This window comes from Dreissena polymorpha, chromosome 1 (assembly GCF_020536995.1).
Source record: "Dreissena polymorpha isolate Duluth1 chromosome 1, UMN_Dpol_1.0, whole genome shotgun sequence".
Classification (NCBI taxonomy): Eukaryota; Metazoa; Mollusca; class Bivalvia; order Myida; family Dreissenidae; genus Dreissena; species Dreissena polymorpha.
The window spans coordinates 199,258,259-199,519,612 of record NC_068355.1 but is presented as its reverse complement, the minus strand read 5'-3'; the positions used below and the strand labels follow the sequence as shown (position 1 = coordinate 199,519,612).

The window sequence follows — 261,354 nt, the reverse complement described above, 5'->3', positions numbered from 1 at the left end:
GAACAATTGACTAGCGTAATATTCCGTATTTATACTGACCGTAACGTCATTCCGTTATTGTCATCGGTATACGGGTTTCTCCTTCTGCATTTCCGTTATTGTCATCTACACACGGATTTCTCCTTCTGCATACGCTCAGATATAGACCTCGGAGAAACGACATGATTTCTTTACAGACATAATTCGTGCATGTTATAAAATCATGATTTTAATAGTGTGATAAAGTTAACGTAAACGTTGCATCCACTTAAAACAATAGAAACAGTGCTTGGATATGAGCAACACAATTTGTGTTCTTTTCGTGTAACAGGAAAGGCTCAAATATCATAGTTGTAGCCAGTGGCCCATAAGCACCGCGGAGGCCTATAGGAAGTGAAACGTTGGAGGCCTAGTGCCTACTAGAACGTCAGTGCCCAGTTGATATCACTAATTTAAAGGGGCATTTTCACGTTTTGTTAAATTGACAAAATTAAAAATGTGGTTTAAGATTCGCAAATTTTCGTTTTAGTTATATGATATTTGCGAGGAAACAGTAATGCTGAACATTTACCATGCTCTAAAATTGTCATTACATGCATCTTTTGACGATTTAAAAACCTGAAAATTATTAAGTGTTGCTACGCGAAACGATTGAACAATTTGGAGAGTTATGTAGTTGTTGTCGTTATATTTTGTGAAGCTACGATGATTGCTTATATAAAGTATAAAATACATCATTCATTGTATGAGCACGGATGGGCAAGTGGTCCAAGTGGTAGACTTTTACTCCAGTGGTCTAATTGGTAGACATTTACTCCAGAACTCCAGTGGTCTAAGTGGAAGACTTTTACTCCACAACTCCAGTGGTATAAGTGGTAGACATTACTCCAGAACTCCAGTGGTCTAAGTGGTAGACATTACTCCAGAACTCCAGTGGTCTAAGTGGTAGACTTTTACTCCAGAACTACAATGGTCTAAGTTGTAGACTTTTACTCCAGAACTCCAGTGGTCTAAGTGGTAGACTTTTACTCCAGAACTACAGTGGTCTAAGTTGTAGACTTTTACTCCAGAACTCCAGTGGTCAAAGAGGTAGACTTATACTCCAGAACTCCAGTGGTCTAAGTGGAAGACTTTTACTCCAGAACTCCAGTGGTCTAAGTGGTAGACATTACTCCAGAACTCCAGTGGTCTAAGTGGTAGACTTTTACTCCAGAACTACAGTGGTCTAAGTTGTAGACTTTTACTCCAGAACTGCAGTGGTCTAAGTGGTAGACTTTTACTCCAGAACTCCAGTGGTCTAAGTGGTAGACTTTTAGTCGAGAACTCCAGTGGTCTAAGTGGTAGACTTTTACTCCAGAACTCAAGGGGTCTAAGTGGTAGACATTTACTCCAGAACTACAGTGGTCAAAGTGGTAGACTTATACTCCAGAACTCCAGTGGTCTAAGTGGAAGACTTTTACTCCAGAACTCCAGTGGTCTAAGTGGTAGACTTTTACTCCAGAACTCTAGGGGTCCAAGTGGTAGACTTTTACTCAAGAACTCCAGTGATCTAAGTGGTAGCCTTTTACTCCAGAACTCCAGTGGTCTAAGTGGTAGACTTTTAATCCATAACTTCAGTGGTCTAAGTGGTAGACTTTTACTCCAGAATTACCGTGGTCTAAATGGTAGAGTTTTACTCCAGAACTCCAATCGTCTAAGTGGTAGACTTTTACTCCAGAACTCCAGTGGTCAAAGTGGTAGACTTATACTCCAGAACTCCAGTGGTCTAAGTGGAAGACTTTTACTCCGGAACTCCAGTGGTCTAAGTGGTAGACTTTTACTCCAGAACTCCAGTGGTCTAAGTGGTAGACTTTTACTCCAGAACTCCAGTGGTCTAAGTGGTAGACTTTTACTCCAGAACTCCAGTGGTCTACGTGGTAGACTTTTACTCCAGAACTCCAGGGGTCCAAGTGGTAGACTTTTACTCAAGAACTCCAGTGGTCTAAGTGGTAGCCTTTTACTCCAGAACTCCAGTGGTCTAAGTGGTAGACTTTTAATCCATAACTTCATTGGTCTAAGTGGTAGACTTTTACTCCAGAATTACCGTGGTCTAAATGGTAGAGTTTTACTCCAGAACTCCAATCGTCTAAGTGGTAGACTTTTACTCCAGAACTCCAGCGGTCTAAGCGGTCGACTTCGACTCCAGAACTCCAGGGGTCTAAGTGGTAGACTTTTACTCCAGCGGTCTAAGTGGTAGACTTTAACTTCACAACTCTAGGGGTCAGTGGTTGGAGCACTGTCGATGCTTACAGTTTTTTCTTTTGTTTAAATTTAAATTCTTGATTGTTTTACTAGAGCTTTTAGATCCAATGTTTACATTTATCAATATAAAGCACTCAATTACAAACTTTAAATAAATCTACCAGTGCCGAGGCTGGAAAGAGATCAATTGTGGCAATACAGATAGATTTAAGATATAGTTATGTAGAGGATATTCAAGGGTGTAGATGCATTTCTGTCAAAATGCTGCCTCTCTGTTCATTCTTGGCTGTCTCTCTGAACGCCAGTGCCAAGATTGACATCACTAGTTTAAATTTACCTACCATTGCCGAGGCTGAAAAGACATCAATTGTGGCAAAATAGATAGATTTAAAATTAAGTTCTGTAGAGTATATTTGTTTGATTGGATTTTTGGATGAAATATTGAGTATTATTCACGAGTGATCATAGACAAAATAGTTTTTTTATATAACCACGAGTAAAATAAAACCGATTTTTGACGAAATCCAACACATTAAATGTTAATGTTTTGCATATAAATGTTTTGTGTCTTTTTTGCTTAAATAATGACGTCATTTCACACAACCGGAAAGCATAAAATAAAATAAAGTAACGCAAATACGACATTATGTCATTATTAGAATAAGAATTTACAAGCATAATCATTGTAATTATTTTTAATTCTTTCACCACGGTTTCCTGTGGCTTCTATGGGTCGCGGGGCCAACTGACAGTTGCATATTCTGCCCAATGTGCAATCCGGGACTGGCTGCAGCTGAGGCAAGGTTTGTTGTCTGAGCTTTGTGAGGGTACAAGGAGTTTCAGTAAACCATGTTCATGGATTGCGAATTCCTCGTTCTGAAAAAAACTGGGCTTAATGCATGTTTGAAGAGTATCGTCCCAGTCAGAGGTATGTATTAATGTATTGTGACCAATACCAACACAATTTATTCTGCAGGTCAGGGGTCGAACCAGCAATCATCGAAATTTTAATCAAGCGCTGTACAAACGGGACAAGCCAAGTTCATCGGTGCATCGTCAAACGCTGGCTCTTGTACGTTTGAACTCTCTAATTAATTATGACCGTTTGGCTTTTCGGTTGGCCCATGGTTGTCTGTAGCGGCTGTAACTGAGCTTGGAATGAACATACATAATAATTGAAGCTAAGGAAAATGTGAATGCATTCCACGGATGGCAATAGCATCTTCGCAAGTGTAGACCTTTGTAAGTTTAGTTAAACAATATGTTATACGTGTACTTTGCTCGCTGCAAAATTTCTTAGCGGTTAGATTTAATTACAGCTCCACTAAGAAAATTCCTAGCGAGTAAAGTCGAGATATGAAGCGAATTTTGATACAAATAGCCGCTCATCACTTTCTTGCTTACATGGCTTGAAAAAGAGCGGCATTAACAATTAATACAAGTAATAAAGGGTAAACAACGGCGAAACATACCTATCACTGCATCGACGTCGCCATCGTGCTGCCACCTTATTACCTCAGCTGTAATTGATCAATATGAAGTTGCAACGATCTCGTTAGTGGGATTCATCTTGTGGTATGTTAGTATTAGGTATTGCTTGATGTTCGCCTCAACGCATGCTTCAAACTCTATGCATATTGTGTCGAATATATCGATTCATACTTCAAAATGTATGTATATTGGGTCGGATATATCAATTGATGCCTAAAACTGTATGTATATTGGGTCGAATATATCAATTGATGCTTCAAACTGTATGTACCTTGGGTCGGATATATCAATTGATGAATCAAACTGTATGAATATTGTGTCGAATATATCAATTCATGCTTCAAACTGTATGTATATTGGGTCGAATATATCAATTGATGCCTCAAACTGTATGTATATTGGGTCGAATATATCAATTGATGCCTCAAACTGTATGTATATTGAGTCGAATATATCAACTGATGCCTCAAACTGTATGTATATTGGGTTGGATATATCAATTGATGCCTCAAACGGTAAGTATATTGGGTCGGATATATCAATTGATGCTTCAAACTGTATGTATATTGTGTCGGATATATCAATTGATGCCTCAAACTGTATGTTTATTGTGTCGGATATATCAATTGATGCCTCAAACTGTATGTATATTGGGTCGGATATATCAATTGATGCCTCAGATTGGATGTATATTGGGTCGAATATATCAATTGATGCCTGTATGTATATTAGGTCGAATATATCAATTGATGCTTCAAACTGTATGTATATTCGGTCGAATATATCAATTGATGCCTCAAACTGTATGTATATTAGGTCGGATATATCAATTGATGCCTCAAACTGTATTTGTATTGGGTCGGATATATCAATTGATGCTTCAAACTCTATATATATTGTGTCGAATATATCAATTGATGTTTCAAACTGTATGTATATAGGGTCGGATATAGCAATTGATGTTTCAAACTGTATGTATATTGGTTCGGATATATCAATTGATGCCTCAAACTGTAAGTATAATGGGTCGGATATATCAATTGATGCCTCAGACTGGATGTATTAGGTCGAATATATCAATTGATGCTTCAAACTGTATGTATATTGGGTCTGATATATCAATTGATGCCAAAAACTGGATGTATATTGGGTCGGATTATCGGATATATCAATTGATGCCTCAAACTGGATGTTTATTAGGTCGGATATATCGAATTATTAATTCAAAATGACACACGCGGCCTTAAATTTATTTGGCAAAATAATGCGTATATGTTCATTAAAACTGTTGTGTGTTCTATTTCATACATATGGATGTGGCGTCTTGTTGACAGTTAGTAACAACACGATCGCTTACGGCCGTAAATACATCAGCGACCACAAACTATATCGAGTTAAAACGTCGAATGACAATAGTTTTCATTTGTGGTTTTTAATTCAGAATACTAAAATGTGCGTGAGATTGGTCGAGTTGAAGACGTTTTGCTCAGGTTTTACATGAAAACACTTATATGGAAGATTTGTAGCCATGCAGTTGTTATACTATAAACAGTTCAAGTTTCGACGAAATCTAACTTCTACCGACCAAAATAAAGAAAAAACGCGTTGAAATAAGTCAAACGATAAACGACTTGATAATAATAATTCGTATAGGTTCTATACACCCGAAGGCGTGTAATGTCTCGAGCAAAGACACTTCTGTTGTATCAACTGATGAAATTGTCGTACCCTTTGTATTATTGTTTTGGTGGAATGGGGCTTCACAGTTTTTGCTTCGATCGCTGAATGACTGACAAATTATTTACACCAGTTTGTTAACACCAGTAATAGGACATACTAAACTACAGTTTCTTAGAGTGCGAACTAGATATCAAAATCATCGACATCGGCATCAACTGTGTTAGTATTGTCAACATCCAACATCGAATATATTATGTTGTTTCACTCATCAACAACATCGATTGCGAATAAGTAGAGAAACGCACGCAGGCGTTCAAAAGCATTGTGCGTCACGCTTTGCGATGATTAAAAAACACCGACGTTGTTAAATTCGGATCCGTCTAGATGAATCGCTAGTGCACTGGACTGCAATATGCGTAAACGCGGTTTATGCGTGTGAGTAAAGTGTCCCAGAGTAACATGCCCAGCCCATACAGCCTCATCGGGACGACACTTTCCGCTGTTATGGTATTTTTCGTTTAGAGGAAGCCTCTTCTTAGAAAAAAATATTTTGAAGCGGAAAGTGTCGTCCCTGATTAGCCTGTGCGTAATACACAGGCTAATCTGGGAGAAACTTAACGCAATGCATTAAAGCCCGTTTTGCAAAAGCGCGGGACTGAATATCCATTGACCATTCTCTAATTGTGATTTGTCCGCGGGACTGCTTTTTGAAATTTTAAGTCCTTGAACGGTTTGTACCATGTTTGTTGTTCAGAGTTTATTTACAGGTCCATTCGAGCCCCTTCACGGAGTTATTAAGAATGGACCTGCCCCTGTGACCTTTCAGGGGAAAAAGATTAATTTAGAGCCAAAGTAGGTCAAATTTACCCCGGCTTCCCGGGTATTCGCCAAAGATATAATTTAGATCCAAATAGACCATTGCAAGGTGGCCAATGAGACCTTAATGTGCACTGGTAGATAGACAATCTCAAAAGACAAATTCATGCCTGAACACAGCACCGCTGCAACTCACAGCTCCGCCTTTATGGCCCACTTGTAGTCATCGGCCGTCGTATTCATCCCCGAGACAGTTTCCCCAGTGCGTTAAGCGTACTAAGTACCGCTGTCCCGGGGTCCTTCTCCAAAGCCTTCCCCTCGATATTCTTGGGTTCCCCCCCCCCGCGCAGTGCACAGACCCAGGTCCGTCCCGTTTATCCCCCACACTGGTGGTCTCGCTGTCCCGCCGTCCCCGGCCCTCTTCAGACGGGACCTCTGGCAGGTCCGGGCCGGCGAACTCTTGACGATAAACAGCGGGTGACAAGTCCGCTGCATCTTGGAGAAGACAGCAAAACCAGCAGTGTAGAAGACGTCTGGCTCGAGGGTGACGGACTCAGCTGGATTAGCAGAGCCACCCGCAGAAGTTCCCCTCTATAAGGAAATATGTACAGGTGAGAAAATCTTCTGCGGGCGACTCTCGCCTCGGTCGCGACGCGCACGCGCCAGCTGCTGACCGAGCGGTTTGTACCAATAAATACATTGTTTCGTATAAACATCTAGCCATCCAAGCAGAACAAAAACGAGCAACAACATCGCAAAAACGATTGCATGATATTTAATTGTATCCGTACATACGATAACTGCTAATGCCATTGGAAATAAATTAACATTATAATAAAACCAACCGTATACAGATTGTATGTTTATTTAGAGCCTAACTCTTTTGAACGAAAAATCTTTTAAATGAATTTTGCATAAACGGACTAATTATGTCATTGAAAATAAACTTCACTTTCTTTTATTGGAACTGACGTTGTTTAGTTTTAGAAATGCTTTAAATAATTTTCAGCGGACAGATGCTTTAATTATACCAGGGCATCACAATAAATGTGTCAGTACTAAAGTGGTGGATGGAAATAATGCAAGGCAACTGTTCAACTAAATAATATTTTTACTACATGTTGAATTCAAAAGAGTTGCATCAGATTTAGGTAATCAAAGGAGCTTGGTTCTCGGAGAAAGTGGGCTTCATGCATGTGCGTAAAGTGTCATCCCAGATTAGCCTATGCAGTCTACACAAGCTTATCAGGGAGGACACTATTTTCATTTTTTAGGAGGTCGCTTCTAAACGAAAATCCAGTCTTGGCGTAAAGTGTTGCGCCTGATTAGCCTGTTTTCAAACTGTAGTAAATATAATAATTGCACGGGCTAATTTGGGACGACACTTAACACACATGCATTAAGCCCAGTTTTCCAAGAACGTTGCTCGAATATACGTTAAGTTTAATTATTCACACAGCAATATACAGCCAATATTCTTTTTTTCTATAACAAGGAAAGCGATAAATAACTGAATTCAAAACAAACAGCTCAGTATCGTCATTACACGACACGCCATAGGGCATACCAATATCACGTACTATGTTAATGTTTATTCAATGCAACATGTTGTCATTTCGTGCCTCATTAACGTTGTATAAAGAGATAGACCAAACACGTCCGCGTTTATCGTCTGTCGCATGTCATGCCGGGATTCTTGGGTTGACATAGGCCGAAATCGCTTCGACTGGAACCAGAAGCTATCCGCGTGCAGCACAATGGTACTTTGGAACCATAGGCGTTGTCAGACGCACAACACTCCGGTCCACTTCCGACTTTGCATAACTCTCCTCGTAACAGACACTGACCGGCGTTATTGCGGCCCCATGACGAACCAGGGGTGGTGCCGTAATTTGGGGCGCGTGTGTAGCTACCGCGCCATGATTTAACCTGCTTAGGTTCTGTTTTTGTGTTTGTGTAGGTTTGTCGATCAGAAGTGGAGCTGACTTGACCATTCGGTTTATTATTATATTGATAAGCCTGCACGTTTGCAAAGTTCGGCCATGAGCTCTGTTGACCGTTTCCGATTTTACCGAAGGCGTCCTGTAAACGTTTTCCAAAGTCTGTGTTTGAGTTGTCGGACTTTCCGTTTGAGTTTGGCGTAGGATATTTGTTGTCGTTGTAGGCTTGTACCGATGGGGTATCTACTCTTACCGAATTTCCGGAAGGAGGGCTTTGCCATGTGTTCTTTTGCGCTCCGTCTGCGCTCGCAAGAGCGTCTTTAATTACTTTGTTTCCGTCGGAACCAGTGTTTGAATTTATGTTAGAAACTTTGACGTCACGGTAATTTTGTACCGATGGGGTGTCAGCATTGTATGAATTTTGCCAAACTTGTGGTCCGCCTTGGTTTTCAATGTGGTCTTTAATGATTTTGTTGACGACAACGTTTGATCCGTCAGAATTACCGGTGGAAACTTTGACGTCACGGTAGTTTTGAACCGATGGCGTATCTCCTTTGAATGCATTTTGCCAGCTCTGTGCATTTCCTGTGTTTCCGGCGTTTCCGAGCGCGTTTTTAAGGATGTTATTGACGTTAATATTGGACCCATCGGGGTTTGAAATGCTAGAAGAAACTTTGACGTCATTATATTTTTGAACCGACGGGTTATCTGCTTTGAAGAAATTTCCGTTCGACAACTTTTGCCATTTACCCTGTTTGTTATCTCCAGCGTTCGCGAATGCGTCTTGCATTCTTTTTGCGACGTCGACGTTCGACCGTTCGTCAGTGTTGGAAGTGACTTTGATGTCATTGTAGGAATTGACATCATTGTAGGACTTTACGTTAGTGCTCGGGAAAGACTTGAAGAAGTCTGCGAAGTTCGCCGGAAACTCTTTGTTCGTTTTGCCGGTCGCCGAGTTGTAGGCGCGCGCAACATCGCTTTGGTCGTCTTGGTTGATGTACGAGGTAGTCTTACTGGATGCCGACTTGATAAGGTCTGCCACGCTGTCGGTAATTTTATCCTTCGAGTTGCTTAAAGTCGAGTCTATGATAGCAGCAACGTTCGCGGGAATCTCTTGGTTGTTCGTGAGTTGCATCAAGCTGCTCGTGACTTCCGGTTTGTTATTCAGACGCACTGACGTCTTCCCTTGGTCAATGTCGCCGACTGCCTTTGTTAGGACGCTTATCGCAGTGTCGAGGTCCGCGTCATCGCCATCGTCGTCGACCACGCCTCCCCCGCCTCTGCGTGCGGTTTGATCCCCGCTATACTTGTCCCACCCTGTTTTACTGCCATAGCGACCGTCATCATTTCGGCTGTCTTTAAGTGATCTACAGGTAAAATATGTAAAGGAAACATTATCATCTGTATGACATGCATTTTGATCCTCGCCCAATAGGTATAAGAGCGTTTTGTATAAATAACTACTGTAAAATTTTAATTACTTATACACTTTTATGTAGCCAGTATTGTTTGTTGATTTCGTGACTTGATCGATCCACGAATTTAACAAAAACACATCTGAAACATGACCGACGCAAACTTCTAAGTTTTTCCTTAATTTCAATGCCAAAAAATAACGTGTGCACGACAAAGTTATGATTTGAAAAACTACGAAAACTTATGCCGACGAATGTTATTAATTGTACAGTATTGCTTATCAGAAATAAAACTAGCACTTAGTCCTTATATACTCATATTCGACGCAAATTTCTTCATAACTTATAAGCCAATGAACACTAAAAATCAACGAATATTTCGTACAATCTTTCGAAAAAAATAAAGTTAACACATACGAAATCAATTTACTCACAGCAATAGCCAAAATTTCAACGCTATATGTGGTCTGGTAAATAAGATTAAACGCAATACAAAATGCTCGTTTTTATTTTGTGTGTCCTATTATTTCCATGTTAATGTCCGGTTACGATATCGGAACATTTACGAGCGAACACGAGATTAGCTTCGGGGCCTTCGGAGCACGACGTAGTTCTAATGTAGTCCAATAATATTTACCCTAACACTGACAGCAGTACCGATTTTCCTTCTTGTGCGTCTCTGTCTACGACTGCACCGGAATCTGAAACAGAAATGGAAAATATCTGAGCATGCGCAGTTGAATTTAAAGCTTGACATGGAAAGCTTTTGGTAAGATTTTTTTAATAGAGTTTCAAAACGGTGTGGATAATATAGAATTGAACGCTTCAAAGTATGCCAATAAAACAAAATAATTAAATCGGAGTTAATAATTGTGTTTTATTGGCATACTTTGAAGCGTTCAATACTAACTTAACCCTTTCGAGCGTTTAATTTTATGGAACATGTATAGGAATGTCCATCGCTTAATATGTAAGTTGTTTACGGTTAAAATATATATCCCCCACTCCCCATCCTACTCCCTTTTGGGGTATTCAGCAAAGTAACAAATATGAAGATTATAAAGTCAATTATTTTGCAAAAAATAAAAACCGACTTAACAACTTTACGAACAAAAACCTACTGAGTTGAAGACTTAAATGATTTTTTGTTTGCATTTTTCTCCTAAGAAAATAAAAAAAAGAAACCTGTTCCTTTTAGCATCACTGAGTACCGTGTATTTTATCCTTGAGAACAATTAAATTTGCCCGGGATATCAACGGCGACAAAGTAGTGATTTAGCGATAATGATCAAGTGATTTAAAAGGTTACACCACTTTGCCGTAATTATTCTACACAAAAAACAATTAACATAATAAATTAGAATGCCCAAAGTTAGACCTCGTATTTAAATTAATGTGTCGATTTTCTTAATACAACATCGCTCCAACATCTCTCATTTAACTCAATAAAAATGGAAATTAGCGATACGTATGTGTTCAACATAGTACATGTATTATGCATTTGATTTACGAACATGGCGTTGCGTTTGACTATTCATATATCATAACCCTTAATCTATTTGTCACATAAACTTAAGATCTTAACTGCAATCCCTTCAGCAGATACCGATGCAATCATAAGAAAAATCTTTCCAGATCGTATACGATATATAGTTTTGTTATGTTTTTCTAATTGAATGGAAATCAGTGCAATCTACTACATAAAAACGTCATTTCTGTATTGTTAAGAGTTAAAGAGTCAAGAAACTAAAGTGTGAATGAAATATCTATTGTATTACCTATTTTCGTAAGAAAATTACACCATTTACTGCGACTTTTTTAAACGTTCTGCTCAGTTTGAATATGCTTCAGTGAAATATAGCAAATCAAAACCATGTAGAGGTACATAAGGCTACCTGCTTGTTTTAAGAAAGGGGTTAACTGTTTAAAATACGTGAAATACATTTTTATAAGAAAGCTAGTTAATAAATCATAAATAAGCAACGATCTGGGAAAACGGGGTTTAATGCATGTACGTAAAGTGTCGCCACAGGTTTCTCTGTGCAGTCCGCACAGGCTTATCAAGGGCGACACTTTTCGCGTAAGCAGGATTTTCGCTCAGAAAATCTTTCTTTAAACAAAAAAAACACACACACATACAAACGGACTGCAAAGTGTAATCTGGTACAAAACGATCTCTGATGCATATAGCCCCGCTTTTCCCGGGGCGCGGCTCAATTTTAAAGGTGTTAGCGAAGCACGTTCGTTTAACAGTTTATGCTATGCTTTCTGAATCGCTCAATACTAATTTGAATTTAATTAAGCCATGTCTGTACGTTGATTGACGTATTAAAAAAACGGCGGTCATTTACAGTTGTGATAGTATTAACTTTAATATGGTGACAGCAAAGAGGGAACTGGGATTTTGAAAGTAACTGTTTTGATGTACTTTGCCTATTTCCATTTAGACTGTGTCACATTATTTCCATAGCTGACACACACTAACGTCCTTTTTTCTGCGTATTCGCTTTAAACGGTTCACATCAATTTACTGAGTTCATTTTTTGTTGCGTGCATTATTATATCCGTTTGCAAGTCAAATGAACCCGCAGGAGATAATTACAATTTGATAGATTTTTATTGGTGTGTAACTTTACCTTGAGATTTTATTGTTCGATAAAAGTGTTCCTTGATTGGATTTTACGACAAAACAATAATGAGGGTATTAGTCAATAACAAAACGTGCTACGTGTGAAACAATACGGGTTACAAATCGTATTAATGTCGGCAACATATTGTGCCGGATTTAATTGTATCTACAAATGGGTGTACCAATTAATTAACTAGAGTATATGTTTGATATAAACATTCACCAGATTGACCGTATGGACACGTGACGTATAATAAGTCAAAGAAGTCTTGCAAATGAAAGGTGTATGTTTCAAGCCACATTCATACTCAAAATCAACGAATATTTCGTAATAATAAATATCAATTGTAAAAAATCAGTGTTCCTTAAAGCGATAGCAAAACTTTCAACGCTAGACGTGGTATGGTAACATACATTTAACGAGATACAAAATGCTCGTTTTTAGTTTGTGTGTGACAATATATTCCATGTGAATCTTCCGCTACGATATCCGAACATTTACGAGCAAACGCAAGATTGGCTTCGGGCAGCGTCGGAAGCACGCCGTTGTTCTCATGTAAAGTCATTGTTATTAGTGGGATATAAATATTCGATGATTGTGTCGGTTGACCGATCCGTGAATATAACACAAACCCCTAGGAAAGTGACCGACACAAATTACTTTTTTCCCAAAATCCGAAACCCATAAAGGAACGTGACTACGCACGGGTAAATACAAAAAAGGAAATTCCATGTGAACAAATATAGATATTTTTACAGAATTTAATTGACTGACACATCTGAAATGTGATATAATCAGTAGAGAAATGCGCAAACGATGGTTAAGTATTTTATAGCTGGCTTGGTGGACCGACAGTTCCCAGTTTCTCAAACCGACCTCTGAATAGTGGACGCATATTCCCCACTTTTCAAAAAAAAAGATTTATTCTCAAGCAGTGGACCGACCGTTCCCAGTTCCTAAAATCAGTTCCTGAATAGCGGATGACAGTTCATTGTTTCCGAAAACTAGACCTGTTTCATACATTTATCAAAACGGATTTGTCATGTAAATAGGTTGCTACTCAATTGGTTTACATCTTTGATATCGCTAAGTTGTCTTCGATTGTAACATTTTCAATATATACGGTAATATCAAATACCACTCATTGCGTCACGTTATTTTACCAGTTTGCATTCTCGACGACTGTATTTAATTAGATGTTCGATTTCGTATGTAAATGGGGGTTATTGGCAATGTCAAATTATACATATTAAGCTCAAGTATAGTTTACATTTATGATTAAGTAATTTAGAAGAGGGAATCCAAATATAATACGCCAAACAAAATGTGTGTACACTAGTCTAAAAATACCAAATCTAGTTCGAGAAAAGATACTATTGAACACATGCAAAAACAATTGTTTCGAATGTAATTATTATGGAGGTTAGTTTAATTTTAAATAACATTGTACATATAACCGTATGTATAATTATATTTATTTGCATCGAATGTATCATAGTGACATGGAGGTCACGTGTACGTTCCCCAAATTAGGAGCGTTCTTAAGATCCTCAAATGCACAAGTACTGGTTCTTTATATCTCCCCAAATACATCTAGTACTGATTCTACTGAGGAAACGGACTCGAAAGCATGCAATAAGCCTTTGGCTTTAGATACAATCGAGCTAAAATAAATAGGGCTCAATTAACTAACTAAAGAAATAAAAAAACTTACAGTTCAAAATCACCAGCAACACGATGACGATACTACACAGAAAGTTCATGGCAAATATAAGTGATCATACACCCACCATAAGAAGAATAATTTAAAAATGAACCTGGCCCCCTCTTTGCCAAGCGCGTAAGTACATTTATATAAGCCTTTCACAGGTCGTTACGGGTACTAAATACCTCTTAGCGCAATGCAGCTGTCCATAGCATGGGATTATCGCCATCTGTGCGTCACATCCCGGCTTAATCCCTATTGATTCAACATTTGTATCACCAGCGTGTTTTTGTATATTTAAAACACGTAGATCTGTTAAGTTGTGAGTAAGCACACAACTTTCTTAAAGGAGTTTATTCATGAAACATTAGTCTTTTCCTTGCCAACATCCAGTGCCACGGAATGTTTCGTCCCTGCTTAGTTTGTGCACACTCTGCCAACATCAGGTGTCACGGAATGTTTCGTCCCTTCTTAGTGTGTACACACTCTGCCAACATCCAGTGTCACGGAATGTTTCGTCCCTGCTTAGTCTGTGGACACTCTGTCAACATTCGGTGTCACAGAATGTTTCGTCACTGCTTAGTTTGTGCACACACTGCCAACATCCAGTGTCACGGAATGTTTCGTCCCTTCTTAGTGTGTACACACTCTGCCAACATCCAGTGTCACGGAATGTTTCGTCCCTTCTTAGTTTGTGCACACTCTGCCAACATCCAGTGTCACGAAATGTTTCGTCCCTGCTTAGTCTGTGCACACTCTGCCAACATCCAGTGTCACGGAATGTTTCGTCCCTTCTTAGTGTGTACACACTCTGCCAACATCCAGTGCCACGGAATGTTTCGTCCCTTCTTAGTTTGTGCACACTCTGCCAACATCCAGTGTCACGGAATGTTTCGTCCCTGCTTAGTCTGTGCACACTCTGCCAACATCCCATGTCACGGAATGTTTCGTCCCTGCTTAGTTTGTGCACACACTGCATGCCAACATTCAGTGTCACGGAATGTTTCGTCCCTGCTTAGCCTGTGCACACTCTGTCAACATCCAGTGTCACGGAATGTTTCATCCCTGCTTAGTATGTGCACACTCTGCCAACATCCAGTGTCACGGAATGTTTCATCCCTGCTTAGTATGTGCCCACTCTGCCAACATCCAGTGTCACGGAATGTTTCGTCCCTGCTTAGCCTGTGCACACTCTGTCAACATCCAGTGTCACGGAATGTTTCGTCCCTTCTTAGTGTGTACACACTCTGCCAACATCCAGTGTCACGGAATGTTTCGTCCCTGCTTAGTTTGTGCACACTCTGTTTCGTCCCTGCTCAGTCTGTGCACACTCTGCCAATGTCCAGTGTCACGGAATGTTTCGTCCCTGCTCAGTCTGTGCACACTCTGTCAACATCCAGTGTCACGGAATGTTCCGTCACTGCTTAGTCTGTTCACACTCTGCCAATGTCCAGTGTCACGGAATGTTTCGTCCCTGCTTAGTCTGCGCACACTCTGTCAACATCCAGTGTCAAGGAATGTTTCGTCCCTGCTTAGTCCGTTCACACTCTGTCAACATCCAGTGTCACGGAATGTTTCGTCCATGCTTAGTCTGTGCACACTCTGTCAACATCCAGTGTCACGGAATGTTTCGTCCCTGCTCAGTCTGTGCACACTCTGTCAACATCTAGTGTCACGGAATGTTCCGTCCCTGCTTAGTCCGTTCACACTCTGCATGCCAACACCCAGTGTCACGGAATGTTTCGTCCCTGCTTAGTCTGTGCACACTCTGCCAACATCCAGTGTCACGGAAATTTTCGTCCCTGCTTGGTCTGTGAACACTCTGCCAACATCCAGTTTCACGGAATGTTTTGTCCCTGCTAAGCCTTTGCAAACTCTGCCAACATCCAGTTTCACGGAATGTTTCGTCCCTGCTTAGTCTGTGCACACTCTGCATGCCAACATCCAGTGTCACAGAATGATCCGTCCCTGCTTAGTCTGTGCACACTGCCAACATTCGGTGTCACGGAATGTTTCGTCCCTGCTTAGTCTGTGCACACTGCCAACATTCGGTGTCACGGAATGTTTCGTCCCTGCTTATTCTGTGCACACTGCCAACATTCGGTGTCACGGAATGTTTCGTCCCTGCTTATTCTGTGCACACTCTGCCAACATCCAGTGTCACGGAATGTTTCGTCCCTTCTTAGTGTGTACACACTCTGCCAACATCCAGTGTCACGGAATGTTTCGTCCCTGCTTATTCTGTGCACACTGCCAACATTCGGTGTCACGGAATGTTTCGTCCCTGCTTAGTCTGTGCACACTCTGCTAACATCCAGTGTCACGGAATGTTTCGTCCCTGCTTATTCTGTGCACACTCTGCCAACATCCAGTGTCACGGAATGTTTCGTCCCTTCTTAGTGTGTACACACTCTGCCAACATCCAGTGTCACGGAATGTTTCGTCCCTGCTTAGTCTGTGCACACTCAGCACACTCTGGCTGGGTCTAAAATGACACGTTACGCACACTTTATACACATGCTTAAAGCGGTACAATTAAGACTGTAAATTGGTCATGCAATCTAGAGAAAGGTGAGACGCATCTCTAAATTTAATTTCGATAATATTGAAGCTATGGAGTGAACGTTTTCTGTTCATGTATGATATGAAAATATGCATGTTTTGTCTGTGAGCGATTTTGTTATTGAATACAAAACGTGGTTCAGGTCAAATTTGATAACCATTCGATTAACAACCGCAGAATTGTATTTGTTCTGTTTTAAGTAGATGTATGGAACATATTCAAGTTGTACTATTAAGGTGCTTCGTTTACTGACTACCCCGGTGCCACATTTACTCCCCGTTTGAAATGTCCTAAGTACCAACTGAAGGGTTTCAACAGCAGCGGCTAGAGATAATGTTTTATATTGAACAATGTTTTTGTAAGGGACATTTTCAACAAATACGTATTGTAATTAATAAGTGAGTGGCATTTAGAAAAATAATACACGTAATAAAGAGTTTAAAAGGGCGAACAATACCTGCGTCTGCATGGACTTCGCCATCTTGACTATCACGTGATGACCCCTTCTGTGTCACTTGCCGTAACAAGAAGTTCGCATTGGACCTTTAACCAAGACGATTAATCGCAATGTTGATTATCAGACGATTTATCGCAATCTGGATAGTGTATTTCTAGTATGTTTTCTAAGGACAATGGCAAAAGGGAATAGAATAATCGATACAAATTAAATATACATAGTGAGTATTACTCGAGGTCGTCAATTTACTTTGTCTTTTTTATACCCACACGTGTCACAGAACATCAAAGCTTGAAAATTGCATATCACATGTTTCGCGTGTTAATCCATCGTTTACATACTTGCTTAGAGCAACATTATGTGCAATAACATAAAGGTCATAATCGAATACGCGCTGTCTAGTATTTGGGACGCTTAATACATGTTGGTATGTAAAGTGTCGTCCAAGATTTTCGTGTACAGTCCACACAGTCTACTTAGGGACGACACTTTCCACCGCAACTAGATTTTCGCGTTTAAGAGAGTTCATTTAAACACAATTTCATAAAAGCGGATAGTGTTTTCTTAGGTTAGCCTGTGCGGAATGAACAGGCTTATATGGGACTACACTTTAAGCACGTTCATAAAGCTAAGTTTTCCCAGAACGAGTCTCATTTGTGTTATAGTTGCCTATGTTGTACGAAATTTCACAAAAGATTTAATTATCACGTTAACGTTTCTATTGACGTAACAAATACAGCACATGTATAATTACTGACGATGCTCAATGCATGTTTGTTTTTTACTTCAATTGCTCCCAAACGTTTGTTATCATCAAAACTAAATGTTGTTGTATGTATAGTTTACAATATGTTTGTGCAGATATCTAACATGATGTAACCTGTCTCACCATCAACCAGTTATATATGTCTATGTCTTGTTTTATATGTGGAATAATGGGCATAATGCCTTTCTTCATGAATAAAGTATATATCGTGTTATCAACATTGTTGGCTGCGTTGCCTATCAAGGATGTTTCTAGCGTTGCATGTCGGATATACCTTCCCGAGGTATTGAACAGGTGTAAGCCATAACGTGTCTGTCAAACCTTAAAGTACACAAACGTTCTATAAGAAAAGATTACATAATCCTTTATTTAGGTTAATTATAAAAAATGATTAAGTGTGGCTGGGACGATTAAGAAAATAAATACCAGATGGCTGCGCGAATAATTGTATGGTCACTGTTGCGCTAATGAATTCTTTTTTCCTGTTCTTAATAAAATTTGGCATGTTTGATGTCAATTTGAATCATGACCAAGCGACTCTCCAATATAAAACCATACATTAAATGAAAGATACGTTAATACACTTTTGAAAAATAAGCTTTTAAAATCTAAGCATTTTACCTGTAAATAATTACCTTAGATATTACACACCGGCGTTTGAGGCATGTATGCGGCCATAAAGTGCATCAAAATAACCACACATAAATAAGGCTATAATCCAATATAATAACAAGATAAGTATTGATGCAAATATTCAAAGGGCGTCGGGAATTTTAGTGTAAAAAGCACTCAATGGAGTTACATGGAACGAATTTTTTTCTACTTTAAATATTGATAAATTGGCCGATTATTTTCAACAAAATAGAAAAAGATACTGGTATAACCATAATCTATGATTTTGTATTATAACCCCCAAATAACCATTATCTGTGATGTTGTGTAATAACCCCAAAATAACCATTATCTATGATTTTGTGTTGTAACCCCCAAATATATCATAGTTCATTTTATGTACAATGGTTCCCTTTTTTACTGGCATCCGTGTGCAGTTTTCATTAATGGAACAGAACTGTTTAGGTTTAAAAAAATCTGCTTTATCTTGTAAGCGTTATTTCATATTTTTCTCAACTTCAAGGGGAGATGATTCTGAACTTATTCTTACGTTGCTCATTTACGATAGGGGTTGAGCACTCATTGATATGAAAACACTGTAAAGGTTTTAATGTGTTACAACCCCCCCCCCCCCCCACCAACCCTCTCACACATATATTTCATGGGCATAATAAAAACAAAAAATGGTTACAATAAAACAGCATATTTATTTGAACTAAATGTCTACATCAAAACAAAAAGTTAACATAGAACACAGATAAAATAATTTGATTCTACTGGGGCTCGAACCTTGGGCCTCTCACATGTGAAGCGAGCGTGTAACCACTACACTACGGAACCGCTTGAAAATCACCTTCTAACTAAGATATTAATAAGTGACTGTAGTGTTACGGTTATCAATAAAGCAATGAACCGTGTAATCACTGTCGTCTTGTAAAATTGAAGAAAATACGCGTTAACCAAAATTCGAACAGCAAAAGTCTGCGCTTATGTTAGAAAAACCACATAATAAATATATTTTCATTATGTTTTGTTTTTATACAAAACCAGAAAGTTTCACCGGTTCGCGCATTGCCCAGTCCCTGTGATATTTTATTATTCCCAGTCCCTGTGATCAGTTATTTATTAAAATAATTAGCTTTGCATTATTGGCATAAATGTTGTAGTAAATGTAAAAGGCACAAATGCAGTACTTTTTTACACTAATTTACACAAAAAATCACCACTATGCAAGATATTCTGACAACAAAAATGTATACATTGATCCGTAAAATAACTTCTCCTCCCATAAGCGAAAAAAAAACAACGTATTACATACTAGTCGCCGCACTTCAGTGCGACGCCAATAATAATATAAAAATCCCCCTCCCCCTCATGGAAAGGCGACTGTAACAAAAATAACACATTGGATTCCTCTACATTTCTCGATAGTAAATTGGGTTATTGTAATGAAACTTCTATTATATTGAGGGTGGACAGTAAACGTACTTCATGCTACCATTTAAACCAAGATGGCTTCCCAAACAAGTGTTGTTTTCACGTATCTTATCGTCTTAGTTTAACTGTTACAAGTATTTCTTCAGTTGAATAAGTCAACGTTTATCAAAATGAATATACAATCAAATGTTTATCAAAATGAATATACAATCAAATACTTTTCAGAAAAGATCATAATGAATCAAAGTCAAATACATTCAGATTATGATCATTGCATAAAAATACATAAATTACAATACATATTTATTTCATTAAAACATGTGTAAAAAGTGCACAAAATTCATTAAATGCATCGAAATATAGATACAATAACCTTTATACAAATGTAATTTCAAATTCTGTATCTGTCATGTCATGTTTGTGCCCAAAAGGAGTGAGAGGCACTAATGATTGCACGTGCCGATACTCTTATACGGATACTCTCCGGCAGGAGCAGCTCAAGTTTTGCCTGGTGTATATAAGGCAGAATAATATTTATTACCAAGTTAAACGCATCTTACATAGTTTGATATTTAAATGAATTGACTTCTCATGCCCTAGACATTTATGTGCGAATGAATTTAACACAAACGTATACAAGGAATCTCGTGGTAGTAAAGATTGAGACGACCATGCCGAGACACGTATTGTTCGCCGTTTTATACCCTTAATTACTTTTGTTTATTTTTTTAAGACACTCAGTTTCCAGCTGTATCAGTAAAAAAAAAGGTGATCCGCGTTTATTTTGTATTAAAATTCGCATTATATCTGACTTTATATCCCGGCAATTTTCTTTGTGAAGCTGTAATTATGTCATCCCGTAAATACGAAATAACAGCTGACAACTTTATTCCTGATATGGCTGAAAATTGAGCGGCCTTTAAAAAAATAAACAAGTAATAAATGGTATAAAACGGCGAAAAATACCTGCCTCGGCACGGACGCTGCCATCTTGACTATTACGTGATTACCCTACCCCTCTAGAACCGAAAATCAGAAAAACGTATCAGTCAGGTGCGTGTTTTCCAAGAGATAAAAATGCCTGGATGTTGGATGTTGGCAGACGAAATAGATAAGATATTTAATATTTAATTTTATAATTCTTACAATTTTTCACTTAGAAACTTTTTTCTAACGTTTTTCTTCTAAGAATATTTCTAAAAACATTTTTAGTGATTTTTAATTTAATAAAAAAATGTTTTGTTTAAAAAATAAAACAAATGTCGATTGGCAAAAGCTAGATAAAGAATGGTTTTATGTTAATAGCTGATTTTTATTCAATGTTCAACATTTGACTTTGAAATGACCTCGACATTGAAATGTTTTAAGCTTGAATATTATCTAATTTTAAATGACTTAAATGATAGTTTCATGTAAATAAACATTAACTTCTGCACATAGTATAACATTCTTATGCAGTTGAAGTAAGACAATGGGATTAAAAAAAAGAAATAAAAACAACCATTTTGGTTTCCATGGTCCATGGTTATATGCAGTATGCCGACGGTACACCCACCTGCAAAAGTACGCAATAAAACTCCATCAACAAAAATGCACACAGGTTTCCATGGTAACGTGCATTAAGCCAACTGAACACTTTAATAAAATTGACCCCCCCCCCCCGCCCCCTCCACCTGAAATAGTAAGTAAAGGTAGCTTCATCATTTATTAAATCAATGTCAGCTCTGTTATTGATTGAACGGTTAGAATTTCGCTATTCATTCCATTTTCGTCATGGTCCAGGTTTGCGTTTAACAACGCCATTTCACTGTTTTAACTTTACTGAAACTTTGAGCATGTGCTAGAGGTGATTGTGTGAGTTCATAGACCAAGACATAGATCCAAGACTCTCACCTGCAGATACGTGGAACGTCTCTGCGTGGAATACTGCTTATGTTTGTAGTTGGAAATTTCAGGTTTATTTTTACGTGCCAAATTTCTATATTTACTGCGGGTATTGAAGAACATGCATACAAAGTATGTGTTCAGCGGTCTTTGTGAACAGAAAGTGACCAATATTTATAACTGTGACTAGCCTTAATACTTCACTTGTATACAATATAACACCATTTTTTTTCCTCTAGAAGTCAGTCATTTCTTGCGCTTGGCGCTATTTATTAAACGTACTCCATGTTCTATGATAGACGAGAATGAATCAGAACGACATGAAAGGCTGTCCATTAAACTTATCATTTTCGTGTCTGTTATAAAATATTTACATGCTGTGGTATAATAAATTCAACGTAATTATTTACATATACCTAATTGGTATGTAAACCAATTACAGGGTAAATTATCCTGTAGAATAAATAATATAATATTATAAAAATAACAATACAATCCCAATCAAAGTGATATCAATTATTAACTTAAAATTGCCTCACTTAGTAAAATAGTATACGTAACAAATCAATATACAAACAAATAACTATCTTAGTTGAACCCGTAAGAAACACGACCATATGTTATTTTCAAAGGTGGGTTCAAATACAATCTCAAGGTATCTCTGTGTGACTCGGAATTAATGATATTTTCGTCGCTTGAGCACGGTGAATAAGATGAAAATTATATTCCCTTCAATGTAGACCGATTCGCGCAGCAGTAAGAGAGCGTTTTCCTCGAGCACGAGTATTTTTTTCCAGTCATTCAGCATTGGGATTGACTTACGGATACACAAGTTAATTCTTCACTGTGTTAACTGGTATTTTGATGCATGCATGTGTATCTCGTGGAGCTGCACATGTTGAGTGGTGAACGGTCAAGGTCATCCTTCAAGGTCAAAGGTCAAAAATTAAAAAAATATAATAATTTCTCCAATCAATCTCTTACTTACTTGTCGTGGAGCTGCACATTTTGAGTGGTGAAAGGTCAAGGTAAACCTTCAATGTCAAAGGTCAAAATATAAAAAAAACCATAAATTTTCAACTTTTTTAATATTGAACACAGCAACTTCATATTTGGCATGCATGTGTATCTCGTGGAGTGAAAAGTCAAGGTCAAGGTCATCCTTCAAGGTCAAATATCATTGTATTTTCCTTTCCTTAAACTTTAACCTTCGTTAAAGTTTTATCATAACTTTTTTAATATTAACACAGCAACTTCATATTTGGCATGCACGTGTATCTCGTGGAGCTGCACATTTTGAGTGGTGAAAGGTCAAGGTCATCCTTAAAGGTCAAATTTAAAAATAAAATCGGCGCATTAGGGGGCATTGTGTTTCTGACGAATATATCTCTTGTTTACTCAAAGTATACCAAATATAAATGAAACTCATTGTTTATGTAGGTTGGATAACATTTTTTATTGGAATGCATTTATACTAACGATTATAAAATGATAATCCAGTTCCTTTCTCAAAACTTAACAAGGAAAAAGGAACTGACTCCTAATAATTTATTCTTACCAAATAAGGAACTGTCATTTTGCGTACTTAAAAAGTAAATTAAAATGAACCAAATTTGACAACGTACACCAAACAGGGCACGGATATAGGGGGTCACCACAGCTTACCATTAGCACTTCATGCTCAGTCATTCGCAGTGAAGTGAGCTAAACATGTAGTTGTTAATACAAATAAACTGTCGTTAGGAATCCTTAATCATATCAAAGTAACATAAATACTCAAAGTCAACAAATATTTCGTAAAAGAAAGTTAACCCATAAAAAATCAGTTTTCTTTATAGCAATAGCCAAAATTGCAGCATCTAGATGTGGTATGGTAACATAGATTTAAGGAGATACAAAAAGCTTATGTTTAGCTCTGCTGTTTTCAGAGAAAACCCGAGCTATTGTCATAGCCAGCTCTGCCGTAGCTTTTTTTTTAATATTTTTTTTTTATATATTGAAGATAGCAACTTGATATTTGGCATGCATGTGTATCTCATGGAGATGCACATTTTGAGTGGTAAAATTTCAAGGTGAACATCATCCTTCAAGGTCTAGGGTCGAAAAAACTAAGTCAAGGGAAGTAATAAGCTTTAAATGGAAATAGTTATCTGATCTGCCAACGTATACAAATCAAAGTACTGGCAGTACTGGTGTGACGATGCTTTTGAAGAGGATGGATATAAAACATCAATTTAAGTTTATCTATATCACCGCAATTGTGTATGTTGATACGAACATTTGGGTACGATAAAAAATTTGGGTACGAAAATTTTGGGTACGAAAAAAAATTTGGTACGAAAAAAATTTGCGTACGAAACATTTTTGGTACGAAAAAAAGTTTAGGGGTACGGGGCAGTAGTACCCGTGGGTAACTTGACCCATTGAGCGAAACTGGGAGGCGGGTCACATTCTTGTTCATTAAGTATGGCAATACATTCATGATGATTCTCGAAAGTAGGTAGGAGCACATAGCCGGACCATGTGAGCTCAATCGTATGAGCACTTGACTAGCCGAGTTCGCCCACGAACATATGGATAAGTTAACTAATAGCGAAAAGACCTTATACATGTATATGCTGAAATCTAACAATCGAACGAAATATCAAACATGGTATGTACACTTAGGCGATTGTGTAATTTCTGTTAGAATATCGTATTCAATATGTAAATTTTAAATGATTGTGCCCGCACTTGAGTTTGTTGCCTTGTTTGAGTCTATACGCGCCTAGGCTGCACCCAGTGTGTGTATTTGTGTTTTTCCAATGTAATGAGTTACGTCCGCGCTGAGGCTGCATAATGTTGGGACCCGGAGTGTGTCCAGCACTCCTACCTAATAAGATTAGATTGACGACAGTTGGGACGAATTTTGAATGATAGCTGCAATTTCCAGCTATTTGTTTTGTACTGAAATACTTTTTATTTTTTATATGGTCAAATGCTGCGGGGGGGGGGGATGAGATTTTCCGGAAAAAAACAACTGTCAGGAATGGTGACCACAAAACATACAAAATATAACATTGCGCCGGGAGCGGGAATCGAACCGGTGTCGTAAAGGTGAAAAGCGATCGTCCTTACCACTGCGCTAGCGGGACGGACAATTACGCAAAGAAATGTTGTTTTATCTATATATATCATAGCAGTGCAGCGTTTACAATTTGCAGGTTCGAAATCGTTCGCATTCTTTAGTTTTGTGATCACGTAAAGAGTTAATTTTACATGTTTTTATTCGCAATTTATTTACTAAATCGAGAACAAATATTGCAATTTCCAGCTATTTGTTTTGTACTGAAATACTTTTTAATTTTTTATATGGTCAAATGCTGCGGGGGTGAGATTTTCCGGAAAAAAACAACTGTCAGGAATGGTGACCACAAAACATACAAAATATAACATTGCGCCGGGAGCGGGAATCGAACCGGTGTCGTAAAGGTGAAAAAGCGAACGTCCTTACCACTGCGCTGGCGGGACGGTCAATTACGCACAGATGTTGTTTTATCTATATATTTCTTAGCAGTGCAGCGTTTACAATTTGCAGGTTCGAAATCGTTCGTATTCTTTAGTTTTGTGATCACGTAAAAAGTTAATTTTACATGTTTTTATTCGCAATTTATTTACTAAATCGAGAACAAATATCAAACAAAATAGAGAAAATATATAGTTGTTTCATTGGTCCATAAAAATAAAATGGATGTAAAATAACTAATTTGAAATTAACGTTCTGATACACTTATTGAATCTGTTTCCCCAGGATATGCTGTTCTATTAATATTTACCTTTATCAACACGAACGACAACTCTGCTAGGAGAATGTTATCAATGAAAATCAACGAGCAATCTCCTACGCAGTGGCGAATGCCAAGGGAAGTAACTGAAAAATCGAGTTATCTCAATCGGACTGGCTCGGTCTTTTACATAGGTTGCCATTGCGAATTTTTTTTTTACTGCTTATCAAACCTTGGATGCTGCTGTTGCAGCATCGTCAAAAATCAAAGCGGCGCAGTAGGCGGCATTGTGTTTCTGACAAACACATTCTGGTAAAAGGTCAACGTCAAGGTCATCCTTCAAGGTCTACGTAAAAAATACACATTTAAGGGAAGTAATAAGCTTAACAGCGAGATAATTATTCAATATTGAACATAGCCACTTTATATATTTGGCATGCATGTGTATCTCATGGAGCTGCACATTTTGAGTGGTGAATCTACAGTCACGGTAGTGGCTTTTAATTATTTGCTACAAAAATAGAGATTTGTTAGAGACAATTATTTTCAAGGGAAGTAATTTATATAATTATAAATCTCATATTATATATTTCCTTACCAAGAATTTAAGTTATTTTCACAGTTACTGTACAGATTTATTATTTTGATTATTTATAACTCAATGATTGATTTGTCAAAGGTTTTTTAAATGATATAATTCGAAGAAAAGGGGGCATATAGTGATCGGACTGTCCGTCTGTCTGTCTGTCCGTCTTTCCGTCACACTTAGCGCTTAGGTTTTGAAAAATGCTCATAACTTCTATGTCCCTTGAGCTATAGCCTTCATATTTGGTATGCATGTGTATGTGGACAAGGCCTTTCCATGCGCACAATTTTTTTTACCCATGTGACTTTTACCTTGAAGTTAGGGTCCGCGTTTAGGTTTCGAAATCTGCGTTTAGGTTTCGAAAAATGCTCATAACTTCTATGTCCCTTGAGATATAACCTTATATGGACAAGGCCTTTCCATACGCACAAAATTTTGACCCATGTGACCTTGACCTTGAACTGAGGGTCCGCGTTTAGGTTTCGAAATCTGCGTTTAGGTTTCGAAAAATGCTATAACTTTTATCAAATCGTTTATAGGGGGCATATGTCATCCTATGGTGACAGCTCTTGTTTATTTATTAACTTTATTTTTCGAAATATTGTATTGTTATGGGCTTTTATATAAATAATGTGTAGCTAATTAAGCAAATATCAGTGTTATGCAAAACACGAGAAATATACAACAGCACATATCTTCGCTTAGCTTTTCTTATCCAAGGTATCTTATACAAGGCGCTCTGAATTGACAATATATGCATCAGTGTGTCCAGAAAACCTTAGAGTAGGTTCTGTTTTAGCATTACAAAGGACATTTATTGCAAAATGTCATAAACTTTAACAAAACATCTAAATTAATCCAATAGATTTATGACAAGTTCCCTTCTACCCTGCTGTGCAAGCAAGAAACCCGCCTTATTACATATAAAGGCAAAGCATACCTGAAGGTACATAATAAAGGCATATTTACAACTGCGTCAATATGCATGACAATGTAAAAGGCATAAGTCAAAAACACACATAGAAGGTATTATGAATGAGCAAAAATAATAAATGTATATATATATATACACACACACATATATATATATATATATATATATATATATATATATATATATATATATATATATATATATATATATAAATGTATTTAGCGGAGGCGGAATGGAGGTACGATGATTTTTCTAGCAACTTTTTGCTAACAGCGTTCTCTAAGACTGAGAGAAAGGCGCTTTGCTTTGTCTGCAAAAGGACGCTAAGCGCGTGGTCACGTGACTTAGGCAACCTTCCAGTCCGCCCCGCGTCTTTACATAACTTAGAGCCAAGTTCGATTCATAAAACCTTTTATGTTTGCATAATATTTCATTTATGAATCGCCTTTCCACTTAAATAGCGACTTATCACCACCAAGGGATTAGGACGGAGTAACGAAGAAAGTACAGAAAACCAGTCTGAGTGAAAAGGACATTTATTGCAAAATATCTAAATTAATCCAATTGATTTTTTACAAGTTCCCTTCTACCCTGCTGGGCAAGCAAGAAACCCGCCAAACGTGAAACGACGTTTCACGCCCGCCCAGCAGGAACCTCCGGTGGCATTAAGTATTCAGCTTAAGAGCATGATAGAACAGATCGAAACTCTGATAGAACCAATTGACTAAATTGACTACAGTGCTTTAAGAGAATGAATAATTATATACAAAATATACATGGCTAAAAGGCTATCAGAATAACGTAATTGTTTATGTTTCTTTGTAACCTGATAAGAAATGACTTACAATGTAAAACTAAAACAACAGTGGAATTAACATTTCAAGGATATTTACATGGCTATTACAACTACCGGTAAATCATCGCAGACTTCTGCTCAGACACAGTGAGGCTACAGAGTCGACATAGCCGGCAGATAACAATATAATATTGAAATCGCTGCAAGTAACCGCCGATTTTAGTGAACAGAACATAATTAAAATGCTGTTATACAACTTTAACAACAATGTGCAAAACCCGGTGTTTAGGGAAAGAAAACTAATTCCTTGTTGGAACAAAAGAAGACCCCTGCTTAATCACAGTGCGGCTTTTGACCAACAAGGACATGAACATAAACAGCAATATGAAACTCCTGTTGGAACAAAAGTAGACCCCCGCTTAATCACAGTGGGGCTTTTGTCCAACAGGCACATGAACATAAACAGCATATGAAACTCCCATTGGAACAAAAGTAGACCCCTGCTAAATCACAGTGGGACTTTTGTCCAACAAGGGCTTGAACATGAACAGCATATATGAAATTCTTGCAGGAACAAAAGTAGACCCCTGCTTAATCACAGTGGGGATTTTGTCCAACAAAGACATGAACATAAACAGCATATGAAACTCCTGTTGGAACAAAAGTAGACCCCTGCTTAATCACAGTGGGGATTTTGTCCAACAGGGACATGAACATAAACAGCATATGATACTCCTGTTGGGACAAAAGTAGACCCCTGCTTAATCACAGTGGGGCTTTTGTCCAACAAGAACATGAACATAAACAAATGAATTTGCCATCTGCTTCATCACAGTATGGCATTAATGAAAAACTATTTACATGTATAAGGATCGGCACACCATATGTCTTGGACAGAATGCATGGGAGCAAGGAGCAATGCCTTAGACGGCCAAAGGTTTAACTCTTATGTATTTTTTGTACGCGTTGGAGCGCCAACGACCTAGTTGACGAATTTGAGAGTGCGGCATATTTAAAAGATGAGCGTGTGTGGCGCCTCCTATCCTGAGTGAGTGACAGGTGTACTTGTTGCAATCCAAGTGTGCTGCCTTAACTGATTTCCTTAGAATGGAACGGAAGTCTACTGTTGTGATTGGAGTACCGTCAGGGTGGTGGAATAGAGGACCTTGATGACCTGTTGACTTGCCTAGATACTTTACTAAAGCTCTAACGGGACAAATAACTTGAGGTTGTTGCCTGCACAGGGGAATTGTTGCCGCACGTCCTGCGGAATGTTTAAAGGCCCTTGTTTTGATTGTTACAGAAGATACTTTATCCCCATCATGGTTTAACTGTAAACCCTCTTTATGTAAGGCGTTTTTCAAACCAGTGTTAGACAGCGAAACTTCTCCTGCGCGAAACAAACCAAAAAATGAAACTAAAATTATAGCAGTGTAAAGACTATATAGTAGCGGCTTTCGCAAATTTCGGGTAAAGAGGAAATCACCAGCTGAAGTTCATTTAGATTTAACGGACAGCTTTTATCTTCACAGGTGCCTCTACGAAGTCCATATAGTAGCTTTTTAATTAGGAAAGAGTCAGCTGGGTTAGGGAGGTTGCGTATTTTGTGGACTATACCCGACACAATAGATGTGATAGATGAAGCTTTAAGATACCGTAGATTCAAGGATGAAATAAATTGGGCCAGTCTTTCAGTTGGGACTGGCATCAGGACATGGCTGTTATAATGAAGCTGGTGGAATGACTGATTGTGCCTCCACGCATTCTTATAGGAAGTAAAAGTTGAAGGTGCTAAGGACTTATTTAGTAATGAGAGCACACTACAATTTAGTGGATTGAAATCAGATCTTCCGGTATGAGTGTTGGCTCTCTGTCCATTTCGGGTGCTAGCTGGAGGAACTTGGTTACCTGTAATCAATTATTATGGGTAATGTCTGGATCCATCGACTCGGGCTCTGTGTCAAAATCGGAATCGTCGACCAAAAGTGGCCTCGGTGACTGAGTAGAGGGAATGTTGACCGTTGTCAATCATTATATATATATTTTTTATCATAGCAGATTTTCGAAAATGCATTTTGCCAATCTTGGTGCAACCTGAGCTTACAAAGTTTACATCATACTGTCAGTTTGGACATTGTGTAGATGATAATATGGAAAATATATTGTGTTGTGATATACTTTTTTTTTAAACAGATTAAGTGTTTATTCCAGACTTAACATGTCATTTTTCATCAAGGAATAAAAAAATACAATTTTATTGGTATGCATGAATTTGTAGTACATAATATCAACAATATGTATCTTATGTTGTTTTTTAACAGTCTGTCATCCATAAGTAATCATATTAAGCATGTTAAGTATGTTTAGGGAATATAATGTATACATTTTTGTTGTTTCTGCAAACTAAGTCAGATACATGAAAATCTGTTTTATGATTAATGATGAAAAACTCACTCATAGTGATCTCACTATAAAATTTTCTGTCCAGTATAATAAATAAATTGTATTGTATGCCTGGTATGTGTTCTAAAAATAAAATCACAATTACTGTTGTAGTTCATATTGACATCAAGATATGTGATGTAAACATATTTAGTCATATTATGTATACATGTATATTATTTTTACCGGTAAACAAAAATTAAGAAGTGTAACATTCGATCTATGATGATGAGTGCAATTAAATATGTCTTGCTGATTGCTATAATTTTGTTAAAGTTAAAAATCGTGTTTTTGAACCTCTACAGATGAAATGAGTGAATTTTGTTTTCTATCTACACTTATACTAAGTTTAATAATATATTAACTATAAATATATTGTTGATTACACATAGCATGTATATGCATTTGAAAATGAACTGTTTCCATAGCAACTTTAAAGTAGCTAAATTAAATTTGTCTAATTAATTTTAACAATTGTGGAATAAACTAGAATTGCTAACTAAAAAAAAATGTCTTGGCAGTATAGATGCACAACACAAATTGTATCATGAGCCTTTGTTTATTTTAGTTTCAAATGTGTAGCTATACAAACTGTTCAATTTCTGAATACACACCTATTTCAAGAAAATGTGCAAACATTTTTTTTTAAATTATAAACATATTTATGATGTTTCATATCTGTCAAGGGCATTTTTTATATTGCTGTTATGAAGTGGTTTTTGTCCGTCCGTGCGTTTCCATGATAAAGTCCACAGTTTTCATCCGATTCTTTCCAAACTTCTTCAGTGTCTTTATATTAATGAGGACTCGAACCCTATTGATTTTCAGGTCACTGGGTCAAAGGTCAAGGTCACAGTGACTCGAAATAGTAAAATGGTTTCCAGATGATAACGCAAGAATGCTTAGGCCTAGGATCATAAAACTTCATAGGTACATTGACCATAACTGGCAGATGACCCCTATTGATTTTCAGGTCACTAGGTCAAAGGTCAAGGTCACAGTGACTCAACATAGTAAAATGGTTTCTGGATGTTAACTCGAGAAGGCTGATGCCTAGGATCATGAAACTTCATAGGCATATTGTTCATGACTGGCAGATGACCCCTATTGATTTTCAGGTCACTAGGTCAAAGGTAAAGGTCACAGTGACTCGAAACAGTAAAATGGTTTCCGGATGATAACTCAAGAATGCTTACGCCTAGGATCATGAAACTTCATTGGTACATTGATCAGGACTGGCAGACGACCCCTATTGATTTTCAGGTCACTAGGTCAAAGTTCAAGGTTACAGTGACTCGAAACAGTAAAATGGTTTCTGTATGATAACTCAAGAATGCTTACGTCTAGGATCATAAAACTTCATAGGAACATTGATCATGACTGGCAGATGACTCCTATTGATTTTCAGGTCACTAGGTCAAAGGTCAAGGTTACAGTGACTCGAAATAGTAAAATGGTTTCTGGATGATAACTCAAGAATTCTTACACCTAGGTTAATGAAACTGCATAGGTACATTGATCATGACTGGCAGATGACCGCTTTTAATTTTCAGGTCAAAGGTCAAGGTCACATTGACTCAAAACAGTAAAATGGTGTCCTGATAAAAACTCAAGAACAATTAGGCCTAGGATCATGAAACTTTATAGGTACATTGATCATGACTAGCAGATGACCCCTATTGATTTTCAGGTCACTAGGTCAAAGGTCACAGTGACCAAAAACGTATTCACACAATGGCTGCCACTACAACTGACAGCCCATATGGGGAGCATGCATGTTTTACAAACAGCCCTTGTTTAAAAAGAGCAATGTCGAAGCAATAAGTCCAGAATGACTTCCCCTTGAATATGAAAATTTTTTGAAATCCGGCTTGTTTACGCAATTAATTCCACAGTTATCATCCAATTATTTCCAAATTTGCACAGTATCTGTATATCATGAGGACTTGAACCCTATTGAATGTGAGCAGTATCGGAGAAATAAGTACACAATTATCTCCCCTTGAATTTGAGAAAATTCTGCTTGTTTGCGCGTTTAAGTACATAGTTTCCATCTTATTATTTCCAAACCTGCACAGTGTTTATAGCAGTAGAGCGATTCAGGCCCTCATGGGCCTCTTGTTAGGAATTGGATGCTCAAATTTCAGATTTTGATTTGTCAGATGTAGCACTTTCATAATATATGCCTAACTAAAATAGTCATTTGTTACCAGATGGGTCCAAATCTCGTTCCCTGCCACATATCTTAGTTAGAAGGTGATTTTTCAAGGGGTTCCGTAGTGTAGTGGTTACACGCTCGCTTCACATGTGAGAGGTCCAAGGTTCGAGCCCCAGTAGAATCAAATTATTTTATCTGTGTTCTATGTTAACGTTTTGTTTTGATGTAGACATTTTAGTTTAAATAAATATACTGTTTTATTGTAACCATTTTTTGTTTTTATTATGCCCATGAAATATATGTGTGAGAGGGTGGGGGGGGGGGTTCGTAAACACATTAAAACTTTTACAGTACATTTTTATTAAAATTAATGGATGCCGCGCGGGGATAACGTTAATTAAAATTTCTTACATCTCTTAAATATCTTAATACATGTGTTTTAATATTAACAAATAAATGTAAAAACACATCTATTATGCATGTATTTTTGATGTTGTTTATGGTTATCTATCATAGGCCCTAAGTACTATCCCTACCACATATAGAGCCCAAAGCGCGACACGTATTATTAATTGTAACAATGAGTTGTGATAAAGGAAGTAGCCGCTTATCAAGGAGGAGCTGTGTCCCAGCAACCTGTTTCCCTAGAGTCAAGCACTCCTCGGTGTTGTTTTTTTTAGAACCACATATAGAGCGCAAATCGCGACACGTATTACCATCCATGTGGTATGGACCCTTTGGTATGGACTTTTTTAGGTGACACTGTGAATGCGCGTTTTGTGACACTTTTTCCGTTTCCTTAATTAGCACGAAGCGCGACACGTTTTACTATCCAGGTGGAATGGACCCTTTGGTATGGACTTTTTTTAGGTGACACTATGAATTAGAATTTGGCGAGATGAAGCAGATTTTTTAAAACCTACACAGTTCTGTTCCATTAATGAAAATTGCACACGGATGACAGTAAAAAAAAAAAGAAACCAATGTTTATAAAATGAACTATGGAATATTTGGGGGTAACAACACAAAATCATAGATAATGGTTATTTGGGGGTTATAACACAACATCATAGATAATGGTTATTTGGGGGTTATAACACAAAATCATGGATAATGGTTATACCAGTATCTTTTTCTATTTTGTTTGAAATAATCGGCCAATATATTAATATTTACAGTAGAAAAAAAATCGTTCCATGTAACTTCATTGCGTGCCTTTTACACTGAAATTCCCGACGCCCTTTGATGCAATTCTTATCTTGTTTCATTATCAAATGCAATATTTATTTTAAAAGCAGTGTTTAGATTAAATTTCTTTCTTTTTTAAAAGTTCAGCAGCCGTTTGACATGTTGAAAAGATGTTGTGCATAAACCTCATAATGCTATTCAGGTGTATACAATTTTTTTTTATCATACCTCATGTCATTATCCAGCTATTTGCTATGGCAGTATTCAGTATAAATAGAAGTACCAGTCCAGTGACCTTGGACCTCTTTACAAACTAAAAGCCCTTCATAATCCTGTCATAAGCTCTTATATTTATACCACGTTTCATAATCGCATTTTTACTTTTGGAGATTTTTCAGTTTGTGTGGAAAACAGAGAGACCGGTAGGGATAAACATGACAAACTGATTTAAGCCCAATGAGTAAACAAAGTTTATGATCATATCAAATGTGCTGTTTGACTTTGATTTTTTTTTTACCTAATTTAAGAAACAGTTACTTGAATTTTGACCTTGGGGGAAAAAAAAGCATTGCTTTATCATTTATACAAATTTATACAAATACTAAGTTAAACAAAGAATTTCCAGTAGTTATTGACAAATAATATCATCCAATTTATTGGATGGACCAACAGAGAGACTGACAGAACTTACCGGTAACCACGGACGGAGGGGAAACCGGCATGGACTAAACAAAATTCCACCGTATTGTTGGTCTTGTTACATGAAAACAAACATATTATGTGCCTTAACCAGCAGAACATGACATTTTTTGCCTCGTTTTGGGAAAACTGGGCTTAATGCATGTGTGTAAAGAGTCATCACACAGGCTTATCACGGATGAAACTTTACTCCTAGACTGAATTTTCGTTTAGAAGAGACCTCCTAAAGCAGAAATTCCATAAAAGCTGAGAGTATCGTCCCTGATTAGACTGGAGACAGCTCAGGTTAATCTGGAACTACCATTTTAAGCACAAGTATTAAGCCCTGTTTTTCAGGAACGAAGCTCCTTTGAAGAACCATGCAGTAGTACTAGTAATGTCAAGCACAGTTTTAATGATAAGGTACTAAACATCCAATCAACCAAATTCATATAACACAAGAATGCAGTAGGCAAAATATTTATGACTTTCAACATGAACACCGACTGGACACAGGCTGCGCTGCATTGCTGACCACTATAGTGTCCCTTGGCAACTGCAGTTTAGTGTCCGGCAAACAGTACTGGAACATATATTCAAACACCCGCGATACATTGTATCCACTTTTGGCAGAAGTTTCAAAATACGGGTCCCCTTTAAGTCTTGAAAGGTCAATGTTTTTGTTGATTTCTTTGGAGAACTCGATTGCTTCATCAACAGATATTTCGCGGTCAGTCTCCTTGAGCATATCCCGTTTGGTTCCCACGACAACCTTGAGACAGTCCTCGTGTGCAGCGTCCAGCAGGGGTAGGAACCTTGCCCTGCGAATTGAACACATGATCATTATACCTTCAATCTAACACACTGTACCCACCGTGCAGTACCACATGATCATTATAACTTCAATCTAACACACTGTACACACCGTGCAGTACCACATGATCATTATACCTTCAATCTAACACACTGTACACACCGTGCAGTACCACATGATCATTATACCTTCAATCTAACACACTGTACACACCGTGCAGTACCACATGATCATTATACCTTCAATCTAACACACTGTACACACTGTGCAGTACCACATGATCATTATAACTTCAATCTAACACACTGTACACACCGTGCAGTACCACATGATCATTATACCTTCAATCTAACACACTGTACACACCGTGCAGTACCACATGATCATTATAACTTCAATCTAACACACTGTACACACCGTGCAGTACCACATGATCATTATACCTTCAATCTAACACACTGTACACACCGTGCAGTACCACATGATCATTATACCTTCAATCTAACACACTGTACACACCGTGCAGTACCACGTGATCATTATACCTTCAATCTAACACACTGTACACCCCGTGCAGTACCACATGATCATTATACCTTCAATCTAACACACTGTACACCCCTTGCAGTACCACATGATCATTATACCTTCAATCTAACACACTGTACACCCCGTGCAGTACCACATGATCATTATACCTTCAATCTAACACACTGTACACCCCGTGCAGTACCACATGATCATTATACCTTCAATCTAACACACTGTACACACCGTGCAGTACCACATGATCATTATACCTTCAATCTAACACACTGTACACACCGTGCAGTACCACATGATCATTATACCTTCAATCTAACACACTGTACACACCGTGCAGTACGCGCAGGCTAATATGGAACGACATGTTCCAACTTTACAGTATTTTTCGTTTAAAGGAAGCCTTTTCTAAACAAAAATTCAGTCTAGGTGGCAAGTGTCGTCCCTGATTAGCCTGTGCAGAGTCTAATCTGGGACAACACTTTACCGACCTGCATTAAGCAGTGTTCATTTAAAAAACAAAAGACCTGATGGATATATGAGGCTCAAGGTATATGTTACTACAAGTTGTAACAAGCAAATTTGTTGAATTTCTCAATGGATGGGTGCAAATCCCTTTATATTTGGTATAATCCTAACAAAATGTTAGAGTGTAAGGTAATTGTTTAATGCATTGCAATTTTTCTCACTGATATCTATACACCCATGCTGTTTCATATTGAAATGGTGTAGCATATCTGATATATAGCCATGAAAAGATACACAATTCAAAACAACCATGAAACGTTTTGTGACAGAGGGACAGACTGACAGACAGATGGACAGACTTCGTTAATTGTATATCCCATCACCTTTGGTATTGATATTATTGTAACGGACATATTCTCAAGCAGCTTCTTGAATGCTCACACATTATCACGTAGTTTTCAATTCCAATTAAACAAAGTTTGAAATTTTGCCAAGATCATTGGGACAAATGTTTTGAGCAAATTTCATGATGAACATTAAATAAAATATCCCGCCCCCTGGCAATCCTTTGTTTCATTAAAGCAGAGCCATTTTCAAACTTGCCTGAAATTTATTGAAACAAAAGTTTCATAATGCTCTGGGTCTGCGTTGTTTGCCAAGGCCTTTTTTCTAAACGCTAGGCAAAATGGGTTTAGAGGCATGAGTTGTGAAATATTTAACAAAGGATTTTAAAATTGCTCAAGCACATTTCTCATTATCATATCATGCATCTGGCATGAACAGACAGATGGAAGGACAGACAGACCCCCATAGGGATTTGTACATGAGTGTATAATAGTGCGCTTTAATCTTATAAATGAACATCCAAATGAGCGAACATGTGAGAACGGGTCTAAAAATATATAAATTTCCTTTTTTTTGTAATATTTTAATATACCGTGTCTTAATTCATGTGTGTGAAATGTAGCTCCAGATTAGCCTCCACAGACTTATCAGGGATGACACTTTCTGCTTCAGGGATGACACTTTCTGCTTCAGGGATGACACTTTCTGCTTCAGGGATGACACTTTCTGCTTCTGCGATAATTTTTGTTTAAAGGAAGTCTCTTCCAAACAAAATTTACGAAAGTGTCTAACCTGATAAGCCTGTGCATACTTCAAAGGCTAATCTAGGACAACACTTTAGGCCATACATTAATTTCTGTTTTCCAAGAGTGCGTCTCATATATTGACCACCCTCTAGTATTCTGATTGCTTGAACTGACCAGAGAGACTCGTAGCTGCTGGCAGTGTTCAGGTCAAACGCCAGGATAGCTGCTCCAGCATTCCTACAGTAGAACGAGGACAGACCGGTGTATTTCTCATCCCCAGCCGTATCCTGCAATTGAACATACCAGACTAGAATGAGGACAGACCGGTGTACTTCTCATCCCCAGCCGTATCCTGCAATTGAACATAACAGACTAGAATGAGGACAGACCGGTGTACTTCTCATCCCCAGCCGTATCCTGCAATTGAACATACCAGACTAGAATGAGGACAGACCAGTGTACTTCTCATCCCCAGCCGTATCCTGCAATTCAACATACCAGACTAGAATGAGGACAGACCTGTGTACTTCTCATCCCCAGCCGTATCCTGCAATTGAACATACCAGACTAAGAAGAGGACAGACCGGTGTACTTCTCATCCCCAGCCGTATCCTGCGATTGAACATACCAGCTCACATACAGCACTGACAGCGTTTATTCACACCTATATACCAGATTTGATAACATATATATATATACACTTATAATAACTCAATATAAAGTTAACTCGTACCTACAATGTATATGCCTCATTGAGACACATGTATATACACTTATAAAAGGTATGTACAAGTTAATACATATGTGCACACACTTGTTATAAGTATATACAAAGTTGATTGATTGTAAGTATTTTCATGGTATATACATACACATGCATATACCCTCATTATAATTAAGTATGCACAATACATAAAATAAGGATAATAAACATTTAAAAGGCAACTTATAATAAGTATATAAAAGGCTGATACACATGTATTTTCACTCTTAATAAATAAATACAAGGTTGATATACAGCACATAATAGTCCATATATATAGGATCACACAATTGCCATTTCATAACATTATATATTAAACAAGTTCAGGAAATATATAACTAAGCTTGTCGTTGGCAAACTGACTAACAAATAATTTAAACGAGTATAACAAATAATGGTATGAAATGTGTGTCAGGTCTGTGTCAGAATGTTGAAGAGTTTAAGTATGGCAATCACTAGAGAGATTTGTTGCAGTCCAGCTATCTTACTTACTCTAGCCGAATAATAATGAGGGAAATCAGTATTACCCAAACTGCAACATTGTATGATCCCCACTGCTTCAAGAAAAATGCAGCCCCGATCGTCTGAAAAAATGGAAATTGTAAAGAAAGGAAAATAAAAATAATCACGAATGCATATTTACAACAAATTTTCACAAATATATACAGGTACCAGTGATTGTCTATAAGCCAAAAGTCATATAATTTTTATTTGAGAACAGAGAAAATTCTTTCGTGAAGTTGATGCAGATATTACTTAACTGTTGCCCAACAGTTAGGAACTTGTTAGTGCTAGTTTACATTATATTAAATGCTTCAATATAATTTTTATTGCGTTAAGTAAGTAAAATTATTGGATATGACTAGTGCTAAACTTATGGAGCTTTTATTCTAAATATAATGCATTTTGGTTATCTGAACTTTATCAGTGAATAAAACAAGAGGGACATGGGCCCTAAGGCACTCACCTGAGACCCCGGGCCCTAAGGCACTCACCTGAGACCCCGGGCCCTAAGGCACTCACCTGAGACCCCGGGCCCTAAGGCACTCACCTGAGACCCCGGGCCCTAAGGCACTCACCTGAGACCCCGGGCCCTAAGGCACTCACCTGAGACCCCGGGCCCTAAGGCACTCACCTGAGACCCCGGGCCCTAAGGCACTCACCTGAGACCCCGGGCCCTGAGGCACTCACCTGAGACCCCGGGCCCTAAGGCACTCACCCGAGACCCAAAGAACCTAGACTATTCTGAGCAAGTGTGAGCTGAGTCATGAAGATTGGACCAAAGTGACTTCTAAAGAAATAACACGTTTTTTTAATTTGACCAAGTGACCTAGATTTTGAGCTCACATGACCCAGTTTCAATCTCAGCCTAGATTTGATTGGGACGAACGTTTTGCCAAAGCTCAATGAAGATTGGCTAATAAATCATAAATGTGGCTAATAAAGCTTCAACAAGTTTCACTATAGCCATATAAGGAAAACTGCCCGCCCCCACTCGCCATGTTTTTCAACAAACAGAAAGAATTTTAGACTTTGACCGAGAAATCATAAAAACAAGATTCTTACTAAGTAAAGTGTTAACAAGAATTGACTATAGCCATATAAGGAAAAATGCCCCGTCCCAGACGGCCATGTTTTTAAACTGACCGGAACCATTTTCAAAACCCATACCAGATATCATTAAAACAAATTGTGTGACCAAATTTCATAAAGATTGGACTTTTAAATATGATTTATAGAGTGTTAACAGGGTATTACTATAGCCATTCAAGAAAAATTGCCCTGCCCCCTGGCAGCCATGTTTTTCAACAGACCCGGACCATTTTTAAACTCATCCATGATATCATTAGAAGAAATGTTCAGACACACTTTCATGGATATTGATTAGTAAATTTGGTCTCTAGAGTTTCAACATGGAAAACATTTAGCATGCAGTACACACAACAAATGAATCACAAGAAACAAAAGGAAATCACAAAATGCTCACAGTTGAGCGATTTATACAATTTATGAAGATAAAATATGAAAGAAAACACTTAGAACTGTTCTTCCTAAATCGTATAAATTATGATCCACACTCTGGGAAAATGGGGCTTAATTGGTTTGTGTATTATTCTCAGATAAGCCTGTGCAGTCCCTACCGGCTGTCCCTACCGGCTAATCAGGGACGAATTTTTTGGCTTTTATAGTAAATTTCATATAAAGGAAGCCCTTTCTAAACAACTGATTTCTACGTGGAAAGTGTCATCCCAGATTAGCCTGTGCTGACTGCTTATCTGTGAAGGCACTTAACGCACCTGTATAAAGCCATGTTTTCTCAGAGCAATTCTCATATATCAACTTGTGTGTTGAGTCAGCTGTCAGGCCATGATCTCACTACTCATTGAGTCAGCTGTCAGGCCATGATCTCACTACTGAGTCAGCTGTCAGGCCATGATCTCACTACTCATTGAGTCAGCTGTCAGGCCATGATCTCACTACTCATTGAGTCAGCTGTCAGGCCATGATCTCACTACTGAGTCAGCTGTCAGGCCATGATCTCACTACTCATTGAGTCAGCTGTCAGGCCATGATCTCACTATGAGTCAGCTGTCAGGCCATGATCTCACTACTCACTGGCTCATGAGGGTTGAAGCTTCCATCAATGTACCTGCTGATCAATGAAGTCTTGCCTACTGCATAATCACCAAGTATTATCACTTTAGCATCACTGAAACACAAAGCACATGTCAAAGAAATTTTATTATGTGGGAAAAAGAATCAACAAAACGTTAAATTTATCAGGGCATTCCAAAACAAGACTATCTGTGGAGCTGATGGATGCTCAACAATGGTGTGCTTTGTCCATGTCTCGGTTTACTGTAAACAGGGCAACAAGTCATGGAGGCAATAACTGGATCAGAAGATTGGAACCTAATTTATTTATGTCAATAGGTGCATGACCCTTTGGTAAGGAAGCTGACTAAACATTCATCTTCTAACTAACACATATATAATGGCATAATTTTGATAATTTTAACTAAACAGCAATAAGTTCCAGAAAATCCTAGAAGCACAACAAAATGACATATGTGCAGGTCCATCTGAAAAGGACACTGTATATCAAGTTTCACCACATTCGGATCTTGTGCATGAATGAAACAAGACGTCCCAATGCTGTAGGTGGCTCACCTAAGACCTGAAGGTACTGGTACTTAACTGTTCTGAGCAGGATGTATTCACATGTTTTCACTAAAGCCAAAGAATAAAAACTGCCCCACCCTTAGCTATGTTTTTCAACAAACCTGAATTATTTTCAAACTCTACGTAGGTGTCATTCTCACACACAAGATTTGGGCAAACATGTGACTCCTAGATTCACTTTAGCCATAAAGGGCTTACTAGTATCTTAGAGTAGCTGTGAAGGGATTACCCTATATAAGAAAGTTAAGTCAAACCTGTCTAATATGCTAACAGCTCTGTGTGTCAGTCACATAATTTTTTTTTTTTTTCAATATCATACATACAATGTAAACAAGTATATGATCATACAACATAGTGATTGTACAAAGCAATATAGTTCAGACATGTTATACAAGATATGCTAATATATATATATAAAATTTTTAGAGAGAAAAGAAAAGAACAACAGAGGAATAGTTATGGGAAATGATGAGTTGTATAAAGTTGGAAGAAAACATACTGGACTTGTGTGTTTTGTTGTATATTCACAATGATCTTGTCTGATTGAAAATAAGAATAAAAAAAAAAAAAAAAAAAAAACTATTTTAGAGAGGTAAACTAACATTAGAGTGAAATGTATATAAGTGGACAAAACATTATGAGAATTTAATCCGATTCCATTTTTGTTCAAAGATTTGTAATGTGTCATTACTGAGGGCAATTTCTTTCTCAATCTGGATTTTTAGTTTAAGACTATGGACAAAACAATTAAAATTTGGTACTTGTTTTTTGTACTTCATGTTTAAGATAAAATATTTCATCAATATAACCATAAAATTCACAATATTATTACAGTCTATTGATTTCAATGAGTTAATTCCGAAACTTACATTTAAGAAAGATAGTTTAACGTTTAGTTGATGTTGTTCAAGAAAAGATATTAATTGATTCCAAATAGGCTGGATGTGTTTGCACTCCCAAAAAAGATGTTCTATAGTTTCAATGTTTTCACTGCAGAAGTCACACAGATTTGAGTTAGATAATTTACATTTAAAGAGATATTTATTTGTAGCTATAATTCTATGGATGTATTTATATTGAAAGTTTCTCAGTGTGCTTTCAATAGTTGCTTTATATGGCATGGTAAATATGTGTTTCCAATTAAGTTCTTTTTCTCCAAAAAGGACTTGCCATTTTTTTGGGATTTTGGAGTTTTCTGTAGGGTTTTTAATTTGTAGTGTGTAAAATATTTTATTTGTTTTGTTTTTTCTTCCAAGTATGTTTTCTACAAATCTTGTTTGAGTACATGGTGTATTATTTGTATTGGTTTCAGATTTAATATGTGTGGGTATGCTTTTGATTAGTGTGTAGTACTTCAGAAAATTATTTGAAGGTATTCCGTATATGTAGCATATATTATCAAAAGAGTAGAAATCCTTAATTCTGTAGTCATATAATTGGTCGACATATTTAATGCTTCGTTCAAACCAGTCTTTATAGAAAAACGTCTTATTGTTTGAAGTTATGTCTTTATTGTTCCATAAAATTGTTTTACTGCTGGTTTGGGTCTCTAGGTTATGAGTGACATCACTCCACGCTGATAGAACATCAGACAGAAATATGTTTTCGTTTGCAATTTCATGTAAGATAGTATTACTGATATTACATTCAAAGAGTAAGGAGTCACCATATTTTTTAAGGATTTTCTGATAGAATAATTTCCATTTACTCGTATTGGTATTATCTAGGTATCGTTTAACCCAGCTGCATTTGATTGCATTCATGAATGAGTCAATGTTCGTTAATTGGATACCTCCATTTTCTACAGATTGAATTAACTGAGTTCTTTTTATTTTATCAGGCTTACCGTCCCATATGAAATTAAATATTGCTGATTTTGTATCGTTAATAACATCATTTGGTGGATTTGGGAGAACTGTTAATACATATATTAATTTAGGAAGTGCAAATGTTTTCAATACTGTGTTTTTTCCGATTAGTGTAAGTTTATGATGATGCCATGATTTTAAGCAGTTTTTAAAATTCTGTAATTTAGGTATTATGTTTTTAAGAACTGTATCCTTTTCATTATTTGTGAATGTAATTCCTAACGTTGTGGCTTCAGTCACATAATTGTCTTTCCTTTTCTTCTGTCTTATATTATTTTAATACATAAAAAATAACCCTGAAGATTAAAAACCAAGAGTCAAAGTATCAAAATGAAAGTCAAAGGAAAGCCCTGCCACATCATGAAAACAGCCCCACCGCCTGGTGGCCATGTCAGAGGAAAGCCCTGCCACATCAGGAAAACTGCCCCACCGCCTGGTGGCCATGTAAGAGGAAAGCCCTGCCACATCATGAAAAAAGCCTCACCGCCTGGTGGCCATGTCAGAGGAAAGCTCTGCCACATCAGGAAAACTGCCCCACTGCCTGGTGGCCATGTCAGAGGAAAGCCCTGCCACGTCAGGAAAACTGCCCCACCGCCTGGTGGCCATGTCAGAGGAAAGCCCTGCCACATCAGGAAAACTGCCTCACCGCCCGATGGCCATGTCAGAGGAAAGCCCTGCCACATCAGGAAAACTGCCCCACCGCCTGGTGGCCATGTCAAAGGAAAGCCCTGCCACATCAGGAAAACTGCCCCAACGCCTGGTGGCTATGTCAGAGGAAAGCTCTGCCACATCAGGAAAACTGCCCCACCGCCTGGTGGCCATGTCAGAGGAAAGCTCTGCCACATCAGGAAAACTGCCCCACCGCCTGGTGGCCATGTAAGAGGAAAGCTCTGCCACATCAGGAAAACTGCCCCACCTCCTGGTGGCCATGTCAAAGGAAAGCCCTGCCACATCATGAAAACAGAACCACCGCCTGGTGGCCATGTCAGAGGAAAGCTTTTACACATCATGGAAAACTGCCTCACCGCCTGGCCGCCATGTCAAAGGAAAGCCCTGCCACATCAGGAAAACTGCCTCACCACTCGGTGGCCATGTCAGAGGAAAGCCCTGCCACATCATGAAAACAGCCCCACCCCCTGGTGGCCATGTCAGAGGAAGGCCCTGCCACATCAGGAAAACTGCCCCACCTCCTGGTGGCAATGTCAGGAAAGCCCTGCCACATCAGGAAAACTGCCCCACCCCCTGGTGGTAATGTCAGAGGAAAGCCCTGCCACATCATGAAAACTGCCTCACCGCCTGGTGGCCATGTCAGAGGGAAGCCCTCCCACATCAGGAAAACTGCCTCACCGCCTGGTGGCCATATCAGAGGAAAGCCCTGCCACATCAGGAAAACTGCCTCATCGCCTGGTGGCCATGTCAGAGGAAAGCCCTCCCACATCAGGAAAACTGCCTCACCGCCTGGTGGCCATGTCAGAGGAAAGCCCTGCCACATCAGGAAAACTGCCCCACTGCCTGGTGGCCATGTAAGAGGAAAGCCCTGCCACATCATGAAAACAGCCTCACCGCCTGGTGGCCATGTCAGAGGAAAGCTCTGCCACATCAGGAAAACTGCCCCACTGCCTGGTGGCCATGTCAGAGGAAAGCCCTGCCACGTCAGATAAAACTGCCCCACCGCCTGGTGGCCATGTCAGAGGAAAGCCCTGCCACATCAGGAAAACTGCCTCACCGCCCGATGGCCATGTCAGAGGAAAGCTCTGCCACATCAGGAAAACTGCCCCACCGCCTGGTGGCCATGTCAAAGGAAAGCCCTGCCACATCAGGAAAACTGCCCCAACGCCTGGTGGCTATGTCAGAGGAAAGCTCTGCCACATCAGGAAAACTGCCCCACCGCCTGGTGGCCATGTCAGAGGAAAGCTCTGCCACATCAGGAAAACTGCCCCACCGCCTGGTGGCCATGTCAGAGGAAAGCTCTGCCACATCAGTAAAACTGCCCCACCTCCTGGTGGCCATGTCAAAGGAAAGCCCTGCCACATCATGAAAACAGAACCACTGCCTGGTGGCCATGTCAGAGGAAAGCTTTTACACATCATGGAAAACTGCCTCACCGCCTGGCCGCCATGTCAAAGGAAAGCCCTGCCACATCAGGAAAACTGCCTCACCACTCGGTGGCCATGTCAGAGGAAAGCCCTGCCACATCATGAAAACAGCCCCACCCCCTGGTGGCCATGTCAGAGGAAGGCCCTGCCACATCAGGAAAACTGCCCCACCTCCTGGTGGCAATGTCAGGAAAGCCCTGCCACATCAGGAAAACTGCCCCACCCCCTGGTGGTAATGATAGAGGAAAGCCCTGCCACATCATGAAAACTGCCTCACCGCCTGGTGGCCATGTCAGAGGGAAGCCCTCCCACATCAGGAAAACTGCCTCACCGCCTGGTGGCCATATCAGAGGAAAGCCCTGCCACATCAGGAAAACTGCCTCATCGCCTGGTGGCCATGTCAGAGGAAAGCCCTCCCACATCAGGAAAACTGCCTCACCGCCTGGTGGCCATATCAGAGGAAAGCCCTACAACATCAGGAAAACTGCCTCACCGCCTGGTGGCCATATCAGAGGAAAGCCCTACAACATCAGGAAAAGTGCCCCACCTCCTGGTGGCCATGTCAGAGGAAAGCCCTGCCACATTAGGAAAACTGCCCCACCCCCTGGTGGTAATGTCAGAGGAAAGCCCTGCCACATCAGGAAAACTGCCTCACCGCCTGGTGGCAATGTCAAAGGAAAGCCCTGCCACATCAGGAAAACTGCCTCATCGCCTGGTGGCCATGTCAGAGGAAAGCCCTCCCACATCAGGAAAACTGCCTCACCGCCTGGTGGCCATATCAGAGGAAAGCCCTACAACATCAGGAAAACTGCCTCACCGCCTGGTGGCCATATCAGAGGAGCGCCCTACAACATCAGGAAAAGTGCCTCACCGCCTGGTGGCCATGTCAGAGGAAAGCCTTGCCACATTAGGAAAACTGCCTCACCGCCTGGTGGCCATGTCAGAGGAAAGCCCTGCCACGTCAGGAAAACTGCCCCACCTCCTGGTGGCCATGTCAGAGGAAAACCCTGCCACATCAGGAAAACTGTCACACCGCCTGGTGGCCATGTCAGAGGAAAGCCCTGCCACGTCAGGAAAACTGCCCCACCTCCTGGTGGCCATGTCAGAGGAAAGCCCTCTCACATAAAAAAACTGCCTCACTGCCTTGTGGCCATGTCAGAGGAAAGCCCTGCCATGTCAGGAAATCTGCCTCACCGCCTGGTGGCCATGTCAGATGAAAGCCCTGCCACGTCAGGAAAACTGCCTCACCCCCTGGTTGCCATGTCAGAGGAAAGCTCTGCCACATCAGGAAAACTGCCTCACCGCCTGGTGGCCATATCAGAGGAAAGCCCTGCCACATCAGGAAAACTGCCTCATCGCCTGGTGGCCATGTCAGAGGAAAGCCCTCCCACATCAGGAAAACTGCCTCACCGCCTGGTGGCCATGTCAGAGGAAAGCCCTGCCACATCAGGAAAACTGCCCCACTGCCTGGTGGCCATGTAAGAGGAAAGCCCTGCCACATCATGAAAACAGCCTCACCGCCTGGTGGCCATGTCAGAGGAAAGCTCTGCCACATCAGGAAAACTGCCCCACTGCCTGGTGGCCATGTCAGAGGAAAGCCCTGCCACGTCAGATAAAACTGCCCCACCGCCTGGTGGCCATGTCAGAGGAAAGCCCTGCCACATCAGGAAAACTGCCTCACCGCCCGATGGCCATGTCAGAGGAAAGCTCTGCCACATCAGGAAAACTGCCCCACTGCCTGGTGGCCATGTCAAAGGAAAGCCCTGCCACATCAGGAAAACTGCCCCAACGCCTGGTGGCTATGTCAGAGGAAAGCTCTGCCACATCAGGAAAACTGCCCCACCGCCTGGTGGCCATGTCAGAGGAAAGCTCTGCCACATCAGGAAAACTGCCCCACCGCCTGGTGGCCATGTCAGAGGAAAGCTCTGCCACATCAGTAAAACTGCCCCACCTCCTGGTGGCCATGTCAAAGGAAAGCCCTGCCACATCATGAAAACAGAACCACTGCCTGGTGGCCATGTCAGAGGAAAGCTTTTACACATCATGGAAAACTGCCTCACCGCCTGGCCGCCATGTCAAAGGAAAGCCCTGCCACATCAGGAAAACTGCCTCACCACTCGGTGGCCATGTCAGAGGAAAGCCCTGCCACATCATGAAAACAGCCCCACCCCCTGGTGGCCATGTCAGAGGAAGGCCCTGCCACATCAGGAAAACTGCCCCACCTCCTGGTGGCAATGTCAGGAAAGCCCTGCCACATCAGGAAAACTGCCCCACCCCCTGGTGGTAATGATAGAGGAAAGCCCTGCCACATCATGAAAACTGCCTCACCGCCTGGTGGCCATGTCAGAGGGAAGCCCTCCCACATCAGGAAAACTGCCTCACCGCCTGGTGGCCATATCAGAGGAAAGCCCTGCCACATCAGGAAAACTGCCTCATCGCCTGGTGGCCATGTCAGAGGAAAGCCCTCCCACATCAGGAAAACTGCCTCACCGCCTGGTGGCCATATCAGAGGAAAGCCCTACAACATCAGGAAAACTGCCTCACCGCCTGGTGGCCATATCAGAGGAAAGCCCTACAACATCAGGAAAAGTGCCTCACCGCCTGGTGGCCATGTCAGAGGAAAGCCCTGCCACATTAGGAAAACTGCCCCACCCCCTGGTGGTAATGTCAGAGGAAAGCCCTGCCACATCAGGAAAACTGCCTCACCGCCTGATGGCAATGTCAAAGGAAAGCCCTGCCACATCAGGAAAACTGCCTCATCGCCTGGTGGCCATGTCAGAGGAAAGCCCTCCCACATCAGGAAAACTGCCTCACCGCCTGGTGGCCATATCAGAGGAAAGCCCTACAACATCAGGAAAACTGCCTCACCGCCTGGTGGCCATATCAGAGGAGCGCCCTACAACATCAGGAAAAGTGCCTCACCGCCTGGTGGCCATGTCAGAGGAAAGCCTTGCCACATTAGGAAAACTGCCTCACCGCCTGGTGGCCATGTCAGAGGAAAGCCCTGCCACGTCAGGAAAACTGCCCCACCTCCTGGTGGCCATGTCAGAGGAAAACCCTGCCACATCAGGAAAACTGTCACACCGCCTGGTGGCCATGTCAGAGGAAAGCCCTGCCACGTCAGGAAAACTGCCCCACCTCCTGGTGGCCATGTCAGAGGAAAGCCCTCTCACATAAAAAAACTGCCTCACTGCCTTGTGGCCATGTCAGAGGAAAGCCCTGCCATGTCAGGAAATCTGCCTCACCGCCTGGTGGCCATGTCAGATGAAAGCCCTGCCACGTCAGGAAAACTGCCTCACCCCCTGGTTGCCATGTCAGAGGAAAGCTCTGCCACATCAGGAAAACTGCCTCACCGCCTGGTGGCCATGTCAAAGGAAAGCCCTGCCACATCAGGAAAACATCCTCACTGCCTGGTGGCCATGTCAAAGGAAAGCCCTGCCACATCAGGAAAACTGCCCCACCGCCTGGTGGCCATGTCAGAGCTCGCCAGGCAATTCAGTCTATTTAAAGGTAGATAAATATTGTCAAACAGACTCCTACAAACATAGTAGCCAGTGCTACTTAAAGTTAAATAGTGACGATGTTGTCAAAGGGGCCTTTTCAAATTTTGGTAAATTGACAAAATTAAAAACAATTTTTTACAAATTCCCAAATTTTCCTTGCAATTACGATATTTATGAGGAAACAGTTATACTGAACATTTACCATGCTCTGAAATATCATGCATCTTTTGACACTTTAAAAACCTGAAAATTATAAAGCGATTTAATAATTTGGAGAGTTCTGTTTTTGTCGTTGTATTTTGTGATACCAGGAGGATTGCTTATATAAAGTATAAAATAGATCACTAATTGTATGAGCACGGGTGGCTGAGTAGTCTTTGTGACAGACTTTTACTGCAGCGGTCAGTGGTTCGAGTCCAGTCTAGGTTTACTTTTTTTTCTTTCTTAAATTTTTTTTTTTACTTAAGTTTTTTAGATCCAGGGGTTCTGAAATATTTTAAGAGTCTAATTGTCCACGGACAAGTTGGACCCATAAATTCACTTGTCCGTACCAAAGAAGTACTTGTCCGTACTTTTAAGATAGATAAAGGAAAAGGTCATTACTAATTAAGCAAATAATACAAGCATACACTTTTGTTAACTTCTATTTTAAATTATAAACATAGTTAATTAGAAAATTGATAAAAAAATACAAGCAAGATGTGCATATAATAAGATCACGTTTAAGTCACACATGATACTAGTCTTATTTATAAGACGCGCAAAGAATTTAGAGATACTTTTTATGTGGGCTAAATTCTTTGGAACTCCAAATATTACCAATATAAAAAGTAGCTTAATATTTGAGAGCGTAAACAAGTTCGACTAACATGATACATGTACCATCTCGGATATTTAATAATCTCAACATGACTACACAATTCACTTGAAATAAAATAATATTTAATAATCTCAACATGACTACACAATTCACTTGAAATAAAATAATCTCCGTTAATTATAAGTAAATAATTATCCCCTAATAAAGGAAACTCCTTACGAAGTTTACATTTACACACATCGGCAACGTTTCAAGCCAAGGAAAATCAATTAGCCAAGACTCAAAAAATTCTCGTTTCCGCTTGGCGTTGTGTGTTTATCATATTCGTACTTGGCTTTTCTCTTCTTTTCCGACGCGGAACTGATTTTATCATTGGTCTGATTAGCGTCATGGCTAGACGTTGAAGTGGTTTTATTATATAAAAATCGAATGCAGGTCGTTAGAACATGTATGCGGCCATTTGCAATGTACGAAAAGTGTTATCGTAAAATTCTTATGCGTGATTGGCTGTTGCTATACACATGTGTGCTGGTTTCTCTATTAAAACAGGGACATAGGTCCCTGATTAAAATTGTTTTCTTATGCGTGATTGGCTGTTGCTATATATACTCGTGGACTGGTTTACCACATTAAATAATTATTATCGGAAAATAACATACCTCCAGTTAAAAAAAGTGTGCTAGTCCGCAGATTAATCATAAGCTATTTATATAAACTTCTTTTTTTATTTTCGAAAAATATTGAAGTTTCGTTCTCGAAACAAATTTTACCACGGAAATTTTACTTATCCCCGGACAAGCCAGCTTTCAAAAACTGCTTGCCCGTAAGGGTAAATTGACGACTCGGACAACTCGGACAGCATATTTCAGAACCCCTGAGATCCAATGTTTACATTTATCAATATAGAGCATTTAATGACAAACTTCAATACATGCCAAAATCTGTGAAAAGGCTCCTTTAAAATAAATACAATGTATTTAAATTAATAAACCAATATGATCAAGCGTGTATTTTTACAAAATACTTACGCTTTTTTCTTCGCGCCAGCTGGTGTGGCCATAATTATGATTTTTTGCAATGGTTTGTTGTTTTCTTATGTCATTTCGCAATAACTGAATATAATATCGTCACAAGAAAATTTGTCATCCAAACACCCATTACATTCCGGAAGTAAATGTAAACAAATGGGGTTGATTGTGCTTTCCGATACGCGATTTGTCTACAACGGTTTAATCGAGTGTAGGCTACACAGTCATAATTAAGACTAGGCCTAATTACTTCTTCTACTAAGTAGTACTTCGTTACTTCCTACAGTCAATGCTGACTATGACAGGAAGGCGACTGTCTTCTTTTGAGATAGTACTGGTGAAACGATAAGTACGTACTCGCACGTGTGTTCATTATATCGCCCTTTTATGCAAATTGCTTTATGTAAATGCTATAACAAAGCAATACTAACGTATAGGTCCCTGTTTTGGTTTTTGGTTAAATGCACGGTAGCAAGATCTATACGAAATTGTTTCCGTACAGGACATGTTCAATGCAAACGACACAGCCCATTGATTACTACGCTAGTTCGTATTTTGTCAGTTGAATAAATTAAAATCCAGAGGGCGAGAATGCGAGAACTCGATAGTACGATGGCGACAATGCGACAATAGGATGGCGACAATTCGATAGTGCGATGGCGGGAATGCGAAAACGCGATAGTACGATGGCGACAATGCGACAACATGATGACGACAGTGCGACAATACAATGGCGACAGTGCGATAGTACGATGGTGACCATGAGAGAATGCGAGAACGCGATAGTACGATGGCGACAATGCGACAATACGATGACGACAGTGCGACAATACGATGGCGACAATGCGTTAGTACGATGGCGAAAATGCGAGAACGCGATAGTACGATGACGACAATGCGACAGTGCGATGACGACAGTGCGAAATTTACGAAGACGACAGTGCAACAATACAATGGCTACAGTGCGATAGTACGATGGCGACAAAGCGAGAAGTGCGATGGCAGGAATGCGAGAACGCGATAGTACGATGACGACAATGCGATGACGACAGTGCGAAATTTACGATGATAGTCATATCGTACTGTCGCCATCATATCACCGCATTGTCGCCATCGTACTATTGAATTGTCGCCATCGTATTGTCGCACTGTCGTCATCGTATTGTCGCATTGTCGCCATCGTACTATCGCGTTCTCGCATTCCCGCCATCGCACTATCGAATTGTCGCCATCCTATTGTCGCATTGTCGCCATCGTACTATCGAGTTCTCGCATTCTCGCCCTCTGGATTTAAATGTGTAATCACGATGGCCCTAACGGTATTCCGTGATGTACCAATCACTTAAATTTTGTGTTAGACATTGTAATACATACTCGAAATATTGTAATATACTAGTAGCAGTCGAACTAAGACATGGGGAGATACCATCGGCGTTAATGTTTTCTCTGTTCCTAGGCGATCTGTTTTGACAAATTATGCATAATGCGGAAATAAATAAATAAGACAAATGTTTGATTCTACTACTGTTTGCAGACGATATAGTTGTAATAGGCGAAACGCAGGAAGATCTACACATGTCTATTGGTCGTTTATATACTATTGTAATATACGAAACCCCAAAATATTGTATTCCGTAAACAAGGAGCTACCAAACGTAATGAGATGTGGAAGTTTGGAAATGATAACATAGAAATTGTGAACGACTTTATATATCTGGGTGTAACACTTAATCATACCGGGAATATCAACCTTGATACAAACATTTTGCGTGGTAAGGGCCTTAAATCACTTAACATACTGGTATCAAACCTGAAGAATTATATTTGTGAACCAAATGTAGTTTTGCAGTTGTTTGATGCGTTTGTTTCTTCAATAATAACTTCAAATGTAAACGTTTATGGCGAACTTGGTAGAAATCCGTTATATACGGAATCCAGATAGAGCCAAGTTGATTGTCGCGTGTCGACCTTCGAGGTCGACGCACGACATTCAAGTGACGCACGATATTACACTCGGCATTTAAAGTCGACATGCGACAATCAAGATTTGAGTGTCGCATATCGCGCTGGGTTTTAGAAAAAAAATATTGCAGAAAATCTTGACTGTCGACTGGATTGTCCACTGTCATATAGTGAGTCGCGAGTAATGTCGCGTGTCGCTTCGCATGTCGACTTTAATTGTCGTGTGTCGACTTCAATTGTCGTGTATCGACCTTCGACCGCGACACGCGACACAACTGGTTCGGACAGGTCAGGGACTTACTATGTAAATACGGATTTAGGTGTGGTCTAATAACTCACAAAGCAGTGAGGCTAACTTTTGTCTTTGTTTAAACAGAGAATTATCGACGAATACTTACAAGAGTGGACAGTCCGTTGGCCGCATACATTAAATCAGTCAGATGGTCGTATACATCAAGACAGTCAGATGGTCTTATACATAAAGTCAGTCAGATGGCCGCATGCATCAAATGAGTCAGATGGCCGTATACATCAAGTCAGTCAGATGGACGTATACGTCAAGTCAGTCAGATGGCGCATACATCGAGTCAGTAAGATGGCCGCACACATCAAGACTGTCATATTGCCGCACATATCCAGTCAGTTAGATTGCCGCATACACAAAATCAGTCAGATGGCCGTCTGACAATTTTTAAGCAATTTTTTAATGGAGCTACATAATCGTTGTACATATTGTGAAACCTTACACTTAACGGTATGCTCGTTGACTTATGGACAACGTGGACTTAAAGGTAAACTAACATCATGCTGCATTGCACGAGTAGCCGTGCTTGTGATATCCCAGTGTAGAAGCGTTTCCGATTCTTCGATTATGATTCGAAATTCGAGCTGAATGGTAATATAATTTCGTAACTTATAAAAAGATAAATTAATTACTTTTCCTTGATCGTTATACCCTTATTTTCATTATCAACTAGATACCTGCTAAAAATCTGTGTTAAGTTTATGCATTTATGATACACTGCCATTTATTACTCGGACCCGCACTCGTGGCTAAATGTTACATACTAATTGATTACCCGCAACAATGTCGCTTTAATCCTTCATGGAATGGGAGGTAACTGTGATTAATGCGATGGACCAATCAGAACGCCTGTAACAGCGAACATTTAGCACAGTTAATTTCAAGATGGAATCCACATGCTGATCTCCACATAAATTTAACAATTGTGCTAAATAACTTGTATTAATTATGACCTCTATACACTTTGTTGTACACCCCCTTCCAGGCTCAGATGATCAATTGAATGAAAGGTTGTTAGTTTGAGTTCTTTTACTTCATAAATCGCATTGAGCGATAAATATCGAACGTCGATCTCTTTCTTTCTTGTAGATCTAAGGCTAAAAATAAAAATGTCTATACTATTTAAATTACCTATGAACGAACAATAGTATAACATTTGAAGCTGTTATGGTATAGTACAAATATCCGCAGAGGACTGATAATCGAAGAACATTTATATGGATCAAACTCGTTTCGAACAAGTCTAACGATTTTATTTGCAGAAAAAGATTTCTCTGAATGCTATTATTTAAAAAATAATAATATTAAACTGCAGTGATTATGGTCTTGTTTTACATGTGACTTGTCAAATGTGGATGGAGATTTTGGTTTATGAATAATGATGCTTGTGTAATGCTAAGTGCAAACTTTCAACTCACAGATTTATAATCCAAAGAGTAAAATAGGGTTGCTGAGAGTTGCAATGCGCGTCCAAAGGTGCAAAATTTGATCACCTCTGCAAGGGCTAATGAGCACTGATACTGCAATAACTTATCTACGTTTACCTTTCTAAATCACAAATTCTTGCAAATGGTACCATTAAAAATATACAGCAAGAACTTATTGTTTTCAGAGCTCCAGATAAGGGTCGTATTTTCGTAATTACAATTATTTTCAAGTCCGTTACGTATTTATTTTAAAATCTTGTCGTACCATTAAGAATTACAAAATCCAGTTACGAATATTATTTTTACATTGGTTTGTATCGATTTTTATTGAGTTCTTTTCGCACATTAAAGATCTTTTTGGTGCTTATATAGAATGGTTATCGGGTTTGTTTAACAAAGCGCATTTTTTCCAATAAAAGCGGTGTGTACAGTGACTACAGTCTTTCTGTCAAAAAACAATGGCGGCGCCCAGAGAGCATCTTTAAAAACTTCAAAGCGTGCAAAAACACGCTTTTAACATATTGTACGTAAAGTGAGCCGAAGTTGAATAACAAGAAAGACATTATAGAAAAGATCTTATACGATGTTGTATGTTCAGTTGCCGACACAGTCGGAAAAGCTATAAAAAACGCGACACGACGGGTCCAAAACTTAAACAACAAAAAAACATTGAACGAGTGGAAGGGACGATTCCCGTGGCTAATCGTTGAAAAGATTGAAGGGGAGACCGGTTTAGATTGTGAAATATGTAAAAATTCATCGAAGGCATGCAATCTAAGCACAGTTTGGGTATATGAAGGTATTTGAGAAATAAAATTGTATAATACTGAATAGACACTGTTGAACTCGTATAAATACAGTTGCAAGTATGTTTATTTTGATTTTTTGCATGAAAATAACCATTATTATTTATTTTTAGGTCATTTAAAAAAGTTAAGAATTTTTTCCAAAACTTAGTAGTAACGTTAAGAATAAAATTTCAGAGTTAAGAATTCTTTTTGAAAATCTGGTAGTAACGTTAAGAATTTCACAAAACCTTATCTGGAGCTCTGGCTTTTTTATTTAATTTGTTAGTTTTGTACTATCTACCATTGGAAACTGTCGCCATGTTGCCTACTTAAAGTGTCGCTATTGGTTAGGTTGCAGCAAACATTTGCACGTCTTGATTTTTGATGTAGCCTAAGTCGATAAAGATTTTCAAATATTTACACTGTTCCAAATTTCTACATAAAAATGTCAGCAATAATAGTGTATTGAAATATTGTCGTTTTATGGGTCTATGCAAAGCATAACGCCCATAGGGTGCAATTCAGGTGAATTTAATGTGTTTTTGATGTTTATTTATCACTTTCCTTAATTGGTCACGAACGCCATCTGTGTAGTGATGTGCACTGATCAGATGCTGAGAACTGCGGTTGTGTATGTGTTTGTGTGTATGAACTCCCAGAGCCATCACAGCAAAAATTATCAAAGAATCTGCGAGTCCGTTTTTATACGCCCGTCTATGACGGGACGTATTATGGTATACCCCGCGTCCGTCTGTCCGTCCGTCCGTCCGTCTGTTAATGTCGTACGCTACGTCAAATATCCTTTGACAGATTTTCTTCAAATTTTAACACAATCTTAATATTGATAAACCCTGATCCCCTTTCGTTTTTGACGGAATTCTGAATTGTCGTTCCAGAGTTATGGGACTTTGTTCGTCAAAATTTCGTGATTTCATTGAATGTCCTACTGTAGCTCAAATATCCTTCGATGGATTTTTTTCAAATTTCAACACAATCTTAATATTGATAAACCCTGATCCCCTTTCGTTTTTGACGGAATTCTGAATTGTCGTTCCAGAGTTATGGGACTTTGTTCGTCAAAATTTCGTGATTTCATTGAATGTCCTACTGTAGCTCAAATATCCTTCGATGGATTTTTTTCAAATTTCAACACAATCTTAATATTGATAAACCCTGATCCCCTTTCGTTTTTGACGGAATTCTGAATTGTCGTTCCAGAGTTATGGGACTTTGTTCGTCAAAATTTCGTGATTTCATTGAATGTCCTACTGTAGCTCAAATATCCTTCGATGGATTTTTTTCAAATTTCAACACAATCTTAATATTGATAAACCCTGATCCCCTTTCGTTTTTGACGGAATTCTGAATTGTCGTTCCAGAGTTATGGGACTTTGTTCGTCAAAATTTCGTTATTTCATTGAATGTCCTACCGTAGCTCAAATATCCTTCGATGGATTTTTTTCAAATTTCAACACAATCTTAATATTGATAAACCCTGATCCCCTTTCGTTTTTGACGGAATTCTGAATTGTTGTTCCACAGTTATGGGACTTTGTTGAATGTCAAGGAGACGGCGCTCCATGCTCATGTACTTATAAAATAAACCATGTATTCAAATACAAATAAACTGAAGTAAAAAAATGATTCAAAGGGTTATTTATTACCTTACTACTTCATTGGCGAACGACGGGCGTATCATGCGCTCATGGCGCAGCTCTTTATTATGGACTAGTGTAATGTTACCTGTGAAGAAAGCATGCATGTGGTTCCATCATTTCATAGTTTATCAATCATTTTAATTGGCCTAAACTTATTGTACTCTGTGACTCCGCATTGAGAGCATTTGCTACACAGTGATGTATTTCGGCTCAGGTCTAACTGTAAATTGTCAGTATATTTGGCAATGTGACAATCGCTTTGATCACTTGAACACCGATTTGAGTTGGTGTTATGGTTTTCTGATATAAAAAGATCATTGTGATGCAAAAGATAAGCGTTCATAGTGGCTTAATTGACACAATTGACATGCACATGGGAAGTGTTTCAATTAATATAAGCTATTTTTGGGCACACCTGGTTTGACCCAGTAAGACTTTAAGCCTCAAACAACTTGGGCACTAAAACGGCTTGGTAAATTTTATGGCAATCATGATATGCTCAAAACTATAAACACTGTTCATTACAGCAGAAAACAACAAAGTATTATTTTGTGAAGCTTAATAAAAACCCCTAATTGCTATGTTTGGAATCTTTGAATCAACTAAGAGTGTTTGTTGTGCTGTTGACACAATGTCTATTACAGATTGCATATTATTTAAACAATGTCTATTACAGATTGGGTATTTTTGACACTACGTCTATTAAAGATTGCGTGCTGTTTCTGATGTTGACACAATGTCTTTTAAAGATTGCGTGATGTTGACAAATGTCTATTACAGCCTGTGTGATGTTGCAGACATGAGGTTGTTGTGTTAATGACACAATATCTATTACAGACTGCGTGATGTTGCTGACAGGATTAGTCGCCATGGTTACCAAGCATCTGGAGCTCTCAGCTGCCTACGCAACCTGGTCATCACACAGTGCGTTATAGGGCCGCAGTATTTTGCCTTCCTTCTTGAGGTAAGTCTAAGTACTGGTAGCATTTTGTGTATAAAATTATGTATTTTAGAATTAATTTTCAGTTTGTAACTGCAAAATGACAGATCTTTTCAAAGTGAACAACCAAGTTTAACAATTAATATATCCTTTACTGCAGAACTAATTGTACACTGTTTGAGATGGACACCATATGTTGGTTTCAGGATGGCCGGGTGTGCCGCATTCCCTTCTCAGTCCTGAATGAGAGGCTTGACCTGAACAGGCAGGAGACAGCCAAACCGTAAGAGACATAGTGGCTATCTTGTTTCTAATTTAGACCTTATCTTGTTTCTAATTTGGACCTGATTTATGAATGGAGTGTTTTTAAACAAATGTTGCCAATTTATTATTTGTTTTATGCCCCCCTTCGAAGAAGAGGGGGTATATTGTTTTGCACATGTCGGTCGGTCCGTCCACCAGATGGTTTCTGGATGATAACTCAAGAACGCTTATGCCTAGGATCATGAAACTTCATAGGTACATTGATCATGACTGACAGATGACCCCTATTGATTTTCAGGTCACTAGGTCAAAGGTCAAGTTCACAGTGACAAAAAATGTATTCAGACAATGGCTGCCACTACTGACAACCCATATGGGGGGCATGCATGTTTTACAAACAGCCCTTGTTTAAATTAGTAGTTTAAATAAATTGGAATTTAACATTATATTATCTAAGTTAATTTGATGACTGCTAAGAATTTTATGTTTTTTCTTGCAGTCCTTCAATGCATGCTATTGTTTTATTGTCATCATTACACTTGCATAATATCTGCGTCTTTCCTCACCACTTTGGGACGGGTTCTGGTACGGTTCAAATTAGGAAAATTAGCGTCCTATTCATCTAATTTGGGAAATTTATTAATTATGCTGAGAATTAAATAAAACATGTACAAATAATAAGTTTCATATTAACATCAAAGTGGTGATTGATTTCCTGCACAATCCTGCTTCTATTAACAGTTTACGATAAGTTCATGAAACTTAACTCTCTTTTTACTGAAACTGTGCTTGAGGGTATCAGCTTTCACTGTCTAAATTCGGACTGTTGAGCTTCAAGTTCCTTAGGACAGCCTGTCTCTCCCTGAACAAGGTTTGTGTTAGTAGTCTCGGCTGTGGATGAAATATTTTTGTAATGAATCGTACAACTAGGAAGTGTACTCAATACTTCATACATGATCCCCAATTTTTAAAGTCAGAATGAATAAATGTATGAGTGATAATCATTACCTGTAATTTGTTAGGCTATTTTCATTTAAAACAAAATTTGTTACATAATACTTAATAAGTAGTATTCCAGTATTGCTACACGGCACTGAAGATGCAAACTATTGTGAATCAGTTATGTGTGAATAATCTATTATCACTATCAATGAATAATTTAAGTGGTTTTGTTGCAGTTTGTTGGCTTTGCTATACCTACTACATTAATCATCCCACAGTGTTCTTGTCCACAGTAGCGTTGTGGCCATTTACTTAGGACTGATGATGGTACCCTGGTGTAATCCTTGGAAATTGTGCGTTCCATATACTGAACTATTGTGTACAATTAGAAGTTTTGACAAAAGGGACCAACGTGCTATGCAACCTTTTGGCAATTTGTTTTCTGTGAATTGGGATTTATTTTTTGTGAATTGGGTATTTGTTATTATGAAATTAGGAAAAAATGGTCGAATAGGGAATTGGGCTGATTAGGGTACCAATTAAATATAAAGGAAAAACACTGAATATATAAAATAACTGTGCAAGGGGTTCAAATCGGCTGATACCTTAAACTAGCCCTATGTTTTTATGCCCCCGGATTGAATGAGCGGGGGTATATTATTTTTGGCCTGTCTGTCTGTCATTGTATGTGTCTCTCATTGTATGTGTCTGTCATTGTTTGTGTCACAAAACTTTAACCTTGGTCATAACTTTTGCAATGTTGATGATAGCAACTTGATATTTGGCATGCATGTGTATCTTATGGAGCTGCACATTTTGAGTGGTGAAAGCCAGAAAGGTCAAGGTCATCCTTCAAGGTCAAAGGTAAAAAATTAGGGGGCATTGTGTTTCTGACAAACACATTTCTTGTTTATCTTGGCTGTTACTATATATAGTTTTAAACATCCTATAATTTCATGTTTGTGTTTTCATGTTGTACATAGTGATTTTCTCAGTTATGCATTTCCCCACATGGCATGTATGTCTGTTGGTACAACTTGGGCCATGCAGTGTATGTCTGTGTTCACCTAGGGGCCTGGATTCAGTCAGTTCACTGTGACTGTGTCTATTTCAGGCCCAGCAAGGCAGTGAGGACAGAGCGTGCCAGTGGTGTCCGCAGTGCCACACAGGTCGTGGACAGTCCGCTAGTCCTAGTGCAAGATGTCTTGGGGGCTGGTGTGTCAGACCAACCAACACCGTATGTACCACCTGAACCGTGTAACCAACACCTACATGAACTGTGTAACCAACACCTACATTGTACTTGCACTATGAAACCAACACTGTATGTCACTCTTGTACTATTGAAGTTTTCAAACCAACACTGTATGTCACATATGTACTTTGAAACCAACACTGTATGTCACACTTGTTGAAACCAACACTGTATGTCACACCAGTACTATGTTACCAACACCATATGTCACACTTGTACTATGAAACCAACACTGTATGTCACACTTGTACTATGTTACCAACACTGTATGTCACACCTATACTATGAAACCAACACTGTATGTAACACTTGTACTATGAAACCAACACTTCACTTGTTCTATGTTACCAACACTGTATGTCACACTTATACTATGAAATAAACACTGTATTTCACACTTGTACTATGAAACCAGCACTTCACGTGTTCTATGTTACGAACACTGTATGTCACACCTATACTATGAAACAAACACTGTATGTCACACTTGTACTATGAAACCAGCACTTCACATGTTCTATGTTGCCAACACTGTATGTCACACCTATATTATGAAACAAACACTGTATGTCACACTTGTACTATGAAACCAGCACTTCACGTGTTCTATGTTACCAACACTGTATGTCACACCTATACTATGAAACAAACACTGTATGTCACACTTGTACTATGAAACCAGCACTTCACGTGTTCTATGTTACCAACACTGTATGTCACACCTATACTATGAAACAAACACTGTGTTTCACACTTGTACTATGAAACCAGCACTTCACGTGTTCTATGCTACCAACACTGAATGTCACACCTGTACTATGTTACAAACACTGTATGTCACACTTGTACTATGCAACCAACTCTGTATGTCACACTTGTACTATGAAACCAACACTGTATGTCACACTTGTACTATGAAACCATCATCAATCAAGTCAATCTTGTACTATGTAAAAGAAATGGTTCTTCACACCCGTACTGGTACCCGTCAATCTGTCATTGAATAACACACCCTCTTGATGAAGCAAATGCCAGGAAAATGCTTTTCCTGAGCCAAAGTTATTTATTCCTGATGTAACTTGGTCAGAATGTTTATCTGGGCAATTCATAGGCTCTTTCTGAATCTGCGTCACCAGGTAAATCTTAAAGAAACCTTGTTACCACTCTAGAGGCAACATTTTTTACTCAATCTAGATGAAACACTGTCAGAATGTTTTTCTTGACAATATCTAGAATGAGTTTGAATCTGGGTCTTTCGAAACCCAAAAAAGTTTTTTAAGGGGTAAAATCTTATATGAAACTTTTAACCTTTATGACTCATTCTGTTTGAAACTTGGTCACAATTTTTATCTTGACAATATTACAGCTAAGTTCAAATCTGGGTCACTTGCATCTTGAAATTAGGTCACTGGGTTAAAATCTTTAAAAAAAATCATACCAATTTTAGGGTAACCTTAATGACTTGAGCTCGATGAGACTTGGTCAGAATATTTAGAAAATATCTTTGTTGAGTTCAAATATGGGTCAGGTGCGTCATAAAACTAGGTCACCATGTCAAATCTTAAAAAAAAAAATGGTACCACTCAAGGGCTAATTTATGACTCGGCCTTGACAAATTGTTTGTCAGAATCTTTATCCTTACAAATGTCGGAAATGTTTTAATCTGGGTCAAGTATGCTGAAAGTGTCTGTGGTCTCAAGTGAGTGCTTCAGTGCCATCATGGCTATGTTGTTGTAGTGAATTGATCATGAAATTATTTTAATGTCATAAATACTGACCTGTTATCGTATGCTTATACTTTCCAAGGGGAAATAACTCATCCGGAATTTTAACTGGGAATCCGCCACCTCAATACCGTAATACAGGCCAGGTTAAACAGAGTGCAATGCAACCTAGCCAAAAATCGGTAACCAACCCTCAATATTCTTTCCGGATCAACCAGGTGTATACGTGTCTTTTACGGCTCTGAATTAAAATATTGTTTTTCACTTGGTTGATTGGGGTTTTGAATAGATAAATTGTGTTATTTATCTTTTTATTTCTCATTCGGATTAATTTGTGTGGATTTAATGGATTTTGTTTCATTTGTAAAAGGTAAGCCATGCTTGTTTTTATCGAACAATGGTTTATTTCTACCATGCTGGGTGTTTTCAGGCGCGAACGACCACGTGCAAAACGTGCTCTTCTAATACATTGCTAGAACGTGCAAAGCATGTTCTTCTAATGTGTTACGAGATCGTGCAAAGCGTGTTCTTCTATTGACAGATTGTTTATCATTTGCCATTGTGTGCAATAATGATTTTAACGTTCCGTATGACAATCTAATTGATCGTCATTTTATTTTTCATCTGTTTTGAATTAAACTTTTGTTTAATTTATGATCTACGGCAGTATTATTATAATTTTCATTATGGTCAAATAATGATTTTATGTGCCGTATGATAATCTGGTCTGTGACCAGTTTATGGTTGAATATGCTTTGCTCTTGTTTTTATACGCCCGTCTATGACGGGACGTATTATGGTATACCCCGCGTCCGTCCGTCCGTCCGTCTGTTAATGTCGTACGCTACGTCAAATATCCTTTGACAGATTTTCTTCAAATTTTAACACAATCTTAATATTGATAAACCCTGATCCCCTTTCGTTTTTGACGGAATTCTGAATTGTCGTTCCAGAGTTATGGGACTTTGTTCGTCAAAATTTCGTGATTTCATTGAATGTCCTACTGTAGCTATATAAAAATGTTAAAGTTGTTATAACTTTGGTATGCTTGGACCTAGAGTCTTGAAACTTGACATGAAGGTTGGCCAGAACTAGTAAGTAACCACTGGACATTTCAAGGTCATTCATTTGAAGGTCAAGGTCACTGTGACCTTGAATGTAAAAATGTTAAAGTTGTTATAACTTTGGTATGCTTGGACCTAGAGTCTTGAAACTTGACATGAAGGTTGGCCAGAACTAGTAAGTAACCCCTGGACATTTCAAGGTCATTCATTTGAAGGTCAAGGTCACTGTGACCTTGAATGTAAAAATGTTAAAGTTCTTATTTCATGTTATAACTTTGGTATGCTTGTACCTAGAGTCTTCAAACTTGAAATAAAGATTGGCCAGTACTAGAAGATGACCACTGGTCATTTCAATGTCATTCATTTGAAGGTCAAGGTCACTGTGACCTTAAATGTTAAAATGTTAAAATTGTTATAACTTTGGTATGCTTGGACATAGAGTCTTCAAACTTGACATGAAGGTTTGCAAGCACACTTAGATGACCACTGGTCATTTCAAGGTCATTCATTCTAAGGTCAAGGTCACTGTGACCTTAAATGTTATTGTTGTTCATGTATCCTACCGTAGCTCAAATATCCCCCGATGGATTTTTTATACGCCCGTCTATGACGGGACGTATTATGGTATACCCCGCGTCCGTCTGTCCGTCCGTCCGTCCGTCCGTCCGTCCGTCCGTCTGTTAATGTCGTACGCTACGTCAAATATCCTTTGACAGATTTTCTTCAAATTTTAACACAATCTTAATATTGATAAACCCTGATCCCCTTTCGTTTTTGACGGAATTCTGAATTGTCGTTCCAGAGTTATGGGACTTTGTTCGTCAAAATTTCGTGATTTCATTGAATGTCCTACTGTAGCTCAAATATCCTTCGATGGATTTTTTTCAAATTTCAACACAATCTTAATATTGATAAACTCTGATCCCCTTTCGTTTTTGACGGAATTCTGAATTGTCGTTCCAGAGTTATGGGACTTTGTTCGTCAAAATTTCGTGATTTCCATGCTCATGTACTTATAAAATAAACCATGTATTCAAATACAAATAAACTGAAGTAAAAAAATGATTCAAAGGGTTATTTATTACCTTACTACTTCATTGGCGAACGACGGGCGTATCATGCGCTCATGGCGCAGCTTTTATTCATATATTCGACTACATGATGGTCGCAGAAACAAGAGTGGATAAATACCCGGTGACTTCGCAGATCATGGATGATAGTTGCAGTATCAGTCACCGGGTATCGGGCACGATCGCAACCGTACTATGCTAAGTCTCTTAGACAGTCGGTCAACATCAGACCATATGGCGACACCCGTCAGCCGGTCTTTGCCCGATGGCATTGGTCAAGGACATCGACCAATGCCGGACCATTTGGCATCCGCCATACGGTCATTATCCGGTGACAACACTGGTCATGATATGACCGGTACGTCACCTGGGACGTTGATCACGGACCATTGATCGACGTCTGACCGGCCGGTCCGGTCAGCGGTCATGTCACCGGTCCGGTCCGGTCATTGATCACCGGTCCGGTCACCGGTCATGTCACCGGTCCGGTCCGGTCACCGGTCATGTCACCGGTCCGGTCACCGGTCATGTCACCGGTCACCGGTCCGGTCATTGATCACCGGTCCGGTCACCGGTCCGGTCCGGTCACCGGTCATGTCACCGGTCCGGTCACCGATCATGTCACCGGTCCGGTCCGGTCACCGGTCCGGTCATTGATCACCGGTCCGGTCACCGGTCCGGTCCGGTCACCGGTCATGTCACCGGTCCGGTCACCGGTCATGTCACCGGTCCGGTCCGGTCACCGGTCATGTCACCGGTCCGGTCATGTAACCGGTCCGGTCATGTCAACGGTCCGGTCCGGTTACCGGTCCGGTCATTGATCACCGCTCCGGTCACCGGTCAACAGTCATCAGTTAGGCCTGCCACCGATAACACCAGTCACCGGTCAAGAAGAAGAACTCGGTCTTCTTCATTGAATTATTCTCCTATTCTTCGTTGAATACATCGTCTTCATCAAGGATTAGACATCGGACACGCTCTTCTTCGTCGAGCAGTTCTCATCGTCGCGGCTCTCGTAAGCGATCACGTCGTCACTCACGGAGACGTTATTCTAGAAGATCTCGGTCTCATCGCAGCCGATCCACATCTCGGCCGATCCAGATCTCGACATCGCAGGAAACGAGGACGCCGTCAACCTTCACGTAGACATCAGCGGACTGCATTGAGCACCACTGGATAGTTATCGAACATACCTCTCCTTCATTGAGCAGTTCTCGGCGTTGATACGCTCGTAAGCGATCATGTCAATGCTCACGGAGACAATATTGTAGAAGACAATATTTCCAGCGTAGCCGAACAATATTTCGGCATCGAAGTTATATGGATGTCGCCACTTCTCACGTGGGCGTTAATGAACCTACTGGTCATATCGACGTTCTCCATTTTATTCCTTTAGGAATATCATGTCTCCATTCCACGTGTGATGGTTCTTCTTATGGCATCCACACATGTTGCAGTCACCGAGCCGTAGTTGTATACGAACACTAGTTCGTTTAACATTCAGGCTTCGGGATAAGCTGTTCTTTTCTCCACTACGACTACAAGGACACTTATGCCTATTAATACTGATAATCTACCGTTGTTTTCCGGTTAACATTATCAGATGACTTCGTGGATGGTCATTCTTCTGCACCAGATATTTCCATTCTGACGCAGTTATATTAAACCGGTCCCGATCACCGGACATCGGTCACCATTCATCGGTCATATCACCGATCACTGATCACCGGTCAGAATAAGTGATGTCTCATCGCCATCGGATTGGATTTTTTTTGGCATGATCTTCTTTTCCGAGCAGTGCTTGACATTGATAACAGACCATATGGATTCCACCATTTTTCGGTCTTTAACTGGTAACGTCACCGGTCATATTATGACTGGTCCGTTCACCGGGCTACAGTTACCGGTCATTGACCGGTCCGGTTCAGTCACCACTTACCAATTACCGGTATTCCACTGTGTTTTCATCGGTCAATTTTTAGTATCACGGGTATCGTCTACATTACATAGTTGTATACCCCTGGCTATGATTGTATTGAATACTATATTTTATGGATTCAACAATCTACATGACTTTTTGTGTTTTTCAATACTGATGTTCTACTGGCGACGGTTACCAAATCATGCTATATCTGTTATTTGTACTTCTATCTCAACCGGCTACATGCAGACTACTGGTCTTGCAGATAGATCGGCTGAAGTGGGCTCGGAGACTAGCATTGAGGTCGAACATTACTATTTGACCTCTATTAATTTATGTTCGAGACCCGAAGGATGAATTGTTTTAACCGCCTTTACCTGTCGGCTACAGACTTTGCAGTCAGTGTCACGGAACAGTTGGGACACATTAATGACGCTAGCAGGATTAGCAAGACGACATTTGTATCGACTTCTGCTTTTCTATTGCTCCTACGGCAGTGCATATTTTCAAGCTACTGGAATCAACAAGAGTTCTGATACATAGGATTGCCTATCAGATTGACGGCTACAGTCTTGTAGATGGCTTAGGACCTATTGAACTCAGATCTTAGATCCTAGGATCTGGAGGGACCTCATCTTAAAGTTATTCTTCTATTACACTTCTGGCCATAACAGGCCGTCTTCCTATAACTGGTCGTATTCCTTTCGGAATTCGTCCAGGTTAGAAGTCTTGAAGTAAATAGATTAATCAAGTCAGAATTTAAGACTTCCATGCATTCTACCGGCAAGCGTGGACCCGCTTAAGGTTACCCCTAGGGTTTTCACCTTTTTCTGCCATCACACCTCCGATTCCGGAGGTACCACTATCAATCATATTTCCGTACTTCGCAAATCGATGACTTCGCGACCTGTATTATCCAGGATTTTAAAGGCGCCTGTTATTGGTTCAAGAAGAGGCTATATTCTGTAGATAGGTCATAAACTTATAAGTGTTAAACACTGTCCTATTCTACCAATTTTCAAGTGTGTTTGGAGTGGGAAAGTTCGGCTTGCCGTGGTTTCTTTGCCCACCCATCCTTGACAAATGGTTCCGGTCACCGGTCGGTATTTACCGGTCCGGTCACCGGTCCTTCTGCTGAGACGTCTTTTCTTACGTCCGTTTCAGCTTTATTTTTAAGATAATTGTATTAATCTCGGGATTATTTAATGACACAGATTTCCATCTTTTTGTCATTATTTACCACTATTCAGTGGTGTCTAGACTAGAAGATTATCTTGGCAAGAATATAGTTTATTCTACCACAACCTTCCTTACATCTTATACAGATGTGAGCAGATAAGGTTATGGACGATCACATAGAACAACGTATCTTGATTTTCTCAATTATGTGGTATCCTAACGAATATCACCTGCACATCTACATCTTGAAAAGCGAAAATTCTTTTTAGCTGTTTTTCATTTACAACACATTTTCACGATTCCTTTGTGATGGTTTCAACTATCACACATCGGTCGTGGTTTACTTACAGACACGGAGGTGATCATATTATCACTCCTTGTAACTGGAAATCAGGAACTTATTCGTTCTTTGCAAGAACAACAAATTTTCTCTATCGTCTTTCTCATACCAGTTCGTCTCAACGCCCTGTTGGACCTTTTGTCCTGCAGTTCTTTCTTTCGAATTATTTTTTTCCGTTGGGTTCAATAATGTAATTGCGCATGCGCGGCAGTGAAGTTGCAGACGAGTTGCATGGTGTACATAGTATATCAAAGAATGTTGTTTATCATCAAACGCTAGTTATTAGCGTTATGCGATCGTATATCGCAGTGTATACCGGTATGCTGAACAACGTCAACAATGCAGTTCACAGAAATCGATCCAGCAGGGTGTGCGATTGTTATACATTCGTCCATTGACATAAACTGGAATATCTTGCCTTCTTGGTGAGTTTTTGCAATAACTGAGTTTTTGCCATAATTTCATGAAATATACTTAATGAACCATGGGATTATGGTTCTACGACCTTTTAAGTCTCCTGAACAATTATTTTCAGGAAACTTCTTCACAGGTCAAATATCATATCTCACTGAGACATATTTTTACTGATCCAAACATGTGCCACTTCATGTCTGGCCATTAATAACTTTTAGTTATCTCTACAGAAGAACGTTTTTCTGTTAGAGTTTCAATCCTTGTTATTTGTGCAAGGATAATTCCATCAGAACTGTATAAAGGTTCTATGGAAATTCATTTTTTTACTGGGTAATTGAGAGCATAGTTATTACCTTAATCACTCTGCTAGATACATAGAGGTTTTTCTCATCTTTTTCTTGATGATAAGAAATTTGTTCTTTTCTTCATCAAAGGATAGAGATTATGCTTTCGTATACCTTGTTTTGTGTAAGTCATCGCAACTCTGTGCTGTCTTACCTATTTTGGAACTGATCCAAACTATGGAATGTCAACACTATGTTTTTCGTTCCTTTACCTTCTTAAGCGGTTTTGACTTGTGTAACATGTTGGGATGCTTAATGAGCTCCTTATGAACCTTTTTCATCAGGCTTATTAACAGTTCCAATATAATTTTAAGACGGTTTTCCTTCTTATTATGGCTTTTACGATACGGAGAAGTGAAATTCATGCTTTTTCTGTTGAATACGACCAATTCCAGTTGGATCTATTGTCGTTTTCACTTTGTTGTGTCAGCCAGGATTCCTTGCTTAATATCAAGTCCTCTATATGGCTTCTACCTTCAAGTTTCCAAGTTTTCTTAAACTGGTAGTCATGAAGATGAGGATAAACTTCTTTGGGCAATCAGGGCTTTGAAGTTCTATCTCAGCAGTGTTAGTCAGAAGTCCATTCGAGGTTCTCAAAGACACTCTTCATTTCCCCAAAAAAGGGGGGGGAGATGTGTCTGCGGCTTCTATTTCTCGGGGTTAGACCTCGACTAAGGAAAGTTAATCTTATCCTATCTAAGGATTCATTCCTTTTTAGGATCTGACCACATGAATTAAGAGCTCTGTCTGTTTTGTGGGCATATATTAATCACACCCCACTTTTTGACGTGCTCTAAGCTGTTTACTGGAGGAATCCGACCACCTTGTCATCTTTTTATCTTCGTTTTCTGAAGTGCCAACAATACAATTTGTATACGTTTGGGCTTGTTGTGGTTTCACTAACGGTAGTGTCTTCTTTACGACATAGACATATTACTCTGTCCGAGAAGTCATAATTAATACCGTTTTAACGAAGATTACTTGATATCATTAGCTGATAACCCTGTTTATGGGTTCTACTGTGTTGGGAAAATATATACGAACCTTCCCACCGCAGCTGCAAAATCAGCATACGATAACAGGTCAGTATTTATGACATTAAAACAAATTTTTTAAATAAAATTCATTTTAATTATTAAATACTTACCTGTTATCGGTAAGTCCCACCTCCCACCCCGCTATTCGATTAATATTTTTGTATATATATTGAAAGAATATTGAGGGTTGGTTACCGATTTTTGGCTAGGTTGCATTGCACTCTGTTTAACCTGGCCTGTATTACGGTATTGAGGTGGCGGATTCCCAGTTAAAATTCCGGATGAGTTATTTCCCCTTGGAAAGTATAAGCATACGATAACAGGTAAGTATTTAATAATTAAAATGAATTTTATTTAAAAAATTTGTTTCACTGCCATTTTCTTTGTACTTTACATTCAATTTTACATTTGTTAGTTACAAGCAAACGTATGTGCACTTTGTACAGGATTATTGTTGTAGTCAATTAAGCTTGGCCAAGAAAAGTTAAGGTTGGGTAAATGCAAGTATTGTCTCTGCAGCCGTTGGAGCACTGTGGTATCTGGGGCGACCGCCAACACCACCTCGCGCAACAACAACTCTGTCAACTACCGGGCCATGCAGCGCACGGTGCACGTGAACAGTCGTGTGAGAAGATCCGGGGTCATAGTGGGCACCCGTCCCTTGGTACCAGCATCTGTGGTCCCTGAGGAACTCATCAACCAGGTGGGAGACAATATAAATGAGCCTGTGCATGTGTGAAAAATGTCCTTGATTTGCCTGTGAAGTATATATAGACTAATTAGGTGTGACACTTTCTGCTTTTATTGTATTTTTCTTTGAAAGGAAGTCTCTTCAAGAAAATCCAGTTTATGCAGAATTTTTTTCCCTGATTAGTCTGTGTGGATTGCACAGGCTAATCTGGATCAACACTTTTTGCACATGCATTAAGCCCAATTTTCCCCAAACGTGACTCATGCTTGCACAAGGTTCAGAATCAACTGGGTTTCCTGTGTTTTACACTCGGGCTGGACAGAATGTAAACACACCGTTAAGACCTTTATTTTTAGCTCGGCTGTTTTCGGAGAAACCAGAGGTATTGTCATAGCCAGCTCGTCGTCTGCCGTCCGCTGTAGGCGTCGTGCTAAAACCTTAACATTGGCTCTAAAATCAAAGTGCTTCCACCTTCAACTTTGAAACTTCATATGTAGATGCACCTTGACGAGTTTTACATGCCACACCCAATTTTGGGTCACTAGGTCAACGGTCAAGGTCACTGTGACCTTTAAAAAAAAAATTCTGACAAGCTTTCGCAGCTGAGCGTTGGCACCCGTTATGAGGTGCCTTTGTTGCATTTTTATCTGAAGTTATTGAAATACATTTAGCAAAAATCTTTTAGTGCATAAAAAAAGTTTTTCTTGCAGTTTGTGTCGATATCTTAAGATATAAGAATAAATTATTGAATATGTCTGAAATGGTTCACGTGAGACAAAGTCGTTTACAATGAATGCAGTAGATACCGAATTTTGAACAAGAACACATGCGTATTAGATGTATTTCACATTGTCATAAGCAGCATACAAATCTGTCTTCTATGCACTTGTTGAAATTCTTAAGAAAAATAATTTTAAAAGTTATTGAAAAAAATCAGCACTTACCGTGGTGTTTACACCCAATAAAGTTTAACATGGGAACCTCACAAAGTTACATGGTCCTGCACCTTGTGTAGGCAGATGCTGCATCAGGCTTGTTAAGAGTCCTTGAATTACTAGTTCAGCATCTGCAGATGGCGGATGAAATATTGCAGTGGCTTGTCCGTTCATTTTTCTGTCCGTCTGTGTGTCTGTCAGTGCAAAGGGAGTTGAATACAAAATGTTTTTTCTATCATCTCCCTACAAAACTGTATTCTCTCCTGGATGATGCCTCTGAACACTGTCAACACTGTCATCATCTGACCTTATTTAGACCTTGACATCGAATACTTTGTGACTAAGATAAATTCAGAGGGTCCAATCTTGATTAGACCAGAATTACGCGTTTTGTCTAATATCAATAATGCTTCCTACAAAGCTTTGATACTTAAATGAATGATGTCGTTTAATACTATGGACACACCCACACCACCAGACCTCATTTTGGCCTTGATATTGACCTACATTTAATTTGACCCTGGTAAGGCTCTACTGGCAGCAGTAGTATTTTTCTTCCTTCAAGGCTTGATACTTGCATTGATATCTTTAATGCTATCAACCCACCCACATCTCCTGATCTTTTTTTGACCTCGATATTGACCTACGTTTGGTTGAATTTATAAGGTGTACGTTTTTTTTGTTAACCCAAATGACTTGTTTTTATTAACAACGGATACCGCTTGCTGCAAACGTTTGATACTTTAAACTTGTGTGGATTTTATTTATCAACACTCAACACTCCCAAATCACTTGACCTCACTCATTTTGACTTTGATATTAACCTACTTTTGGACTTTTTCCAATATACCCTTGAATCAATATTGATAAGGTTTCCACCAAAGTGCATATTGGCTTATTGAAAGAAGCAGCTTGTTTTGTTCTCAAGTGGTGTTTGTTACGAATCTGTTTATTTCATGGACACTTTGAATACTTCTCTTGTACATGTAGTTTGGTCTTAAATTAAAGACTATGTATCCATTAACTTTGAATGTTTTCACAACACTAGCATATTTACCCTGCATTTGGATCATTAAGGTCTGTTGATGTTTCAATACTTGTTATACATGATAACGTGCTGCAAATCTTGGCTATACTGAATGAGCTATGTTAAAGTGTCCTGTATTCTGTCTTCAGTGCCAGGTGGTGCTGCAGGGCAAGTCCAGGAACCTGATCATCAGAGAGCTGCAGAGAACGGTGAGTCTCCTTACCCCAGTACATGGTGTCACATGTACAGAACAGCCCTGCAGTAGGCAGTGAACCGTTATTGCAAAATCTAAATTAAGTGTTTATCTTTTAGCATTAGGCTGTTCTGTAAGTGTTTATCTTGTAGCATTTGACTGTTCTGTAAGTTTTTATCTAGTAGCATATAGCTGTTCTGTAAGTGTTTATCATGTAGCATTAGGCAGTCCTGTAAGTGTTTATGGTGTAGAATGGAAATGTAAGGTTTCAGTGTTTATCTTGTAGAATTGGCATTTGACAGTTAAGTAACTGTTTATTGTTTAAAATAGGGATATTAGAGTTCAGTGTTTATCTTGAAGGTTCATCTTATAGAATGGGCAGTGGACAGTTCTTGAAGGTTCATCTTGTAGAATGGGCAGTGGACAGTTCTTGAAGGTTCACCTTGTAGAATGGGCAGTGGACAGTTCTTGAAGGTTCATCTTGTAGAATGAGCAGTGGACAGTTCGTGAAGGTTCATCTTGTAGAATGGGCAGTGGACAGTTCTTGAAGGTTTATCTGGAAGACTTGGCAGTGGACAGGTCTTAAATGTTCATTTAGCAGAATGTGCATACAACGGTTTTGAAAGTGTTCATCTTCCATAATAGGCATTATGCATTTCTGTGAGTTTTCAATTTGTATAATTGGAATAATGCAATTGTGCAAGTGTTTTTGTGTGCTAACATTAAATTGTAATGTGTTTGCAACGTAGAATTGCAATAAGACAGTTCTGTGTTTATCTCGTAGAACTTTAACAATACAGTTCTGTAAGTATGTATTTACCTTATAGAATTGGAATACGATTGATATGAAAGGTTTTTCTGGTTAAATGGGGATGGCTCAGTTCAGTTAGTGGTTATAGTGTGGAATCTGAATATTACAGTTTAGTAATGTTTTTTGGTGAATTGGAATTAGACAGTTAAGTAATGGTTGTCTTGTGGAATGGCAATTTGACAGTTAAGGAATGGATATCTTGTGGAATGTGAATTAGACAGTGAAGTTATGGGTATCTCAAGGGTGTGATTTTCTTCCGTTCAGCTCATTTCTTCCCTTTTACTATCAAACTATTTTTTTCTAATAGTTATTAACTTTTATGGATCTATATACAAAGGAAGAGTTTAATTTACCCTGTGAAGGCATTTTCCTTCCCTGTTGTGGTTGTCAAATCAAACCCCTGGTATCTTGTTGTCAAATCAAACCCCTGGTATCTTGTGGAATGTGATTTAAACAGGTGAGTAATTGGTACTTTGTGGAATGTGAATAAGAAAGTTAAGTCATGGGTACCTTGTGAAATGTGAATTAGACACTTCTACTAGAATCAGATTGTAAATCAGTCAATTTATTGTGATGTTCACCTTGCTTGTGACTGGCTATCTTGTAGAATCTGGATGTAAATCTGGCCGTGAACAACCTGCTGAGTAGAGATGATGAGGGTGAGGGGGATGATGATGACAGCCAGGACTCCTATGTACCTGATGACCTCATCTCTCTACTTGATGGAGGTCAGTGTATTATCATATGAGCAATGGAGGTCAGCGTATTATCATATGAGCGGCACAGAGGAAAATGGGATTTAATACATGTGCATAAAGTATTGTTCCAGATTAGCCTTTGCATTCCACAGGGGCTAATCAAGGACGACACTTTCAGCCTAAACTGGAATTGTTGCAACAAAGAGACTTACTTCAAACTAAAAATATAAGTGGAAAGTGTGCATATGTGTTATTTTAAAACGGTCTTTGCATGGCTGTACTTCCAATTTTGAAAAATTTACATTAAATTGTCTGGTTTACGTTATGCTTAACATATAACTCTATTTTTATACGCCCGTCTATGACGGGACGTATTATGGTATACCCCGCGTCCGTCTGTCCGTCCGTCCGTCTGTTAATGTCGTACGCTACGTCAAATATCCTTTGACAGATTTTCTTCAAATTTTAACACAATCTTAATATTGATAAACCCTGATCCCCTTTCGTTTTTGACGGAATTCTGAATTGTCGTTCCAGAGTTATGGGACTTTGTTCGTCAAAATTTCGTGATTTCATTGAATTTCCTACTGTAGCTCAAATATCCTTCGATGGATTTTTTTCAAATTTCAACACAATCTTAATATTGATAAACCCTGATCCCCTTTCGTTTTTGACAGAATTCTGAATTGTCGTTCCAGAGTTATGGGACTTTGTTCGTCAAAATTTCGTTATTTCATTGAATGTCCTACCGTAGCTCAAATATCCTTCGATGGATTTTTTTCAAATTTCAACACAATCTTAATATTGATAAACCCTGATCCCCTTTCGTTTTTGACGGAATTCTGAATTGTTGTTCCAGAGTTATGGGACTTTGTTCATCAAAATTTCGTTATTTCATTGACTGTCCTACCGTATCGGATTTACCATGTTACAATGTTAAATTATCAAGTATTCACATATTCAACTGGATGAGATTTGACTGGAACATTGGAATTCCATACACGCATACATATACTCAAAAAAAGATATGGTATGAATGTCAAGGAGACGGCGCTCCATGCTCATGTACTTATAAAATAAACCATGTATTCAAATACAAATAAACTGAAGTAAAAAAATGATTCAAAGGGTTATTTATTACCTTACTACTTCATTGGCGAACGACGGGCGTATCATGCGCTCATGGCGCAGCTCCTCAGTTACTGAAGATATCCATACAAATCAATCCCATCATAATACCAGCATTTACCACCCAACATGCCATGTCATAGGGGTGTATTCCAACTTTGTTGAAGCAGTAAACAAGTGCAGTGTAGTGACCTCAGTTTGTTTATTTTTATGAAATCATTATAAGTTTTTAGCGCAGTTTTCAGCCATTTCTTTTATTTACTTTAAAAATTAAAAAAGAAAACGGCCAAAATAAATGTTTACATAAGATACTAGTAAGGTGTGGAATTTATTTGCCAGACATGACAAACTGAACTTCTCGCCAAGTCTTGTTAACTGAACTTTCAACTTTTTTCAACTCTTATTTAGTATTCTCTATGTCTTCAAAGTCAGTATGCTATATAAGTCTCGTGTACCGTCTTTGGATAGCGGTTGTTTAGCAAACAGGAGAACTCTGTTCTTGTATATTGGTGTTTAACTGGTCACCCTGTCTTGTGTTTCAGGAATGCACCCAGACCACCCCAGTGTGATCATCGACAGTGACACAATGTTCAGTGAGGACATGTTCGGCTACTCCTCTATCAGGAGTAGGGGCTCGGGGACCAGGTCTCGCCTTGGTGAGTATTCTGCTGTAGTTTGGGGGGGGGGGGGGGAGGAGACATGTTTGGCTACTCCTCTATCAGGAGTAGGGGCCCGGGGACCAGGTCTCGCCTTGGTGGGTACTTAATTTAGATTAAAGATGTGGTCAATGTCACTGTTACTAAATATAAATACAGTTCAACCTGCCTGAGCGACCGCCTGTTAATAGCGACCAACATTCAATAACGACCACACCGATTTCCTCCCGAACGATTTCACTATATATTGAACCTGCGAATAAAGCCCACCTGTGAACAAAGACCAACGACCACCCTTTTACATTCCCAAATCTCCATTTTGATAGCTAACAACGACCACTGCAATCATAAAAATCAACGATTTCGCAACTTTCACAAACAAAATGGCCGACAGGACGCTGCGTTGTCACGTGATACACATCTTACCAGTGGACTCGTCGGTCGCTATGGAGATATTGGCAAGTGACAGTTTATTGCACTCGATAGCAGTTGTTTGTTTATTTAACATGCATTGCTAATTGGTAGTCGCCTGCTTCTTTTATGCATTTGACAGTTTGTCAAAAGTGTAAAAATTTGCCTATGTATTTAAGTGACTCGCGATTAATGTACTAATTACCGAAAATATCAAAGACAAATTTGGGGCTTTCATAAACTCATTAAGGAAATTAACGGTTTCATATCATTTACGATGCCTATTAAAGACAAACATTTTGATAGTCATTCTCTTCTTAAATTTCTCCGTAATAAGACGTTCATAGATTATAGAAAAGTAAATTGTCAGTTCAAGTATAGGATGGACTCTAGGGTCAAGCAGAGTAAAATAAGTGATTTTTTAAATGAGTGTTTTGATTTTGTGTGTGTCTTGAGTGGAGGGGGACGGGGGTCGTAGTGTTTATTGTGTTTTGTTGTTTCTACTGGTACGGTGAGTATCTGTCTGGAATCTCATTCTTGGATGTTTTCAGTCTTATATAAATATCAGATGTCATTTATTGTCCATTATTGTCAACTTTACTGGTTGTGTAGTAGTGATTCATGTATTTCATGTATAAATGTTTGCTATGTTATGTGTATTTTGTACTTTGTTCTTTGTAGAATTACATGTACATGTACGTCAGGGGTTTTTATCTGATTTTGGGGAAAGGGCCTGGCCTTTTTTTAGGGGAAAAAATCGCGCGAAACGTCGAATTTTGGGGAAAAAAATTGTGCGAAAAGCTAGATTTTGGGGGAAATAAGGAAAGTCTAAAATAATCAATTTAACATATTTTACTGTTTTTAAAACAAATTCAAGGCAACAGATAATTTAATTATGCAGTATTTTTCTATTTTCTACAGTGAATCAGGTTAACTAAGGTAAAAAAAAAAAAAAAATTTGGGGGGGTGGGGGGGGGGGAGGAAATGAAATCTGGGGGAAAATTTACCAGGTGAGGGGAAAATAAATTTGAGGGGAAAGGGCCGATTTTCGGCGGGTCTCAAAGAAGGAAAAAAAACCCTGATGTACGTATACATGTATGTCAATAGTTATTTATACAGTATATGATAAATTAAATAAATAATAAAAACATAAGGGAATAGAAATACAACATGTAATAAATATATACAAATGTAAAACAAAACTGTGTTTTCAATCCTTTATTTCATTATACATGCATAAGTATTCAAACATTTAAACAATAGAGCACATACATAGATAAGGTACCTGTTAAAAAACTACTAGCATACCGTATTTTACCATGTATAGCGCGCTACCATGTATAACGCGCATGCAATTTTTTAAAGCCAAAATGGAGAAAAAAAAGAATTCAAGACCAAAAACCTGAAAATTTGGCCGTAAATGGCCGCCATTCTTATATTGCGCAATCATTTAATCTGAGTTTTTCGGGCGCTTAATTTTTTGTTTAAAAGTAGGGAGCATTTATACGATCAGGAGCATGGGTTGCATAGCACTATATTTTTGACAATTTTTAAGATTATTCTCTCAAGAACACCGTTATGTCCTTATTGCCGCGCACTGCGCATGTTTTTTCAAGACCCCTGCGCGTTAAATTCGAACCACTATTACCTATTCCTCACATTTGAACAGTGTAACATTTTCATTACCCGCCGCTCACAACATCGTATGACATCTTCTGCAGACCCGCAACATCTCAATGTCCAATTTTACACAAATCGTCCGTGGATCCCATTTTATTTTTCATCGACTTAAATATTTCCCCTTTAAGAGATGCTCCCCAATAAATCCAGTTTGACTCGGTATTTCGCGCCTGCACTGCGTCTAGTTGATAAGTATTTATAGTAAGACAAAGAATACACCCGAACGCTCAATTCCATACAGTTGGCGTTATCGGCGTAAAGCCATTTGACAAATTTCATTTGTTTGTCTCTATTGAAAGAAAATAAAACGAGTCTATATCTCTATTGTTGGTTTGTAACCTACGTAGTATACTCGCACAGTAGCATATTTATGCAGAGATCGGAAAATCATTGATAAATGTATTCGTCGTTTCAATGCTTAGGGCCTAGTAATTTCGGCAAATCGGAACTCAACTTACGTAAAACACTTGCTCAATTAACCGTTGAACTCCACCTCCGTTCTCTGCAAAAGGTTCGAAGGCGGAGCTTTGCATGTGCTATTATTTAATTGGACGATTGCCATTGAGGAACAAACACACGATTGGTTCGGCATGTTGATTGCTAGACAAAGGAAGCCAATTTTGTCGGCGAGAAACTTGTCGCTTTATTGCTTCAGACAGGAAGCGGCTTTCCTTTGATGACGTCAAACTGTCAATTCACATAGAGTGCACATTTTCGGAATTGCTAACATTAAACTTTGGATTAAATTATCAAAATAAAGCAAAAGCAAAGTTGAGAAATATTATTGAAATAATTAGCCTCAGTTCAAATAAGACGTTTTGCGTTGTAAATCAACGAGTTTTCATGACAACAAAAACTTTAACAAACAATACCGCGGCGCACGGGGATCGATATACCTCGATTTTTTTTAATAAACAATCAATGAAGAAGTGTGAAAACACCAACAAAGACATTTTTTTCATCTTTTAATTTTTGTCAAAACTGTTACTACCCTGGTCATTCCTAACCTTTCCCGCTATTTGTTGTTTCGACAACGGCCACTTCAGTCTATAACATTATAGGGTGTAGTTTCTTTGCAATAACAAAAATGGCGGCAATTGTGAAGATTTACGATTACGAAATGGATTTTTAGCGATTTAGCAACCAGGAAAGCGTTGTGTCAATGTATTACGCGCACTGAATTTTTATTTTGAAATTTGAAGGTAAAAAACTGCGCGCTATGCATGGTAAAATACGGTATTTTGCAAAGTTTCGATCGACCCTGCGAATAAAGACCACCTGTGAACAAAGACCACAACGACCAAATCCTTTGAGTGGTCTTTATTGACAGGTTGGACTGTACATGGTTTCTGCCTAATAGCTCAATATCAAATTGAACTATTTATTGACACAGCATACATAGGTGTAACAGGTTTCCCTTCGTATTTCCTTTATACTGTATATAAACAAAACACCTTCACACAAGACACCTTTTTATTTAGACTCTCTGTTGTTCCATATAATCACATGTTAAACATAATCACTGTTTTATAAATATTTTAAATACTTAATTTAATAAAATGATCCTATCTTATTTGACAAGTCCTAATAAAATGAATTAATCTAATGATTGAAAACAATTCACTATTAAGAGGGAAGGGGATGGCTCCGTTCTCGACTTAGGTAAAAGTTACCTTGAGTGTCTTTTGAACTCGGCGATAAATTTCAAAAATCCAAAGCCTTATATACCCTTTTGGTAGAGACAAGCATGAGAATCTTATGCACAAAAAGGCAGCAACTGCCTAATTTTAGAGGGACCCATACAAAAGTAATCTATACATTGAATAGATATTTAAATTATCCAGTAAAGACTTAAAGGGTTTATAGCTTATAGTAAAGTTTAACTCTAGTTTAGTTGTGAAACAGCCCTCCTGTGTATTAAATAAAATGCACGAGTGATTCAACATGTACACAGGCTTAGACAACCGTAGTTGGAAACAATTGCAGAATAAGATCTATAATGTATAACAATAGTAGATTGATAATAGAATGTTAATCTAAATAGTAAAGACTAGATTTAATACTAAATTGTATATGACTGTAATGTAAAAATCATTCCTGCTACATAGGTACCTAATATCAATTTCTAGCTTGGAATTGCTTTTGTAGTGTGTGGTGTAGAGGTCATTGATTATACATAATGAAGAATTATTTACACTCAATAACTTTAAAACAAATGTAATTGTAATGAAACTTGATACATAGATTTCCTAATATCCAGGGAACGAATATTAAACAGTTTGTTCACAAGGTCTCTTAAGTATGTAAAAATGTTTTGGGCTTAATATCTCGAGAACAAATTGAGCTCTGTGATGCTAACATATAAGTATTGTACAACTAGCTCAATTTGTGTTTGCATATATAGTGCTTGTGGTCAACATTCAAGGTCTTTGATAGGAAATATAGAAAAAAGGTTTCCACTCAAAATCAAGTTTCATGTGTCGCTATTTAGAAAAATACTTCATTACATGATCGCTGAAATAACTTAATTATTTAGTAAACAGTTTGGTCTAGAAAAAAGGCCCAGAAACTCTTGACAATACTAAGCAGCAGTTGTCTGCCCTTGCCACTCTGAGTGTGTTTTGACTTCTTTAGGAGAGAGGTCTGATCGCGATGCCGCTGAGAGGGAGCGTGACTCGATGTTCCGTATCCGTGACAGGCGGCGGCTAGATGCCAGCATGCTGCGGGACGAGGCCCTCAAGTCACTGGAGCGTGATAAAGTAGAGGGCTTCACGGCAGACATCACCAAGAAACTGGCAAACCCCAGTGTGAGTCCCATCAGTCTGGGAGAGGAACCACAGTTCTGGGTGGAGAAGGTGAGGGGAAGCTGTCATAGCATAGGCAGCAAATATGGCATCAACTGTGCACCATAGTATAATATTGCTTGCAATGCTTGACAGTAAGCGTACACAAAATTCATTGTGCTATTTTGATATTTGAACAATACAGATTGTAATATGAAAACCTTATTAAATAATAATGGAATTTTGGTTTAAATAGTTTGAACACACTAAAAGTGTTCATGTTGCACTCTGGAGGTGTTCACATTGCACCCTAGAGGTGTTTACATCGCACTCAGGAGGTGTTCACATTGCACTCAGAAGTTGTTGTATTTGATTTGGCGTGTGAAGATGGTGAGCTTGACATAGTGTCCGTCTTAAAGTGATTCCAAATGATGTGTCATTTTACAGCCTTAGTTTACATCCCTGTGTCATATCTACTTTGGATATTACAGAGCATTTTTTACCTTCTTGATAAAGTACCGAAAAACGACATTTACCAAATTGCAAAAAAACTACAAATTTTCCAATTGCTGTCCAAAAAAAATCCCAATTGCAGGGTTCCAATGTTTATAGTTTTTTTTTAGAAATAAAATTTAACATTTAGTTAGTTTCCCTATGCAGCTCTATAGCTTGAACCTTAGTTGATATAATATTGACAGCTTGACAACACTAAGTTATCAATTTTAAAGTATTTGGGAGCAAAAAATTAAATACACCAATCTCCCAATTTGAAGACTGACGCACATTTCCTCAATTTCAGGAATTTCTCCCGCACATTTGTCTAAATTGGTATGGAACCGGTACTTTTACCAGTAAGGCAAAAAAAATCGCTGCATTATAATGTATGAATAACCTTGCAGGATGGTCACTGTCCGCGGTTCAGCCATATTGCTGCCATGCACACAGAGCTGGTAGCCATAGGGACAGGAGGTCAGTTGTTCAGCTGGAGATGGCAGGACTATGAGCCCTTCAAACACCACGAGGTCAGTCTGCAGGGCTAATGGGCTCAAAGATACACTCAAGATTATTTAAATTGTGATTAATCAAAAGGTTGTATGTAAAATGTATTAGTCTATACCTTGACTATTCATAAAAGATTGTATTTGAGGCCTGTAAATATCAAGGTCAGTGTTACTTTCAATAGAAAAATGGTGTTGAGCAAATAACTTTAGTTTGGATGAAGGTATTGCACTGTTTGTGTGTGTATGTTGCTTATATGCATGGGAGTTCACAGGGTTTGACATTAACTTTTTTTACAGCAAGACCGTCGGACCAGCTCCTCTTAAAATGAACAAGCCCGAACCTGATGTCTACTAGACCATAAATGACATAGCAAATAAACACAATTGTGTCATGTAACTGTTAAATCAGGCTTTATCAGTAAATAATCAGTGAACACCAGATTTTTTTATGCATAGGGTAAAACAATAAAATAACCCTTTTTTTTGCTTTTCTTCGTCAAATTAAAGCCATGGGAACTGACTCAATTTTTCATCTAGGATAAAATTGACGTTTTCGTGTTTCCTTATATTAACGTTTCGGGTCAGTTAAGCGTCGGATTATTTTTTATTAACTGATTTGTCGGGCAAAAATCTGAACTTAAACAAAGCCATTCTTTAAATTACATTATCTTGTCTGCTACGCAAAAAAATGTTTACATTGACGATACCGATTTTCGATAAAAGTCGTAAAATCATGCTCTACAGTTTTACGACACTGCAGAAAATCATTAATATTCATGACATCTTGACCAATTAAAAGAAGCAATTTCTGCAGGAAGCTCTCCTTTGCGTCTAAAAATAGCGATGAATCATGTGAATGCTCCGCGTTTATTTAAATATACTAGTTTTGTTTTAATGTAAAAATCGGATACAAGAGTAATTTTACACATTAAAAGTAAAGGTTTTCACAGCAGTTATTTATAGTCATATGAATCAGTATAGATTTTTTATGCCCCCCTTCGAAGAAGAGGGGGTATATTGCTTTGCTCATGTCGGTCTGTCGGTCGGTCTGTCCGTCCACCAGGTGGTTGTCATACGATAACTCAAGAACGCTTGGGCCTAGGATCATGAAACTTCATAGGTACATTGATCATGACTCGCAGATGACCCCTATTGATTTTGAGGTCACTAGGTCAAAGGTCAAGGTCACGGTTACTCGAAATAGTAAAGTGGTTTTTTGAATGATAATTCAAGAATGCATACATGGCCAACAGGGCACACTCTGAACAATATTACTGAAGCAACTGGTCTGTAATCCTAAATCTATAATTATCAGTCCAATGAAACATCATCCTTTTAGTAAAATACAGTGGATCAGTAAAAATATTATCAGAATATGAGATTTTTTGTATATTTTGTATATTAAATATTGTGTTAATGTTTAATTTTGTTGATTAATATAAATATAAGAAGGACAGGGGAGGTAATACACTACAGGGGAAACAAATGCAATAAGTTTAAATTTATTGTTACAGATTTGCCTCCCTTGTAATATATTTAAATTTTACCAAATGTAAGGCTAACTGCATTTTTGTAATGCATACTACTACTACTACTACTACTACTACTACTACTACTTCTACTGCTACTACTACTGCTACTACTGCTGCTGCTGCTGCTGCTACTACTACTACTACTACTACTACTACTACTTTTCTACTACTACTACTAATACTAATACTACTACTCCTACTACTACTACTACTACTACTACTACTTCTACTGCTACTACTACTATTACTACTACTACTACTACTACTACTACTACTACTACTACTACTACTACTACTACTACTACTACTACTACTACTACTACTACTACTACTACTACTACTACTACTACTACTACTACTACTACTACTTCTACTACTACTCTACTACTACTACTACTACTACTACTACTACTACTACTACTACTACTACTACTACTACTACTACTACTACTACTTCTACTACTACTACTACTACTACTACTACTACTACTACTACTGCTACTACTTTTTTTTTAATTTATGTACGACCAGTCGGACAAGCTAGCCCGCAGTTTTACTAGCCCGACCACCGATCTTACTAGACAATGTCTGTCGGACGTGCCTTAGTGTCGAATCCTGGTTCAATTGGGGCCAATCTGATGAAAGTCATGGTCACTGTTATACAAAATAGAGTAAATAAATAAGAAAATATAGTCGAGTAGGTCTTGGGTAAAGGAAATTTTCTTTTGCCATGGGGTCTTAATCCAAGATGGCCGACCAAAAACCTAGATACTTTTTATTCACAAATGACACAAACATCATATATTTTCAACGATTTAATATGGTAAGCTATTTAATGTGAGCACTTTAACATTCATTTGGAGTGCATCAAGTTAATTTAACAATTAATACAAAAAATAATATAAAATGATAACTCTTGATCTCTAAAGAAAAAATGTTCTCAAAAACATTTGGCAAATTGCACCAATGCGGAATTCATTCACGACAGTTATTTACTGAAAAACTATTTATCATAGGAAAGAGCCGTTTGCCATTTAGAAGCCAGGTCCCAAAATGTGCTTAAAAGAAGGTCAGTTCAAAGGGATGTGTTAAACTAATTTTTTTGGCAATAAATTTTATTATCAGAGATGAAACGGCACCTGGAGAATGAAATAATCGTGATTTTAGTTATATTTACTGTACTCGTGTGTCAATATGGATATTATGAGAGAAAATGGTTCTTGTACATCCAATTTCTCGAACTTAACATAAGTTAACAACAGATTTGAAGATGGTTTTACTGCAGCAACTTTTTTATCCTGATGTCAAAGATCTTGAAGCAAAAAACCAAAGGAATCACAACATGGTTAAGCCGAAAGTTTGCATTCATTCAATAGAAATGTAAATACTAAGTGGCTTACCGGATGAGAATATCTGCTACTCCCTCAGGAAAAACTCCAAATCGATGCCATCTTGGAAGTTAGTTCCAACTAACCGCACTTTAACCTGGTATGCTCCTGTATATGCATGCTCCTCCCCTTCCCCTGAATCATGCACCGTTGGCCTCTGTTCCTTATAAGTATGTCAACATACGGGTTTTATGTGTCTTGGTATTTCTAGAATCCCAACATCCATCACCCGAAAACGATAGCCCTGGGTCTGCAGCATGAGAAGATAGTGGGGTTGTCAGCCTGCCCAGTGCGTGCCAGTGTGTTCACAGAGTCTGACCGGGTGGCAACATGGGTAGATGACTCTCTGACGTACGTGGCTGCCAAGCTGGAGCACCCCGCACAGACCTTCCCAGAGTTCCTCACTGACAAGATAGCAAGCCTGCACACCTGCTCTCTGTACACGTGTGCACTGCTGGAGAGTGGAGCCCTTTACTGGTGGTATGTAACCCTGCTTGCCACTAGTGTTAGGTCAGGTGTCTGGTGGTTTGTAACCCTCTATGGAAATAAGCACAGTGGTTTCATGATGTCAGTTGTAATATATACTATGTTAGCGTTTCCGATCGCCAAAATCACCATAGGGGATTGAATCTTTCAGCTGGCGATTAAAGTTTAAAATGTGAATGAAAATGGCGATTGCAAAAAACCCTGATATTTTTCTATAAGTATATAATATTCCCTACTTTTAAAGAGAACTCGGTACCGATTTCCACATGTAATCGCCATAAAAGCTCCAGGTGGTAATGGATAGTCCATTGATAAGAGATAACCCGATGCCCGTATCGTATATTCAAGCCACATAACACAGTCATGTATGCTGACAGATGCATCACGGGAAATTTTCGGGTAACTTTCCAGTCGCCAAGCTGTGATATTTAACGTCCAATCGGTTACGAGAATGTTTATGGAGGCGGAGTTATATAGCGATTATTATTTTTGATTGACAGAGTAAGCGTTTATTAACAATGAATCACAGTTGTAGCATTAATAGGTGATATAAAACCAGTAAATAAAGCAGTACATTCAAGGCGGTTTCGGGCATCATCATCACACCTATTTACTGTACTGTAAACAATCATTAATTATGAGAAGTTAATTGCAATTGGCGAGCAGTGTAAAATTACTTACGGCGAGTAAGTTGTGAAAAACAAAACCCGTTAATAATTTGATGCGGTAACAAATTTAATCCAGTGCATGTATATTTTATCATGTCTATTTGTAGAACTGATTTACACCGTTTTTCTACAACCACGTGATAATAACTATTCACCATGCATTAATACCGGTATGCCATGTAAAACCCGTATTATAAGAAAGAGCACGAAATTATTGCTGCCGTCTGCAATGCCAAGTTCTACGCATGCAAAGCATTTTTTTTAACAGACGATGTGTAACTAAATATAGCCTAGCCACTCAGTTCATCCAGTATTTAAGACTTACAAATTTACCGGTACGTTTCAATAAATTATATATTGCAACTATGGAAAAATATGTCAATTCAAGAATACATTGCAGTAAATGTATTTCTCAAGAATCAAGAAGCACCAGACTACGGCAAAAATTATTGGGAGAAGGGGGATGGCGAATAAGAGTTACGCAAGACCCACCCAATCAAAGACCGGGGCATATCTGAAAGTTCTAACATTGTATACTGTTTATGCCAGTGCATGAAAATATATAAATGAAAAATAAAAAAACATAAAATTATTTGATTTCAGGTAACAAATAATTTATTTAAATGTGACTTCATTGATAATTTAATACAGTCATTGTTGATACCTATAGATTTATGATAATGATTATGTCGTTCATTGAGCAAATAAGGTTATAGTGCTGAAATTTGGCTACTAATTATTTTTCCTTAGCGCCAACCTAGTATATATATATAGTCACATAATGCCGCCAGAACTTTAAGGCAATAGATGAAAAGATAATAGCCTTATCACTGGTTGTATCGGTATTTAACCTTGCATGGTTTGCAAGGGTCTTAGCCAGGCACGTATCTGATGATATGTAACCCTGCCTGGCTCACTAATTTGTGCAACAGACCAAGTTGCATGCTTAAAAAGACCAAATTTATGTTAAATTAAAAAATGTAATTGATTTGAGCATGTTTGATATAAAATGCTTGAATAAATACTCGCTTCAGTACATTACTAGAAATCACTTCATTTTCTACTTTGTCTATAGAAAAAAATGTTCTTGTGTTAGAATATGAACCTAAAAGTTACATTTGTACGCTGCATTTTGGGGAATGCACTCACATTTTAAAGAGTGGATTATTTGCCTGCTGGCAAGTCTATTTGTTTAATGGTAATCACTGTGTGTATAGGGGTGCCATGCCATTTGGTCAACGGAAGAAGATCCTTGAAAGAACAAGGACGAAAAAGAAGAAAAGTAAATGTTCCTCAGCACAGAGCGATATTACAACTGGCTCCTTGGTAAGATATCTCTCTATTATTACATGATCAATATGATAATGATGAAGTTTCTCCTCATTTACTGGTAGATACTGTCAAAAGATGCATCCACAAATATTATAGTTCACTTATTCTGCAATATTAAATCATCACCCTTTAATATCATGCATCTAGCAGATAAACACAGACTGACCGTAGGCTACTCCACAATTCCAAGAAACCTCCTGATATTTCTGCCCCATTCCTGCCCCACAGGTATGTCTGCGCACGGCCCCAATGTACTATGCGGGTGCTATAGCGTTCACCACAGTGGATGGGACACCAAAGGTGGGACAACTCCTGGAGTCTGCCTGGTCTCTCAATGATACCTGCAGGTTCAAAATCAGACACCCTGTCTTGTAAGTATCACTACTAATTGGGCCTTACTCACCAAGGAAACTTTTTCACAGAATCATGTTTTTGTTAAAAGGCATACAATATCTACAAATGTTATATTCCTTGCATAACGTCAATGTTAGACATTCAAAAGTATTATCACTTATTATTTTTTTAAGTCAAAGATTCTCATCCCAATTCACAAAGTACTTGGAAAACCAATCTTTGAAACGACTGCTGAAAGGCTTGTATAGATTAGCATATATATATATATAATTTAAATATATATAACACTTTTTTGTGAAATAGAACTTGTCTGTTGCAATAACTAAGGTGTTTCCATATTACAGAACTTCTAATTGTCAAACGTAAATTAAATGAGTCTAGCTTTGTGAAAACTGGTTTTAATGCTTGTGCATAAATAGTCGCTCCAGATAAGCCTGTGCCCAGGCCAATCAGGGATGACAAGTTTCCCTTAAACTGGTCTATTCCTACGAAGAGACTTATTTTAAATAAAAAAAAAGACAATAAAAGCGAACATTTCATGTCACTGATTAGCCTGTGCAGTGTGCCAAGGCTAATCTGGGATGACACTTTAAGCACATGCATTTGTTCTTCTGCCCTGCAGGCCAGACCGTGAGAGGCAGGCAGACCGTGACTCATCCAGTGACTGTAAGCCAGACATGCCCCCACCCCCCTCCCCCGCCTCCTCCACCTGCAGTGACCACAGTGGGCCTGTACTTGTCAACAGAAGTAAGTACTCTCTGACATGCCCCCCTCCCCCCGCCTCGTCCACCTGCAGTGACCACAGCGGGCCTGTACTTGTCAACAGAAGTAAGTACTCTCTGTTATGCCCCCGCCCCCCCCACTTCCCCGGCCTCCTCCACCTGCAGTGACCACAGCGGGCCTGTACTTGTCAACAGAAGTAAGAACTCTCTGACATGCCCCCGCCCCCCCCGCCTCGTCCACCTGCAGTGACCACAGCGGGCCTGTACTTGTCAACAGAAGTAAGTACTCTCTGACATGCCCCCGCCCCCCTCCTCCACCTGCAGTGACCACAGCTGGCCTTGTCAACAGAAGTGAGTACCCTAGCCAGCATCACATATTTCGCAATTGGGACATTCTATTTTTAACCTATATATTTTAGCTCACTTGGATCGAAGGTAATGTCTTATTGAAACAATCATGTTTGTTTCACGAGTATAACTACTGGTTCTTGGTGTCTTTGGAGGAAATGGAAAGAACGCTCCCACAGTGGGGACCCAACACATTTCACCATATACACTACGCTACGGCGACTGACATGTTAAACTATCCCTTATTTGAATCTTGTGTGTGGCTGAATCTTAGTGTTGAAATGCAGTTACCCAATTAATGAAACATTCAAAAGAGCAATCACACTGTACATTAAGTGTTTGTAAGTATATTTCAGAAGGTATACTCTACAGGATGAACAAAATGTGTGTATGTTTTGGGGATAATTGTGATATTATGGTATCATCTTAAATTTTCTGTATAAAATGGCAAGTTTCCCTTTGATCAATCTATGTGTATATTACATACTGGATCCTGTGTATTTGTTGTAGAGCGTAAGAAGGCCCCCACACCGAGCAAGGAGATAGACAAGCTCAAGGACGAGGAAAGTTGGCCACTCAAAAATGTTGTCTTTGTGGAGGATATCAAGACTGTACCAGTAGGCAAAGTGCTCAAGGTAAGTCACTATTTCTGCAGAGGTTCTGTGTTTTGTGTTATTTCTTTAAACAAAATGTGTCTTAAAAAATACGACTTTCCTGCCCCTCCTTGGAATAACATGGGATGGCTGGGATCAAGGTATTTTTTACCAAAAATATATAAAAAATCCTTCAAATAAATATGAGACTTAAAACACCAATGTCATCGTGACTAAATATAGATTGATGGTTTTATTGAAACTACATGAAAAAATGCCTTGTGTTCAGATCTAGCATGCAATCTCATATTAGGTGTGTAGAGTCAGGCCAAGGTGATAGTAGATAGTAGATATTGAAGAATTGATTGCACTTAATAAATTAGAAACAAATTGCGTACTTGTAATGAAACTTGATTGCATAGATTGCTGATGTCCAGGGATTGCACACGGGATGAGTGTGATATGGTTCAAGGTCACAGGTACTCAATGGAGAACAAAAGTGAAGATTTCCAGAATGAATGGAGCTATTGTGATGCAAACATATGTACAATGTTCAAAACTTCACTTTTTAGCCGGATTTTTTTCGAAAAAATCTCGGCTTATAGATTGATGTTGTCGGGCGGGCGGGGGGGGCGGGCGGGCGGGCGGGGTGGCGGCGTGCTCGAAAATGTTAAAGTTCTTATTTCATGGTATAACTTTGGTATGCTTGGACCTAGAGTCTTCAAACTTGACATGAAGGTTGGCCAGGATTAACAGATGACCACTGGTCATTTCAAGGTCATTCATTTGAAGGTCAAGGTCACTGTGACCTTCAATATAAAAAATGTTAAAGTTGTTATAACTTTGGTATGCTTGGACCTAGAGTCTTGAAACTTGACATGAAGGTTGGCCATAACTAGTTAGTAACCACTGGTCATTTCAAGGTCATTCATTTGAAGGTCAAGGTCACTGTGACCTTGAATGTAAAAATGTTAAAGTTCTTATTTCATGGTATAACTTTGGTATGCTTGGACCTAGAGTCTTCAAACTTGACATGAAGGTTGGCCAGGATTAACAGATGACCACTGGTCATTTCAAGGTCATTCATTTGAAGGTGAAGGTCACTGTGACCTTCAATATAAAAATGTTAAAGTTGTTATAACTTTGGTATGCTTGGACCTAGAGTCTTGAAACTTGACATGAAGGTTGGCCAGAACTAGTTTATTTTAGTTTAGAAGTTTATTTTCTTACATTTGATAATGAAATTGATGGAAACTTCAAACAATATGTTACTAATTTGCTAATAAAAAAATTGAGATCAAACTTTCCTAATTGTCAATTCAAGTTCATATTTGTGACCTTAAATGTTATTGTTGTTCATGTATATGCATGCATTCAAAACATAACACAAGGTTTGCTCATGCCTTGAAAAGTACTTACATTTCATTTTGACCTTTGAACAATATTTCAGTAATTTAAGTATTGCATTGACAAAAACACGAAAGGTACTTTCCTGTCATTTAAATCAAAAATCCGGCTTCAATGCGGTCATCTCCGACCGCGGAACTCTTGTGTTGGCATATGAGGTACTTTAGGTCAAGGTCAATATTCAAGGTCACTGTTAATAAATGAAGAAAAATAGTTTCTGCTCAAAATCAAGGTTTACATGTTTCCTAATATGTTTCACGTAAACAAAAGACACAATTACATTCTGTGACTATTGTTAAGAGAACTTAAAGACTGTTTAATATTGTCATCAAAAGCATACCAGACTTTGCCACCTCTGAATGTACTGCATGCAAGCGTTAAGTGTGAAGCCTATATTGCCAGGTTGATGGTTCCTATGCTGCTGTGCGGTTCCCTCCCATTGCCAAGGAGACCGGGAGTGGTGGAGAACATGGACCAGGTACCAGCAAGGAGGACCCAGCCAGTCTGCTGCAGGAGTGCAGGCTGCTCAGGAAGGATGAACTCAATGTGAGTCTCATGCTCTAGACACAGTGAGGCTGAAGTCAAGTTTTTTTTTGGGATCCCTATTAGACCTAAAAATAGAAGGTCTGTTTCCTGTAACATGTTGAAAAAAAGTTGGGTAGGGTGTGTTTTTTTTGCAATATATATATTAGATTGTTTTCAAGCTGCGTTGACTGAATTTCCCCCACATAGTTGGCATACACTTTATCTTGCTTCCCAAGTTACACTCTGTCTTGCTTGTCATGTTACACTCTTTCTTTTTCCAGTTTACACTCTGTCTTGTCTGCCAGGTTACACTTTATCTTGTCTGCGCGGTTACGATATATATTGTTTTCAAGGTTACACATTCTTATTTGCCTGGTCACACTATCTTTTTTGCCAGGTAACACTATCTTGTTTGTCAGGTTACACCCTATCTTGTTTGCCAGGTAACACTCTCTTGTTTGCCAGGTTACACTCTATCTTGTTTGCCAGGTTGTAAAGACAACCAGTGCCTCCAGGCTGCCGGACTGTTTCCAGAAAGTCCCTAAGAAGGTGACAGTGGTGGAGAATGGACAGATACTGGCAGTGACTGTGGACTGTGAAGGTATGCACATTTTGGCTCTGGAGATGGAGATCTCAGGAGTGTTTTAAAACTGCAGTTTAGTTTACTCTCTAACATTAAACCAGTGGAGATCAATGTGTATGTGTAACGAGCATTTTTATTGGCAGATAAATCAGATTGAAAACAATTTAATGTTTCAGGTATCCATGTTGTGGCGAAGTCTGGTGTAAGACTCAGCTATGTGGTGTACAATCTCAGCTCGGGGAAGGTTGAGAGGGAGTCTGTGTTCCCAACAGAGGCACAGGCTTTCATGGGATGTCGCCGCAGCAACATCACACTGCACAACCCTGGAGAGGTGAGTCTCTTGGCTAGAAATCAGTCTGTTTGTCAGGTGACATCAAGTCTCATGCTTTAGATGAGCCACATTACAAGTTTAGAATGGGTTTTTATTTATTTACAGGTAAGAACCATTAAGCCTGTAGTGTGTAATTTTGTAAAGAAATTCATCAGGGAAATGTTTTTAGAAAGAAAATGGTGAGTCTTGCCATTTAACAAATTATTTGTGAATGAAGTAAAGGAAACAGCAGGAATGTAAGTCATGCCACAACAAACAAAATGAAGCAAGCGCTTCTTACAATTTCGTGTTCTTACTTTACTCAGAAATATCTTACACAAAAATGGCTGTTTCTATTTTTTTAATCGATACCATTGAGTATTATGACAACGATATTTGTGGGGGTATAATAGATCACCTTTCTGACTCACATTTTCTGGTTGACTTCTCTATTTGCAATGGTTTAAGAATGTTATTCCTATACCCAGTTCACCATACCTGTTGTTTGTCAGGACTCCTTTGTGCAGCTGCGCGATGGTAATGGGGCCCTGTACCCGTTTGCCCGGGACTGCACGGAGGGCATCAAGGATCCGATGTGGCTGGACCTACCTCCCGTCAGGTGCCTCGCCATGAAGACCCATTTCCTGCGAGACATCCTGCCCTCCACCCAGAAGAACAAGGCCATGCTCTTTGTGTTGGCTGTTGAGGTCGGTGTCTTTCAAAAAGTAGATGTTAAAATAATATTTCAGAGGTCAAACTGGTATGCTAGTGATGAGCCTTGTGACTGGTTTTAACCATGATTCACTCTCCCTTCTTAAGATCTGTTCAAGGAACCCAATCAAAATGTTGGAATAACAAAAACTTAAACTAACAATATTTGTTGTTATGTCAGAAAATTGACACTGTATATTTGAAAAAAATGTGGTTTGAGCTAAGCTATTTCATTCTACCTCGTGTTTGAATGTTCATAGCTGTATTGCCAATGGGTGGGACTGTATGTTGGTTTTGATGTGATTCAGCACCAGTACCTGCTGCCCCATATTCTGCGCTGTGACACTGACAGAGTGAGGACTTGTCTCAATGGGCTGGAGCAGGAAGGTGGGTCATCTCGTAACAAACTTACTGATTTACTGATGATTTTGTTATAACTGAGGTAATTTTGTGATGAAGTCTCTACTGGTGTGGTGTGTCACTTGACAGGACTATAGATGTGATGAAACTTCATACTTATAGAAATGGCAACGTTATGGCTTATGCATGACTTCCTAACTTGTTCACAATAGGTCAAGTGTCAGGGCACTTTTTTGTTTAAAAAAACAAAGAGGGGTGTCCTGGAATAACCATGTATGTTTGCTTTCTTTTGTCTGTCTGACAGAAGACATAAATGTCTCCTGAAAAGTTCTCATACACTTTTAAGGATTGTTCATTTTGATATACAGTTCTGCTTTATTGTCATAAGTTGAACATTCAATAAGTTATGCCCTTTTTATGCCCCCGGATCGAAAGATCGGGGGTATATTGTTTTTGGCCTGTCTGTCTGTCTGTCTATTTGTCACTGTGTCAGTCAGTCATTGTATGTGTGTGTCCCAAAACTTTAACCTTCCTCATAACTTTTGCAATATTGATGATAGCAACTTGATATTTGGCATGCATGGAGCTGCACATTTTGAGTGGTGAAAGGTCAAGGTCAAAGTCATCCTTCAGGTCAAAGGTAAAAAAAAAAGCGGCGCAATAAGCGGCATTCTGTTTCTGACAAACACATCTCTTGTTTCATTTCAGAATTTCTGTAACATTTTTGTTAACAAGGCACTTTTCCGCTGAAACTACAAGGCCCAAAGGTTTCATGTTTATTTTGAAAGTTTAATTGTGGATATCAGTAAACATTGTTGTTAGAACTGGCCACGTCTCAGGGTACAATTTGTCAGCTCAGTACATATGACTGTACCTTGCAGGCAACCAGAGGCTGCTGGGAGAGGTGATACAGGAGCACTGTGATGGCAACCGTAACCTGCTGCACACCTGTGTGGCCATGTGTATCCCAACATCCAACAAGGACACTGACAAACGTGAGGCCAACTAACCAGCATCCAGTCACAATACATTGAAAAGGGATTGAACACACTCAGTCCTCTCCGTCTTTTATTCATTTCCATGCATCCAAAGTCTCGAACATTACCATGTGTTTGTTTTAAAATTACAAAGAAGACTTGCATGCTTTTTTGTATAATATATTTAAACAGCTTAACACGTTTACAAGTGATTATTGGCTTTTATTGCACATAAATTTAAAAATGATTGACAGATGTGGAGGCTCAATTTTGTGTGTTGTGATTTCCATTATTTGGTATTAAAGTGAAGGTTTAGTGTATTGTGTTAAATGATATGAAAATTGTTTGTGAACCCGAAGTTGATCTATCTAGGGTATAATCCTGCCTTTTTGCTCAGTTTAAAGAACAAGATAGACTTGTTTCGGAAAAATTTGGCTTAATGCATGTGCGTAAAGTGTCATCAAATATTAGCCTGTGCAGTGCCCGCAGGCTAATCAGGGATGACACTTTCCACCTGCTGGAGTCACATTCAGAAGATACTTCCTTTTAAACAAAAACTTCCAAAAAGCAGAAAGTTGCGTTCCTGATAAGTGTGTGCAGAATGCACAGGCTAATCTTGGTTGACATTTTAACGCGCATTCTTAAGGCCCAGTTTTCCCAGAATAGGGCTCAATCCATTGTCCTTGTTTTCACTGTCCGTTGTTTGCCCTTACAGCGGAGGTGGTAGTGGGTCCAGGTCCTCCATCCACTGTTAGCTACACGTCCACTCTGGACGTAATGAACGCAGTGACCAGTGCTGTGGACGCCCTCACGGCCATACAGTCCAACAGGAACGCTGCCAGTGGGCTCGGAGTCAACACAGACACTTCATCTCGCGGGTTGGCATGGCAGGAGTCTACTCACCAAACTTCGTTGTCATTTCAGTCCAAAACAAAGTCCTTGCATCCGTCAAATATATTGCTTTTTATGCCCCCCCCCCCCATAGGGTGGCATATTGCAGTTGAACTGTTCGTCCGTCTGTCTGTTCGTCTGTCCGAAAACTTTAACATTGGCCATAACTTTTGCAATATTGAAGATAGCAACTTGATATTTGGCATGCATGTGTATCTCATGAAGCTGCAAATTTTGGGTGGTGAAAGGTCAAACTCAAGGTCATCCATGAAGGTCAAAAGTAAAAAAAATACAATCCAAGGGAAGTAATAACCTTTAAAAGGGAGATAATTTCTAAACCTGCCAAATGATATATTGAAATTTCATTTCAAACGGCGCAATAGGGGGCATTGTGTTTCCGACAAACACATCTCTTGTTTATTGTTCCCTACCAGTGAAACCAGAGGGGACTTATGGTTTGCACTCTGTCTGTCAGTCTGTCTGTCAGTCTGTCTGTCAGTCTGTCATTCAGTCCGTCACACTTTTCTGGATCCTGCGATAACTTTAAAAGTTCTTAATATTTTTTCATGAAACTTGAAACATGGGTAGATGGCAATATGGAGATTATGCACATCATTTCATTTTGTGCCTACGTCAAAAATTCTGGTTGCTATGGCAACAAATATTTTTTTTTTTTTTTTTTTTTACTGACAATGGTGGAGTTTCACCGGTAGGGGACAATATTGCTTGGCAATCTCTTGTTTTAAAATAGTTAAATTGGAAACACCTGGTTATTAGATTGGTGTATGGCAGGTGGATAATTTGCTTAGAAGCAGGTTTTCTGATTAATAAGTTTAGTTTACAATGACCAATCGTGATGAAATTTTTGATAAAGCCGGCTGACATGGAGTTTCTTTGGATAGTATGTCAGGGCTAGTCAGGTCAAGGTCATATCACTGGCACTAAAATAAGAAAAGTATAAAGTCAGTTTGTTAAGTTTAGATTGAGGTATGATACAGACATTTTATGTGTTAGTACTTCATATTATATTGAAGTAAATCATTTTGCATGACAACCAAACTTTGCCATGATTCTTGTTATATATTTCCTGGATTGTGAATCATATACCGAGTCTCAGTACAAGCCCTGGTGTTGTGATTACAGGGTGAGCCTGCGAGAGATGATGCGCAGGGCCTCCTCAGCAGCGCGCGCAGTGAGTGGACTAGATGTAAGGGAGTCAGACGAGGGGGTCACCATACCCACCCTCACCTGGCCCCCAGACCCTCCTCCCAGCTATGAGTCTGCTATCAGACAAGGTAAGGCCCCCCTTCCAGCTATGAGTCAGCTATCAGACAAGGTAAGGCCCCCTACCAGCTATGAGTCTGCTATCAGACATGGTAAGGCCCCCTACCAGCTATGAGTCTGCTATCAGACAAGGTAAGGCCCCCCTTCCAGCTATGAGTCAGCTATCAGACAAGGTAAGGCCCCCTACCAGCTATGAGTCTGCTATCAGACATGGTAAGGCCCCCTACCAGCTATGAGTCTGCTATCAGACAAGGTAAGGCCCCCCTTCCAGCTATGAGTCAGCTATCAGACAAGGTAAGGCCCCCTACCAGCTATGAGTCAGCTATCAGACAAGGTAAGGCCCCCTACCAGCTATGAGTCTGCTATCAGACATGGTAAGGCCCCTCTCCCAGCTATGAGTCTGCTATCAGACAAGGTAAGGCACGTTTATTCAAGAATGGCAGGGGTTATTACTGCGTAGTCCAGTTTTAACAGATTACGCTCATTACAAAACTAACTTTGCCTATGAAAAATACCTCAATATATTGCCTGTTAACCTGGGGCCATTTGTTACACGCTTTAGGATTTGTGCACACTCATTAAGAATTCATACGGGCCGTTATGGCTCTAGTAATATACCAAGAAACGAAAGATATTGTTTGTATTGTGGTAGTCACAATCTAGAAGACGTGTACCATTTAAATTTTTGTATGTATTTGTCCATGTTACATTACTGTAACAGAGCTCCAGATAAGGTTTTGTGAAATTCTTAAATTACAACCAGATTTTCCAAAAAGAATTCTTAACTCTGAAATTTTATTCTTATCGTTACTACTTAGTTTTGGAAAATAATTCTTATTTTTTCTAAATGACCTTAAAATAAATAATAATGGTTATTTTCATGCAAAAAAAATAAAAATAAACATACTAGCAACTTTATTTATACGAGTTCAACAGTGTCTTTTCAGTATTATTCAATTTTATTTTTCAAATACCTTCATATGCCCAAACTGTGCTTAGATTGCATGCCTTAGATGAATTTTTACATATTTTACAGTTAAAACGGGTCTCCCCTTCAATCTTTTCAATGATTAGCCACAGGACTTGTCCCTTCCACTCGTTCAATGTTTTTTTTTGTGTTTAAGTTTGGACCCGTCTTGTCGCGTTTTTGTTTAGCTTTTCCGACTGTGTCGGCAACTGAACATACAACATCGTATAAGATCTTTTCTATAATGTCTTTCTAAACATTTAACTTCGGCTCACTTTGCGTACAATATGTTAAAAGCGTTTTTTTAGACGCTTTGCAGTTTTTTAGGACGTTTTCTGGGCGCCGCCATTGTTTTTTGACAGATAGACTGTGTACGCCGCTTTTATTGGAAAAAATGCGCTTACTTAAACAAACCCGATAACCATTCTATATAGACACCGCAAAGATCTTTAATACGCGAAAAGAACTCAATAAAAATCGATACGAACCGATGTAAAAATAATATTCGTAACTTGATTTTGTAATTCTTAATGGAACGACAAGATTTTAAAATAAATACGTAACGGACTTGAAAATAATTCGTAATTACGAAAATACAACCCTTATCTGGAGTTCTGTGTAAGGAGAAGATTCCTTGATAGAAAATTTTACGTTAGACCTTCAGTATATAAATTAAATTCATTAATGGGATCTGTTAACGCATCTGTTCTTAAAAATGTTGCAAACTATATCAAATATGCACTAGATATCAGACAATCTGTTACCGTGTAATACATGTACATCACTCTCAATGTGTATGTTACGTAGTCTGTACACTGTATTTGAATTAATATTTGTTTTTTTGTTAAAATCATTACCTAAAACATTACCTAAACAAACTGACCACTGATTATTGTATTTAATCACATAATTTTCTTGATTATGGACTCTGTACCGATCTCGAATAAAATGTTTGTCTTGTTTGTTTATATGACCTTGACACTAACGTCCTCAAGTGCTAACTTTAATATTATTGAACATACACTCTTACTTAAATCAGTTTACATATTTAATTTGTATGAGCAATGTACAGTAGACTGCTGTACTGTTTCAGATGTGGATCGTCCTGTGCTGACCCGCCAGTCATCTATTGGCCCTTCAGCCACGACTGCTCCCCCACCAGAGTTCAGCACGGTCCACATCCCCCCGGTCAGACTGGACGAGAAGGAGCGCCTAAACCAGGCACAGCAGATACTTAAACTGGTTTCTGACTCAGCAGCACTGAAACCTCACCTACAAGACTTGCTCTCTGCGAAGTAGGTCATCTGTAGACATTGACATTAATGTAGGTCGTCTGAAGACATCTAGATCATAGTAGGTGACTGGTTGACATCTAGATGATGGTAGGTCATCTTTAGAAATCTAAGTAAAAGTAGGTATTAATTATGTGGACATTATATTTAAAGTAGGTCTTATGCAGACATTTAGGTCAAAGTAGGTCATCTGTAGATATCTAGATCAAAGTAGTTGACCGGTTGACATCTAGGTAACAGAAAGTCTTATGTGGACATCAATTTGAAAGAAGGTCATCTGTAGAGATTCATGTCAACCTCGAGGTCAAAGAAGGTTATCTGTTTACATCAGCTCAAAGTAGGTCTTCTGTTGACCTCTAGTTCAAACTAGGGCATCTGTTGACCTCAAGGTCAAAGGTCATCTGTAGATGTCTAGGTCACAGTAGGTCATCTCTAGATATCTTAATATCAATTAGGTCTACTCTAGATATCTATATGAAAGTGTGTCATTTGAAAGTATATTTTTCAAAGTGGGTCAAAATTTGATATTTAGGTAAAAGTTACTGCTTAGATAGGTCAACAGTTGACAAATCAAAATTTCTAGGTCACGTGCAGATATCAGGGTCCAATTTAGACCCTTTGAACACATAAGCTTAGCTACCCCAGATGTGTTTGTCTGTCGTAAACGTCAAGTGAAGATCTCTAATTCAGTGTCAACTGAAGACCTCTTATTAAGTGTCAACTGTAGATTTGAAAGGCAAATAAGATCACCTTAATATCATAATGTTGAAGGAAGCTTAGTGTGGATTGCTCGATCTGTATCATCAAAGCCATCATGGCTTCTTCAGGGTGATCATGCAGACGTTTTCTTTTTTTGGTCCTCTGGCAAGTACACTGATCAGGGGAAAAAAATTCCTCTCGTCTACTCGTATTGACGAGTGAAGTCTTGAAAGGACGAGTGAATTTCCCTAAAGCTTCGTCCTACAGGACGAGTGAAAAAAGCTGATGTTAAAATATGTATTTCAGACCAGCAAGACTCTTTTTCATTAAATAAAATCATTTTCTTAAAGAATATCTATTCTGAAAGTAGAACGCGAATCAACCAGAAATTTTGTTATTGTAAATTTCATACAGCAGGTGCTCGTTGTGATGCGAGACTGTGTCCTGAGTAAATATTGGGTTTTTGGTGTAAACGTTGGGCTTCCATGTTTACAGGGAACCATACGACTGCATTCACTGTATGTATTGATTTTTAAAGAATTATTTAACCGCGAAGTACAGTTTTAAAGGGATCTTTTCACGGTTTGGTAAATTGACAAAATTGAAAAAATTTGTTTCAGATTCGCAAATTTTCGTTTTAGCTATGATATTTGTGAGGAAACAGTATTACTGAACATTTACCATAATCCAATATAGCCATTATATGTATCTTTTGACGATTTGAAAACCTAAAAATTATAAAGCATTGCAACGCGAAACGATTGAATAATTTGGAGAATTTCTGTTGTTGTCGTTTAAATTTACGAAACTACGAAGATTGCTTATATAAGGTATAAAATACTTACTCTACGCATACCCGGCGGAATAGCCGAGAGGGTTAATGCGTTTTTACTTCAGACTAACTCCAGGACTCCGGGGGTCACTGGTTCGAGCCCTGGTACCGGCTACTTTTTTTCCTTTTTTTAAATTTTATTAACCAGGTTTTCCGAAGGAAAAAACTGGTTATTAGATTGGCGAATGCGGGCGGGCTGGCTGGCTGGCGGGCTGGCTGGCTGGCGGGCTGGCTGGCTGGCTGGCGGGCTGGCGGAATAAGCTTGTCCGGGCCATAACTATGTCGTTCATTGTCAGATTTTAAAATCATTTGGCACATTTGTTCACCATCATTGGACGGTGTGTCGCGCGAAATAATTACGTCGATATCTCCAAGGTCAAGGTCACACTTTGAGTTCAAAGGTCAAAAATGGCCATAAATGAGCTTGTCCGAGCCATAACTATGTCGTTCATCGTCAGATTTTAAAATCATTTGGCACATTTGTTCACCATCATTGGACGGTGTGTCGCGCGAAATAATTACGTCGATATCTCCAAGGTCAAGGTCACACTTTGAGTTCAAAGGTCAAAAATGGCCATAAATGAGCTTGTCCTGGCCATAACTATGTCATTCATTGTGAGATTTTAAAATCATTTGGCACATTTGTTCACCATCATGGGACGGTGTGTCCCACGAAAGAATCACGTCAATATCTCCAATGTCAAGGTCGCCACGACTAAAAATAGATTTAAAAAAAAAAAAAAAAACTTACAAAGGGGGTTAATTTTTTTTGGTCATTTCAAAAGTTCAGTTTGAGTTTTCTCCCTTTATCAGATTTTTTTTTCACAATGAAAACCTGGTTTTGTGACAATTTTGTCCCTTGTTCTTGATTTTTTACTGGAGCTTTTAAGATCCAATGTTTACATTTATCAATATAAAGCATTTTATGGCAAACTTCGAAATATGCCAAAATCTGTGAAAAGGCCCCTTTAAACCATTTCTTTTGTGATCAGCTGGCAGAAATAACTTTGTAAGCAGCATTTTAGCAGTGATATAGGAAACTTTATTAGTCATATCAGCCATTTGCAATCTTTATTTCACACATATTTGAAGGACAAGTGCATGAGTTCGCAGGACAAGTGAATATTTTAATGCACTCGTCTTGCAGGACGAGTGCAGTTTAGCAATATTTTTATCCCCTGCTGATGTTTGTTGTTACTTGCAGGAACGCCGAGGGATGTACCCCATTCATGTACGCAGTAAAGGGTCGGGCGTACCCAGCAGCCCTCACATTGCTAGACGCCATCAAGCGTGTGTCCAGTGGCAGCACTGGGCCAGAGGTGGAGCAGCCCTCCATGATGAGCATGCTGTACCCACCTGGCTGCAGCCTGGACAACTCTCCACTACAGGTGCTCTGCTGTAACGACACCTGCAGCTTCACCTGGACTGGTGCAGAGCACATAAACCAGGTACATACATCAACCAATTAAGCATATCGACCAGGAACACACATTTACCAGGTACACACATCAACCAGGTACACAAATCAACCAGTTGAACATATCAACCAGGTACACATATCAACCAGGTACACAAATCAACCAGGTACAGACATCAACCAGTTACACATATCAACCAGGTACACACATCAACCAGGTACAGACATCAACCAAGAACAGACATCAACCAGGTACACTCATCAACCAGGAACACAAATCAACCATGTACACACATCAACCATGTACACACATCAACCATGTACACACATCAACCATGTACACACATCAACCATGTACACATCAACAAGGAACACACATCAACCAGGTACACACATCAACCAGATGCACACATCAACCAGGTACAGACATCAACCAGGTACACACATCAACCAGGTACACACATCAACCAGGTACACACATCAACCAGGTACACAAATCAACCAGGTACAAACATCAACCAGGTACATATATCCACAAGGTACACACCTTCAACCAGGTACACAAATTAACCAGGCACACACATCAACCAGGTACACAAATCAACCAGTTACACAAATCAACCAGGTACGGTATCAACATGGTACACACATCAATCAGGTACACACATCAACCAGGTACACACATCAACCAGGTACACACATCAACCAGGTACATACATCAACCAGGTACACAAATTAACCAGGCACACAAATCAACCAGGTACACAAATCAACCAGGTACATTATCAACATGTTACACACACTCCAATCAGGTACACACATCAATCAGGTACACACATCAACCAGGTACACACATCAACCAGGTACAGTATCAGCATGGTACAGTATCAGTATGGTACACTGTCACATCATTCAGGTACACACATCAACCAGGTACACATATCAACCAGGTACACACATAAACCAGGTACACCCATCAACATACACACATACACACATGCATCTATTAAGGCCTGTTGATTGGGCTTTGAGTGTTGGGCCTGTCCAAACTTATTTTGTATAAATGAGTTATTAATTTGTATGAAATCTTGGGTTTCTCTTGGCATTTATGAATTGAATATAAAACTGTATTACGTAAATCTACAGTAATTGTTCCGACATGTTGAATTGATGTGATTTATGCAGGATTCAGTATCTTGCAAGTCCCAAAAGTTCTAGATTTGTTTGTTATTGTGATATTTATATGTGTTATATATATATTTTCACAATATATATTTTCACATTACCATTTGCTGGGCAAATGAACAAGAGTTTGTGCTAAAATATTGTAATACCAGTTGCATGCAGTACAATATTTATGTTTGAGTGCCATGTGTTACCTGATTGGTTCCCTGTTTTAATATCATAAATACATACCTGTTATCTCTAGCTTATCCCTTTCCAGGGAGTTAATTATGCGGAAAACTTAAAGCGCTGGGAATCATCCACCTCTAATAAAGAAAACCAAGTCAGGTTAAACATAGTACAATGTAACCTAACCGGAAATCAAGAACAACAACTCACCTTTCCTTTCCGGACAACCACGAGTGCACGCCTATTTTGGCTCAGGACTTTTTCGTTCTTTTAATCGTGTTTATTGTCGGAGTTTGAAGGATAAATTTTATTTATCTTTTCTGTAGATTATTCGGTTTACTTTTTGACGATGCTGCAAAGCATCGTCTAAGTTATCAGTGAAAAAATCTTCACAATGGCGACCTATGTAAAAGACCAAGCCAGTCAGATTGAGATAGCTCGATTTTTCTAATCAGCATACCTCGCTGATTATCATTGATAAAGGTAAATATTAATAGAACAGCATATCCTGGGGAAACAGATTCAATAAGTGTATCAGAACTTTAATTTTAAATTAGTAATTTTACATCCATTTTATTTTTATGGACCAATGAAACATCTTTATATATTCTCTATTTTGTTTGATATTTGTTTTCGATTTTGTAAATAAATTGCGAATGAAAACATGTAAAATTAACTTTTTAAGTGATCACAAAACTTAAGAATGCGAAATATTTAGAACCAGCAAATTGTAAACGCTGCACTTCTATGATATATGTAGATAAAACAACATTTCTTTGCGTAATCGTCCGTCCCGCTAGCGCAGTGGTAGGGACGTACGCTTTTTCACCTCTACGACACCGGTTTGATTCCCGCTCCCGGCGCAATGTTCTATTTTGTCTGTTTTGTGGTCACCATTCTGGACAGGTGTTTTTTTTCCGGATAATCCTATCCCCTAGCAGCATTAGACCATATAAATAATTAAAAAGTATTTCAGTACAAAACAAATAGCTGGAAATTGCAGCTATCATTCAAAATTCGTCCCAACTGTCGTCAATCTAATCTTATTAGGTAGGAGTGCTGGACACACTCCGGGTCCCAACATTATGCAGCCTCAGCAGACTCACCGGTCCGGTCACTGGTCCTGTCCGGTCACTGATCCGGTCCGGTCATTGGTCCGGTCATGGGTGACCAGTCCGGTCACCTTCACCGGTCCAGTCCGGTCAGCGGTCACCGACGAATGAATCTTCGTCATCATGGAGTAGACATTGGACACGCTCATCTTCGTCGAGCAATTTTCATTGCTGCTACTCGCGTAAGCGATCACGTCGTCGTTCACGGAGACGCTATTCCAGAAGATCCCGGTCTCCTCGCAGCCGATCTACATCTCGACATCGCAGCCGATCCAGATCGCGACATCCAAGGAAATGTGGACGTCGACAAACCTCACGTAGACATCGTACCTACCATTCGGATAGTCGATCACCGTCTTATTCCTTAATGGAATCACATGTTTCCTAACCACATGTGTCGGATCCCATGTTGACAGCCACACATGTTGGAACTTCAGGATCGCAGCTAACAACTACTGCTACATTATCAGCACCACGGGTGTCTTCGACAATATCTAGTCGTGTACCCCCTAATGCTACCCATTCGAATCCTGATGTTCTATGGGTACAGAATGCGTCTGGTCATTTTGTACCGGTCAATACTGATAAGCATTATCAAATTGCTGAGGTCGTGGATGGTTATTCATCTTTACCAGACAATCTGGCACAAGATAGTTTCATTCCTGTTCCTGCTGTTTCTCTACACACCTCTGTTCCTGTAGAGAGTGAAGCTGAATCGGATGCGACATTGATACGGATAAATTTTTGGCTTCCAGTAATCAAATTTACGAGCTGATATTCCAGACTCTGGGTGAAGAGTTGAGTCCACAACCTGTGGAGACTTCTTCTAATTCGACGATCTCGATCACTTAACAACTCGTTCGTACGTTTGATCCCACCATGGTTACTAAGGCGCGTTCCCGCTTGGATACATGCCTTCCAATTGGGACTACTGTCTTATCTGTTTTTCAATCGTTTGAATCAGTGAATAAAACGATTCCTAAACGAGGAGATATGTGGAAAGTACCAAAGGATTTTGCGGAGTCTAAACTTCAGGAACGTAACTACAAACCACAAGTACCCGATCCGACTTCAGGTTTAGATTTTTTAAAATTAAAAATTAAATCCAGACATCAATAAGCTTTTGCTTAGGATGCCTAGTTCATCTACATTAGTGTCTGTCCCTTATTCCATGATAGAACATTGGGAAAGTAGAGAGCGAAGATCTTTAGGTCTATCCAACCAGGTAGACTTAATGCTAGCAACCTTGTTACACTTGGTTTTTGATTGGTCCGATTCCATTCCGGAAGAACTTAGGGATTTATTGATCCACCTATCACGAACAGCATTATCCCTTTCACATAATGCTGCTTCTTCAATGTCTGAGATGTTAAGGATTCGTAGAGATCTTATCCTTTCATCTTTACCTTAAGATTTTCTTTTAGAACCAGGTATGAACTCGCTCAGAACAGCTCCTTTCACATCAGGTTTCCTTTTTGGTAGAAGGATACAAGAAGCAATCACAGCTGACAATTATGACCAACTTCATGCTTCTTTAGCTAGAAACAATTCTGGACAACGCCAAAGAGCCTTTAAGCAGCCTTCTTCTAGGCCACCAGCAGTTCCAGCACCCAAGAAGGCTAAGAGAAACAATCTTTTCTCTTAAAGACCTGCTGTTAATCCACGGTCGGGTCCTAACATATAACATAGCTTCTTTTTCTAAGAAGTTTTCTGGTAGAGATTCTGGGAAAAAGAACAAAACCAAGCTGGATCAGAGGAATTTCAAACCTTCTGCTGGCAAGGGCGTACCTCCTCGTTTTTAGTCCCTACCCTTTTTACCTCCACAACCTCCGATTCCGGAAATACCAGTCGGGGCCAGACTTTTTCACTTTTTAAACCCATGGCCTCAAATTACTTCGGACGCATGGGTTCATTCTCTGGTGACAAAAGGCCTGACTTTTCAATTCGAAAAAAGGCCTTCACTTTCTCGCGTTCCGATAGAACTGGTATCTCAGCATCCACATATTCCACAGTCCATTCTCGGGCTCTTGGAAAAACAGGCGGTAGAAAGGGTTCAAGATCCTTATTCTCCAGGATTCTACAGTCGTCTTTTTCTTGTTCAAAAGAAAAATGGTTCCTGGAGACCAGTAATAGATTTAAAAGTGTTCAACATGTACCTTCTCAAACCAACTTTCAAAATGGAGACTCCTTCCTTCATACGGAACTCCATCAAACTCCTGCACTGGGGGGTGCCTTTGGATCTGGAAGATGCGTACTTCCATGTTCCTTTACATCCCAACTTCCGGAAGTACCTTCGATTCGCCTTTCATGGCCAAGTATACCAGTTCCGGTCCATGCCTTTTGGTTTGGCGACCGCCCCACGAGTTTTTACCAAACTAATGGCTGCAGTCGGAGCTCACCTACGAGTTCACGGGATTGTTCTTCTTCAGTATTTCGACAACTGGCTCTTACACCAGCTCGATTGTCATTTACTTCTGAACAACCTAGAATTCTTTTGGAAGGAACTCCTCTCTTTAGGACTCCTTCTCAATGCAGACAAATCAGACCTCATTCCTTCTCAGGACTTTACTTTCGTGGGAATGAATTTCTTGACACACATCAATCGGGTCAGAGTGTCATGTCAACGTATATCAGACCTTTTGGTAAAGGTCAACTGGGTTTTGTCCCAATCTCATATAACAGCTCAAGAGTTCCTCTCTCTCAACGGTATCCTGAGCTCAGTAGCAGACTTTGTGCAGTTGGGAGGTCTATTCCTACGTCCTCTTCAGCATTATCTCTCAGCTTGTTGGAAATGGTCTCCGGGCAATCTGTTAAAACAGATTCCAATCCATCCTTCCCTAGTGTCTCATCTTCAGTGGTGGCTTGACGAGGAGACTTTCTTAGCAGGAGTATCACTTCTTCCTCAGCAGCAGTCATTACATCTAATCACGGATGCGAGCAAGGAAGGATGTGGTGCTCACCTGGAACCTCTCAGTTTATAAGTTTCAGGGTTGTGGTCTCATCAGGAATCTCACCTTCATATCAACAATCTAGAAATGCGGGCAGTATTTCTAGCTGTATCTCATTTCCAGTCACATCTTCGAGACTCTTGTGTAATGGTGTCAACAGACAACACATCGGTGGTGGCTTACATCCAGGCACAGGGGGGAACACATTCTCAATCCCTGTACCTGGAAACCAGGAAATTACTTGTTTTTTGCAAAACACTCAACATTTATATTCTGGCCAAATACATGCCAGGATGGGTTGTCGCAAACACCAGATACTTCCATCGGAATGGACACTTCATCAAGAAGTGACCAACCAGATCTTTTTCAAGTTCGGTTATCTCCCCTGGTCGATCTATTTGCGACCAGACACAACTTCAGACTACCTATGTATGCGAGTCCAGTTTACAATCCAGCAGCGTGGGCAATAGACGCGCTTTCGTTCGCTTGGGACCAACTGGAAGCTTACGCCTATCCCCCACCCATTCTAATTCCCCAAATATTGGCGAAAATCAGAGTGAGCTAATGCCGGATACTCCTGATTGCCCCTTGGTGGCCCAGGAGATCTTGGTTCAACGATCTTCTCAGTCTCCTGTACGATTATCCCAGGAAGCTTCCCCACAGGTCAGATCCTTATCTCAAAGTGGCAGACTACATGCAGATCCAGTAATGTTCCACTTACACGTCTGGTCGTTATCAGGCAATATCTACAGAAGAAATGCTTTTCTGTCAGGGCTTTAACCCTCGTTCTTCGTCTGCAAGGAGAAAATCCACCAGAGCAGTCTATGATGCTCGCTGGAAACTCTTCTCTAATTGGTGTATTCAAGGGAAAATTGATTACCTCAATCCCTCTGCTAGACGCATAGCGGATTTTCTCATCTATCTTTTTGATGATAAGAAACTTTCTCTTAGCTCTATCAAAGGATACAGATCTATGATTTCGCATACATTGGCTTTTACTAAGTCATCACAAATCTGTGCTGATCCAGCGATTTCGGAACTGATTACAGCTCTTATTAAACGTCCTGTATTACGAACACTGGCTCCTAAATGGGATTTAGCTTGTGTGCTTGGTTTGCTTACTAAAGGCCCTATGAACCTCTTGATCAGGCATCTTTACAGTTCCTAACCTGGAAGACCGTTTTTCTTCTTACTATGGCTTCATCCAAACGGAGAAGTAAAATTCATGCTCTTTCTATAGGAGATAACCATCTTCGTTTTGATGCTGTCGATGGATCTGTTACTTTATTATTTCAGCCAGGATTTCTTGCTAAAATCAACTTCCCTCTATGGCTTCCAAACCCTTCAAAGTTCCAAGTCTTACTAGAACTTGTGGACATGAAGATGATGATAGACTCCTTTGCCCGGTAAGGGCTTTGAAGTTCTACCTTAAGAGAGTAAAGTTTATTCGAGGTTCTCGTAAAAGACTTTTCATTCCATTTAAAGGGGGGAGCGATGTGCCTGCGGCTTCTATTTCCCGTTGGATAGCCTCGACAATTAAGAAGGCTTATTCTTCTCTTTCATCCAGTGATTTATCCCTGTTTAAGATAAGACCGCATGAATTAAGAGCTCTTTCGGCTTCGTGGGCTTATATTAATTATACCCCACTGTCTGAACTGCTTCAAACTGCTTTCTGGAGGAATCCTACCACCTTCTCCTCTTTTTATCTTCGTTATCTTGAGTGCCAACAAGACAATTTGTATATGTTGGGTCCTCTTGTTGAGGCTCACACTGTAATTTTTTCTATGGCGTAAGTACTCTAGGCCATCCGAGAATTAAGTACATACAATATGGTACTGAAGAAGATAATCTGAGGACATGATCTACTATATCTGGCTGAAAACCCTAAATATGGGTTCTGCTGTGATGGGAAAAATATGCGAACCTTCCCGCTGCAGCTGCAAAATCAGCTAGAGATAACTGGTATGTATTTATGATATTAAAACAAATTTTTAAAGTAAAATTCATTTTAATTATTAAATACTTACCTGTTATCGGTAAGTCCCACCTCCCACCCCGCTCATCGTCATTTTATGTTTTTGTAAAAAACGATTAATTGTTGTTCTTGATTTCCGGTTAGGTTACTTTGTACTATGTTTAACCTGACTTTGTTTTCTTTATTAGAGGTGGATGATTCCCAGCGCTTAAAGTTTTGCAGATAATTAACTCCCTGGAAAGGGATTAGCTAGAGATAACAGGTAAGTATTTAATAATTAAAATGAAATGTACTTTAAAAATTTGTATTGCTTGTGAACATTCACTTTGCTTGTTTGCAGGACATCTTTGAGTGCCGCACATGTGGCCTGATGGGTTCCCTGTGCTGCTGTACAGAGTGTGCTCGAGTCTGCCACAAGGGACATGACTGCAAGTAGGTCACTGGCTGGAGCTCCCTTATCTGGCCTTTTGAGCCTCACTGTGGGGAACTGGGCTTAATGCATGTGTGTTAAGTGTCCCCCATCATTAGCCTGTGTAGCCATACAGGCAACCTGGGACGACACTTTCCAATTTATGTTGTTTCTGTTTTAAAGAAAGTCTTTTGTAAACTAAAATCCAGTTAAGGTGTGAAGTGCCATCCCTGATTATCCTTATCCGGACTGCACAGGCTGATCAGGGACAACACTTTAGGCACATGCATTAAGCCCAGTTATCCTGCAGAGCGTGGCACATTTGTTTGCTATATCAGACAGTGGTTTGGTCATACAAATGTAGTCTGAGAACATACAGGTTGTGTGTATAGAAGCAGCCCATCTGAACCGTTTAACAGTACCACGCCCACACCCTGTTTATTTCCAAATATTCTGTTTTTAGTTGACAACAAATAGTAGACAGATAAGTTTTAATGCTGTTGATGTGAATGTTGTTTTTTCATTCTTTGTACTTTTCTTCCTGCTAAAAAAAACCAACAGAGTTTTTCTCCGTTTCAGCATTACTTACTTTAAATACAGTGTACAGTTTACCAAATTGCCTCATGAAAGCATTTCAATATTAGAACAATTCTGAAGTGCATCACGCATTAAGCATTCTCTTTTGGTATTTTTCTCTCAAATAACAATGTTGTGACTCATACGTAATACAGGGAATATTAATCATGGTGAAACTGTAGTTAAGAGCATAGCAGTCACACTAGTCACTTGACTAGACTGACTTATTTGCTGCTTTGCTATGAAAGTGAGAAAGAAAGCAGTAAAAAAATTTAGGCTGAAAGTGTCATCCCAGACTAGCACAAGCTAGTCTGGGACAACACCTAACTAACTTGCATTAAGCCCCATGTTCCCTCCAGAGTGTGGCTCATGTTTAGCCTGTTTGTGTGTTCAGACTGAAGCGTACCTCCACATTGCTCAAGTTCAGCCTGTTTGTGTGTTCAGACTGAAGCGTACCTTACATTGCTCAAGTTCAGCCTGTTTGTGTGTTCAGACTGAAGTGTACCTTACATTGCTCAAGTTCAGCCTGTTTGTGTGTTCAGACTGAAGCGTACCTCCACATTGCTCAAGTTCAGCCTGTTTGTGTGTTAAGACTGAAGCGTACCTCCACATTGCTCATGTTTAGCCTGTTTGTGTGTTCAGACTGAAGCGTACCTCCACATTGCTCAAGTTCAGCCTGTTTGTGTGTTCAGACTGAAGCGTACCTCCACATTGCTCAAGTTCAGCCTGTTTGTGTGTTCAGACTGAAGCGTACCTCCACATTGCTCAAGTTCAGCCTGTTTGTGTGTTCAGACTGAAGCGTACCTCCACATTGCTCAAGTTCAGCCTGTTTGTGTGTTCAGACTGAAGCGTACCTCCACATTGCTCAAGTTCAGCCTGTTTTGTGTGTTCAGACTGAAGCGTACCTCCACATTGCTCAAGTTCAGCCTGTTTGTGTGTTAAGACTGAAGTGTACCTCCACATTGCTCAAGTTCAGCCTGTTTGTGTGTACAGACTGAAGCGTACCTCCACATTGCTCAAGTTCAGCCTGTATGTGTTTAGACTGAAGCGTACCTCCACATTGCTCAAGTTTAGCCTGTTTGTGTGTTCAGACTAACGCGTACCTCCACATTGCTCTAGTTCAGCCTGTTTGTGTGTTCAGACTGAAGCGTACCTCCAGATTGCTCATGTTCAGCCTGTTTGTGTGTTAAGACTGAAGCGAACCTCCACATTGCTCAAGTTCAGCCTGTTTGTGTGTTCAGACTGAAGCGTACCTCCACATTGCTCAAGTTCAGCCTGTTTGTGTGTTCAGACTGAAGCGTACCTCCACATTGCTTAATTTCAGCCTGTTTGTGTGTACAGACTGAAGCGTACCTCCACATTGCTCAAGTTCAGCCTGTTTGTGTGTTCAGACTGAAGCGTACCTTCACATTGCTCATGATTAGCCTGTTTGTGTGTTCAGACTGAAGCGTACCTCCACATTGCTCAAGTTCAGCCTGTTTTGTTCAGACTGAAGCGTACCTCCACATTGCTCAAGTTCAGCCTGTTTGTGTGTTCAGACTTAAGTGTACCTCCACATTGCTCAAGTTCAGCCTGTTTGTGTGTTCAGACTGAAGCGTGCCTCCACATTGCTAAAGTTCAGCCTGTTTGTGTGTTCAGACTGAAGCATACCTCCACATTGCTCAAGTTCAGCCAGTTTGTGTGTTCAGACTGAAGCGTACCTTCACATTGCTCATGTATAGCCTGTTTGTGTGTTCCGACTGAAGCGTACCTCCACATTGCTCAAGTTCAGCCTGTTTGTGTGTTCAGACTGAAGTGTACCTCCACATTGCTCAAGTTCAGCCTGTTTGTGTGTTCAGACTGAAGCGTACCTCCACATTGCTCAAGTTCAGCCTGTTTGTGTGTTCAGACTGAAGCGTACCTCCACATTGCTCAAGTTCAGCCTGTATGTGTTTAGACTGAAGCGTACCTCCACATTGCTCATGTTTAGCCTGTTTGTGTGTTCAGACTGAAGCGTACCTCCACATTGCTCAAGTTCAGCCTGTTTGTGTGTTCAGACTGAAGCGTACCTCCACATTGCTCAAGTTCAGCCTGTTTGTGTGTTCAGACTGAAGCGTACCTCCACATTGCTCAAGTTCAGCCTGTTTGTGTGTTCAGACTGAAGCGTACCTCCACATTGCTCAAGTTCAGCCTGTTTGTGTGTTTAGACTGAAGTGTACCTCCACATTGCTCAAGTTCAGCCTGTTTGTGTGTTCAGACTGAAGCGTACCTCCACATTGCTCAAGTTCAGCCTGTTTGTGTGTTCAGACTGAAGTGTATCTCCACATTGCTCAAGTTCAGCCTGTTTGTGTGTTCAGACTGAAGGATACCTCCACATTGCTCAAGTTCAGCCTGTTTGTGTGTTCAGACTGAAGCGTACCTCCACATTGCTCAAGTTCAGCCTGTTTGTGTGTTCAGACTGAAGCGTACCTCCACATTGCTCAAGTTCAGCCTGTTTGTGTGTTCAGACTGAAGCGTACCTCCACATTGCTCAGGTTCAGCCTGTTTGTGTTTACAGACTGAAGCGAACCTCCACATTGCTCAAGTTCAGCCTGTTTGTGTGTTCTGACTGAAGCGTACCTCCACATTGCTCAAGTTCAGCCTGTTTGTGTGTACAGACTGAAGCGTAACTCCACATTGCTCAAGTTCAGCTTGTTTGTGTGTTCAGACTGAAGCGTACCTCCACAATGCTCAAGTTCAGCCTGTTTGTGTGTACAGACTGAAGCGTACCTCCACATTGCTCAAGTTCAGCCTGTTTGTGCGTTAAGACTGAAGCGTACCTCCACATTGCTCAAGTTCAGCCTGTTTGTGTGTACAGACTGAAGCGTACCTCCACATTGCTCAAGTTCAGCCTGTATGTGTTTAGACTGAAGCGTACCTCCACATTGCTCAAGTTCAGCCTGTTTGTGTGTTTAGACTGAAGCGTACCTCCACATTGCTCAAGTTCAGCCTGTTTGTGTGTTCAGACTGAAGCGTACCTCCACATTGCTCAAGTTCAGCCTGTATGTGTTTAGACTGAAGCGTACCTCCACATTGCTCATGTTTAGCCTGTTTGTGTGTTCAGACTGAAGCGTACCTCCACATTGCTCAAGTTCAGCCTGTTTGTGTGTTCAGACTGAAGAGTACCTCCAGATTGCTCATGTTCAGCCTGTTTGTGTGTTCAGACTGAAGCGTACCTCCACATTGCTCAAGTTCAGCCTGTTTGTGTGTTCAGACCGAAGCGTACCTCCACATTGCTCAAGTTCAGCCTGTTTGTGTGTTCAGACTGAAGCGTACCTTCACATTGCTCATGTTTAGCCTGTTTGTGTGTTCAGACTGAAGCGTACCTCCACATTGCTCAAGTTCAGCCTGTTTGTGTGTTCAGACTGAAGCGTACCTTCACATTGTTCATGTTAAGCCTGTTAATGTGTTCAGACTGAAGCGTACCTCCCCAACAGCGTACTGTGACTGCTGGGAGCGCTGCAAGTGCAAGGCCCTCATTGCGGGTCAGCAGGGACCCAGACTGGACCTACTCAACAGACTGCTGGTGGAGACCGACCTGGTCACACTCACCAACAGCAGGTACATTATACTTTCATAAGAGACTGTGGTTGATATTTGACACCAATCCTGTGTATTTGCCAACCTAAGGAGGCATGGAATTCTAGTAGTAGGGGGCTAAGAATGGCACAAACTTCTCTAAAACTATAATTCTTATTAAAAAATCAAAAGTTAGGAATATATTTGAAAAACAAAAAAGTTTTAAAGTAATTTTTATTATTCAAATATTTTATGTGATTCCGTGATTCTTACTTTATATTAATTTTGCTCTGGGAAAAAAGGATTAATGCACATGTATAAAAATTGTCCCAGATAAGCCTATGCAGTCTGCACAGGCTAATAAGAGACGAAACTTTCCGCCTAAACTGGATATAGCTAAGAAGAGACTCCCAACAAAAGAAAAATATCATTAAAACAGAAAAGGTTTTAGAAAACAGACAGAATAGAGACTTCACGGGCTAATCTGGGACAACACTTTACACAAATTGCTAATCTGGGACAACACTTTACACATATTGCTAATCTGGGACAACACTTTACACACATGGCTCATCTGGGACAACACTTTACAAATATGGCTTATCTGGGACAACACTTTACACACATGGCTAATCTGGGACAACACTTTACAAAAATGGCTTATCTGGGACAACACTTTACACACATGGCTAAACTGGGACAACACTTTACACACATGGCTCATCTGGGACAACACTTTACACACATGGCTTATCTGGGACAACACTTTACAAATATGGCTCATCTGGGACAACACTTTACAAATATGGCTTATCTGGGACAACACTTACAAAAATTGCTTATCTGGGACAACACTTTACACACATGGCTAATCTGGGGCAACACTTTACACACATGGCTAATCTGGGACAACACTTTACAGACATGAGTTGAACCTTGTTTTTCTGGAGCACTGCTTACATTTTAAAATGGCTAATTTGTTGTATTTCAGGGGTGAGAACATCCTGCTGTTCCTGGTACAGACAGTGGGTCGGCAGGTGATAGAGCAGCGTCAATACAGACCCAACAGGTCCTGTGTCACATCTGCCCTGCCTAAGAGAAAGGTGCCCAACAATGACCTAGGTAACTACAAGCTGCTTTAACTCTTTCTTGCTCAGAAGAAAAGTCAGAACGGCAATATGCAACATGCATAAACCAGAACGGCCTGCGAGTAACTTGCAGTTTGTTCAGGTTTGATGCTGTTTGCTGCTTATCAGTATCTAAGGGTTGGATATGAAGCCTTTATTACTTGAATCTAGTATAGAAGGTCATTAATTTAATTTATTTTCCAAGGGACTACAGTCGCTTAAAAAATACGTATCTAACCAGTAAAGTAAAAGTTTAGGTGGAGAATTATCATGGCTTGATTCATATATGGGAGAATGCACTCCATGAGTATTAAAACATTTCAATTTGCAGCTTTTTATTTTTATTTTGTTGCTGTTACTTTCAAAGCAGGTATCTATTGTTTGGATTTGTCATTTTCTTTGATCACTTTTTACTTCTTGTAAAGATAGATTATTTACATGCTTAGAGACCTCTTAAATTCAGTTGTCACTTGATCATTTCACTGTCACATTGTTTTTATTTGCAACTTCTTGCAACATTGCCATTACTTGAGCCTGTGTAGTGTTGTCCCAGATGAGCCTGTACAGTGTGCACAGACTAATCAGGGAATACACTTAGTGTTTTTATGGTTATTTTGTTAAAAGGAAGTATCTACTTAACAAATATCAAGTTAAGCCCTAGTGTTGTCCCAGATTAGCCTGTGAAAACCACACACCTGCATAAAGATCAATTTTCCCAGAACGAAGTTCACTAGCTCATTCACCCCTTCCTTGTGGTACTAATTCCCATGACCCCCATCCTGCAGACATAGAGATGCCAGACCATGACTTGGAGCCACCCAAGTTCAGTCGTCGAGCCCTGGAGCGTATCCTCAATGACTGGCCGGCGGTAAAGGCCATGCTGCAGTGTGGGGTGAGGCAGCGGCGGGCGGGAGGGCCGGGGCAGGACGTGATGTACGAGGAGCAGCTCTACCTGGAGAGTCAGAGTGGCACAGCCAGGCTGGACAAGTTCACACACTGTCTCCTGGTCAAGTGCTCCATTGAGGTGAGTACCTAGATGGCCAGGCTGGACAAGTTCACACACTGTCTCCTGGTCAAGTGCTCCATTGAGGTGAGTACCTGCACAGCCAGGCTGGACAAGTTCTAACAATGTCTCCTGGTCAAGTGCTCCATTGAGGTGAGTACCTGCACAGCCAGAGGTGAGTAACTAGATGGCCAGGCTGGACAAGTTCACACACTGTTTCCTGGTCAAGTGCCCCATTGAGGTGAGTACCTAGACTGCCAGGCTGGACAAGGTCACACACTGTCTCCTGGTTAAGTGCTCCATTGAGGTGAGTACCTGCACAGCCAGGCTGGACAAGTTTACACATTGTCTCCTGGTCAAGTGCTCCATTGAGGTGAGTACCTGTACAAGCCAGACTGGACAAGTTCACACACTATCTCCTAGTCAAGTGCTCTACGAGGTGAGTACCTGGACAGCCAGGCTGGACAAGTTCACACACTGTCTCCTGGTTAACTGCTCCACTGAGGTGAGTACCTGCACAGCCAGGCTGGACAAGTTCAGTCACTGTCTCCTGGTCAAGTGCTCCATTGGGGTGAGTACCTTCACAGCCAGGCTGGACAAGTTCACACACTGTCTCCTGGTTAACTGCTCCATTGAGGTGAGTACCTGGACAGCCAGGCTGGACAAGTTCAGTCACTGTCTCCTGGTCAAGTGCTCCATTGAGGTGAGAACCTTCACAGCCAGGCTGGACAAGTTCACACACTGTCTCCTGGTCAAGTGCTCCGTTGATGTGAGTACCTGGATAGCCAGGCTGGACAAGTTCACACACTGTCTTCTGGTCAAGTGCTCCATTGAGGTGAGTACCTGGACAGCCAGGCTGGACAAGTTCACCCACTGTCTCCTGGTCAAGTGCTCCATTGAGGTGAGAACCTTCACAGCCAGGCTGGACAAGTTCACACACTGTCTCCAGGTCAAGTGCTCCATTGGGGTGAGTACCTGGACAGCCAGGCTGGACAAGTTCACACACTGTCTCCTGGTCAAGTGCTCCATTGAGGTGAGTACCTGCACAGCAAGGCTGGACAAGTTCACACAATGTCTCCTGGTCAAGTGCTCCATTGAGGTGAGTACCTGCACAGCTAGGCTGGACAAGTTCACTGACTGTGTCCTGGTCAAGTGCTCCATTGAGGTGAGAACCTTCACAGCCAGGCTGGACAAGTTCACTCACTGTCTCCTGGTCAAGTGCTCTATTGAGGTGAGGAAGAAATATTTGGTATGAATTATGATATACCTTATGAGCCTTGTTTTGGGAAAACTGGGTTTTATGCATGTGCAAAATATGCTACCAAAGATTAGCTTGTGCAGTTTGCACAGGCTAATCAGGGATAACCGATAAAACCTAATTTTTGTTTGCTTAATCTAGATTTTTGTTTGCTTCCTTTAAACGAAAGATTCCATAATGTCTTTCAAACGAATGTCTTCCGTGATAAGCCTTTGCAACCTGCACGGACTAATCTGGAACGATACTTTATGCACATGCATTCAGTCCAGTTGTCTAAGAACCAGGCTCATGCACCATTGTAGAAAATATGTTTGTATGAAGTGTAAATGTAAATAGATATTTACTTTCAAGTGTATCACAATTGAGGTTTGTCATTAGGATTTGAAACATCTGATTTTCATGTAAACCATTTTGATTTTGCATGGAGTTGACCATGCTCTTGTGTGATATAAGCAATCACAGTTCATGAAAAAACACGATTTTTAAATGATTTGAAATGATGAATTTAATCTGCAATTGGTTTCTACCCTGCTTTTGCACTAAATTTTCACTTGTCTACCAAAATGCTATGAATCCTACATTTACATTTTTCTGTTTTTTACTTTAAAGCTATTGATGTTATAATAATTTATTAATGACTTCAAAACCAATGCCTTACTTGAACATGTTTAGAATACACAGTTCCATCTAAATCTGATAAAAATAACTGGTTTCATTGTAACAAAATGGTCAATGTTCTAACAATGTTATGCCTACAGAAGATTGACAAGAAGTTTGTATGCTGACAACATGCTAAACAACTATTTTAAAAAGACAATCAAGTTTGACTATAATTTCTGAACTAATATATTTTTATGTCCCCCACTATAGTAGTGGGGGACATATTGTTTTTGCCCTGTCTGTTGGTCTGTTGGTCTGTTTGCGCCAACTTTAACATTTTGCAATAACTTTTGCTATATTGAAGATAGCAACTTCATATTTGGCATGCATGTGTATCTCATGAAGCTGCACATTTTGAGTGGTGAAAGGTCAAGGTCAAGGTCATCCTTCAAGGTCAGAGGTCAAATATATGTGGCCAAAATCACTCATTTTATGAATACTTTTGCAATATTGAAGATAGCAACTTGATATTTGGCATGCATGTGTATCTCATGGAGCTGCACATTTTGAGTGGTGAAAGGTCAAGGTCAAGGTCATCCTTAAAGGTCAGAGGTCAAATATATGTGGCCCAAATCGCTTATTTTATAAATACTTTTGCAATATTGAAGATAGCAACTTGATATTTGGCATGCATGTGCATCTCATGGAGCTGCACATTTTGAGTGGTAAAAGGTCAAGGTCAAGGTCATCCTTCAAGGTCAGAGGTCAAATGTATGTGGCCCAAATCGCTTATTTTATGAATACTTTTGCAATATTGAAGATAGCAACTTGATATTTGGCATGCATGTGTATCTCATAGAGCTGCACATTTTGAGTGGTGAAAGGTCAAGGTCATCCTTCACAAGGTCAAGGTCATCCTTCAAGGTCAAACATCATATAGGGGGACATTGTGTTTCACAAACACATCTTGTTAACTTATGGAGATATTTGACTCGTCTTATTTAACCTGTACATTTATTTTTAGTCCACCTTTTCAAAACATGCACAGGGCAAGTTTTATTAGAGAGGCCGCCATTAGTTTGTTGTCAGTTGAATTGTACATTATAACCATACATTATTCTGCTTTGAGTATATTTGATGTCCCTGTTACAGATGTTGGACACATTACTGACGACACTCATTCGGGAAATGAAGAACGAGAATGCTCCCGGGCGTAAAGTGGAGGCTAAAAATGTGGCCCGCAGGTTTATACGCTCCGTTGCCAGGATATTTGTTGTCCTCAATGTGGAAATGACTCCTAACTCTGGGAAGAAAAAAAGGTTAGATTTGATAGATTTACAATTTTCATATTGTGCATGTCAAAAATTGACTTGTTCAGTGTGTGTTTTTTTGTCAGCTCTTTTTTCCAATCAAGAAAGTATATATTGTTCACAAATTATTGCCTCAAATTCCTTCTTTTTCAAAGTAAACTTAACAATAAATCCAAATATTCAGTTCATCTCCCTCTGAAGCTCTTATGAGTTGAACCTTATGAGTAAATATAATGTTAAAAATATTCCCAATTTTATTGTTTGTGTAAGCAAAGAAAAACACATGTCCATATTTTGTCTCAAGGTGGCTTTAATTTGTATAATTTTCTAAATAATGGCACATTATGGAACATTCTCAAATGTTAACAATGTGTTTGCCCCAAGAATATGTAGAACTTTTAGGCACATTATCGTTAATCGTAAGACCCGTTTAACATTTCTGCAAATCAATTGTATCATGCTTGACCTACAATGCATGACTGGAACATCTGCCATCTGTTATTATGTTGTTATCTGCTGCCTGTATGTGGTGTATATGGCACCCAATCCCTTGTGTTGCAGCCCAGGTGTTTCTACGTGCCAGCCCCTGGTGAAGTGCAAGCGTGTGTTCCAGGCCCTCATTAACATCGCCATAGAGGAGCTGTGCGAGGTGGCCAACTCCCTGATAGCCCCTGTCAGACTGGGGGCTGCCAGACCCACCGCGCCCTTCTCTCTCGTCTCAGCCAACCTGGAGGCTATACAGGTCTCTAGCACATAGTATACTGTTTCCTTGTCACTAAATATGAGACTTTGAAATGTGGTTTGAAGCATGTTAGCAAAGTGTTGTCCCAGATTAGTTGTCCCAGGCTGTATAGTTGCTAAGAAGAGACTTCCTTTAAACAAGAAATACCAAAAAAGCAGACTGTGTCATCCTGATAAGCCTCTGCACATTCCTTAAGTCCAGTCCAGTTTTTCTAGAGCACGGCTGACTGTGTCCTTTCACTAGATAGGATTTGATAACCTCTTCAGCGATTTCTTACACACACATTTTGTACTGGTTTGTATGTCTCAATAAACCACTGGTTTACAACATTAAGGAGGTGTAGTTAATAGGGTAAAATTCAAAGGCTATTACTTGAAAGATCTTCAATATATGAAAAATCTTAAACAGATAGTTGCTAAACTTGCAGTCAGTTGTTAAAATGTTGTGATTTCCAAGCTTGTTGTACCTCACCAAGCCCACGTACCATGCTGTGTTTCCATTGCAGGGATGTGAAGAGATCTTCAGTGTTGAGCCGCTGGCTCCCAAGTCTGGCGTTGGGGAGGAGACCGGGCCCAAGTCTGTGTCGTACATGACCCACAGTGTGCCCCAGCGAGGGATACGGGACAGGGAGGGGCAGGAGGAAAGGGAGGAGGATGAGATACTGCCAGCAGACATGGACCTAGAGGTCAGTGAACGTTTGAACCTAGAGATCAGTGAACATTTGGACCTAGAGGTCAGTGAACGTTTGGACCTAGAGGTCAGTGAACGTTTGGAAGGAAAACTAACGCAACATACAGGGAAATCATTTATTTTCGTAAGCATGAAGTTTTGTTGTTTAAAAAAAACTATGATATCTTCAACACCTAAATTTGATGATTATGATTTTGAAAAAAATAAATAAAAATGTGCATGGTTTATTTTCCAATTTGGTAAGTTACAGTTGTTTGCATTAAATCGCGATTGGTAAAGCAGGTGACTTGGGAGTCACTAGCAGTATGTGGGCCCTGTTTATCATATGCAAATCAACTAGTCCATTTTTATGAGGTTATAGTAACTGGCTATTCTTATTGCATGCAGATTAACTAGTTCAGTGTTATGTACATGTGTATTGGGGATGAGTGGTTCTGAATGACTGTTAAGGTATTTTTGAAGCGACGAAGCCAACTTCCAATTTGTCTTATTCTATTACAATCATTGCCAAACTTAGGACTATCTTACCTTTATTGGCTAATATCATATGATATAATGACTGCAAGCGAATTATCATTTTTTAACTGCAACATCCCTGAAAATCACAATTGGTAATAAAAGTGTTAACAGTCAGCACTATCTATACAGCTCTACTTCATTAATGTTTTACAGCAAATGTCTTGTGTCAGTTAAGAACACAGATTTATGTACTCTACATGGTGTAATACTTATAATTGGATTTATCTTGATTGTGAAAAAGACGCAAAATGTAAGCTTGGATTACATTGGATATGAATGTCCCTGGCTTTTCATTCTTAATTTTGATTAAACATTGGTCATAAATATTTGTCAATCAATCAAATATTCTTCGCAAATAATACTGGCTGCACAGTATTTGTTTGTTATACAAAATGTAGGCTGAAACATGTTTGCTTGGGTTGTACATAATTTTGAAGGACAACAGTTATTTAACCTATTTTTCCAATCTCGTACAAGTCGCGTTCTGGGAAAAATGGGTTTAATGCATGTTGCTCGAGTGTTGTCCCAGATTAGCCTGTGCAATATCCTTAGCCCTATCAAGTACAACACTTTCTGCTTGTCTGCTTTTATGGAATACTTTATGCAATGAAAGTCTCTTCTCAACGAAAATCTAGTTGATGCGGAAAGCGTCGTTCCTGATAAGAATGTGTGGACTGCACAGGCTAATCCTGGATGACACATGCATTAAACCCTGTTATCCCAGTTTGAACATCATATTTACTCATACTTGTACTGTGCACAGAATGAGCCAGTGGGAGGTTACCTGCTGGTGAACAATGAAGACCACCAGTCGGACACGGAGGACAGACAGTCGGAGCACTCGGACCATGATCACCCCCCGCCCGGGGAGCAGGACGACGTGGCGGAGTCTGACATGGACCTCGACCTGCTGGCAGAGTCAGAGAGTGACAGTGAGAGCATGCAGAGTAACCAAGACAACATCAGCGTGCAGCGCAGTGCAGTCACCATGGCAACTGCAGGTTCAGATGCAGGTGAGCTGCTACCTAGTGTCTCAAGTGGTGCTCTCATAGGGTTGTAATTGAACTTGTAAAAACAAGAGTTGTTTGGAGGGGGGGGGGGGGGGGGGTTAAGTTTGGGCCAAAAATCAGCCTCATTTTCAATCTCATAAAGTATATATTTTTCCTGAATGAATGCTTAAAATTCCCCTTTGAAGGTTTCAATAAAAAAAAATATTGAAACATTTTATCCATTACCCTATTTAGCTGTAAATATTGAACCTTAGTTAATATAATGATGAAAACACTTTTATTCTTAATTTTAAAGTATTTGTTACCAAAAGAAAGGAACTTTAATTACCCAAATTTTGTCTAAACAACCTCATTTTTCCCATTTCAAAAGGTTCAAACCCTTTCCTTAAATTGTATAAAAAATCATTGGTTTGTAAAGTGTAAGTCAATGCGATTTTTCAGGTCTAGGCAGCCTGGCCCACTTCTCGGACTCTGGTGACTCGTCCAATCAGGAGGAGGAGTACGAGAGTGAGGGCGGGGACAGTGAGGAGCTGGAGGAACTGGCCACACTTGACGAGCAGCTTGAGAGGAGGGCCAACTCAGGTACACAGGCCTCGCGCAGGGATACACGGGCTAAATGCACGTGCATAGAGTTGTCCCAAATAAGGGAGAATACTGTCCACCTTGATTTTCTGTTAGAAGAAAATTCCTTTAACCCAAAAATTCCATAAAAGCGGAAGTGTTGTCCCTGATTTGCTTGTGCAGAATGCACAACACTTTACGCACATGCATTTAGCTAAATATTTCCAAAACGAGGCTCAAACAGTAGCACCATAGCCTGGGCCTGTACAGCAGACATTGTTGGATGTCAAAAGCATAGGTTTTTGGTATATTTTAGACTGCTAATGACTATTGTGAAATATGGCATTATTTTCTCTATTTCCTTACCTGGAACGGTCATCCGAGTTTACACATAAAACTAGGACAATTTAATTAAAATCAAAACAATATGTTTCTTCTAATTTGTACCTGATTTTGTCTAATGCCTGTGTTGTGAACAGGTAAAGCATGCGCTTTTGAACAGAAAAGTTCGGATTCCCTAGGGAGTCAAACCATTGTTATGATGTTGTTATTTTAGCTACAATACTTATTGTAGACTATTCAAAATAGTCTACTTAAATAATACATTAAATGACATTATTTTTTTTAAATAGTTTCATGAATTTCCCAAATTTTATATTATAAAAACTGTGTTTAAAATTCAAATGTTTTGGGGCGTAAATCATTTCTGATACATGTAGGTACCATGTCATCAAATTGTCTGTTATGATATGAGTTGATTATGAACTATATATGTCATCTTTGTTATGCTGAATGTCAATATGTAGGTGAGCCATATGAACTGATAAATCTGTAATATTTAGGGCCCGATTGGTTTCGTTTTCTACTGATGTACACATTATTCATACTTGTAAGTGGTGTATGTACAGGGAGCCAGGGCCAACGCATGTTGCAGGCACCACAGGTGATGCAGTGGGCCATACGCCAGCGGGAACCACCAGTGGCACGCAACCCGCCAGCTATACCTGTCACCAGCACCACTGCATCTGCAGGTAAGCAATTAATAACATCGTAACTAGAGTCCTGACTGATATACACAAGTTGCGCAACTTCCAGATACCCCCAGGACCAGCACCACTGCTTTAGTTATTGTTTTAAAAAATGTCTGCAAAAAGTAAAAGTTAGAATTTATAGTTTTAAATGTGCTTTTAAAATAGTTCTTTTTTTGATAAACTTGATATTTTCACTTACTATGATTATGTTGTTTTTTTTGGAACTATTTGTGGTATGGTCTTGCACATTTGTGATTAGTTTTTAACCAGATTATTTAGTTTAGTTTGTTTATTTAGACACATTCATACCAGGATTTATTTTTATGCCCCCGATAGAGTGGCATATAGCAGTTGAACTGTCAGTCCGTACGTCTGTCTGTCCATCAGTCTGAAAACTTAAACATTGGCAATAACTTTTGCAATATTGAAGATAGCAACTTAATATTTGGCATGCATGTGTATCTCGTGGAGCTGCACATTTTGAGTTGTGAAAGGTCAAGGTCATTCTTGAAGGTCAATGGTTAAAAAAACAAATTCAAGATTAGTAACAAGCTTTAAAGGGAGATAATTTCTATTTATCATTTGGCAGTTACAGATCATTTTCACAAGGGAAGTACCGTTATTACTCTATGTTTTCAGACACTTAAAAATAATAAAAAAATTTAGTGTCCGAATATTTAGATACGAAAAATATAAAACAATTACAGGTGTCCGAAAATTTAGAGACAAAAATTAAGGCGTCCAAATATTATCATTATATTGAAATAAATGCCATAAATCAGTGTACCATAATTTTCTTGTAATTAATTCTTCTTTTTCTGCTTGATATAAATAAATAGAACATCGCAGCTTTGTTAACTGTTGCCTGTAATGATATATAACAAAAATAAAAAACAGAAAACACTGCTTTCTTAATAGGACGACACTGTTTCAAATGCTGTTGGGTGAATCCATTACTTTCTACTGTATACATGGTTATTCACCCAATCACCCAATTACGCGAATGTAATGGTCCATTGCCCTCAGGCACGCATCTGTCAGGTTTTATTACCTTAATCCGGTTGTAAAAATCCATGATAGAAGTGTCACAAGATGAGCGAAAACAGGGCCGAAATCTGTGGAATAGCGCAGTAAAATATACTGTCCGAAAATTAAGAGACATTAATTATGGAGGAAAACCGGTACGTCCGAAAACTAATAGTCACAAAAAATAATTATTTTGACTAAAAAAGAGGGTGTCTGAAAACTTACGAGTGTCCGAAAGCTTAGAGTAATTACGGTAATATTTTTTAAAGGGATATCGTAAAATAAAATATAAAAATAAAAGTGGCGCAGTAGGGGGTCATTGTGTTTCTGACAAACACATCTCTTGTTCGAATATAAAAAATAGTCATGTTTATTATGATTTGGTTGTGAGACTGTCGTGTTTTTGTGGTAGTTAGCCATTTGTTTAAGAAATGCATGTGTGTAAATTTGTCTTCTAATCATGGACGAAACTGTCCACTTTTATGGCATGTTTTGTTTATAGCAAGTCTATTCTTAACAAAAATCAAGTTTAGGCAGAAAGTGTCGTCCCTGTGCAGACTGAACAGGCTTATCTTGGACAACACTTAACGCAAATGCATTAAACCTCTTTCTAGAGCAAAGCTGAAATATGAATGCATAAAAAATTAACATTGCTTAGTTTCAGATCAATGCATATTTATAATTTTGATAACAAGCCAACTGTCCTTGTGTGTGCTACCCAGGGGTGGGAGGCAGTAACCTGATCTACATTGACCCGTCCAACCTGCGCCGTACTACTGCAGTCACAACCGCTGTAACCACGGTAACCCCTGAGGCTCCCGTCACCATGGCTACCACCTGCAGTCAGCTAGCCCGCGCGTTTGGCATCGTGGTGCGCCAGATAGCAGACCTGCTGACCATGCTGCAGGACTACCACGCCCTAGCGCCCACACTGCCCCGGATACTAGACATCTCTGACCAAGAGGCTCTGGACCTGCAGGTACATAGTGAAAGCAACATGCATTAGTGAAAATGTAGTTGCATATGTATGCCATGAATTGCATGACTAGTACTCTATATATGTTTCCCATTAAAGACAGTAAAAACAACAAAAAATATGTGGGTTTTTCTTTTGCTTCATTTTCTCTTGTCTTCAATTAAATGTCAATATGTATATTATATCTTTTATATAAGTTATTATCAAAATAAGCTGATAAAATAGACAATTAAACTCCGGGATGGAAACTAACTTTTTACACGGACAACCATCTTTAGTATTTTGGTTGCCCAGCTAAAAGGTAAAGAGCCCAGACTCATGTACATGTCGTGTCAGTGTATCTTGTACTTTCTTTGAATAAAATAATAGGTAGTTAAACAACAACATTGCTGACATGACACACGTTCAATGAATTGTGAGTCTGATTGAATCATTTCCTAGGCCTAAATAAATGAATACTATTAAACTGATAATAGATCCATGGTTGCCAATTTTTAGAAAAAGTTTAATTGCAATAAATGTGTTCAAGCTTTAAAAAAGCTAGTTTCCTAGCCGGACTGCCAACATTTGAGAGCTAGTTTCCCGGCCTGACTGCCAACATTTGAAAGCTAGTTTCCTGGCCGGACTGCCAACATTTGAAAGCTAGTTTCCCGGCCGGACTGCCAACATTTGAAATTGAGTTGCCCGGGCCAAAATCTACTTGCCCCGGCCTTACGGGCAACCGCTAATTTCCATCCCTGAAACTGGAATTCAAATAGAAAATCATAAATATAAGAAAGGAAAGATTAAAATAAAATAGAAATGAACAATCACAAATATATAATGGCGAGTGTTTGTTGGAAATGTTTTTTGGATCCAAACATGTTATATTTGCAATGTAATTCTAATCAACTGGAAATTCATGAAGTTAGTCATTATTGTAAAATATTCCCAATGATTTTGTGTAGATGAATCTTGAGCTAGAATTTTACTGTGTGTTTAAACAAATGAAATCGTAATGTAAGACATACTTGAAATTAGTGCTTAAGGCATTTCAACTCTGTTCTGCATGGATCAGTCACCAACAAGCATTTAAGGTTTATAACACATTTGGATGGTAGTGTTTTGGTATGTTTTAATGTCATAAATACTGACCTGTTATCTTATGCTTATACTTTCCAAGGGGAAATAACTCATCCGGAATTTTAACTGGGAATCCGCCACCTCAATACCTTAATACAGGCCAGGTTAAACATAGTGCAATTCAACCTAGCCGAAAATCGGTAACCAACCCTCAATATTCTTTCCGGATCAACCAGGTGTATACGTGTCTTTTACGGCTCTGAATTAAAATATTGTTTTTCGATTTATTTCACTTGGTTGATTGGGGTTTTGAATAGATAAATTGTGTTATTTATCTTTTTATTTCTCATTTGAATTAATTTGTGTGGATTTAATGGATTTTGTTTCATTTGTAAAAGGTAAGCCATGCTTGTTTTTATCGAACAATGGTTTATTTCTACCATCCTGGGTGTTTTCAGGCGCGAACGACCACGTGCAAAACATGCTCTTCTAATACATTGCTAGAACGTGCAAAGCATATTTTTCTAATGTGTTACGAGAACTTGCAAAGCGTGTTCTTCTATTGACAGATTGTTATGCCCCCCTTTGAAGAAGAGGGGGTATATTGCTTTGCTCATGTCGGTCGGTCTGTCGGTCTGTCGGTCGGTCTGTCCGTCCACCAGGTGGTTGTCAGACGATAACTCAAGAACGCTTGGGCCTAGGATCATGAAACTTCATAGGTACATTGATCATGACTCCCAGATGACCCCTATTGATTTTGAGGTCACTAGGTCAAAGGTCAAGGTCACGGTGACCAGAAATAGTAAAATGGTTTTTGAATGATTACTCAAGAACGCATACGCCTAGGATCATGAAACTTCATGGGTAGATTGATCATGACTTGCAGATTAACCCTATTGATTTTGAGGTCACAGGGTCAAAGGTCAAGGTCACGGTGACCCGAAATAGTAAAATGATTTTCGGATGATAATTCAAGAACCCTTTTGCCTAGGATCATGACACTTCATAGGTACATTGATCGTGACCCGCAGATGACCCCTATTGATTTTCAGGTCACTAGGTCAAAGGTCAAGGTCACAGTGACAAAAATCCTATTCACACAATGGCTGCCACTACAACGGACAGCCCGTATGGGGGGCATGCATGTTTTACAAACAGCCCTTGTTTATCATTTGTCATTGTGTGCAATTATGATTTTAACGTTCCGTATGACAATCTAATTGATCGTCATTTTATTTTTCATCTGTTTTGAATTAAACTTTTGTTTCATTTATGATCTACTGCAGTATTATTATAATTTTCATTATGGTCAAATAATGATTTTATGTGCCGTATGATAATCTGGTCTGTGACCAGTTTATGGTTGAATATGCTTTGCTCTTTTCATATATTCTACTACATGATGATCGCAGAAACAAGAGTGAATAAATACCCGGTGACTTCGCAGATCATGGATGATAGTTGCAGTATCAGTCACCGGGTATCGGGCACGATCGTGACCGTACTATGCTAAGTCTCTTAGACAGTCGGTCAACATCAGACCATATGGCGACACCGGTCAGCCGGTCTTTGCCCTATGGCATTGGTCAAGGACATCGACCAATGCCGAACCATTTGGCATCCGCCATACGGTCATTATCCGGTTACAACACTGGTCATGATATGACCGGTACGTCACCGGGGACGTTGATCACGGACCTTTGATCGACGTCTGACCGGCCGGTCCGGTCACCGGTCATGTCACCGGTCCGGTCATTGATCACCGGTCCGGTCCAGTCACCGGTCATGTCACCGGTCCGGTCACCGGTCCGGTCCGGTCATTGATCACCGGTCCGGTCCAGTCACCGGTCTGGTCCCGTCATTGATCACCGGTCCGGTCCGGTCACTGGTCGGGTCCGGTCACTGGTCCGGTCACCGGTCCGGTCCGGTCACCGGTCCGGTCACCGGTCCGGTCCGGTCATTGATCACCGGTCAACAGTCATCAGTTAGGCCTGCCACCGATAACACCAGTCACTGGTCAAGAAGAAGAACTCGGTCTTCATCATTGAATTATTCTCTTATTCGTCGTCGAATACATATTCTTCATCAAGGAGTAGACATCGGACACGCTTTTCTTCGTCGAGCAGTTCTCATCTTCGCGGCTCTCGTAAGCGATCACGTCGTCACTCGCGGAGACGGTATTCTAGAAGATCTCGGTCTCATCGCAGCTGATCCACATCTCGACAGCGCAGCCGATCCAGATCTCGACATGGCAGGAAACGAGGACGTAGTCAACCTTCACGTAGACATCATCGGACTTCATTGAGCACAACAGGATAGTTATCAAACATACCTATTGGTGTTGATACGCTCATAAGCGATCACGTCAATGCTCATGGAGACAATATTGTAGAAGACAATATTTCCAGCGTAGCCGAACAATATTTCGGCATCGCAGTTGTATGGATGTCGCCACTTCTCACGTAGGCGTTAATGAACCTACTGGTCATATCGACGTTCTCCATTTTATTCCTTTAGGAATATCATGTCTCCATTCCACGTGTGATGGTTTTTCTTATGGCATCCACACATGTTGCAGTCACCGAGCCGTAGTTGTATACGATCACTAGTTCGTTTAACTTTCAGGCTTCGGGATAAGCTGTTCTTTTCTCCACTATGACTACAAGGACACTTATGCCTATTAATACTGATAATCTACCGTTGTTTTCCGGTTAACAGTATCAGATGACTTCGTGGACGGTCATTTATCTGCACCAGATATTTCCATTCAGACGCAGTTATATTATACCGGTCCCGATCACCAGACATTGGTCACCATTCATGGGTCATATCACCGATCACTGATCACCTGTCAGAATAAGTGATGTCTCACCGCCATCGAATTGGATTTTTGGCACGATCTTCTTTTCCGAGCAGTGCTTGACATTGATATCAGACCATATGGATTCCACCATTTTTCGGTCTTTAACTGATAACGTCACCGGTCATATTATTACTGGTCCGTTCACCTGGCTACAGTTACCGGTCATTGACCGGTCCGGTTCGGTCACCCGTTACCAATTACCGGTATTCCACTGTGTTTTCATCGGTCAATTTTTAGTATCACGGGTATCGTCTACATTACCTAGTTGTATACTCCTGGCTATGATTGTATTGAATACTATATTTTATGGATTCAACAATCTACATGACTATTTGTGTTTTTCAATACTGATGTTCTACTGGCGACGGTTACCAAATCATGCTATATCTGTTATTTGTACTTCTATCTCAACCGGCTACATGCAGACTACTGGTCTTGCAGATAGATCGGCTGAAGTGGGCTCGGAGACTAGCATTGAAGTAGAACATTACTATTTGACCTCTATTAATTTATGTTCGAGACCCGAAGGATGAATTGTTTTAACCGCCTTTACCTGTCGGCTACAGACTTTGCAGTCAGTGTCACGGAACAGTTGGGACACATTAATGACGCTAGCAAGATTAGCAAGACGACATTTTGTATCGACTTCTGCTTTTCTATTGCTCCTACGACAGTGCATATTTTCAAGCTACTGGAATCAACGAGAGTTCTGATACATAGGATTGCCTATCAGATTGACCGCATAGCGGCTACAGTCTTGTAGATGGCTTGGGAGCTTTTGAACTCAGATCTTAGATCCTAGGATCTGGAGGGACCTCATCTTAAAGTTATTCTTCTATTACACTTCTGGCCATAACAGGCCGTCTTCCTATAACTGGTCGTATTCCTTTCGGAATTCGTCCCGGTTAGGAGTCTTGAAGTAAATGGATTAATCAAGTCAGAATCTAAGACTTCTATGCATTCTACCGGCAAGCGTGGACCCCCTTAAGGTTACTCCTAGGGTTTTCACCTTTTTCTGCCATCACACCTCCGATTCCGAAAGTACCACTGTCAATCATATTTCCGTACTTCGCAAATCGATGACTTCACGACCTGTATTATCCAGGATTTTAAAGGCGCCTGTTATTGGTTCAAGAAGAGGCTATATTCTGTAGATAGGTCATAAACTTATAAGTGTTAAACACTGTCCTATTCTACCAATTTTCAAGTGTGTTTGGAGTGGGAAAGTTCGGCTTGCCGTGGTTTCTTTGCCCACCCATCCTTGACAAATGGTTCCGGTCAACGGTCGGTATTTACCGGTCCGGTCACCGGTCTTTCTGCTGAGACGTCTTTTCTTACGTCCGTTTCAGCTTTATTTTTAAGTTAATTGTATTAATATCGGGATTATTAAATGACACAGATTTCCATCTTTTTGTCATTATTTACCACTATTCAGTGGTGTCTAGACTAGAAGATTATCTTGGCAAGAATATAGTTTATTCTACCACAACCTTCCTTACATCTTATACAGATGTGAGCAGAGAAGGTTATGGACGATCACATAGAACAACGTATCTTGATTTTCTCAATTATGTGGTATCCAAATGAATATCACCTGCACATCTACATCTTGAAAAGTGAAAATTCTTTTTAGCTGTTTTTCATTTACAACACATTTTCACGATTCCTTTGTGATGGTTTCAACTATCACACATCGGTCGTGGTTTACTTACAGACACGGAGGTGATCATATTATCACTCCTTGTAACTGGAAATCAGGAACTTATTCGTTCTTTGCAAGAACAACAAATTTTCTCTATCGTCTTACTCATACCAGGTCGTCTCAACGCCCTGTTGGATGTTTTGTCCTGTAGTTCTTTCTTTCGAATTATTTATCCGTTGGGTTCAAATTATGTAATTGCGCATGTGCGGCAGTGAAGTTGCATGGTGTACAATTAATGCATAGTATATCGAAGAATGTTGTTCATCATCAAACGCTAGTAATTAGCGGTATGCGATCGTATATCGCAGTATATACCGGTATGCTGAACAACGTCAATAAAGCAGTTCACAGAAATCGATCCAGCAGGGTGTGCGATTGTTATACATTCGTCCATTGACATAAACTGGAATATCTTGCCTTCTTGGTGAGTTTTTGCAATAACTGAGTTTTTGCCATAATTTCATGCAATAGACTTAATGAACCATGGGATCATGGTTCTACGACCTTTTAAGTCTCCTGTACAATTATTTTCAGGAAACTTCTTCACAGGTCAAATATCATATCTCAGAGAGACATATTTTTACTGATCCAAACATGTGCCACTACATGTCTGGCCATTATTTACTTTTAGTTATCTCTACAGAAGAACGTTTTTTCTGTTAGAGTTTCAATCCTTGTTACTTGTGCAAGGATAATTCCATCAGAACTGTATTAAGGTTCTATGGAAATTCATTTTTGACTGGGTATTCAAGAGCATAGTCATTACCTTAATCACTCTGCTAGATACATAGAGGTTTTTCTCATCTTTTTCTTGATGATAAGAAATTTGTTCTTTTCTTCATCAAAGGATAGAGATTATGCTTTCGTATACCTTGTTTTGTGTAAGTCATCACAACTCTGTGCTGTCTTACCTATTTTGGAACTGATCCAAACTATGGAACATCAACACTATGTTTTTCGTTCCTTTACCTTCTTAAGCGGTTTTGACTTGTGTTACATGTTGGGATTCTTAATGAGCTCCCTATGAACCTTTTTCATCAGGCTTATTAACAGTTCCAATATAATTTTAAGACGGTTTTCCTTCTTATTATGGCTTTAACCATACGGAGAAGTGAAATTCAGTCTTTTTCTGTTGAATACGACCAATTCCAGTTGGATCTATTGTCGTTTTCACTTTGTTGTGTCAGCCAGGATTCCTTGCTTAATATCAAGTCCTCTATATGGCTTCTACCTTCAAGTTTCCAAGTTTTTCTTAAACTGGTAGTCATGAAGATGAGGATAAACTTCTTTGGGCAATCAGGGCTTTGAAGTTCTATCTCAGCAGTGTTAGTCGGAAGTCCATTCGAGGTTCTCAAAAGACACTCTTCATTTCCCCAAAAAAGGGGGGGGGGGGAGATGTGTCTGCGGCTTCTATTTCTGGGGGTTAGACCTTGACTAAGGAAAGTTACTCTTATCCTATCTAAGGATTCATTCCTTTTTAGGATCTGACCGCATGAATTAAGAGCTCTGTCTGTTTTGTGGGCATATATTAATCACATCCCACTTTTTGACGTGCTCTAAGCTGTTTTCTGGAGGAATCCGACCACCTTTGTCATCTTTTTATCTTCGTTTTCTGAAGTGCCAACAATACAATTTGTATATGTTTGGGCTTGTTGTGGTTTCACTAACGGTAGTGTCTTCTTTACGACATAGACATATTACTCTGTCCGAGAAGTCATAATTAATACCGTTTTAACGAAGATTACTTGATAACTCTTGTTTAGGGTTTTGCTATCATTAGCTGATAACCCTGTTTATGGGTTCTACTGTGTTAGGAAAATATATACCAACCTTCCCACCGCAGCTGCAAAATCAGCATAAGATAACAGGTCAGTATTTATGACATTAAAACAAATTTTTTAAATAAAATTCATTTTAATTATTAAATACTTACCTGTTATCCGTAAGTCCCACCTCCCACCCCGCTATTCGATTAATATTTTTGTATATATATTGAAAGAATATTGAGGGTTGGTTACCGATTTTTGGCTAGGTTGCATTGCACTATGTTTAACCTGGCCTGTATTAAGGTATTGAGGTGGCGGATTCCCAGTTAAAATTCCGGATGAGTTATTTCCCCTTGGAAAGTATAAGCATAAGATAACAGGTAAGTATTTAATAATTAAAATGAATTTTATTTAAACAATTTGTTTTAATTTAGCCTGCTCTGGGAAAACAGTGCTTAATGCATGTGCATTAAGTGTACACCTTGTTTAGCCTGAGCAGTCAGTCTTATCATGGACGATGATGGTTTTTATGTCCCCGGATCAAATGATCGGGGGTATAATGTTTTTGGCCTGTCTGTCTGTCATTGTATGTGTCTGTCATTGTATGTGTGTGTCTGTCCCAAAACTTTAACCTTGGTCATAACTTTTGCAACATTGATGTTAGCAACTTAATATTTGGCATGCATGTGTATCTCATGGAGCTGCACATTTTGAGTGGTGAAAGGTCAAGGTCATCCTTCAAGGTCAAAGGTCAAATATATGGCTTCAAACAGGCGCAGTAGGGGGCATTGTGTTTCACAAACACAGCTCTTGTTTTCATTGTATTTTTGTCCTCAGCAAAAATCCAGTTTAGTCGGACATTGTTGATCCTGATTAGCCTGTGCACATGCCAATTTTCCCACTGTGAGACTTAATAATGTGATGAACAACTGAGCTCTATCAAGGAAATGTTGGCATGTGTTTTGTGTTTAGCTGTACCTGGAGTACCAGTTGAAGCCGACGTGGGACTGGCTGATCACAATCATGGACTCCACGGAGGCCCAGCTCAGGTTTGGCTCCTCCCTCATCCACGCCACAGACTCTGCCAGCCCCTCCCACCCCCTGCATGGCGTCTCTCAGGGGCCCCGGGGCCTGCCCAGGGACAGGACCAGCAGGGATGAGGCCAGGATCCTCCAGGTGGTGGACTCCAGGAGGAGGAGAATAGGAGCTATAGGTAGGCTGTAGGTTTGTACAGGTGGTCGACTCCAGGAGGAGGAGAATAGGAGCTATAGGTAGGCTGTAGGTTTTTACAGGTGGTGGACTCCAGGAGGAGGAGAATGGGAGCTATAGGTAGGCTGTAGGTTTTTACAGGTGGTCGACTCTAGGAGAAGGAGAATAGGAGCTATAGGTAGGCTGTAGGTTTGTACTTGTGGTCGACTCCAGGAGGAGGGGATTGGAGCTATAGGTAGGCTTTAGGTTGATACAGGTGGTCGACTCCAGGAGGAGAATAGGAGCTATAGGTAGGCTGTAGGTTTGTACAGGTGGTCGACTCCAGGAGGAGAATAGGAGCTGTAGGTAGGCTGTAGGTTTGTACAGATGGTCAACTCTAGGAGAAGGAGAATAGGAGCTATAGGTAGGCTGTAGGTTTGTACTTGTGGTCGACTCCAGGAGGAAGTGAATTGGAGCTTTAGGTAGGCTGAAGGTTGATACAGATGGTCTACTCCAGGAGGAGAATAGGAGCTATAGGTAGGCTGTAGGTTTGTACTGGTGGTCGACTCCAGGAGATGAGTTTGAGCTATAGGTAGGCTGTAGGTTGCTACAGGTGGTCAAATCCAGGAGGAGAATAGGAGCTATAGGTAGGCTGTAGGTTTGTACAGGAGGTTGACTCCAGGAGGAGGAGAATAGGAGCTAAAGGTAGGCTGTAGGTTTGTTCAGGTGGTCGACTCCAGGAGGAGGAAAATTGGGGCTATAGGTAGGCTTTAGGTTTGTACAGGTGGTCGACTCTAGGAGTAGGAAAATAGGGGCTATAGGTAGGCTATAGGTTTGTACAGGTGGTGGACTCCAGGAGAAGGAGAATAAGAGCTATAGGTAGGCTGTAGGTTTGTACAGGTGATTGACTCCAGGAGGAGGAAAGGAGCTATAGGTAGGCTGTAGGTTTGTACAGGTGGTCGACTCCAGGAGGAGGAGAATAGGAGCTATAGGTAGGCTGTAGGTTTGTACAGGTGATGGACTCCAGGAGGAGGAGAATAGGAGCTATAGGTAGGCTTTAGGTTTGTACAGGTGGTCGTCTCCAGGAGGAGGAGAATAGGAGCTATAGGTAGGCTGTAGGTTTGTACAGGTGGTTGGTTCCAGGAGGAGGAGAATAGCAGCTATAGGTAGGTTTTAGGTTTGTACAGGTGGTCGACTCCAGGAGGAGGAAAATAGGAGCTATAGGTAGGCTGTAGGTTTGTACAGGTGGTCGACTCCAGGAGCAGACCTGTTTACTTTTATGGATTCGCCGTAGTTACTAAGGATTATTTGGCTAAACTACGCACTACGGATTTGTACTGAAAAACTACGGATCCATCTTTCAAAATGGTCAAATTTCAGTTTTTAATCGTACTTTCGCTTATTTTCGGTCTTAACGGGTAATGTATCAATCATAATCTCTTTGCCGCTTGCGTAGTAAAAACGTTGAAATTAAAAGCCTCCCGGGAAACGAGTGCTGATCGAGCTTGTCGAGTCATCACAGAACGACAACTGACTTGGGTATTGGTTCGCAAATTTAGCCGAATATATATACAATTTTACGTTGCTATCCAGTATACACATTCCTCTCTCTATTGCGGAGAATACCGACGATAGTCGAAGTATCAGGATTGAGCACGCCTGTTTTTACACACGTCCAAGATGGCGGCAAGCAGACGAGAAATTGCGATTAACTGCAAAAAAAATTAAATACCATTCAAATTAACAACGGATATCATATGGTCATTAGGGAATAATGTAATGCGTGTGTCAATTAACGCAACATACTACGTTTGAGATTTGAAAAAAAATATTTATCAGAAATCTGCACAGTGAATGTGCGTCACGGAAACAAGTGTTGGAAAATTGTCTACTCACAAAGTTAAAGCATTAATTATAATAAGATGAGTATCGTTCGAAAATGGAAAGAGACAAACATGATTTGATTTATATGTTAGTGGATCTGTGAATTAGATCTATAGGTAGGCTGTAGGTTTGTACAGGTGGTCGACTCCAGGAGGAGGAGAATAGGAGCTATAGGTAGGCTGTAGGTTTGTACAGGTGGTCGACTCCAGGAGGAGGAGAATAGGAGCTATAGGTAGGCTGTAGGTTAGAACAGGTGGTCGACTCATGGAGGAGGAGAACAGGAGCTATTGGTAGGCTGTAGATTTGTACAGGTGGTCAACTCCAGGAGGAGGAGAATAGGACCTATAGGTAGACTGTAGGTTTGTACAGGTGGTCGACTCCAGGAGGAGGAAAATTGGAGCTATTGGTAGGCTGTAGGTTTGCACAGGTGGTCGACTCCAGGAGGGGGAAAATAGGAGCTATAGCTAGGCTGTAGGTTTGTACAGGTGGTTGACTCCAGGAGGAGAAGAATTAGAGCTATAGGTAGGCTGTAGGTTTGTACCGGTGGTTGATTCAAGGAGGAGAATTGGAGCTATAGGTAGGCTGTAGGTTTGTATGGCAGTTTTGGTGAAAATATCAACGTTTTTATCATTGGTAGTGATTTCAGTATTTTGTTACCGTGTCCTTTTTAAACTTTAGTATTTTAAAAACCAGAATTAAGTATTTTCCAAATTCTATACATTCAGGGTTTAAATTGGCATATGTTGGGACATATGTCAATTAGCTTGATTCATGCTATATTACTTTTGATTAACTTTTATGTTTCACCATCATAAATAACTGTCCATGTTGCAGGTTCTGATGGGAACAGTGCCAGGCGAGACTTTCTCAACTATGCCCTGTCCCTGATGAGGTCTCATAACAATGAGCACTCTGACTCCCTGCCTGTAATAGACATCGCCTCCCTGCGGCACGTAGCATACGTGTTTGATGCACTCATCTACTACATGAGAAGCGGCACAGACACTGACACGGACGTGCTGAGGGACGGGATCTCTGTGATCTCGTGGCAGGACCATGATGAGAACGAGGCTGAGGACCATGACGACGACATGCAGGGCCCTCATATGGAGACAGACAGCATGGACGGCGAGGAGGCTGGGGGCAAGCTGGGCAGGAAACACCCCTTCTTCCAGAGGTCAGACTCCACCCTCTACCTGGGCTGCCCCCCTCCAGACCCGTTCCAGACTCCCCTGGTTCAGGCCCTGCCTCTGGCTGATCAGCCCCACCTGCTGCAGCCCAACTCACGCCGGGAGGACATGTTTGGTGTGGCCAAGCAGACCATAGTCCCTGCCGTAGGGGTAGCAGGGAGTGGGGATCACACTGCAGACAAGCTGCCCCTGAACCTCTCCCTCAGTAGCCGGGCTAGTGACCCCTCTCTCACTACGCACCCACACACAGGTGATGTGTCTACAGCATCAGCAGCACCAGAGGGTCAGACCACAGCTCCAAGTTCTACAGGAGCAAGTGTGATTGTGCGCCCCGGTGGGTCAGACCTGACCCGGCCTGGCGACCCACCTGGCCCTCTCTTCCCTCGGTTCTTCCTGCCTGTGTATGACCCTCTGATAATGTCAAGAGGAAGCACAGCCACTGAGGTGTCCCCCTCCCTAAGTAGCGCCGCCGGGCGTTTTCACACTCCCATGGCCCCAGCCATGCAGCCAGTGGAGCAGTTTGAGCCCCAGCAGGCCAGTGTGATTGTCCACTCGAGCTCTGCTGTGTCCAGTGTGGTGAGCTCCGCCAGCAGTACCTCCCCGGCCCCTGCCTCCCTCACCTCTCAGAACCTCCGCTCCGCCAGCTCCCCCATCTTCAATGTCAGTGCGGCCACACCTGGGGATCTGAGGACATCCGCGGTTAATATTCCACTGACGTCCGTGGTGTCCAGCTCCCCATCCCGTGCTGGCTCCCTGGTCTCCCAGTCTCCAGGAATGGCAGCCTTGCCACCAACAACAAGCAGGCAACAGTCAGCCAATGTCATTAGACATTCTCCACACAAACTCGAAGGTATGACAAGTAAGACAAGTATGAGTAAGTTTGTATTAACTTGTTTCAGTGGTTCAAACTGTACATTGAAATAGTTTATATGCTTTTTATGTTAAATAATCTAAATTGAGCATGATTCATTTAAATCTTAAAATATTGTGGATGTTATCTTCCACTGGTTTTGCATTTTCATATTATAGATTTTTTTCTCCAGTATGCACATTTGGCCATATTCGTTTTCCATTTTTGGTTTCAGGTGCCCAGAGTTCAGCTCAAAGTATGGATCTTTCATTGAGTGTGTCAGGTGCTATGCCTGACCTGTCGGTGAGCATTGAAGCCCCATTGGTCAGCAGTGGGGCCCCCTCCATTCCCATGGCAACCAGCCCTGTTACCCCAGAGGCCATAGACAGGCCGGCCCCAGTGTTCCTTCCTGCCCACCTTCCCCCTGGTGAGCTGGGCCAGGAGATGTCTGGCATGTCCCCCTTGTTGGCCCTGCAGGCGCGTACTAGTGGGTTCACTGAGTACAGTGTAACAGGTGGCAGTCCAGGTCGGTCCGGTGACAGGCTCGAGTCACAGTCATTTGGCAGCAGTGGATCGCTAGATCACCAGTCGTTTGGATTGCTCAGTCAGAATGAACTGCTTCTAAACCGGCCAGCCTCTATGACTCAGAATGTGGGTGCAATGTCAGACGAGCTGCCAGCCAACTTCTCCAGATCAGTAATGGGATCCTTGCACCAAGTGGAGACACAGAGTGCAAGTCTGGATCTAAGTGCAGCAGGAAGTCACCAGGCCAGTCCAAGTGCTGTTGGGCTCCCTACCAGGGCAGTGGTCTCCCCCATTTTGAGCCAGTTCAGTGTGGGTGTGTCTGGTCTTACCCAGCCCCCTGGGACGGCTGAGCGGATGGACCTGGATGGGTCCCTGGACCTCAGCAAGTCTGCGGCCGCTGTGTCTGCCCTGCAGTCAGTGGCAGTCACATCCACAGACACAGGGTAAAGACCTTCTTAATCAACTTAGACATTTGAGTCATTTGTTTGTTTTCTCAATTTACATTTTTATCTTTAACATATCTCAAGAATGTTAAAACAAATATAAATGTTTTTACAGTTGTTTATTAGAATTAACACTCAAATTGTTTTTTTTCTGGTACAGGTCTGTGGAGACCCCCATGGATACTGTGGGAGCCAATGAGAATGTGTCCAACACGGTTGTGGTGGAAACCTCACAGACCACATCAGTACCACACAGGTAAACTCAGTGCTCGTGATGTTTGGTCTCACAGACCACATCTGTACCACACAGGTAAACTCAGTGCTTGTGATGTTAGGTCTCACAGAACACATCAGTACCACACAGGTAAACTGATTGCTCGTAATGTTGGGTCTCACAGACCACATCAGTACCACACAGGTAAACTCAGTGCATGTGATGTAAGGTCTCACAGACCACATCAGTACCACACAGTGCTTGTGATGCTAGGTCTCACAGACCACATCAGTACCACACAGGTAAACTCAGTGCACATGATGTTAGGTCTCACAGACCACTTCAGTACCACACAGGTAAACTCTGTGCTCATGATGTTGGGTCTCACAGACCACATCAGTACCACACAGGTAAACTCGGTGCACGTGATGTAAGGTCTCACAGACCACATCAGTACCACACAGGTAAACTCAGTGCTCGTGATGTAAGGTCTCACAGACCACATCAGTACCACACAGGTAAACTCAGTGCACATGATGTAAGGTCTCACAGACCACATCAGTACCACACAGGTAAACTCAGTGCTCGTGATGTTAGGTCTCACAGACCACATCAGTACCACACAGGTAAACTCAGTGCTCGTGATGTTGGGTCTCACAGACCACATCAGTACCACACAGGTAAACTCGGTGCACGTGATGTTAGGTCTCACAGACCACATCAGTACCACACAGGTAAACTCTGTGCTCATGATGTTGGGTCTCACAGACCACATCAGTACCACACAGGTAAACTCAGTGTACGTGATGTAAGGTCTCATAGACCACATCAGTTCCACACAGGTAAACTCAGTGCTCGTGATGTTGGGTCTCACAGACCACATCAGTACCACACAGGTAAACTCAGTGCTCGTGATGTTGGGTCTCACAGACCACATCAGTACCACATAGGTAAACTCAGTGCACGTGATGTAAGGTCTCACAGACCACATCAGTTCCACACAGGTAAACTCAGTGCTTGGGATGTTAGGTCTCACAAACCACATCAGTACCACACAGGTAAACTCAGTGCTCGTGATGTTGGGTCTCACAGACCACATCAGTACCACATAGGTAAACTCAGTGCACGTGATGTAAGGTCTCACAGACCACATCAGTTCCACACAGGTAAACTCAGTGCTTGGGATGTTAGGTCTCACAAACCACATCAGTACCACACAGGTAAACTCAGTGCACATGATGTTAGGTCTCACAAACCACATCAGTACCACACAGGTAAACTCAGTGCATGTGATGTAAGGTCTCACAGAACACATCAGTACAACACAGGTAAACTCAGTGCACATGATGTTAGGTCTCACAGACCACATCAGTACCACACAGGTAAACTCAGTGCACATGATGTAAGGTCTCACAGACCACATCAGTACCACACAGGTAAACTCTGTGCTCGTGATGTTGGGTCTCACAGACCACATCTGTACCACACAGGTAACCTCAGTGAACATGATGTTAGGTCTCACAGAACACATCAGTACCACACAGGTAAACTCAGTGCTCGGGATGTTGGGTCTCACAGACCACATCAGTACCACACAGGTAAACTCAGTGCACGTGATGTAAGGTCTCACAGACCACATCAGTAACACACAGGTAAACTCAGTGCACATGATGTTAGGTCTCACAGACCACATCAGTACCACAAAGGTAAACTCAGTGCACATGATGTTAGGTCTCACAGACCATATCAGTACCACACAGGTAAACTCAGTGCACATGATGTTAGGTCTCACAGACCACATCAGTACCACACAGGTAAACTCAGTGCACATGATGTTAGGTCTCACAGACCACATCAGTACCACACAGGTAAACTCAGTGCTTGGGATGTTGGGTCTCACAGACCACATCAGTACCACACAGGTAAACTCAGGGCTCGTGATGTTAGGTCTCACAGACCACATCAGTACCACACAGGTAAACTCAGTGCTTGGGATGTTATGTCTCACAGAACACATCAGTACCACACAGGTAAACTCAGTGCTCGTGATGGTGGGTCTCACAGAACACATCAGTACCACACAGGTAAACTCAATGCTCGTGATGTTAGGGGTCATCATTTGTGTTAAGGAAAATGATATATTTCATGCAAGGTTCTAGATGTTTGTTCAGTGAAGAATGCCACAATTTGCTACACGAAGCATATCATGTCTTTCTCTGATATTGGAGACTTATATATGATGTGATGCATGTCTGTATATCATGATATTAGCTCTAGTCTGGGTAAACTGGGCTTAAGGATTGTGTATAAGTGTCGTCTCTGATAAGCTTGTGCACTCCACACAGGCTAGTCAGTGACGGCACTTTCTGCCTAGACTAGATTTTCTCTAAGAAGAGATTCCTTTAAATGAAAAATTCCATAAAAGCGGAAAGTGTTGTCTCTCAGCAGCCTTGTGCAGACTGCAGAGGCTTTTATGTGACAAAACCTCGTGCATGTGTAGTAAGCCCTTTTTTCCCAGAACGAGGCTCATATTATTTATGTTTTTTGCTCACTAGGTATCTGTTTATGACTTATTTATGACAGACATCTCTTATTATCTCTCAGTCAGATGTCTCTGGACTCTGTTGGCATTGTTACTACAATGTTACTACAATAACAGTCCTGGATTTGGTCTTGATCCAACAGTGATTTTCACCAATTATCAAGTTTTTTTATAAGGAAATACTACACAATGTTCTTCTGGGTTATCAATAGACTATCAATTGCAGTAAATCATGTTAATAAAAAAATACACTTGAACCAACTGTATTTTACTGTGACACAATTGCCAAGGTTGCATATAAGGTCTTCTAAGATCTGGTGCAATTATTGACATGAGCTCACTTTAATGGCCATATTTTCAATGGTAGCCTAATTTTGATAGTAATGTTTTATTAGAATGTCAATACTGGGAGACATATTGTTTTTGCCCTGTCAGTTTGTTGGTTTGCGTCAAACTTTAATATTGGTCATAACTTTTGCAATATTGAAGATAGCAACTTGATATTTGGCATGCATGTGTATCTCATGGAGCTGCACATTTTGAGTGGTGAAAGGTCAAGGTCATCCGTCAAAGGTCAAATATATTGGTGGGGGACATAGTGTTTCACAAACACATCTTGTTTATTTTCATAATAAACATTGAGGATTGAATAGATTTGTGTGTGGTGTTCAGTTGTATTCATAAACTCTGCAATTATCTTGTAGTAAATCTTGTGTTTCAAAGTAAAAACAAAGAATAGAGCTGTAAATCCAATCATGTGTCTGGTTTATGAAATTCTTTGAGCCTACAACCCTTGCCAGTGGTGGTAGTTGTTACCTGTAACATGTGTTTCTCCTGACAGACAAGGCCCCAGTCGGCCGGAGATGATTACCCACGATGCCCTGCTGGGCTGCTGGCGGCTCACTCTGGACCTGTTTGGGCGTGTGTTCTGTGATGACGTAGGCGTGGAGCCAGGCTCAGTGATTAGCGAGCTGGGGGGCTTCCCGGTCAAGGAGGGCAAGTTCAGGAGGGAGATGGAGAAGATCAGGAACTCACAGCAGAAGGACCTCAGTATTGAGGTACTGGACTTGTTATCCTCAGTACTGAGGTACTGGACTTGTTAAATGATTTTCTTGCTCGTTTATTAAAGAAAAAGAAACTGTTTTACTTGCTTGTCTTTTAATGTAGGACTAATGTTTTTTTTTTATTTGCCAGATCCTTTATTAGGGATTTTTGGACTTCACTAAATGTTGAGCCCGAACACCTTTTTTTTGCTTTGTCTATGGGTTGTTTATTTGATCACAAAGAGCGAAAGAGATCTTGTTTTACCATATTTTTTTACTAAATTTGTCTTGGAAATTGACAATGTAGGCTCATCAATGGTTTAAAGGCTACTTACAAAATGCCTGGTTTCATGAAATCTATGGAATATGGTATGAAATGAAAACTAGTCACATATGTATATGAATAGTCATTTTGAAATCTTGTTCAGTTCACTAATATAAATGTGCTCCTGTCACTTGACCCATGTTCATCCTACCTATATTATTGTTATGCCCCCCTTCGAAGAAGAGGAGGTATATTGCTTTGCACATTTCGGTCTGTCGGTTGGTTTGTCGGTCTGTCGGTCGGTCCGTCCACCAGGTGGTTTCCGGATGATAACTCAAGAACGCTTGGGCCTAGGATCATGAAACTTGATAGGTAGATTGATCATGACTCGCAGATGACCCCTATTGATTTTCAGATCACTAGGTCAAAGGTCAAGGTTACAGTGACCCAAAATAGTAAAATGGTTTCCGGATGATAACTCAAGAACGCTTAGGCCTAGGATCATGAAGCTTGATAGGTAGATTGATCATGACTCTCAAATGACCCCTATTGATTTTCAGGTCACTAGGTCAAAGGTCAAGGTCACAGTGACCCGAAATAGTAAAATGGTTTCCGGATGATGACTCAAGAACGCTTATGCCTAGGATCATGAAACTTCGTAGGTAGATTGATTATGGCTGGCAGATGACCCCTATTGATTTTCAGGTCACTAGGTCAAAGGTCAAGGTCACAGTGACCCGAAATAGTAAAATGGTTTCTGGATGATAACTCAAGAACGCTTATGCCTAGGATCATGAAACTTCATAGGTACATTGATCATGACACGCAGATGACCCATATTGATTTTCAGGTCACTTGGTCAAAGGTCAAGGTCACGGTGACCCGAAATAGTAAAATGGTTTCAGGATGATAACTGAAGAACGCTTATTCCTAGGATCATGAAACTTGATAGGTAGATTGATCGTGACTCGCAGATGACCCTATTGATTTTCAGGTCAAAGGTCAAGGTCACGGTGACCCGAAATAGTAAAATGGTTTCCGGATCATAACTCAAGAACGCTTATGGCTAGGATCATGAAACTTCATAGGTGAATGGATCATGATTGGCAGATGACCCCTATTGATTTTCAGGTTACTAGGTCAAAGGTCAAGGTCACAGTGACAAAAAACATATTCACACAATGGCTGTCACTACAACGGAGAGCCCATATGGGGGGCATGCATGTTTTACAAACAGCCCTTGTTGCAGTAAGCCTCGTTCGGGGAAAACTGCTTGTGCACAAAGTGTCATCCCTGTTAGCCACGGCAGGCCACAGACTAATCAGGGACGACACTGTCAGCCTACATTCTGCAGTCCACACAGACTAATCAGGGATGACACTGTCAGCCTACATTCTGCAGGCCACACAGACTAATCAGGGACAACACTGTCAGCCTACATTCTGCAGGCCACACAGACTAATCAGGGACGACACTGTCAGCCTACATTCTGCAGGCCACACAGACTAATCAGGGACGACACTGTCAGCCTACATTCTGCAGGCAACGCAGACTAATCAGGGACGACACTGTCAGCCTACATTCTGCAGGCCACACAGACTAATCAGGGACGACACTGTCAGCCTACATTCTGCAGGCGACACAAACTAATCAGGGACGACACTGTCAGCCTACATTCTGCAGGCCACACAGACTAATCAGGGACGACACTGTCAGCCTACATTCTGCAGGCCACACAGACTAATCAGGGACGACACTGTCAGCCTACATTCTGCAGGCCACAGACTAATCAGGGACGATACTGTCAGCCTACATTCTGCAGGCCACATAGACTAATCAGGGACGACACTGTCAGCCTACATTCTGCAGGCCACACAGACTAATCAGGGACGACACTGTCAGCCTACATTCTGCAGGCCACACAGACTAATCAGGGATGACACTGTCAGCCTACATTCTGCAGGCCACAGACTAATCAGGGACGACACTGTCAGCCTACATTCTGTAGGCCACACAGACTAATCAGGGACGACACTGTCAGCCTACATTGGACTAATCAGGGACGACACTTTTCAGCCTACATTGGACTTTTCAGGGACGACACTGTCAGCCTACATTGGACTTTTGTTTTGAAAAGACATCCTTTCAACATTCTATTGTGCCTTTCCCACTTAGATACGTATTTTCACACATTTGTAGTCCCTTAGAAAGTTATAATTAATTTAAGACCTTTCTAACTAGATTCAAGTTTTTAAGGCTTCATATCCAAACCTTAAATACTGATGAGCAGCAAACAGTATAAAACCTGAACAGACTGCATGTTACTCGCAGGCTGTTCTGGTTTATGCTCTTTGCACATAGCAATTTTTACTTTGCTTCTAAGTGGGAAAGGTTAAAAAAACTAAATGTGTAAAAGACTAATCAGAAATGACACTTTATGCACATGCAATTAACACCATTTTAGCAGAACGTGGCTCATATATGCTCCTTTCACTTTGTGAACATACATCCTACCTCTATTCTTGCTTCCCAGGTTCCTACATTTCTGTCTGCTCTGGTTCCAGGTTGTGCGTGCCAGAAACCAGCTGATCACCCAGGCCTTCAAGCAACTCAATGCCTACTTTAACCGGCGCACCAACACCAGTGGGCCTCCCCTGGCAGTCCACAGGGTCAAGGTCACATTTACAGACGAGCCAGGGGAGGGAAGTGGGGTGGCCAGGAGCTTCTACACTGCTATAGCAAATGTAAGGAACAGTAAGGGTGCAAACATGGTGAAAATGTTTGTGTCTTTTTTCCTTTCAATGATTGAATAAAAACAGTATTACCCTGTAGCATTCAAATATCCTTTACTTAAATAACATAAGATGATAAGAGTACTGAAAGGGTGCAAATATGATGAAAATGTTTTGTGTCTTTTTTCCTTTCAATGATTGAATAAAAACAGTATTACCCTGTAGCATTTAATTATCCTTTACTTAAATAACATAAGATGATAAAAGTACTGACCATTGATCCTATCCCATATCATTGGCCATGAATTGATATGCTTTCTCCATATTCTTCGTGTGAAATGTTGAAAGTTAATGATCATATTATTATATACATTAAAAACTTTAACATCAAATTGTGTTGCTTGAATTGTTATTGACAAATAATGTCATAAAGGCATGGTCCAATTATTCAAACTTGAGCTCCATGTTCAGGTAAAAGTAATTTTTAGCAACTTGTTCATAAAACAGTATAAAATTATCTTATCATAGCATAGCCATTTAAAATGAAACATCAGTTAATTATATTTGTTATATTTACTTATAATATCTTCATACACAAAGTAGCAACATTTTGCCCACTGGGTTGATACTTTATCAACTTCACTTTTCTTCAGTTGCAATGTGCTTTTCTCTGGGAACATGGGGCTTAATACATGTGTGTAAAGTGTGGTACCATATTAGCCTGTGCAGACTGCGGAACAGGGCGACACTTTCCACTTTTTTCCGTAGTTTTTGTTTAATGGAAGTCTCTTTTTTAAGGAAAAAAGAAGTCTAGGTGTGTAATGTTGTCCCTGATTAGCCCGTTCAGTCTGCACAGACTAAATTGTGATTACACTTCACATACATGCATTTAGCCCAGTGTTCCCAGAATGAGACTCATATAATTTAAGAGAAATTTATTTTACAAGACCTCTTTTGTACATGGAGCTGTATTGTACTCAAATCCAGTTATCATGTAAATATGGGCAACATATAGGCTATCAATATCCTTGTGATCAACCAGACTACAGATGAGTAACCCAAGACCATTATGGTCATTATGTTTTCTGTTTATCTTGAAGGCTGTGCTGTCACAAGAGAAGTTGCCTCCCCTAGACAATGTGATGATCGGAGGAAAAAGTCTGCAGTACAGTACGTCAGTTTGTATTCCCTGCAATACAGTATGTCAGTTGTATTCCCTGCAGTACTGTTTGTCAGTTTGTATTCCCTGCAGTACAGTACGTCAGTTTGTATTCCCTGCAGTACAGTATGTCAGTTTGTTTTCCCTGCAATACAGTATGTGACTTGTCAGTTTGTATTCCCTGCAGTACAGTATGTCAGTTTGTATTCCCTGCAATACAGTATGTCAGTTGTATTCCCTGCAGTACAGTATGTCAGTTTGTATTCCCTGTAGTACAGTTTGTCAGTTTGTATTTCCTGCAGTACAGTATGTCAGTTTGTATTCACTGCAGTACAGTGTGTATTCCCTCAGTATAGTGCGTCAGTTTGTATTCCCTGCAGTACAGTACGTCAGTTTGTATTCCCTGCAGTACAGTACGTCAGTTTATATTCACTGCATTACAGTATGTCAGTTTGTATTCCCTGCAGTACTGTATGTCAGTTTGTATTCCCTGCATTACAGTATGTCAGTTTGTATTCCCTGCAGTACAGTTTGTATTCCCTGTAGTACAGTTTGTATTCCCTGCAGTACAGTACGTCAGTTTGTATTCCCTGCATTACTGTATGTCAGTTTGTATTCCCTGCATTACAGTATGTCAGTTTGTATTCCCTGCAGTACAGTTTGTATTCCCTGCAGTACAGTTTGTATTCCCTGCAGTACAGTACGTCAGTTTGTATTCCCTGCATTACTGTATGTCAGTTTGTATTCCCTGCATTACAGTATGTCAGTTTTATTCCCTGCAGTACTGTATGTCAGTTTGTATTCCCTGCAGTACAGTACGTCAGTTTGTATTTCCTGCAGTACAGTATGTCAGTTTGTATTCCCTGCTGTAAAGTTCGTCAGTTTGTATTCCCTGGATTACAGTATGTCAGTTTGTATTCCCTGCAGTACAATATGTCAGTTTGTATTCCCTGCAGTACAGTGTGTATTCCCTCAGTATAGTGAGTCAGTTTGTATAACATGCAGAGCAGTATATCAGTTTGTATTCCCTGCAGTAAAGTACGTCAGTTTGTATTCCCTGCAGTACAGTACGTCAGTTTGTATTCCCTGCAGTACAGTATGTCAGTTTGTATTCCCTGCAGTACAGTAAGTCAGTTTGTATTCCCTGCAGTACAGTAGGTCAGTTTGTAATCTCTGCAGTAAAGTACGTCAGTTTGTAATCTCTGCAGTAAAGTACGTCAGTTTGTATTACCTGCAGTACAGTATGTCAGTTTGTATTCTCTGCAGTACAGTACATCAGTTTGTACCTGCAGTAAAGTACATCAGTTTGTATTCATTGCAGTACAGTATGTCAGTTTGTGTTCCCTGCAGTACAGAACGTCAGTTTGTATTCCCTGCATTACAGTATGTCAGTTTGTATTCCCTGCAGTACAGAACGTCAGTTTGTATTCTCTGCAGTACAGTACATCAGTTTGTACCTGCAGTAAAGTACATCAGTTTGTATTCATTGCAGTACAGTATGTCAGTTTGTATTCCCTGCAGTACAGAACGTCAGTTTGTATTTCCTGCATTACAGTATGTCAGTTTGTATTCCCTGCAGTACAGAACGTCAGTTTGTATTACCTGCAGTACAGTACGCCAGTTTGTATTCCTTGCATTACAGTATTTCAGGATGTATTCCCTGCAGTACATTGTTTCAGTTTGTATTTCCTGCAGTCAATTGATTTTGAAAAAAATTGGCACAAATGGTCACTAGGTCAAAGGCTCACCATGGCATTGTGTAATTGGACACTAAAATGTTTCTGCCTATATCTCATAAAGGTAGAGTTTAAGTTGATCTTTTTGTTCCGGCAATAACCTCAACCTTGCTTGATTTGATTTTTGATTTTTTCACAAAAGTACAGCTCCAGTAAAGAAAATTCGCAGCAAGCAAAGTCTAGATAAAGGGTAAATGTTTATATGAAATAAATGCTTTTCACTTTCTTGCTGATATGGCTGGAAAGTGAGCTGCATTCAAACAACTTATACAATTAATAAAGGGTATAAAACAGCAAAAAATATCTGTCATGGCATGCACATTGCCATCTTGTTTGTCATGTGATAACCCCATCTGAATAAGCACCTGTGTAAGTGATTTTGGTGATATTCAATGACACAGTTGGCCACAAGGAATTTAAATGGAAACAATGAGGATAATTTACTAAATGTCATTTTTGTGTGTGCCTGCATTGATCCTACAGTGTTTTCAGGGTTTTTATGCTCCCCCCAAAAAAATTTGAGGGGAGATTATAGTCGCCGCTTCGTCTGTCTGTGTGTCCGTCCGTGTACAATTTTTGTCCAGGCTATTTCTCAGCATCTAATGACCGGAATTCAATTAATGGTAAGCTTCACTACCAAGAGGAGATGTGCATATTATCAGCGGGTTCTGGTCGTATGATTTTTCACAGAGTTATGGCCCTTTGAAATTTTCCATTAACTGTAAATATAGTGCAATTCCTGTCCGGGCTATTTCTCAGCAAATAATGATTGGAATTCAATGAAACTTTATGGGAAGCTTCACTACCAAGAAGAGATGTGCATTTTATCAGCCGGTTCCGGTCGGATGATTTTTCACAGAGTTATGGCCCTTTGAAATTTTCCATTGTACATATAGTGCAATTCTTGTCCGAACTATTTCTCAGCAACTTATTACAGGAATTCAATGAAACTTTATGGGAAGCTTCACTACCAACAGGAGATGTGCATATTATCAGCCGGTTCTGGTCGGATGATTTTTCACAGAGTTATGGCCCTTTGAATTTTTCCATTGTACATATAGTGCAATTCTTGTCCGAGCTATTTCTCAGCAACTTATCACGGGAATTCAATGAAACTTTATGGGAAGCTTCACTACCAACAGGAGATGTGCATATTATCAGCCGGTTATGGTCGGATGATTTTTCACAGAGTTATGGCCCTTTGAAATTTTCTATAAACTATTCATATAGTGCAATTCTTGTCCGGGCTATTTCTCTCCAACTACTGACTGGACTTCAATGAAGCTTTATGGAAGCTTAACTACCTTGAGGAGATGCACATGTTATTAGTGGGTTCTGGTTAGATGATTTATTTAGAGAGTTATGGCCCTTTGGAATATATAGTGCAATATTGTGACAAAAAAAACCTTTGGGTAGCATCACCCGTCTCCGACGGTTTCTTGTTATATTGGGTTTTGAGCCATATTTCAGCCTGTCCAATAAAAAAAAGAACTCAGTGATTGCTTAAAATTTCTAATTGTTTAAAAATAAATAAATTATTTTTTAATAAATCTTAACTTTGAGTGCATCTCCCTATCTAGGTGAAAACATTGTTCTTCTCTATTTTGAAGTATTTCTTGGCAAAAAAAACAACACAGAAACAACCACGATTTCCTAATTGTAATTTAAAAAAAACACATTGTTGCCGACTCCTATCCCCAAAATGGTGGAAAATCCTTGTCCTTGATGCAAGCCTTTGTGTACATTTCAGATGTGATACAGCGTTTGCGTACTCGTGAGAGGGAGAGAGAGAGACAGAGGAACTCGCCCTCACAGCGGCGTAGCAGCAGGGACAGGGAGACTCGCAGGTACGTACTCGTGAGAGTGAAAGAGACAGAGGAACTCGCCCTCGCAGCGGCGTAGCAGCAGGGACAGGGAGACTCGCAGGTACGCCGCCTCAATTAACATGATTTTAAAGCACACTAAACCCAGCTTTATTGGCATCTTATTTGATGCACATTAAATGCTTATTTATTGAGCATGTTACACTCTTGTGTATCTTTTCTGTACTTTTTCTGCACCCCTCAGATGGGGTTTGCATCATCTGAAAATTGTCTGATGTTGAATTGCTAGCTGAGTTGGTAGAAAGCCTAGCTACATAACATAAACATGTCATAATGGGGTCTGATTTCTTCATGTATGGATGGCACTTGTCAGTTACTATCAAAAGTATTTGCCCTTTGTTCTGGTTAAACACTTTGAAATGAAAGAGTTTAAGTTGCTGTAGTGTCTTACAACTTAGACAGCTTTGAAACAAAGAATTGATCAATAGATTTATGGGATGCCAGGATATGAATAAAACACCTATAAAAATGGCACAAAGAGACAATTATAAGGTGAATTCCCTAACTTTATCTTTACAAAAACTCATATGAAGCATCTCCATTCTGCCTACCCAATATGCTTACAGGTATCTGTTGTGTAATGCCTAATACCCTACCCTAAGTGTCATCCCAGATTAGCCTGTGCAGTCCACATGGGCAAATCCAGGAAGACACTTTCTGCCTTTACTTGATTTTCTCTAAGTAGAGACTTCCTTTAAATGAGAAATACTAAGAAAGCGGAAAGTGTTGTTCCTGATTAGCCTGTGCTGACTGCATAGGCTAATCTGAAAAGACCCGTTACGCACAGGCATAACGTCCATCTTTCTCAGATGGCTGCTCATTTATTGATATTGACTGTGATTTCAGGAACCTCTCGTATGACGCCGCCCCGTTCTACATGCCGTCTGACCCCAATGCCAGCCCTGGCGGTAACCTGGAGGTGCCCCCAGATGGCAGCAGTGACACCATGACTCAGTATCGTAGACAGCTGGGAGAGAGGCTCTACCCTAGGGTGCGAAACCTGCAACCAGTAAGGCAGCCGTACAATTTATTATATCACCCAATCTGCAACCAGTAAGGCAGCTGAACAATTCATTATGTCACACAACCTGCAGCCAGTAAGGCAGCTGTACAATATTATGTCACACAACCTGCAACAGTAAGGCAGCTAAACAATGCATTATATCACACAACCTGCAACAATAAGACAGCTGTACAATTCATTATGTCACACAACCTGCAACAGTAAGGCAGCTGTACAATTCATTATATCACACAACATGCAACAGTAAGGAAGCTGTACAATTCATTATATCACACAACCTGCAACAGTAAGACAGCTGTACAATTCATTATGTCACACAACCTGCAACAGTAAGGCAGCTGTACAATTCATTATGTCACACAACCTGCTACCAGTAAGGCAGCTGTACACTTCATTATGTCACACAACCTGCTACCAGTAAGGCAGCTGTAAAATTCATTATGTCACACAACCTGCAGCCAGTAAGGCAGCTGTACAATTAATTCATATGTCACACAACCTTCAGCCAGTAAGGCAGCTGAACAATTCATTATATGACACAACCTGCAACCATTAAGGCAGCTGTACAATTTATTATGTCACACAACCTGCAACCAGTAAGGCAGCTGTATAATTCATTATATCACACAACCTGCAACCAGTAAGGCAGCTGTACAGTTCATTATGTCACACAACCTGCAACCAGTAAGGCAGCTGTACAATTTATTATGTCACACAACCTGCAACCAGTAAGGCAGCTGTATAATTCATTATGTCACACAACCTGCTACCAGTAAGGCAGCTGTACAATTAATTATGTCACACAACCTGCTACCAGTAAGGCAGCTGTACAATTCATTATATCACACAACCTGCTACCAGTAAGGCAGCTGTACAATTCATTATATCACACAACATGCTACCAGTAAGGCAGCTGTACAATTAATTATGTCACTCAACCTGCAACCAGTAAGGCAGCTGTACAATTGATTATCACACAACCTGCAACCAGTAAGGTAGCTGTACAATTCATTATGTCACACAACCTGCAACCAGTAAGGCAGCTGTACAAGTCATTATGCCACACAACTTGCAGCCAGTAAGGCAGCTTTTCAATTCATTATGTCACACAACATGCAACAGTAAGGCAGCTGTACAATTCATTATGTCACACAACCTGCAGCCTGTAAGGCAGCTGTACAATTAATTCATTATGTCACACAACCTGCAACCAGTAAGGCAGCTTTAAAAAACATTACGTCACAATTGTATAAATGCTTTTAAAAATTACAAAACCCATCATTTGCATATAAGACATTTTTATATTGGTATAATTTTTATTTGTTGATATTAGTGTTATGTAATTTTAATGTCATAAATACATACCTGCTATCCCTAGCTATACCTCCCCAGGTGGGTTAGCTTCTCCAGAAATCTTAAAGTGCCCGAATTCGGCCACCTCTGCTACAGAAAACAGATTCAGGTTAAACATAGTACAATGAAACCTAACCGGAAATCAAGAACCGTGACTCATCTTACTTTTCTGGACAACACAACGTGCTTATCGCCATATTTTATCGGCTTTATATTTGGACTTTTAGTTCAATTGTGCGTGGTGGAATTGGGTTTGAAATTGATGAATTGTATAATTTATCGTTTCTGCTTCATTCAGAAATCTTTTCTTGTATTATTTTGTTGATAATTCATTGTTTTTCACTTTTTCCGGATTTTTCCATGTGCTCATGATTTGAGCACGAGAATTTTGTGATTTTTGTCAACAAGTTATTGACAATTTTGTACATTGTAAATACTTTGTTTAACTGATTATTTCAGTTATTTTGTTCTTTTTACATTGTTTTCTTACGCGGATTCTCTTCTTTTTCTACTTTCAGAATAAGAATGAGTTTACAAACTAGAGGTTCATGTGGGCATTTTAAGGCTTCGTGGGATTCCCACAAGACTTGTTTGTCATGCACTAATTGTTCCTTTGAACATAAATGCTCTGTTTGTAGTTCGTAAGACGTGGCAGAAAGCAATCAATCGCAGAACGTTTCTTGCAGAAAACATACAGATGAATCTTCATCAGATGAGAAATTCCCGGTGACTTTGCAGCAGACGTCAGATGATCAATTGCAGCATCAGTCAGGATGGCATTGGTCAAGATCGTACATAGGTGTTCTTCTATACAATGACAGAATTTTTATCATTTGCCATTGTGTGCAATAATGATTTTACTTTCCATATGACAATCTGTTTTGAATTAAACTTTGTTTAATTTATGATCTTCGGCAGTCGTATTATAGGTTATTGGTACTATTGACTTTCTCTTTTTCAAAAATAATAAGAGAATGTTGATTATTTTTAATGATTTTATGTTCCGTATGATAATCTGGTCTGTGACCAGTTTTATTGTTGAATATGTTTTGCTCTTGTCTTCCATATAATCGACTACATGATGGTCGCAGATACAAGAGTGGATTAATACCGGGTGACTTTGAAGACCACAGATGACACATTGCAGACATCAGTCACCGGGTATCAGGCAGGATGGCGATCGTACTTTACCATCGGAAAGTCGATCAACACCAGACCTTATGGCGACAACCATCAGTCGGTCTTTGCCTGATGGCATTGGTCAAAGACATCGACCAATGCCAGACCAATTGGCAACCGCCGTACGGTCATTATCCGGTGATTACGCTGGTCATTTCATGACCGGTACCGGACCGGTCACCGGGGTCCGGTCTCGACAACGACCGGTCACCAGGGACCAGTCCGACCCATCGGTCACAGGTCAACAGAGACCGGTCCGGTCACCGGTCATATGTTATTGATGACCGGTCCGGTGACCGGTCACCGGTCAGTACTACAGGTCACCGGTCAACTGACCGGACACCGGTCAACATGCACTGATCATTAACTGGTCAACAGTTGCCAGTCACCAGTCAATGATCAGAAACAGACGTTCTCCTTCATCGGATTATTCCACTTCTTTGTCGTCGAATGCATATTCGTCGTCGACTAGTTCCAATTATAGAGGTAGACGTAGACGTTGGACACGCTCTAATTCATCGAGCAGTCCTCATTCACGTCATCGTTATGATCATCATCGATCATCACGGAAACGATACTCGAGGAGACAATTTCTTTGGAAATTATGTACCTGTCACTTCTGATAATTCACCGGCTATTTCCGGCTTTAATTATCAGTGTGTTGACTTTCGTTAGAAAGTTGATCAATATCAGACCATATGGTGACAACCGTCAGCCTGTTTATGCTCGATGGCATTGGTCAAGGACTATGACCAATGCCGGACCATTTGGCAGCTGCCATACGGTCATTGCCTGGTGACAACACTGGTCATAGCATGACCGGTACGTCACCGGGTAACTCACCGGTCACCGGTCCATGGAACCCGTCACCGGTGACCGGTCCGTGGTACCGGTCATCTGGGCCGGTCCGATCACCGGTCCGTGGTACCGCTCCAGTCACCGATCAATACTACCGGTCACCGGTCAATGCTACCGGTCACCGGTCATTGATCAAGTAGAGACATTGATATTCATCATAGGATTATTTATCGTCTTCTTCTTCTTCAAGGCATCTGGGTCGTCAACTAGTACCGACAATATATGTAGACGTCGTACACGATCTCCAAGACCTGCGGAGATGTCTACTAATTTGACAATCTCTATCACGGAAAATTAGTCCGTACATTTGATTCCAACAGGCTTTCTAAGGATGCTTCTCGCATTGATACACACCTTCCTAGTGGTTCTACTGTCTTATCAGTATTTCAGTCGTTGGAATCAGCTAATAAGACATTCCAAAACGAGGAGAACTGTGGAGAGTGCCTTAGGATTTATCTGATCCTAAGCATAATGAACGGACTAGAAGCTACAAACCTCTCAGTTTGTTGAAAATGGTCTCCGGACAATCTGTTATCACAGATTCCAATTCTTATGGAGTTAATACCACATCTTCAATGGTGGCTAGACAAGTAGACTCTCTTGGCAGGAGTGCCCCTTCTTCCTCCGCAACCGTCTTTGTATCTTATGACGGACGCGATCAAGGAAGGTTGGGGTGCTCATCTGGAACCACTCAGTCTGACAGTTTGGGGGTTGTGGTCTCATCAGGAGTCACATCTACATGTCAACAATCTAGAAATGCGAACGGTCTTTCTAGCTGTATCTCATTTCCAGTCACATCTTCGAGACTCTTGTGTATGGTGTCAACAGACAACACATCAGTTGTGACTTACATTCAGGCACAGGGGGGAACACATTCTCACTCCCTGTATCTGGAAACCAAGTGGTGTCTAGACTAGAAGTTTTCTTGACAAGAGTATTGCACATCAACATCTTGAAAAGCAAGCATTCTTTTTAAAGCTGTTTTTCTTTAAAAAAACAACAAAAAAAACGTTCACGATTCCTTTGTGACGGTTTCAACTAACACACATCGGTCGTTGTTTACTTCCAGACACAGAGGTGAACATTTTATCACTCTTTGTGTCTGGAAACCAGGAACTTTTTCATTCTTTGCAAGAACATCAAAATTTCTCTAGAGTCTTACACATACCAGGTCGTCTCAACGCCCTGATGGACGTTTTGTCTTGCAGTTCTTTCTGTCGAATTAGTTTCCGTTGGGTTTAATGAAATATAATTTGCGCATGTGCGGCAGTATTTTTACAATTGCGTGGATGTATATGCAAAGTTAATCGAAGAACGTTGTTTATCATCAAACGCTAATTATCAGCGTAATGCGATCGTTGATCGCAGTGTAATACTGAACAACGTCAATAATGCATTTCACAGAAATCGATCCAGCAGGGTGTGCGATTGTTATACATTCGTCCACTTGACATAACTGGAAATATCTTGCCTTCTTTGTGAGTTTTTGCCATAATTTCATGGAAACTAATTAATGAACCATAGGATTATGGTTTTATGACCTTTTTAAGTCTCTTGTACAATTATTTTCAGGAAACTTCTTCACAGGTCAATTTCATATCTCAGAGAGACATATTTATACTGATCCAAGCTATGAAACGTCAACATTATGTTTTTCGTTCATTTACCTTCTTAAGAGGTTTTGGCTTGTGTTATTGGGTTGCTTAATGAGCTTCCTTGTTTTGTTACCTCAGCCAGAATTCCTTGCTTAAAACCAACTCCTCTCTATGGCTTCTACCCTTCAAAGTTCCAAATCTTTCTAATACTTGTGGACATGAAGATGATGATAGACTTCTTTGCCCAGTCAGGGCGTTAAAATTCTATCTTTTGATGAAAAGTCTATTCGAGGTTCTCGTAAAAGACTTTTCATTCCGTTAAAAGGGGGGGGGGGGTTGTGTCTGAGGCTTCGAATTTTCGTTTGGTAGCCTCGACTATTAAGAAGGCGTATTCATCTCTCTCATCTAGGGATTTATCCCTTTTCAAGATTAGACCACATGAATTAAGAGCTCTTTTGGCTTCGTGGGCGTATATTAATGATGTTCCACTTTTTGAAGTGCTTCAAGCTGCTTTCTGTAGGAATCCAACCACCTTTTCCTCATTCTATCTTCGTTCTCTTGAGTGTCAACAGGACAATTTATTTATGTTTGGTCCTTTTGTGGTTGCTCAAACAGTAGTTTCTTCCATGGCGTAATGTACTGGTCCTATTCAGAAACTAAGTACAATACTGTACTAACGAAGATTGTATGAGGACACATTTCTACTATCTCTGGCTGAAAAACCTGATTATTGGTTTTTGCTGTGATGGGAAAATATTACGAGAACCTCCCGCCACAGCTACAAAATCAGCTAGGGATGGCAGGTATGTATTTATGACATTAAAACAAATTTTTGAAAATAAAATTCATTTTAATTATTAAATACTTACCTGCTATCGGTAAGTCCCACCTCCCAACCCCGCTTTTTGTTTTATATTTTCATAATTGTATGAAAAGTAAGATGAGTTACAGTTCTTGATTTCCGGTTAGGTTACATTGTACTATGTTTAATCTGAATCTGTTTTCAGTTGGAGAGGTGGCCAAATTTCGGCACTTGAAGATTTCTGGAGAAGCTAACCCACCTGGGGAGGTATAGCTAGGGATAGCAGGTAAGTATTTAATAATTCAAATGCATTTTATTTTAGAAAATTTGTTTTGGGTATTTATTGATATCAGTATAACATCATATTGCAGTGTTTGTTGATATCTGTTTTACATCATACATGTATTTGGGTATTTGTTTATCAGGTGTTTCATATCAAAATAATTGTGAACATCAATCCCTTTGTGTGAAATCTGGATAAATCAGGATTGCAAAACAGGCGCATGATGTATGCGTGGAAATATGAACAGTGATCCAGTCTTAATTATTGTAATTGTATAATTATTTGTTACAAACTTAAATAGACAATAAGAGACAATTAATAATTGTTTCACAGTGTCAAAATGGTCATTTCAACATTTTCTGACCTGCATTAATTGGAACCAAACAAATGCAATTTTATCTCACCTGTTTTTATATCCCCTTAGAGGGGATGGAGATTCTGTCCATCCCTCTGTGCACAAGTTGGATATCAGTGCATGCTGATATTTCAGTCACTGGCCCCCAAGATCACTGGCATGTTGTTGGAGCTTTCCCCGGCCCAGCTGATTGTCATGCTGACATCAGAGGAGACACTGAGACAACGGGTGGATGAGGCCGTGGACATCTGTATGGCACACAACCGATCACAGTACAGTAGTTTTTCACCATTTAGGGATTGGGGTTTGGGCTGTTGGCGTATTTTGGGCTAAAATTTGGGAAATGGTGGTGTTGTGTTTTTTTGCCAACAAATACTTTAACATTCAGAATAAGGGTTTTCAATATTATATTTAATAAGGTTTAATCCATAGAGCTGCTGGATATGGAAATAAACTGAATATTCCATTTTAATTACACAAAGACAAATATTATTTATGTATTTTTATTGTTGGAAACCTTCAATTTGAAATGTTAAGAAGTCATTTGGGAAAAATGTCTTCTTTTTTACTTCGAGAATGGGGCCAAATACTGGCCCCTAATTTATTTTGCCCCTGATTGGACCAACAAATTTTAAGTTATGTACACAATCTCATGCCACATTGGACCAGTAAGCAATGATGGGTTAAACTGGACAAGTTTGCTATGTTGTCCCATAAATTCAGAGATTAAGAAAGTAACACAATTTATTTCTTATTAAGTTGAGCAAAAGAACAACATTGTCATAATACAACACCTTTAAAGCGTTAAAACTCTCTGTCAAAGTTTCATTAGGGCATGCACTATAAATCTACTTATTTATTGAGGAATTATAAACATGCCTGTGTCAGGTTGCCACGTTTGTCTTTCCTGAGCACAACATCTTGATGATGAATGAATGAATCTGAGCCAAGTGTTTAAAAACATTTTCCCAAAGAAATCTCGGTTAAGTTCCAAACTGTTTAACATGAGTTCAAAAACTATGTCACAAGGTAAAGTTTAAAAAAAAGCTTGTTAACATCATTTTACTATTGTGAAATCTTGGTAACTTTCTTGAAGTCATATATTTAGTCCAATCTTCTTGAAGCATGTGGTCTAATGATATCCGAGCCAAGTTTGAAGAGGTTCCGGTTTGTTGGAAATCATTTTCCAGGAGGCAGGGCAGTTTTCCTTATATGGCAATTGTGAAACCTTCTGGACACTGTAGAAGGCATGATTTAAGTTTAAATTAATAAACTTGGTCTGAATAAGTTGTTCTTATGATATCTCAACTGAGTTTGAAAAGGTTTTGGTTTGTTGTAATGTAAAACATTGCTGATTTCCCTTTTATGGCAATAATTAAATCTTGTCAACACTTAAAGCGAGATTTTATGATTTTGTTAAATATTAATTAATTTATATAAAATGTGTAAAAAAACTAATGAAACATATATTTCAATATAAATTAAAATAAAAATTAAGAAGAACATGTGTCGAAAAATGTGAAATAAGACAGATATTTAATTCTGAAATGGAAAATTTCTGTACAGTCGAATTTGCTAGCATGTAAATCATGCATGTACGATTTGAATCTAAATTTAGTTTTATGGTTCACTTTAAATTCCTGCAACAATATCTACTCATACGACACACGAACACTAACTAAAAAGACAAATGCTTCAGTTATTGTAGGACAATATGTACAAAATATCTTCGTCACAATCGGTTTGGGGCGCTTATTTGTCTTTGCTGCATTTTATGAAATTCATCTTCAATGTATAATTTTTCTTGCCTCTTTTGTGTTATTGTAACATATTTTATCAATATATTACAATTTAATACATATAAAAAAAATCATATAATCTCGCTTTAAGTAATAACATTTTTTCATCATGAAACTTCCTCAGAATATTTGTTGTTATATATTTGGCAAACTTAAAAAATGGTTCTGGTCTTCACTTTAAAAGTTACAGTTTTCTTCCAATCTTCATGAACATTCAAGCTAACTTAAATAAGTGTGAAAATGGTTCTGGGTCACTTTGTTTAAAATGGGTAAGCAATTTTGCTTATATGGCAATAGTTTTACCTGATGAACCTTATAAGCACTACTCAGAAAATTTTGATTTTGTTTTCTGAAGAATATTGCTTAATGCATGTGCATAAAGTGACGTCCCAGATTAGCCTTCGCAGTTCACACAGGCTACTCTGGAACAACACTTTCAGGCAAACTTGATTTTCACTAAGAAGAGACTTTCTTTGAAGAAAAAAACATTTAAAGCAGAAAGTATAGTCCTGACTGTCCTGTGCAGACTACAGCTGCTAATGTGGGATGACACTTAACGCACATGCATTAAGCCCAGTTTTCCCAGTGCCTTGCTCACAGTGTGAGTGTGTTTCTCCAGGGACCTGCGTGAGCTGAATGCGGAGGCCTTGCTAGACCTGGACATCTTCAACCTGTCATCAAGCAGTGCCGCCAGCAAGAAGAAGAAGGTTGTCATGGGGACCGATCGCCGTAGTGATGTGGAGGAGGAGGAGGAGCTGGAGGACAGTGCCCCACTCTTCTGGCAGCCGGGCAAGCGGGGGGTACTACAGTGTGAGGCCCGGCAAGGGGTCAGCAGAGAGGCTAAATGCCTTCAGGAACGTGGGCAGGTGAGAAAACATGGCGGCCACAGGATGGTAGCGGCGCAGTAGGGCCCCCTGTAGCCTGTTGTACGAACTCATGACTTGCTGAATATATGTCATGTGACTATTAGTCCTTTCAGAAATGATCACCTAGGGCTCCTGCTGCCATTTGAAATTGTTGTTCAATCAAAAGTTTTAGAAAAGTGGCAAAAAATCTTTCAATGTGCAACAAATAAGTGGCAAAAATAGATTTTCTTTTGTTTCTCAATAAAAAATTTGCATAAGTAACTTGAGCGGAAATAAGTGCCTGTGTTCGGGATCTCAAACAATACTGGAAAAATATTCTGAAAATCTAGCTAGTATAACCATAGCTCCTCCCCTTGGTGGAGTCAACCAGGCAGAAATGAATGGATTATCCAATCAGAACTCGGTATTTAACATAAAAATGTGCCTGTATTGCTACAATAAGAAACATAATCATAATGGGAGCACTTTACAAAGCTAAGAAGTTTTTGTCTGGTCACGATTTACAATTACGGGTATTGAAAGGGATTCCCAAAATGCTTAATAAAGCACATTGGTACACAAACATTTGTGAAAGGATGCTTTTCATATACCAAGCCAGAATCCCTATGACACGTGTTTTGCATGACTGTATCACGCAATCAAACATTGAAGGGCTATGACCCTGTCATCCGCATTATATTGGAGTTACAGTGTATATTTATTGTATCATGACCACAGATTTAAACTGAACATTCAAGTAAGGACTAGTGTAATATGATTTTTATTCATAAAACAAAGAAAAATATAAATATTATATTATTTCTAATTGTATTGTAATTGTTGATTAAGAGCTACACACTACGTAAATGAATTGTGTACACGTTTGAAATAACATAAATACTCAAAATCAACTGATATTTTGTAAAATAAAGTTAACCCATACAAAATAAGTGTTCCTTAAAGTAATAGCCTAAAGTTCAACGCTAGATGTGGTAAAGTAACACAGATTTAATGAGATTCAAAATGCTTGTTTTAATTTTTTTGTGGCACAATATATTCCATTTAAATTTCTTGCAAAGATATCTATTCATACGACACAAACACTTACTTTATACATGAACAGGTGTTGAATATATTGTCCCACAAAATAGAAAAAAGAGAATTTTGTATTTCTGCATCTAGCATTGAAAGTTTGGCTATTGCTATAAGTGACATTGATTTTGTATGTGTTAACTTTAGTAGTCCCCTACCGGTGAAGACGGAGGGGACTTATGGTTTGCGCTCCGTCTGTCCGTCACACTTTTCTGGATCCTGCGATAACTTTAAAAGTTCTTGATATTTTTTCATGAAACTTGGAACATGGATAGATGGCAATATGGACATTATGCACGTCATTTCATTTTGTTCCTACGTCAAAAATTCTGGTTGCTTTGGCAACAAATAGACTAGAAATACTGCTGAAAATGGTGGTTTTCTGGATCCTGCGATAACTTTAAAAGTTCTCAATATTTTTTCATGAAACTTGGAACATGGATAGACGGCAATATGGACATTATGCACTTCATTTAATTTTGTTCCTACGTCAAAAATTCTGGTTGCTATGGCAACAAATAAAAAAATATTCTGACAATGGTGGAATTTCTGACAATGGTGGATCCTGTAGGGGACTTTTATTGCTTGGCAATAGTCTTGTTTTTAGCTCACCTGAGCACAACGTGCTCATGGTGAGCTTTTGTGATTGCCTTTTGTCCGTCATGCGTTGTGCGTTGTCTGTTGTGCGTTGTGCAACGTCACCATTTGCCTTGTTCACTCTCTAGAGGCCACATTTATTTCCAATCTTCATGAAATTTAGTCAGAAGATTGGTCTCAATGATATCGTGGATGAGTTTTAAAATGGTAACGTTTGCTTGAAAAACATGGCTGCCAAGGGGCGGGACATTTTTCCTTATATGTCTTTGTATGGCTATAATAAAATCTTGTTCACTCTCTAGACGCCACATTTATTGTCCAATCTTCATGAAATTTGGTCAGGAGATTGGTCTCAATGATATCTTGGATGAATTCGAAAATCGTAACGTTTGCTAGAAAAACATGGCTGCCATGGGGCGGGGCATTTTTTCCTGATATGGCTATATATGGCTATAGTAAAATCTTGTTAACTCTCTAGAGGCCACATTTATTGTCGATCTTCATAAAACTTGGTCAGAAGATTCATCCCAATGATATCATTGACGAGTTCCAAAGTGATGCCGTTGGTTGAAAAACATGGCCTCCAGGGGGTGGGGCGTTTTTCCTTATATGGCTATAGTAAAACCTTGTTAACACTTTAGAGGCCAAATTTATTTTCTGATCTTCATGAACTTTGGTCAGAAGATTGGTCTCAATGATATCTTGGATGAGTTTGAAAATGGTAACGTTTGCTTGAAAAACATGGCTGCCAAGGGGCGGGGCATTTTTCCTTATATGGCTATAAATGGCTATAGTAAAAACTTGCTAACTCTAGAGGCCACATTTATTGTCCGATCTCCATGAAACTTGGTCAGAAGATTCATCCCAATAATATCTTGGACGAGTTCGAAAATGATGCCGGTTGGTTGAAAAATATGGCCGCCAGGGGGCGGGGCATTTTTTCTTATATGGCTATAGTAAAGCCTTGTTAAAATTCTAGAGGCCACATTATTGTCCAATCTTCATGAAATTTGGTCAGGAGATTGGTCTCAATGATATCTTGGATGAATTTGTAAATCGTAACGTTTGCTAGAAAAACATGGCTGCCATGGGGCGGGACATTTTTCCTGATATGGCAGTATATGGCTATAGTAAAATCTTGTTAACTCTCTAGAGGCCACATTTATTGTCCGATCTTCATAAAACTTGGTCAGAAGATTCATCCCAATGATATCATTGACGAGTTCCAAAGTGATGCCGGTTGGTTGAAAAACATGGCCTCCAGGGGGCGGGGCGTTTTTCCTTATATGGCTATAGTAAAACCTTGTTAACACTTTAGAGGCCAAATTTATTTTCCGATCTTCATGAACTTTGGCTAGAAGATTGGTCTCAATGATATCTTGGATGAGTTTGAAAATGGTAACGTTTGCTTGAAAAACATGGCTGCCAAGGGGCGGGCATTTTTCCTTATATGGCTATAAATGGCTATAGTAAAATCTTGCTAACTCTAGAGGCCACATTTATTGTCCGATCTTCATAAAACTTGGTCAGAAGATTCATCCCAATAATATCTTGGAGGAGTTCGAAAATGATGCCGGTTGGTTGAAAAACATGGCCGCCAGGGGGCGGGGCATTTTTCCTTATATGGCTATAGGAAAACCTTGTTTACACTCTAGAGGCCACATTTATTGTCCAATCTTCATGAAATTTGGTCAGAAGATTGGTTTCAATGATATCTTGGATGAGTTCAAAAATGGTAACGTTTGCTTGAAAAACCTGGATGCCAAGGGGCGGGGCATTTTTCCTTATGGCTATAGTAAAATCTTGTTAACTCTCTAGAGGCCACATTAATTGTCCGATCTTCATGAAACTTGGTCAGAAGATTCATCCAAATAATATCTTGAAATAGTTCGAAAATGATGCTGGTTGGTTGAAAAACATGGCCACCAGGGGGCGGGACATTTTTCCTTAAATGGCTATAGTAAAACCTTGTTAACACTCTAGAGGCCACATTTATTTTCCGATCTTCATGAAACTTGGTCAGGAGATTTGTCGCAATAATATCTTGTAATCTCAGGTGAGCAACTTTGGGCCTTTCAGGTCCTCTTGTTTCAAAATATTGTACACAATTTTCGTTGATTTTGAGTGTGCATGGGGTTTTAAGACTATGATTTATGAATGGCTGTAATGTTTTTAAAGTGGCAACGAAAAAATTTAAAAGGCAAAATGGGTGGTGAAAGAAAATTGTAACCCAATGAGAGCCCTGATGACCTTATAAACAGTTGTATAGCTGATATAATGAATTTGTTAAATCGAAGGATAATGACAACAGTAAATCTGTTGAAAAGGGTCATTTTTGGTGAGAAAGTCAATGCCAAATAACAATATTTTTGTTGTTGGTCTAGTATTGTTAACATAGTTTTTATCCTGTAATTGTATAATTTCAGAATCATTGGTCTGTGTTTACTGCAAAATGAGATGTGTCCCCTGTTCCTTAATCGTCACGTTCTAAAGTTCATCCTGGGCCGTAAGATCTGTTGGCATGATCTGGCGTTCTTTGACCCAGTGATGTACGAGAGTCTACGTCAGCTCGTGTTAGACGCGGAGACCAAGGATGCCTCTCTCATGTTCCAGGCCTTGGATATGAACTTCTGTGTGGAGCTGTGTACAGAGGAGGTAAGTACAGGCCAGCTCTCTCATTATGTTCCAGGCCCTGGATATGAACTTCTGTGTGGAGCTGTGTACAGAGGAGGTAAGTACAGGCCAGCTCTCTCATTGTGTTCCAGGCCCTGGATATGAACTTCTGTGTGGAGCTGTGTACAGAGGAGGTAAGTACTGGCCAGCTCTCTCATTGTGTTCCAGGCCCTGGATATGAACTTCTGTGTGGAGCTGTGTACAGATGAGGTAAGTACTGGCCAGCTCTCTCATTGTGTTCCAGGCCCTGGATATGAACTTCTGTGTGGAGCTGTGTACAGAGGAGGTAAGTACTGACCAGCTCACTCATTATGTTCCGGGCCCTGGATATAAACTTCTGTGTGGAGCTGTGTACAGAGGAGGTAAGTACTGGCCAGCTCTCTCATTGTGTTCCAGGCCCTGGATATGAACTTCTGTGTGGAGCTGTGTACAGAGGAGGTAAGTACAGGCCAGCTCTCTCATTGTGTTCCAGGCCCTGGATATGAACTTCTGTGTGGAGCTGTGTACAGAGGAGGTAAGTACTGGCCAGCTCTCTCATTGTGTTCCAGGCCCTGGATATGAACTTCTGTGTGGAGCTGTGTACAGATGAGGTAAGTACTGGCCAGCTCTCTCATTGTGTTCCAGGCCCTGGATATGAACTTCTGTGTGGAGCTGTGTACAGAGGAGGTAAGTACTGACCAGCTCACTCATTATGTTCCAGGCCCTGGATATGAACTTCTGTGTGGAGCTGTGTACAGAGGAGGTAAGTACTGGCTAGCTCTCTCATTGTGTTCCAGGCCCTGGATATGAATTTCTGTGTGGAGCTGTGTACAGAGGAGGTTAGTACAGGCCAGCTCTCTCATTGTGTTCCAGGCCCTGGATATGAACTTCTGTGTGGAGTTGTGTACAGAGGAGGTAAGTACTGGCCAGCTCTCTCACTATGTTCCAGGCCCTGGATATGAACTTCTGTGTAACTTACCATGTAAGTACCAGATACAACTTCATATTCGACATGCATGTGTATCTCATGGAGCTGCCATTTTGAGTGGTAAAAGGTAAAGGTCATACTTCAAGGTCAAAGTTTAAAAAAAATCAAATCGGCGCAGTAGGGGGCATTGTGTATCTGACAAATACATCTCTTGTTTGTCATATAAAGATGAACCATTCCAAGCCTTGTGATTCAGCCTCGCTGAACCCCAGGGTTGGCATAAAACCTGGGTTTTATAGTATTGACCGGCCCGGGTGGGTAATACTGGGAAAACCCGGGTTTTACTGGGTTTTACTGGGCAATAGTGGGCAATACTGGGTAATAAAGATATTGCAATATTGTATAACTTATACGATAATAATGAGTTTGTTCATATTAAAAGAACATATCGAGGGGTAAGGGCCAGAACGTGATAAGTGCAGTTTTGAAGGAAAATCTGGTTTTGCAAAAGAAATATGTAATATTTACTGCCGCATCTTTTGCAATCAAAACCAGGCTTATATTCAGTCATTTAACATAATTATTGTATAGAACTCCATTGCACTAAGTGTTATGGAGTATTTTTGTATTATGCCAGAACGTTATATATCCATTCCTGATAGAACCAGACTGTAGTAAATGCACTTGATACAATCTGGCTGGAAAAAAATAAATGAAAATGAGACAGAAAGTATGAACCAAAATGATATAAGTGCACTTGTATATAAATAGAAAATAAACATACAAGGATTTTTCAGAGGCGTAATGTAATAAGTACACTTATGCCTGTTTAGATTAATATGTAAGGCAACACTTGCAGTGTGATAATGTTTCAAGTGCCTTTACCTAATTAACTGAAAACACCTAAGTATCATGTTAAACAATTAAACAAGATAGCAGATGTTTTGTCTTGTACCTGGAATGGAATGTGAACATAAAAGCTTATGTTTTCATCAAGTAAGGAAGGCAATGTATTAAATAATAGGTGAGTATTGATTTAGTTCTTCAATTATTTAGTAGTTTTTACTTCATTATTTTGTATAGTAAATGTAAATTAAGTAAATCATGTTATTAGAGCCTATCATTTTCTTCGAAATGAATAAAGTTTGTTATTACAGATTGATATTAAAATATTCTTAATTTACGATTAGATAATTATTAAAATATATTTGCAGAAATAATGCAAAATATACACTGAATAGAAAACGCAAGGCACAGCCAGAAAAGTGGAAACTAAATATTTGAAAGAAACGACGCATGCTTGGACTACAGTACACAAATACAAAAGGGAAGACTGTTGAAGCAAAGCGGCTATTAGATGCTCGTTGCAACTGCAGATATAAATGTAGAAAAATCTTCACACATGAGCAAAGAGATGCAGTTTTTCAAAACTACTGGAATATTGGATCCTACGAACGCCAAAAGGACTTTTTATGTTCCAATGTGAAGGAAAACACTCCTGAGAGAGTTCGTTCAAGTGCAAAGAAGAGACGTGTGTGTTCAAGAAGCTTCTACCTTGACAATAAGCGAGTCTGTAAAGATTTTTTTCTTAGAACGTTAAATATTGGAAAAAGGGTGGTAGAAACGGCTTTGAAGTCCTCATCCACTGGAATATTTGCTGCATTTGACAAAAGAGGGAAACATACACCACACAATAAGACCCCAGAAGCAGTGATTAACCAGGTTAGACAGCATATTGAATCTTTCCCTACGGTTGAGGCCCACTATACAAGGCAAGACACAAGGAGAAATTTTCTTGGAAGTGATCTTAATATCACATAGATGTATAGGTTATATAAAGAGAAGTGTGTAGCAGAGAAAAAGAAAGCTGTCAGTGCATCAAAGTACAGAACAGTATTCTGTGAGGAATATAATAATTCATTTCATGTACCTAAAAAAGATCAATGTCAAACATGTGTCGTATACCACCAGAAAGAGACAGATGGTGAATTAACAGAAACCATCAAACAGGATTACGAAGAGCACATTAAAAGAAAGTTAAAAGCAAGAGCTGAGAAATAAAACGACAAAACTAAACCCAAAGAAGATAAATCATACTGTGTTGCTACTTTTGACTTGGAAGCGGTGTTGCCAGTTCCGTGTTGACTTGTCAGTCAAGTCTACTATAAGCGGAAACTAAGTTGTTTCAATTTGTCGTTCTATTCTTTGGCAGATGCAAGTGTGACTTGCTACCTGTGGAATGAAACCGAAGGCAACAGGGGATCGTGTGAGATAGGAACTTGCATACAGACTTACATACAGTCATTGCCAGTGACAACAAAACATCTGTGCCTTTACTCAGATTGTTGTTCAGGACAGAATCGAAACAGGTTCATTTCATCAGCTTTGCTACAAGCCATCAGTAAAAGTCCTAGTTTAGAAACAATCGATCAAAAATATCTAGAAACAGGACACACTCAGATGGAGAGTGATTCGGTGCATGCAGCAGTAGAAAATGCTAAGAGGCGTACTTCAGTCTTTGTTCCAAGCGAATGGGACACAATCGTTAGATTTGCTCGGAAGAAAAAATTCTATACAGTTGTGCCTATGAAACACTATGACTTCCATAATTTAAAGTGTCTGGCAAAGTCTGTATTTCCACAAAATATCATTGATCTTGAAGGAAGAAGAATTCAATGGATGAAAGTTAAGAGGCTCCAATTTCGAAAAGCAGACATAAGCAATATTTATGTCAAGCATGACTTTGACGAGGAATTCCAGTGCATAAAAATCAAACAGTCACGAAAAGGTATTTCTCTCAGTTCAAAGCTACCACGACTGTATACTGAGAAACTGCCAATAACAACTGCTAAAAAGAAAGATTTAATTTCTTTGTGTAGAAATGGAACAATACCCTCGGAGTATCACAAATACTACGAAGATATACCAGATGACAAAAATGTGAGAGACTGCTTACCAGATTCTGACCACTGGAAAGTGATAGAGACTCCGACCCAGAGTAAGGATCAGCTTGATTGAGTTTTGTTACAATACATGCATAGGTGTTGTATTCAGTGGACAGTTGAAATCAGTAGACAGTTAAATTGGTACAAAAGAAACAGTAAAATGTATAGTGACAGAGGTCTCTTCATAAACAATATTTACAGAGAGGACTATATGAAAGTTTTGTTTGACAATAAATGTTACTTGTGACATTTTTAGTGTTTACCCAGTATACAATTCAGTGAAATTCTTATTCTTAGTACACTTAAACCATTTTCTATAGCATGCACATGTGCAAAGTGTTTTCTGCTAGTTTTCAGTAAGTGCACTTAAAACTATATAAACACAGATAATCAGACATAAGTTCAGGTACATTTGTAAACAAGTGCACTTATTGCGTTTATACACTAAATGGCTCGACAGACTAGTTTCATGCCAATAAGATATAAGTACATTTTTCTTTAAAACACCATTTTGTATTTAACCCTGCTTATTCTAAATTTTAGTGTATTATCTTATGAGTATTTGCTAGTATATAATCAATTTATCATATACCTATCTTATTTCAAATAAAATATATTAATACTCAAAACCTTATTTTTGATTTTCCCAAAAGTGTGAAAAGTGCACTTATCACGTTCTGGCCCTTACCCCTCGATATCTATTAACAATTTTTAGCTCATCTTTTTTTTGAAAAAAAATTATGAGCTATTGTCATCACCTTGGCGTCGGCGTCGGCGTCCGTTTAACTTTTGCGTTTAGGTCCACTTTTCTCTGAAAGTATCAATGCTATTGCATTCAAACTTGGTACACTTACTTACTATCATGAGGGGACTGGGCAGGCAAAGTTAGATAACTCTGGCGTGCATTTTGACTGAATTATGTGCCCTTTTTATACTTAGAAAATTGAAAATTTTGGTTAAGTTTTGCATTTAGGTCCACTTTTTTCAGAAAGTATCAATGCTATTGCATTCAAACTTGGTACACTTATTAACTATCATGAGGGGACTGGGCAGGCAAAGTTAGATAACTCTGGCGTGCATTTTGACAGAATTATGTGCCCTTTTTATACTTAGAAAATTGAAAATTTTGGTTAAGTTTTGTGTTTAGGTCCATTTTATTCCTTGAGTATCAAAGCTATTGCTTTCATACTTGAAACACTTACTAACTATCATAAGGGGACTGTGCAGGCAAAGTAATGTAACTCTGACTGGCATTTTGACAGAATTATGTGCCCTTTTTATACTTAGAAAATTGAAAATTTGGTTATGTTTTGTGTTTAGGTCCACTTTATTCCTACAGTATCAAAGCTAGGCTTTCATACTTGCAACACTTATTAACTATCGTAAGGGGATTGTGCAGGCAAAGTTATGTAACTCTGACTGGCATTTGGACGGAATTATGGGCCCTTTATACTTAGAAAATTGAAAGTTTGGTTAAGTTTTGTGTTTTGGTCCACTTTACCCCTAAAGTATCATAGATATTGCTTTCATACTTGGAACACTCGCAAACTGTCATAAGGGTACAGTAAAAGGACAAGTTGCATAACTCTGGATGTCATTTTTATGGAATTATGGCCCTTTTTTGACTTAGTACCGGGGTAACTTTGAATATATGGTTAAATTTTGTGTTTCGATCCACTTTACTTTTTAAGTATCAAGGCTATTGCTTTCAAACTTCAAATACTTTCATGCTATCATGAGGTTACTGTACCTGGCAAGTTGAATTTTGCCTTGACCTTTGAAGACCTTGACTCTCAAGGTCAAATTATTAAATTTTGCTAAAATTGCCATAACTTCTTTATTTATGATTAGATTTGATTGATACTTTGACAAAACTACTCTTACCTGACATACCACAATAGACTCCACCCAAACCATCGCCCGTGCCCCCCCCTTCCCCCCCCCCCCCCCCCCCCGAATCCCCCCCCCCGTATTTCACAAATGACCACCACACCCTCACACTATACCCCCCCCCCCACCCCATCCCCTCCCCAATTTTTTTTTTTTAAACGGTTAAAAAACAAAACTATTTATTTTGATTATTTTATGTTTGAAATACCGTCCAACCATCGCACCCAAGAATCCTCCCCCACCCCCCAACCCCCCCTCCCCCCACCCCCCACCCGAATCCCCCCCCCTAATTTTTTTTTTTATTTTTTTTTTAAGATCTCACAAATTACCACCACACCCTCACACTATACCCCCCCCACCTCACCTCCCCCGCAATTTTTTTTTTGAAACGGTTAAAAAACACAAATATTTATTTTTATTATTTTATGTTTGAAATACCCTCCAACCATCGCACCCAAGAATCCCCACCCCCACCCCCCCCCACCACCCCCCCACCCCCTCACCCCCCGAATTATTTTTTTCCTTTTTTTTTGCATTTTTGGAACATAATGTAATAAATGTCCACACCCCCACACAATGCACCCCTCTTCACTCCACCCCTCCCTCCTTTGTGATTGAAAATGAGAGTCCCTTCACCTTTAAAAAGAAAATAGATGAGCGGTCTGCACCCGCAAGGCGGTGCTCTTGTTAACTATTAGTTTCATTGTCCACTTCTAATTCATGTGAAAACATATTCATAATTCCTTCTCATTTTCATGAAAATGGAAATTCTTTTTCATTGTCTGTTTGGATGGGCATTACTTGGGTATCGAAGATATTACACAATTATACAACAGCACTACTTGCATAATGATAATAATAATTTAGTACATAACAGAAAATAACTATTAATTTTAGCTATTCTTTTCTATTATTTACACATTAACTTCTACTTCATGTGGATGCATGTTAATAATTACTTTTTTTCTGCAAAAAAAGTGCAATTCATTTTGTGTTTGCTTTGGATGGGCTTTACTGGGTCATAAAGATATTACACAATTATATAACTTATATAATTATTAGTCTCTATAAAAACATATCCATTAATTATTAATAATTAGAAACTATTTGTTACATTTTAACCAACTACATCATGTGGAAAGTTTGGAATCCTAATAATACTTTACTTTTACGTATTTTCTAAAATTATGATAGGATATGTAACAGAATGGTATTTATGAAGGAAAAGGGAAATGGGTAGAGACAAGAGGGATTATACATGTAATATATCTTTTTGTTATCATTCAAATAATTTAGTTGATCTCGTGTTGCATTAAGACTCCTGCCCCAATTTAGTGTTTTAAATTATTTACACAGTTTTGTGTCATCATTTATGACGCTCACACAGTTTGTACAACTAACAATAACACTGGGCCACTTTGAAAACATTGGACCTATTTGGGCCACATAAGGGCCCTATTAGGGCCAGACAAAGGCCCTCTAACTGTTATTAGGGGCCATAAAAGATACACAGACTAGTGCCAATTAGAGCCCTCCCATAAACTGTGAAAACATGCTTTGCGATTGCAACAGTAAGTGACAGATTCCTGTTAATTGTGTTTCAATATTAAAAAGTATTTTTCAATGATCCCTCATTATCAATTCTGACTTTAAAGTTCAATTACTGTCATTGTAATTCTTTGTAATCTGCACAGACATGAAACCTACTAGAGATCCTATTTGGGGATTTTATGATAAAATCACAGAAGGAAATAAGGCTAAAACCAAGTGTAAAGCATGTTCATGTGAAGTGAGTGCCAAAATTGAAAGACTAAAAGCTAATCTTCAAAAATGTTCTAAGGCAGTGCAAGTGAGCAAAGCTACAGATAGTGCTACATCATAGGCTGGCAGAGAAGTAAGGATGATAAAAAACAATTACAACTGCATGTTAAATGAAGAAAAAATAGAATTACCCAGTATTGCCCACTTTCAGAGTATTGCCGGGGGCGGGAAAAAAACGGTTTTCCCGGAGGCTGGTTTTTCATGCCAACCCTGCTGAACCCTTTCCCGGCTAGATTGAACTTTACCGGTACGCAGTTGTTTACCACTATCGACAAAGCGGGGGTTTGGGGGCGGTATCCCCCGATACTAAGGAAATATGTAGGATAAAAAGGATTATAAGGTGTTGCGTTAGTTGTTATGTGTTAGGTGTTAAGGGTTAGGGTTAGGGTACGCTGTTTGATGTTAAGTGTTGCGTATTGGTAAAGTTCAATCGTCCCCCTTTCCCGCTCAGAAGCAAAACATAAATGGCTGTATGCAACTATCATAAAACCAGAAATGCCTGCAATTAACCCTAACGGCTTAAAAGCAAAATATAAATGGCTATATGCAACCAGCCTAAAAACCAGTACAGCCTGGGAATAGCTTTATGCTGTTTGCTTCTCATAACTTTCCTAGGGTTGGAAATAAAACCTTTAAAACTTGCATCTCTTAATATATTAATAGAGGTTTTTTATTCATTTGATTTTTTAAGGGACTTCAAACACCTAAAAATATGTATCTGAGTGTTAAATGTTTAATAATCTGAATGGCAATACATTACTATGCAATCACCATGTGTGTTTTGTTCTGTAAAATCTTGGTTTAATGCATGTGCGTAAAGTGTCGTCCCAGATTAGCCTGTGCTGTCTGCACAGGCTAATCAGGGACAACACTTTCCGCTTTAATGGTATTTTTTGTTTAAAGGAAGTCCCTTTTTACCGAAAATCTAGTTTAGGCGGAATGTGTCGCCCCTGATTAGCCTGTGCGGACTACACAAGCTAATCTTGGACGACACTTTAAGCACATACATTATGCCAAGTTTTCTCAGAACAAGACACGTGTGTTATGCAGGGTGGAGAGCAGGTGGAGCTGATTCGTGGCGGTGCAGATGTAGAGGTGACAGCCCAGAATGTTCACGAGTACGTGCGTCGCTATGCTGACCACCGTATGGATCGTGTGCCTGAGAAGGCGATGAAGAGTCTGCGTATGGGCGTGTTTGACGTGATCCCTGCGAACTCCCTCGAGGGGCTGACTGCAGAAGACCTGAGACTGCTCCTGAACGGAGTGGGCAGCATCAACGTGCAGACACTCATCAGTTATACATCCTTCAATGATGAAAGTGGTAAGTACTCATTAGTTATACATCCTTCAATGATGAAAGTGGTAAGTACTCATCATTTATACATCCTTCAATGATGAAAGTGGTAATCATTCATGTATCCATTTTTGAAAGCACACATACATCAGGCAGCGGAAATTCGGTGAAGTTACCTATAATGGCATTTTAGCTCATGTGCTAACAGTGAGCTTTTGTGATCGCTTTTTGTCCATAGTGCAGTGTCAACATTTGCCTCGTTAATACTCTAGAGGCCACATTAATTGTCAGATCTTCATGAAATTTGGTCAGAAGATCCGTCTCAATGATATTTTGGACGAGAACAAAAATGGTAACTGTTGCTTGAAAAACATGGCTGCCAGGGGGCGGGGCATTTTTCCTTATATGGCTTTATATAGCGGTAGTAAAACCTTGTTCACTCTCTAGAGGCCACATTTATTGTCTGATCATCATGAAACTTGGTCAGAAGATTTGCCTTTGTGATATCTTGTATAAGTTAGAAAATGGTTCCAGTTGGTTGAAAAACATGGCCACCAGGAGGTGAGGTATTTTTCCTGAAATGGCTTAAGTAAAACCTTCTTAACCCTCTAGAGACCACATTTATTGTCCGATCTTCATGAAACTTGGTCAGAAGATTTTTCCCAATGATATCTTGGATGAGCTCGAATATGGTTCTTGTTGGTTGAAAAATATGGCTGTTATTGGGTGGGGCATTTTTCCTTAAATGGCTATAGTAAAAACGTGTTAACACTCTAATTGTCACATATATTGTTCAATCTTCATAACACTTGGTCAGAACATTTGTTTGTATGATATCTTGTGTAAGTTTGAAAAATAGTTCTGGTCTGTAAAAAAATAATGCAGCTAGGGGTCAGGGAATTTATGCTTATATGGCTATAGCACTTTGAAATTTACATTTATATTTCATTCTTTATGAAACTTAGTCAGAACATTTGTTCTAATGATATCTTGGGGCTGCACTGTGCAGGTCAGTTCCTTTGTATCTCAGTGGACGTTGGGTAGTTCAGGCCCTCTTGTTTTATTTTGAAAAAAGTATGCACTTGTTTACAGTTTAGCATTATGATGAAATGTTAATAGATGAGGGAGTAGTACAGAGTTTAGGCAGTATGAATAATCTTCAACTGGATTTGCTTATTTATTACATGTTAGTAAACAAAAGTATATTAGAAAAACAGTATATTTATACAGTGTTTTTTTAGCTCACCTGTCATGAAGTGACATGGTGAGCTTATGTGACCGTGTGATGTCCGGCATCCGTTGTGCGTGCGTGTGTGTGTGCGTGTGTGCTTCCGTCAACAATTTGTTTGTGTAGACAGTAGAGGTCACAGTTTTCATCCAATCTTTATGAAATTTGGTCAGAATGTTTATCTTGATAAAATCTGGGTTGGGATTGTATTTGGGTCATCTGGGGTCAAAAACTAGGTCACTAGGTCAAAAAGTAGGTCAAATAATAGGTCAAATAATAGAAAAACCTTGTGTAGACAATAGAGGTCACATTTTTCATCCAATCTTTATGAAATTTGGTCAGAATGTTTATCTTGATGAAATCTGGGTTTGGATTGTATTTGGGTCATCTGGGGTCAAAAACTAGGTCACTAGGTCAAAATCTAGGTCAAATAATAGAAAAACCTTGTGTAGACAGTTTTATGTGGCCCTATGAAGGTGACCGTTTGGAGACACGTAAGTTATTGCCCTTAACATATAAGGGTTTTTTACTAAACCCACTTTTAAACATTGTTTTAATGCCACTCTGGGGGGACCTCTCTTCTCCATAGCCCAATCCTCCTTAAGTTCCATACAGACAGGGTCTTATGTTGGAGCATTACGGCTATATTCCCTGTCTGCAAGTGTTCAACATTGAGCCACATACATAAACTTGTACTCATTACTTTTTTAACAACTCAATACTCAATTGCAACATTAATATATAATTGATAGTTATACTCCCTATGTGTTATCATATATTGTCTTTTTTCCTTTCCTTTTCATATAATTGCATGTACACATGCAACTTCACTTTACATTTGAGAGATGTTAAATCAGGCTCTGGCATCCCTATTAATTAATGTTCATAGATATAAACATATCTCTCCAATGATTAGATCTTGTTGTGTGGCATTTAGTTTAAACTTTAAATATACACATAAAAATGGTACTTGACTATGTATGCAAACATATTGTGGCAATGTTCAACCACTTTGTGATCTGGAAAACCCTCAAGTATTATTATTGTGTTACTCAAACATATTACACGTCTGTGTATCCCTTTTTCTATAAGACTTATATTAAAATAGTCCTATTTGGACTCTAACATTTAAAACACAGATCACAAAGTCTAAAGACTCCAACAAACCCATTGCAGTATATACTGAACAGTGGGTCTGGTAATGATGATGCTAAAGTACAACGTCAGCCGTGGGAAAATCTATTTATAAACGGATTTACCTACTTGCAATCCTTAATAAGAATTTTCGGCCAATCAGCGCCATCGTTTTAAAAGTGCATCTACCAATAAAAACGCAGCTTTTTAACAGCGTTAGGCCCATCCATTGTAAAGTACTGCGTCTTTTTAACGCTCCGTATAAAGGTTAGATATTTTTAAACCAATAGATTTTTTTTAAGGCACCGCACCAACACTGCAAAGTTTTATATTTATATCAATGGTACAGCCCAGTAAAATCGGGCTGTCCATTTTATGGCTGTTTTCGGCTTTTTTATGCAGAGTTTTATGTTAAGCAGTGTGCTCGGGCAATGGTTTATAACCGAAGTCCCGAGGGTAAACAATCCCATTAGTTAGTGTAGACAGTAGAGGTCACAGTTTTCATCCAATCTTTATGAAATTTGGTCAGAATGTTTATCTTGATGAAATCTGGGTTGGGATTGTATTTGGGTCATCTGGGGTCAAAAACTTGGTCACTAGGTCAAAAACTAGGTCAAATAATAGAAAAACCTTGTGTAGACAGTAGAGGTCACAGTTTTCATCCAATCTTAATGAAATTTGGTCAGAATGTTTATCTTGATAAAATCTGGCTTGGGATTGTATTTGGGTCATCTGGGGTCAAAAACTAGGTCACTAGGTCAAATAATAGAAAAACCTTGTGTAGACAATAGAGGTCACAGTTTTCATCCAATCTTTATGAAATTTGGTCAGAATATTTATCTTGATGCAATCTGGGTTGGGATTGTATTTGGTTAGTCAGGTGAGCGATTAAGGGCCATCATGGCCCTCTCTGTTCCCAATGACCTACGGACCCGTTCCCAAAATGAACCGGACCCGTCCCAATTTCTGGAAAAAAACAAACTTGAATACCGTAAGAGGGTTGTTTATTGTGTTGTTTTCTTTATACTTGATTGTTGATTTAATTTACAATAAAGAGAATTGAATCAGCAGGATTCATAATGCACATCTTGTATTCAGCAATTTAAAAGGGTAAAATAATGCAACTAATTACAACACCATCTGTGTTTCGATAGCATGATGTTGTTTGTGCAAGACTGTGAATAAAAGTTTATGTTGCTTTCCTGTGTCAGTTAAAGCTGACAAAAGTTAAACAAAGCCATTAAAATACCATTGTTCAATTGGTACAATTCACAACTTGTTTTTTCCCAATTGGAAGATTATGCGACTCATTTTTTTCCCAATTTGGTGATTTCACGATGCGAAAAATTCCCAATGGCATGGGAACCGGACCCGTTCCCAATTGTGAAAAAAATCACTGTATTAGAAATCGGTTTGCTTGAATTTTGGATGTCTTGACCTTTTGTGATTGCCCTCAACGGGTTTGAGCCATTTGGTTTTGACTGAATACATGTATGTATTTGCCATGAGCTGTTCTTACTGAATACTGTGTTGATCCAGGTGAGAGCAATGAGAAGGTACAGCGGTTCAAGCGCTGGTTCTGGTCAGTTGTGGAGAAGATGAACAACCATGAGAGGCAGGACCTGGTGAGTACTGGGGCTGCACTACACTCAGTTTTGGGGCTGCACTACACTCAGTTCTGGGGCTACACTACACTGAATTCTGGGGCTACACTACACTCTAGTGGGGCTGCACTACACTCAGTTCTGGGGTTGCACTACTTAAAGACATTTTCCATTTTCAAGCCTTTAGATGTCATAAGCTGTCTTCTTTCCCTCTAGAGACATTAATAACCCCCTTTAAATTCCCTCTATTTACATTTTCTGTTTTCACTCATGTTGTTAACTAACATTTCCTCCTTATGCAACCCATTTAGTGACATTTTCACCTTCACGCCATATGTAGTCATTTTCCTTGTTAGAGACTGCTTACTGTTGAACATTTCCCCGCTTCTCACACTACTATTTCATTTCCAACCTTCATGTCTTGCTGAGATATTTTCTCATTCACTTCCTTTATGTTATTGTACATTTTTATTTCAATGTATAGTCTTACTACTTTCTGATGACTGTTACTCTTTGTACTCCCCTTAGTGAAAAAGTTACATGTACAACTTTTAGTGAAAAAGTGATATCTTTAACTCTTAGTGAAAAATTGATATCTACAACTCTTAGTGAAAAAGGGATATCTACAAATTTTAGTGAAAAAGTGATGACTACAACTCTTAGTGAAAAAGTGATATCTACAACTCTTAATGAAAAAGTGATATCAACAACTCTTAGTGCAATCATGACATCTACAATTTTCATGTGTTTTCTCTCCGCTTTGAGGACAATTTCCTCTTTTATTTGCTGCGGTGTTTTTCTCTCTCCCCCACTTTCCATTTCTCTTCAGTTACATTTGCCACTGTTCACTTCTCTTCAGCTTTTTTAACCAGGTTTTCAGAAGGAAAAAACTGGTTATTAGATTAGCGAATGCTGGCGGGCTGGCTGGCGGGCGGGCGGAACAAGCCATAACTATGTCGTTCATTGTCAGATTTTAAAATCATTTGGCACATTTGTTCACCATCATTGGACGGTGTGTCGCGCGAAATAATTACGTCGATATCTCCAAGGTCAAGGTCACACTTTGAGTTCAAAGGTCAAAAATGGCCATAAATGAGCTTGTCCTGGCCATAACTATGTCATTCATTGTGAGATTTTAAAATCATTTGGCACATTTGTTCACCATCATGGGACGGTGTATCGCACGAAAGAATCACGTCAATATCTCCAATGTCAAGGTCGCCACGACTAAAAATAGATTTAAAAAAAAAACAAACTTACAAAGGGGGTTAATTTTGTTTGTTCATTTCAAAAGTTCAGTTTGAGTTTTCTCCCTTTATCAGATTTTTTTTCACAATGAAAACCTGGTTTTGTGACAAGTTTGTCCCTTGTTTCAGTAACATTTGCTGATTTCAACTCTCTTCAGTATGATTTTCCAATGTCACTTCTCTTCACTTACATTTGTCAATGTCACTTCTCTTCACTAACATTTTCCAATGTCACTTCTCTTCACTAACATTTTCCAATGTCACTTCTCTACACTAACATTAGCCAATTTCACTTCTCTCCAGTAGAGATTGCCAAGGTCAATTTACTTCAGTAACATTTGCAAATGTCTCTTCTCTTTTGTATCATTTTTCAATTTAACATCTCTTTTATAACATTTGCCAATTTCTTTTTTATGTCCCCCACTATAGTAATGGGGTACATATTGTTTTTGCCCTGTCTGTTGGTTGGTTGGTTGGTCTGTTGGTTGGTTTGCGCCAAGTTTAACATTTTGAAATAACTTTTGCTATATTGAAGATAGCAACTTCATATTTGGCATGCATGTGTATCTCATGAAGCTGCACATTTTGAGTGGTAAAAGGTCAAGGTCATCCTTCAAGGTCAAAGGTCAAATATATGTGTCAAAATCGCTCATTTTATTGTATTCTTTTGCAATATTGAAGAAAGCTACTTGATATTTGGCATGCATTTGTATCTAATAGAGCTGCACATGTTGAGTGGTGGAAGGTCAAGGTCATCCTTCAAGGTCAGAGGACAAATATATGTGGCCCAAATCGCTTATTTTATGAATACTTTTGCAATATTGAAGATAGGAACTTGATATTTGGCATGCATGTGTATCTCATGGAGCTGCACATTTTGAGTGGTGAAAGGTCAAGGTCATCCTTCAAGGTCAGAGGTCAAATATATGTGGCCCAAATCGCTTATTTTATGAATACTTTTGCAATATTGAATATATCAACTTGATATTTGGCATGCATGTATCTCATGGAGCTGCACATTTTGAGTAGTGAAGGGTCAAGGTCAAGGTCATCCTTGAAGGTCAAACATCGTATACGGGGACATAGTGTTTCACAAACACATCTTGTTCTTTTGTTACATTTGTCAATATCACTTCTCTTCCACTTGCGGTTTTCACCTCCTTGACTGATATTTAGTTCCTGCATTCCATTTATTTACATCTAAGATTCCTGTCATGTGAAATTTTCCCCTTTCAATTTCCATTTAGTAATGTTTACTGTCTTCACTCTACTGATGATTGTTGGTGGCACTCATTTTAGCAGCATGTTTCTTTATACATTATATTTAGCATTCAATTTTATTTTGTGTAGCTACTACCACCCTGTGTCAAAAAAATTGACCACTTCTTTCCATTGCTAGGTACATTCCCCCTCTTAGCCCATGTTTGCCTCCCTTCATTTCTCCAGCTATGGTTTGCCCATGCTATTGTCATTTCTTCAGCTATGGTTGCCCCTCTATTGTCCTATCACCAGCTATGGTAGTCCTTGTTTGCCCCTCTATTGTCCTATCTCCAGCTATGGTTGTAAATGTTTGCCCCTCTTTTGTCATTTCTCCTGCTATGGTGGCTCATGTTTGCCTTACTATTGTCATATCTACAGCTATGATTGCCCCTCTCTTGTCAGTTCTGCTATGGTGGCCCATGTTTGCCCCTCTATTTTCATATCCTGGCTATTGTTGCCCATGTTTGCCGCTCTATTGTTCTATCTCCAGCTATGGTTGCCCATGTTTGCCCCTCTATTGTCCTATCTCCAGCTATGGTTGTCCATGTTTACCCCTCTTTTGTCATGTCTCCTGCTTTGGTGGCCCATGTTTGCCCCTCCATTTTCATATCTCTGGCTATTGTTGCCCGTGTTTGCCACTCTTTTGTCATATCTCCAGCTATGGTTGCCCCTATATTGTCATATCTCCAGCTATGGTTTGCCCATGCTATTGTCATATCTTTGGTTATGGTAGCCCCTATATTGTCACATCTCCAGCTATGGTTGCCCCAATATTGACATATCTCCAGCTATGGTTTGCCCATGCTATTGTCATATCTCCGGCTATGTTTGCCCCTCTATTGTAATATATCCTGCTATGTTTTCCTATGCTTTCCCTCTTTTGTTATTTCTCGTGTTGCTATGGTTGCTGTTTATGTCTTGTCTGCTGGTTGCAGGTGTATTTCTGGACGTCGAGCCCTGCCCTGCCAGCCAGTGAGGAGGGCTTCCAGCCGATGCCGAGCATCACGATCCGGCCCGCGGACGACGACCACCTGCCAACAGCTAACACATGCATCTCGCGCCTCTACATCCCCATCTACTCCAGCAAGCAGATACTGAGGAGCAAACTGCTGCTCGCCATAAAGACCAAGGCTTTCGGCTTTGTGTGAGATTGAGGGTCCTACAAGAGTTTTGGCGGGAACAAATAAACAAAATACATGCGCAGTCTTGATTTAAAAAATCAAGACAGTGTTTAGAAATATAACACAGTACATGTCTGTTGTGATCACCAGTGTGATATAAATAACATGGTTTGTATGTGAAAGCATTGTCCTCTGCTGCAGTATTGTATTGAATATAACACCTGCTTAAAATTCTTGAATGAGGAATTTGCCAGAACCATGTGTGCTTTCTTGTTTGTCATATTAGAACATTCTAATGTCTTAATTTGACAATTTTCTTAAATGCTATATTTTAGTTGTTTGTTCCATTGTTGTCATGGAGTGCCTGGGATTGGCTTATAAGATTTAATGTTAATATTATACATTTTAAGGGATAAGTTCATTATAAGGTGCTTACATAAAAACATGTTTTAATCTTTAACCAAGCCATTTGTATATCAAAAAGAATGTTGTCAATGTCTATGTTATTTTACTACATGCATATTCAATTTTATCATGTGTAGACCAGGTTGCTCTACTCATGGAAACTGTTGGTTTTACAAAATTTGTCGAAGATTTGTTTCAATTGCTTCACAGAAACCTCATTTTATAATATGTAGTATGTTTCCTAGGCATGCATGTCACTAACTTGCCTGGGTTTCTAGTAGCTGATGTGTATGAGATGCGCTCTGTAGTTGGTTCCCATAGAAGGGATGTGTATGACATGCACTCAGTAGTTGGTTCCCATTCAAGGGATGTGTATGACATGCACTCAGTAGTTGGTTCCCATACAAGGGATGTGTATGACATGCACTCAGTAGTTGGTTCCCATACAAGGGATGTGTATGACATGCACTCAGTAGTTGGTTCCCATACAAGGGATATGTATGACATGTGCTCAGTAGTTGGTTCCCATACAAGGGATATGTATGACATGTGCTTAGTAGTTGGTTCCCATCCAAGGTATGTGTATGACATGCACTCAGTAGTTGGTTCCCATACAAGGGATGTGTATGACATGTGCTCAGTAATTGGTTCCCATCCAAGGGATGTGTATGACATGCGCTCAGTAGTTGGTTCCCATACAAGGGATGTATGACATGCACTCAGTAGTTGGTTCCCATACAAGGGATGTGTATGACATGCACTCAGTAGTTGGTTCCCATACAAGGGATGTGTATGACATGCCTTCAGTAGTTGGTTCATATACAAGGGATGTGTATGACATGCACTCAGTAGTTGGTTCCCATACAAGGGATGTGTATGACATGCCCTCAGTAGTTGGTGCCCATACAAGGGATGTGTATGACATGCACTCAGTAGTTGGTTTCCATACATGGGAACTACATCAGTGGGTCAGAGAGAAAGGCATTGTAGGCATTTTGATTGTTACAGACTTTATGTATGAATAGTACATGTTGGTTTTGCAGCTTGAATGACATGTGTATCTAATTTAGGTGGATGGTAAACAAAATCCTGTTTATGAATGATTTTTGTCTTTTATAGGAAAATAAACTTTACATTTCTCATCTCCCTTTGTCATTCTTTCTTGTTCCACACCACGGTATATTAAGTTTTATAATGTAAAGGTTCTTAAATTATCGTCATGTTTTGCAGGGCTCTATCTTACAGATCTATTTACACTAAATTCTAAACGGCTTGTTTGATACAATCCCTTAGAACGTTACATGTTATATATTTGTGGGATGCTGGAATGATACAGAGCGGGGCGATTGTGTACTCGGGCAGAATTTGGTGTAAGTCTAAATCCATGTTTAAGTCTCCTGTGTAAATACCATTCATGGTGTGTTCGGTTTACATATCTTGCTTCTATATCAATATTAACTGGACACACACGAGTGAGCATCTATGTTTTAGAAATATGAACATATCAAACGCGATGTAAACAAATATTGAAACAATTTAAACGGGAAGAATGACAATTGACATCACGCTAAAATTTGTTTTATGTATGCTGAACAATTGCTTTATCACTTATTGCTGTTTCCAAAGCATCTCGTGGACACCCTGCTGGTTGCTAAGACGGTGTTCATTATCAAAAGTTTGCATCTTCGTTGTAAAATAGACCAATAGAATGCACGGAACGATCGGATAATTTAACCTGCAATGGGCATGTTCGTTTCCATAATTGACTCTTAACTCTCTGATAATATAAACTACATTTTGCCAAGTCGTTCCCATAATTGACACTTAACTCTCTTATAATCTAACCAACATTTGGCCGAGTTGTTTCCATAATTGACACTTAACTCTCTGATAATATTAGCTACATTTGGCGCTGTCGTTTCCATAATTGACACTTAACTATCAGATAATATTAGCTACATTTGGCGCTGCCGTTTCCATAATTGACACTTAACTCTCTGATAATATAAACTACATTTTGCCAAGTCGTTCCCATAATTGACACTTAACTCTCTTATAATCTAACCAACATTTGGCCGAGTTGTTTCCATAATTGACACTTTACTCTCTGATAATATTAGCTACATTTGGCGCTGTCGTTTCCATAATTGACACTTAACTATCAGATAATATTAGCTACATTTGGCGCTGTCGTTTCCATAATTGACACGGAACTATTGGATAATCTAACCTATATTTGGCCCTGTTGTTTCCACAATTGACATTTACATTGTAGATCATTTAACAGACACTTAGTTGTGACGTGTGTAGAATCGACTATTATCAGATACGGTAACATCAAATTGCCGAAGACTTTAAAAATCGTTTCGATAAACAAATGCAGGTTGTTGCAACAGAACATGAGGATAAGAATTGCCGTCTACATTGCATATGGTTTGCAGAAATCAATCAAGAGCTATTTAAAAACAAAAGTTTAAGGCAAAATAATGTCAGTTGCCGCAATCTTTGCCCAGCTCGTACACATTATGCGACTACCACTATTACACAGTGATGTCGAAGCCACCACGGAGAGCGGCGAGTCGTCGTTTCGGACCACCGAGACCAAATTGTAACCTAGCAATTAACACAGCCTGCGATTATCAAACGCGGAGTGTTGCGTCTAAACACAGCGACCATACGTTGATAACTGTACATGAACACGTAAAACTGATAATTTAAAAGAAATTGGTTAATGTTTAGATATAGATGTGCTTTCTAGACAAGGAGTGGATGCGATGAATGCTCCCTCATACAAATAAACATAAATAGCAACACAAAATAACGCTATTTTCTTAACCAACAAATCTATTAACATAGTTAATATCTATTATAACATAGTTATAAGCTCAAGGTACAATATATATTCTTAACCTGATGGTGATATGCAGGCGTGCATTTGTTGAAATAAAACTAAATGCTTATGTGGACTTTACGTTTGAACGAACTTTGTTTGGAAATTTGTTTTGTACAACTTTACAATGCGAAATGAACAGTGTATTAACCCGTTTAATAAGCTGAGTGATTGAAACATAATTTAAATTATTTCGTTATAACGTCTATTCAAGTCAAAATTCATCGCTAAATAAAAAATGACTGCAGTAAGTTATTCTTAAAACTCACAAAGTTTGTTCGCGAAATCGAAGGCTGTTCTCCGCAAGAAAACGAGCATTTTTAGAGCAAAACGGAATTCAGAGGTTTCGGCGAGAAAACATAGGTCAAGGTGCGTTACTGTTACAAACCTATACCAACAAACCAATATATGATACAATCAAAGCGCTGAAGGCACTGAAGTTGTTCACTATTGCATAATCTTAGACGCAACTCATTTTTCAAAAGTATGTTATAGCTTTTTATATCGCAAGCTTGAAATGAACACAGCCCATTCAAATTCATGCAAAATTTGTCTTTATGCACGAGATGTGTGTGCACTGTTTATCCTCATATTTATGTTACACAGATAACCTATACAAAATAACAACATGTCTCTTTTTTGACGTTCTGAAAGCATAAAAAATATGATGAAAATGGTATAATGAGAACCAGTAAATATTAAATAAAATTTGCAATCACCATCATATTAAATGAATATTGTTGGACTATCGAATACGTATCACACTAAAAATATAATTTCATGATGGAAATTTTCTTTACAAAACTTGTTTGACACCATATACAATTCAAAATATACAATACGATGATTGATGAAAATAATAAATAAATAAATCTGCGACCAGTAGTTTTTACTTACGAATTAGGTAGTCATAAAGACCGCTTTTTACCCTAACTCTGTTGTTAATGCATTACTTGTTACCCTAGTAGATCACACTGTGTCAACTAGCCTCTTACCTTAACATCGGTATAGAACACTCGTGTGCTTTTTCGGCATAGCTGTTTTATCCAGCTTTTCACCTTAAATAACCTCTACACGACGCCATTGTTGCCTAGTTACAATTACACGTTCAAATCAACCTCGCAGAATTTCAGGGTCTGTACTCGGTCACTAAATCGTCAGGGGAAGACATAATTGACTATCGATAAACATAGTTTTGCTTTCAAGTTGAGAAAAAAATACCGAAATAGTTTAGTGTCATGTTAAGAGAAAATCTTATAATTATCTAACCGCACATGTTTGTCGTACTGGAAATCGTTCCTGAATGCCTGTATAGGCTTCCCTTATTTGCCAGTTTGCTGTATTTGCTTTTTTGAATTCAATTTTATATCGAAATGCATTGTGCTATGAAACTAAAAAAGACTCGCGTCATGCGAAAATGGTTCTTATGCCATATGCGCCCATCATAGCTATAGCCCGCACAGCCTGCGAAGCTCTCAGTCTGGTCAGTTGATACATAATGAGACCATACAAAACTTAATTGATTTTATAGCGGAACACGAAACGATTTAACAATTTGGAGACTTCTGTTGTTGTCGTATTTTATGAAACTACGAGGTTAGCTTATGTAGAGTTTAAAATACATTCTTCATTTTATGAGCAAGGATGGCCGAGTGGTCTAAGTGGTAGACTTTTTACTCCAAGACTCAAGGGGTCAGTGGTTCAAGCCGTGTTGAGGGTTACTTAAAAAAAAAATATATACCTAATATTAAAGAGGTATTATAAGGAATCTTCATGTGCGAAAAATAAGTTTATTGTCGGTAAAAGCAACAGTACGTAAATAAACATTAATTTACTGGTATTTGGTAGCAGCTGGTGCTTTTACATTTAATTACATGAACACTTGAAAATGTTTATTGTAGAATCTAATATTACTCTTTCCGTGGGAACCAAACTGTGTGTTACTACCGTTTTGAAATGTGACCGTATTGACCCATATAAAACCCTAGCTTCCGGTGAAATCAAAACAAATGGTCGCCCAAAACAAAAAACTGTCACCTTCTGAGGGCTGGTATCAAAATACTGCTGGTTCTGATGTTATTATGTCCTGTTATTTTTTATTAGCTTTCGAAAACAACCGGTGTGTAGTTGATTCGTTTAAAATTGTCCGAGTTGCATGGTTTAAAGGGGTGCAGGTTTCGGTAAATGACGAGTTCGGTAAATTGATTTATATAGAGTAAATGCCGTGGAGGGTTCGGTAAATTGGTTTTTATAGAGGTGGTATACCTACAACGAGGTGTTAATGACACCTATTATTGGCTTACAATAACATCAGGGGCATTTATTTGCAAACTTTGGATTTATTTTGAGTTGAGTAATTAATGCTATGCCAACGGTAAAGAATTAAGGGAAATGAATGAGCTACCTCTGAAAAACGAATGCTGTTAGGTAATTGTAGGTAAATTTACGATTTAAATAATGCAATACTGTTGTTTATTTTTAAATAATTGGTGCTTTTATTTAAATAACATAATAGTAATAATAAATAATGATTTATGGCGGAATCAATGTAAGATCTTCAATAAAGTTTAATGCTATAAAAAAGTTTCTTGTAAAATATTGTAGACATGATTTAATAAAAATGATTTCAGTTTAAATATAAAGCGCAATAGAATTTTTGACCACCGATAAACACTCAATTTCTCAATATATAAACATGGCGTAGTTTGCCAACATAATGAATATGTTTCCCAGCTCTTGCCACGTGGAGGCCACCTCTTGTAAGATCCAAATGTTGAATTTTATTTTACATGTTTTATTATTTTCTTTCTGGACAGTGGTTGAGAAAAACACAAGAAAAAAACAATATATAAAATCTAATACGCGTACGTAATTCAGTTGTCGAAATTCGCACTAGTCCGACAGCAAAAAACTAGTATTTTTTCTTTCGGGCTTGTAGGAAATCCAATATTACAAGCCCGATGTGCTTGTACAATTCAGAAAACAGAAAACGAGTTCCACTTTCATTTTCAATATTTGTAAACGAAGTTTTGAGTCGCTTATATCAACTGCCGCTTATGTCTTAACACATTGCGCACACGTGCTGGGCAATCAGCCGATAATTGGATTACTGCGCATAAAGTGCATGGTTTTGTGGTTCCCGGATTATTATTATGTAAAATAAATGTTTTGCATTTCATTCGGGACACAGAGAGTAATGGCCGAACAGTTGTCATTGAAGTATGTCGTTGAGGAATGCGAATCTCAGGTAAGTGTGATTGACGCAGTTGTCAACTAGCTTTTTGTAGAATATCCTGGCACTAAATTGCTTATATATTTTCTGGTGGTTCAGGTTTGCTCTCTCTTTCACATGGATATATGGGATACATTTCTGCTAATTTTTTACCTAAACTTAATGTATATATTCATAATTGTGATTAAATTGAAATCCGTGTGTCAAATTGATTTCTTCTTATTTCAGGATCCGAAAGAGGCTGGCTCAGATGAAGAGGAAGCTGACTTGGATGAGGATGAAATTAATAAGAGAGTTGTATTGTGTTCTAAAGATTGAATAAATGAATGCTTCTTTGGATGTTTTATGTTATCTTTATCTGCATTTTAACAAAAATGTTTGGGCTAGTAAAATCTGACTCGGGCTAGTTCAAATTCCCATATTACTAGCCCGACATGCTTGTAGATTTACATCTAAATTTCAATGACTGGTAATTAATAATAAGTAATATAATGATACGCGTTATGTTTCATAATTTTGTTAAGTGCGCGTGCCATTGAACGTTGAGTTAAGCGAAGAGATACACATAATTGAAAACTGATAAAAATGACATGTAACACAACGCCAGCAGAATGAAAACACTGTGTAAAAGCAAGCTGCTGTGATGATCACTATCTTATCAGCTTAATACACAGGCACCTGGCTACTGTACTGGAACAATGGGTTTTACGGCCAAAATAACTGATATCATTTTTTGCCTGAACAAAGCCGTTGAATAAAAAATAATAACTGATTGACTTTGTAATAGGACATATTTGAATAATTCATGTCATATAAACAAAATGAGTGCGTAGTCAAATATTAATAAGATACATTTATGACACAGTACAATATTAATATGACACATTAGTATCATTCAGAGTTTCTGCATGCCGATTTCATTTAATTTCATTTCTAATAAAAATGAGATACATTTATGACACAGTACAATTTAATGCGACATTTCAACAATATCAGTCATACACATCGTTCAAAACTCGTCGTCGTCGAGCATATGGTGGACCGCCGTGGATGGTCCCAGGGCATTGATATGGCTGATGATCCTCAGTAGATCAGTGGTTTTCAGCTTCTCCTCTTCGTAGTCATCCCATGCTTGATGTAGTCTGCCGTGTATCGCAACATATTTCTTCCGTCTGATCTTCGTGAGAAGGTGCTGGCTCACCAGCCGTATCTGAAGATCAACTGTCTCAGATTCCTCTCTAAGAAGGTTGGCCAACTTGTACAGACCAAGGTTTGCGGAACACGCTCGTACGTTGATGCGTCTATGTCATCCTGTAATTATAATAAAAACATATTTTTATACTTAATAACATGATTATGTCATTTTTTATCAGTTTATAATCACAGTATTATGAAACAAATGCTTACTACCGATATTGTATACTATGAAAGTATAATATTAATATACGAATAATATCCAATGTGAAATTGTGAATTGTTTTTTACTTATAGATTAATTATGCTAATTATATTATATTAACCTTCCAAGTCGTTGTTTGTGCGAACCTCCTCTCTAAACACGCACCAATTGAGAGGTCGCCATACACTGCCGTGGATCCATGTACGGGAAATGTACTCACATACCCGCAGTACGGGCGCCCCGACTCCTTCAGCAACCTCCATCAGCCTGTTGAATGCCGGTTCAATTTTCAAAACATACATATCTAGATTATTTTAAGAATAATACCTTATGTGCTGACCTGATTGTAGGAAAAATAAGCGAGAAATTTATTAATATAAGAAACAAACATATTTGATATAGGAGGTTTTGGGGATACCGATAATGACGTCACGTTTGCGCATGCTCAAATTTTGGCCGTCAAAACTGCGGCCATTCTGCTATTGTTTGCATTGATGAAGCGCATCGTGATAAGGTTACAAACATATTCGCGAGCCTTTTGAAGAACAAAAAATACTCAGAAATTGAAATTCTTTCAGATTAAATTGAATCCAATGAACGAACACAAATAAGGACGAAAACAGACAACACATTGATTGATTTTATGTTATGAACATATAGAAACTGATTTGAACCTATTTGTCTGTAAAAACTTACCTTGTTACAGATTAACTAAATCCTCTTGATAAATGTTTATGTTTTTTATTTTATTGTTCACACCAATTTTGACACTCTTTGTTTCAGCATTTTAACCCAGTGTTTAATTGCTTCTTTATCACAAACCAATTATCTCGATATGATCGGATACTGTCCAGACAATTACTAAGAAAACAGTGTGTCATAAACCCAGGGACCTATACTTGTATGACTCTGTATGGGGTCTCTGCATAAACCACATGTGTCTGGTCATTAAACTCAATTTATGATACCTCCATGTCATCTCTCGACATATTAAGTCAAAAACTTAACAGTTGCTTTATTAAAATATTTGAACATATTTAAAAATAGACATTTGTCCGAAATGGATTAACAGCTAGGAACTATTAAGTATATATATAAGCCAGTTCAAACATAATAATAAAGTGTTTAATAACTATACATTAAAAATATTGTACACATTTACTGCTACACAATTAACGTATTTAACGGGTACCTGCAAATGTAAACTCTGCTATAATGTGTAAAGATCGTGCGTTACTGCAGTGTTCGAAACATCATCGTGAAAACAAGCAATCCCGTTTGGTCATTATAGGGATATAAAATACTTGCGTTAAATAAATTTAATTGTGTAGATTAATGGTATCATAAAATGCAAGATTTGTATCGCTCATTATCACTACAGATGAGTTTTCAATATACGTGTACATGCAGACAGTTCAATTTGCAAAATATGCAGGTGATTTTCAATTTGAATGCTTAAATTAATTAAAATTTTCATTCAATGTTAAGAAACGAAAATTCATTCAATGTAAAAGAAAATTAAAAATACATTTCAAGATTGAAATGTATTGAGCTATTTAAGGGCTTTGTTTTATAACTGATTCAATGCACCCCTTACACTAAAGTTCAATCGTTGATGAAAAATAACACTATCGCATCCACACCACTTATAATAATATTCAAATTATTATGTGTTTTATTATTTTTGAAATATCATTTATTAAATTATTATTTTAAAAAAGAATACGGGTATTTATAGTCTTGTTTTGTGAAATTGTAAGTATTAAGTCTTCCGACGACCTTTACTCTGATACAATGTAATTGGCCGCGATCAAGAAGTTGACGGCCAATCTATTTTTAGTAACGGAAAACCCCTCTTGTGACGTCACACAAAAACCTCCTATTAGTATTTTAAACCACCAAAAATTTCTCATTATATAAACATGAGGTAGTTTGCCAACATAATGAATATGTTACCCAGCTCTTGCCACGTGGAGGCCACCTCTTGTAATAGCCACATTATTTTTTTTTTATCTGATACACTTCAATTAAGGTTTTTTCAACTAATTGTTTAAAAACATATGTAAAAAACAAAACAATCATGACCTAAAGATAAACTTTTAGTATATAATTTACCTCCCCTTGGTAAGAATATTAATAGGTTGCGAGCCTGGATAATTAATATTAACACTTTGCAAACATCTCTAAATTGATAAAATCAACTCCGTTCATTTAAACAGATAATTTAATTAGTGTCAAACAACTCAATTAATGTACACGCTTATCGACAAAAGGTGCGATAATCCCTATTATAACAATTTACCGAAACCTCCACGGCATTTACTATATAAATCAATTTACCGAACTTGTCATTTACCGAAACCTCCATAACTCGTTAAAAGATGGTGTAGTTTTACGGCAAATGAAGTTGCACTCTTTGTTTCTATAAAAACATATATTTATATATACACATAGACAAGAGGTTGATAAATGCTATGGGATTTTCACACTACTTGCTGCTCGTTTTGTTATTTATTTAAACAAGTATTTGAATTGAAAAACAAATATATTTCCAATATGAGCATTTAATAAGCTTGACCGCCTAGACCCTGACGGCCAAATTTATTATTTTAAATATATCGTGTATTAAGTACCTATTATCGAACAGAACCTGATATCGGACGGTTTGTTTTGGTTCTATATGCGCATGCGCAAAAGTGCGCATGACGTCGCATCCATAAACAAATTGTCATTCATGCAGTCTGTGACCTACTTGCCCACTAAGCTTGCAACAAATGCGCCGAAAACAGGTAAAAGAAATGCATTTATTGTTATTTACACGGTTTTATGTGTTTTTGCTATTACTTTTTGAATGCATTTATCAAAACATGTATTTAAACATCAAAAAGCATATTTCCATTTGCAATTTTGATTGCAGCAGACGTAGATTATTTTGTCCAATCCGGATCACGTAACAGTCATGTGACTTTGTTTTTATTATCGCTCTTAGAGCTACAGCACAGTTCCGAAAAAATATTCCAGCTTTTCTTTCTTGACAATTGATCATCATAAAGTTAAGTTTGTTTTTCTTTTTCTTCTCAGTCTAAACCTAAGAAGATAATTGAACACAGAGGTCTTTACTCACCAACAGCTCTTCACAATGCATACCTAAAAGTAAGAGACAGTGGCTTGCCAGTAAGATCTGTTGCAAAACAGTATGGTGTTCCCCATACTACACTATGGGACCGTGTGAAAGGGGTTATTGACCCTGAATGCCTCAAACCCGGACAAGCTCCACTCTTCTCTCAGGAAGAAGAGGTCAAACTAGTTGACCATGTCAAGACAATGGCTGCCCTTGGGTATGGTTATACCATTAGTGAAGTTGTAGCAAGTGCTACAAACTATGCAGTGTTCCTTGGTAAGAGGCCAAATGATAAACCTTTGTCTGTGAAATGGTTTAAGGGTTTCCAGCAGCGATGGCCTGAGTTTCAAGTTGTTCGATCGAGGGCACTGTCCAACTACAGAGCTGAAGCCACATCAGAGGCCAATGTTCATGAATATTTCAACAATTAGATGAGTGTTGTTGAAAAACATGACCTCCACAAGAAACCTGAGTGCGTCTATAACATTGACGAAAAAGGTATCCAAACAGAGCATACCCCACCATTCATAATAAGTGGCACATTGAAGGCATCAGCAGTTACTTCGTCAAGGTCCTGCGTTACAACAATAATTGGATGTGGCAACGCATTAGGCACACAGCTTCCACCATTCTTTGTTTTCAAAGGGAAACGCCTGAATGCAGATCTGTTGCAAGGGTCTACACAAGGGTCATCAGGGTGTATGTCTGACAGTGACTGGTCAAATTCAGCTGTGTTTTTACACTACATGGACACCCATTTCCTCAGATATGTGCAAAGAGTGGACAAGTCACAGCCTATCCTTGTTCTGCTTGATGGCCATAAAAGCCACATAAATGTTCCAGTGCTGGATTGGGCAAAGAAGAATAACATTATTCTATTCATCTTACCGGCCCACACAAGCCATGTCCTTCAACCGTCTGATGTGGGTTGTTTTGGACCCCTTCAAAATATCTACAAATCCATGTGTCGCAGATTTATCAGAGAAAATCCCTCTAGAAAAAATCACAAGGTACAATGTTGCTCCTCTTGGATCTGCTGCATATGGAGCAGCATTGTCTGTCGAAAATCTTAGATCTGCCGTCAAGAAATCAGGTGTTTTTTCTGTTGACGAGTCATCTATTAGCAAGGAGCATTTTACCACTTCGCTACCATATGTTGCTGAACCATCTGTTCCTGATTTTTTCTTTTACAAAGCAGAAGTTGTCATTTACAAAAGAAAGAATTCAACAATGGAAAGAAAAAGAACAACATTCGTGAATTTACATCTGGCAAAGAAATAACAGATCCGGTAATTGAACAGAAACTAAGGGAAAGAGCTGAAACAACAAATGAACAGAAAAACAAGCAACAAACTGAACAATCAAACAAACATTCGAAGCTTATGCCTACAAAAGCAACAGTTTCACAAACAACTGAATAAAAAACCATCAACAAAACAACACACTTACCCAGAGCCTGGACCCTCCCATCTGAACACTGATGTTGAATCGTCTGAAGATGAAGATGATGATGAAACTTGTTGTGTATGCAGCCGCTTTCAGCCAAAAGAACTTGCTAACTGCGCATCCTTGATATTTGTGAGGTGGGCCAAGTGTGACTTTGATAACTGTAGCCACTGGGTGCACTTGCAGCTTTGCACAGCCACAAATGTTGTCAGGAGAAATGACCCGTTCTTTTGTCCTTGCCACAATATTGCAGATGAATGGACTTGTTTTATTTGTGTTCAAAGCTACATGCTTTTCTAATTTTGTTAATTTTCATGTTTCAATAATAAATATTCAGTTTTATGTTTGTTTATATTCACTGGAGTAGTATTTATGAACTGTTCGGTAATAGGTCATGTTTACATCGGCCGCCATTTTGTTTTGTCTGCTAGAGGTGACACTAAACAAGGAATCATTGTTATGAATTCTTTACGGATATTTGCTTGAAAACTTTACAGATAAGTTATTAAATGATTGAACTGTTAGTCATTTGATGAAACAAATTGTTTTTGTCTTAGGTGTTCGATAACTGGTTCGTCCACCATAATTATAAGAAAAAACCCCAGAAAATTCACTTGTTAATAGTATCCTCCAATGACCTTGAATCGAGCGATTTAGGTAACAAGTACAAGAATTTCTCAATAAATTCGAAAAATACGGAAATATACCATGTACCTTTAAAGATTCATTTCATTCCCATTAAATCCATGTCAAAATTGTTTATTTACAGCGTGTTTAATCACGCAAAGCCAATAAATCCATATATACACCTGCAAATTACATACATTACGCGTGTTGTTTACCTTGAGTCGAGATGTAACATTCGAAAAGCAACACTTACAGCTAGTCCTCGATTGCAATAGGTATGAGGTCATCAAAACTTAGAATTCAATATACACTTGGTTACAATACACTAAATGATCGCTTCATGTAGGGCTGTACTCTCTAAAAAAATATCAGTTGACAGGAAGGCATGTTTTACACTTTTTACCATTATTCGGGTGTTATCTTGCAGAGATAATGGTAGGGCATGAATAGGTGTTCACTACTGAATCCCTGAAATATGATACACGTGAAGACTATAGTAAACCATTGCACTAGAAAAGGTTACATTCCACTAAGAAACGGCCGAAAAAAAAAGTTGCAAAAACAGTCGATTTTGATTTGTGTCAAGTTCTTTCTTGCTTTGTACATGTATCTTTTTTATTGCATAAATCGATTCCGCTTAGAATGGCCTTTAAGAAAAGGTATGGTTATGGGGGTCTCTATGTGCAAAATGTTGCATTTATTTTCGCTCAAAGTTGTCGCTTTTACATTGAATTATATAGGGAAACTATTTAGTGTATTATGACCTAAACGCAAAACCAGGCCTAGTCACAAAGGAGCTGTATTTACAGAAAATCATCATTTTTTTAGTGGGATATGACGCGTTTTGGCAAATTTCACGGAATAAATGCGTCTGTTTCACGAATTTAAGGAGCATCGTGAGTTTTTAAGAAGAAAATACGTTTTCAGAGGAAAATAAGAAAAAAAACGTACAAAAACTCGTCTTGAGCATCTCAAATCGCAACAATTTGTGCTGAAAGCGCTCATGAACACGTTTTAATAGTTGTTTACTTCTTTTTCTACATAGCTTGTAACAATATTCCAGTATTTTGACCGATTGTAATTATTTAGGGTAAACGTTTTCTCGCCTGAACGCCCGTTATAAATCAAAGCTCCGAACGCGAAAGCCACATGGCTTATCAGGCGTTATAATAAAATGCATTTTCAAGCATTTCTACGTGAAAGATCGGTCTGAAAATTGGCATGCACATAGAAAATAGTTTTATAAGTATCGAGAAGTGCTTATTTTTCGCGATGTTAACAGTTAACGTTGTCTTATAGGTTACAATACACTAAATGATCGCTTCATGTAGGGCTGTACTCTCTAAAAAAATATCATAGTTGACAGGAAGGCATGTTTTACACTTTTTACCATTATTCGGGTGTTATCTTGCAGAGATAATGGTAGGGCATGAATAGGTGTTCACTACTGAATCCCTGAAATCTGAAATATGATACACGTGAAGTAAACCATTGCACTAGAAAAGGTTACATTCCACTAAGAAACGGCCGAAAAAAAAGTTGCAAAAACAGTCGATTTTGATTTGTGTCAAGTTCTTTCTTGCTTTGTACATGACATATCTTTTTTATTGCATAAATCGATTCCGCTTAGAATGGCCTTTAAGAAAAGGTATGGTTATGGGGGTCTCTATGTGCAAAATGTTGCATTTATTTTCGCTCAAAGTTGTCGCTTTTACATTAAATTATATAGGGAAACTATTTAGTGTATTATGACCACTACGCGACCCGTGATTGTTGCCTAATTCGCGGAGTCAAGGCGGACAGTTTGCTTTTTGATTGGAAAATCACCAGGAATTTCACGTGATTCGTCACTCCGCCGTTGCGCGAGAGCAAGATAATCTTCGCGCTGATTCCCCTCAATTTTGCGGTGATTCGCCGCGATTCGCCGCGATTCGCCGTGATCGCAGTGGATATCGGTGACATCGATGATTCGCCAATTCATGCATATAAACCGAATCGTATCAATAACTGTATACATAACGCTTTTCTAATGTTCACAATTATCAAATAATCCAACATAATGACAACATCACTTACGAAAAAATAATCTTTAACATTTATGTCGGTAAGTATGTTTGAGAATTACATTAACACAACCATATGACTACGCCATTTTTCAGAAGTGTAAAGAGTACAGTGCATTATGTGGGGCGAGCGTATTTAAATTCAGATTTAATGCAATACGATCTTACAAGAAACTTTTTATTGCGTCATACGCCTTCATGTAAAAAAACGTTTTCCTCCTGGAAATTGTGCTATTAATGCATAGTATTATCAAAACATTTTTTCGACACTTAAAGCGTTGTAACAAATTAATAATCAATTTAAAACAAATATACCATAAGTATAAATGATCCGTTAAATTCCCAAATGAGAATAATAATTTATAATCCGAAACACACTTCCGATGTTTGAATGTTAACACGACGTTTACAAATGCTTCCAATATAGCCATCATGTATATTTCCCGACAAAAGAGCGCGAAAATTATGCGGCAATGTACAAGGTCAAGGTATACGAGCGTGCAAGTATTGATTTTTTTTATAAAAACTGTAGCGCAAAGCATTGAATTTTGTTGATTTCGGTTAAATGTTTCTTTGGTATTTTTAAAACAATTATATCGCCAACAATTTGATATTTCTTTTAAAGTCATTTCAAATCAAATACGCCGTATCCGTATCGTTACTGATAGAAGTAAAACATAATACCTTGACGTGTGAAGTTTTTTTGATGTCATAATAACATATACTTAAAAATAGAACAGTAATATATTTTCGGCTTATCAAGCATTGTGAATGTATGTACAACGCTCGGAAAGTAACGCGAGTAACACGAGTTATTCGCATTGGAGCCTGAAACAGAAAATAAATAAGTAAAGAATAAGTTAGTCAAAAATAATTAGACGTTATCTATCGATGACATTTAATTTTAAATGAAAGTGTTACGTTAACAATTTTCCGTGTCTTAATGCGCGAATATTTTGCTAAACACTGTCAACAAAAGGGCTACACATTATAATTCTTAATGAAATGCAAAAATAAGTCTTGACATAATTAATAACGTCAATAAACACACACGGTAAGATCAAAGTTTAAATGGAAAACATATATCATATTTCTCGTAAATTTCCAAATTATTAGTTTCGTCTAAATCAAATACCATGTATTGAGAAACACGGTATTTATAACTGACCAATGACGAAACACCATGCAACTTTCAATTTACACAGTGCTACATGTATATGGCAACTATATGGAATTTGAACAGTGGTAGTGTATTCGGGCCTAGAATATAATTGCTAGTAAGTTTTAATAAACATTCTGCTAATGCAATTAGTAAAATAATGTTTACATGTTATGTTCAATAATTATTGCATGATCATTCTGCGCTGTTATATTAATTTGGAGCCGTTAAAGCTTCAAACATTACTGCATCATGTTCATGTCGGAACGGGAGTATTTTAGCTAATACGCCCATTGTATCAACAACAAAAGCTTTATTATTGCAATGTATTATGTAAGTGTTCACATATATGTTACATGTACATGTAAGTGTAACCCTCAACGTAACTCGCTTAAAAAGGTGAGCCAAGGCGGATCGCGGTGATTTGCGGTGATTCACGCTGATTGCGTAACAGCGAGATACATCGCGCGACGGTCACCGTGGAGTCGCCGAGACATCACCCAAATTTTCTTATCGCGCTGAATCAACGCGATTTGCCACGTTGCATCGATTGCGGTGATGCGAGAATCGCGGCAAAAATCACGGGTCGCGTAGTGTACTGAAATTTTTAAAGAAACTGAAAGATTTATTTAGCTTTTTTATAACTTCTTTTTACAATTTAAAAAGTTTCTTTTTTATCGGTCGATCTTTTTTGAGCAACATGGACACGAAAAAGTGCTCAAGAATCGCAAAAAAAGTTTGCAATTTGTTCTAATATAATTTTGGCATATATGTAACCATTTAAAGAGTTGATAAAATTATCATCCAATCGGGACAGAGTTTACCCACTCAACATGCATATATCGTCATGTCACCTATTTTCACGATGTGCGCGCACAGATTGTTCCATGCAACATCTTCTGGGAATCATGAAAAAATGATGGAATTTTCTTTAAAATAAATCAAATACATGAAAGTAGTGTTTATACTAGTACAGTGGTCTGCAATTTATGTGCAAGTTAATTGAAGAGTACTAAAAATGTTGAAGTAAGATTTTGAAATGCAATTAAACTGTTTCCTTATTTAAGTTGTGTCTGTTATTGTTTTTCAGCGTAGTAATGTTAGTTAAAATAATCGAAGCGCATGCGTGTGACGTCATCACGAGAGCCGCGTTCTTTATGTTAACAACTGATCAAAATTAGGTTTTGCTCAACATAAGGGAATCGTACGATAATTATTGATTTGGACATATTCAAAGTGTTCAGTGAGATATGGATAAATTTAAATTATTTTAGTTAAAATAAGATTTTAAAATTCATTTAAACATGTTTTTTGTTTATCGTTTTGTTGTATTCGTTTTCATTTTCCATCACTAGTGTTGGTAGTAAAACAAAATCCTCAGAGCACATCTATAGTTTATAGAAACAAAAGAAGAGGGCTAATAGAAGGACAATAGAATACCTTATTGATTGCATTTGAAATATATTTTAATATAATTAAAATCATCAAATTACATGCAAAAATATACATACATCAAAATAATTTTACCAAGCAAAATAATAGAAACACAAATGGAAAATTGGAAATGCAGTCACAAGGGTAATAACTCAAATACACCTGCTTTTATGCGTTACAGTGTACATTCAACTAACGCTTCCACCATCCTTAAAAAACAGTTCCAGAATTAAGTCATTACCCAATTATGCGCAACAGCTGGTAACATATATTACAGAGCACGGATTGCTTGCATTTTAATCTGTGAAAATGCCGTATGAACGAAGTGGAGGTAAACAATGTGCTGTTGTGGGTTGTAAGAACAACCAAAAGAAACTCTATGAATGAACTAATGCTGTCTGCAAAGAACATAATATGCAACACAAAGACTGTCCATGTTTACAGCCATTTAGATTTCATTGCATTCCAAAGGATGAAGATATGAGAATGGCCTGGATCAAATCAATCAATAGAAAGGACTTGAAGTTCAAGCCATCATCCAAATCATTGGTATGTTTTTTTTTTAATTAGAATATTCAGTTAAAACGGAACTTCGGTAATAGGGATAATTTGTATGCCCCCGGTAGGGTGGCATATAGTCAGTCCGTCAGTCAGTCTATCAGTCCGTCCTTAAACTTTAACATTGCCCATAACTTTTGCAATATTAAAGATAGCAACTTGATATTTGGTATGCATATATCATGAAGCTGCACATTTTGAGGTGAAAGGTCAAGGTCATCCTTCAAGGTCAAAGGTCAAATATATGGCTTTAAAGCGGCGCAGTAGGGGGCATTGTCACCGTGATTGTTTTTCTGACAAACACATCTCTTGTTAAGAGAATGTAATGTATATTTTACACTGTTGAAAAGTAAAATTGAATGTTTTCAAATCTTCATCAGTATTTCAGTCATATTATGGCATTTTTAGCTCATCTATTTTTTGAAAAAAAAAATATGAGCTATTGTCATCACCTTGGCGTCGGCGTCGGCGTTGGCGTCGGCGTCCGGTTAAGTTTTGCGTTTAGGTCCACTTTTCTCAGAAAGTATCAATGCTATTGCATTCAAACTTGGTACACTTACTTACTATCATGAGTGGACTGGGCAGGCAAAGTTAGATAACTCTGGCGTGCATTTTGACAGAATTATGTGCCCTTTTTATACTTAAAAAATTGAAAATTTTGGTTAAGTTTTGCGTTTAGTTCCACTTTTCTCAGTAAGTATCAATGCTATTGCATTCAAACTTGGTACACTTACTTACTATCATGAGGGGACTGGGCAGGCAAAGTTAGATAACTCTGGCATGCATTTTGACAGAATTATGTGCCCTTTTTATACTTAGAAAATTGACAATTTTGGTTAAGTTTTGTGTTTAGGTCCATTTTATTCCTTAAGCATCAAAGCTATTGCTTTCATACTTGCAACACTTACTAACTATCATAAGGGGACTGTGCAGGCAAAGTAATGTAACTCTGACTGGCATTTTGACAGAATTATGTGCCCTTTTTATACTTAGAAAATTGAAAATTTGATTAAGTTTTGTGTTTAGGTCCACTTTATTCCTACAGTATCAAAGCTATTGCTTTCATACTTGCAAGATTTATGAACTATCATAAGGGGACGGTGCAGGCAAAGTTATGTAACTCTGACTGGCATTTGGACGGAATTATGGGCCCTTTATACTTAGAAAATTAAAAATTTGGTTAAGATTTATGTTTTGGTCCACTTTACCCCTAAAGTATCATAGATATTGCTTTCATACTTGGAACACTCACAAACTATCATAAGGGTACAGTTAAAGGACAAGTTGCATAACTCTGGTTGTCATTGTTACGGAATTATGGCCCTTTTTTGACTTAGTAACTTTTAATATATGGTTAAATTTTGTGTTTCGATCCACTCGAAGTATCAAGGCTATTGCTTTCAAACTTCATATACTTACATGCTATCATGAGGTTACTGTACCTGGCAACTTGAATTTTACTTTGACCTTTGAATGACCTTGACTCTCAAGGTCAAATTATTAAATTTTGCTAAAATTGCCATAACTTCTTTATTTATGATTAGATTTGATTGATACTTTGATGAAACTACTCTTACCTGACATACCACAATAGACTTCACCCAAACCATCCCCCATGCCCTCCCCCCCTCTCCCCCCTCCCCCCCCCCCTAATTATTATTATTATTTTTTTTTTTTAAGATCATCTCACAAATGACCACCACACCCTCACACTATACCCCCACCCCACCCCCAAGACCCCACCCCACCCCCAATTTTTTTTTTTAATTTTTTTTTTTTTTTTTTTTTTTTTAAGATCATCTCACAAATTATCACCACACCCTCACACTATACCCCCCCCCCCCCATTTTTTTTTAAACGGTTATGTTTGAAATACCGTCCAACCATCGCACCCAAACCCCCCCCCCCCGATTTTTTTTTTCTTTTTTTTTCCGCTTTTTTGGAAGATAATGTAATAAATGTCCACAACCCCACACTATACACCCCTCTTCACTCCACTCCTCCCTCCTTTGAGATTGAAAATGAGAGTCCCTTCACCTTTAAAAAGAAAATAGATGAGCGGTCTGCACCCGCAAGGCGGTGCTCTTGTTTTAATTAGCCTATCCACACTCTTCCTTGGTAATTGGCCATTCACCAAAAATATTGAAAGTGTCATAAATGTTATGTGGGCTTGCCAGTATCAATTATATTTCGTCAACTTCAAATACATATGTGAACTTTCTTATACTGATATTTAACCCAAATAAAAAAATGCTATTACCATCCAGTATGTTTTATTGAAAAATTCACAATATCACATAATGATTCAATTTAAGGTGACAGGTTATTTTGTTAATCCAATAACTTATTAGACTGTCAAATTACACTCACTAAATATTGAAAGCTATACCTGGAGCTTTCGTCCGTGTACTACGGACTTCAACAGCAGAATTATTTCTACTGTTTGGAAACGTTAACACTGCTAATTGTCGGTGTGAGCGATGTTAACATACTGTCCCAGGTGTGCGGGATTTGGTAGCGGCCCCGCCCTTGTTTAGGGCCGGTCTTAGTGCACCGGTGTAAATAACCTCATTGACCCCTCTCTTGAACCAAATGGCTCACGGTCAAGAATCCTAACGTTCTCCATTGTGATTGTGTGGTCCGGTTTACAGTCGTTTATATGCCTTGAGACCTCAGATGATGTTGAACTCGGTCTCCTGTGTTCCATGAATCGAATTTTCAAATTACTTTCAATATAATCCATAGAACACTGTTCCTTTGGATGACCACACATTTGATATGGTAGATAAGTCCGCTGATGTCTTTCTTGTCTTTCTTTCTCGCTTTCAGGTATAGCTTAGGTATTACTTAGGTATTACTTAGTGTGATATTTGACAGTCTAAAAACTTATTGGATTATCATGGAATCCACACATTCAAACTTTAATCTAAGCCAAGGTTATTTTGTTATTTATCTAATAAACATAGATAAGTTTGATATTGTTATATTTCCTTGAGTTTAACAATTATTTTTACTATTATTCATAATTGTTTTTCAGGTTTGCTCATTGCATTTCCTCGATGGAAGACCGACAAACCAGAACCCTATTCCAGTTGTTAACATGGGGTATATTTGTTTAGTGTCATATGTTTTTTTAGGACCAAAAGTCTTTCAACACGTCTTAAGTTAGACATTTATCAGCTTGCATACATGTATCTAGCTTATTTACTAAGTTCCTTGCAGGGGTTCCTTGTGTACATAGGAAACCTTCAATCTGTTTGACCGCAATTCCTCAGACAATAAAACAAGCCTGATGCTCGATAGTAATAGGTTGATACATTCTTCATCAAAAGTCATGTATTAAAAATTTGATACTCCTTTGTCCACACAAAATAATTACACAGAGAAGCCTTTGTGCAATACATTGCTACCTGAACTTAGGTGTACTATCCATTTTTCCCTTTGAGGTCCAAGTACATGTATGGCTTTTCATCCTTTAGCACAACATTATACACGTACTGTCCAGAAATGACTTAGTCGTAAAAAGGTTTTGTTGGGCATTCCACTTCTACAATCGTGCAATTGTCAATCAATCCATCTGGGCACGCCGAAATGTAAGATTCTTGTTGACAAATCACAAGTCTGCATCTATGAACAGTTTGTCCACAATTTTTTATTTCAAACCATTGAAAGTTTTTCCCATGTCTAGTAGACACAGATTAATTGAACCTGTTGTATACCTTACTGACAACACACTTTTTGGGATCAGCACGGCCTGTTTTGGGTAGTGCATGGACCCTAGTTGAGTTTATCCTTTCTACTTTCCATCCAAATGTCTGAGTTTTGTGCTTTTGTCTTCTGTTGGATTGATTTGGTCTTATCATTGTCTAAGCACACATTCTTTTGAAATGTGACATCGCTTCGGGCACGACAAAGATACCGACACTGGCTTCGTTCTGTCAATAATGTGGTTTCCACGACTTGTCTCCTTATTTTCAATTCTTCCATTCCAGCAGATCTCTCTGGTGCATTGAGAACTTTGTACATCATTTTTTTGCTTTCAGTCTCAGATTTTCTTTGAAGATGATGATTCGACATGTTGTTGTAAATCACTCTTGTAAAGCAACTGTTTAATTGGAGGTAAATGCAAGTCACATTAAGACGGCTAATCCAATGTTGGTGTATCAAATGCACCTGATTTCTTGAAGTTTGTCATGGCATAACACTTTCTATGCTCCTTTTTCCCCAAGCGACCTGTTTGTCTGTGCATGTTTTTCCTCCAACTCTGGGTCCGGGCAAGTGTTAAAGCATATATATTTGCAGATATATGGCTGCAAGTCCTTCCCTTTCCAGCTGGACAAGTACAGTAACCCGTCAAGACTGTAGAGTCTGAAGACACAGCCACCCATGAGTCATGGTCATCTTCTTTCAATACCGGGTTGACTTGAAGATGTGCATGAATAAATGTCACCCATCCAGCCATTCTGGACATATTATACTTATACAAGGCTCCAAAAGATTTTATCAAATTTCCATCGTAGGCTTTTGACAAAATGAGATAGTCCACGAGGTCGTTATATGCTCACTTCGGCCAGATTTTGCTGTCATTCTTCCTCAAACTGCCTACTACAGGTAGAGGTAAATCTGAAAGACATTATTTGAACAATGTTAGGCGCCTTTGTTTGAAATTAGGATTTTGCCGTCTAGACTAGAAACTGCAAACTGAAACTGATACACAAAGGGTAAAAACCATAAAGTTGTGGGTTCAAGCCATGCTAAATTTAAACTATAGCTACATGTAAGTTTCCAAGAAATTGAGAACATTGAAAAGTGATATTCGAACAGTATCGTTACAATTCACTTCCGTACATGCATCCAGCAAATAGAATATAAACTTAGTGTAGAAATTATTGATAACAGTACCATTTTATACGTACATCATTACATCTAACTATTGGTATGTTGTGTTCAGATTGACAGCAAATTTATTGAAAGCTAACTTCTATAAATTGAAACTTTAAATCGGGTAAAAATTCATATATTTTTATAACATAGTTCATCAGTGTTTAAATCAGATTGCATCAATTTTACAAACCAAATGGCTAACGATGTCCCAAAGATTAAGAGAACGAATTGCTGACAATCATTTCAACGGCAGTGATTTGCAAACAATTTCCATTTTTATTCCAAATATTAAATGAGTGAAATACACCTAAAATAGAAGCTTTTTACATCACAGTTGAGTTAATTAAGTACACTCTACAAGTAGATTCACAGCCCTTTAGCACTCGCAAATAACTTCAAACCAAGATTTTCTCCAGACATTTGAAAACAAGCTTTTTTCTTGGTTGGTTGGTGGGCTTTTGGAATTGCAGACTTGTAGAAGTTTGCAGCAGTGTAATGGCGGACAGTCACATGGCTGACAAAATGGCGGCGGTCTATTACGTTCTGGAATGTTCTATACAGAGGTGCAATTCACAAATCTGGGCCGCATTCAATTCATATCTGATAAATGATGAAAGTGTGCTGATATTAAAAAGAAAGCACCAGCAATTACTGCCAATTATCACCATTTAACCACCTCAAAACAAAACCGTCACAAATAAACACTGGGACAGACCTTGCAAAACAACCAAGCATGTATGCCACTATTGCTCAAATACAAGTGGGTCACCATAAACAAGTCTTATTGAAAACCCTGCCTAAGAGTCAAATTTGTCACATTGTAATTACTTGCAACATGCAGCGTCTTGGGGTATTATTTATTATTGTGACATGGTCTAGTTTAGTCTGAACTTTTATAAAAGCAGATGAAAGATTTTTTTAGTATAAACTATTGTTTTTCATACATAAATGAATCTGCATATGAATTAACATATTTATCTGTCAATATTTCCAGAATGACACGGACACAGAAAAGTCCTGTTCTGGCGACCTCCAAAAAGTACAAAAGAAGAAAAGTAGAGGCTGAACGCAACACCATGGAAAGTGACACAGGAAGTGAGAGTGCGATTATAAAGACATTTTATTCCACAACCCAAACTAGCGGTAACACTTTATCGGCTAGGTTAAGTGGGAAGACCTTAAAATCAGACCAAACACTAGATAACTCTGTTTGTGTCAAAGTCGAGACTGATGAATGGTATAATACGGCTGCTGGTTTTTATTCTGCGTCTGCCAAATTAGAACAGGTTCAAGGGGACGAGATACATTCAGATTGCAACAAACAAGATGGCTTCAATTTAATACATGAACAAACAGGATGTTTACGGCTGGATCAAGATTACACCAAACAAGCTGGCTTCACCACCGAATGTGTTAAATCAGAACAGACAGAATGTGAAGTTATGCATCAAGATGTGACCAGACAAGCTTGCGTCAATTATGTGTGTGTCAACACAAAAACTACTATCAATTCAAATGCAAACACTGCACATGATGAGCTCCATTCTGTATGTGGGAAGAAAAAACAATCTCTAAATCCTAATACGGACCGAATTTATATAACAACAAATAGCTTCAAATCTGTATGTGGTAAAGCTAAACAGGATATAAATACAGATACAGTCAATGAAAATACATTTAGAACAGCAAATGATCACAATTCTTTATGTGGGAAAAGAATATGGACTTATCATTCAGCAACACCCGACATACTGAATGTTCAGACTGCACATTCCAGTGGTTCACGAAGTTGTTCTTTACTTCCGAATATGATGACTGTGTATTCTGCTGATCAGCATTTGCCGATACCAATCAATTCATCTCTGCATGCAAATGAAAGCGCTTGCACTTCCAATGTAAAAACAGATGTTTCAAAGGAAGCTGATGACCGACTTTTATTGCAAAGCTGGTATGCCCTGCCCTCCGAGAATCATATTCATACAATAGAAAGACGTGTAATCGATGATACAACTAGTTCTCTCAATTCAAAGTCAAATTTATCACAAAACATTACTGAAAGTCAGAGCAATGGAATGCCTTTGTCTGTAAGTTTTAACATGGAAGAATTTGCAGTGACACCCGAGGTAAATTCAAATCTAGCAGCAGAATCTGTTGAATCTTCTGGTATCTTTGTAGAGATATTCATTGAAAGAAACAAAAGAAAAAGCGAGATATATCAGCCAACTTATCCGTCGCCAAAGAGGGTTCGATGTCAAGGTTCATCCAGAGGCATTGTTCAACCAAGGATGCCTTCAGCAAGAGGTAATGTAGATTTATTTAATTTCGTTGACATGATATTTCCTGGATTCACATATTACTCAGTATGGTTTTTTCCTGTCCTCTTATATTCATGGATTTTTTTTTAATGTCTGATAAAAGATTTCACTTGAATATTGGACGGACATTTGATTTCAGGCTTGAGAGGACCCACACAAATTTACAAAAAATAGTGTCCGACTAATATTTTATTTCACAGTATGTTGACCTCTATAGGTGTGAAAATTAGGAATAATCAATACCTTTGATACCTCTACCAAAAATCCGGCACTCAAAAAAGAGGATGTCCAAAAACTTTCGGTTGTTAAAATTTAATTGATATGTTTTCAGACAATGCGGTGACAAGGACTGACTGTATTGATCTGAAATCAGCTAAGATAAAATTGGACGCAGAGGGTGTCCGAGTGAAGAAAGTTAAGGTATTTATAACTATAACTTACAGATATTTAATTTTCCTCTAATTGCAAACATGGAATGGGAGGTATTAAGCATAGGCACTTGTCCAGCATAGGTTTGTCTGTTCTGAAGCTTTTGTTTTCAATCCATCTTTTAATTACTTGGTGGATCTTGCTCAAACTTTTACAGTTTGATTACCTTCATGTTTGATGATTATAAATTAAGGAATATTGGCTGCAACAAGTTCTGACAGAATTATGGCCCTTGGTCTGTCTTCTGGCTAAGGCATATAAAGCATGCACATTTTGTGTTTTTGTTGTTGTTAGCTGCTTTGCAGAATTTGCTCAAACTTTACTTCAGAATTAACCTTAATGTAAAAACGATGATTAAGAATAATCTCTAATTCTGACCAGTATTTACGGAATAATTGCCTTTGTCTGTTTGTTTTGCACGCACTGTATGATGGGAGTGATGGAGGTACATAGATTCGCCCTTTACTTACCAAGCATGTGCACTTGTGCCCCTCCATAATTTGGTTTGGATATATTTGAGAGATCCAGAGATATGACTTCATCTGGCCCGTAACTCAAAAATCATTGCTGCTAGAGAGCTGAAACTTAAAAACGTTATATTCATATTAACCACCATTTGAACTAACGCATCTTTATATTTTGGGTCACAAGTACAACTTCAGTATTGGGCCCTTTTTATGCCCCCCTGTAGGGGGCATATAGTAGTCGCATTGATCGTTTGGCTGGCATTCCCTTTTCTGAGTTTTTAGCTCACCTGTCACGAAGTGACATATTGAGCTTATTTGACCGTGTTATGTCCGGCGTCCGTATATGCGTGCGTGCGTGCGTGTGTGTGTGCGTGTGCCTACATGCCTAGCTCATTGGGTTTATATCAATAAACTTTATTAATATTTTCTCTCTGACAGGCGTTTCTTGTTTGATTTCTTTTTTTAGCAGTCACATAAACAAACAAACAAACAAAACAAACACGTCTTAATGCCGAGCTAAGCCTTTATTTGTCAGTCAGCATTCCGCTGAAACAAGACTGGCATGTATGTGCCCCGACCCGGGATCGAACCAGGGACCTCTGGATTTTAACGCAAGCGCCTTATCCACTGAGCTACGGAGGCACATCAACAATTTACTTGTGTCGACAGTGGGGTCACGGTTTTTATCAAATCTTTATGAAATTTGGTCAGAATGTTTATCTTGATGAAATCTGGGTTGGGATTGTATTTGGGTCATCTAGGGTCAAAAACTAGGTCACTAGGTCAAAAACTGGGTCAAATAATTGAAAAAAACCTTGTGTAGACAATAGAGGTCGCAGTTTTGATCCAATCCTTATCAAATTTGGTCAGAATGTTTATCTTGATGAAATCTGGATTGGGATTGTATTTGGGTCATCTGAGGTCAAACACGAGGTCACTTGGTAAAAAATTAGGTCAAATAATAGAAAAACCTTGTGTAGACAATAGAGGTTGCAGTTTTCATCCAATCTTAATGAAATTTGGTCAAAATGTTAATCTTGATAAAATCTGGGTTGGGATTGTATTTGGGTCATCTGGGGTCAAAAACTAGGTCACTAGGTAAAAAACTAGGTCAACTAATAGAAAAACCTTGTGTAGACAATAGTGGTCGCAGTTTTCATCCAATCTTTATGAAAGTTGGTCGGAATATTTATCTTGATGAAATCTGGGTTGGGATTGTATTTGGGTCATCTGAGGTCAAAAACTAGGTCACTAGGTCAAAAACTAGGTCAAATAATAGAAAAACCTTGTGTAGACAATAGAGGTCGCAGTTTTCATCCAATCTTTATGAAATTTGGTCAGAATGTTTATCTTGATGAAATCTGGGTTTGGATTGTATTTGGATCTTCTGAGGTAAAAAACTAGGTCACTAGGTCAAATAATAGAAAAAACGTCAACAATTTGTTTGTGTAGACAGTAGAGGTCTCAGTTTTCATCCAATCTTTATGAAATTTGGTTAGAATGTTTATCTTGATAAAATCTGGGTTGGGAATGTATTTGGGTCATCTGGGGTCAAAAACTAGGTCACTAGGTAAAAAACTAGGTCTTAAGGTCAAATAATAGAAAAACCTTGTGTAGACAATAGAGGTCACAGTTTTCATCCAATCTTCATGAAATTTGGTCAGAATGTTTGTCTTGATGAAAACTGGGTTGGCATTGTATTTGGGTCATCTGGGGTCAAACACTAGATCACTAATGTCTAATAATAGAAAAACCTTGTGTAGACAATAGAGGTCGCAGTTTTCATCCAATCATTATAAAATGTAATCAGAATGTTTATCTTGATGAAATCTGGGTTGGGATTGTATTTGGGTCACCTGGGGTCAAAAACTAGGTCAATAGGTCAAATATTAGAAAAACCTTGTGTAGACAATAGAGGTCACAGTTTTCATCCAATCTTTATAAAATGTGATCAGAATGTTTATCTTGATGAAATCTGGGTTGGGATTGTATTTGGGTCACCTTGGGTCAAAAACTAGGTCAATAGGTCAAATATTAGAAAAAACCTTGTGTAGACAATAGAGGTCACAGTTTTCATCCAATTTTTGAAATTCGGTCAGAATGTTTATCTTGATGAAATATGGTTTGGGATTGTATTTGGTTAGTCAGGTGAGCGATTCAGGGCCATCATGGCCCTCTTGTTACCTAATTCTTCCTTAGCGCCTGCATGTACACTACGCGACCCGTGATTTTGCTTAAATCGCGCATCACCGCGTCAGGGCCAACGTGACAAATCGCGGTGATTTGCGGCGATTCGCCGCGAAAACACTACGGGTGATTCGCGGTGAGTCCGCCGTGATTTCACTCTGACGATCTGGCGATAAAGATCAGCTGTAGAATCATCGCGAAACACCGCGATTCGCGGTGACAACTAGATTAAAATTTCAACTTATTAATGTCAACATTATTGACGATCACATTAGTCTCGAAAATGTATTCCAATATGAAAGTAAACACCCTACATGCTGAATATCGAATCCTGATTTCCAAACAACAGTTTTATTTGTTGAAATAACAATTGTACAGTACAGCTCACGCAAAATCTTTTGTGTTCAAAGTTTCTCCGCATCCACCACGAGTATTCACTCCGCATCATGCCGAGGCACTCGGCAATATTTCGCATATATAAGAAACATAAACGGATAATACCCTGATAATTTTTTACTCCTACGCTATTATTTTAACATTTCCTCAGTTTCTCTGCATTCTTCATACAATTGTCATCGGATGTCATCCGTCAAAAGAATGATTTTGTATGTCAGTAGAAATCGAAAAAAATTACACAGTTTTATCTCGGAAACGAGACTTGCTTTAAACGTCGAAAAAAATGATATCTATTAGCATAATAGTTGCTAAAATACACAGACTCCACAAATATAAATAATGTCTACCGATTGAATAAAATCAAATATTGTTTTATTTTTTAAAATGAATACTTTCACTTCGTCCCGATTTTCAAAAAAATGACTACATGTGCATCTAAATTTAAATTTACACATTGCTTCAGATGATCATATGTACGCGTGTTCAGTGGGAAAACCGCCGTCCAGATTGAACTGCTATTTAATAAAATAGTAGCGTGTAAAATTCATTTGATGGAACAATTATAAACGTTTGTTTTTACAATTTCTTGAGCAATGTTGAACGGTATATTCTTTTGAAAATGGAAGCCGTGATCATATCTACGTGTCTGCTGCTATGAAATGTTTATTTACAAATAAATACACCCATAATGTCCACCGCGTGTCGGTGATTTCGGCAAAAATCGCGGGTTGCGTAGTGTATTATCCTGATTTTGTGCTGTGTGAGTCTACACGCATGACTACTTTCACTGTTTTGGGCTACATGCCTAGGTCATTGGGTTTATATCAATTAACTTTAATAATATTTTCTTTCTGACAGGCGTTTCTTGTTTGATTTCTTTTTTTAGCAGTCACATAAACAGTCAAGCTATGTAATATAGATCTTTTACACCCATTATTGCTGCTTTTTCGTTAACGTGCACGATAATGATCTGAAATATTATCTATATGATGCTTTTTTCTTTAATCTTTTTTCTTAAAAGAAGGGATGTAGTTGACACTGGTTCGTAATTTCATTTCATCGTTCCTCAAAAAGTTGTAACTCTGTTGCTCTTGTCTCCTTCCTACCAAAGAGTAATTAAATGGTAATTAAATTGAATGCGTTTTAATTCCCCTTTATTATTGTTTAATTTGAGATGCAATGCTATGAGGTTAAATTTTATTTACACTTATATGTATCATGCATATTGATGGGCCAAGAGTGAGGTCGAGCGCTCAAAAACCGGTTTACACCCCAATGATTTGCATTGACCGTTCCAAGGCGGTTACCTGAGCTTTATTATTCTATGTGTGTATGTTGCTTCGTATTGTGCTGTTTCGTACTGTTTTGACAATTGTTAACTTGCCTTAAATAAAGGACCAACTAATGGTATATAATAAGAATGCAGTTTCACTCCTTTATATTACATATCAACGTTAAGTTTTGTTCCAGTCCATTAGTGTTTTGCAAAGTTATGGGTCTTGGAGATATAAATTTTCTTAGAATAACAGTTTTCCGGACTTTTTTCCTAACTGCTTGCAGTTTGATTGTAGCTTTATGAGTTTCTGGACCAATCACCATTGATTGTTTACAAAGTTACAGGCCATGGACCTAAAAAAAAATCCTCTTTTCCCGCGATTTTTAGAAATGGTTTGAGATACCGACCTTTACTTTTTGGTAAGTGAGTCTATCTGCATGACTTACAGATCAAGTTTGAGTTTCATGTGGGTCCTTGATTTTTGGCAAAGTTACTTTCCTATGACTTAGAAATTGTGCCTAGAATAATAGTTTTCGAGACTTTTTGCCTAAACGCTTGCATATATTTACATGATTTTTGTTGTGTGAGTTTACCGACATGATTTACAGATCAAGTTGGAGTTTCGTTCTGCTCCATTGATTTTTTGACAAAGTTACAAGCCTTAAACTGAACAATTTGCTCTAAAATAAGGCTTTTCCAGCATCGTTTTCTTGATTTATTGCTATTTATAATCCATTTTCATTGTTTTATTCAAAAAGGCGTATGTTTGAACCCACACATATTTTGATGCCCCCCCCCCTTAAGAAGGCAGCACTAGCAGTCATTCTGTCTGTGTGAAAATTCCTGTCTTTGCTTTTATATGCCATTTATTCAAATTATTGATTGATTTTGAAATTGTGTGTGCAAATGTCAGAATTAACACATGTCCTTGTCTTATATGGCAAGGTTACACTAAAACGTCAAAGGTCATATTGATCATTCAAATTTCTGTCATTGCTATCACTTTGCCATGTATTGTTATATTTTGGAATACTTGGCACCAATGTTAACCATCATAAGAAGACGTGTCACATGTAAAAACCATCTCCTACCTTAACAGTCAGGGCTGCAATGTTAAAACCTTGTTAAAACTCTTTCAGTGACTATTCTTGAAAATTTGATCAGATCATTTAATCTCGTGGCTCAATTTCGAAAATAGGTTGGGTTTCTAGAACAAACATGGCCGCTTTGGGGGTGAGTTAAGTTTTTCATATATGGTAATAGTGAAACCTCTTCAAAGCTCTAATGGCCACATTTATTGGCCAATCTTCACAAAACAGTAAACTTCGTCAGAACATTTGGTCCAATTAAATCTTGGCTTAGATTTAAACTGGGTCATGTGAGGGCAGAAAGTACATGTAGGTCACTCGATTCAATTTAGGTCAAATTGAACAAAGCATCATTGTAGTAACTATTTTAGTCAAATTTTCTTGAACCAGCATATGTACTTACACACCTTCATATTTTTTTCAGGTATTTTTGACATTCTTTCTTAAAGTTACATTTGTTGTTACATGTGTAGTGAATAACTAAAAACTATTGCCATGAGAAGGCTTAAATCTTGCAAACATACAAACCAGCATGTGAAGTTGTGGGCCTCATATTTTGGATGTGTACGGTATCCTCTTTAACAGTGATAGTAATCACGTTTTAGCAAAAAATTAAACTAAATAAGTATTGCTGCTCTCTTAAGAAACATTTTAACCATTGTGTGTCCTCGAACCTCCATCTTTTGGTTCAGTTTCTCTTGCAGACATAAGGGATATTTGGGCATTAATATCTAGCGACACATTTCTATGTCACTATATAATATATGCTTCAGACAATTGTCTGTATTTTAAGTTTCTTTGACTGCTGTAAGATGATATAAAGGAAGGAATTTTCTTTTTCACCAGTCCTGGGTGAAGTATGTCTTTTTATGCCCCCTTCGATGAAGAGGGGGTATATTGCTTTGCACATGTCTGTCGGTCGGTCGGTCTGTCGGTCCGTCCACCAGGTGGTTTCCGGATGATAACTCAAGAACGCTGGGGCTAGGATCATGAAACTCAATAGGAACATTGATCATGACTCGCAGATGACGCCTATTGATTTTTAGGTCACTAGGTCAAAGATCAAGGTCACGGTGACTCGAAATGGTAAAATGGTTTTTGGATGATAACTCAAGAACGCATACGCGGCCAACAGGGCAAACTCTGAACAATATAACTGAAGCAACTGGTCTGTAATCCTAAATCTATAATTATCAGTCCAATGAAACATCATCATTTGAGTAAAATAAAACGGATCAGTAAAAATATCAAAATATGACATTTTTTGTATATTTTGTATATTAAATATTGTGTTAATGTGTAATTTTGTTGATAAATATAAATACAAGCAGGACAGGGGAGGTAAAACACTATTATATCTTTCTTATATACAGGGGAAACAAATGCAATAAGTTTAAATTTCATGTTTAATAAATAGAGGATATTTGTTCATGTCAGTGTGAGATCATTTGTTATTTTTTTCATTGTCCCTTGACTTATTGCTTTTATATTTTGAATACTTGTTTACCAACATCACCCCAGCCAATAAACAAGAGCAGACAACTCTTTCAAGCATTTTGTCATAATTATTGCCCCTTTAATACTTAGAATATGCATATATTTGATAAATATATGTTAAAGTTTGCGTACTACCCCAAATATTTCCTATATCCTTTGACTTATTGCTTTTATATGTTGCATACTTGTTTACCAACATGACCCCAACCTATAAACAAGAGCAGACCACTGTATCAAGCAATTTGAAATAATTATGGCCCCTTTTACACTTAGATAATTGAACATTTTGCTTAAATTGCCATTACTTCTTTATGTATGATCACATTTTATTATTACTTTGACACAACAACACTTACCTGAATACCACAATGGATTCCACCCAAACAATACCCCACGCCCCTACCAGAATCCCTTCCCCCCCAACCTCACCCCCCAATTTTTATGCCCCCCTTCGAGGAGAGGGGGTATATTGCTTTGCTCATGTCGGTCGTTCGGTCCGTCGGTCCGTCCACCAGGTGGTCGTCAGACGATAACTCAAGAACACTTGGGCCTAGGATCTTGAAACTTCATAGGTACATTGATCATGACTCGCAGATGACCCCTATTGATTTTGAGGTCACTAGGTCAAAGGTCAAGGTCACTGTGACCCGAAATAGTAAAATGGTTTCCGGATGATAACCCAAGAACGCTTAGGCCTAGGATCATGAAACTTGAAAGGTAGATTGATCATTACTCGCAGATGACCCCTTTTGATTTTCAGGTCACTAGGTCAAAGGTCAAGGTCACAGTGACCCGAAATAGTAAAATGGTTTCCGGATGATAACTCAAGAACGCTTAGGCCTAGGATCATGAAACTTGATAGGTAGATTGATCAGGACTCGCAGATGACCCCTATTGATTTTGAGGTCACTAGGTCAAAGGTCAAGGTCACAGTGACCCGAAATAGTAAAATGGTTTCCGGATGATAACTCAAGAACGCTTAGGCCTAGGATCATGAAACTTGATAGGTAGATTGATCATGACTGGCAGATGACCCCTATTGATTTTCAGGTCACTAGGTCAAAGGTCAAGGTCACGATGACCCGAAATAGTAAAATGGTTTCCGGATGATAACTGAAGAACGCTTATTCCTAGGATCATGAAACTTGATAGGTAGATTGATCATGACTCGCAGATGACCCCTTTTGATTTTCAGGTCAAAGGTCAAGGTCACGGTGACCCGAAATAGTAAAATGGTGTCCGGATGATAACTCAAGAATGCTTATGGCTAGGATCATGAAACTTCATAGGTACATTGATCATGACTGGCAGATGACCCCTATTGATTTTCAGGTCACTAGGTCAAAGGTCAAGGTCACAGTGACAAAAAACATATTCACACAATGGCCCTCACTGCAATGGAGAGCCCATATGGGGGGCATGCATGTTTTATAAACAGCCCTTGTTTTTTTAAACATCATCTAATAAATTACCACACCCCACATTATACCCCCCTCTCACCCCCTCTCACCCACCCCCTACCCCCACCCACCCCCCTCATTTTTTAGCTCATCTATTTTTTGAAAAAAAATTATGAGCTATTGTCATCACCTTGGCGTCGGCGTTGGCGTTGGCGTTGGCGTCCGGTTAAGTTTTGCGTTTAGGTCCACTTTTCTCAGAAAGTATCAATGCTATTGCATTCAAACTTGGTACACTTACTTCCTATCATGAGGGGACTGGGCAGGCAAAGTTAGATAACTCTGGCGTGCATTTTGACAGAATTATTTGCCCTTTTTATACTTAGAAAATTGAAAATTTTGGTTAAGTTTTTCGTTTAGGTCCACTTTTCTCAGTAAGTATCAATGCTATTGCATTCAAACTTGGTACACTTACTTACTATCATGAGGGGACTGGGCAGGCAAAGTTAGATAACTCTGGCGTGCATTTTGACAGAATTATGTGCCCTTTTTATACTTAGAAAATTGAAAATTTTGGTTAAGTTTTGTGTTTAGGTCCATTTTATTCCTTAAGCATCAAAGCTATTGCTTTCATACTTGCAACACTTACTAACTATCATAAGGGGACTGTGCAGGCAAAGTAATGTAACTCTGACTGGCATTTGTGCCCTTTTTATACTTAGAAAATTGAAAATTTTGGTTAAGTTTTGTGTTTAGGTCCACTTTATTCCTACAGTATCAAAGCTATTGCTTTCATACTTGCAACACTTATGAACTATCATAAGGGGACCGTGCAGGCAAAGTTATATAACTCTGACTGGCATTTGGACGGAATTATGGGCCCTTTATACTTAGAAAATTGAAAATTTGGTTAAGATTTATGTTTTGGTCCACTCTACCCCTTAAGTATCATAGATATTGCTTTCATACTTGGAACACTCACAAACTAAGGGTACAGTAAAAGGACAAGTTGCATAACTCTGGTTGTCATTGTTACGGAATAATGGCACTTTTTTGACTTAGTAACTTTTAATATATGGTTAAATTTTGTGTTTCGATCCACTTTACTTCTTAAGTATCAAGGCTATTGCTTTCAAACTTCAAATACTTTCATGCTATCATGAGGTTACTGTACCTGGCAAGTTGAATTTTACCTTGACCTTTGAATGACCTTGACTCTCAAGGTCAAATTATTAAATTTTGCTAAAATTGCCATAACTTCTTTATTTATGATTAGATTTGATTGATACTTTGACGAAACTACTCTTACCTGACATACCACAATAGACTCCACCCAAACCATCCCCCGTGCCCTCCGCCCTCCCCCCCTCCGCCCTCCCCCCCCCCTAATTTTTTTTTTTTTTTAAGATCATCTCACAAATGACCACCGCACCCTCACACTATACCCCCACCCCACCCCCCCCACCCCACCCCCCCCCCAATTTTTTTTTTTTTTTTTTTTTTTTTTTTTAATCTCATCTCACAAATTACCACCACCACCATCACAAAATAACCCCCCCACCCATTTTTTTAAACGGTTTTGTTTGAAATACCGTCCAACCATCGCACCCAAAAAATACCCCCCCCATCGCCCCCGCCACCCCCCCACCCCCCCCCTCCCCCCGCCCCCTATTTTTTTTTCGCTTTTTGGAAGATAATGTAATAAATGTCCACAACCCCACACTATCAACCCCTCTTCACTCCACCCCTCCCTCCTTTGTGATTGAAAATGAGAGTCCCTTCACCTTTGAAAAGAAAATAGATGAGCGGTCTGCACCCGCAAGGCGGTGCTCTTGTTTAAACATCTTATAAATTACCACACCCCACATTATACCCCCCTCTCACTCCCCCATACCCCCCTACTCCCCACCACCGCCATAATTTTTTTAAACATCTAATAAATTACCCCACCCCACATTATCTCTCACTCCCCCCTACCCCCCCCCTACCCCCCCACCCCCCCAAAAAAAATCTAAAAAATTACCACACGCCACATATCCCCCTGTCATTCCCCATCCCCCTACCCCCCCCCTATCATAATCCCTCCCCCCATCCTCACCCCCCCGTAGCTGTGGCCTAGGTGTCTTTGTTACATTTTTGTGGTTTTGTTTAAATACATTCCATAATATTATTTAAACATAATTGGCAATATTTCAGCTTAAAGCTCTGCAAATCTGTCCAGTCATAGAAGTTGAATGTTATCAAAATGCTGGGCCAATAGCTATTACTGTATATGTCCAATAAAACAAGCGTTTTTTATTCAATCTATGAATTAGTCTTAGTCATTCTGCAAACTGGTATTAGAGATCACAAATTAAAGTTTACCAGTCAAATGAAATCTTTGATTAAGCAAGCATACTTTTTGTATTTTATTACTTGAGAAAAAGAATATGCAAGAATTTAAAGTAGAGTTTGTGAACGAGATATTTCATTTCTGGTGCATGGGATGCTTGTTTGTTTTGATAAACTGATTATTATTATTAGAATATTATGTACTAAATGAAAGCAATAATATTTGTTTAACACATCATTGCAGAGAATGAAGGAAGCCAAGACCCAAGAAAAGGTCACGACTGATTTCAGTCTTCAAGAGAGGAACCATGCCAGCTGTATGAACAAGGAACCTCGAGATAATGACCATTTTCTCTGTAAGCTCTAGAACTAAACATGAATAACATTGCACTAGAAAGTCTGAATAAATACCAACAAACATAATAATTATGTTAAGCTTCCTGAGAATTTACAATAAAATTGAGCTATTGTGGTAAGTCTTTATTTTGGCATCATATGTTATGAACGATAAACATTTGGCTTTTTTTCTACTCTCCAGGCAACAGTTAAATCGATCTTGCTATAACTTTGTCAGTATGTATATAAGAAATAAAGAAACCAAGTTAGATCCTGGGTCATGTGCGTAAAAAACTTGGAAAATTTATCAAATCCTACATACCGTAATCCGTATAACTACACTAGAACAAACAATTATTAATCAAAATTGATGCCACCTAGTCAAAATGCTTAACTTTGAAACGTGTGGTATTTTTAGCGCACCTGAGCACAACGTGCTCATGGTGAGCTTTTGTGATCGCCTTTTGTCCGTCGTGCGTCGTCCGTCGTGCGTCGTCCGTCGTGCGTCGTCATTATTTTGCCTTGTGAACACTCTAGAGGCCACATTTATTGTCCGATCTGCATGAAACTTGGTCAGAACATTTGTGCCATTGATACCTCGACCGAGTTCGAAACTGGGTCATGCTGGGTCAAAAACTAGGTCACTATGTCAAAAAAAAGAAAAACCTTGTGAACACTGTAGAAGTCACATTTGATGCACAATCTTCATGTAACTTTGTCAAAATGTTCGTCTAATTGATATGTTGGTTAAGTTCAAAAATGGTTCCGGTCCATTGAAAATCATGGCCGCCAGGGGGCGGGGCAGTATTCCTTATATGGCAATCGAGGAACCTTGTGAACACTCTAGAAGTCACAATTTTTTCCTTATCATCATGAAACTTGGTCAAAACATTGGTTTAATTAATATCTCGGACGAGTTCGAAAATGGTCCAGATCGGTGAAAAAACATGGCCCATCAGGGGGCGGGGCAGTTTTCTCTATATGTATACAGTGAAAACATGTGAACACTCTAGGAGTCACATTTTAGGTCCAATCTTCATGAAATTTTGTCAGAACATGTGTTTTCTGGATATCACGGTTGAGATCGAAAATGGTCCAGATCGGTGGAAAAACATGGCCGCCAGGGTGTGGGGCAGTTTTCTCTATATGTATACAGTGAAAACATTCCTAATTGTGATAAGCTATAATGTTAAAGAAAGATAACCTGTACATACTTTGTAATAGTTAACTCCCTTGTATAAATCTGGGACTTAATTCATAAAGTGTGGTGTACATCAAGACAGTAGTTTTCATGCAATTTAATAAACCTATGTCATAAAATAATTGTACATGTACTAATGCACTGTAGAGCCTTATCTGTGATCTTGACTGATCAACCAAGTTAACCTAGCGTGTTTTGGTGTATTTAGCAGACTACTGTGCTATGAAACTTTTTTCATGGGAACCTTGTTATTTGGCATTTTTATAATAATAGAAATAACTTTTGTAAATTCTTCTTATTTTTGACATTTGAGTCACCGGAGTTTTCCACTCTCCATAAATTGTGTTCTGTAGATTAAGTTAAGACTTATTTTATAAACTAAATTTTTGAAGCAACTTCTAGACTAACAGTAACTAATATTTTTATCAGTTTTTTTGAGAGATTGTGAACTTCTTTTTACATTCATTAAGGTATTTGCTGTATTTGTTCATTTTAACGATGCATAGATTCTTTACACTAAAGTTAGTTATTTTCAGTAAAGCTGCTTTGGTTTTCACTGAGTGTATTCAGGAGTATCTGTCTGGACGCCTTTAGTTAAGGTAGCGCAATCCTAATGATTTCCCGCGTTTTATTTTACGATCATTGCCGATCTTCGTTGATCGGTTATTTCCGAGAGATGCATTTTATTTTTTCAAACTTCGAATTTTCATATATGTTTACGTAATTCCTTTAGAATACATTATTTTCACAATAAATATTGACTTATCCAAATATCATCTGAAAAATACGATTTTGCGATTTTGTCAAAGATCGACGAGCCTTTTTATACCTGTTAACTTATGGATATCTAATTTATTCTGGCACAAATGTGAAGTTGTAGTGGCCGATTGGTTAAGGCGATGGACAAGAAATCTTTTGGGATCTTCCCGCGCAGGTTCGAATCCTGCCGACATCGCATACTTTTTGCGACGCGTTTTTATATCTTTTCTAACATAATTTGATTTAATATAGCTTATTAGCTATGTTTATTGTTAAATATGTTGAAATTTGTATGCACATCCTTCAATTTATAAAATTAAAACAACGTTATGGCTAAATTGGGTGATTTACTGCTGAAAATACGAATGATGCATGTTGCATTTTTATTTTTATTTCAAAAAGTAAATAGTACATCTGTCTATTTCTTGGTATTTTTTCTGCATATAGTGTTTCTATAAAAACAAAGTTTAAAATATAACTTAAATGATACTATTTTGAATTTTATGACGCTTTGTTTTTAACCGACCCAATTTTTACTTGGCTGAAATCACTTACTTTTCATGGCGCTCTTCCATAGATTAAAATTTGTAAAAAATAAATGTCTGTAAAAGAATACTTATTTCATCTTGTTTAAACTTTAAACACACATAATGCATCTGTTCACACCAACTGCATGCCCATATTTGGATTTTTGAATGAATTATGGCACTTTTATATACCCCAGGGTTGAAAATAAACTGGACAAAAGCCGAGCGTGGGGGTGGTTTTGAAAAAATCGGTATATTTTTTTTAAAAGCATGGAAAGCCTACCTACCAATTTGTATGTAGTTCAGTGAAATGATGCTGATTAAGAAAATAATTAATAAGATTATATTTGGAAATGTGCCCATTAGGTGTGCGCTACCTTAATTGAATTACAACCAGTAAGTGTATTAGAAATAAGCGTTCTTTAATAAGACTCGATAATTTTTTCCGTATTACATAAGTGCTCACAATGTTACATAACTCATAACGTCCTGTGACCGGTTCACATGCGTAAGCGAACGAGACAGCGCTACCACAGTTGTTTATAGTAAAACATTGTGAATACTTTTAGTCACATTTTTAGTTCAATCTGAATGACAATTGCTAATCTTCACACATGGTGACAATCATTATGAGAATAATATTTTTTGCTCATGGTGAATTGTGATCACCTTTTGTCAATTGTCTGTCTTCCGTTGTGCGTCATGAATATTTGCCTTGTTTACACTGTAGAGGCCACATTTATTGTTGGATGTTCATGAAACATCAGAAGATTTGTCCCAATAATATCTTGGACGAGTTCAAGAATGGTTCCAGTCAGTTGAAAAACATTGCCGCCATGGGGCCATTTGTTGTTTATTCTTGATGAAACTTGGTTAGAACATTTGTTCTATTGATATCATGGGCTGCAAAAAACAGGTCATTTCTTTTTATCTTAGGTGAGCGACTTTGGGCCTTTCAGGCCCTCGTCTTATATATTTATATTGGGTTCAGTTGAGTGAAAACAAGGTCACCAGGTCTAATTTAGAAAATCTTGTTATCATGTTAAGCCTTGTTTATGAGTCAATCTTTATAAAATGTTGTCAGAATGTTAATATTACAATATCTAGGCCTAGTAGGACTTCTGGTGAAGTGCAGTACAAAAAATTTGGTCACTGGGTCAAATTTCATAAAAAACCTTGTTACCTTATGAAAAGATGCATACATAGTTGGACTTGAAGAATCTCGGTCATAATCTTTACAATATCTAGTAAGGATTTCAGTCAGATGTGGTCACAAATAGAACTCAGATGAGTGCTTTAAAGTCATCATGGCTCCCTTGGTAAGCTCCTACATTCAGATGTGGATATATGTCTCCCTATATATTTACTTTTCTGTCAGATTATGTGTTGCACATAGCTCAGAAAGTAAGAGAACATTTAATTAAACGATATGAACCTGATTATTATGAACTGTTGACCCTTGGAATAGTAATAATACATGATGTTGGGACGCAAAGGCTGTCTTTCAGATATGTTTCTTAATTAGAAGCTTTATACTATTCATAATAAATAAAAGTGGGTTCCTTAAATCTGATGTTCCAGCAGCTGATATTAGTCTTTGACTTAGTTTGATCCTTGTGATTATTTTGCTGTCTTAGACTGTGGAGAATGCAACAAGGACTTTAAAGGGGACTGCCCTGCCCATGGTCCCTACAACTACATACAGGATAAGGAGGTGAAGCTGTGTTCTTTCTAAAGCATAAACTACATGTTGAAAAGAAAACAACTTTTTAGGATGGGCACATGAGGCTGTTATGCAAAAAGTGTATTACTGTTCATGAATGTAAAAAAGTTTGCTTGTTTAAATATATGTTTGTCAATACATTTAAGAAATCCCTTAAATATGCCCTTATTATTTTAATACAAAATTGTCATATACCTTTACGTAAACTGCAGGTGCCAGAAGGGGATCCTCTTAAAGCTGACCATACATTGCCAGATTGCCTTGATATTAAAAGCTCCAAAATAGTTGGAGCTGGTCTTGGAGTGTTTTCCAAGGTGGCACTGGAGTCCAGGATCATGTTTGGACCATATGAGGGCGATATCATCACTGTCAACCAAAAGTCAGGATATTGCTGGCAGGTAAAGTTAATTTCAAAGTGATGCTTAGTGTGATGCATTGAAACCTATTTGTAGTTTGAAATGCAAGAGTAATTTAACAAAGTCTAAATTGTTTAAATCAAAGATCTGCATTTTCAACCAATGCATTATCTATGTAGCAGTCGTGAAGGGTTTTAAATGTTTATTATCCCATCACAGAGTGGGAGACATAAAAAAGTGTATGTGTGTGTCTGTCCATTAGCATGTCTGTTCAGCTTGTTATTTCAATTACACTTGAATTACAAGGTGGATCTACCTAAAACCGTAACAGTTCCATGAATATAATGTGTAGATGATCGTGAACAAAAGGATTTGGGATTCAAAGGAGTTTCGGCAGGATTATGGTTCTTAGTTTGTTTTTGAAATAATGAAACCTCTTTTTTCAATATTTAAATATTTTTTTTTACAAATAATGAAGCTTGTATTTTTGAATTTAACTTTAAATAATGTATTATTTGTTCTCAAACTTTTAAAGAATAATGATCATGATGCATAGATGATTGCAAGGAAAGAAACTTCCACAAATTTGGGCAGAATTATGTAATGTTTTCTTGTGTATCAATCTTACTTATATGTTGGTTGTTTATAGTAAGATTCTATGCAATTCAGGTCTATAAGGAAGGAAAAGCGAGCCACTTTGTGGATGCCCAGAACAAGGCCACCTCTAACTGGATGAGATATGTGAATTGTGCAATGAAGGAGGCAGATAAGAACATTGTAGCATTCCAGTACAAAGGAGGCATCTATTACTGTACATTGAAGCCAATTTCATCAGGTACAACCGTATTGTATGACTAAAGATATGAAGATTCAATGTGGTTCACCTTTGAACAAGGCCACACCAATATTAAATACCTTAGAGAATAAAATCAATAGTTGGACATTGCAGCTATTATTCCAACTTCTTCCCAAGTCTGAGTGCTGTCTAAGACACACTCCAAGTCCTCGCCACAGACCTATAGAGACCTTATTAACGTAAACATATACACAACAATGAATGTCATGTGAATCCATGTAATTAAAAAACCCACTTCTCAATATGTCTGGTTGGGTATGAAGCCATGTCGCAACAATTGTGAACACATGTCTTGCCTTTCTACTATTTTATTAAAATCATACAACATTTACAAATTTTGGGGAAAAATTTAAACAATCAAAACTTTAAGCTTCATCTGGCCAATATGTCATTCTCTGAATAAAACTATATTATGTTTAGAAGAATAAAGAATGACCAACAATGTTATGTCATAAAATAAACACATATGCGCAGGCTTTTAGTGTTTCCTTAAGGTGAACAATTGCTTATTTTTTTTAGTCCCCTACCGGTTTCACAGGAGGGGACTTATGGTTTGCACTCCGTGTGTCAGTCAGTCAGTCAGTCAGTCAGTCCGTCACACTTATCTGGATCCTGCGATAACTTTAAAAGTTCTTCATATTTTTTCATGAAACTTGAAACATTGATAGATGGCAATATGGAGAGTATGCACGTCATTTCATTTTGTTCCTATGTCAAGAATTCTGGTTGCTATGGCAACAAATAGACTAGAAATACTGCTGAAAATGATGGTTTTCTGGATCCTGCGATAACTTTTAAAGTTCTTATTTTTTCATGAAACTTGAAACATGGATATATGGCAATATGGCCATTATGCACGTCATTTCATTTTGTTCCTACGTCAAAAATTCTGGTTGCTTTGGCAACAAATATATATTTTTTTTAAATGGTGGAATTTCTGACAATGTTGGAGCCGATAGGGGACTTATATTTCTTAACAATAGTCTTGTTACAGATAACTTGTGAATATTAGTATTGCTACAGGAGAGGAACTGCTGGTCTGGTACGGAGATGAATTTGCAAGAGAACTAGGCCTTATCAGAGACGATAACTTGTGCAGTTATTCCAGTAAAAGCAGTGGTCACTTGAAGACACGCACGAAGAAACATACAGGAGAGAGACAGTTAAAGCGTGAGTTGTGTGGTGAAACATTCAAACAGAGTGGTCACTTGACAGATCACATGAGGATACATACAGAAGAAAGACCGTTCAAGTGTGAGGTGTGTGGTAATGCATTTAACGAGAGTGGTGGCTTGAAGAAACACACGAGGATACATACAGGAGAAAGACCGTTCAAGTGTGAGGTGTGTGGTGAAGCATTCAAACAGAGTGGTCACTTGACAAGTCACATAAGGATACATACAGAAGAAAGACCGTTCAAGTGTGAGGTGTGTGGTGAAGCATTCAAACAGAGTGGTCACTTGAAAGATCACATGAGGATACATGCAGAAGAAAGACCGTACAAGTGTGAAGTGTGTGGTTATGCATTTAAAATGAGTCGCCACTTGACGAGACATGTGAAGAAACATACAGGAGAGAGATAGTTAAAGTGTGAGGTGTGTGATTAATGCATGTAAAACAAGTGGAAATTTGAAGAAACACATGAGGATACATACAGAAGAAAGGCCGTACACGTGTGGGACATGTGGTGAAGCATTCAAAAAGAGTGCTTACTTGACAGATCACATGAGGATACATACAGAAAGACCGTACAAGTGTGAAGTGTGTGGTAACGCATGTAACCATAATGGAAGCTTGAAGAAACACATGAGGAGACATACAGGAGAAAGACCGTACAAGTGTGAGGTGTGTGGTTATGCATTTAACGAGAGTGGTGGCGTGAAGAAACACATGAGGATACATACAGAAGAAAGACCCTACAAGTGTGAGGTGTGTGGTTATGCATGTTACAAAAGTGGTACCTTGAAGACACACATGCGAATACATACAAGAGAAAGGCCATACAGGTGTGAGATGTGTGGTTATGCATGTAACCAGAGCTGTACATTGAAGAGACACATGAGGAAATATACAGGAGAAAGACCCTACAAGTGTGAGGTGTGTTGTTATGCATGTAACAATTGATGTACCTTGAAGACACACATGCGAATACATACAAGAGAAAGGCCATACAAGTGTGAGATGTGTGCTTATGCATGTAACAATAGTGGTAACTTTAACAGACACATGAGGAAACATACGGAAGAAAGACCCTGCAAGTGTGAAGTGTGTGGTTATGCATGTAACGGGAATGGTAATTTGAAGACTGTCATGAGGATACATACACGAGAGAGAGTTGTCTTAAAATAATTATACTGTGTGTCAATCATAAGTTTATGTTTAAAAAAATAAATGCTATAACTAATACCTGTTAATTTCAGCTAAGTATTTCGACACATTTATGTTTAGATCATAGTGCCTTTTTTACATTTCTTCAGACTCGAAGTAGGTAAAATATGTTTACATGCCATAAATGAAATATTGAATGGTAAAATGAAATCAAATATGATTCTTTAGGAAATAAAATGCAAAAAAATTAATGTTGCGTAATGCTAAAGAATACTGTAAAACCATGTATATTCGTCAGTATGAAGTTTCGTAGTTTAAATTTTTTTAACTATTTCGCTAACAGTTTTTTTGCTGATGCTTGATTTAATAAAATGTGTCTGTCATTTTGCCATTTTCCTTGTAATAATTGTTCGCGATAAATCTCAGTGGAGAGAGTCTGGTAACTTAGAAGTCACTTGCATGAGGTCACACAATCAACTTTTTCATTTGTTATGAGGTTATAGTAACTGGATTCTCTTATTGCATGCCAATTAAATAGTTCATTATTATGATTCGTGGATAAGTGGTAATGGATATCTGTTAAGGAGTGTTAGAAGCGAAGAAGACATTTTCCAATTAGTCTTATCTGGCGCCTCTCAGAGAAGGTGTGAACATTATAGGTCGTAATGACTATTATTAGGACTATTATAAGTGTAAGCAAATTATATATTGTTAAGTTTGCAACATCAATAAATCAAAGTACTGACAGTCCTGGTATGACGATGATTTTGAAGAGGATGGATATAAAAGCCTCAATATAAGTTTATATACATCACCACAATTGTGTATGTGGGTACGAAAATTCGGGTACGACAAAAAATTTGGGTACGAACATTTTGGTTACGAAAAAAGTATGGCAAAAAAAATTTGGGTATGAAAAAACATTAGGTACCGAAAAGGTGGGTAGGAAAAGAAAATTGTGTACGGAAAAAAATTGTGGGTACGAAAATGACTTAGACGAGCTGCTTCGCTGAAGCAGGATCGTCAAAAACATAATTGGTAGTTAAGTTGTTAACATTAAGTACTTATCCTTACGATTCTACATAAATGAAGTCAATGTTACGATACAGTTTTACAGCATTTGTAATAAACAAGATATGTCGTCTGTCAGTTATGAACTCAGTGTAATGTGCTTCACATTGTGTAATACTAGTAACTAGATTTATCTTGGCGAAACAGACACAGGATGTAAGCGTGAACTAGGTTGGATATGAAGTCTGTCATTCCTCTAGTAATGCAGTCTTAATTAATGTTTGTTTAATATTGCACATAATTATTCATTATACCCCCACAAACGAAGTTTAGGGGGGTATATAGGAGTAAACTTGTCTGTTGGTCGGTCGGTCTGTCGGTCCCTATTAAGTGTCCACTCTCTAATTCATGAAGTTTTCATCCGATCTTCACCAAACTTGGTCAGAACCCCAACAAATGAAGTTTAGGGGGGTATATATGAGTGAACTTGTCTGTCGGTCGATCGGTCTGTCGGTCCGTATTAAGTGTCCACTCTCTAATTCAAGTAGTTTTCATCCGATCTTCACCAAACTTGGTCAGAAGTTGTATCTAGATGATGTCTAGGTCAAGTTTGCACATGGGTCATGCCGGGACAAAAACTAGGTCACGGGGTTCTTAGTGCGTTTTAAACCTCACCATGTTGTCCGCTCTCTAATTCAAGAAGTTTTCATCCAATTCTCACCAAACTTGGTCACAAGTTTAACTAAATGATCTTTTTAACAAGTTTGGGCCATTCCGGGCCTTAAACGAGGTCACAGGGTCACTTAGTGCGTTTTTTAACAGTCAGCATGGTGTCCGCTCCCTTATTCAAGTAGTTTACATCCGATCTTCACCAAACTTGGTTAAAAGTTTTATGGGGATGATCTTAAGGCCAAGTTAGAACATGGGCCTTTCTGGGTCAAAAACTAGGTCAAGAGTCACTTAGTGCGTTTCAAACATTGAGCATAGTGTCCGCTGTTTTTGTGTGAAGACGACATGCAAAATAGTCTGTGTCAATGCGGCATGTGGGGGTATTCGTCACGTCTGTGACAAAGCTCTAGTTAAAGGGGCCTTTTCACAGATTTTGGCATTTTTTAACTTATTCATTAAATGCTTTATATCGATAAATGTAAACATTGGATCGTAAAAGCTCCAGTAAAAAATCAAGAATAAAATTTAAAAAAGGAAAAGAACATTGCCCGGACCAGGTTTCGAACAAGTGACCCCTAGAGTCCTGCCAGAGTCCTGAAGTAAAAACGCTTTAGCCTACTGAGCTATTCCGCCAAGTACACATGCATGACGTATTTTATACCTTATATAAGCAATCTTCGTAGTTTCACAAAATTTAACGACAAAAACAGAACTCTCCAAATTATTCAATCGTTTCGCGTTGCAACGCTTTATAATTTTTAGGTTTTAAAATCGTCAAAAGATGCATATAATGGCTATATTAGACCATGGTAAATGTTCAGTATTACTGTTTCCTCACAAATATCATAACTAAAACGAAAATTTGCGAATCTGAAACAACTTTTTTCAATTTTGTCAATTTACCAAAGCGTGAAAAGATCCCTTTAAGAACCTAAATTTGTCAATCGGTCTACTGAGGAAATATAAGAAAATCAATGGGAATATGAATGGTTTCACAGTAACTGAATAATAATGCACATTTGCATTCTCAGTAAGTAAAAGAGTTGTTATTAAAAACCTAATGGAATCTTTCAGATTTTTAAAACTTTTTCCAAAATGTAGTATAAAATCATCTAAAGACCAGTTTTGGATTCTGCACACTTCTGAAACCTGATAGCGCATGCATGAAAGTGAGAAGTCGCGTTTTTTAAGCTCATACAATATATGAAATTTAGTGGTTTATAGAAAACATAAATAGTGAAATTTGGATTAAACAGGACTACAAGTAAGACTTCACTCATATTAAACATTACAGAAGTTTAGAAAATGACATTAAAGTTAGCATAAACAAAACGATGGTCAGAAAACGTAGAATGCATACGGATCGCCATTTGTAACTAGCATTGCTTAGTGGAAACTCCAAGTGCACAAGATATTCATGCTCTAGTACTCTAATGGCAATCAATCCACCAATCCACGCACACAACTTTTTCAACTATAAATTATTTTTAGCTCATCTATTTTTTGAAAAAAAATTATGAGCTATTGTCATCACCATGGCGTCGGCGTCGGCGTCTGCGTCGGCGTCGGCGTCCGGTTAAGTTTTGCGTTTAGGTCCACTTTTCTCAGAAAGTATCAATGCTATTGCATTCAAACTTGGTACACTTACTTACTATCATGAGGGGACTGGGCAGGCAAAGTTAGATAACTCTGGCGTGCATTTTGACTGAATTATGTGCCCTTTTTATACTTAGAAAATTGAAAATGTTGGTTAAGTTTTGCGTTTAGGTCCACTTTTTTCAGAAAGTATCAATGCTATTGCATTCAAACTTGGTACACTTACTTACTATCATGAGGGGACTGGGCAGGCAAAGTTAGATAACTCTGGCGTGCATTTTGACAGAATTATGTGCCCTTTTTATACTTAGAAAATTGAAAATTTTGGTTAAGTTTTGTGTTAAGGTCCATTTTATTCCTTAAGTATCAAAGCTATTGCTTTCATACTTGCAACACTTACTAACTACCGTAAGGGGACTGTGCAGGCAAAGTTATGTAACTCTGACTGGCATTTGGACGGAATTATGGGCCCTTTATACTTAGAAAATTGAAAGTTTGGTTAAGTTTTGTGTTTTGGTCCACTTTACCCCTAAAGTATCATAGATATTGCTTTCATACTTGGAACACTCGCAAACTATCATAAGGGTACAGTAAAAGGACAAGTTGCATAGCTCTGGATGTCATTTTTACGGAATTATGGCCCTTTTTTGACTTAGTAACTTTGAATATATGGTTAAATTTTGTGTTTCGATCCACTTTACTTCTTAAGTATCAAGGCTATTGCTTTCAAACTTCAAATACTTTCATGCTATCATGAGGTTACTGTACCTGGCAAGTTGAATTTTACCTTGACCTTTGAATGACCTTGACTCTCAAGGTCAAATTATTAAATTTCTCTAAAATTGCCATAACTTCTTTATTTATGATTAGATTTGATTGATACTTTGACAAAACTACTCTTACCTGACATACCACAATAGACTCCACCCAAACCATCGCCCGTGCCCCCCCCCCCAACCCCCCCCCCTATTTTTTTTTTTTTATTTTTATTTTATTTTTTAAGATCATCTTACAAATGACCACCACACCCTCACACTATACCCCCCCCACCCCCCACCCCCTCCCCAATTTTTTTTTTAAACGGTTACAAAACAAAACTATTTATTTTGATTATTTTATGTTTGAAATACCGTCCAACCATCGCACCCAAGAATCCCCCCCACCCCCCCCCCCCCCCCTCCCCCTACCCGAATCCCCCCCCTATTTTTTTTTTTTAAGATCATCTCACAAATTACCACCACACCCTCACACTATACCCCCCCCACCTCACCCCCCCCCCCAATTTTTTTTATGAAACGGTTAAAAAACACAAATATTTATTTTTATTATTTTATGTTTGAAATACCGTCCAACCATCGCACCCAAGAATCCCCCCCCCACCCCACCCCCCCCCCCCGATTTTTTTCCCTTTTTTCGCATTTTTGGAAGAAAATGTAATAAATGTCCACACCCCCACACAATGCACCGCTCTTCACTCCACCCCTCCCTCCTTTGTGATTGAAAATGAGAGTCCCTTCACCTTTAAAAAGAAAATAGATGAGCGGTCTGCACCCGCAAGGCGGTGCTCTTGTTATGAATTAGACACCAGTATACAAAAACAAAAAGACAAACAAATAATTAAACAAAACAAAAAGAAAGGTAAAACACAAGAAATCATTACAGAAGAAATTGAAATGGCCATGGCTGAAACAGACATAAAAAATGGAATTAGCAGCGATAAACGAAAAGCTTACAAGCCTTTGTACTGGAAAAAACTCAGCCCTAAAACAAGTCACTGTGGATACAATTACCATTATGAAAGACGATATTTTGAAATCTGTAGAGCACAAAATTAATGCTCTTGAAAGCAAAATCTTCGATGAGGAGAAAGAGAATGACACCCTGAAAAGCAAAATAAATTATAAGCCAACTAGAAAAAAACAATTGGTGAAAACTAAAGTTGATGAAGCCCAAAACATCATAAACTTGAAGGAGAACCTGCATGAAAAAACTGGTCAAATAAACGACCTAGAACAATACGGGTGTAGAAACAACATACGCATCTCTGGTATCTCTGAAAGTTAGAGAAAAACAAAAATGAATCGGCTGAAACAACCACCAATAAGATTGTAAGCATATTAAACGAAAAATCCCAAACATGAACTTACAAGCATCAGACATTGATATCGCCCACAGATAAGGAAGACCCAGAGACGGCCATACACGTCCGGTTATAGTTAAATTTGTGTCTAGGCTTAAAAGGAATACCATCATGTCAAACAGACGACAATTTAAAGGGACCTGCATCTTCTTAAATGAGGATTTAACTCAACCAGAAAGTACTCGTCGTGTATAAACATGTATATGCGTTAATGTATAAATAAAATCTTAGTGTAAAACAAGTGGGCATGGCTATATAAAAAAGTTTAGCTCCAATAATTATAATAGTAAAAATTAATTAAAACTGATATATTAAACATTAAATTTATCTTAATTTAAACGCATGCGTGTATAAATGTGTATGGGCGTTAAGATATATATACATGTATAGTTGTAAAACAGTAGGTAAGAATTACTAATGTGTATATACTCGGTCCATATAGACACATATTGTGTAGTAAAATAAATTTAACTGTCAGTGGTTAAACCTTTCACTCAGAAATTTAGCAGTACGTGAGAAATATCATCAATGTTCATAATCTGGTTGTAAGTTGTCTTCTGAACTAAATTGAAGCACGCTGTAGAGAAAGTTCTCAAATTGATTATGCATGTGTATTATACAAATTTATATTATACAAACTGAGAGTTTGAAGTTACTTGAAAATTTCGAAAAGACGCTTGAGAAAACAGTGCTTGCTGTAACGACTTAATTGTTTAAAAATAGAACAGCCAGAATATAATAGTACGATGGGGCTTTTCGATAAGGTAACACATTTTTACAGCACAGCTGTTATATTAAACTGTGTGTTTTTGTATTGCTTCAACTTTTAAGCATATTCAGATTTGTTGTTCGATGTTGTTGCATTTTTTATAAATTGTTTGCGACATCCACGTTGTATCGTTAATGAATTTACTTTCTTGAACTTTGTAAGAGAATACAGATATAATTTTGTTTTGTTTTTATTTTTTGTGTTTGCATTCTGTTGTATATTCATATTTTTTTCTGTAACAGAAATGAATTTCCTTTCTTGAACTTTGTAAGAGGATTTTTTTTCGTGTTTGCATTCTGTTGTATGTTTATAATATTTCTGTGACAGTAAATATTCAAAATGCTTCAGTAAGAAACTAAAAGTCTTGAATAAACCTCTTAATAATTCAATTTTAAATGTAATTTATATTCAAATAAAAATAAATTGTTTACTTTTACTAAAAATTCAAATTAGCTACCTTTCCTTTACATTGATACTAATGCAACAAAACAATTAACTTAATCCATTGCATAAAATAAAATGAACACTACAAAATATAACAGATAAATGCTTAAGTTGGTATTTCACATCTGGAAAAGCTGTTTTATCTCGATATATGAGGTGATACTTTACATGCTGAGTAGCCATAATGTAACATTTATTGTTAGAAACGTATTGTATGTATTAAAAGATCAAACGCTCTATGAAATTGCGCACGAATATACCATTGTAATAAGATGCACTACAACAGATGATAAAGTTTATCAAGAACAAAGATGTTAATATACATGATGCTGTACGTTTATGATATGTCTGTGACAGCAAATATTCAATGTATTTTAATAAGAAATTTCAACACGATAAAATATATATTATTAACTAATTTTAATATGGAATCTAGATTTAAATATAAATAAATTATTTACTTATACGAAAATTCAAATAAACTACATTTTACTTTACATTATTAGTAGTGTAACATCATATGTAAGTAAAAACATTGCATAACCTAAAATATGCCCTATACAAAATAACAACTACATGCCTAAATTATATACCATCGTGAAAACTTCAAATACCTATACATTTTTTATTGGAAAAATAACTAGAAACAATTTCTACAAAATCCCTACCAAGAAAATGGTGTGAAAAAGGTATAGATAGACCTTCGTTAAGCAACAGACATTATCATCTCTTTGTCCACTTTTGTTTTCGCAGTATGCCAAGGACAAAGGGACACTTAAAATGCGTATGCATAGTCTTTTTCTATTGTTGTTTTATTTTTCACATGTATTGTGTTTAATTTGTATGTTAACGATCCTTTTCTATGCTATCATTGTGTTTTTATTGTGTTTCTTTTCCCAATACAAACTTTTTCTACACTCATCTCACATATATATTGAATTACATCAAATAATTTGCAAAAAAGTTCACGTTTAAAAAAAAAGAGGCTTTTTGCGCGAGTAATTATTGTATTTACAAAATTGGACGATCAACGTTTTTGAGACCAAAATACAAAATGTCCTCTTTCTATCTCACTACAAAAACGCATTATGCGTTCACACAAAAATTGTTTTGCCATAAATACTATGCCACTATATAAACAATCATCCATGGAATCCTTAATATCAACAGTTAATGTTAGCGGTTTGAGCAATAAAAACAAAAGAATACACATTTTTGAATGGCTAAAGGGGTTAAATCACTCAATATACATGCTACAGGAGACCCATTTATCAAAAGATAATTTTGAAAAATGGAAACAGGATTGGCCCGGGAAATTCGTTTATAGTGGAAATAAAACAAACAGCGAAGGGGTTGGGATTTTTATTCATCCAAAAAGCAATATAGAAATTATCCAAAGCACAGAATTTATAGTGGGTCGATTGTTTTCTGCCGATATTAAAATTCAAAATAAAATCATCACATTAATTAACGTTTACGGACCAAACTCTGATGACACTTTTTAATACACTACAAAATTATCTGCTAAAGCACAATGAAAAATCATACATCGTAGGAGGAGATTTTAATACTGTCTTGAACACAGATATAGATAAGAAGAGTTGAAGCAATAAAACACATTCAAAATGCAGAAATATCTTGCTAAATACTATATCGACATGTGAACTAACAGATATTTGGAGAACAAAACACCCTGAAAAATTACAATATACATGGCATTCAAATACAAAACCACCAATACACTGTAGACAAGATTATTTCCTGATATCTGATAAATTATGTTACTTAATCAATATATGTAGCATAAAATCTGGATATAAAACCGACCATTCTCTAGTATATTTATCAATTAACGAATCTCTTTTAGGAAAAGGCCCAGGTTATTTCAAATTAAACAACTCTATTTTATTAGATATTGAATATCAAGAAAAGATTAAGATAAGTATAAACGATGTGGTAAATGCTAACCCAGACTCAAATCCAAATACAGTTTGGGAAATTATAAAAGGTACCGTACGAAATGAAACCATTAAATACACATCTTACAAAAAGAAACAAAACCAAATAGAAGATAAGAAATTGGAAGATGAGATTTGCCTGATCGAAAATCAAATGGTTTGCAATAATAATAATAACGATTATAGTAACAATACTAATACTTTTAATAATAATAATAATAATAATTTTTTTATACTAATAAAATTATAACAATAATAACAATAACGATGAGCTTTCAGAATTAATCAAACAAAAAAACTGAAATTAGAACAAATTTATGAAACAAAAATAAATGGTTCAATTCTAAGAGCTAAAGTTATCAAAATAGAAAACAATGAACATAACACAGCTTATTTCGCAAACCTAGAGAAGAAAAATGCCGAAAGAAAGACAATTAATACACTTCTCGAAAATGGTAAAACACTTAAAACGAAAAATGAAATCTTGGAAGCCGACGTAAGATACTATAAAAACCTTTATAAAAATGATTTACCAGAAGAAATAGACGACGACAACATTTTTCTCGGCACCGAAACTAAAACATTAACAAATGAAATCGTGTGTAGGAAAACTTAACGAGTATGAATGCGGAATTGCACTTTTAGAAATGAGTAGCAACAAAAGTCCAGGTTTCGATGGCCTAACAGTCGAATTTTATAAAATGTTTTGGAACACACCAAAGCACTATTATATAAATTCAATTAATTATTCGTTTGGTAAACACGAACTCACTAAATTGCAAAAACAAAGCATTATTACACTTCTACCTAACAAAGGAAAATATTTTGATTATATAGCAAACTGGAGACCTATATGTTTATTAAATACAGACTATAAAATTGCTACAAAAGCCATCGCGAACAGAATAAAAAAATTCTTACCTGAAATTATATCCTTTGACCAAACCGAATTTATGAAAAATCGATACATTGAAGAAAATGTCCGTTTGATATTTGATGTAATAGAACACTTAAATGCAACACAAAAACCTGGACTGTTATTTTTTTGCAGATTTTGAAAGAGCTTTCGACAGCTTAGACCATAAATTTACAATAAAATGTCTTAAGAAATTGAATTTTGGGTCAAACCTCATCCAGTGGGTCGAAGTTTTTTACACTAACATAAAAAGTATAATCATAAACAATGGCCATCTTTCAGAAAGTTTCGAAATACAGGAGTCAGACAAGGCTGCCCATTATCATCCTCATTATTTATTGTATGCTTGCAACTATTATCAAACTATATCGAGCAAAATAGCAAAATTAAAGGCATAAATGTATTGGACAAAGAAATAAAACAAACCTTTTTTGCCGATGACGCAACTTTTTTCCTTAATGGATGCGAGCAATCATTTAAACCATTAGTAGAAACCTTGACTGAATTTAAAAAGATATCAGGCCTTAACATTAAAACCGCGAAATCAACAATATTACGAATTGGATCCTTGAACAAAACCAACACCAAATTCTGCAATTTAAAGCCTTTTATTTGGACATCTGTCTCTTGTCTCTGTTTTGTCTCTTGTTTGTCTTGCCGATCTTTCAAATCTATGGTTACTGTGCATGTTTTTTGTTGTTTTACGTAGTACTAATTGTTTAAGTTTTAGATTTTATTGTTTCATTAATTGTCTTATAGCTATACACATAGGGTAGTTGTATAGTGTCTTGTTGATCTTTCTTATCTAGGGTTACTGTTCATGTTTTTACGTAGTACTTATAGTATAATAGAGTAGTTTAATAGTATAATTGAGTAGTTTTGATCGATTTCTTTTGAAACAGTGTTGCAAAATGTACTCGTATCTGCGATACGTCAAATGCTCTTATGTAAAGCGCCTTTGAACGTGCACTCTTGCATGAAAAGGGCGCTATATAAATCCGGTATAATAATAATAATAATAATAATAATAATAATAATATAATAGTTTCTTGTCAGTTAAAAAATAATAATTAAAATTAAAAAAAACAATGTTTTCTTTTGATGCACTGACAAAAACTACACTCAGATGTATTTAACTTTATTATGATGCTATTAAAATCTTTTGTATTTAAAATGAAATATAAAAAATGCATTCCAACTTTTCCTCACTTTAATGAATACCTAAATACGAGAATAAAAATTGAATCTGAGATTGCCCTCGTAAAAAATAAATATGAACAACACCAAAAAAATGGGTTCAATTCAGGTGATTCATACATTCTACAAAACATGAATAATGTTATTCAGACAAATGTTATGGCAAAACAATTTTTAAAAATTCCTTCTCAATAGAAAACAAATACTCAAAACAATTTGTTTACCACACACCTTGTTGTAAAACATATTCTTTTCCTTTTATTTTTCTAGATAAAAAACCTTCTGTTTCTTAAAAACAAATTAGTAATTTGATGTTTTGCGATAAATCACAAGGTTCTTTATATGACATTGACACTGTAAACATTGTTTAAAATGTATTCAGGCATACGCTAAATATTTGACATTTGTTAAAGTACAAAAAGGTACATTTTTCAAACACTTTCTTATGCATTTCGTTTATTTGGTTATTTTCGATGTATACAACATTGTAAAGAAATGTGAGAAATAAATGAGAAAAAAAAAGAAAATACTGTTTCCAGCATGCCTTACTAACAGGAACTTTGGAGGTCATAGTGCCTTGTTGGAAACTAACCTTTATGGTCACCGTTACGCAGCCTCCGGTCAATACTTCTTGTACAGATTTAGCTTTCTGGGAAAGTATGTGGACTCACAACTTATTTTAGAGGTCTTTGGCCGTTGGTCACTGCTTATTTCCATCCCTGTTTTGGAGGTTGGTAATATTCTAAGCGTTGTGAAAATTCCTCATAGTGCCATGTCTTTTACAATTTTCCGTCAGACAATGTTTCATGATCTTATTAGCTGCCAGTGTATCTCCTGACCAGACTGTGCTAATGCGCAGACTGGTCTGTAGCTATACTGACCATATAACATAAGACCCATGTTCGCATGATGTGGCTCAATTTATTTAGAGGATACGTTTTAATTAGCATAGCATGGTATCTATGATGTGCTTTAGTTTGTTACACATGCGTTAGAAATGTTTTAAACGCATTCATGTTCTCACAGTTTGTTATGTTGTCTTTTTGAACTATTACAAATGTTTTGTATTAGAATTATGCATATGTAAATATAATCTGTAATATTATTTGTTTTTAAAATTAAATATGTTCCATAAGCTTAATAAAACCTTAAAAAGACATTGTCATTATTTACTATAATTTCAGCCCATCGAGCACAACATGCTTATGGAGGGCTTTTGCGATTTCCTATTTTCCATCAGCCATAACTCGTGGTCAATATTTGCAATGTGAACACTGAAGACCAGGGTGCAGGATCACGTGACTTTGTTGGGTTCCCCCTTTTAAATTTAATGGATTTAAACACGACGGTTAGTGGTGCTTTGTTTCAAATATCTTTTTTAAACATTTTTTTCTTACGAATTTCAACTAGTGCATAAACGTCATCTTTTTATACTGCTTATGGAAATGTGAGCACAATATCAGAATTACTGTATTGAATAAGCCTGTGTTCTTGTTCAAAATTCTATTTGTACTACACGGTTATGATTCACGGAACGTAATATTCAGTCAACGATTTCAGACGTATTCAAGGATTTATTCTTATACTTTAAGACATCGGCACACACTGCAAGTAAAACTGTATTTATGCACTTACGATTTTTGCAAACGTTTTTAATAACTTGAGATATTTGCAAAAATAAAGTTCTTAACGGCGTGATTACATTCTGTCCAGCCCGTGTGTAAAACCCCTGAAAACCCCGTTGATTCTGCCGCCTGAAGACACGTGCATTTTCATAAAAATTGACAAAACATGTTGTCCGATGATGTTGTTTGGGGCGCTTTTTTATGAATAAGCTCGGCTCGACCTAGGCTGTTAAATGCATTTCTATGCATGCTTTTGGAAATGTGAGTATCTGATTCATTATCACTGTACACCCCAACTGGACTGATTCATTATCACTCTACTGCCCTAATGGGCTGATTCATGATCACTGTACACCCGAACTGGACTGATTCATTATTACTGTACACACCAACAGGACTGATTCATAATCACTGTACACCCCAACTGGACTGATTCATTATCACCTTACACACCAACACGGATTCTTTCATTTTCACTGTACAACCCAACTGGACTGATTCATGATCACTGTACCCCCAACTGAACTGATTCATTTTCACTGTACACCCCAACTGGACCGACCCATGATCACTGTACACCCAAATTGGACTGATTCATGAGCACTGTACACCGCAACTGGACTGGTTCATTATCACGGTACAGCCCAACTGGACTGATTCATTATAACTATAAACCCAACTGGACTGATTCATTATCACGGTACACCCCAACTGGACTGATTCATTTTATCACGGTACACCCCAACTGGACTGATCCATTATCACTAAGACCCCAACTGGACTGATTCACCGTTCTGGCAGCATGTGAGTTTTTGGACTGGTGTAGTTTCCTCCGGGTATTCTGGTATCCCCTGCATCACAAGACCTTGCCGAACATAAAGTATCTTTCACTAAACAAACACATGGCTGGACATTGCAGCTATAATTCAACATTCTTATCAACTTGCTTTACTCAGGTAAATTAATGTGAAAGAGTGCTAAGACTAGCCCAGGATTCTTATATAATGCAGCATCATTGAAATATACACACTTGTCTGATTAACAGAGTTAACCTTTGCATCGCATACACGCTATCATGCATATTTCGAGTGACTTTTTAACAGTTTGGCAAAATGACAATTTTATGTAACGCGAGGGCGCCACTGAGCGCTATGTGCGGCCTCGCATTACAATGTGCCTTTCGAAGCTCTCAGAAGGCCAATTACACATTCAATACAATATAACATTTATTTTTCCTCATGCTGCCTTATGATTATAGACTAAAAAATTATCCAGTCGCCACGAATATATACAATGCAAAAAACAGGTGAGAGTTGACATCAACGAAGCTTCTACGTTCAATGATTACACACTTTAATGAACCTGAACACTTTAATGAATCGTCACCCCAAGGACCTAGGTGAAACGTCCGCCACCTCGAACGACTTCCATAGACTCCGACCCTTTGAAGAACTTCTAAACTTGCAACAGGAGCTCTACAGCCCGGGCAGCACACTTGAAGTCATAGTCATCACCCTATGCTCCAGAATACTGTATTTAGAATACCGTACCTTTCTTTATGATGTCCCGCTCGCATCCGCTGAAGCAGTGACCAACTTGATGTTTATGTGTATTTTGAATTACAAGTATATGGTATGTATTTCACCTACTTATGTTTTATTGTTAAGTTTTACGTCTAAATTTATTTGATGTTAAAGTGCAGTATATATGTAATGTTAGGGATAAAGTTATATAATTGATATAGGGAAACAATATGATTTGAATTTTACTCAAACTGCTTTATTGATCGGTTCATAGTGAAGACTGTACTTATGCCTTGATTATGTGCTCTTCGCCCCAAGAGAGGTGTTAGTGGGGGTTCGAGTTGGATACAAGGGACGTCACCGATAGACTGCATCCCCATTTAACTTACCTCGCGGAAGACTGTTGGTTTGTATAGTTTAGTAACAACAGTGTAAAACAATAACTATTTACAGTAGACCCCACTAGTTGTGATTGGGACAGAAAACCACTTTCCTTTGCCAGCAAAATGTTTGTATTTCATGCAGTTATTAATATGGCAAAATGTTTTAATGCTTATAAAAAGAGGTAAGATAGCAAAAGGGATAGATGCTGATTTTTTTATTGGCAATATGAAGTAGGTCATGTCATCAGAACCGTCTGGTATCAGCCCCGCCGATTCTGCCTGCTCAACATATTTTATTATTTTCAACAGATTGTATATATATATATATAAGAGCATGAATTAACATAGCTCACAGATATTGAATTAATATCCACACGTTATGTACACTATCATAAAAGGTTGCACTAGGGGCATCGGAGCGATCAAGGTGCGCACTTTGCATCTTCCGGTGATGTATGGAAGTTTATTGAGTGAGTGATTTCCCCAATTGTCGTAGGGAGCTAGTCAAGGCTAAGTGGAAGAAGGAAAAAGGGAGGGTTTTGCGGAGTGAGTGAAATATAATTTTAATTATTTCTATATAACGGCGTTTTAAGTCAAATTTCATCGCTAAGTAAAAGAAACGGCTATAGTAAGTTACTCTGAAAACTGACATAAAGTTTGTTTGCGAAATCGGAGGCTGTTCTCGCAAGAAAACAAGCATTTGTAGAACAAAATTAACTTTATTAAAACGCAACTCAGAGGTTTTAGCGTGCAAATATAGGTCATTGTGCGTTTCTGTTTCAAACCTATACCAACCAACCAATATACTAGTATGATATAAAAACGCATAGAAATCGCCCCTGGTACGCTGCTTATCCAGACAGGTATGGCGTACCATTTGGGTCGAAAGTCAACAAGACCTACTAGGTAAAAAGAGAAATGCACGTCGACATACACTATGTACGTCGACGTACAAAAAGTGTACTTTGACGCACAAATATGAAATGCACTTCGAAGTATATATTTGTACGTCGAAGTACAATTTGTACGTCGACGTACATGTTTGTACTTCGACGTACAATTTTCTGAACAGCCAATCAAAGCAATCGTCTCTTGAGCAGCTTTTTCTTCAAATTTATTCATAATGAATGTTTAAAATCTCTTTTTTTAATTGAGTACAAAATGAATAAAAATATCAAAATAAAAAAAAAACAAAAAACAAAGAAGTTTCAAGTATTTAAAGCATTGAAATAGACTATATATCAATTTGAAAAAGATTCAATGACTATTATGTTACTTTTTTAAAATAAAATTATCAAGCATATTGTGAGTGGAGTATCAAGGTCCAGTGAATTACTGTGTAGGAAATTCCCAACGGTAACCAAACAGTTACCAAACGATTACGGGATTAAAAATGTATAAATACCTCCCTGGTTTGGTCGCATTTTGTGATAACTTTTATTTGCATAAGTCAGAGGTTAATTCCGCCACGCCAGGTCAATAAATACGCACAATATCTATGAGTTAGCGGTCGATAGTCGCATCATTTGGTATAAATAATAGTAATAATAATAATGTTCAATAAATACGCACAATTCTATGATTAGTGGTCGATAGTCGCATAATTTGGTATCCATAATAATAATAATAATAATAATGTTCAATGTCAAATATCTCTAAAAGCAACAGATGTAAGGCGTCTTCTGATTGGCTAACACTCAACGGTTTGTAAAACCTGTACGTCGAAGTACAATTTAGTACGTCGACGTACAAAAATGTACGTCGACGTACATTTCTCTTTTTACCTAGTAGGTCTTGTTGACTTTCGACAAAAATGGTACGCCATAGACAGGATTGTGCAGAACTCAGTACCATACTGATCGACGCCAAATACTTTAAAAAAGGAATCCCTCACGTTTAAGATAATTTGCAAATTAATGCGCTTCAAAGTTGCCGATTAAAGTCGCCTATCGTTTATAAGACGCTACTGTACACACGCAGACAAAAGAGACTATAACGTTGGTTTTGTAAATTATTTTATTTTGCAAATAAAAGGCATTAAAAGAAGCATTTGTTTTTCTTCTAAATTTTTTATGTTTGTATTAACGTTAAACCTTATGTCACACAGTTCAAAGATTTGAACAAATAGTTCGTGATGTTTCTTGTATTTTGGTTGCAGGACGAAATAGGTCATTCATAGAACAGCAGTTTACTCAGGACTTAGAATTGGTTAAACAATGGCTTATTGACAACAGGTTATCTTTGCACTTGGAAAACTGAATCAATCTTGTTTGGTTCCAAGCCAAAGGTCAAATCAAACAGTGATCTTAATATTACTTGCATTGGCCAAAGTATCAAATCTACTTCTTCGGTAAAATATGTTGCTGCCACATTAGATCAGAATCTTACAGGTGAAGCTATGGCCAGTTCCATAATCAATAAGGCTAATGCAAGGTTAAAATGTATGTATAGAAAGTCAGATTATCTTACAGTCCATACTTAAAGACTTTTGGTACTTTCTCTGATCCAATGTCATTTTGATTATGCCTGTTGCTCTTGTTATTATGGACTGACCAAATTCTGGAAGGACAAGCTACAAGTCACTCAAAATAAACTAATTAGATTCGTTCTTTATTCAGGTAATAAGTCACACATTGAACACAGTCATTTTAAGTCCCTCGGTTGGTTACATGTTAATATAAGAGTTGAGCAAATTACATTGTGTCATGTTTATAAATCACGGAAAGGTCAAAGTCCTGATTATATGGGTCAATATTTTAAACCTTTAGAAACTGCCCATTCTTACAATACAAGATCTAGAGAAAATGGATCTTTCCAGCTGCCACCAGCTAATGGCTTTGGATCTACGACATTTTCTTATGTAGGGTCTAACCTATGGAATTCGCTTCCAACTGATATAAGGAATCTGTCCAGCCTTGCTCAGTTTAAAAAAGCAACTAGAGCTCAATATTTTAATTTGTAAAGTTATTACCATTTTTAGTTATTTTTTTACTAGATGTTTTGCAATATAGTGAGATGATTTTGTAGGTAAATATTGTGCCAAGTTGTCTTGTGTTCCTGTCAGTGTTAATTAACATTGTAGTCATTTAAGTCTTTCATCTTTCAAGCTATTTTTTAATGAAGAAATTTATTTTTATATGTGCTTTTTGCTCCATATCTATCACTTTTTATTGTAAAATTTAGTGTAAAATAATTTTAAACCTCTCTTCGTCAGACCACTATTGAGGACCACAATGGAAATAAGGGGTGTATTCCCCTTTCTGGTGCTATCCTTGATATTGATGTGACTAATATGGTACATAATTAGACATTTTTTTATTAATAAATTATTTTTATAAGTCTTTATATGTATGCATTCTATTTATAAATCGATATGGTAAATTTTAATTGTATTGCTGTAACCATTATTGGTACCATGTTACTTGCACAATATTGAAATAAATCTATCTATCTTTCCGAAGTAGTCTAGTCGTAATTAGGTACTGCAGTTTCTTGTGATACTTACACCGAACAAAATATGTTAATACAGTTTAATTTCGCGATAATGAGTATGTTAATAGATCTTTGTTTTACAAAGCAATCTGTCGATTCCTGTTAAGAGAAAGTTGTTTTTTGCAAGGGCAATCAAGCGGAACGGCGGGATCGATTACTATTTTTGGACTAATTGGTCTATTTAGTTATTTAGTAGTCGCTTGCATTCCATCCCTTGTAAATGAAATATGCAAAATAAAAAAACCCCAAGAACATCAAAAACCAGAAACGCGCCGATCGCTGTCAGTAAACTCGATGTTTACTGTAATTTTTAAAATACATTAAACTATATCACATTTATATGTCATTGCCCCTCTTTGTTCGTTTTCAACGAATTGAAGAAAGATACGACGGCCTAAAGTTAGAACGGATTTCTACACAATATACAGCTAACGTTACACATTTCGAGGGTTTAGTTATGCTTTGAGTTTGGTTAATTATTATAAATTCGTGTCGTAAATGCATTGCAAAAAAGAGAATAATTAGAATAGTACAATCAGTAGATATGCATAAGAGCAAAGAATTGCAATGGTCAGGTGTGGACTATTACTATGCAATATTACTTCCATTAATATATAGTATCTATTTGTAAAAGATGATGCTGCGAACGGAGATCAAGGAAACTACTTCAGGCGAGCACGATTTTCTTGCATTATATGCTACATAAAAAAAGGTAAATAAATCTGGAATTTGATCTTTTTAATCCCTTTGATTTAAATGCCAATGTATGCATATTTAAAAAGAAGCATATTTAGTTTGTTATTTTTTTTTTGCAGCGTAGTCAAATACCTACAATAAATTAAGGTGTATATGTAGGGATTTGCTGTTAGCATGTATAGATGGCTGTGGCTGTTTGGTTAATGGCTTGTCCCCCACTTTTTGCCTCATCACTTTTTGCCTCATCAGCCTTTTTGTTTCTGCCCTGTAGACTGCCTCGAATCTGCCTCGAGTTGTTCAGTGTTGCGTCAAATGGGAGGCTGAAGTAGTCAGCTAGTTACTAAAAAATAATTATACTGTCGAACTCAATGGCACGATGATTGAATCGCTTGGTTGGTGGTTCTAAGGTCTCGGGATCATTGGCAACTTCCTCGACACTTAAACTGTTTCTTCTTGCATTGTCTTAAGGCGACGTTTCATGAGTAGTCCTGACCAAGAAATCAGTAATTGCAGATTTCCCAGAGACATGGACTTGTCGTTGCTTAGATCTTATCATAATATCATGCCCACAAACTAAATAAAAATAGTTGCAGGTATATAGCGTATTCCGTGAAAAAGAAATGTTGGATGCGAATACATTAACTGTTTGTGCTGTTAATGTATAGGCGCTGCTGAGACGATTGAAAAAAGTGGGCGAGAGCAATTAAAAGAGATGATTCACTCAATTAGTTTTAATTTAAACATCAATTCCTTACTACAACAACACAACATAGTTATTTTTTTAAACACCGCTAAAATAGTTGTAAACAATAAAAATAATATTGAGCATATGTTTAATTGCTCTTACGCCTCATGTTATGGTGATAATCGATCATGATTGACCAATTCTTGGGGACAAATACCACAATTGACTTCCTTAAAGATCCTTAAATAGTAAAAACGTATTATCTAAGCCCCTCATGAACACTCAGCTTATAAACGCAGGGGTATTTTGACTGGTCGGTGGCCGAATGCAAACATCACTCGGATAAGAACTTGCACGTTCTTAAGAATTTTTCATGCGTCGCGGCAACACGATCGGAAAAAAGCGCCACGGAAAAATTGAGTTTGAAGTTGGGGCATCGCGGGGCCGCTGTTCTAAAACCGCTTGGGGAAAATATATTGTTTCGTGTTAATTAAATGACAATAAAGCATTTTACTGATTTAACATTTAACTGTATTTATTTACATGTGTATAAGTCGTGTCGTGGTTGAGGATTTACGTATATTGTCTGCGGATTGGAAAGTTGAAGTCCATGAGGCTGATAAATGTCCTTCTTGTGACCTCCCAGTTGCCAGAGGGACTTCATATCCACTATGTTACGATTACAATTATTTCTTGTATCATTATTGTTTCTTTTCGTTCAAAATATTTATAGTCTTACCTTGCAACCTCAATTGTACAAAATTAAGTCATGCTGTGTACTAAAAAATAACAAAATTACCTATTTTAAGTCCTACTTGGCATAATGTTAAGTTTATAGAGGTATTATATGGAATCTTCATGTCCGAATATTAAGTTTATTTTCGCTTAAAGCAAAAATACGTTTTTAAACATCCATTTACTGGTATTTGGTAGCAGCTGATGCTCTTACATTTAATTACATGAAAACTTGAAAATGTATATTGTAATATAATTTTTCCGTGGGAACCAAACTGTGTGTTGCTACCGTTTTGAAATGTGACCGCATTGATCCATATAAAATCACAGCTTCCGGTGACATCAAAACAAAGAAGAAAACAGTGTTATAAATGACCAACATAAACTTGAGGTTGATAAATGCTATGGGATTTAAACACTGCTAGTCGCTAGTTTAAAGTAGTATTTTCACTGAAGAACAAATATATTTCCAATATGAGTAATTGATAAGCGAACGACATTTATGCGGGTCAGACCGGTCCATAACCTTCTGGCTTGACCGCCAAGACCATGACAGGGATCGGCGCGTTTCTGGTTTTTGATGTTCTTGGGGTTTTTTTATTTTGCATATTTCATTTACAAGGGATGGAATGCAAGCGACTACTAAATAACTAAATAGACCAATTAGTCCAAAAATAGTAATCGATCCCTCCGTTCCGCTTGATTGCCCTTGCAAAAAACAACTTTCTCTTAACAGGAATCGACAGATTGCTTTGTAAAACAAAGATCTATTAACATACTCATTATCGCGAAATTAAACTGTATTAACATATTTTGTTCGGTGTAAGTATCACAAGAAACTGCAGTACCTAATTACGACTAGACTACTTCGGAAAGATAGATAGATTTATTTCAATATTGTGCAAGTAACATGGTACCAATAATGGTTACAGCAATACAATTAAAATTTACCATATCGATTTATAAATAGAATGCATACATATAAAGACTTATAAAAATAATTTATTAATAAAAAAATGTCTAATTATGTACCATATTAGTCACATCAATATCAAGGATAGCACCAGAAAGGGGAATACACCCCTTATTTCCATTGTGGTCCTCAATAGTGGTCTGACGAAGAGAGGTTTAAAATTATTTTACACTAAATTTTACAATAAAAAGTGATAGATATGGAGCAAAAAGCACATATAAAAATAAATTTCTTCATTAAAAAATAGCTTGAAAGATGAAAGACTTAAATGACTACAATGTTAATTAACACTGACAGGAACACAAGACAACTTGGCACAATATTTACCTACAAAATCATCTCACTATATTGCAAAACATCTAGTAAAAAAATAACTAAAAATGGTAATAACTTTACAAATTAAAATATTGAGCTCTAGTTGCTTTTTTAAACTGAGCAAGGCTGGACAGATTCCTTATATCAGTTGGAAGCGAATTCCATAGGTTAGACCCTACATAAGAAAATGTCATAGATCCAAAGCCATTAGCTGGTGGCAGCTGGAAAGATCCATTTTCTCTAGATCTTGTATTGTAAGAATGGGCAGTTTCTAAAGGTTTAAAATATTGACCCATATAATCAGGACTTTGACCTTTCCGTGATTTATAAACATGACACAATGTAATTTGCTCAACTCTTATATTAACATGTAACCAACCGAGGGACTTAAAATGACTGTGTTCAATGTGTGACTTATTACCTGAATAAAGAACGAATCTAATTAGTTTATTTTGAGTGACCTGTAGCTTGTCCTTCCAGAATTTGGTCAGTCCATAATAACAAGAGCAACAGGCATAATCAAAATGACATTGGATCAGAGAAAGTACCAAAAGTCTTTAAGTATGGACTGTAAGATAATCTGACTTTCTATACATACATTTTAACCTTGCATTAGCCTTATTGATTATGGAACTGGCCATAGCTTCACCTGTAAGATTCTGATCTAATGTGGCAGCAACATATTTTACCGAAGAAGTAGATTTGATACTTTGGCCAATGCAAGTAATATTAAGATCACTGTTTGATTTGACCTTTGGCTTGGAACCAAACAAGATTGATTCAGTTTTCCAAGTGCAAAGATAACCTGTTGTCAATAAGCCATTGTTTAACCAATTCTAAGTCCTGAGTAAACTGCTGTTCTATGAATGACCTATTTCGTCCTGCAACCAAAATACAAGAAACATCACGAACTATTTGTTCAAATCTTTGAACTGTGTGACATAAGGTTTAACGTTAATACAAACATAAAAAATTTAGAAGAAAAACAAATGCTTCTTTTAATGCCTTTTATTTGCAAAATAAAATAATTTACAAAACCAACGTTATAGTCTCTTTTGTCTGCGTGTGTACAGTAGCGTCTTATAAACGATAGGCGACTTTAATCGGCAACTTTGAAGCGCATTAATTTGCAAATTATCTTAAACGTGAGGGATTCCTTTTTTAAAGTATTTGGCGTCGATCAGTATGGTACTGAGTTCTGCACAATCCTGTCTATGGCGTACCATTTTTGTCGAAAGTCAACAAGACCTACTAGGTAAAAAGAGAAATGTACGTCGACGTACATTTTTGTACGTCGACGTACTAAATTGTACTTCGACGTACAGGTTTTACAAACCGTTGAGTGTTAGCCAATCAGAAGACGCCTTACATCTGTTGCTTTTAGAGATATTTGACATTGAACATTATTATTATTATTATTATGGATACCAAATTATGCGACTATCGACCACTAATCATAGAATTGTGCGTATTTATTGAACATTATTATTATTACTATTATTTATACCAAATGATGCGACTATCGACCGCTAACTCATAGATATTGTGCGTATTTATTGACCTGGCGTGGCGGAATTAACCTCTGACTTATGCAAATAAAAGTTATCACAAAATGCGACCAAACCAGGGAGGTATTTATACATTTTTAATCCCGTAATCGTTTGGTAACTGTTTGGTTACCGTTGGGAATTTCCTACACAGTAATTCACTGGACCTTGATACTCCACTCACAATATGCTTGATAATTTTATTTTAAAAAAGTAACATAATAGTCATTGAATCTTTTTCAAATTGATATATAGTCTATTTCAATGCTTTAAATACTTGAAACTTCTTTGTTTTTTTTTTTTTTTTATTTTGATATTTTTATTCATTTTGTACTCAATTAAAAAAAGAGATTTTAAACATTCATTATGAATAAATTTGAAGAAAAAGCTGCTCAAGAGACGATTGCTTTGATTGGCTGTTCAGAAAATTGTACGTCGAAGTACAAACATGTACGTCGACGTACAAATTGTACTTTGACGTACAAATATATACTTCGAAGTGCATTTCATATTTGTGCGTCAAAGTACACTTTTTGTACGTCGACGTACATAGTGTATGTCGACGTGCATTTCTCTTTTTACCTAGTAGGTCTTGTTGACTTTCGACGCAAATGGTACGCCATACCTGTCTGGATAAGCAGCGTACCAGGGGCGATTTCTATGCGTTTTTATATCATACTAGTATATTGGTTGGTTGGTATAGGTTTGAAACAGAAACGCACAATGACCTATATTTGCACGCTAAAACCTCTGAGTTGCGTTTTAATAAAGTTAATTTTGTTCTACAAATGCTTGTTTTCTTGCGAGAACAGCCTCCGATTTCGCAAACAAACTTTATGTCAGTTTTCAGAGTAACTTACTATAGCCGTTTCTTTTACTTAGCGATGAAATTTGACTTAAAACGCCGTTATATAGAAATAATTAAAATTATATTTCACTCACTCCGCAAAACCCTCCCTTTTTCCTTCTTCCACTTAGCCTTGACTAGCTCCCTACGACAATTGGGGAAATCACTCACTCAATAAACTTCCATACATCACCGGAAGATGCAAAGTGCGCACCTTGATCGCTCCGATGCCCCTAGTGCAACCTTTTATGATAGTGTACATAACGTGTGGATATTAATTCAATATCTGTGAGCTATGTTAATTCATGCTCTTATATATATATATATACAATCTGTTGAAAATAATAAAATATGTTGAGCAGGCAGAATCGGCGGGGCTGATACCAGACGGTTCTGATGACATGACCTACTTCATATTGCCAATAAAAAAATCAGCATCTATCCCTTTTGCTATCTTACCTCTTTTTATAAGCATTAAAACATTTTGCCATATTAATAACTGCATGAAATACAAACATTTTGCTGGCAAAGGAAAGTGGTTTTCTGTCCCAATCACAACTAGTGGGGTCTACTGTAAATAGTTATTGTTTTACACTGTTGTTACTAAACTATACAAACCAACAGTCTTCCGCGAGGTAAGTTAAATGGGGATGCAGTCTATCGGTGACGTCCCTTGTATCCAACTCGAACCCCCACTAACACCTCTCTTGGGGCGAAGAGCACATAATCAAGGCATAAGTACAGTCTTCACTATGAACCGATCAATAAAGCAGTTTGAGTAAAATTCAAATCATATTGTTTCCCTATATCAATTATATAACTTTATCCCTAACATTACATATATACTGCACTTTAACATCAAATAAATTTAGACGTAAAACTTAACAATAAAACATAAGTAGGTGAAATACATACCATATACTTGTAATTCAAAATACACATAAACATCAAGTTGGTCACTGCTTCAGCGGATGCGAGCGGGACATCATAAAGAAAGGTACGGTATTCTAAATACAGTATTCTGGAGCATAGGGTGATGACTATGACTTCAAGTGTGCTGCCCGGGCTGTAGAGCTCCTGTTGCAAGTTTAGAAGTTCTTCAAAGGGTCGGAGTCTATGGAAGTCGTTCGAGGTGGCGGACGTTTCACCTAGGTCCTTGGGGTGACGATTCATTAAAGTGTTCAGGTTCATTAAAGTGTGTAATCATTGAACGTAGAAGCTTCGTTGATGTCAACTCTCACCTGTTTTTTGCATTGTATATATTCGTGGCGACTGGATAATTTTTTAGTCTATAATCATAAGGCAGCATGAGGAAAAATAAATGTTATATTGTATTGAATGTGTAATTGGCCTTCTGAGAGCTTCGAAAGGCACATTGTAATGCGAGGCCGCACATAGCGCTCAGTGGCGCCCTCGCGTTACATAAAATTGTCATTTTGCCAAACTGTTAAAAAGTCACTCGAAATATGCATGATAGCGTGTATGCGATGCAAAGGTTAACTCTGTTAATCAGACAAGTGTGTATATTTCAATGATGCTGCATTATATAAGAATCCTGGGCTAGTCTTAGCACTCTTTCACATTAATTTACCTGAGTAAAGCAAGTTGATAAGAATGTTGAATTATAGCTGCAATGTCCAGCCATGTGTTTGTTTAGTGAAAGATACTTTATGTTCGGCAAGGTCTTGTGATGCAGGGGATACCAGAATACCCGGAGGAAACTACACCAGTCCAAAAACTCACATGCTGCCAGAACGGTGAATCAGTCCAGTTGGTGTCTTAGTGATAATGGATCAGTCCAGTTGGGGTGTACCGTGATAAAATGAATCAGTCCAGTTGGGGTGTACCGTGATAATGAATCAGTCCAGTTGGGTTTATAGTTATAATGAATCAGTCCAGTTGGGCTGTACCGTGATAATGAACCAGTCCAGTTGCGGTGTACAGTGCTCATGAATCAGTCCAATTTGGGTGTACAGTGATCATGGGTCGGTCCAGTTGGGGTGTACAGTGAAAATGAATCAGTTCAGTTGGGGGTACAGTGATCATGAATCAGTCCAGTTGGGTTGTACAGTGAAAATGAAAGAGTCCGTGTTGGTGTGTAAGGTGATAATGAATCAGTCCAGTTGGGGTGTACAGTGATTATGAATCAGTCCTGTTGGTGTGTACAGTAATAATGAATCAGTCCAGTTCGGGTGTACAGTGATCATGAATCAGCCCATTAGGGCAGTAGAGTGATAATGAATCAGTCCAGTTGGGGTGTACAGTGATAATGAATCAGATACTCACATTTCCAAAAGCATGCATAGAAATGCATTTAACAGCCTAGGTCGAGCCGAGCTTATTCATAAAAAAGCGCCCCAAACAACATCATCGGACAACATGTTTTGTCAATTTTTATGAAAATGCACGTGTCTTCAGGCGGCAGAATCAACGGGGTTTTCAGGGGTTTTACACACGGGCTGGACAGAATGTAATCACGCCGTTAAGAACTTTATTTTTGCAAATATCTCAAGTTATTAAAAACGTTTGCAAAAATCGTAAGTGCATAAATACAGTTTTACTTGCAGTGTGTGCCGATGTCTTAAAGTATAAGAATAAATCCTTGAATACGTCTGAAATCGTTGACTGAATATTACGTTCCGTGAATCATAACCGTGTAGTACAAATAGAATTTTGAACAAGAACACAGGCTTATTCAATACAGTAATTCTGATATTGTGCTCACATTTCCATAAGCAGTATAAAAAGATGACGTTTATGCACTAGTTGAAATTCGTAAGAAAAAAATGTTTAAAAAAGATATTTGAAACAAAGCACCACTAACCGTCGTGTTTAAATCCATTAAATTTAAAAGGGGGAACCCAACAAAGTCACGTGATCCTGCACCCTGGTCTTCAGTGTTCACATTGCAAATATTGACCACGAGTTATGGCTGATGGAAAATAGGAAATCGCAAAAGCCCTCCATAAGCATGTTGTGCTCGATGGGCTGAAATTATAGTAAATAATGACAATGTCTTTTTAAGGTTTTATTAAGCTTATGGAACATATTTAATTTTAAAAACAAATAATAATACAGATTATATTTACATATGCATAATTCTAATACAAAACATTTGTAATAGTTCAAAAAGACAACATAACAAACTGTGAGAACATGAATGCGTTTAAAACATTTCTAACGCATGTGTAACAAACTAAAGCACATCATAGATACCATGCTATGCTAATTAAAACGTATCCTCTAAATAAATTGAGCCACATCATGCGAACATGGGTCTTATGTTATATGGTCAGTATAGCTACAGACCAGTCTGCGCATTAGCACAGTCTGGTCAGGAGATACACTGGCAGCTAATAAGATCATGAAACATTGTCTGACGGAAAATTGTAAAAGACATGGCACTATGAGGAATTTTCACAACGCTTAGAATATTACCAACCTCCAAAACAGGGATGGAAATAAGCAGTGACCAACGGCCAAAGACCTCTAAAATAAGTTGTGAGTCCACATACTTTCCCAGAAAGCTAAATCTGTACAAGAAGTATTGACCGGAGGCTGCGTAACGGTGACCATAAAGGTTAGTTTCCAACAAGGCACTATGACCTCCAAAGTTCCTGTTAGTAAGGCATGCTGGAAACAGTATTTTCTTTTTTTTTCTCATTTATTTCTCACATTTCTTTACAATGTAGTATACATCGAAAATAACCAAATAAACGAAATGCATAAGAAAGTGTTTGAAAAATGTACCTTTTTGTACTTTAACAAATGTCAAATATTTAGCGTATGCCTGAATACATTTTAAACAATGTTTACAGTGTCAATGTCATATAAAGAACCTTGTGATTTATCGCAAAACATCAAATTACTAATTTGTTTTTAAGAAACAGAAGGTTTTTTATCTAGAAAAATAAAAGGAAAAGAATATGTTTTACAACAAGGTGTGTGGTAAACAAATTGTTTTGAGTATTTGTTTTCTATTGAGAAGGAATTTTTAAAAATTGTTTTGCCATAACATTTGTCTGAATAACATTATTCATGTTTTGTAGAATGTATGAATCACCTGAATTGAACCCATTTTTTTGGTGTTGTTCATATTTATTTTTTACGAGGGCAATCTCAGATTCAATTTTTATTCTCGTATTTAGGTATTCATTAAAGTGAGGAAAAGTTGGAATGCATTTTTTATATTTCATTTTAAATACAAAAGATTTTAATAGCATCATAATAAAGTTAAATACATCTGAGTGTAGTTTTTGTCAGTGCATCAAAAGAAAACATTGTTTTTTTTAATTTTAATTATTATTTTTTAACTGACAAGAAACTATTATATTATTATTATTATTATTATTATTATTATTATTATACCGGATTTATATAGCGCCCTTTTCATGCAAGAGTGCACGTTCAAAGGCGCTTTACATAAGAGCATTTGACGTATCGCAGATACGAGTACATTTTGCAACACTGTTTCAAAAGAAATCGATCAAAACTACTCAATTATACTATTAAACTACTCTATTATACTATAAGTACTACGTAAAAACATGAACAGTAACCCTAGATAAGAAAGATCAACAAGACACTATACAACTACCCTATGTGTATAGCTATAAGACAATTAATGAAACAATAAAATCTAAAACTTAAACAATTAGTACTACGTAAAACAACAAAAAACATGCACAGTAACCATAGATTTGAAAGATCGGCAAGACAAACAAGAGACAAAACAGAGACAAGAGACAGATGTCCAAATAAAAGGCTTTAAATTGCAGAATTTGGTGTTGGTTTTGTTCAAGGATCCAATTCGTAATATTGTTGATTTCGCGGTTTTAATGTTAAGGCCTGATATCTTTTTAAATTCAGTCAAGGTTTCTACTAATGGTTTAAATGATTGCTCGCATCCATTAAGGAAAAAAGTTGCGTCATCGGCAAAAAAGGTTTGTTTTATTTCTTTGTCCAATACATTTATGCCTTTAATTTTGCTATTTTGCTCGATATAGTTTGATAATAGTTGCAAGCATACAATAAATAATGAGGATGATAATGGGCAGCCTTGTCTGACTCCTGTATTTCGAAACTTTCTGAAAGATGGCCATTGTTTATGATTATACTTTTTATGTTAGTGTAAAAAACTTCGACCCACTGGATGAGGTTTGACCCAAAATTCAATTTCTTAAGACATTTTATTGTAAATTTATGGTCTAAGCTGTCGAAAGCTCTTTCAAAATCTGCAAAAAAATAACAGTCCAGGTTTTTGTGTTGCATTTAAGTGTTCTATTACATCAAATATCAAACGGACATTTTCTTCAATGTATCGATTTTTCATAAATTCGGTTTGGTCAAAGGATATAATTTCAGGTAAGAATTTTTTTATTCTGTTCGCGATGGCTTTTGTAGCAATTTTATAGTCTGTATTTAATAAACATATAGGTCTCCAGTTTGCTATATAATCAAAATATTTTCCTTTGTTAGGTAGAAGTGTAATAATGCTTTGTTTTTGCAATTTAGTGAGTTCGTGTTTACCAAACGAATAATTAATTGAATTTATATAATAGTGCTTTGGTGTGTTCCAAAACATTTTATAAAATTCGACTGTTAGGCCATCGAAACCTGGACTTTTGTTGCTACTCATTTCTAAAAGTGCAATTCCGCATGTTTACTGTAATTTTTAAAATACATTAAACTATATCACATTTATATGTCATTGCCCCTCTTTGTTCGTTTTCAACGAATTGAAGAAAGATACGACGGCCTAAAGTTAGAACGGATTTCTACACAATATACAGCTAACGTTACACATTTCGAGGGTTTAGTTATGCTTTGAGTTTGGTTAATTATTATAAATTCGTGTCGTAAATGCATTGCAAAAAAGAGAATAATTAGAATAGTACAATCAGTAGATATGCATAAGAGCAAAGAATTGCAATGGTCAGGTGTGGACTATTACTATGCAATATTACTTCCATTAATATATAGTATCTATTTGTAAAAGATGATGCTGCGAACGGAGATCAAGGAAACTACTTCAGGCGAGCACGATTTTCTTGCATTATATGCTACATAAAAAAAGGTAAATAAATCTGGAATTTGATCTTTTTAATCCCTTTGATTTAAATGCCAATGTATGCATATTTAAAAAGAAGCATATTTAGTTTGTTATTTTTTTTTGCAGCGTAGTCAAATACCTACAATAAATTAAGGTGTATATGTAGGGATTTGCTGTTAGCATGTATAGATGGCTGTGGCTGTTTGGTTAATGGCTTGTCCCCCACTTTTTGCCTCATCACTTTTTGCCTCATCAGCCTTTTTGTTTCTGCCCTGTAGACTGCCTCGAATCTGCCTCGAGTTGTTCAGTGTTGCGTCAAATGGGAGGCTGAAGTAGTCAGCTAGTTACTAAAAAATAATTATACTGTCGAACTCAATGGCACGATGATTGAATCGCTTGGTTGGTGGTTCTAAGGTCTCGGGATCATTGGCAACTTCCTCGACACTTAAACTGTTTCTTCTTGCATTGTCTTAAGGCGACGTTTCATGAGTAGTCCTGACCAAGAAATCAGTAATTGCAGATTTCCCAGAGACATGGACTTGTCGTTGCTTAGATCTTATCATAATATCATGCCCACAAACTAAATAAAAATAGTTGCAGGTATATAGCGTATTCCGTGAAAAAGAAATGTTGGATGCGAATACATTAACTGTTTGTGCTGTTAATGTATAGGCGCTGCTGAGACGATTGAAAAAAGTGGGCGAGAGCAATTAAAGGGATCTTTTCACGCTTTGGTAAATTGACAAAATTGAAAAAAAATTGTTTCAGATTCGTAAGTTTTCGTTTTAGTTATGATATTTGTGAGGAAACAGTAATACTGAACATTAACCATGCTCTAATATAGCCATTATATGCATCTTTTGACGATTTTAAAACCTAAAAATTATAAAGCGTTGCAACGCGAAACGATTGAATAATTTGGAGAGTTCTGTTTTTGTCGTTAAATTTTGTGAAACTACGAAGATTGCTTATATAAGGTATAAAATACATCAAGAATGTGAACTCGGCGGAATAGCTCAGTAGGCTAAAGCGTTTTTACTTCAGGACTCTGGCAGGACTCCAGGGGTCACTGGTTCGAAACCTGCTCCGGGCAATGTTCTTTTCCTTTTTTTATTTTTTTTCTTAATTTTTTACTGGAGCTTTAACGATCCAATGTTTACATTTATCAATATAAAGCATTTAATGAATAAGTTAAAAAAATGCCAAAATCTGTGAAAAGGCCCCTTTAAAAGAGATGATTCACTCAATTAGTTTTAATTTAAACATCAATTCCTTACTACAACAACACAACATAGTTATTTTTTTAAACACCGCTAAAATAGTTGTAAACAATAAAAATAATATTGAGCATATGTTTAATTGCTCTTACGCCTCATGTTATGGTGATAATCGATCATGATTGACCAATTCTTGGGGACAAATACCACAATTGACTTCCTTAAAGATCCTTAAATAGTAAAAACGTATTATCTAAGCCCCTCATGAACACTCAGCTTATAAACGCAGGGGTATTTTGACTGGTCGGTGGCCGAATGCAAACATCACTCGGATAAGAACTTGCACGTTCTTAAGAATTTTTCATGCGTCGCGGCAACACGATCGGAAAAAAGCGCCACGGAAAAATTGAGTTTGAAGTTGGGGCATCGCGGGGCCGCTGTTCTAAAACCGCTTGGGGAAAATATATTGTTTCGTGTTAATTAAATGACAATAAAGCATTTTACTGATTTAACATTTAACTGTATTTATTTACATGTGTATAAGTCGTGTCGTGGTTGAGGATTTACGTATATTGTCTGCGGATTGGAAAGTTGAAGTCCATGAGGCTGATAAATGTCCTTCTTGTGACCTCCCAGTTGCCAGAGGGACTTCATATCCACTATGTTACGATTACAATTATTTCTTGTATCATTATTGTTTCTTTTCGTTCAAAATATTTATAGTCTTACCTTGCAACCTCAATTGTACAAAATTAAGTCATGCTGTGTACTAAAAAATAACAAAATTACCTATTTTAAGTCCTACTTGGCATAATGTTAAGTTTATAGAGGTATTATATGGAATCTTCATGTCCGAATATTAAGTTTATTTTCGCTTAAAGCAAAAATGCGTTTTTAAACATCCATTTACTGGTATTTGGTAGCAGCTGATGCTCTTACATTTAATTACATGAAAACTTGAAAATGTATATTGTAATATAATTTTTCCGTGGGAACCAAACTGTGTGTTGCTACCGTTTTGAAATGTGACCGCATTGATCCATATAAAATCCCAGCTTCCGGTGACATCAAAACAAAGAAGAAAACAGTGTTATAAATGACCAACATAAACTTGAGGTTGATAAATGCTATGGGATTTAAACACTGCTAGTCGCTAGTTTAAAGTAGTATTTTCACTGAAGAACAAATATATTTCCAATATGAGTAATTGATAAGCGAACGACATTTATGCGGGTCAGACCGGTCCATAGGCATAACCTTCTGGCTTGACCGCCAAGACCATGACAGGGTTTTGTTATTTGTTTCATATGAAACATCGCCCGTAAACAGCAAAAATTGATTTAAACATGTTCAAGGTGTTTAATAAATTAAGCAATTTACTGCATGATTATACTTTTTGAAAAAGAAGAATTTCAAATTTACAGTTAAATATGTATTCTTGGACATGACAATATAAACTGCATTTAAATAGGCTATGTTTTGACAAAAAACTGGCTAGACTTAGCTCGGAGTAGTAATCTGTTTCATGTACAATTGTCTCATAGTATCGGCCCTTCTGATTGGCTGCTAAGATTTGTTTCTTTCTATGTGCATGTGCTTGTTCTAAAAAAAGTAACTTAATGGAATCAAAGCGCTAAAGGCACTAAAGTTGTTCTTTATTGCATAATTTAAGACACAACTCATTTTTCAAAATTAATCGCAAGTTTTAAATGAACACCCACCATTTAAATTTATTAAGAGTGTGTCATAACGCACGGGTTGAGATTTGTGTGTATTTTTTTATCATCCTATTTATTTTATAAAGATAGCTTAGACAAAATACACTACGCGACCCGTGATTTTTGCCTAATTTGTGAAGTCAAGGCGGTCATTTTGCTTTTTGGGTGGAAAATCACCGCGATTTCACGTGACTCGTCACTCCGACGTCGCGCGAGAGCAAGACAATCTTCGCGCTAAATCCCCTCAATGTTGTGGTGATTCGCTGCAATTCGCCGCAATTTGCTGTGATCGCAGTGACAACGATGACTCGCCAATTCATGCATAGAAACCGAATCGTATAGATTACTTTATACATGTACATAACGCTTCAAATGTTCACAATCCGATAATACAACATCAAAAAAATAATCTTGAACATTTATGTCGGTAAATATGTTTGAGAATTTCATTAAAACAACCATATGACTACGCCATTTTTCAGAAGTGTAAAGAGTACAGCGCATAATGTGGGACACAGCTTTTATTGGACGAGCGTATTTAAATTTAGATTGATACAATACCATCTTACAAAAAACGTTTTATTGCGTCATACGCCTTCATGTAAAAAACGTTTTCCTTCTGGAAATTGTGCTATTAATGCATAATATTTTCAAAACATTTTTTTCACACGTAAAGCGTTGTAACAAATTAATATACAATTCAAATCAAATATACCATAAGTATAAATGTTCCGTTAAATTCCCAAATGAGAATAAAAATTTATAATCCGAAACACACTTCCGATGTTTTAATGTTAACACGACGTTTACAAATGCTTTCAATATAGTCATCATGTATATTTCCCGACAAAAGAGCGCGAAAATTATGCGGCAATGTACAAGGTCAAGGTATACGAGTGTGCAAGTATAGATTTTTTATACAAACTGCGTAGCGCAGAGAACATTGAATTTTGTTGATTTCGGTTAAATGTTTCTTTGGTATTTTTAAAACAGTTATATCGCCAACAATTTGATATTTCTTTTAAAGTCAATTCAAATCAAACACGCCGTATCTGTATCGTTACTGATAGAAGTAAAACTGTAACATTATACCTTGACTTGTATAGTTTTTTTGTTGTGAGATACCATCTGAGTAAAAGCCGAAAAATATATCCAAACTGTTATTTTTTGTCAATGCCCTTTGATCCATTATCGCACTTAATTGGCAGCGCCATCCTGTTGTTTCTGTGATTGTCACATCTTTTCACAGTTTGAACACGTACAATGACTGCCAATTAGACACTTGAACAAACACTATCACCCGCTGGACAGTACACACTGAATAATCAAATGTTGAGGGTTTTTTGTTTTTGGCGTGAAAACCCAGAGAAATGCATGTACATTATACATCATCATAAATTTATTGAACTCTGCGAACGCTAAGTGCTACGTTGATATACTCGTGTTTTTTCAGCAAAACAAACACAATGTTTAACGGCTTTAATATATAAGCAATGATGTAATAACAACACATTATTTACCACGATGTCATTATAACATGTACTTAAAAATAGAACAGTAATGTATTTCCGATTTCCGGCTTATCAAGCATTGTGAATGTATGTACAACGTTCGGAAAGTAACGCGAGTAACACGAGTTATCCGCATTGGAGCCTGAAACAGAAAATAAATAAGTATAGCATATTTTAGTCCAAATAATTAGATGTAATCTACCGATTACATTTAACCTTTAAATGAAAGTGTTACTTAAACAATTTCCCGTGTCTTAAGGCGCGAATATTTTGCTAAACACTGTTAACAAAAGGGCTAGATCTACACGTTATAATTCTTAATGAAATGCAAAAATAAGTATTAACATAATTAATAACGTCAATTAACACACACGGTAAGATCAAAGTTTAAATGGAAAACTTAGATCATATTTCTTGTAAATTACCAAATTATTAGTTTCGTCGAAATCAAATACCATGTAGAGAAACAAGGTATTTATAACCGACCAATGACGAAACACTATGCAACTTTCAATTTACACAGTGCTACGCTACATGTATATTGCAACAATATGGAATTTGAACAGTGGTAGTGTATTCGGGCCTGGAATATAATTGATTGTAAGTTTTATAAACATTCTGCTAATGCAATTAGTTAAATAATGTTTACATGCTATGTTAAATAATAATTGCATTATCATTCTTCTGCGCTGTTATACTAATTTGGAGCCGTTAAAGCTTCCAACATTACTTCATCACGTTTATGTCCGAACGGGAGTATTTTAGCTAATACGCCCATAATGGCATTGCATACAACAACAACAAAAGCTTTATTATTGCAATGTATAATGTAAGTGTATACATATATGTTACATGTACATGTAATGTAGTGTAATCCTTAATGTAAATCTCTTAAAAAGGTGAACCATGGCGGTTCGCGGTGATTTGCGGTGATTCGCCGAGACATCACCCAAATTTTCTTGTCGCTCGGAATCACAGCAATTTGTCACGTTGCATCGATTGCGGTGATGCGAGAATCGCGGCAAAAATCACGGGTCGCGTAGTGTAACAACAGCATGACCCTTTTTGGACGTTCTTAAAGCATAGAAAGTATGATGAAAATGTTAATGAGAACTGGATATAAAGAAAATTTGTAATCACCATCATATTAGATGAATATTGTTGGAATATCAAATACCTATCTCACTAAGAATATAGTTTCATAATGAAAATTCCCTGTTCAAAACTTGTGATTTTTGACACCATATACAAATTCTAAATATACATTAAGATAATTGATGAAAATAAATAAAAAATATATCTACGAGCAATGAACATGTTCAAACTGCCCCTTCCAGTCGTTCAGGAACTATTTCTTTTCTTCAGAATATGATGAATGTCAATTCTGCTGATCAGCATCTGCAAATTGCAAGCAATTCATCTAAGCATGCAAATGCGCACACTTGCACGTCGAATGTCGAAACAGTTCCCACCTACCAACTGAGTCCATCAGATGTTTCAAAGGAAGCTGATGACCGACTTGTGTTGCAAAGTTGGTATGCCTTGCCCTTCAAGAATCATAATGCAATAGAAGGAAGTATTATCGATGTTAAACCAGTTCTCTCCACACTTGATACATACACTTTATATGGCAATGTACAGCATGGAAATATTTTTAGCACCAGTTCAGGGTTTGTGACATCTGTTGTATCCCCTTTGGTGCCTCCAGTTGACAGCCAACCTACTGACCCTGCACATGAAGGTAATATTCCTCTGCCAAGCTGTGCACCTCAGCGTTCACAGCCCCAATACAACGATCAACAGCAGCCACAACTTGTAACCAGAGTAAAGACCCTGCAATGTGGTGCAATGGCGGAACAAGTGTTTGATGAAAAACAGGATACTGATGATAAAAATCTTGGGGAAGACAAGCTTAACGTTATAAATCAATTGCAAATGAGCCAGTTTGATTCTCAAGAAGGTTTGTTAGATTTTGAAAATGGGCAGTTAAATCAAACTTATCTACCACATTCTGTCTCTGATGTGACTCCTGCCTTTCATTGTACTTCCAAAACTGTGGCAATTTTTGTTGTATGCAGTTTGCCAGTTCAGGTTTTTCCAACGTGTGTTAACATCCCTTCCGTTGTTAGTAGTTCAGTGACAGCTGTCTGTCGTAAATCTACTGATGCTGTGGGTGAAAGGGCTTATAAATCAGTTAAAAAGGACGTTCCTACAAATCAATCCATTGGTTTGTCAAGTGATGTAATGGAAAGTATTGACCAAAAAGTT

At 38.3% G+C, this 261,354-nt stretch overlaps 6 protein-coding genes and 2 long non-coding RNA genes across 13 annotated transcripts in view; 6 read left to right on the top strand and 2 right to left on the bottom strand.

Annotated features, from left to right (window-relative positions):
• Positions 1-6,972: 6,972 nt before the first annotated feature.
• LOC127864573 (uncharacterized) lies at positions 6,973-14,017 on the bottom strand. Its single transcript, XM_052404306.1, has 3 exons — positions 13,907-14,017; positions 10,200-10,263; positions 6,973-9,514 (listed from the first exon to the last, which is right to left on the bottom strand). Exons 1-3 carry the CDS (start codon positions 13,953-13,955, stop codon positions 7,873-7,875), a joined length of 1,755 nt encoding a protein of 584 aa, XP_052260266.1. The 5' UTR covers positions 13,956-14,017; the 3' UTR covers positions 6,973-7,872.
• Positions 14,018-34,557: 20,540 nt separating this feature from the next.
• Positions 34,558-50,507, bottom strand: LOC127864571 (ras-related protein Rab-20-like). 2 transcript variants are annotated; one of them, XM_052404304.1, is made up of 5 exons: positions 50,340-50,507; positions 40,458-40,551; positions 38,369-38,425; positions 37,253-37,365; positions 34,558-34,983 (listed from the first exon to the last, which is right to left on the bottom strand). In XM_052404304.1, exons 1-5 carry the CDS (start codon positions 50,369-50,371, stop codon positions 34,653-34,655), a joined length of 627 nt encoding a protein of 208 aa, XP_052260264.1. In that variant the 5' UTR covers positions 50,372-50,507; the 3' UTR covers positions 34,558-34,652. The 2 variants fall into 2 exon arrangements, with proteins under 2 accessions (XP_052260264.1, XP_052260265.1); XM_052404305.1 differs by lacking the exon at positions 38,369-38,425.
• Positions 50,508-53,474: 2,967 nt separating this feature from the next.
• Positions 53,475-181,927, top strand: LOC127864547 (E3 ubiquitin-protein ligase UBR5-like). The gene is given in 52 exon segments (XM_052404269.1): positions 53,475-53,615; positions 57,316-57,442; positions 57,625-57,701; positions 59,739-59,861; positions 69,492-69,675; positions 71,775-71,834; positions 73,237-73,357; positions 74,998-75,111; positions 79,837-80,057; positions 80,885-81,007; positions 84,118-84,386; positions 86,278-86,386; positions 86,621-86,763; positions 87,369-87,493; positions 88,327-88,451; positions 90,219-90,362; positions 90,831-90,942; positions 91,101-91,255; positions 91,747-91,941; positions 92,254-92,332; positions 93,187-93,300; positions 93,998-94,160; positions 95,317-95,468; positions 97,518-97,719; positions 100,452-100,695; positions 108,393-108,484; positions 112,470-112,616; positions 113,566-113,696; positions 114,487-114,725; positions 117,715-117,881; positions 118,434-118,614; positions 119,120-119,299; positions 120,587-120,836; positions 121,275-121,415; positions 122,303-122,425; positions 124,174-124,430; positions 132,793-133,033; positions 135,727-136,932; positions 137,168-137,900; positions 138,061-138,156; positions 141,498-141,714; positions 144,529-144,708; positions 145,797-145,866; positions 149,342-149,438; positions 150,321-150,483; positions 157,059-157,195; positions 159,342-159,519; positions 159,521-159,588; positions 163,683-163,911; positions 172,543-172,813; positions 176,688-176,773; positions 180,195-181,927. Coding segments are annotated over 52 exon segments (9,636 nt in total). The 5' UTR covers positions 53,475-53,553; the 3' UTR covers positions 180,408-181,927.
• Positions 165,585-168,028, top strand: LOC127864569 (uncharacterized). The gene is made up of 2 exons (XR_008042089.1): positions 165,585-165,860; positions 166,051-168,028. It is a non-coding gene; the product is annotated as an uncharacterized LOC127864569 (long non-coding RNA).
• LOC127864565 (uncharacterized) lies at positions 174,099-176,245 on the top strand. Its single transcript, XR_008042085.1, has 3 exons — positions 174,099-174,427; positions 175,749-175,796; positions 175,942-176,245. It is a non-coding gene; the product is annotated as an uncharacterized LOC127864565 (long non-coding RNA).
• Positions 181,033-181,927, top strand: LOC127864556 (uncharacterized). The gene is made up of 2 exons (XM_052404300.1): positions 181,033-181,361; positions 181,528-181,927. Exons 1-2 carry the CDS (start codon positions 181,033-181,035, stop codon positions 181,808-181,810), a joined length of 612 nt encoding a protein of 203 aa, XP_052260260.1. The 3' UTR covers positions 181,811-181,927.
• Positions 181,928-190,898: 8,971 nt separating this feature from the next.
• The window catches only part of LOC127864553 (uncharacterized), a 94,321-nt gene continuing 23,865 nt past the window's right edge, over positions 190,899-261,354 (top strand). The window contains exons 1-10 of one of the 3 annotated variants that reach the window (XM_052404297.1): positions 190,899-191,095; positions 198,338-198,705; positions 201,752-201,819; positions 204,593-205,899; positions 206,245-206,333; positions 217,226-217,337; positions 221,442-221,518; positions 221,740-221,925; positions 222,553-222,718; positions 223,752-223,955. In XM_052404297.1, coding sequence (XP_052260257.1) covers positions 198,571-198,705; positions 201,752-201,819; positions 204,593-205,899; positions 206,245-206,333; positions 217,226-217,337; positions 221,442-221,518; positions 221,740-221,925; positions 222,553-222,718; positions 223,752-223,810 — 2,199 coding nt within the window. In that variant the 5' untranslated portion in view covers positions 190,899-191,095; positions 198,338-198,570 and the 3' untranslated portion in view covers positions 223,811-223,955. Of the gene's footprint in view, positions 191,096-198,337; positions 198,706-201,751; positions 201,820-204,592; positions 205,900-206,244; positions 206,334-217,225; positions 217,338-221,441; positions 221,519-221,739; positions 221,926-222,552; positions 222,719-223,751; positions 224,461-261,354 lie in introns of those variants that run through there. The other 2 variants (XM_052404296.1, XM_052404295.1) reach the window with 2 other exon arrangements.
• LOC127864552 (zinc finger protein 227-like) overlaps positions 256,894-261,354 on the top strand; it is a 174,796-nt gene continuing 170,335 nt past the window's right edge. For all 3 annotated transcript variants that reach the window (XM_052404291.1, XM_052404293.1, XM_052404292.1), the window contains exons 1-2: positions 256,894-256,973; positions 260,452-261,354. The exon at positions 260,452-261,354 is cut by the window's right edge and continues 316 nt beyond it. In XM_052404291.1, the coding sequence (XP_052260251.1) occupies positions 260,455-261,354 (900 nt within the window). In that variant the 5' untranslated portion in view covers positions 256,894-256,973; positions 260,452-260,454. The remainder of the gene's footprint in view (positions 256,974-260,451) is intronic.

Excerpts from the sequence above, each read along its gene's own strand:
- LOC127864573 (XM_052404306.1), bottom strand. The coding sequence starts at position 13,955 with ATGAACTTTCTGTGTAGTATCGTCATCGTGTTGCTGGTGATTTTGAAC. Across the intron at positions 10,264-13,906 it reads GTTGCTGGTGATTTTGAACT|ATTCCGGTGCAGTCGTAGAC; the intron begins GTAAGTTTTTTT and ends TTTCTGTTTCAG. Across the intron at positions 9,515-10,199 it reads GTACTGCTGTCAGTGTTAGG|ATCACTTAAAGACAGCCGAA; the intron begins GTAAATATTATT and ends TTTTACCTGTAG.
- LOC127864571 (XM_052404304.1), bottom strand. The coding sequence starts at position 50,371 with ATGGCCACACCAGCTGGCGCGAAGAAAAAAGC. Across the intron at positions 40,552-50,339 it reads GCTGGCGCGAAGAAAAAAGC|TGATGCTAAAGTGATAATAC; the intron begins GTAAGTATTTTG and ends TTTGTGTTTCAG. Across the intron at positions 37,366-38,368 it reads CATACAATGTTGCAGTTTGG|GATACGGCTGGGGATGAGAA; the intron begins GTAATACTGATT and ends GTTCAATTGCAG.
- LOC127864556 (XM_052404300.1), top strand. The coding sequence starts at position 181,033 with ATGCATGTCACTAACTTGCCTGGGTTTCTAGTAGCTGATGTGTATGAG. Across the intron at positions 181,362-181,527 it reads GTAGTTGGTTCCCATCCAAG|GGATGTGTATGACATGCACT; the intron begins GTATGTGTATGA and ends TTCCCATACAAG.